Source organism: Syngnathus floridae, chromosome 2, assembly GCF_059516105.1.
Source record: "Syngnathus floridae isolate MCC-2025c chromosome 2, RoL_Sflo_1.0, whole genome shotgun sequence".
Classification (NCBI taxonomy): Eukaryota; Metazoa; Chordata; class Actinopteri; order Syngnathiformes; family Syngnathidae; genus Syngnathus; species Syngnathus floridae.
Window position 1 is genome coordinate 12089977 of NC_142414.1, and position 263881 is coordinate 12353857.

General features: G+C 41.2%; 9 protein-coding genes and 5 long non-coding RNA genes across 19 annotated transcripts; 6 read left to right on the top strand and 8 right to left on the bottom strand.

Annotated features, from left to right (window-relative positions):
* Nucleotides 1-6826: 6826 nt before the first annotated feature.
* LOC148401781 (uncharacterized) lies at nucleotides 6827-8455 on the top strand. The gene is made up of 4 exons (XR_015857292.1): nucleotides 6827-7048; nucleotides 7395-7442; nucleotides 7824-7888; nucleotides 7985-8455. It is a non-coding gene; the product is annotated as an uncharacterized LOC148401781 (long non-coding RNA).
* Nucleotides 8456-14414: 5959 nt separating this feature from the next.
* slc17a9b (solute carrier family 17 member 9b) lies at nucleotides 14415-22541 on the bottom strand. Its single transcript, XM_088368774.1, has 13 exons — nucleotides 22185-22541; nucleotides 21022-21219; nucleotides 20789-20928; nucleotides 20440-20539; nucleotides 20231-20361; nucleotides 20028-20124; nucleotides 19823-19919; nucleotides 19341-19428; nucleotides 19226-19260; nucleotides 19013-19128; nucleotides 17691-17746; nucleotides 17576-17605; nucleotides 14415-17224 (listed from the first exon to the last, which is right to left on the bottom strand). The coding sequence occupies exons 1-13, from the start codon at nucleotides 22316-22318 to the stop codon at nucleotides 17046-17048; spliced, it is 1401 nt and encodes a 466-aa protein (XP_088224900.1). The 5' UTR covers nucleotides 22319-22541; the 3' UTR covers nucleotides 14415-17045.
* A 544-nt stretch (nucleotides 22542-23085) lies between these two features.
* On the bottom strand, nucleotides 23086-25467 carry LOC148401783 (glucose-induced degradation protein 8-B homolog). Its single transcript, XM_088368775.1, has 5 exons — nucleotides 25317-25467; nucleotides 24904-25032; nucleotides 24627-24823; nucleotides 24210-24407; nucleotides 23086-23845 (listed from the first exon to the last, which is right to left on the bottom strand). Exons 1-5 carry the CDS (start codon nucleotides 25342-25344, stop codon nucleotides 23672-23674), a joined length of 726 nt encoding a protein of 241 aa, XP_088224901.1. The 5' UTR covers nucleotides 25345-25467; the 3' UTR covers nucleotides 23086-23671.
* Nucleotides 25468-26037: 570 nt separating this feature from the next.
* Nucleotides 26038-47900, top strand: LOC148401784 (dynein axonemal heavy chain 12-like). The gene is made up of 73 exons (XM_088369205.1): nucleotides 26038-26126; nucleotides 26410-26536; nucleotides 26633-26659; nucleotides 26738-26927; nucleotides 26995-27064; nucleotides 27135-27293; nucleotides 27378-27573; nucleotides 27706-27894; nucleotides 27979-28132; nucleotides 28217-28308; nucleotides 28378-28556; nucleotides 28635-28770; nucleotides 28866-28991; nucleotides 29079-29213; nucleotides 29279-29472; nucleotides 29542-29782; nucleotides 29864-30049; nucleotides 30166-30366; nucleotides 30443-30637; nucleotides 30732-30853; nucleotides 30939-31074; nucleotides 31157-31303; nucleotides 31388-31507; nucleotides 31642-31798; nucleotides 31906-32078; nucleotides 32170-32322; nucleotides 32406-32645; nucleotides 32807-33052; nucleotides 33130-33249; nucleotides 33353-33462; nucleotides 33593-33776; nucleotides 33860-34000; nucleotides 34082-34165; nucleotides 34273-34461; nucleotides 34570-34689; nucleotides 34792-34980; nucleotides 35067-35218; nucleotides 35283-35421; nucleotides 35493-35659; nucleotides 35744-35999; nucleotides 36092-36388; nucleotides 36559-36737; nucleotides 36904-37096; nucleotides 37183-37344; nucleotides 37524-37718; nucleotides 37882-38015; nucleotides 38087-38249; nucleotides 38349-38429; nucleotides 38505-38681; nucleotides 38759-38890; nucleotides 38993-39082; nucleotides 39155-39295; nucleotides 39371-39612; nucleotides 39686-39833; nucleotides 39920-40065; nucleotides 40244-40458; nucleotides 40550-40742; nucleotides 40825-41017; nucleotides 41098-41270; nucleotides 41384-41524; nucleotides 41616-41774; nucleotides 41865-42160; nucleotides 42237-42490; nucleotides 42579-42719; nucleotides 42811-42948; nucleotides 43021-43254; nucleotides 43333-43521; nucleotides 43628-43731; nucleotides 43805-44009; nucleotides 44083-44220; nucleotides 44320-44411; nucleotides 44525-44592; nucleotides 44789-47900. Exons 1-73 carry the CDS (start codon nucleotides 26038-26040, stop codon nucleotides 44977-44979), a joined length of 11835 nt encoding a protein of 3944 aa, XP_088225331.1. The 3' UTR covers nucleotides 44980-47900.
* asb14b (ankyrin repeat and SOCS box containing 14b) lies at nucleotides 44962-48426 on the bottom strand. The gene is made up of 9 exons (XM_088369194.1): nucleotides 48167-48426; nucleotides 48044-48096; nucleotides 47118-47249; nucleotides 46894-47052; nucleotides 46571-46816; nucleotides 46300-46468; nucleotides 45692-46226; nucleotides 45387-45540; nucleotides 44962-45309 (listed from the first exon to the last, which is right to left on the bottom strand). Exons 1-9 carry the CDS (start codon nucleotides 48373-48375, stop codon nucleotides 45119-45121), a joined length of 1848 nt encoding a protein of 615 aa, XP_088225320.1. The 5' UTR covers nucleotides 48376-48426; the 3' UTR covers nucleotides 44962-45118.
* Nucleotides 48427-49082: 656 nt separating this feature from the next.
* LOC148401786 (dynein axonemal heavy chain 12-like) lies at nucleotides 49083-69157 on the bottom strand. 2 transcript variants are annotated; one of them, XM_088368990.1, is made up of 74 exons: nucleotides 69041-69157; nucleotides 68619-68692; nucleotides 68418-68544; nucleotides 68295-68321; nucleotides 68027-68216; nucleotides 67884-67953; nucleotides 67660-67818; nucleotides 67380-67575; nucleotides 67050-67238; nucleotides 66812-66965; nucleotides 66636-66727; nucleotides 66388-66566; nucleotides 66174-66309; nucleotides 65932-66057; nucleotides 65708-65842; nucleotides 65441-65634; nucleotides 65103-65346; nucleotides 64830-65015; nucleotides 64549-64749; nucleotides 64157-64351; nucleotides 63963-64084; nucleotides 63759-63894; nucleotides 63540-63686; nucleotides 63328-63447; nucleotides 63020-63176; nucleotides 62762-62934; nucleotides 62530-62682; nucleotides 62204-62443; nucleotides 61799-62044; nucleotides 61590-61709; nucleotides 61363-61472; nucleotides 61049-61232; nucleotides 60825-60965; nucleotides 60528-60611; nucleotides 60187-60375; nucleotides 59959-60078; nucleotides 59654-59842; nucleotides 59416-59567; nucleotides 59213-59351; nucleotides 58975-59141; nucleotides 58635-58890; nucleotides 58246-58542; nucleotides 57843-58021; nucleotides 57252-57444; nucleotides 56994-57155; nucleotides 56709-56903; nucleotides 56483-56616; nucleotides 56254-56416; nucleotides 55887-55967; nucleotides 55622-55798; nucleotides 55400-55531; nucleotides 55217-55306; nucleotides 54991-55131; nucleotides 54673-54914; nucleotides 54452-54599; nucleotides 54221-54366; nucleotides 53818-54032; nucleotides 53534-53726; nucleotides 53259-53451; nucleotides 53006-53178; nucleotides 52753-52893; nucleotides 52503-52661; nucleotides 52117-52412; nucleotides 51787-52040; nucleotides 51558-51698; nucleotides 51346-51483; nucleotides 51040-51273; nucleotides 50775-50963; nucleotides 50583-50686; nucleotides 50305-50509; nucleotides 50094-50231; nucleotides 49903-49994; nucleotides 49738-49805; nucleotides 49083-49618 (listed from the first exon to the last, which is right to left on the bottom strand). In XM_088368990.1, the coding sequence occupies exons 1-74, from the start codon at nucleotides 69065-69067 to the stop codon at nucleotides 49428-49430; spliced, it is 11850 nt and encodes a 3949-aa protein (XP_088225116.1). In that variant the 5' UTR covers nucleotides 69068-69157; the 3' UTR covers nucleotides 49083-49427. The 2 variants fall into 2 exon arrangements, 1 of the variants encoding a protein (XP_088225116.1); XR_015857115.1 differs by lacking the exons at nucleotides 49083-49618; nucleotides 49738-49805; nucleotides 49903-49994; nucleotides 50094-50231 and having other exon boundaries at nucleotides 50361-50509; nucleotides 50583-50706.
* A 1015-nt stretch (nucleotides 69158-70172) lies between these two features.
* Nucleotides 70173-82575, top strand: tasorb (transcription activation suppressor b). Of its 2 annotated transcripts, none has more exons than XM_088368991.1 (23): nucleotides 70173-70617; nucleotides 71642-71787; nucleotides 71954-72046; nucleotides 72784-72856; nucleotides 72944-73035; nucleotides 73111-73245; nucleotides 73313-73437; nucleotides 73520-73551; nucleotides 74259-74364; nucleotides 75322-75425; nucleotides 75558-75667; nucleotides 76142-76214; nucleotides 76343-76417; nucleotides 76641-77468; nucleotides 77786-78096; nucleotides 78189-78291; nucleotides 78448-79307; nucleotides 79580-79702; nucleotides 79814-79973; nucleotides 80043-80151; nucleotides 80245-80423; nucleotides 80535-80669; nucleotides 80799-82575. In XM_088368991.1, exons 1-23 carry the CDS (start codon nucleotides 70317-70319, stop codon nucleotides 82058-82060), a joined length of 5535 nt encoding a protein of 1844 aa, XP_088225117.1. In that variant the 5' UTR covers nucleotides 70173-70316; the 3' UTR covers nucleotides 82061-82575. The 2 variants fall into 2 exon arrangements, with proteins under 2 accessions (XP_088225117.1, XP_088225119.1); XM_088368993.1 differs by having other exon boundaries at nucleotides 80802-82575.
* A 1190-nt stretch (nucleotides 82576-83765) lies between these two features.
* LOC148401788 (uncharacterized) lies at nucleotides 83766-92344 on the top strand. Its single transcript, XR_015857036.1, has 3 exons — nucleotides 83766-83789; nucleotides 88997-89086; nucleotides 92077-92344. It is a non-coding gene; the product is annotated as an uncharacterized LOC148401788 (long non-coding RNA).
* Nucleotides 90667-96161, bottom strand: LOC148401789 (amphoterin-induced protein 3-like). The gene is made up of 2 exons (XM_088368383.1): nucleotides 95764-96161; nucleotides 90667-95625 (listed from the first exon to the last, which is right to left on the bottom strand). The coding sequence occupies exon 2, from the start codon at nucleotides 95576-95578 to the stop codon at nucleotides 94193-94195; it is 1386 nt and encodes a 461-aa protein (XP_088224509.1). The 5' UTR covers nucleotides 95579-95625; nucleotides 95764-96161; the 3' UTR covers nucleotides 90667-94192.
* A 3119-nt stretch (nucleotides 96162-99280) lies between these two features.
* Nucleotides 99281-112316, top strand: LOC148401790 (uncharacterized). Of its 2 annotated transcripts, none has more exons than XR_015857081.1 (3): nucleotides 99281-99502; nucleotides 109356-109494; nucleotides 109795-110224. It is a non-coding gene; the product is annotated as an uncharacterized LOC148401790 (long non-coding RNA). The 2 variants fall into 2 exon arrangements; XR_015857080.1 differs by lacking the exon at nucleotides 109795-110224 and adding an exon at nucleotides 112009-112316 and having other exon boundaries at nucleotides 99282-99502.
* On the bottom strand, nucleotides 106853-129169 carry LOC148401791 (uncharacterized). Its single transcript, XR_015857082.1, has 3 exons — nucleotides 129144-129169; nucleotides 118335-118514; nucleotides 106853-109439 (listed from the first exon to the last, which is right to left on the bottom strand). It is a non-coding gene; the product is annotated as an uncharacterized LOC148401791 (long non-coding RNA).
* A 1888-nt stretch (nucleotides 129170-131057) lies between these two features.
* On the top strand, nucleotides 131058-224058 carry LOC148401792 (metabotropic glutamate receptor 7-like). Of its 3 annotated transcripts, none has more exons than XM_088368605.1 (10): nucleotides 131058-132315; nucleotides 173214-173430; nucleotides 183411-183546; nucleotides 184140-184294; nucleotides 187369-187506; nucleotides 192724-192924; nucleotides 201921-202060; nucleotides 207601-208536; nucleotides 217602-217854; nucleotides 223013-224058. In XM_088368605.1, exons 1-10 carry the CDS (start codon nucleotides 131812-131814, stop codon nucleotides 223060-223062), a joined length of 2730 nt encoding a protein of 909 aa, XP_088224731.1. In that variant the 5' UTR covers nucleotides 131058-131811; the 3' UTR covers nucleotides 223063-224058. The 3 variants fall into 3 exon arrangements, with proteins under 3 accessions (XP_088224731.1, XP_088224733.1, XP_088224732.1); XM_088368607.1 differs by lacking the exon at nucleotides 131058-132315 and adding an exon at nucleotides 152646-152793; XM_088368606.1 differs by lacking the exon at nucleotides 131058-132315 and adding an exon at nucleotides 164897-165032.
* LOC148401793 (uncharacterized) lies at nucleotides 158560-160372 on the bottom strand. Its single transcript, XR_015857079.1, has 2 exons — nucleotides 159984-160372; nucleotides 158560-159269 (listed from the first exon to the last, which is right to left on the bottom strand). It is a non-coding gene; the product is annotated as an uncharacterized LOC148401793 (long non-coding RNA).
* Nucleotides 224059-240145: 16087 nt separating the features above from the next.
* LOC148401794 (dystroglycan 1-like) lies at nucleotides 240146-252111 on the bottom strand. The gene is made up of 3 exons (XM_088368656.1): nucleotides 251801-252111; nucleotides 245750-246283; nucleotides 240146-243872 (listed from the first exon to the last, which is right to left on the bottom strand). The coding sequence occupies exons 2-3, from the start codon at nucleotides 246080-246082 to the stop codon at nucleotides 241560-241562; spliced, it is 2646 nt and encodes an 881-aa protein (XP_088224782.1). The 5' UTR covers nucleotides 246083-246283; nucleotides 251801-252111; the 3' UTR covers nucleotides 240146-241559.
* Between the last annotated feature and the right edge of the window lie 11770 nt (nucleotides 252112-263881).

Consider the following 263881-nt stretch of genomic DNA (forward strand, 5'->3'; position numbering starts at 1 on the left):
TGGGGTGACCCCTTTTCCCCTCTCATGTTCACTCTCCTTCCATTCTCACTCTCTCCTCCTCGTTAATATTAGTATCAGGAATCAGCCCCCCCCGCAACCAAACATAATCACCCCATGCAGATGGGCAAATCTACAGCAACTTGCACAGTGTGTATGTGAGGTACTGATGATGTCGCGAGGTGGTAGGGCATTAGGCATTAGCTTTGCTCAGTTTGTGGGTTTTCCCTGCATCTGCGGCAGTATTATTTACAGAAAAGCTGGCAGGGGGCCAGCCGGTCCCCTTCCAACATGCCGGCAGGCGTGACACTTGAGAGAAGTAAGACGTCAACTTCCTGCTTGTGTTGCTTAAACATTGACACTCACAACAAGCTTATATTTCCTGGGTGTAAGATCTATAATATTACTCTACATTTTTAACTGTATGCCCTTAATTGCTTAATCCTCTTATGACCCAATGCACTAAAAAACAGGGTCATCTCTGTCTGTGTTCCGTGTCTGTGTTTGTGCATTACATAGTGTATATCATGAGCGAATAATCCGTATGTTCATGTGTTTCTAATCACATCAATTGCAACAGACAAAATCAGACACAAAAAGTTTCCCACACTCTCATTAAGGTCAGGATATTGTCATATGAACGTGAAATTATTCAAGGCGCCAGCAACAATCTCAGAAAGACACATAGCTGCTTTGTTGGTTACGATAGTGTAGTCAGTGGACATGAGATTTAAAAAAAAAAAAGAAAAAATGGGGAAAAAAGAATACTGTAAAAAAATATATAAAAATCTCATATGTCTTGGAGACTTTTAGGTGTGACAACTGCACCGATGAGCTGCTTGAGTGTGACTGCTTGGCTTAGCATCAGATGTTGGCCCAGTCAGGCTCTACTCAGATTGCACCAGATTAGGAGACGGGGCACTCTGAGAGCAACTATGATCCATATTAAAGCTGCATAAAATGAAAATTGCAAAGATTTAAAGGCAGATCATAGGCCGCAGAGAATTTAATCACAACCAGGCAGTGCATGTGTGTGTGCGTGTGCACGCAGAGCACAGTGACATGAGGATTATGGATGTAGGCTGTATTTACTTATCAAGCACTGTTCCGAGATGTATCACAAATGTTTTATCGCTGCTGGAGTCCATCCCCAGTCAACTATTTTTTCAAGAATGTTTTAAATTTGAAGAAAAAAAAATCCCTCAAAACTCAGACATGCATTTTTTCAGTGTTGTGTGAGTAGGCAAGAGTGTGTGTTTATGTGTGAGCATAGCCGGTGTCCTCAGCACTTGTAATCCCCCAAAAGCTTTAAATACTACTACTGTGCATTCAGTAATACACTGTAGAACTGTGGTAGCATGCTCTTTATTTGAACACCCAAATTTGGTTATATTGTATATATATTAAGATTGTATGGTCTGTTGAATTAAAATCAGTTTTGACTTGGCCAGTCAAAGACCTTCCACTTTTCCCTTTGGATGAAGTTCTGAAGTCCTTTGCAGTGTGTTTCGGGTCATTGTCTTGTTGCATGATGAAGCCTCTGCCGATTAATGCATTTTTCTGTAAATGATGAAATAGTTTTGTAGACTTCACAATCTATTATTCCTTGTCCCTATCCCCATGGATAGCAGGGACTACTGTACTGATTTTTTTTATTTATCTGTTAATTATTCCAATTAAACACGGGTGCCTGCAGGGTGTCAAAGTTTGTTTTTTTTTTCTTCAATTTGATTACTAAGTAAAAGAACAAGCAGAAAGTAAAGAAAATAGAGTTCCCCACTCCCCACTATAATATGAAAAGGCATAAAAATCAAGTAAAGTAAAATAAAATACATTTGAAGGTAAAATAGCAAAAGTGAGCATCACTTTTCATGTGTTCTCTCATGACTTCAAATTGGCGATAAAAAGGAGAATACAGCCCCATATGGAGTAAAATTATTTTCATACTATATTTGACGTCTGCAAATCTTAAAATAACATAAAGTTTTCCCTTTACAGGGACTTTCACATTTTTATTTGATCATGCTTGCTCTCAAAAAACACTCACAATCATACAGGTGAGACGTTGTATTGTAACTAGGATTCACGCTATGTTTTAATTTTAATTATTGTCGTTTTTTTTTCTTTCCTTGCCAAGTGAAATTTGAGCAAATGGTTTATCGCATGAAAAAAATTAACCAAAATTCATAACAGAATTTTGTGTGTGTATGTTTTGTTGATCAAGTTTGCTATTAAAGCGCCCCATTAAAGGCATGCATCATTGTCCTGTTAAATGATTGTAACTTTTGCTCAATTATTATTGGCAACTAATGAAATAGAAATTGCGCCTTGATGTGGTTGTTGGTGTTGTCTGATCAACGTGACCTGACAGCATTTACCACTCGTGCCCTATTTGTGCTCACCTGCATTTACATCTCCTCTGCAGCTATCTCTTTTTTTCCCTATTTGCGTGGCTTGATCTTCTTTTTTTAATTAAGTTGACATTGTCTATTTTCTCTGTTTGATGTGGGTCTTTGTTTCTTATCCTTCTTCTGTTGCTCCTCTTTTCTCCTCCCTCCCCTTTCCTTCCATTCCATATTTCCAAATCCTCCTTTAAGAGCGCCTTGTGCCTGTGTGTGCTGGCATGCACGCGTGTGAGCGTGTGTATGATTGCGGACACACTCACACATGCACAGAACACAGACTTAGATGGAGCAGATGGTGACCGTATTCATTTTTTCCCCGACTAACATTAACCATTCATTATAGACAGCAGACTAAGCCAATCCCACATCCGCCCCCGTGCAACATTTATACACACAGACACCGACACACACACACACACACACGGTGTCCCATCACTTTGTCAGTGTCCCAAATTGCAGCATGAGCCTGTTGTTTGATACTTTCTCCCATCTCTGCTCTGACTCAATCTGTTGACATTTCTCATTCACTCCCCATGACTCAAATTTCTCCTCCTTCACTTAAGCAGCCCACAACAAGATGAGGGAAGATCTGATGGCTCCCTCTGCCTCCGTTTCCACTCTGTCCAAGATGTCTTTCCTTTATTCCATTCCACACACACTACTATTTGTGTCCTACCGGAAACTTGATGTGCACGCTCGGGGCTCTATGTGCCTCCTTTGCCTCCTCCGTCCGCTTCCGTCACTGAGATCAACAAGTGGAAATGAACAATGATGGCGATGCTGCTGCTGCTGATGATAAGTAGTATTAGTGCCGTACTGACAAATGAAGAAGAAATGAGACGTTTCAATGAATAGTATATTCGTCTGTCTGTTTTATACTGGCCTCAAGTGGCCAAGGAGTTTACACCAAAATGAGAAGCACAATGGCCATGCAATTGAAGCAGTGTGAAAAAGGTTTAATTGTTTATAATTCTATTTTATTATGCCATTGTTGTATGTTTTTATAAAATACAATGAATTCATGATAATTAAAATACAATCTACAACATTTTTTTTGGGGGGGCAGGAACATCTTAATGGCATTTACATTCAATGGGGAAAGATGATTTGTGATTTGAGAGTTTTGATTTTCGGAACGGCCTATTGTTTACTGTTGAAGAAGAGTTGTAAGAGATTTTTCAATTGTTGCCATAGTGTGTTCAAATCGGCTTCGTATGTTTGCCGGCAGAAGTCTACAGTTTTCTCATGCAGTAGTACGTTGTGTCCTATTAATGAAAATATATTGCATCAAGTCGGATTTCTTAGCTGACATACACAAAGGTTTCACAAATCAAAACCGATATCCGAAAATTTAAATACTGTTGGACACCTTTTTGTCATCCCCACATGCCCTCCGCTGTCCAAAATGACTTCATCTACAAGGCCGCAGTCGGCCAAAGAGACTCGTGAAGCGGGGCGGTGTCTGTGTGTGTGCTGTAAGGGGATTGCAGTAATTACTGGGATCTGTGCACCGTATTTATCTTTTCAAGGGCTCGGTGATCCTGCCATAAAAAGCCCAGCATTTGGCAGTTAACTAATGCGAGCCATTAAATTGATTGTGCTGGATTTGTGTTTGTACTTTGTGTCCATTCATGTAAGCATGTGTGTGCGTCTAAAATTTGCAGACTGGTGTTGGTGTGCTATGTGATGTCTGTTAAATAATGCCTGCTTGTTCTCTGTAATCCTGATTAAAAATGGGGTAATGTGCATCTGTTTGCAGTGGACAAGTGGTTGGTCTCAGCAAAAAAAAAGAAATGAAAAAAAAAAACAGTGATTTTTTTGTCCTCTCAGGTTATGCAGGGTGGCATTTGCACATACTTCATCTTCCTTCTACAATCCAAATATGTGTGGCTCAGTAAAGATTCTCCCCCGTGTGTAGATCATCACATGATTAGGATCAACATATGAACTTACACAAATAAAATTGTACTCACACACTTGCATACATATGACAAGGGACTGGCTGGGCCCACGGGGGTCAGAGTCGTGCGGACGGAGGACGACGCCCACCCAATAAGCATGTTGTGTAAAATCCAAACACAAATGAATATATAAGATGCTCGGGAACTCAAGTCGAATAGTCACTCGTTCAAACACAGATGTAAGATGACGTCACATACATTTGTAGTTGAGCAAGACGTGTTGTCAGTGCAACCAGCAGACACAGCATTTGAGAGCAGTGAGAAGGGCTTGATTTTTCACCACTTTGAAACGTCAACTGAATGGGCATAAAGACGAGTCGGGGTAATTTAATTTAGGAAGTCTATTTGACAAGCATTGGGATAAAAGAGTGAAAATAACGAACGCAAATGATATTATCACTCCTCTTGGATGTGGCAGTGAAATAAACAGATTGACCACATTCTTCTTTCCAAAATCCTCCCCCGTGCAGGCAACATGTTCCTCACGTCCATCTTGGCTGTTTTTTCAGATATTTGGTGTCAGTGTGTGTGTGTCTGTGTGTATGTGTGTGTGTGTGTGTGTGTGTGTGTGTGTGTGTGTGTGTGTGTGTGTGTGTGTGTGTGTGTGTGTGCGCACGCGAGAACGGAGGCTGCACCAGCCTGTCCAGCCTACACACAAACCGTCCCGTCGTTAAATCACCTTATCCACCGTCAGCTGCCCTGAGCATGTTTTTCATTTCATGTCTGTTTTGCTGGCTTTGAAAGACACACGGGGAAAAGGAGCTGTCGGACAAAAAAATACAAACGCGCATCTACATATGAGAGGTGATGTGCAAAGACAGACTTTTTTTTCTACACATAATTAGAACTTTGGCACTCTGTCCATACTTTCGTCTCTCTTGCCTCTCTGCAACGTCTTCACTTTTATATTTCTGACCTCCCAGGCGGACATGAGTACACAGATATATTACTCTAATGATCTAATTTTACAGTGCTATTAAATGTCCCAGTATTCCAGAATTATGGCATTAATATAATAAAGAGGGTTCAGGCCACAAAGGTGATATGTTAACACTCAAGCAGTCCGTGAATGTTTCTCCGCATGTCTCCGCTCACACCGCATGCAAGGTGGAATAAATCTACAGAGCTTTCATCTCCATTACTCTTTGAAGAACTACATTTTCCAAAATAATTTCCTACTTATAATATTTATATTCTCATCATATTCCAGAATTCCATCCAGAAGCGGTGTTATTTATTTGAGGCTCTAACTGAGGCACGTTTGGGAGCAGTTCAAACTTGAAAGCTGTGCCAATCTCTCTCTTTTCGATCTGTTTCACCCACAATCACGGCACATTTTGATGTAGCACCCTCCCAATGGATGGCCATGTGAAATATTAAAACACACTTTGTTGTTTGGGGGACAGTGCACCTCAGCAGATGGGCCATCACTGCACAGACTCCAATGTATGCAAATCTCCATACAAAGCAGCCCAGGATGTTTTCAATATAACACAAGTGCCTCAGGCCCTGTTTTAATCCCTCTTTACCCGCAGCCAATGCACTGTTTCATCCAGTCAAACGCCTTAAGCGTTGTGTCAACTTGGACATCTGGCCACATGACTGAACCCCGAAAAGTGTGCATGTGTGTGTTTGGGAGGGAATAGGTTGACGAGGAAGCCAGGATGGAGGTGATTGAGTGCATGTTGTTGTTCTGGGATGAGTCCATGAAAGTGAGTTCACCATCCACGCCGTTTGGGGGAACAGAACAGGTGCCATTGCTGCTTTCTTCATTTGCTCACAACTTGCTTTGTTGTTTTCACACTTGATTTTGTTTCAACCCTCCCCCCCCAACCTCTAGGAATAACACACATTCGGACATGCACAGATGTACTAACACTCACATTCATTTACACAAATGTGGTGCCTGCGCACCTTCTGGTCAGAACACTGATTTCCGTCGTTGTGACAGGTGAAGGCCGCCACAGCGCCGCCAGACACCTGGATACTCATGGCAGCCTTCACCACTGTGTGTCAAAGTCCGTGTGTGTGTAAGTGTGTGTGAAAGGTGTGTTAGGTGGGGAGGGGGGGTTATCAAATCCAGCAGCTCCTCAGGGCTGCTTTTCCTGGATGGGACACAAGTTCAAACGCTCTTGGCAATGTTGCTTCTCATCTCTGACCTACATGATAGAAAAACAAATCACACATAATCATTGAGAGTATTCGCACAACACACTTTTACACACACAGCGTGAATCACTTTGGATTAATTTGACAATAAAACACAAATAAATTGGACTAAATCAGTCATGCTCATGACTACATAAAGCGTTTTTGCTCAATTATTTGGTTGTATAGCTATGGCAAGCAATAGTTTCAAAGCAACTGTCAGTGTCTGTGTGCTCGCCCCTCCCTTCCTGTGTCTACTCTCAATCTATATACTAATAACAGTCACCTGCCTCTAGTTACCTGTCGTGTATATAAGTCCTGTCTGCGTGTCACACCCCTTCCGGATTGTTGCCGGTTTGTTCTCGTCTCATCCGTCGTCGTCATTCCTGTCTTTATCTTGTCGTTATCTTGTCTTTTTGTTCAATTAGTCTTGTCCCTAGTCGAGCTTCTTATAGTCTGTCTTTGAGTTCTCTAACCCTGGTCCAAGCTGCATTTGGTCGCCTTGCTCCATTCCTTCCATGACAGCAACAGCTCTTTGTAAGTTTTGTAATGTTATTTTGTTGCAAGAATGTATGTTCGTAGTCTCTGATTTTCATCCATGTGTATTATATTGTACGATTGCGCTAATGATTATTATTGCAACTCAATTATTAGCACATTCAATTTAAATGCTTCACACTTCAATATTTAAACATTTCAAGGCATTATGTTTATTTTTATGAAGCAGTTATTCAGGTTTACAGTGTTAAATGGAACTGATGTATCAAATGTGTGACATAATGAATGCAATTATGTTTTAATAATCAATTGCATAAAAACACATCTATGAGTGGCCACTATCAGAAGTCTGTGAGCATATTCCTTTTGCACTATGTGTTTGTAGCTGGCATGAGAGGGACTGCCTGGAGGTTTTGCACTGGTCTGTGGATATGTGTTTCTCTTTTTTTTTGGGGGGGGGGGGGGGGGGGTCTATGCATGTGTGCTTAAACCTCAGGCCACAATATAGTCGAGAATGTGTGTGTGTGCACGTGCGGGGGAAGAAAGCGTGTAGGTGAGTGCAGGAGACAAAGCTGTCAGTTTCCCAGCTGGTTACCCTGGCTGCAGGGCTCAGGCTGGAGAAGGGTGACACTCGGCATCACAGCACCACTACACGAGGCCTGAGGTTAACACATCATCATATATACACATACACACGCACACACACACACCTTGGCTGGCCGTTCTCGCTCATATGACCAAGAGAACAGCGAAACCGCTTGGGCGAGTCGTCATATCTTTTCAAAGATTTTTTTTTTTTCTTTGGCTCGCTAAGGTGTGAACAACATCGCAGACCAGATTGCCTGGCAATGGACTGACCATCATGTTGTAAGGAAGCAAGTATGGTGGGGGGGAGGTGGTAGAACACAGACACAGAATGAGGAAAAAGAAAAACACCAGTAATGATGTAAGCTTTTCTTTCCGGATAAACTTTAGCGAAGGAGGAGATTGCGAGGAAACTTGTCTCCCTGCATCACGGCGAGAGACGCGCACTCTCGACGGCGCGACTGCGATGGGGGTTGACGGGGACGATTAGCTGCGTGGCCCCTTCTCTCATGTATGAAGAGACGCCATCCCCATGCTTTGCTCTCATTTCACCACTCGCTTCATGGCGAGTCCCTCAGCGACGTGGAGTCTCTGAGGGGAGAAGCGCCTGAGGCAAGCCAGCCTTCCAAACCCCCCATCGCACCCATCACTCCCCTGCCTCACCAAGAGCACACATTTCCATCTCCGCTACAGTAGAAGTGATGGAGAGTTCTTCAGGCTATGCAGACGAAGATGGCCTTTTTTGGGGAGTGTATTATTTAATAATCCGCATGCAAACAAGAGTTGGCAGACTGGAGAAATGATTTGCTTCTCTGCGGAGAATACCAGACATTTATTGTCCAATAAAACTGTTTAACTGGAGATTTGTGGAATCCTTCCTTCGTCAGTCAAGTTGTAGTTTTTCAGTTAATCGGTATCAAATGTTCCAATAGATTCATGTAGAGTATTCAGTTGACTATGTTGTGGACCCATTTTGACATTAAACCGACTGACTATATTGATGACTTAATTATAAGATGACATCACAATGTTTCGGAGAGAACCATGTGACTGAGAATCTACAATCACTTTCAATCAACTATTCACTTGAATTAGACATATTGTAAGATACTGTAACAAGGTTACTGTTTACGATTTTGATTGCACGCCACGATTACAAAATTGGTGTAAATGTAAAAAAAGATTACCACGTTTGCTTATACAAGGAAATAATTTAATTTATACATTTGCATCTTTTTTTTTACATTTTAAAATAACACATTTTATAAATGTTTGGTCCAAAAGGAACTTGCATAATCAGTGTTTTAATATTTTTTTACGTTTGAACATAATTGTAATTTCAATTCTTACCAAAATAAGTGATTATTTTTCCCATATTCAAGCAACCTTACAAGTAACTTATTACCACTTTTTTTCTTGTTAGTAAATCTTGAGGCCAGAAAGTTGCCATTTAAAATGTATAATTTTCTGTCATGTCTGTGATCTGCAGTTTTTTTTTTCTACAAAATTAAACAATTGAATGAACATCCTCTGAAACTGATGATTCCATTCTATAATATTTGCTATGGGTTGTGATTGAGGCACTTTGTCGGTTAAAGCGTAGACTTTTATTTGTTCAATGGACTATTGGTTAACATATCTGCCTAACACAATTCTGATGTTTTGAGCTTGCATCTCACCTCAAGCCTTCCTGTTTGTTTTCTAGTCTCCCAGTGCTTGAGTGTTTTTTCTGCAATCTGCATATTTCGCCGTCCCTATCATAAGTGAAACTGTGAGTATGACCGTTTGTCTCTATGTTCCCTCCGCTTTTCTGACGACTTGTCCACGGTGTCCACCTCTCCACCCAGATCTCCAGCTAAACAGAAAATGGATGGGGAAAAACCTCAAACTGCAAATGTAAATATTTAGTTGCTGCAGAAACAAACATGTTGACAGGTGAAATGAGCCTGTGTTCTGCCTGCTGCTGTCAAGGGGTTGCCTTGTCCGCGTGTGTGTGCTCTGCAATCAACTTCTTCTAAATACTAATTACTGACTACTTAGTGTGAATGCCCTTTCTATTGGGTCCCTTTAGTGTAAACATTAATTATAGGTCTTTTTGCATGGCCGTCATCATTATTCCACCAAAGGCCCCTGAGGAGTGAGCCGAGGCCAGGCGCTGGGGCTGGACCGGGCCGAGGGGAGCGCGGGGATTGAGTGAAATTGCGTCGAACTAGAGCGCCAGGACCCGGTAATGCACACAAGTGATATTTGTGTGCCGAGATCAAAAAGCATTTACCTTTAGATGTTTCCTGCTATGAATATTCAACATCCTTATTGAAATCTAATTTGGGTCTCCTTGTCTCAGGGGTCTTTTCATCAGTGCCTGTTGCCTGAGGCCACCGCTGATTGACAGCCAAACTTTTGTAAAGAGCATGCAGGAAAAATAAAGTGGGGGAGGTGGGGGGCGCGATCTGGTGGCGTGAGCGATGTGAAGCTGGAACAGACGAGCGGGGTGGAGGGGGGGGACGGCCAGCAGGGCTTGGGAGCCATTTAACCTCGCTTACAATCACAATCAGAATGCTGCGCTTCTGGTTGTTTGCTAACAGAACAAATATTTTTGAAAGGTTTCATCAACTTCATTTTATGAATACATGTATTTGTCATTTTCATCTATGCTGTTTTGTGTCACTGATGTAAAGTGGGGACAAACCTGCACACTAGCAAGCAAAATCTTTTTAATTAATTTATTTTTTCAACTTGACAGACATAATTTCTGTTTGCATCTATATTTAAGGTAATCTACCAGGATAACGAATGTATGATCAGCATCTTTGCAGAGATCAAACGCAATTAATTTGTTGTGTTGAGTAAAGAAAAGATTTGTCCATATTTACACAGTTGTGACACTTCCATCTGACGTGCCCTAAAAAACCAAAGCGCTTTTCTTTTTTTTTTATTTCTTTTTTTTTTGTTTAACTGTTATTCCTTAACCTTACATGTCTCAACAGAAGACTTGCAAAGTCGTCAAAAAATATCCTTCTATTCATCCAATATAGTGCCCTCCATAATTATTGGCACCTATAGTCACGTTATGTTAAAAGAAATTCTGTCCTGTACTATATAATGAAGAGGCACTTTAAAAACCTGACTACTGCCAATATTCAGGTTTCAAAATGGTAATTGACTGCACGTAAACGGAGTCGATGAATGAGGTTGATGATGGCTTGCTGTTCCTTGCTAAATTTAATATGAAAAGGAATTTTGAGAAAAGGTGGAGGGAAGTTTGAACAGTCTAAACATTTGAATGTTAATACTAAATTTTGGAAATAAATTATCTTGGTCTTAATTTATTATATCACAAAAACTGTCATTGTTTAACATGTTTTTGGGAATGTGAATGGAAAAAAACAGAGCAAGCACATGTAACATGAAAACTCTACAAAGGAAGGTCAAGATTCAAACTCCAAACGTCAGAACTGTGAGGCAAACCCACTGCATTGTCTCTCGGGTAATGTAATGTGATTCTTTTTTAAAGGAAAGTGGGTCCTTCAACTCCACTGGTGCATAATACTGAAATATCAAGTAAAATATGACAATACGACAATCATAACAGAAAGGGATCAACACACACACACACGCGCATACACACACAATTCAATGTGGTTCTCATCTGGCCAGTGGGTTATTACCGCGCAGGTGTAGACCCGGTCCCTAAGGGTTCTATTAAAACGATGCCCCTCTCAAGGCCGACTCGGCTTTCTCTGTAGATTTAACGTTGGCCATATGTGTGGCAGGAGGCAAACAGCTGATGGGGTTTAATTGACCGAAATCAACATATTTAGTTGTGCGATTGTGTGCGCCAACCAGCGGGAAAATCGTCAGTGGGTTTGAGCGTCAGGATTGTTTGAACGGGTCTAATATGGATCAGACCCCAGGTGGTGAAGAAATAGGAGCCATCAAAACAGTAACGTGCCCGCTATATAATTATCTTGTATTTTTCTCCTTTCATAATGTCATTTTCAAGTGCAATATTAAAGCATTTGTAGCATCTAACAGCTGGACTGCATTATGCATTTCTTGTAGAACTATTGAAATGATATATCTACTTGAACAATTGAAAACAATTTAATAGCTATTAACAGATTTCTGTTTTAAAAATGGCAATAGGCTAAATTCACAGGGTATATTTAGCTTTCTTTTAATTCTGTGAAACTGCTTTTTTTTTTTTTAAACAAATCAAACTAGTATAATACTGTTCTATAGACACAAAGATGTGTCACCAGTGAGGTGCAACAATTTTGTTTAATTTGTTTAATAGGAAAAGTAATACATACCATTATAAATGCTGGGTTAAAAATTGGACCAACCCGTGAAGTTGGGTCAATTTGACCTAACTTTGGGTTCTGCTGCAAAAAACAACAAATTGTTGGCTTGTTTTGTACAAAAAGAGTGGTTATGTGCACAAGTGAGTCAGTCCAAATTTTAACCCAAATTGAGTTATTTTTAACCCAGTATTTCAAAGGGTGTATGCCTATGATTATTGTTATAACATCTAAATGTTGCGCCACCATTTGTGTTCATATTGCCATTGCTTATAAAACAAATCGATGCATATTGCTTGTCTATAGTGTTTTCCATTGTGAGTAGGGGTGGATGAGTAACGATACCAGGTATTGGTATCTCAGCCTTGTTTCAAGGAGGTATTGATACTATTGTTTGCCCTCTGTTTTCTCCAGGCACTCCGGTTTCCTCCCACATCCCGAAAATATGCATGGTAGGCTGATTGAGCACTCCAAACTGCCCCAAGGTGTGAGTGCGGATAGTTGTTCGTTTCTGTGTGCCCTGCATTTGGCTGGTATCTGGTTCAGGGTTGTCCTCAGCCTACTGCCCCATGATTGCTGGGATATGCTCCAGCATGCCCACGACCCCTGTGGGGACAAGCAGTATAGAAAATGGATGGATGGATGTTTGCCCTCTTGTGGACATTTTACAATCAGGAATTTGAAATTAGAACCATAGAAATTTGCTTTTAATCTCATGCAATTTCAAGGACAAACACTATGCTGAATATATATTGGTCTATTTAAAATGATCTGTCGTTGTTTTTTGTTGGACATTTTAAGTCTAAAAATACTCGCATTATTGACACTTGGTATTGGTGACTACACCAGATTTGAGTGCTTGTACTGGGATCTTTCTGAATAAAAGTAGTATTGAACATTTCTGATTATGAGTTAGCATTAAGATAGTATGGCAAAGCTATTTGGTTGTTTTAAATATACAAAGTATAACTATTTGGTGTTTGGTTTGACAGTAACCTTAAACTGAGTGGCATTAAACACGTCTTGCTGCTCGATGCCCTGCTGCATGTGAATTGAGCTCAAGGACACCATACAATGCTATAAGCTCAAGTTTGCACTCACCAGCAAAAATTAAAACAGCCAAATGACAATGAAAACTTCTAAGTCGGGTGACTCCAATCTCAAGGCACCATTAAGAATCATTTCTATGAATTAAGTCACAATTTAAGCCTTTGAAACCTTTACATAAAGGAATCGTTTGATGACACTGGTGTGGAAGAAATTGAGATCAGTGACCCAGCAGGCGCTCTCCTCAGGCCAAAATTTTGTCAAAAGAGTGGAATCCGAAACGGCTGCAAAAGAAATTGATAGACGCCATACTATTTGTGTATGAGGGGTCAAAATACTTCATTCACAGTCTGGATACGGCACACATCACTTTAAGATTTTAGTGGCTTTCCAAAACAAAGACGGATTATAAAGTAGTGAATTTCAGTCTTGTCGGAATGGATAAAAGTAGTAGTAAGTCACAAGGGATATTCCACCAGTGACCTAAAAGGCGCAATGCAATTAGCACACAAAGCCCATCAACGGCCCCCAATATCACAGTCCTCTAAGGAACGGCAGACTTATAATGCCTCCTGATCTATTACCACAAAGTGATTAATCCTCCCTACACAATGACCACTCTTCAACTGGGCCTCTATATTATGAGGTGGCCCTTTACGGCGGTTGAGTTTTGCACTAATTAGCATTCAACTCAGGAAGCAAAGACAACCCCTCCACCAGGAGAAAGGACAGGAGACGGCGACACAGTGAAATGTCATTAACTTGATGTTAATTACTAATTAATAGGGCTATTTCATTTACATGTATCTCTGATGGAGTCTGCCTTTAGTGGGTTACTCTGAATGGCCGACAAGTTTGGGGAGGGGGGCGGTATCATGTCTTTCTGCTACACTCTGCTTCTTTTCTGCTAATTAAATAGTGGGTCGCTCATCACTGTTATGTCTGCTTTTACAGCACCATTTTCTGTCAGGGAGGACGCACAAAATAAGTGACCGCGCCAGCTCATTATGGATGAGGCTGTTGAGCATCGAGCCCACCAACTTGGAACTTACTTTTGGTGAGCCCCCCTCCCTTTCTTCTCCCACCTGTTTCTATGGCAACCTAGCTGTTGGGTCCCATGAGAAGGAGTGGGCTGGTTTGACAAGTGTCTGGCCATTCACGCATGGACAGTGCCAGCGAGCCAGCATGGCACACAGTGTAGTGCCATATGGTGCCACTGCATACAGTACGTTTTGTTGGCCAGGACTTGGGATTTCGGGCTGGGGTAGTCCACGAGTGGTACCAGAACTTACTGTTCTAAAGATGATGCAGTGACTGACTGTGAGGTCAGGTCAAATCAGTTGTGTTCCGCTGCAGAAAAAAAAAAAAAAAAAAAGCCTCGAGCCTTGCACTCTCCTGATAAGTGACACTTTACTGCCTCCCAGTGGGATTGCACATCAACCACATAAAGATGCCTCAAATATTGCAGCTAATTACAGTGTTGAGAAAATACGTTGCTTTTTTATTCAAAGTTAAGACATGCTTTTAAATAACAGCATAAGTTGAATTTTACAATACTGCATTTTTGCAGTAATACTGTTAATTTTTTAAAGGCAAAATCCGGGAGAGCTGTCAGGAACCACACTGAGCAATTAGTAATGTTACAGTTTGGGGGTTGAGTGACAGAGAGCAGGTAACAAAAACATAACCAATACAGTAAAAGTGAAAAACATGATTCATCAGAGGATTAACATATTTGTTGAACAGATAATGGAACAAATGTGTTCAAGGCATTCACATTGAGGAACGTTAACAAGGTACAGCAAATGTGCACGTTCAAGAGTGTGGCGATTCATGATCAATTACGTAAAAGTCTATGACCTAACTAGCCTTATCCCGTTTTCTATTGCTGACCCTATACACAGGCAGCATGTGATTAAAAAGACTAAAGACATTTACACTCTAACCATATTTGAGATGACAATAAATTTGATGTGTGATTACAAAAAAACACCCATTATAAGATGCATACAAAGCTGTGCCTTTGTATATGAAGGTCAAGCCGATACACAGTAACAGTTGTGACATAATGATCAGATCACTGTGAGTACCAAGCAGGCACAAAAACAGATATGCATAATTAGCAAAGTCAAGTAAGCACCTGAACTAGACATTAAAACCTCCAAGCGTAAATGCTACAAGCAATAATTTACCATTTCTGGATGTGCAATACAAAAAGGTCTTCGCTGTTCTACAAACTGAAGATCTCTCATTGTCTTGCAGCACGGGCAACATTCATCATGTCAGTGTGCAAAAAGCTCACAGTTAAGCAAAGAAGGAGGAGGAGACATCTCCTAAATAAGTCAAATATGGATGACGACAATAAGTGCTTTCACAAAAGTGAGATTCAAATAAAAACTAGTCAGGTCTATCGGGCTTCTTTTACCGTATCGTTGCAACTTAATATATTCATTCAGTTTGAAAATATAAACCAAATATATCTTAAGCCATAAAAATATAGAAGTATTTTATTCAAAATAATTAAAGGAGGTATATCTACATCATGAAACTACAAAAAAAATAAATGCACATACATTTTCAGTAACTTTGGTCTTTCTGCTTTTGAACATTTGTTGCAACAGCAGCAACAGGTAGGACTCACTCGTTATCTCAAAGCCTTTTCACCTCAATGGAACAAAACATGTAACCATGTTGATGGGGAACAAACAAGTTAGAGGACAAAAGAGCGCTGCCAACAACTCACACGAAAACAAAAGAGGCAGAACAACCAAACGCTTGAAGCATTGCGTAACTAGACAATGAGGTGGCATTTCAAAAGCATTTTTTTTTTTCAAACGAGGAGCATTCAAAGTGCAGAACTCCACCAAGGCTAAAATTAAAATCTGAATCAACAGTCAGGATAAAATTTTGATCAGAGGTGGGCATTTCCAGGGACGGTCGTGGAAAGAGGGCGAAGGACGAGAAAGTTAAAAAAAAAAAGAAAAGAAAAAAAAAGGACGGAATGAGGATGGATTGTAGTGGGTTTACGGCTGTTCCGGTAATTGTTCAAGTGTTAACTGAATACGCTTCTGCACACTGCCAAAGATAAGATAAGATAATTGTGTAATCTCTATATTCAGACTAATTGTGAATGTTAAAAAGAAGGGGGAAAAAAATGTTTCTTTAAACAGGATCTAGCAAAAGCGAAGAAAGTGATTTTTCTAAAATCCTGCCCTGACAACCAAATCTTGTAATATATTACCATCTGGTGGTCTTTTTGTGTCACTGTCTTATTACGTCGTCATCAAACAGTTTTCACTACGCAAAATTTGGTACCCATCGTATGGTGTAGCTGCTCTGATGTAAGGACTCCACATTTTTAATCAAATTCAATTCCTCATTTGTTGGACTGTGACTTTTTCTTCCAAGGAGGTGTACGTTCAAATTATTATTATCATTATTAAAGTCGCTCAATAATAAAGGCAAAAATCAATTATAATAAGATAGTAGGAACTGGCTGCCCCCTGCCTATGACTCGAGGTAACGTGTATTACTACCATCATTAGTTAGAATGTACAATTGAAGAAATGATTGAAAGGATGATTGATTCTACAATGATCTATTAAAGGGGTTAAGTTTGTTTTTGCAGGCCCAAAAATTCACCAGTAAGGGAGTAGGAGTATGTTAGGGTCTAAATACGAGGTCCAAAATGGGGCCGGACAGTTTCACTGATCATATTTATCGGGCACTGCTGCCAAGTCATAATGACTGTTCTGACAAACATTTTTGAAAATGGCAAACTCCTCTTCCTAACTAAAAATGAAGCTACTTTAAGTAACATTTAACCATGATGTGCTTTTTGTTCGTCCTGAAAACCTTGACAAATCAACAGCCTCTCTGAACAGTACCCTGACATCCCTGACGCTGGTGTTTTTATGGTTCGAGGTTGTGTATCTATGTGAGCAACAAAAGGACGGTGCAGACTGTGTGCCTGGAAGAGAGCTAGAGAGCAAACGAGCTAGAATGCGTGAGAGCGCGCGAGAGAGGGATGGACAGAAAGACAGACCTGTGCAGACAATGCAAGTCTTCCATGGGATAATAAAGTCCAGTCTTGGACAAAGTGTTCAAATATGGATGTGGTGATTGCGTATCTTGCTAGGGTCAATGTCAATACGGCGGGCCTCAGCAAAGACCAAGAAGATGCAAAGGCCAAGCAGATTGACGACGGTGATGAGGCCAAACATGGACGACCATGAGCCTGTGGTCTCGATGAGATACCCCGAGAAATACACCATAAGGACCCCTGCACACACAAACAAAACGGGAGATTAGACTTAAGAGATAAAAAGTATGCGTGAAAGAATCACATTGCCGCTGAGAAAACGGCACAGTCCCACACAAGACCAATGGTTGTCATTCTGTGTCGTCCATTATTCATTCATCTGTCGGTGCCGCTGTGATGCTGCTTTCTTGATGAAATAAGCATGACACAAAGGAGGCCACGCCGTTGACAGCGTGTGAGCTCAAAGTCATCATTTTGAGTGGTAGATTAATTATTTGACCAAAGCGTGTGTTATAAGGTGAGGAGGAAAAAAAATCCCACGGAACGACCGATGTTGCTTTTACCCATTGTTGTCAAATGAAAGAAACTCACCTGAGAATGCGCCGCATGTGTTCATAACACCTGTCAAAAGAAAACAGAGACTTTTGTGAAACTTTTATACGAAATGATCCTCCTGTTGAGGTTTTTCCATCCATTTTTCACTTACCGAACAAGGCCCCTGCACAAGATGGAGCGAGATCTTGAACGTTTACAGATACCCCGCTGTAAAGCAAATGTGTCATTAGCTCACTCCTTTCGGTTGATCAGTGTCAAATACAAACAACGAGATGAGAAACAGAAAACAAGCTCAAACTGAAAAATGGTGACAAAAGGGAGACAATTGTGAATACCCAGGACCAAATCAGGGCAGGGCAGCAACTGTTTTCACACAGAAATGCAGCCATTTTGTTCCGTGATGAATTTCCTACATCTAGCAAAGGAATTAAAAGGTGTAGCTTCTATTTGCCAGAGGACATCTATTGAATTATGACTTGCCTAGAGATGATATGTATTTGCAAATCAAAACAGCCTCATAGTTTCTGTCTGTGTAGGAATGTGCCCCATCCGGTTTGCAACTTGAATTTGGGACACCTGTCGCAATATTGAAATGACAAAGTGAAGTTGTAACCTGGAATGTCTGATGTTATGTTGCTCAAAAAAAACAACTGCTATGGGGCCAGCTTTACTAATCTCAACAGAGATTTATTTGTTTTTTTGGTGATATGAAGTTTTATTTGGCATACACATGCCTTTTGCGGTTACCTCAAAACTCAAAGTGGTTAGTTTAACAATTTTTCAATTACGACACATTATTTTCCATACCCCCCACAAGGACCAGAAGTCACATGGTCATTTTGTTGTCGGGTTGCACAGTGAAGGAAAACACAAAGGAAAATCCACAAGATTTCAAGTTGGATGAATGCCAGACCAAAGGCAGCTCTAAACACTTTTAGCTCTAGTTTTTGTAACCAAAGGGTGCCAAACTTTTTTTTTTTACCTTGATTGGTGAGCTAAACTTTGAGGCCACTTGCCTCAGCTCTGATCCATATTTGAAAGAGCAGAAAGTGACTTTTTACTTACAATTTACTGTACTGGATTAAAAACAAGAAATACAAATGTATTCTACTGCACTTAAAAGTTAAATACAACTGAACTGTACTGTGCTAGGTTTTAAAATAATGCCGAGAAGTGTCGTTCTAGTAGAATGTTTGTATTACATGTTTTAAATCTTTTTTGTAATTAATTTGGCTTTATGACTGTACCACACCAACAATCAGTAATATGGCCAATTACTCACACTTTTGGGGAGTGTGGAAGTTCTTTCTAACAATTTGTTAGTCATGTCTGTTGCAAATAGCAGAAGTCTGCGGTCCTATCATGCATCATTTTTTGTAACACTCACATTCAATACTTAAACAGGAGGCAGTGTCAGTTAACCAGCACTAAGAAATCAGCATAAAGTAAACGATTTCTGCAAAACGGCAATACCTGTGACTGAAGGTGGTGAGGCCCATTGTGGCCGACACAAACGCTATGGCCCAGGAGAATGTGGTGTTGCCGCACAAAAGAAGGGTAAACATGCTGGAAACCCCCATCGAAAAAAACTAGAGAGGCAAATATATGCATAGAAAAAGCCATTGACCAAAAATGTAAAGGTTGCAACACACTTCAAATACCAGGATGTTTCCACAGCGACTCTACCTGCATTAACTTCCTCACAAAAGCCGTGTCAAAGCCTGTTGGGACATTTGAACAGCCAGTTGAGTGAAGCGATTACATTTGAATACGGCGATCCCCGCAGACTGGACGTTCATACCTTGACTTACGAGGTGGTCCGACAGGTAGCCGCTAAAGACCGATGAGGGGATTGCCACCAACCACGGAATGACATTGAACACCCAACCCTGGAGGGACAAAACCAAAAAACACATTAGGATATTCTTTAGTCATGTTTCAAAATGTATTTGCTTCTGGTGTACGACTTTGCTTGTTACATTTGAACTCCAAAGCAAAACACGTTTGCGTAAATGTATATTTGAATATACGCTTTGACTACAAACCAGTCTTATCTGCTGCCATTACAGTATTGCCTGCTGTTCGCTGTGAACAAGGAAGCATAGCCATGGTGACTAAAGTACTATAGCCTATTATGACGAACAAGCACTTAAAAGCATTGCGTAACCACAACAAGGGTGGAAATCCGCGGCTTTATATTCATTGAGCTACACAATCTTGGTTCTAAGAGCATCATCACAAGTCCAGCATTATTTCCCCTCCTCTTTAAATAGATCAAATTACCTTAGCATCAGGGAAGGTGTCTTTAAAGAAGGTTGGCAGCCATGACAACAAAGTGAAGAACGTGCTCGCTGTGCAAAGGTGTGTAATGATCACGGCGCTGGTCAGTAAATAAACCAAAATAGAGAAATAGTGTTAAATTCTGGTGGTACGGCGGTTCAACTTATACATGTATTCTCAACGCATGATCTCTCTATCATTTTCTCACCAGACTGCAGGCTGTTTGAAGAGCCGCAACCAGTGCCTCTTGGTCAATTTGGACTGTGGACCACCATTTCCCAAAGACTCCAGCGTGATGATTGGCCCTGCGAGTACAAAAGAACACAGAAGGGTTTGCATATGAGAGGACAGTGACCTCACTTGTAAGCGATAAGAAAGCACAGCAGATAGCAGAGAGGAGACCTTACTTGCCTTCTCCTTTGAGTAAGTACTTCCACATGCAGTATGCCCACATTACTGCCAGCAAACCCGACACATAGAAGACGCTCTCCCAGCCGTACAAGTCCAGCATGAGGGAACCAGCCCCTCCAATTACAAGGGTCCTGCAAAAGGTCACATGGGTGCACGTGTTGCGACGGCCCCCTCTGCAAGACTTGTTCTTTAGGTAAGAAATGACTTACCCCAGGTAAGAGCCGCTGCCCACGGTGCTCATGAGGAAGCCTCTCTCACTCTCCACCACCTTCTGAGAGCACAGGCTTGCCAAAGAAGGGTAATGAACACCTGTAATCAGGAAAGGTCAAAATTTACATGGTATTACTGTATACTGGATGCCACAGATGTATCTAAGAATGAAGGTCATGATAGTTTCTCGTCCAGTTACAGGATTAAATCAGTGTCAACAGACTTTTTTGCAGAACTGGACAAACAACTAGATGTCTGTTCAAGAATTCTGCGACACACAGCCGCGCTGTCAAAATTCATGTTGGGACTGTTATTAGGGTGTTAAATAGTACAATCGTGATATTTTACCTTGTAAAAGGCCCATGAGAAAGCGGGCTAGTGTCATTGAGAAGATTGGCTGGGAGCAAAAATGGGCCAAGATGGGAGTGAAGGCTGTCATGGAGCCCCAGGCAGCTGCAGAAAGCAAGAGGACTTTTTCTCCTCCCACCCTGTGAGCACACGATGATGCATTAGTTCCAACTTAAGACTGTGACTTTGCTGTGTGATGCATGTTTCACTTGAATTGCAATGACGACACCCACCGGTCACTAACGTAGCCTCCAAACACTTGCGTGAAGCAGTAACCCCAAAAGAAGCTTCCCAGAACCATGCCAGACTCCCTCTTGCTCCAGTTGAACTTCTCTGCCATGCTGACCGCACAGATGGGCATGGCCACCCGGGCACAGTAGAGGAGGCACGTACCAAGTAGGAGCACCACTGTCCATACCCTTGCCACAGGCCTGCACAGGAGGGATTGCACCGTTTAGTAAAAACAAAGAAGTGAAAGTTTGAAAGTGAGCATCACTGAGTGCAATGCCGTTCTCATTTTAGATGAGTAAATGATATATTCCACAGTAGCCATGTGTTAATAAGCATTTATATGCAGGTAGACTTGCAACAAATATCAATAATGCACATCAATTCTGTCACTTGCCTGTTTTTGACCACCACTTGCATTTTTCTAGGAAACACAGTACACACCGCTGTGCACAGTGCGCACACTGCACACACAAGGTCACCTGATGTCATCTGATGCGGATTTGCTCCTTGATCAAGTGACACCAGTGCCATTGAATCATCACTATAGCTGGATGGCCCAATTTACATACCCATACTGACCAGGATAATTTACTAAAATTATATACACTTTTGTTATTAAGTCCATTTCAGTCTGTTAATGTTGATAACCATTTCAAAAGAATGTGAAGTGTGATGCAAAGCCTAATAACTTCAATAACAAGCTTGAGATTTACCCGTTCCATTTTCCCTCAAATTGTGGTATAGAAATAAACTTGCCTTGCCTTATGTATATATAATATGCGCCTTGGCTCAATTGACAAGTTTGGGACAGACTGTACAAGGTGTGCCGTGGGAACGCCAATTTCACTTAAGGGATCCCAAAATATCGATATGTACGTATTTTGTTGTGAGTACTTTGGAACATCCATCGTCATCATTATTATTTCAGTATCTATACATTTGGTGACATCATCATTTTCGGTTTGTTTCAGTTTCACATACAGAGGAGGTTCCAACTCAAATAACTACAGCTAGAAACAAACAAACTCACCCCACTTAAAGTTATGTCATGTAATTATGTATTTATTTGTTTATTTGATGATCAAGTTAACACTGGAAACGAGCTTGATGGGTCGCTCATCACGGCTAATCAATGAAATATTTGATTGTCTCACGTAATCGTTACCTTGACCAGTTATTGTTGTGTTCAGCCCACTTCTTGTGACATCCAGTGACTCCAAGCTTGTCGGCCGGATGGTTCTCCTTGTGACAGAGCAAATCTGGACCATAGTTCTTGCCATGTTTTTGAATCACTGCCATTCAACGTGCTGTCTGTAATGTCAGTGGCAGCCTCGACCGTCAGCTTCAATATTTTCCCGGTGGTGGAGACAGGAAGACACGGCGGACTTTCGACGTTCGGACATGCATATCTTACTGTGAAGAAGAAAAAAAAAGCTTCAAGAACAGCCGACCGGAAACTGAGTGAAGGACTCGTTTTGTCCTGACTCCTGATGCCCCACTGAGGAGAAATCCACGTGTCAGTTTTTACCTCTGCACGTCTTTGTGTGGTCGTTAGAGGGCGCTCAACCAGGAAGTGATTCCACAACAGCAAAACATCAGTGCACAACTCGATCGAAATCATGACTAAAGCCAACAACCGCTGATTTTTTTTCCCTGACGTACTTTGACCTTTTAAGTCGACGTCACGGCGAGGAACCATTGCGGATGCGATCATGCAAGGGACGTGTGTAATGCAGTGCAGGGCGCGATGCGATGCATGTGACATATTCATTAGAATACAATGTTATGCATATTTGTAGTCACTGAGGAGAGTTGAGGGCCTGAAATATCTTCAACATGACAGAAAATAGTTGCAAAGCACTGGTGATGGGTTTAAAGACAGCTGCAGACGTGTGCTCACTTTCAGTATCCACTGTATCTACATCGGCAATACGTTGACAAGCAGAACAATGTGTATCAATCTTATAAGTAAACTTTGGGGGCCTCGTTTGGTGGTGTGCCTCCAATGTAAAATATGCGCCTTGTCTCAGTAAATGTTGGGAACTGAGTAATGGAACACTCCAAGCTTTGGTAAAATTGTAAAACTTGCATTTATTGCAAACAAAATAACAGTGAATGGAAGCACAGCAGATATAGTAAAAGAGAAGCTTATTTCACTCATGTACATAATACCATCCATGTGTCTTTGTATCTGCATTTGCCTTTACTTTTGCAGCCATTAACGGGAAAGTTACAGTCAACAAAGTATTTCGAATCATCCCCAAGTGTCATGTTGTTCACTTGCTGACATGTGGAAGCTTTTATTGACATGCACACAGCTAATCTTTTTCACTAGAAGCATGCGGTCGGTCACGCATAGACTGACAGCCTAATTTAGGCTTTATTCACCTTCCAATACCAACTTTCCCTGCCAACAGACAGAAAAAAAAAACTAGTGTACAAGTAAATATGAAAAAGAAAATACTGGTTTCATTCAGTATAGCGAAATGATAACACCAGGTCAAATAACATATTCCATTGAGTGAGGTCATTTTAAAACAGTATCAACCAAGTTCATCCTAATAAAAGGGAAATCTTTAGGAGGACAAAAATGATCTCTCATTTCTTTATGGTACAAATAGATACTGGAAACCTGTCCATTTTATCCTTTCATTATTTTGGTTCCTCAATGGTCCCCTTACTGAGGTCTGTCATTTTGGGATACTTGACTTTCTTTTGATCGAGTTCATTTTGAGCCCACAGCAGCAGCTTCAGGAGCTTGTCCAACTTGGGTGTTGACTCACGATTTTCATAGTCGAGTACAGATTGGTTCACTTCGCTCCACACCTGAAAGACAAACAAAATGTATCGCGGATCTTTTTATTTGGCCAATATTTACTTAGTTACAAGTAGAGCTGAGCAAAATGGACTCAAATTCATACCACCAAATAAATCACTGTGCAATGATAAAATTGTGGTTAGCCTTTTCCTTCATGCTCGTGTCTGCTGAGAAAGCCATACTCATGTCAATTGACAATGACAGTCATAAACAAAGTTGGAAATACTAGTGCACTCCTAGGCACACATTGATGCTTAAATGTTTGTTCAATTGCAGTTAGGTCTGCTATCTCTGATTGATTAATTTGGTGTAAAATTTAAAGCTAGTTTTGGTTGGTTGGTACCAGCACACCACTGTCTGTACCTACGTTACCTTTTGTCTCTGCATCATATTGAGCAGATCTCCAAAAGGTGACTCCTCAGGGTTATCGAACGCCAGCAGGGCCAGCGTCCTTTCCATCTCAGTCAAACATTCTCGGCTCTCCTCCCCTTGCTCCGCTAACTGGGACTGAGCAAATTCGAGGGCAGCTTCCGTCTCCCTCAAGCGAATGAGCTCAATAAGATGCTGCTGCTGCAAACACAAATTGAAAAGATCCAAAATAGGTCAAAACTTATAAATACTTATTTAAAGATATAGTATATTTAGTAGTCAGTGGCCGTGTGCCTTTGCAATTTGCTGGCAACTAGTTTGAGGCGCTGCTCAACTGCCTCTTGACCATGTTCTGCTGGGACAAGCTCCAGCTCACAATCATGAGGGCAAGTGGAAGACATTATAGACGAATGAAATTACCTGCAAGTGAAAGTAAAGGTAGCGATTGGTATCCAGCAGTTCCGGATGCAGACTGTTGATGAGCGCAATGGCATCCTGGATCTGCCCCTTCAGGATCATTTCTCTAATCTTTATTCTCTCATCAAGCGATTCCAAATCCACACTTGGCTCAATCCCAGACTCCATTCTGAACTTCTCTGCCGCCTCCTTGAAACCCTCTATGGCACAAAACACTAGTCATATTTCTATATTTTGCTTTCCGCTATCGGTTATTGAAAATTTATTTTGAGAATCACACCTGTCACCAAATAGTTCATAATAAGTCTGTTCATATCAGCTCTCTGAATGTGGACATTGTTGAGTTTATCCATCCATTCGTCCCTCGTTATGTCGTCTGGTTTCTCTGCATAGCTCATGATGATAAATCCTTAAAATATAGGGAATACAAGTGATCTGAATTAAAAGTCTGAAGCAAAACCTTAGCATCATTTAAATCGCTGTAGCAACATCATGGCACCGGAAATAGAGTACAGTCAGGCCTGTGATAAAAACACAACAATGAAGCCTGACTACAGCATTGCACCAAATACAAACTAAGACAACCTCCACTTGGGGGGGTTCAAATCACCCGCTATCTTTAGGAACGAGTGTCCATGCATAACCCAGACCAATAATTCTTTATTTTCAAGTTAAAAAAAGCCCTAACGATACCTTCAACCAAGTCGCTTCTTCGCAGCATTAGCAACTCGCCACTAGCTTACAGCTTCGGCGACGGAAGCTCTTTCTTCTTCTTCTCCCTTTGCCCGAGTTGTTGATTAATGGAGCCTGGGTATAGCTCTGCTGCCCCTAGAGGTAGCTATTAGTTACTGCTACAAGACCAACTCTTATCTGAAGAATAAAAATGTCTGAAACAATTTAATCTAGTCCCACCCCTTTTTCTCTTTGAATTTCTCATATAAAATAAGTATTACGCTGGCAAGGTTTTTTTTAAACTGCAGAAGATGATTAAAATGATGTTGAGTATAATTATTTGGTATTTTTGTTGTGTTCACGTAATTTATATATTTGGATCTTTTCCCACAAATCCCTTTGAATGAATTGTTTGGTAATCACGTACGGAGCAAAAGTACACAGGGAAAACGAAAAAGACACAAGCCCCGCCTTTTTCTTGAGGTGCGACTCGGTGGTGCTGTGTGTCTATGGCAACGACGCACTGAACATGCTGCACAGTCAGTAGGATTCTAGAAAAATGGTCAAATAGCCATGCACTACAAACACTCTGTGAAAGAAAAGGCACGTTATATCCAATGGTAAGTAACCTTCCAGAAAAATATTCATTTGACAACAGGTTTTCAAATGGGAAAAAAATGTACTGTGAAGGACGGTGCATCTGTTCTTAAATAATAATTATAATAATACTTTGGTGCTAGAAATGTGGGCTAAGCAGAGACAAACAACTCACAATCAACTTTTGGAGCAACGATGGAGGAAAGTGCAACAGCAACGACTCCATTTACCAACGTATGTTCCAGTATCTATGTATGTAGTATGTGTGTGTATGTGTGTGTGTGCGTGTGCGTGTGTGCGTGCGTACGTGCGTGCGTGCGCTCACATAGTATTTTTTCCCAGTAGTTTGAGTCACACGCAAGCAGTGTCAAGTTGTCCTAATTTTCCCCAGTTCTTTGCCCCAACTTTGGAAAGGGCCTACAGTAAAAAGGATACACAGTAAAAAAAATGATGGCTACAGAAATGTATAAAATACAAAACGTTTTTGAGCTGCACTCAACTGTTCATTATTTTGCAGGCCAATTGGCTTCTTGCAAAGTGCCACCACCATGGCCGTGTCCCAAGCAGTGGAGGCTTACAAACAGAACAAAGAGAAGGGGAGACTTGTGCGCAGCCCATCACCAGAGCCACAGATTCCTCCAAGTGTAAGCTGTTGCTTCCGAAAGTAATTGTCACAAATCATACATAAAAAGAAATCAAAATGAAACATAACATTTTGCAATTCAACATTTGCATTACAGATGCAAAGTGAAGCTCGGAAGCACAGAGTGAGTTTACTTTTTGAGAGCAATTTCCAGCTGTGTGTTCATTTGAAAAAGCTGAGCCACCTATTTCCTTGTATGCAGATGAATTATATATTCTTGAAGCAGTGTGTAGAAAGCCGCCCAGTCATTCCGATCCCACAGGAGTGGTTGGACTCTATGGATGGTCGACTCCCTCCTCAATTAAAAGACAGCCCTCAGAAAAACAAACTCTTGCACCAGCTCCTCACGGAAGTCAGCGACAACTTCTACGATGTTATCATCAAAAAAACAGGTATTGAAAATTAGCAGTGTGCGTGTGTGTGTGCACTTTCTGACAACAAGGCATGTCTTCATTGAAGTGGACACGTTCCTGAAGGATCCAGAATGTGAAAAACCTCCTCCGGAAAAGAAGACATCTCTTCCACTTGAGTGAGTGTATTATGGCCACATATGATTTCTAAGGAGTTTGGCACCTTTGCAAAACATTTTTCTTTTGTAGCATTCTCGAATATTCCCAATCACGGCGCAAGAGCTTTGTCACCAACCGGAACCTGATGAAAGTGAATTTGCACATTGTACATCCCGTAATGCGAGTCATTTTGGAAATTGGATATGCGACCTTTTCTTCAATGACCTTGGTGAATCTCACCGGGTATAGGTATGCAAAGGGCCCGAATGCAAAGAACGTCAAAGAAGCAATTGGCCGTGCTGTTGAGCAAAGCTGCGCGTCTTTGTTCTTCAGGGCTTTGGGACCTGTGGATAGCAAGGAGTTGTATAAAGAGCTGGCTGTCCAATGTGAGACAGCAGAGGAACAAATCATGAATAACTGGTTCCCTAAAGTCATCAATTTATTAACAAGTCCAAAAACACTGGGCTCAGTTAAAGAAGATGTCATGGAGGCCTTCTTTGATTGCGCGTGCACCCTCATCTCCAATCAGGTGGAGTCCTGCCGTCATACATAATCCAACATTTGCTTGTCTTTTTCTTTGACTTCTGTTCTCCACAGATTGGTTCATTGACAGGGTTTGCACACTTTCTCAAATTTCTTTTTGTCCTTTCCCATTTCCCAGCTGAAATCACTAGTTCAGAGAAGCGTGGAGGCCTTCGTGTACCCATTTCACCCAGACAACCACCACTTCTTACCCATCTTTCACATGTCCCTGACATTTAATGAGGAGAAAATGGGAATATACCCCACCTTGCAGGAACTTGAAGACGATATTTTTGAAATTTTTAATGCCGTTACAAACACACTGCAGGTGAGTTCATGCAGAATTGCTCTTTTTGTGCCAAGTCCACCCATCCTAATGTTCATATTAAAATGTATTTACATCGCTCCACAGAAAGTGCAGACGGTTCAATCATGGCTGGCGGAATCCACATCTGCGTTTGTGGATGCCAGGGCCCCTGATCACACACTCGCTTGGGCTCGATTCACTGTCAGCACAACTGTGCGCAAGAATCTAGAAGGACCTGACCAATACTTTCAGAATTACGGTGAGGGAAACATGATCCTAAATCATTTCATCATTCACCCAGTTATTTTATATCTCGCGTTTCTAACGTGCATTTATCTTGTAGTGGACAACTATGACTGGTTAGTCAATGGAACCGCTCAGACACGAGTTGAGACTTTTGTGGAAGAAACTCACTCGTTTGCTGAATATATTGAGGTGAGGATTCACAAATTGAAAACTCCTTCCTGATGAATGTCGGTCCATGATCTAACTTGTGCTTGCCAGCAAGTGGAAGAATTCCGTGACTTGTCGAGGAAGCTTAGCAACCTTCCTCCAAAGGTGCACTTTCTAATGGTCCAATTGTATTGTGAGGATCTCAACCAAGGACTGTCCCAAAAAGCCAAAACATGTGCTGAAATACTCATCAACAACATGAAAGCTAAACACACTCAGCAAAATTTACAGTGAGTCTCATTCTTGTTAAAATGTGTCCCTACACTCTGCTCCTTAACTGCATGAAATAATTTTTTTTCTGCTGAAAGGATCATCGCCGATTTTGAAGCCATCCAAGGAAATGCTTTGAATGTACCAGAGACTACAGATGAAATGGCCAAAATTATTGAATACATTGAAACAACTAAGACACAGAGTATTGCACTTCTTCATGAAAAGATAAAGGTGCAATTTAGTTGTGTATCTGATTTTACAATCCCTAAAGCTTCTTGATTCATTGATTTACATCTTCAAATTTTGTTCCTCTTATCATCTGGCAGAAAGCTCACCACAGATTGAGCTTTCTCCTGGATGTCCACATATTTGAACCTGAAGACCTCCAACTCAATTCAACTGTCTTTATGTGGCCACTGAAAATCCAAAAAGTGTTTGAACTCAGTGATGAGGTAATGTCACATTCAATGTACGTCTGTATCATGGTGTTTAGCTACTCAAGTATGATTATAGGATAAATACTGCTTTTGTTATTTTAGGTTTTGCAGGAAGCCAAGAGAAAAGGGGAGAAGGAGATGCTTGCCAAAAGGGAAAAGGTCACGATTCATCTGGCCAAGCTGCAACGAAGGGTTGATGAGTTCCATCACTGTTCTGAGCTTGATATGATGCAGCAGGTACTGTGAAGCATTGGTGCGTCCAGGATTTAGCTTTTTTTTCAAACAATCTTTGATTTTTACAGTACTTAACCGAAGTCAAGACAGTTCAGAACCTTCTTCAGGAGGCTGAGGAAACAATCAGTGACATCCACAAAGACGAGGTGTTTCATCAGTGGGAGCAAACATATTACTCAGAAGTGGAGGTCATCAGAGAAAATGTTGAACAGTACCAGAAGTTGTTTGGACTGCTACTAAAGTGGCAACGCGCAAAGAGCAGGTCTGTCTTCAGTCATAGGTTGCATTTTGTGATTTAAGGTATTGCATTTAATCTTTTCTTTGTCAATAGCTGGATGGATGGCTCGTTTACGGATCTAGACGGTGAGGGTGTAGAAGTAAAAGTGGATGAATTCTTCAGGGACACTGTCAAGATGTTGAAGCACTTCCAGCTGAAAAAGAGCAAGAGTAAACAGGATACTAAAAAAACAACGAGATTGTCCAGAAAACAGCATGGTGAAGAAGTTACAAACATGTATGAAAGTCCTTCAGTTTTGTGCTCCACCGTATTAGAGCAGGTCAAAGAGTTCAAGGTAGCCAGTGTATCTTATGTTAAATGCACTCATGAAGGTCATGCTTGTGCTTTCTAACTCCAAATTATTGTTATATTGTAGGAGCACATCCCTTTAGTGACAGTTCTGTGTAATCCGGGCATCAGAGATCGCCACTGGAAGCAGATGTCAGAGATCGTTGGGTATGACCTCATTCCCGACGCTGGTACAACGCTGCGCAAATTTCTCAAACAAAACTTGACTCCATACCTGGAAAAGTTTGAATCAATCAGTGCTTCTGCTAGTAAAGTAAGGATTTTTCCGTTTTGGGTTGTTTGTTTATTGTTGGGTTTTTTTTTCCAACTTGTGCTTGAAAAAAAAACCAATAGGTTTCTTAACATATCTTCCTTAAATGATCTATGTAGGAGTTTTCCATGGAGAAAACCATGAAAAACATGATGACTGTTTGGGATAGTGTTTCTCTCCAACATCAGCCTTACAGAGACACTGGTGTGTCCATCTTGACTGCTTTGGATGAAGTCCAGGCGATTTTGGATGACCAAATTGTGAAAACTCAGACAATGAAGAGTTCACCTTTCATCAAGCCCCTTGAGAACGAGATCAAGGTTACATAACCCGTATAATGTAAAGTACAATAAGAACTATCGTGAATAGCTTTCACCAAACTGGCCTGTGATTTAGATTTGGGAGGAGCGTCTTCTTCGTATCCAGGAAACCATTGATGAGTGGCTCAAGGTGCAGGCACAATGGCTCTACCTTGAGCCCATATTCTGTTCTGCCGACATCATGCAGCAGATTCCGGAAGAAGGGCGACTCTTCCAAATCGTTGACAAAAACTGGAAGGAGATTATGCAGCATTGCGTTCAAGACTCAAAGGTCATTGTCACCTTACGGCATGATAACAATACATTGCACTTCTCAGTGAATGATACAAATTGAAGAGAACAATTATGAAATTGTCTTCTACCAGCTTCTGGAGGCAACCTCGATGCCTGGGCTACTAGAGAAACTACAAGAGTCCAACGCCCATTTGGACACCATCATGAAAGGACTAAATAACTATCTGGAGAAAAAGCGTCTCTTTTTCCCAAGGTGAATGAAACAAAATTGACTTCATTTCAGTTTTCCAGTTATATAAATCCAAAATGTTGTTGTGACATTACTGTTTGTTACCCAGGTTCTTCTTTTTGTCCAATGATGAAATGCTGGAAATTCTTTCTGAGACCAAAGATCCACTGCGTGTGCAGCCCCATCTGAGGAAGTGCTTTGAGGGTATTGCCAAGCTAGACTTCCTACCAAATCTCGATATCCAGGTAGGCGATTACATAGTATTTCTTACAGTTTGGGACAACTGTACAGTTGATTAATCAGATCCACTTTTTCTTTTTAATTTAGGCCATGTACAGCAGTGAAGGGGAGCGTGTTGCTCTTATTCAACTCATATCGACAGCTGAGGCCCAAGGAGCAGTGGAGAAGTGGTTGGTGCAGGTGGAAGACTTGATGATTCGCAGTGTCAGAAATGTAGTGGCTCTCTCCAGAACGGTGAGATTTTTTCCTATAAAAATCCCAACAAGTTGAGTGTATGCAAAATACAAGTCAGTTATCGTGGAATTGTTGTCTTGGCAGGCCTATGCTGAAGCCCCAAGGAATCAGTGGGTGAAGGAGTGGCCCGGACAGGTGGTCATTTGTACCTCACAAATGTTTTGGACGCTGGAGGTACATGAAGCCATTAGGGCCGGGCCTGAAGTAAGTTTCCAGAAAAGCTATTTGGTGAAAAGTTATGTTCAATTGGTCTGACTTCTCAGGAACCGACTTTATCTAGTGACATCTTCAAGCCGATAAGACGGGTAATGATGTTTTTGACTGTCTCTACATCGCAGGGTATGAAAAACTACTTCCAGCGACTTCAGATACAGCTGAATGACATTGTGGGTTTGGTGAGGGGGCAACTACCCAAACAAACACGGATTACTTTGGGAGCACTTGTAACAATTGATGTCCATGCCAGGGATGTGGTTTTGGAGCTCATTGAGCATGGTACGTCATGGCATGAAGGCCTATATTCACGATGCTATAACTGTGTTTTCCAGTTACTATGTTAAAATAAAATACAAATTTGTTTACTGCACGTGTATAATTTATAGGTGTAGAGAATGAAAGTGATTTCCGATGGCTAGCGCAGCTTCGTTACTACTGGCGCAACGAGGATGTTCGAGTTCACATCTTGAACTGTGATGTTAAGTATGCCTATGAATATCTGGGCAACTCTCCTCGACTGGTCATCACCCCACTTACTGACAGATGCTACAGAACTCTGGTAGAAATAACGGGATTGACAGGCATTTCTTGATTTTGTATTTCAACAGTTGTTTTTATTACTATTAAAAATTTACTCCATGCGTTCACAGATTAGCGCTTTTTACCTAAATTTGGGTGGGGCACCTGAGGGTCCAGCTGGAACTGGAAAGACAGAAACCACCAAGGATCTGGCCAAAGCGTTAGCTGTGCAATGTGTGGTCTTCAACTGTTCCGATGGACTGGATTATCTTGCTATGGGCAAGGTAACATTAAACAATAAAGGTCTGCTCTGATTGTGATTTCTGGTTCTAACAAAGCTCTTTGTATTCTGATGCATTTTTTTCAGTTTTTCAAAGGATTGGCTTCTTCTGGAGCTTGGGCTTGCTTTGACGAATTCAACCGCATCGAGCTTGAGGTCTTGTCTGTAGTGGCTCAGCAAGTCCTCTGCATCCAGCGCGCTATTGAGATGAAGTTGGAGTACTTTGACTTTGAAGGAACCATGCTTAAACTCAACCCCAACTGTTTTGTGTCCATCACAATGAATCCCGGTTACGCCGGGCGCTCCGAACTCCCGGACAACCTCAAGGTCTTATAACTGAATCATTTATGGGGTCTTTTATCACAAACCTTTTATCTGAAAATGTGCATTTGGAATTAGTAGCGTCAGAAATTAATCACCATTATTTGATCATAACTCGAGTTTTTATTTATAGCTCAACCCGACAGCGGCCTTTTTATCTTCCTCAGGTGTTGTTTCGAACAGTGACCATGATGGTCCCCAACTATGCTCTGATAGCAGAGATCTCCCTCTATTCATATGGATTCCTCAATGCCAAGCCTTTGTCAGTCAAGATTGCGATGACTTACAGGCTCTGTTCAGAGCAGCTTTCCTCTCAGTTCCATTACGATTATGGCATGAGAGCTGTCAAAGCTGTACTTGTGGCTGCAGGAAACCTCAAGCTCAAGTATCCTGATGAGAATGAGGACATACTGGTACTTGTGATGAGCGTAATATTTCCCCAAACTCCTTTTGTTCTGTTTATTGATCACTGTTTTCTGTTCATTTTTAGCTTCTGAGGTCTATTAAAGATGTTAACGAGCCCAAGTTTCTTTCCCATGATATTCCACTGTTCAATGGCATCACCAGCGATTTGTTCCCTGGCATCACCCTTCCGGAGGCAGACTATGAGGTAAGACGTTTCAATTACTTATTTTTGTCTTGTCCCATGCAGGCTCAGACGTGTCTGGGAGACAAAATTGCAATACTGTAATATATGTGACCATCTTCTGCAGTTGTTTTTAGAAGCTGCTACAGAGTGCTGCAAAAAACACAATGTACAGTCAACACAAATCTTCATAGGGAAGATGATCCAGACATATGAGATGATGATAGTCCGGCATGGGTATGGTGTTTTGAAAATTCCAGGTCACCTCATTTGGATGTGTTATATTTCATGTTCTGGGCTATAAAGTACTGTATTTCCCACAACTTGGATCTACAAGGCATTGCAAGTTACAACTTTTATGCTTCAGGTTCATGCTAGTGGGCGAGTCATTTTCCGGAAAGACCAAAGTGCTCCATGTTCTAGCAGACACACTAATTCTGATGAATGAAAAAGGGTACGGAGAGGAAGAAAAGGTCATTTTCAGGACGTTGAACCCAAAGGCAATCACCATGGGACAGCTCTTTGGACAGTTTGATCTTGTTTCTCATGAGGTCGGACCTTTGTTCTATATTTTTAAAGCTCAATAATCTTATTCCTCTTGTATTGTATCTTTCATTTTCCTTTGTTTTATTAGTGGACAGATGGTATTGTGGCCAACACATTTCGCGAGTATGCATCAGCTGAAACACCAGAGCGTAAATGGGTAGTGTTTGACGGTCCCATAGATACATTATGGATCGAAAGTATGAACACTGTGCTGGATGACAACAAAAAGGTAATATATATATACCTTATATGTATATTTATTATTTACTGTATGTTGTCTTTACTATATTTGCTTTTATTCACACAACAGCTCTGTCTAATGAGTGGAGAAATTATTCAGATGTCTAATCAGATGAGTCTAATTTTTGAAGCAAAGGATCTCTCACAGGCCTCTGTAAGTTTGGAGTTTTTTTACAATGTTGCTACAACTTAAACTATCTATTTAGGAATTATCAAACAATGTCTGATGTAATGATGGCAATGATATATTTCCCATGGCAGCCTGCCACAGTCAGTCGATGTGGTATGATCTACATGGAACCTTCCCAATTGGGCTGGGAGCCTTTAGTGCTGTCCTGGATGAACACACTTCCTGATGTTCTGAAGAGTCCTGAAAATAACAATCTGCTGCTAGAACTCTTTCACTGGCTTCTGCCACCTTCCTTCAGGACGGTGCGTAAACACTGCAGAGTAAGTATTACAACAACCTAGACTCACCGAGATGCAAAAACAAAGGTCAAAGGAGTTTTCACCAATTCAAAATAAACACAAATGTTGTCATTACTTTCTTGCTGACAGGAAGTTGTGCCCACAACAAACTGGAACACATCTGTATCATTGTGTAGACTGTTTGAGATGCTGCTAACTGAACCACTAAAGACAGAGAAAAATGATAAAACTATACGCACCTGGATCATGGTACAAATATTAATCATCTGTCACAATATTATTCGTGCAAAATTTTCTCTACATGCATTTTATTTTACTTTTGTTCAATACTTTTCTCTTTTGGTATTGCAGGCAGCCTTTTTCTTCTCCCTGGTGTGGTCTGTGGGTGGCAGTTGTGATTCAAAAAGCAGAGAGATATTTAGTGAGTTCTTGCGGGATATAGTGGCTGGGAAGATGGCAGATCATCTAGTTCCTGATATTATTGGCAAATGGGAGTGCCCAGTGGATGAGAAAGGCCTTGTGTATGACTATTTCTATGAGGTACTGCTGAATAACATTAAGCAGAACCCTTTGTCTTTTACTTTTGAATCTCTTCTGCAGTCAAATCTAAGTAATATCTTGTTCAGTTTAAAGGAAGAGGCAAATGGGTTCACTGGAATGATACCATCAAAAACGTCACCCTCGGAGACAAAGCCACCAAAGTGCAGGACATCATTGTTCCGACCATTGACTCAGTTCGTTACACCTTCCTAATGGACATTTGCATCACCTATGGAATGTATGTTATCTGGTCATGGACATTTGAATGGTATGACTTTGTGTGAACGACTTTTTCTGCTCAGGCCTCTGCTCTTGGCTGGCCCTACTGGCACTGGAAAGTCAGTGTATGTCATGGAGAAGTTGATGAACGGTCTGGACAAAGACCTCTTTTTACCCCTCGCAATCAATTTTTCAGCCCGCACCACTGCCAACCAAACACAGGTACATTGGAACCCCTATGACGAAAATGAATGTTTTTACAACTTGGATTGTTTACTCTTGGTCTTTTCCAGAACATTATCATGGCCAAATTAGATAAGAGAAGGAAAGGTGTGTTTGGCCCTCCTATGGGAAAAAAATATCTCATATTCGTAGATGATGTGAATATGCCAGCGCTGGAACAGTTTGGAGCTCAGCCGCCTGTGGAGCTTCTTCGACAGTTTTTGGATCACAAAAAGTGGTGCGAGCCGTTGCCACTAGACAAAGGACATTGAATGTAAGAGGATAGAAAACACTTTTGGAACATTCCATTATTTTTTGACAGGTATGACCTGAAGGATACTTCTGGCATCAAATTAGTCGACATTCAGATCCTTACAGCAATGAGTCCTCCTGGTGGCGGCAGGAATGCTGTGACATCTCGCTTCTTGCGCCACTTCAACATTTTTAGCATCAATTCTTTCAGTGATGAGACCATGGTTCGCATCTTCTCCACTATTGTTGTGTTCTATCTAAAGAACAACGAATTTCCACCCGAATATTTCACCGTTGGCAGCCAAACGGTGACAGCAACCATGGAAGTGAGTCCTCAAAATCGGACCAACACATTCACATTTCTATCAAGCAAGTCTTATCTTACCCATACTTGACTTTCCCAAATGTCTTTCCAAAGGTCTACAAGCAAGCCATGGAGAACTTGCTTCCGACACCAGCGAAGTCTCATTACACTTTTAATCTGCGGGACTTCTCACGTGTTATACAAGGGTGTCTGCTTGTGAAGAGCAAGTCTCTGGAGAACAAGCGCACTATGATCCGACTGTTTGTCCACGAGGTCTTTCGCGTCTTTTATGACCGTCTGGTGGATGACAAGGATCGAGCTTGGTTCTATCAGCTGATGACCAAAATCCTCAAAGATCACTTCAATGAAGGCTTCAACCTGGTGTTTGATCATCTCAAACAAGGCAGGCTCGTACGTTGGCTTGTGTTTTTTATTGCTCTGATTGTGCATTATTGTGATGTCAGAAGTTAGATAATTTGGGTTGCTTAAGCTTATTTCATACTACTTAAGATAAATATTTGTGATGTTTCAAAAACTGTAGCAGTTGTGCAATTGTAATTTAGTATGTTCTTATTTGTCAGCTGGTCGAACAAGACATGCAGACGCTACTGTTTGGTGACTACATGAACCCTGACCTCGAGCCTGATGAACGCTTGTATGCCGAGGTTCCCTCTGTAGAAAGCTTTGCTGTAGTAGTGGAGTCATGTCTTGCTGACTACAACCAGATGAACAAGAGCTGCATGAATCTCGTCATCTTTCGGTAAATTATCATCATAACATGACTAAATTAAAACAAATGATACTTTACATACATACATTATTTTTTTTAAGAGTGCTCTTCTTCCAAAATGTTTTTTGTGTTATAAATTCACAACTACTGTAAATGCTGCTGGTGTAGCACCCCTAAGAAATTTTGTCTAATGTAGCTATCTCTTGGAGCACCTGTCCCGTATAAGCCGTGTGCTGAAGCAACCAGGAGGGCATGCTCTTCTCGTAGGAGTGGGAGGCAGTGGGCGCCAGTCCATCACTCGTTTGGCTACTTTCATTGCCAAGATGAATCTTTTCCAACCTGAAATCTCAAAGAGCTACGGCATGGTTGAGTGGAGAGATGACCTCAAGGTCAGTAATGTGCTTGTATTTTGGATACACAACATTTTAGTTTGCTCTCTGAGTGTGATGTGGCACATTTTTACTTGCTTTTACAGAAGCTTCTCATAGATGTAGGGGTGAAAGGTCAAAGGATCGTTTTTCTGATTAGTGATGCTCAGCTCACAGATGAGGCTTTTCTCGAAGATGTAAATAATGTCTTGAACTCAGGAGAGGTGCCTAATCTCTTTGCTGCGGATGAGAAACATGATATCATTGAGGTATGACATGAATTGAAGTACCTTCTACTACTCAGGATTATGTAATTGTTGTAATGTTCACATCACCATTTTTGTGATGATTTTTTCATGATAGACCAGCACAAAAATGATGTTCACAGTCGGTACACCCACATTTATATATATATATTGACGTAATCCCATTTTCTTCTCATTTCCAGACAGTACGCCCCATTGCCCAAGCGAAGAATAAGAGTGTGGAGTTGAGCTCTTTAACTCTGTTCAACTACTTTGTGGCACGCTGCAAGGCAAACCTGCACATCGTTGTGGCCTTCAGTCCCATTGGCGAAGCCTTTCGCAATCGCCTGCGCCAGTTTCCGTCCCTTATTAATTGCTGCACCATTAACTGGTTTCAGGTTGGACTTTTCAATCTGCTGCCTTTCTGTATTGTGTGGTATATGTATAATATGTGCTTGACTACAGTGATGACAGTTTTTTTGACAGTGATGACAGTTTTTCCACTTTTACGAACCAGTAGGGTGACACTTAAGCCACATTTTTATCTGTATGCCCTGACAGCCTTGGCCAGAGGAGGCTCTTGAGCGGGTAGCCAATTCTTTCCTGAATCCATTGGAAATGAAAGAAGAAGAAAGGAAGGAAGTCATAGTGATCTGCAAGAAAATTCATACCTCTGCCAGTCAGCTTTCAGAGAGGTATGACATGAGTATTGAATGTAAGAGTTCAAACAGTATATTGGCATCTGGCTGCAATCTTTCTTTTGCAGATTCCTTGCAGAGTTAGGTCGCTACAATTATGTGACACCCACGTCCTACCTGGAACTCATGGCAGCTTTCAGTCAGCTCCTGACGAAGAAGAGAGATGCTGTCATGAAGGCAAAAAAAAGATACACTAATGGTCTGGAAAAATTAGCCTTTGCTGAATCTCAGGTACACAAGATGCAACAACTGGAGTTTATACTTTGTTCTAAACACAAATATGTAACAATTTAAAGTGTTTTTCCTTTCTCCATGATTGTACCCCTGCAGGTTGGTGAGATGAAACGGGAGCTGGTAGTCTTACAGCCCAAACTTGAAGAGGCACAGATGGAAAACGATAAAATGATGAAGGTAAAGAGATTACTAACTAGCATCAATTGCATTTTATGAAAGTCTACATGCAAAGTCTACCATGATGATATGTAGGTGATCGCAGTGGAGTCTGTTGAGGTTGAAGCTACGAGTAAACTTGTACGTGTGGAAGAGGAGGCCACGGCTGTTCAAGCTGCTGAGGCTCAAGCGCTGAAAGATGAGTGTGATAGTGAATTGGCTGAAGCCATCCCTGCCCTGGAAGAAGCAATCGCAGCTTTGAATACCTTAAAAGTGAGAGTCCTCTGAAAAGACAACTTCACCTTGCATGTCATGCATGACCTTCTCTTTGACCTTCCTCTAAATTGCAGCCTGCTGACATAACGGTTGTGAAGTCAATGAAAAACCCTCCTGCTGGAGTTAAGATGGTGATGTCAGCTGTGTGTGTAATGAAGGGAATACCTCCGGATAAAGTGGCAGATCCTGCTGGGTCTGGAAAAAAGGTTTGTTTAGATAAAAAATAAATCTCTAATCATCTTTGCATAAACGTATCATCAATGTAAACATGACATTTGTTTTACCATAAATTTTTCTTGATGGCCTAGGTTTTGGACTACTGGGGTCCAAGCAAGAAGCTGCTAGGTGACATGAACTTTTTAAGGGATCTTAAAGTATATGACAAGGACAATATTCCTGTAAGTTTCCAAAAACATTTCTGTAATGCGTTACAATAACTTCACTTCATCTCTCCCATGTCTTTACTACAGGAGGAATCAATGCAAAAGATCCGTACTACCTACATGACAAATCCTGACTTCAACCCTGCTAAGGTGGCAAAAGCGTCCTCAGCAGCAGAGGGCCTTTGCAAGTGGATCAAAGCAATGGAGTCCTATGACAGGGTGGTGAAGGTGGGACTTGGCTTCTTTTGCTCTTAAAAGTAAATGCACTTTTGTGTCTTTGGATACTTACCTCTGTGCTTTTAGATTGTGGCTCCCAAAAAGGCCAAGCAAGCAGAGGCTCAGGCCACTCTGGCTTCTGCCATGGCCACACTATCAGAGAAGAGAGCCCAACTCAAGGAGGTTATGGACCGTTTAGCTGACCTGCAGAGAATATCTGCCGAGAAGACTGAGGAGAAGGCCAAGCTAGAAGCCCAGAGGGATTTGTGTCAACAGAAGCTGGAGAGAGCTGAGAAACTCATCGGTGGTCTGGGTGGGGAGAAAACAAGGTATAACGCTTGTTTTTATGAGAAGAATTTCAAAGATGAAAATTTGCCACTAAGTGAACGTGTTTTTCCTCAGATGGTCCAAGGCTGCTGAAGATCTGCAGAGCATATATGACAACCTAACCGGGGATGTTCTTATCTCTGCTGGTGTCATGGCCTACCTGGGCGCTTTCACCGCCAGCTTCAGACAGGACTGCATCAGTCAATGGATCAAATTGTGTCAAGTAAGTCTTCTAATTATTTTTATTGACAAAGTCTTTTACTTTCATTTCTAACATGCACGTATGTTGTCATTATGTATTTTCTATAGACTAAGAACATTCCATCATCAGATGACTTCTCTCTGAGTAAGACCCTGGGAGATCCCATTCAGATTAGGGCGTGGAATATCGCCGGTCTTCCCACGGACTCTTTCTCGATTGATAACGGTGTCATAACGAGTAACTCACGTCGATGGTGAGAAGTGTTATGCAAACTTTGGTCATGCAATGGTTGATATGCTTGAGTCAATTACAAAGCCACTCAGAAGGAAGAGCAGTAACAACTCCAAATATTCTTCCTCTACCATCATGGTGTTGTGAAACATGTTAACATTCAGTCTCAGGACTGTCCTCATGTGTCCCTGCACTTTCAGGCCTCTGATGATTGACCCTCAGGGTCAGGCCAACAAGTGGGTGAAGAATTCGGACAAAGACAACAATTTGCAGATTATCAAATTAACGGATGATGACTACATGAGAACTTTGGAAAACTGTATTCAGTTTGGAAGCCCCTTATTGCTTGAAAATGTAGGAGAAGAGTTGGACCCTTCCCTGGAACCTCTTCTCCTCAAACAAACCTTCAAACAAAGTAAAACAAAATGGGGCCCGGATGCAAAAGGGCCACCTGACATTGAAAATAATGTAAAAACCATCATTGCTGTCATTCTTCATCCACTCAGGTGGTGTGGAATGTATCAAATTGGGGGAAAGCGTGGTTGAGTACTCCCCGGAATTCCGCTTCTACATCACCACAAAGCTGAGGAACCCTCATTATCTACCAGAACTTGCCACCAAGGTGTCTTTGCTCAATTTCATGATCACCCCAGAGGGTTTAGAGGACCAACTGCTCGGGATTGTGGTTGCCAAGGAAAGGTACGACAAATTCTATTGAACCTCCACTCAAATCCTTTGGTCTCTTTGTTAAAAGCTCCCTTCTTCTTCATTTGCTTTGCAGGCCAGAGCTTGAAGAAGAGAGAAATGCACTCATCTTACAATCTGCTGCAAATAACAGGCAACTAAAGGAAACTGAGGACAGAATCCTTGAGACGCTATCGTCCTCAGAAGGAAATATTTTGGAGGATGAGAGTGCCATTCAGGTGCTGGACTCTGCAAAGATCATGTCCAATGAGATTACAAAGAAACAGAAGGCAAGAACCGTGTTCAACATAAGCGGTCTGTGTTGATGTGATGGATTTCTTTGACTCCAAAGTCTCCATGAATTCTCCAGATTGCAGAGGAGACGGAGATCATGATAGCCGAGTCCCGAGAGTGTTACAGATCTATTGCCAAGCACTCGTCTGTCCTGTTCTTCACCATTGCTGACCTGACCAACATAGACCCAATGTATCAGTACTCTCTCACCTGGTTTGTCAACCTCTATATAAACTCCATCCAAGACAGGTGAGGAAAGCACACGGCGTTCTTCGTTTCATGGTATCATGTGATGAAATTGACAGCATATTTTTAGATGCTATTTCTAGGTTTTGAAAAGCCTCTCCTGTTTTTTAATTCAGCAAAAAGTCCAAGATCTTGGAAAAGAGGATCATGTACCTGGTCGATCACTTCACCTACAACTTGTTCTGCAATGTCTGTCGGTCTCTCTTTGAGAAGGATAAACTTCTCTTCTCCTTCATTCTCTGCTGCAACCTACTTCTGTGAGTGTCACAAACCATTTAGGGATAACAAGTGACTCGTTCGGATCATTCTGCCTTCTGTAAATAAAACAAATACTGGCATTCCCATCAGGGCAAAGGGTGAGATTGAGTACCCCGACCTGGTCTTCTTGATGACGGGAGGTGTGGGCCTGCAGAACACCCTTGCTAATCCTGATCCGAGCTGGCTGCAAGAGAAGAGCTGGGATGAGATTTGTCGAGCCAACGAGCTTCCTGGCTTAAAAGGAATCAAGTGAGAACATTTACCAACGTTTTATGAATTGTTCTGAATAATAACGAACCTTTTAAAAACACTGGCACTTTAATTGTGTTCATTCCACAGAGATACATTTATTGCAAGCCCAGAACTTTTCAAGCCTGTTTTTGAAAGCAAAGATCCTAGTGGTGTTCCTTTGCCCTCACCCTGGGATGAAAAACTCAATGAACTGCAGAAGATGATCATCGTCCGCTGTCTCAGGCCTGACAAGATTGTGCCAGCTGTGCACAGATATGTGATAAGTAAGATTGGGAAGAATTTTGTTCAGCCGCCTCCCTTTGACCTGAGCAAGAGCTACAATGACTCCAACGCCACCATCCCGCTGGTGTTTGTACTTTCCCCTGGTGCCGATCCCATGGCTAGTAGGTTCTGCAATTTACTTCTGAAACTTCATGCAGCGCTGACACACAAAGATGATGACATATTAACGCTCCACAGGCTTACTGAAGTTTGCTGGTGACAAGGACATGGGCGGGGCCAATTTCCAGTCCATTTCTCTGGGGCAGGGCCAAGGACCCATTGCTCTCAAAATGATCTGTACAGCCATGCAGAATGGGACTTGGGTGTGTTTGCAAAACTGTCATCTGGCTGTGTCCTGGATGTCCACCCTGGAGAAGATCTGCGAAGACTTTAGTCCCGCAACATGCCACGAAGACTTCCGACTTTGGCTCACAAGCTACCCTTCGCCCAAGGTAAGGTGAAACGTGATGTTCGCCAAGCTGTGGAGCAGTCTGGTTTTTTCTAGTTTGTGCTTTACAGCTGCTTCCTCTCTGAATTCAGTTTCCAGTGACGCTTCTGCAGAACGGGGTCAAAATGACAAACGAGCCGCCAACAGGACTACGATTAAACATACTGCAGTCGTACATGTCAGATCCTGTTTGTGACCAAAATTTCTTCAATAATTGCCCGAATAAAGAACTGGTGAGTTCGGGGCTACCGATTGAATGATTTGGCCACACTCTAGTATCAATACGTTTATTTCTTACACCGTTGTAACTGTAATGTGTTTTAGGTCTGGGAAAAGCTCCTGTATGGCCTGTGCTTCTTCCATGCACTCGTTCAGGAAAGAAGGAAGTTTGGCCCACTCGGCTGGAATATTCCGTATGGCTTCAATGAGACTGACCTTCACATAAGCATCAGACAGCTCCAGGTAGTTACTCCCACTTACAGAATTGCTCCCGTCGCATGCCCCATAAGGCACGTCCTCTTTCTTCCTCTGTAGTTGTTTATCAATCAGTACGATGAAGTGCCTTTTGAGGCCATTACTTACCTGACCGGAGAGTGCAACTATGGAGGCCGCGTCACCAACAACTGGGATCGGCGCCTCCTGAACACCATGTTGGCTGACTTCTACAACAGGGATGTTGTGGATAAGCCTTCATTTCCTTTCTCACCTAGCGGTGACTATGTTACACCCCCCAAATCTTCCTACGATGACTACTTACGATTTATCAAGGTAAAGCGTATCATCACGTAGTCATGAGATGGTTTGTGAGACTTCCAAAAGCCTAACAATAAGTTTGTGGCCTACCAGGAACTTCCACTCACCCAACACCCAGAAGTTTTTGGGATGCATGAAAATGTGGACATTTCAAAGGACCTACAGCAGACCAAGCTGCTGTTTGATTCGTTGCTTCTCACCCAGGGTGGAGGCTCGAAGGGGGGAGGTAGCTCTGGGAGTGACAATGTGCTGTACGATATAGCCAGTGACATCCTCAATAAGGTATGGTGAAGATATCAATTTGTCCATTTCCAGGTGTGACAATGGTTAACTGTACGAATATCATAAATTTTGGAAAATTATAATAGATTGTATTGAATTTCATCAGATTCCAAATAACTTTGACATCGAAGTATCTCTTATGAAGTACCCGGTACTCTACAAGGAGAGCATGAACACTGTGCTTGTCCAAGAAATGGAGCGCTACAACACGTATGGACAAACACTTTGTGTGTAATTTGATGTCATGTAAAAAATGCTCCCCTGACCTCTTTCTTCTTCTCAGGCTTTGTAGTACCATCCGAGTTAGTCTTCAGAACCTGCTGAAGGCCCTCAAGGGTTTAGTTGTGATGGATGCAGAGCTGGAGGGAATTGCAAATAGTCTGGCGGTGGGGAAGGTTCCAGAGCAATGGGCCAAACGCTCGTACCCGAGCCTCAAGCCCCTGGGCAGCTACATTAATGACTTTCTCACAAGGCTCAAGTTTTTGCAGGTGATTGGCAATTGCCTGGACATGAGGATGTCTTGTCCACTTAGGTATTCACATGAATCCTATGTGCCCGCAGGTTTGGTTTGATAATGGCAAGCCCAGTGTGTTTTGGCTCTCGGGATTCTTCTTCACCCAGGCTTTTCTAACGGGAGCTACGCAGAACTACGCCAGGAAATACAATATTCCAATTGACTTGTTAGGGTTTGATTTTGAGGTCAACATTCTTTTTTTTCTTCGAAACGTCACATCTTAATTGCTTATAACCGACTTCTCTGAGCAATACCATGGGTGATGGTGTGATTTCATTCTTCAGGTTCTAGCAGTTGATCAGTCAGACACGCCTCCAGAAGATGGTGTCTACACTAATGGGTTGTTTCTTGATGGAGCTCGATGGGACAAAGAAAGGTAGACGGGACCACACAAGGGTCTTTTACCATCATCATAATTATTTGAAGAGCAGGACAAAAACTTTAGAAGCAGCCTAAAAAATGTAATTGTGTTTTTTTTTCTATCATCAGTGGAGTTTTAGCAGAGCAGTACCCCAAAATCCTATTTGACACAGTGCCCATTATCTGGATCAAACCAAGTGAGTTTGCATTTGGATGTTCAAAGGCATAAAGCCATTTTCAGTTGCATGCCTCCAGGATCTCAACTCATTCACTACCATTGACGGCTATAGACATCAAAGATCCATTATAACTGGACTGGCAGTGAATGAGTTAACCTCTCTTGTTGTCAGCCAGTCTTCATATTTTCATAGCCTCCTTTTCTCCCCCATGCAGCTAAAGACATCCCAGATGAATCTGACAGTCGCTACGTTTCTCCTCTCTACAAGACAAGCGAGAGAAGGGGCATCCTCTCTACAACGGGACACTCCACCAATTTTGTCATTCCAATGTTGTTGCCCACCGCCAAGCGCCCTCAGCACTGGATCAAACGTGGTGTGGCACTACTCTGTCAGCTTGATGACTGACAGAAAAAGAAAAAAAAAAAGAGAAACACAAGAGGTTGTATAGGATGGATTATACCCATCAAAGACCCTTAATCACAAAGGGAATGACAATTTCATGCAACTCAGAATAACTATAGGTTATATGATAAAACTGAAGTGTTTACAATGTGACTGAACACACTGTATCTAAACTGCCCCTGCTGTAAACATCAAACTCCTTGTAAAGAAGGTACTCTTTCAGTCTAGGTGGAAGAGGGAGGTAACTGATGAAAACAGATGCTTTCAAACGGAGTCCATTAAGATGCTCTCGAATCTGCAACCGGCACAGGTGCTTCAAGCTTCGCGCATTTCCTGGGAAACAATCAATTCAGCAAGTTCACCTGAGGTCAGCAATGCCTAAAATGATTGATGAAGTAACAAATGCATACTTTGGATTTGGCAGATCTGCGCCCACTGCTTTTGCTCTTGTAAGACTTCCCTCATTTTGGCGCAGAAGGTGACATGGTTGGTGTAGTCGAGCATGATTCTTACCACCTGAGCAGATAAGTGCTTGAGCCAAGACACGGTTATCACCTCACAGAACTAAGGGGGAAAAAAATAAGATATCAGACATCCTGGGAATGTGTTTCCTCCACATCTGCAGTCCTCAACCTTTTTTGGACCAGTTTCATGTAAAGCATACTGAATGTATCCAAAACATTTTTGGGTTTGTATCATTTTTGACCCATCTCACCACCATATCTTTGATAACCGATGTTGTCCAAGGAGCCGAGTCATGGCGACCATCACCATACGGGCAGTCAAAGCAACGTTTGACGTCGTAGCCGTGGTTCAGAATCATTCTCAGCATGACTTCATCTTTTAGTGCATACTGCAGGGCTGAGGGAAAGTGGGTAGGGTTGACTCGAGAGTAGTAGTTCACGTTTGCCCCAAACTTCAGCAAGGTATTAATGAGCTCATAGTTGCCCTGTCTCATTGCCACCTGTAAACAACTGATAGGGTCCTGGTTCACCATTGCCCCCGCCTGCAGCAACAGGCGAGTGCACTGAAGATCGTTGTTGGAAACAGAGAAAGAAAGGGCAGATTTGCGTTCATCATCATAGTTGCGGCGCACCCTCGGGTGTAACATTTGGTTTGGGTCAAAGTCAGCTTTGAGCAGCAACTCCAAGCAATGTGCATGCCCTCCAGCAGCTGCCGAGTGAAGGGGACTCATCCCACTCTCCTTTATTGCACACAGTTTTGTCACTGGGATGAGGCGTTGTAGTGCTCTGTCAAAGAACAGGTCAGTTAAGAACAAAGCTGTAGGTTCAAGTTAAAATGGAACAGCACAATGTTTCTTACAGAATGTGACCATGGTATGCCGCACGGTGAATTGGCAGATGGCCACTGTAAAAAGGCGAGTTAGGATCTGCTCCATGGTCCAGCAGCAAGGATATTACATCAGGGTTTCCTGATGCTGCTGCGTCAAACAAGATACTGCCAGATTCTGATTGACACTCAACATTTGCGCCTACAAAACAAATATTCAATTGCTTTATGGTTGTAAGAGGGGCGTTAAATACATTTCAAATCTGCTCATATCTCTTTCCTTTTACTCCAGCTCATCTTGTACCTTTCTGTAACAAGTGCTCCATCACGTTTAGATGTCCATTTTGTGCCGCCAGAGCAAGTGGTGTTTTCTTTTTGATGTCACAAGCGTTTGGGTTGGCACCAGACTCAAGGAGCAGACAAACAAAGTTCTCCAAGCCAAGGAAGGCAGCCTCATGCAGTGCCGTCCTTCCAAGCGGGCCAAGCTGATCCACTTGAGCATCATAGTGAAGCAATAATGTTGCCAGGTCATACTGGTCATTTAGAATAGCTAAGAAATAAGGAGCAACAGATACATAAAAGTCTCGGAAAATATTCATTTTTTTTGTACAAACATGCGAGAACTACCTGCCATTAATGGAGAATCTTGCTCATCATCCTGGATATCGGGGTTGCAGCCATTCTGTAAAAGGAATGTGGAGTTCTGTCGACGGCCATAAACTACAGCTAAAAACAATGGTGTCTCCCCCTTGAATGTGCGACACTGGGCAGCCCCAAAATGTGAAGCTGAAAACCAAACAAGAGTTGACATGAGCACAAAAGCCGTGTTGTCAAACATTAGAAGGCAATACCTGAAAAGATGATCTCGAGTATGTATTTACTCTCCTGCACTGCAGCCGCATGTAGAGGAATCCACCCGTGCTCATTAATTCTGGAAAGTCTATCTGGTTGTTCAGTTAGTCGCTTGAGTGCATCCTCATCACCTGCATGAAGCCAAGATTACATGAAGGCATGTCCATGAAATCTCCTCGAGTGTGACACACAAGTTTGATCATAGTAAAAATAAGGAAAAACCCCCAAATCCGAGCAATCTTTGGTAGGCAGGGTACACCGTGAACTAGTTGCCAGACAATCGTAGGGCACGCATAGACGAACAACCATTCACACTCACTCAGCTGACAATGCATGTTTTAGGACAGCAGGAGGAAATGGGAGTACTCAAAGTAAACCCACAGAGGCACAGGGAGAACATCCAAACTCCCAACAGGAAGGCCGGAGCCGGAATCGAACCCTGCATGTCTAAACTTTTACATAACATTTTAAATAACAGTTATCTTAACAATGAGCTGCAATCTATAATTTTTTTTATGTGGGGGTTGATATTTGATGTGCCTTGCATGCAGTACATTGCAATGAAACCTGGTCAACTCTCAATTTGCACTAAACTTTTTATTATGAGCACGGTACTCCAATTAAATTGTTTTTATTGGATTCTAAAAAGTGAATGCAAAAATGCACGTTCTTTCAAGTTATTCTTAAATGAGCCATACACATGCCATGTTACTTATCAGGACCTGACAGAGAGCATGTTATTGTAGTCTACGGTGCAAACTCAAAAAGTAGATCCTGTCATCATAAAAAAATGGGCACTCATTCAGGTTTTTCCCAAAGACATTATATTTTTGTTTATGGCCAATGTTTTGGAGGCAATTTGCAACAGCAACAATAGCTAGTGTCTTTAAGGCACTGAAATGTGCATGAGTTAATCGCATCTTACCCTCAGCAATCGCTTTGAATATATCATCAGGGTCTTCGGTACTATTCAGATGACTACAACATGAAAATAAAGGGTGAGGCAAAAAATAATAACCACTGAAATTAATGTTGCATCAACAATCACCTTGGACTCAGTCCCTTGAGCTTTCTGTATTCAATGAGACTTTCCTCTATTATAGATTGGGTTGTTACATCTTCATCCGAGTCATCTTCGGATTGAAAAATGTCATCTTTTGTATCTGCGTTCATCTGTTTGTCCAGTTGATAACTATAATGTATGGCCAAACAAGGTATTGCAATCCTCAATCTGTTTCTTGTTGTTGGAATGAACATAGAAACGACCAAAACATACAAGACAATAAATTAGGAAAAGTGGGCCAAATGCAGAGGTTCTATTTCATAAATTCAGGATGAGTCAACTTTGTCAGGCCACTTGAGAGCAGACAATGTGTAGAAAGCTTCCTCTTCCAGGTAAATTCATGCATAATTTTTTTGGGCAAGCCAGGGTGAAAGTACACACATTAAAAAAGAACAATTTTGATTAGCCTGGCAACATCAGCATTTCATAATCGATAGCAATAGTAATCAGGTTGTTCGATAGACGTTGATTTTGTAGTGTACTGTTTACCTTCAGTCAGGCTGTGCTCCTTCTGGGACTCAAACAGCAGTGTAGTTGGACACCCTTGCACGACTGATATTTATAGCTCTTCAACTATAAATAACAGATTGTGGCGCCTACCATGCATATATTACCCGTACACCTAGTTTTCATCCATTACTGAGGTCATAGCTCAGATCAGTTGGTGCAATTGTAATCAGACACCAGAATTCAGGGGATTAAAACTTTATATCAGTGCTCTCAGGCATCGGAGGTGAAAGGTCAGATTCGAATCACGGTGAAGACACAAGATAAAAGACAAAGGTGCCAGAAGGGAGAATAACCTCAGATCGCAATCCAATCATCTGATCATATCTGTCCCCCACCACTCAAAAAACACTATTAAAAATGTAGCTTCCTTAGAATATGAAAAACAGCAGTCTACAGGTTTATATTTATTAAAAAAAAAACATACTGTAAAAACAATCCAATAAAATTTAAGGAATTAAACAGTTTCCTCATCATGATCCATCTAACAATCGTTTAGCGTGCACGCCATGGCCAGCATGAAAAACTCATCATAATCAAACGAATACATAATATTAGTTTTTTCTCACCGAAAATAAATTTATGCCCGAGTATTGTTACAATGTTTGTCGACATGTGACACTGTTTAAAAATATGTTGGCTAATCAACCCCGATACTAAACCAAATCTAAATCACATGCACATATTATATCTTGTCCTTTTCATTGAAACAAATAATCCAAATTGGCCTGTGAAGTTCTCAGTCATCAAGCTGACAGAGTAGTGCCACGCCACGCTTGATCCAGTGATGAGGGCGCTTGGCGGTGGGCAATAACATTGGAACGACAAAATTGGTGGAGTGTCCCGTTGTAGAGAGAGTGCCCCTCCTCTCGCTGGTCTTGTAGAGAGGAGAAAGGTAGCGACCGTCAGATTCATCTGGGATGTCTTTTGCTGCAGATAAGAAAAATAAGCAAAGAAATTATAAAAACATAGGGATGAAGTAACAATTGTTAAAAAAATATTGGTGATTATTAGGGCAGTGTATGAAACACATCCAAACGTATACTGACTTGGTTTGATCCAGATAATGGGCACTGTGTCAAATAGGATTTTGGGATACTGCTCCGCTAAAATTCCACTGAGACACAACACAATTATACTTTTTAGACTGCTTCTCAAATATTTGTCCTGCACTTCAAATAATTATCATGATGGTAAAAGACCCTTGTGTGTACCTTTCTCTGTCCCATCGAGCTCCATCAAGAAACAACCCATAAGTGTAGACACCATCTTCTGGAGGTGTGTCTGACTGATCAACTGCTAGAACCTGAAGGATGAAATCACACCATTACCCATGGAATTGCTCAGAGAAGTCGATTATGAGCAATTAAGATGTGACGTTTCGAAAAAAAAAAAGAATGTTGACCTCAAAATCAAAGCCCAACAAGTCAATTGGAATATTGTATTTCCTGGCGTAGTTCTGCGTAGCTCCCGTTAGAAAAGCCTGGGTGAAGAAGAATCCCGAGAGCCAAAACACACTGGGCTTGCCATTGTCAAACCAAAGCTGTGGGCACATAGGATTCATGTGAATACAAAAGTGAACAAGGCATCCTCATGTCCAGGCAATTGTCAATCACCTGCAAAAACTTGAGCCTTGCGAGAAAGTCATTAATGTAGCTGCCCAGGGGCTTGAGACTCGGGTACGAGCGTTTGGCCCATTGCTCTGGAACCTTGCCCACCGCCAGACTATTTGCAATTCCCTCCAGCTCTGCATCCATCACCACTAAACCCTTGAGGGCCTTCAGCAGGTTCTGAAGACTAACACGGATGGTACTACAAAGCCTGAGAAGAAGAAAGAGGTCAGAGGAGCTTTGTTTACATGACATCAAATTGCGTACAAAGTGTTTATCCATACGTGTTGTAGCGCTCCATTTCTTGGACAAGTACAGTGTTCATGCTCTCCTTGTAGAGTACCGGGTACTTCATAAGAGATACTTCGAGGTCAAAGTTATTTGGAATCTGGTGAGATTAAATACAATCTGTAATAATTTTCCAAAGTTAACAGTTAACCATTATCACACCCACCAAATTGATATATTCATCATACCTTACTGAGGATGTCACTGGCTATGTCATACAGCGCATTGTCACTCCCAGAGCTACCTCCCCCCTTTGAGCCTCCTCCCTGGGTGAGAAGCAGCGAATCAAACAGCAGCTTGGTCTGCTGTAGATCCTTTGAAATGTCCACATTTTCATGCATCCCAAAAATTTCTGGGTATTGGGTGAGTGGAAGCTCCTAGTAGGCCACAAACCTATTGTTAGGCTTTTGGAAGTCTCACAAACCATCTCATGACAGTGACATTACGCTTTACCTTGATAAATTGAAGGTAGTCATCGTAGGAAGATTTGGGGGGTGTAACATAGTCACCGCTAGGTGAGAAAGGAAATGAAGGCTTATCCACAACATCCCTGTTGTAGAAATCAGCCAACATGGTGTTCAGGAGGCGCCGATCCCAGTTGTCGGTGACGCGGCCTCCATAGTTGCACTCTCCGGTCAGGTAAGTAATGGCCTCAAAAGGCACTTCATCGTACTGATTGATAAACAGCTACAGAGGAAGATAGAGGACGTGCCTTACGGGGCATGCGACGGGAGCAATTCCGTAAGTAGGAGTAACTACCTGGAGCTGTCTGATGCTTATGTGAAGATCAGTCTCATTGAAGCCATACGGAATATTCCAGCCGAGTGGGCCAAACTTCCTTCTTTCCTGAACGAGTGCATGGAAGAAGCACAGGCCATACAGGAGCTTTTCCCAGACCTAAAAGCCATTACAGTTAAACGTATTGATACTAAAGTGTGGCCAAATCATTCAATCGGTAGCCCTGAACTCACCAGTTCTTTATTCGGGCAATTATTGAAGAAGTTTTGGTCACAAACAGGATCTGACATGTACGACTGCAGTATGTTTAATCGTAGTCCTGTTGGCGGCTCGTTTGTCATTTTGACCCCATTCTGCAGAAGCGTTACTGGAAACTGAATTCAGAGAGGAGGCAGCTTCAAAGCACAAACTAGAAAAAACCAGACTGCTCCACAGCTTGGCGAACATCACGTTTCACCTTACCTTGGGCGAAGGGTAGCTTGTGAGCCAAAGTCGGAAGTCTTCGTGGCATGTTGCGGGACTAAAGTCTTCGCAGATCTTCTCCAGGGTGGACATCCAGGACACAGCCAGATGACAGTTTTGCAAACACACCCAAGTCCCATTCTGCATGGCTGTACAGATCATTTTGAGAGCAATGGGTCCTTGGCCCTGCCCCAGAGAAATGGACTGGAAATTGGCCCCGCCCATGTCCTTGTCACCAGCAAACTTCAGTAAGCCTGTGGAGCGTTAATATGTCATCATCTTTGAGTGTCAGCGCTGCATGAAATTTCAGAAGTAAATTGCAGAACCTACTAGCCATGGGATCGGCACCAGGGGAAAGCACAAACACCAGCGGGATGGTGGCGTTGGAGTCATTGTAGCTCTTGCTCAGGTCAAAGGGAGGCGGCTGAACAAAATTCTTCCCAATCTTACTTATCACATATCTGTGCACAGCTGGCACAATCTTGTCAGGCCTGAGACAGCGGACGATGATCATCTTCTGCAGTTCATTGAGTTTTTCATCCCAGGGTGCGGGCAAAGGAACACCACTAGGATCTTTGCTTTCAAAAACAGCCTTGAAAAGTTCTGGGCTTGCAATAAATGTATCTCTGTGGAATGAACACAATTAAAGTGCCAGTGTTTTTAAAAGGTTCGGTATTATTCAGAACAATTCATAAAATGTTGGTAAATGTTCTCACTTGATTCCTTTTAAGCCAGGAAGCTCGTTGGCTCGACAAATCTCATCCCAGCTCTTCTCTTGCAGCCAGCTCGGATCAGGATTAGCAAGGGTGTTCTGCAGGCCCACACCTCCCGTCATCAAGAAGACCAGGTCGGGGTACTCAATCTCACCCTTTGCCCTGATGGGAATGCCAGTATTTGTTTTATTTACAGAAGGCAGAATGATCCGAACGAGTCACTTGTTATCCCTAAATGGTTTGTGACACTCACAGAAGTAGGTTGCAGCAGAGGATGAAGGAGAAGAGAAGTTTATCCTTCTCAAAGAGAGACCGACAGACATTGCAGAACAAGTTGTAGGTGAAGTGATCGACCAGGTACATGACCCTCTTTTCCAAGATCTTGGACTTTATGCTGAATTAAAAACAGGAGAGGATTTTCAAAACCTAGAAATAGCATCTAAAAATATGCTGTCAATATCATCATATGATACCATGAAACGAAGAACGCCGTGTGCTTTCCTCACCTGTCTTGGATGGAGTTTATATAGAGGTTGACAAACCAGGTGAGAGAGTACTGATACATTGGGTCTATGTTGGTCAGGTCAGCAATGGTGAAGAACAGGACAGACGAGTGCTTGGCAATAGATCTGTAACACTCTCGGGACTCGGCTATCATGATCTCCGTCTCCTCTGCAATCTGGAGAATTCATGGAGACTTTGGAGTCAAAGAAATCCATCACATCAACACAGACCGCTTATGTTGAACACGGTTCTTGCCTTCTGTTTCTTTGTAATCTCATTGGACATGATCTTTGCAGAGTCGAGCACCTGAATGGCACTCTCATCCTCCAAAATATTTCCTTCTGAGGACGATAGCGTCTCAAGGATCCTATCCTCAGTTTCCTTTAGTTGCCTGTTATTTGCAGCAGATTGTAAGATGAGTGCATTTCTCTCTTCTTCAAGCTCTGGCCTGCAAAGCAAATGAAGAAGAAGGGAGCTTTTAACAAAGAGACCAAAGGATTTGAGTGGAGGTTCAATAGAATTTGTCGTACCTTTCCTTGGCAACCACAATCCCGAGCAGTTGGTCCTCTAAACCCTCTGGGGTGATCATGAAATTGAGCAAAGACACCTTGGTGGCAAGTTCTGGTAGATAATGAGGGTTCCTCAGCTTTGTGGTGATGTAGAAGCGGAATTCCGGGGAGTACTCAACCACGCTTTCCCCCAGTTTGATACATTCCACACCACCTGAGTGGATGAAGAATGACAGCAATGATGGTTTTTACATTGTTTTCAATGTCAGGTGGCCCTTTTGCATCCGGGCCCCATTTTGTTTTACTTTGTTTGAAGGTTTGTTTGAGGAGAAGAGGTTCCAGGGAAGGGTCCAACTCTTCTCCTACATTTTCAAGCAGTAAGGGGTTTCCAAACTGAATACAGTTTTCCAAAGTTCTCATGTAGTCATCATCCGTTAATTTGATAATCTGCAATTTGTTTTCTTTCTCCGAATTCTTCACCCACTTGTTGGCCTGACCCTGAGGGTCAATCATCAGAGGCCTGAAAGTGCAGGGACACATGAGGACAGTCCTGAGACTGAATGTTAACATGTTTCACAACACCATGATGGCAGAGGAAGAATATTTGGAGTTGTTGCTGCGCTTCCTTCTGAGTGGCTTTGTAATTGACTCAATCATATCAATGCTGTGCAACCATTGCATGACCATAGTTTGCATTACGCTTCTCACCATCGACGTGAGTTACTCGTTATGACACCGTTATCAATCGAGAAAGAGTCCGTGGGAAGACCGGCGATATTCCACGCCCTAATCTGAATGGGATCTCCCAGGGTCTTACTCAGAGAGAAGTCATCTGATGATGGAATGTTCTTAGTCTATAGAAAATACATAATGACAACATACGTGTATGTTAGGAATGAAAGTAAAAGACTTTGTCAATAAAATAATTAGAAGACTTACTTGACACAATTTGATCCATTGACTGATGCAGTCCTGTCTGAAGCTGGCGGTGAAAGCGCCCAAGTAGGCCATGACACCAGCAGAGATAAGAACATCCCCCGTTAGGTTGTCATATATGCTCTGCAGATCTTCAGCAGCCTTGGACCATCTGAGGAAAAACACGTTCACTTAGTGGCAAATTTTCATCTTTGAAATTCTTCTCATAAAAACAAGCGTTATACCTTGTTTTCTCCCCACCCAGACCACCGATGAGTTTCTCAGCTCTCTCCAGCTTCTGTTGACACAAATCCCTCTGGGCTTCTAGCTTGGCCTTCTCCTCAGTCTTCTCGGCAGATATTCTCTGCAGGTCAGCTAAACGGTCCATAACCTCCTTGAGTTGGGCTCTCTTCTCTGATAGTGTGGCCATGGCAGAAGCCAGAGTGGCCTGAGCCTCTGCTTGCTTGGCCTTTTTGGGAGCCACAATCTAAAAGCACAGAGGTAAGTATCCAAAGACGCAAAAGTGCAATTACTTTTTAAGAGCAAAAGAAGCCAAGTCCCACCTTCACCACCCTGTCATAGGACTCCATTGCTTTGATCCACTTACAAAGGCCCTCTGCTGCTGAGGACGCTTTTGCCACCTTAGCAGGGCTGAAGTCAGGATTTGTCATGTAGGTCGCGCGAATAATTTTCATGGATTCCTCCTGTACAAAAGAAAGGGGAGAGATATATTGAAGTGTTTTTCTTGTTAATGCATTGAGAATCACAATTTACCGTACAGTCACTCACAGGAATATTGTCTTTGTCGTATTCTTTCAGCTCCTTTAAAAAGTTCATGTCGCCTAAGAGTTTCTTACTTGGACCCCAGTAGTCCAAAATCTTGGAAATTAAGAAAAGGTAAAACAAATGTCATGTTTCCATGCAAATGCTGTTTATATTTTTAAATATTGGCAATCTTTTAAAATGGTGAACCTTTTTTCCGGATCCAGCAGGATCTGCCACCTTATCTGGAGCCAATCCTTTCATCACACATACAGCTGACATCACCAGCTTTACTCCAGCGGGAGGATTTTTCATGGATTTGACAACTGTAATGTCAGCAGGCTGCAAACAAGAAGGTAACTGAAGATCAGCCATACAATCTTAAAAGGTTACGTGCAAGGCTAATGTTAGCTCAGTAAGGAGTTTTGTCACCTTTAAGGTGTTCAAAGCTGCGGTTGCTTCCTCCAGGGCAGGAATGGCCTCAGCCAATTCACTATCACATTCATCTTTCAGAGCTTGAGCCTCAGCAGCTTGAATAGCCGTGGCCTCCTCTTCAATACCCACAAGTTTACTTGTAGCTTCCACTTCCACAGACTCCACTGCGATCACCTAGAGGTAATCACGGTAGACTATGCAATTTTGTAATTTTTTTTTCATAAAAAACTTGCAGTTTTGTAGTGTTGCTTAGTGTTGCTACCTTCATCATTTTTTCATTTTCTATCTGTGCCAATTCCAGTTTGGGCTGCAACTCTACCAGCTCCAGTTTCATCTCACCAACCTTAAGTGACAGGGAACGTTTGTAGACAAATTCAGTCTTGCCCTCAACCATCAGGCATAAAACTTAACAAGTCACTCTTTTGTCATCTTTCTATTCCTGACAATTTATAGCTTTGAACAAGTCACACTGAATTGCAGCGACACAATTCAGTTAATTTACATAATTTTACTTGATATTTTGGAATAAAAAAAAGTCTCCAGTAAAATCTCCAGTAAAACAAGTTTGAAAGCATTCCATATTTGAAATGGAGAAAAACAATCTAATCCAACTTGAACACACTATATACCTGAGATTCAGCAAAGGCTAGTTTTTCCAGACCATTAGTGTATCTTCTCTTTGCCTTCATGACAGCATCTCTCTTCTTCGTCAGGAGCTGACTGAAAGCTGCCATGAGCTCCAAATAGGATGTGGGTGTCACATAATTATGGCGCCCTAGCTCAGTGAGGAATCTACAAAGAAAACACAAGTGTAAAACACAAGTACTCTTACTTTTAGTTTGGTTTAGTGAGTCACACCTCGCTGAAAGTTGGCTTGCGGAGGTGTGAAATGTTTTGCATATCGGTACGACCTCCTTCCTCTCCCTTTCTTTCATGTCCAGCGGCTGCAGAAAAGAGTTGGCTACCCGCTCAAGGGCCTCCTCGGGCCATGGCTGTCAGGTCCACATAAAAATGTTTTTAAACACAAGCATGCAACTCCATATTTCATCAGTAAAAACTCAAATTGATTTTGTAGTTTTCGTACCTGAAACCAGTTAATGGTGCAACAGTTAATAAGAGATGGAAACTGGCGCAGACGATTGCGAAAGGCTTCACCAATAGGACTAAAAGCCACAACAATGTGCAGGTTTTGCTTGCAGCGTGCCACAAAGTAGTTGAACAGAGTTAAAGAGCTCAACTCCACACTCTTATTCTTCGCTTGGGCAATGGGACGTACTGTCTGGAAATGGGTCGAGAAAGAGATTGTTCATATGTTGTGCAGGGTCGATGATATTAAACTTGTAATTGTGACAACAACTTAATGTCATACCTCAATGATATCCTGTTTCTCATCCATAGGAAACATGTTGGGAACCTCTCCTGTGTTCAGGACACTGTTAACATCTTCAAGAAAAGCCTCATCTTTGATCTGAGCATCAGTGAGCAAAAAAACGATTCTTTGACCTTTCACCCCTGCATCCCTGAGCAGCTTCTGTAATGTCATGTTAAAGGTTAGTGTTGACATCACACTCAGACAACGGATGTCATAACACTTATGATGCATGGAGATAACAAGCACAACACTGACCTTGAGGTCATCTCTCCACTCAACCATGCCATAGCTCTTTGAGATCTCAGGCTGGAAAAGGCTCATCTGGGCGATGAACGTGGCCAAACGAGTGATGGACTGGCGCCCACTGCCTCCCACTCCTACTAGGAGAGCATGTCCTCCTGGTTGCTTCAACACACGGCTTATACGGGATAGGTGCTCCAAGACATAGCTAGATTAGACAAAATTTGTTAGATATTCATTGACATTTTTGTATTAATGGTATTAGGGTTGCATTAAAAGCAAAGTTTTTCTTAAAAGAGCCATATCATGCTAAATGTACTTTTTGGAGCCTTCAGTTAAAATGCTAATTCCTAACCAAGATGACCACCAGAGTTTTTTTTTCGATTCACTCTTCTTGAAGCATTCTTGCTCATTCCTCCTTTCTGTCAGATTATGCTAAAGGTAATATCTAATCATATATATGTATATATTGTGAAAAGCTTAAAATAGCATGAAACAGCTCCTTTAAGAGAAACTAACATTAAAAACAAACTGAAAGAATCTGTTTTAAAACAATATTCTGTACATTCTTGGATTTTATAAGCGAGTAATGCCATTGTGATTTACCGAAAGATGACGAGATACATGCGGCTTTTGTTCATCTGGTTGTATTCAACCATACATGCCTCCACTACCTCAGCAAAGCTTTCTACTGAGGGCACCTCAGCATATAAGCGTTCCTCAGGCTCGAGGTCAGGGTTCATGTAGTCGCCAAACAGTAGATTTTGCAGGTCTTGCTCGACCAACTAACAAATAAGAGCATACCAAATCAAAATTACAGACAATCTTACGTTTCATTTTTAAAAGCATCATAAATTCTTATCCCATGCGTCAAAAATTAATATCCATCCATCCAATATCTGTACCACTTGTCCCCACGGGGATCGCAGGCGTGCTGGAGCCGATCCCAGCTGTCATCAGGCAGTAGTCACAATGAGAACAGAAAAAAAATAAAAGCAAGCCAACGTACGAGCCTGCCTTGTTTGAGGTGATCAAACACCAGGTTGAAGCCTTCATTGAAGTGATCTTTGAGGATTTTGGTCATCAGCTGATAGAACCAAGCTCGATCCTTGTCATCCACCAGACGGTCATAAAAGACGCGAAAGACCTCGTGGACAAACAGTCGGATCATAGTGCGCTTGTTCTCCAGAGACTTGCTCTTCACAAGCAGGCACCCTTGTATAACACGTGAGAAGTCCCGCAGATTAAAAGTGTAATGAGACTTAGCTGGTGTCGGGAGCAAGTTCTCCATGGCTTGCTTGTAGACCTTTGGAAAGACATTTGGGAAACTCAAGTATGGGAAAGATAAGACTTTGCTGATAGAAATGTGAATGTGTTGGTCCGATTCTGAGGACTCACTTCCATGGTTGCTGTCACCGTTTGGCTGCCAACAGTGAAATATTCTGGTGGAAATTCATTGTTCTTTAGATAGAACGCAACCATAGAGGAGAAGATGCGAACCATGGTCTCATCGCTGAAAGAATTGATGCTAAAAATGTTGAAGTGGCGCAGGAAGCGAGATGTCACAGCATTCCTGCCGCCACCAGGAGGACCCATGGCTGTAAGGATCTGAATGTCGACTAATTTGATGCCAGAAGTATCCTTCAGGTCATACCTGTCAAAAAACAATGGAATGCTCCAACAGTGTTTTCTATCCTCTTACCTTCAATGTCCTTCGTACGGTGGCAACGGCTCTCACCACTTTTTGTGATCCAAAAATTGTCGAAAAAGCTCCACAGGCGGCTGAGCTCCAAACTGTTCCAGCGCTGGCATATTCACATCATCTACGAATATGAGATATTTCTTTCCCATAGGAGGGCCAAACACACCTTTCCTTCTCTTATCTAATTTGGCCATGATGATGTTCTGGAAAAGACCAAGCGTAAACAATCCAAGTTGTAAAAACATTCATTTTCATCACAGTGGTTCCGATTTACCTGTGTTTGGTTGGCAGTGGTGCGGGCTGAAAAATTGATTGCGAGGGGTAAAAAGAGGTCTTTGTCCAGACCGTTCATCAACTTCTCCATGACATACACTGACTTTCCAGTGCCAGTAGGGCCAGCCAAGAGCAGAGGCCTGAGCAGAGAAAGTCGTTCACACAAAGTCATACCATTCAGATGTCCGTGAGCAGATAACATACATTCCATAGGTGATGCAAATGTCCATTAGGAAGGTGTAACGAACTGAGTCAATGGTCGGAACAATGATGTCCTGCACTTTGGTGGTTTTGTCTCCGAGGGTGACGTTTTTGATGGTATCATTCCAGTGAACCCATTTGCCTCTTCCTTTAAACTGAACAAGATATTACTTAGATTTGACTGCAGAAGAGATTCAAAAGTAAAAGACAAAGGGTTCTGCTAAATGTTATTCAGCAGTACCTCATAGTAATAGTCATACACAAGGCCTTTCTCATCCACTGGGCACTCCCATTTGCCAATAATATCAGGAACTGGATGATCTGCCAACTTCCCAGCCTCTATATCCCGAATGAACTCACTAAACATCTCTCTGCTTTTTGAATCACAACTGCCACCCACAGACCACACCAGGGAGAAGGAAAAGGCTGCCTGCAATACCAAAAGAGATACTATTGAACAAAAGTAAAATAAAATGCATGTAGAGAAAATATGATATTTAGGGCAGTTTTTTAAATACTATTGTGACAAATTATAAATATTTGTACCAAGATCCAGGTTCGAATAGTTTTATCATTTGTCTCCGTCTCTAGTGGTTCAAGTAGCAGCATTTCAAAGAGTCGACATAAGGACACAGAATTGTTCCAGTTGGTTGTGGGCACAACTTCCTGTCAACAAGAAAGTAATGACAACATTTATGTTTCTTCTGAATTGCTGAAAACCACTTTGACCTTTGTCTTTGCATCTCGGTGAGTCCAGGTTGTTGTAATACTTACTCTGCAGTGTTTACGCACCATCCTGAAGGAAGGTGGCAGAAGCCAGTGAAAGAGTTCTAGCAGCAGATTGTTATTTTCAGGACTCATCAGAACTTCAGGAAGTGTGTTCATCCAGGAGAGCACTAAAGGCTCCCAGCCCAATTGGGAAGGTTCCATGTAGATCATACCACATCGACTGACTGTGGCAGGCTGCAATGGGAAAGATGTTTCTTTGTATTATTTCAAAGCTTGCCTTCATTCCATCAGACTTGGAATTGAGTGCCAAAGCTCATCTAATAGTTCAAGTTGTGGCAACATTATTTGAAACTTATTTTCAAGTTATTGAGTAACTCCAAACTTACAGAGGCCTGTGAGAGATCCATTGCTTCAAAAATTAGACTCATCTGATTGGACATCTGGATAATTTCTCCACTCATCAGACATAGCTGTGGTGTGAAAACAAACAATAGAGATGGTAGTAACAAATTATGATGAACCCAAAAGTCTGTAGACAGTGTAGTGCCGTTGCGTCATATCTGCTGTACATGTTGCTTGTGCTATGTGCGACCACTTTTTCAACAAATCCTACACACTTGTATTGACTCGTGTCAATACGTGGGACAGACATATCTATTTTATGTGTATCATAAATACTGTACCTTTTTGTTGTCATCCAGCACAGTGTTCATACTTTCGATCCATAATGTATCTATGGGACCGTCAAATACTACCCATTTACGATCTGGGGTTTCAGCCGATGCATATTCACGAAAAGTGTTGGCCACAATACCATCTGTCCACTAATAAAACAAAGGAAAATGAAAGATACAATACAAGAGGAATAAGATTATTGAGCTTTAAAAATATAGAACAAAGGTCCGACCTCATGAGAAACAAGATCAAACTGTCCAAAGAGCTGTCCCATGGTGATTGCCTTTGGGTTCAACGTCCTGAAAATGACCTTTTCTTCCTCTCCGTACCCCTTTTCATTCATCAGAATTAGTGTGTCTGCTAGAACATGGAGCACTTTGGTCTTTCCGGAAAATGACTCGCCCACTAGCATGAACCTGAAGCATAAAAGTTGTAACTTGCAATGCCTTGTAGATCCAAGTTGTGGGAAATACAGTACTTTATAGCCCAGAACATGAAATATAACACATCCAAATGAGGTGACCTGGAATTTTCAAAACACCATACCCATGCCGAACTATCATCATCTCATATGTCTGGATCATCTTTTCGATGAAGATCTGTGTTGACTGCACATTGTGCTTTTCACAGCACTCGATTGCAGCTTCCAGAAATAACTGGCGAAGACATGATTGCATGTAATACACAACACATACAACATACTGCACTATTCAGCATGAATCTGCTTGCACACATATATTTGAGACAATACATATGACACTGGCACATCTTACCTCATAGTCAGCCTCTGGAAGGGTGATGCCAGGGAACAAATCGCTGGTGATGCCATTGAACAGTGGAATATCATGGGAAAGAAACTTGGGCTCGTTAACATCTTTAATAGACCTCAGAAGCTAGAAATGAACAGGAAACAGTGATCAATAAACTGAACAAAAGGAGTTTGGGGAAATATTATTGGTTGTATTAAGTTCATCACAAGTACCAGTATGTCCTCATTCTCATCGGGATACTTGAGCTTGAGGTTTCCTGCAGCCACAAGTACAGCTTTGACAGCTCTCATGCCATAATCGTAATGGAACTGAGAGGAGAGCTGTTCTGAACACAGCCTGTAAGTCATCGCAATCTTGATTGACAAAGGCTTGGCATTGAGGAATCCATATGAATAGAGGGAGATCTCTGCTATCAGAGCATAGTTGGGGACCATCATGGTCACTGTTCGAAACAACACCTGAAGAAGATAAAAGGCCGCCGTTAGGTTGAGCTAAATAAAAAACTTGAGTTATGATCAAATAATGTTGATTAATTTTGGATGGTACTAACTCCAAATGCACATTTTCAGATAAAAGGTTTGTGATAAAAGAGCCTGTAAATGATTAAGTTATAAGACCTTGAGGTTGTCTGGAAGTTCGGAGCGCCCGGCGTAGCCGGGATTCATTGTGATGGACACAAAACAGTTGGGGTTGAGTTTAAGCATGGTTCCTTCAAAGTCAAAGTACTCCAAATCCAGCTCAATAGCGCGCTGGATGCAGAGGACTTGCTGGGCCACTACAGACAAGACCTCAAGCTCAATACGGTTGAATTCGTCAAAGCAAGCCCACGCTCCAGAAGAAGCCAATCCTTTAAAAAACTGAGAAAAAAAATCCAGCAGAATACAAAAAGCTTTGTTAGAACCTGAAATCACAATCAGAGCAGACCTTTATCGTCTAATATTACTTTGCCCATAGCAAGATAATCCAGTCCATCGGAACAGTTGAAGACCACACATTGCACAGCTAACGCTTTGGCCAGATCCTTGGTGGTTTCTGTCTTTCCAGTTCCAGCTGGACCCTCAGGTGCCCCACCCAAATGGAGGTAAAATGCGCCAATCTACAAAATAAATTATTTCATACTGAAATTGAATAAAATTAATACTGATACCCATGCCTAACCACTGTGCTATTTGTACCAGAGTTCTGTAGCATCTGTCAGTCAGTGGGGTGATGACTAGACGAAAAGAGTTCCCCAGGTACTCATACGCATACTTTACATCACAATTTATAATGCGAACTCGAACATTGTCGTTGTTCCAGTAGTAACGTAGCTGGGCTAGCCATTTAAAATCATTTTCACTTGAAACACCTATAAAACACAAATAGAGTAAATACACAATTTCAAATAAATAGAATAACAGCAAAATGAATGTAGTCTTTGTGCCATGCGGTACCATGCTCAATTAGCTCCATAACTACATCCCTGGCATGGACATCAATGGTCACCAGAGCTCCCAAAGTAATCCGTGTTTGCTTGGGTAGTTTCCCTCTCACCAGCCCCACAATGTCGGCCAGCTGTTTCTGGAGTGCTTGGTAGTAGTTTTTAACACCCTGTTGAGGCCATGAAAGTTATAAATTTAATTAGAGTTTAGTTTTTCAGTAGAATGAAGTGTCACATAAGGCGAAAAGAGCTGTGTAAAGACAGTTGCGGGACACACTGTCCCCTTTATTCATTTTCAGTATTCTTCAGACTAAATCTTACTTCAACCCCTCCCCTGATGGCTTCATGCACCTCCAAGGTCCAGAACATTTGTGAGGTACATATCACCACTTGCCCAGGCCACTCCTTTACCCACTGGTTCCGTGGGGTTTCAGCATAGGCCTGTCAAAACAATCATTTTAGGGAATACTTGCAGTATTACTAATCACCAATAATAAATTGAAACATAAGCTATTTCAGTTCCGCTTACTTACCGTTCTTGAGCGATCCACTACATCTCTAACACTGCGAATCATTAAGTCTTCGACCTGTACCAACCACTTCTCTACTGCTCCTTGGGCCTCGGCTGTAGATATCAGTGCAATGATGGCAACACGCTCCCCTTCACTGCTGTACATGGCCTAAGTTAAAAAGAAAAACAGTCAGCATCAGAGCAACCAAATGTACTGTTGCCATGCATCAAGTGCACTTACCTGGATATCGAGATTTGGTAGGAAGTCTAGCTTGGCAATGCCCTCAAAGCACTTCCTCAGGTGGGGCTGCACACGCAGTGGATCTTTGGTCTCAGAAAGAATTTCCAGCATTTCATCATTGGACAAAAAGAAGAACCTGGGTGATAAACGGCATTATTAACATTTGGCAGTGAATTATGAGAAAAACAATATCTCATTGGACACCTTGGGAAAAAGAGACGCTTTTTCTCCAGATAGTCATTCAGTCCCTTCATGATGGTGTCCAAATGGGCGTTGGACTCTATTAGTTTCTCGAGTAGGCCAGGCATTGAGGTGGCCTCCAGAATCTGGTAGAAGACAATTTAATAATCACTGTAATCTATTGACAGGATACAGCGATAACACGTGTCTTCAGCTACCTTTGAATCCTTCACACAGTGCCTCATGACCTCCTTCCAGTTTTTGTCAACGATTTGGAAGAGTCGCCCTTCTTCAGGAATCTGCTGCATGATGTCGGCAGAACAGAATATGGGCTCAAGGTAGAGCCATTGTGCCTGCACCTTGAGCCACTCATCAATGGTTTCCTGGATACGAAGGAGACGCTCCTCCCAAACCTAATCACCAAACAGAGAGCAAGATCTTTGGTAAAAGACCTTCACTATAATGCTGTGAGCCAAATGAATAATTTACCGTAAATTTCGGGCTATAAGCCGCACCGGACTATAAGCCGCACCAGCTAAAATTCTTGATTTCTTGTTTTGTTTTATACTTATATAAGCCATCATCATACTAATGTAAACCTGAAACTAACCATTATCTCTTTTTCAAGGGGCTTTATAAACGGTGAGTTCTTCATTGTCTGAGTTTTCACAATTTGATCATCTAGCAATGCTTGAATGTCATCCAAAGCAGTCAGGATGGACACGCCAGTGTCTCTGTAAGGTTGGTGATGGAGAGAAATATCATCCCAAACAGTAAGCATGTTTTTCATGGCTTTCTCCATGGAAAACTCCTGTAACATGCCGATAGGAGGATATATTAGTTCACCTCTTACTTTTTCTCTCTGAAATATAAGACTGCAGTCACACTTACTTTACTTGCAGCAGCACTGATTGACTCAAACTCATCAATATAAGGATGTAGGTCTTGTTTGAGAACTTTGCGTAGTGTTGTACCAGCGTCAGGAGTGAGATCGTACCCAACGATTTCTGACATCTGCTTCCAGTGGCGATCTCTGATGCCCGGATTACACAGGACAATCAGTAAAGGCGTATGTTCCTATCAATATGAAACACAATCGTTCAGAGTTATCAAAAATGACCACGGAATCTCACTGCATCACCTTTCAGAGTTAAAGTAGCCTACCTTGAATTCTTTGACCTGCTGTAGTACAGTGGAGCACAAGACGATTGTAGGACTCTCCGCTTTGGCTTCTTCTTCACCACGCCGTCGTCTGGTTGTTCCAGTACTTATCTTCTTAGTCGCTTGTTCACTCTTGCTCTTTTTTTGCTGAAAATACTTAAGTGTCTTGAAGATCTCCCTGTAGAACTCATCCACTTTGATTTCCATTCCTTCCCCATCGAGTTCCAGGAAAGAACCATCCATCCAACTGTTCACAGAGAAGATATTAGAAAGCTTCAATGGGATTGTTGTGATGAGATAACAAAAAAAAAAAAAAAAAAATCATAAAAAGAATTTCAAACCTGCTCTCTGTGCGCTGCCACCTCAGTATAAACGAAAACAATTTCTGATATGGCTCAATATTCTGTCGGATGAGCTCAACTTCTGGGTAACTCGACTGGTCAGCCTCATGAAAGGTTTCATCTTTGTGTATGTCTTCAATTGACTCCTCGGCCTCCTGGAGAAGGGTCTGAACTGTCTTGACATCTACCATATACTGTAGAAAAGAGAAATAAAAGGGTTTAAATCTAGTAGAATGGTTCTCTGGGATCACAAACGCTTCACAGTACCTGCTGCATCATATCAAGCTCAGAGCAGTGAGGGAACTCGTCAACCCTTCGTTGTAACTTGGCCAGATGAACCGTGACCCTTTCTCGTTTAGCAAACATTTCCTGCTCCCCTTTCGCTTTTGCCTCCTGGAAAACCTAAAAACACATATATCCATCCCATTATCATATTTGAAAAGAAAACTTAAAACATACAAATGTTAATACAGATCAGACAAGAGCATTACCTCATCGCTGAGTTCAAACACCTCTAAGATTTTCAATGGCCACATAAAGACAGTTGAATTTAGTTCAAGATCTTCTGGTTCAAATATGTGGACGTCGAGAAGGTAGCTCAGTCTGCTGTAGGCTTTCTGACGAAACAAACCAGCAAAAGCATTCGGAACTCTAAATGAATGAATCATGCCGCTTTTGTAGACGTAAAAATAATTATGTAACAACAACAAATAGGTACATCTGTAAATTGTACCTTTATCCTTTCATGAAGAAGTGCAATGCCCGTTTTCTTAGTTGTTTCAATGTATGCAATCATCTTTGCCATGTCATCTGTAGTCTCTGGTACATCCAAAGCAGTTTCTCGGATGGTTTCAAAATCGGAGATGATCCTTTCAGCAGAAAAAGAAATATTTCATGCAGTTACGGAGCAGAGTGTAGGGACACATTTTAACAAGAATGAGACTCACTGTATATTCTGCTGAATGTGTTTAGCTTTCATGTTGTTGATAAGTATTTCGGCACATGTTTTGGCTTTTTGGGACAGTCCCTGGTTGAGATCCTCACAATACAATTGGACCATTGGAAAGTGCACCTTTGGAGGAAGGTTCCCAAGCTTCCTTGACAAGACACGGAACTCTTCCACTTGCTGGTAAGCACAAGTTAGATCATGGACCGACATTCATCAGGAAGGAGTTTTCAATTTGCGAATCCTCACCTCAATATATTCAGCAAACGAGTGAGTTTCTTCCACAAAAGTCTCAACTCGTGTCTGAGCGGTTCCATTGACTAACCAGTCATAGTTGTCCACTACAAGATAAATGCACATTAGAAACACGAGATAAAAAATAACTGGGTGGATGATGAAATGATTTACAATTATGTTTTCATCACCATAATTCTGAAAGTATTGATCAGGTCCTTCTAGATTTTTGCGCACAGTTGTGCTGACAGTAAATTGAGCCCAAGCGAATGTGTGATCAGGGGCCTTGGCATCCACAAACGCAGATGTGGATTCTGACAACCACGACTGAACCGTCTGCACTTTCTGTGAAGTGATGTAAATACATTTCAATATGCAGATTAGGACGGGTGGACTTGGCACAAAAAGAGCGATTCCGAGTGAGCTCACCTGCAGTGTGTTTGTAATGGCATTAAAAATTTCAAAAATATCGTCTTCAAGTTCCTGCAAGGTGGGGTATATTCCCATTTTCTCCTCATTAAATGTCAGGGACATATGAAAAATGGGTAAGAAGTGGTAGTTGTCTGGATGAAATGGGTACACGAAGCCCTCCACGCTCCTCTGAATTAGCGATTTCAGCTGGAAAATGGGAAAGGACAAAAAGAAATTTGAGAAAGCGTGCAAACCCTGCCAATGAAGTAAATGAACCAATCTGTGGAAAACAGAAATGAAAGAAAAAGACAAGCAAATGTTGGGTTATGTATGACGGCAGGACTCCACCTGATTAGAGATGAGGGTGCACGCGCAATCAAAGAAGGCCTCCATGACATCTCCTTTAACTGAGCCCAGTGTTTTTGAACTTGTTAATAAATTGATGACTTTTGGGAACCAATTCTTCATGATTTGTTGCTCTGCTGTCTCACATTGGACAGCCAGCTCTTTATACAACTCCTTGCTATCCACAGGTCCCAAAGCCCTGAAGAACAAAGACGCGCAGCTTTGCTCAACAGCACAGCCAATTGCTTCTTTGACGTTCTTTGCATTCGAGCCTTTTGCATACCTATACCCGGTGAGATTCACCAAGGTCATTGAAGAAAAGGTCGCATATCCAATTTCCAAAATAACTTGCATTACGGGATGTACAATGTGCAAATTCACTTTCATCAGGTTCCGGTTGGTGACGAAGCTCTTGCGCCGTGATTGGGAATATTCAAGAATGCTACAAAAGAAAATTGTTTTGCAAACAAACTCCATAGAAATCATATGTGGCCATAAAACACTCACTCGAGTGGGAGAGATGTCTGCTTTTCTGGAGGAGGTTTTTCACATTCTGGATCCTTCAGGAACGTGTCCACTTAAACAAAGACATGGCGTGTTGTCAGAAAGTGGAGGTGCGCACACACACGCACACTGCTAATTTTCAATACCTGTATGTTTGATAATAACATCGTAGAAGTTGTCGCTGACTTCCGTGAGGAGCTGGTGCAAGAGTTTGTTTTTCTGAGGGCTGTCTTTTAGTTGAGGAGGGAGTCGACCATCCATGGAGTCCAACCACTCCTGAGGGATTGGAATGACTGGGCGGCTTTCTACACACTGCTTCAAGAATATGTAATTCATCTGCACACAAGGAAATAGTTGGCTCAGCTTTTTCAAATGAACACACAACTGGAAATTGCTCTCAAAAAGTAAACTCACTCTGTGCTTCCGAGCTTCACTTTGCATCTGTAATGCAAATGTTGAATTACAACATGTTATATTTCATTTTCATTTCTTTTTATGTATGATTTGTGACAATTACTGTCGGGAGCTACAGCTTACACTTGGAGGGAATTGAGGCTCTGGTGATGGGCTGCGCACAAGTCTCCCCTTCTCTTTGTTCTGTTTGTAAGCCTCCACTGCTTGGGACACAGCCATGGCGGTGGCACTTTGTAGGAAGCCGATTGGCCTGCAATTAGATTGACAGTCTGCAAGGATTGCTAGAGATATGACTGAATACTGACGATTGAGGTGAATACGTACATTGGTAAATGGAGTCGCTGTTGTTGCACTTTCCTCCATCGTTGCACCATAATTTGATTATGAGATGTTGGTTGCTTATTGACATGGATGTACAGTTACATTGTCATAATTTCAGCAAATGTCATGACATAGGTGTACTTTATTTTTCCTAACAGTATGGACCTGCTCATTTTATTAGATGACAAAACCTACGCTACTCTTTGGCCTGCACTACCGATAAGAGACGCTACAGTAAAAATGTCACGATTATTTAATCTCTCCACAATCCATACTTGCACGACAGTTTACTGATATTAGATGAAAGTGCTCCAATGTTGTCTGCAAAAGTAACATGTATGCCACAGTGGGCTAGATCAACATATTTGCAAGCAAATTATCAAACAATTAACATTGTCATTAGGGGAAAAATTAAACAAACTCACCACTGAATCAGGCTCCTCCGTGTCCATCTTTCTGGTTTTCCGTATGTATGCATATATATTATGCAGAATGCACGGACACACTTAAGTCTAAACTTGATTGGAGCAGCGCAACGCAACTGATGACGGTTATGTCTAAAAAATATTTTCGAGTGAACGTGACGAATTTACGTCTGTAAAAAGATACGCAACATGCACTCGTTGGTGACGTCACACGGGTACCTCGACGTCTTCTCCAATATGTAAGAATAATAAATATAGTACAACTGTGTTATAGGACGGTATTGCCAAGTGCCTTTTCTTACTTGATAACCTTAGTTAATGGAGTGTTTTTATGTTGTTTTGTTTTGATCATGCGGAAACTACAGGCAGAAATGTTCCTGTCATAATACGAACAACTGAATAAATAAGGGAGACAACTGGGTACTCATTTGAGTGAGCGTGAGTGCGCGACATTATAAAAAAAAGTGTATTGTATTTCAATTTGACAGTAAAATAAACAAATAAATAAACAAACAAACAAACCAATAAACAATCAAATAAACAATCAAATAAATAAATAAATAAATAAATAAATAAATAAATAAATAAATAAATAAATAAATGCGTCTGTATTTTATTTTCACTTCAATGAATAAATTGAATCAGCTCCTCTATCGGAGTACTAAACTTATATATCTTGTTGGTGCAGGTAGTATAAGTGCAGCAAGTAACCGCTGGTCTCATTTTCCCCAGCAGATGGAGCCCTTCGTCTGTGTCATCACATAAAGGTAAAGGTAAAGACCCGATGCTCCTCTAAGAAAAAAAAGCGCTCAGGCTGGCAACAAATGGGTTATTCACATTTATTTTTTCTAATGGTAAAACTGGCTCCAATGTCACACACCTTAATATCTGTGTTATTTGTATTTTTAAAATGGTCTTCTAGCCAATGTATTGCTTCTTTGCTTCTCTTGTTTTTGTTTGTCACTGCAAATGATGACCCAGGAGGCCCTCGACAAAGATTAATGAATCGGACTGAATATCGGTGGCAGGCCCATAAACTTGACTCTTGTCTCAACTGTCATTGCATTCCGCACTTCTTCTTTCTGACGTTAGATGGCGCAGATTTGCTGGTATGTAAACACGGTGACGCTGGCGTAATGCAGTGGAGAAGAACGTCGACGTCATTTTCACAATGGCGGTGGCAGGCTGAGGAGCGGCGTATATGTGTGAGACAAGCGGCTCGTATTCATTACAGGCTTACGTTGCATCGCCCTAAGTCGTGCACGGCGCCCTGAAAATGGCCCTAAACCCCAGTCCGATGGGGAAAAGGGAGTCGGATTGCTCCGATACGGGCAGCCTACACCAGGAAGGTGGCGAGCCCCAGAAGACTTCAGCCGCCACCACGGCCACAGCCAACCAAAATGGCGATCAGCCTGGCTATGGAGACTCTGTAATACCCGAGCAAGATCCTTCCGAGCGGCATAACAGCGTGCATTCAGACGCCCGGAGCTGGAGCGGCTCCCCCACGCCGGGCCAGAGACGAAGCGAAGAGCGGCCTCGGAAGCCTTTTCAAATCCCGAGGAAGAAAGAACGAAAAGGTGTTGCCATATCGCTGCTAGTTGGAACAGAGCGTGTAGAGTTGCTGCCGCCGCTACTTTTGCTGCTGCATGTTGCTAGCCTGCTAACTAGCCCACTACCCGCGGTAACTGACAAAATGCTAGTCGTCCTGGATCGAAAGCGTACTTTTGCAGTGAAATACACACACGCACACATACACAATTGGTTGTGGCTTGGTTCACCATTAAATTGGCGGCCTGTGTGTCTCCAGTGAAGACGAGCAGCGTTGCTGTCAACCTGCCTCAAAAGTTTCTTTTGGAAAACTGCCATTCCAAGTTACCCAACCCACTTTCTTCGGTTTGTTTAACTTTAACCAGCCTTCTTGACCCGTCGAGGGTTAATAATGCAACTGCGAAGGTCAAACATTGACAATGACACCATTGCTCGGTTTGAGTTAACCTTCCCATAACAGCACTGCAAGTATTGCCACATAATCAAAATGGGGATCCCAGTTTTTCATCAAAGAGTCCAACACACATTCCCAACCCAGATCTCCCTAAATTTGAAAGGGCAAAGTAACCCCATAGGCTGTAGTGGTCACAAAGCTTCCTGTGAATCATCAGCTCTTTGTGTGTACTGTACACAGAAGAAGGCTTCATCAATGCAGCCATACTTCCCCAATTTATCCCGTCGTGTATGAAATGGTCACTTATTGTGCAAGAAAATGAAAATCTTATTGTTTGCCTTTGACTGTTTCTACGCAGAACAGTAATGCTAACATCAAATCTAGTGTTTTACCTTTTTGTATGTTTGGGTGGTCTATCTTTAAGCCCTCTGTGATTCTGTGTTACAATTGTCGATTGTATTGGGACATTCTCTTTGAACATCAAGATGGAAGGTTGCTTGTTTACTGCACATTACTCACTTCACTCTTTGTGACCTGCTAGTTGTGTTGAACAAGATTTCCATGAAACAAATGTTCAAATGAAGTGTTTTGTAGAAGATTCCACCTCTTGACTGCAATAGCGCCGTGTTAATCCACATAACCTCCATTTGTGTGCACAGGCTTGTACCAGGTTCTGCCACCCGACAGCCGTGAGTTTGACAACCTTGTGAAGCTCATCTCCTCTTTTTATCTGGATGCGTCATCGAGAGGAACATTCTCCTACTGCAAAGCCAGGCTCATTCACAATGAGCTTCTGGAGAAGGAGGTTGGTCCATATTTCAGATCAGGTTTCACTGTAACAATGTGTTTTAACAGCAGTGTGGACAGAAGGGATTATTTTGTGACCTCGTAATCCATGGTGGTCTTTTTGTCAGATTTATTATGTGCATTGTGTGATGTTCCGATTTAACCTTCTCTCGACTGTGTTTCAGTTCATCGAGAAGAGGAGAGAGATGAAGCAAGAAGGACGCACGGAACAAGAACTGACAGAATCGTACTGTTTCTTGTATCCGGAAAAATCCAAGGTGATTTTGGCTGCAGATCCTTGTTTATGTATCAGAGGCTGCAAAGTGGACAAGGGATGTTTTTGTTGCTATGATTTAGAGCTTTACATCTTCCTTTTCGGATGATAAACAAGCACTGGTATTTCTGTTCTGCGCCATAGTAGATTATAGAATACTTAATTTAGGCTTTGAGGCCCTCCACATGAACAAACATGGTGGCTAACTGCCCGTATCTCGCAGAGCGAGGAAAATTTGCACGTGTGCATAGCGAATGTTTTCTTAGTTTTTTCGCTGGGGTTCGTTCAACTTTGCAAAACGTTTGCCAGACGTTTGCCAACAGTTTGACCATTAAAACTGTCTGAATGTCTTTGCGACCTTGAACGAACCCTGGCAAAACTCAACAACCACCATGTGCACAGCAAACCTCAGTGAAGTACAGGCTTAAGGCAGCAATGGAAGACTAAAGTTTAGTCTGCAATACATTGCTACACCCGCTTGAGGGTCACTATGAATTTGACACCTCGAACAAGGAGGAAGAACTAAATATTTAAGCACCAAAGCTGTAAACCAAGCCACCTCATTTGGTTGAACGAAAGTCAATGCTAACTTGTTATCCGAAATGTTATTTTTATGACTGCTTTTATTGATGTGTGGTTTGCTGCTGCGGTACTGTTTCAGTATGGGGTGACTTTACAGCCATAAATTATGAAAGTCATTGCTGTGGTCTCATGGCATAAATGTCCCCTTGAATGTTTTAGCTTCAATGGATCTGTGAGAAGGGTTTGTCTGTTGGACACTCAAAGATAACAACAGTAGGAAATGCATCAATGGGTAAGTAATGTGACTGCATTAATAAGATGCCTGCTTTATTGCATTTGTGAAAAAATAATTCTCGATCCAATTCCTTTTCCATTGTAGGTGTATATCTCTCCAAATTCTCTGATTTATTACAAATCAATCCGTTTGAAATTGGTTCAGCTGGAGACATGATCATTTTTAAAGTTATGAGGGTACGTATTTCATTTTTAGCGTACGTCTCGACCTTCTCAGGATCCCAAATCTGACTTGTTGTTTGGTCCTTTCAGGGAAGAGTAAAGCACATCCACGAGAACATGCCAAACAACGCAAAGGAACCGACAACCAAGTTTGACTGTCATTTGTCCAAAAGTGCCAATCGGGTTACATCGTTGCTGTCTTACAGAGCGTTTGAGCTCACCCAGGTATAAACTTCATCAATTGAAAGACTCCGTTTTCCGACTTTTAACACGACTGCCTTTTTGTCTCCAGCAATATTTTTTCGAGTTTGCATTTGAAGAAATCAAAACACGGCCCAGGCAAGTGTTCCCCTATGCTGTGGTTTCCTTTCAGTACAAGGGCAAGGATGCTGCAGCCACTTCTTTAGCGACACACAGGTAAAGCATTCCTTGACATCTGTAACATCTCCCCTGGGAGTTTTTTGTCTCTTAACAGGCTTTGTGATTCTCTGTTTGATAGGCTTGGTGTTGTTTCTTCAGAAGGAAGTCGAGGTAAAATGTTTATATTCGTGAATTGGTATTAGACTCAGCAACGCATAACTACTTTTTGTTCTATGTTAGTGTTCTAAGTTTGTCATACAAGACCAGGGGAGACCACACTTTATTATATTTCTCTGAAACTTAGACGGAATAGAATAGATTAAGAATGTTCAGTCCAGACAGCAGCTGCACACTTCTAACGCACATCCTTCAAAAAAATCCATAAATCTAAAAGCAAGGCCTTAATTGGCATTAACATGTCTTAAAGTCTTTTAAAAGTTTTGTAGCTTTTGAATTTTACGGAAATGTCGGCTTTAAGGTTACCTTTTTTTAAATCGAAATGGTACACTTGCGGATGAAGCAAATCCTCTTTGATTATGACCTTGCTCCCTTATTTTTCTTCACCCTTTAGGTTAAGAAGAAATAATCTAGGCTAACTGGGTGACTCAGTAGCTTCCTTGAGGTTTGCAGCTGCTAAAGCAATCGAACTTGCATGTCTAGAGAAGATGTTGTCCTGCGGCTCCTGTTAATGTTACAATGTTGAGGTCACATGTGTTAGGTTAATGTCTATTGCTTAAAGCCATGCAATCAATGTAATGCACAGCCCTGTTTTGTACTGTTTGAGACAAAAGTTCTATTGAGCTTTTAATCTGCTTTCACTAGATGTTGAATTTATTTTATTTTTTTCAAATGGCAACGTGCATTTGATGCAATTTCAGTGCGGCGCTGCTATTCTGTGTGGAGTGGTCCACTGGTTACCAAGGGCCAAGAGTTATTTCCAGTCCGTTTACGATCATCCTCACGGGCCTATCTACCTTTCAAACTGTGAGTATACAAGAACGTTTCTTTACAAATTGATATCATCCAGAAATGTCTTCTTTCGAAATTTATGTAAAATCAATTACTCTGTTCTAGTTGTAAAATGACAATGTATTTACTTTATTTTTATCACGGTGTAGTTAAAAATAAATAGTTCACAAAAAGAGAATAAATACACACTAAATACTACAATATACGAATATATGAAAACACTTATTATGAAGTATCAACACTTTTTATAGGAAATAACTTCCCAGTGCCTCAGTATTTTTCCATACAGTGCTATTAATGTACATCATGGAGACAGCCATCCCATAATGCAACATGTCTTCTGCTTTGCATTATGGAATGCGATAGTCATTTGCACTCGCTGTATCCATGGTGATCGTTAAACAATGTCACGCAATCAAAGGGCTGGTTCATCCCTGGAAGGGCATTTATTCACGCTGTCAAATAAATCAAAAATATTTTTTAAAAGTTGATTCTATCAATTAGTTCATTGATGAATTGAATAATCAAATAAAATGTTGTTTTGCATTCAAATGTATAACAAAATCATTTCCCCCAATTACTCATAATTAACTAATCATTGTTAATTTGGTATTAACAATGATTGCAATGATTAAAAAACCCAGCTAAACAATAATTAAACAATATCACTTGAATTGGATTGATGTACTCACCAAAGTAGATGTTTGCAAAGGTTTTATTTTGATTATACACAGCGATAAATCAGTCTGTTTTCATAAATGACTACAGAAATCAGAGCATAATTACACCAAGAAGGTGAAAAAAAAACACTATTGAGACAATTTTAAGTTAAACAGTGGCTCCAAACAATTACCTGATTATTAAATTAGTTGTCAATTAATACATTTTTAACACATCTAGGTATTATTTAGACCTCGGGTTTAGGCTACTAACACTTATACTGGTAAAATTGAATTGCTTGTTCTTCAACAGTCCGGAGAAACTTGAAGTGAATCAAGGCATGCAGCTTGAGCAGGTGAAGAGAAAGATTCCTGCTGTGCTCTTCTCTTGGGACACCTACAGTGCATCACGGGAAGGTCAGCCAGCACAGATTGTGCAAAAATAACATGGAATGATGAGTGCTAGCTAGCTGTTTGAGCAAATTTGATCAATCATGTGACTCAAAGATAATTACTTTGCATTTCCCAATGTGTTTCCATTTGTTGTAGTGGTGAAGTATGGAATGTCATGCAGCCTTTTTGAGGTTATAGAAGGAAAAGGAAAACCGACCAGTGGCAGTCTGGTAGCACTAATAAACAAACTGGAGAAAGACCGGATGGTGAGTCACCCTTTTCTACATGTAATGTTGCAAATCACAAAGTTGAACTGCCAAAATGATGAGGATTTTTTATCAACCTCTCTTTTAAAGCAAAAAAATCCAATGCAGGAAACACTGTAGTTCTAGATTTTTTACTGCGGTATTTAATTTGTGCCATTGTAAGCTCGCTGCACACCGAGCGATGCGGCCTAAAGTAAAAATATAAGTCACAGTCTTCAAGCGATTGAGCACCTCACATCAAACGAAAGACAGAGAAAGTGTGACCTTGTATGGAGTTTTAAGGCTGCACATGCAGAAATATGCACTGGATTGTTCTTTTTTTAAGATTGAATCACAAAAACATGGCATGATTGTGAAGGAAGACGCAAAATGGCGCAAAGAAAAATAACAGGATCACACAAATATTTAATCTTGCTTTTTTTTTTTTTTTTTTTTTAATAATATATAAACCCTTGTGTCTGCCCTCTTTTGTAGGTGCTAGTGAAGTCCCTGTATGACCGGGGCTTTCTCTTCCTGTTGTCTTCAGCACAGATGGTGGAGTCCAAAGGTGCCAGAAAGCCTTTCTTTTTTTATTGTATTTTATGTTTTATCTCACATTTCTCTACTTTCCGTTTGCCTCCTACTTGTTACCTCCATTGAGGATTGCACTTTTAAAAATGTCCGTTTATTTTGCAGAACGGCGAGCGCGGGTTGAAAAGAGCCTGCAAGCAATATTCCTCTTTCATGAGTCAAGGGCGGTTTTCAAGTATTGTGAGTTATTCACTGTCATTTATTTCCATTTCATGTGAGCATCTGGGGGAAGCTCTGGCAAAGTAATGGAATGCAAAAATCTTGATTGAGGATTGTGTTGTCTAATGTAGTAAAAGGTTATTTCAGGGCTGTTTAGGTACAGTCTTCTTCAAAGTTTTAGTCAGAACAATATAAACTATAGCTTGATATTATGCCTAATAATTTTTGTTTTTGTCTTTCGCAGCGTCCCGACTATCAAAGTCAGAGGCATTGGCAGCAGAACCACATGCCATTTTTCAACCTTTGGAACGGTTCATCCCTGCCTTGCATTACGCCTTTTTTACACTACGCCCAAATCCAGGCAAAGACCCGAGTTCCGGTGTGGAGCGACAAGCCACGGACTATTTAAGTCGCGTCGACTCTGGAAGAGTGCGGCCATTCATTTTGCCTGACTACAAATATCATGTGGATGACAGGCCATATACGGTTCCTTTACCCAGGCCCAAAGGGAACATGGAAGCCATGCTGCGGACTTACATTCACAACTCATCGAACTACACATTTCCCATGAACAAGGCGAAGGACATCATTGAACAGATAAGCAACCCCACACCTGTCGCTGCCCCAGTCTCTGCAGAATACAGTCCTGTTTCTGACTGGGGTGGTTCTGACCGCTCTGAGAGATTGTCAGAAAAGCCACCACCAGAACGACTCGCGCAGGAGAAACCGGCCACAGACGCCAACAGACAGGGACCAGTAGTTGCCCATGCAAATGGTGCCCAGTTGCACCACGAGTCCCTCACTGAATCCCAGCCCCAGATCCAGCCTCAGGCACAGACACAGCCACCAAAGGTGCCGCTGTCACAGGGCAACTACGATAAAGACAAGATGAGGCAGTTATTGAAACTAATCCAACTCCACAAGAGAACACTAGTTAAGGACCCTGGTAGGCAAAAGCAAGATGGAGCCGTTGAGTCCAATAACCTCAAGAGAAAGTTTGAAGGTGATGAACGAGGAGACAAGAACAAACATCAACGCACAGATCTTTTGAGCAACGGCGAACCCAGCCGGGGTAAGGAAAGCTCTGTGATGAAAATGTCTTGTGTCCTTTTTGCCTCATTGGCCAAGGAGAATCATTAATTTCACAACAGTCTGTCAAAAGAGCGACATTGTTTTTGTGTGTGTGTTTGTCTCCGAGTGGTAAGTGACATGCAACAGAAACTTAACTTTGTCGTCAGTCCACACAAGGTATTCGATTTTTGCACAGCAGACTCAGACTTTTGTTTATTTTCTGGCCATTGTCTGGACAGTACCTATGGTCTACATAATTTCTAGTTATACTAGTGGTTTTGTGTGGACAGGGATATTTTATGATATCTTTATTAATAGGGGCACCAGCGGAGGAGACGGTAGAAGACGGCGGCCACAGTGAAAATCTGACCAGAGTAATGGAAAGCATGGGTATCTATGACACTGACTTGAGGGCTTGTGGCAACACCAATACAACAGCAGTTCACGAGACCCAGCGTCTCCTCAAGATACTGCTCTCCACTCTCAACAAAGCCGTCGCTCAGGGATCAATATCTGTGAAATCAAACCATGGTGAGCAGTCAACGGGTCCTGAAAAGTTGGAACAGGCTGTACCAGCCTCCGATTTTAGCAAGCAAAGTGAGCCTGCATCCCAGACGAACTACACGGAGGTAAGATGGGAACTGTTGATTTTGACATTTGTTACCCTACAGCGCATGCTTTTGTAAATCATGTCAACTACTGATGCGTATGCTCTTTTTAGGAGGATATGGACTGTAGCCCTGGAAGTAGTTTTAGCACAGGCTCTCCAGTGGACCAAGCTCAAGCCTCAGCCAGCACAACCTCTGCCATACCCACAAATGAAGGTATAGTGTCAATTATTGGATTCACAGTACGGTCCATAAATACTGGGACATCGACACAGTTTGTTTCTCTGATTGCCACCATAATTTCTTTGAGATAAAACAAGTTGTGCTTTGCATGCATCCTTGAAAAACGTTTTCCAATTTGCTCTCTTTCAGAAAAGCCACAATCCTTACCTGAACCTGAGCCAGAGGCTGTGGCGATAGAAAGCCTCGAGCCGAAGATGCCCTCCACGCTTGATGTGAAAAAGGAAGCCCTGGTGTTATCATTAGCAGAGGAAGTTCCTTCCAGGCCCTCTATCAGCTTGGACACCATACTCAACCAGGAAATGTACAGCCTCACTTCGGACATTAAAAACATCATGCGGAGTCATTGCGTCACTTACACCGTGCAGCTACCTCCAAGACTACCTCTGTCCAATTCCTTGCAGCATAGGATCAGTTTCTCACCCTTGGTCATAGATCACGTCACTCCTGTGTCCGTGCAGGAGCATGTCAAAGCACTTAGTGAGCAGATGGAAAAGTTGGTCCCGGTCCCACCGGTTTTACCCAAGGCCCCTTCCCCGGAGCCGGCTGAGGCGATTCCAGATTTATCAGTGCCATCATCCGTGCAAACGTCTTCCAAACCTGAAGTAGCCCAACCCCTGGTGAACCCCAACTCATCTCAGAGTAGCAATCAAAGTCCTGCAAAAGAGGCAACAGAAGGCATGGCAAAATCAGATCCTGTTCCAGCAGAGATTGTAGAAGAGGCTTATTCTCCCTCCCAGATCCCCCCAGAAGCAACAGCAAAATCCCAAAAGCCCACCTCTGCGACGTCCTCCGGCACGGTTGAAAGTGCCTGCACTGCCAACGGCATCGGTACGGCGGGTCTAATGACGGGCAGCCTCATCGGTCAGCTCAAACCAGAAGTTTTCAGCAGCTTAGTGGAGATCTTCAAGGACGTCACCAAGAATACAGTCAAGTTCTACATCCATTCCGGGGATGAGGGCGAAGAGAGCACTGTCTGCAAGGAGATAAAGGTACAACTCTTTCTTATGAAAGCAACACAGTGCATACAGCAAATGCGGTGTAAAACGACTTTCATGGACCGCTAAAGGCACCCTGCGTCCCACTAGCGGTACTCGTGCCATGCCTCGAGAGTCACTGCAATTAACACATCCAACATCACACGAACAAAGACAGTTCAACATTGCAAATGTGCCGTCTGTGTGATGGTTTTGTATGCTGGCCATCGCTTGCATGTTGCTACAGTTCCAATTAGCAAATGATTATGTTCCTGTTTGTCCTGAAGGAATACTTGAAAAGTCTTGGCAACAACGAGTGCACCCCGCAGATGTTTCTGGAAAACAGCAGCAGTCTCGACAAACTACTTATCATCATTCAGAATGAGCACATTGCTGCACACGTGCACAAGGTAATATTACGTCTTGGTGGTCTCAGCTGCGTGTATGACCCCCTTTTTTAGGTCGCATTCAGCACTGACGTGACTTTATTTCCACACCCAAATGTTCCTCTTAACTTGTAGATTCCGGCACTGGTGTCTTTGAAGAAATTGCCTTCAGTGAGCTTCGCTGGTGTTGACACTCTGGACGATGTCAAGAACCACACCTACAATGAGCTGTTTGTGTCTGGTGGTTTCCTGGTGTCCGATGAGTTTGTCCTTAATCCCGACCTCATCACACAGGGTTAGTCCTTGTTCTTCATTTGTTCTTTTTGTAAAGTTCAGTGAATAACTCAATATTTTTGTCTCTCAGATCGCTTGCAGGCATTGCTGAAGTTCTTGGAGGAGCAAAGCACACCTGAGCAGCCCTGGCAGTGGAAGGTTCACTGCAAGTCACAGAAGAAGCTTAAGGAAATGGGCCGGTCAGTTTGAGCTTAGGGATGCACTTCTTGGGCTGTGAGCTTTGAAACAAGAAGAACATTATGGAAGTTGACTTTTTTTGTATCATGACATAGGTTGAACACCAACGCGATGGGGCTACTCAACCTTCTGACATCTTATCAAAAGAAGCACCTTGTCGAGTTCCTTCCATACCACGAGTGCGACGCCCAGTCGCGCCAGGCTCCCGATCTCGACTGCCTGATAAAGCTGCAAGCTCAGCATACACAACAACGGCATCTTATTTTCATCACAGGTAGCTTCATTTTGATTTGAACTCAAATATTTGAATATGTATTGTGGATGAGGCCCAGAAAATATTTTGGTGAATTTTCTGTGAATTTTTTTTTTGGTTTGGTTTTTCCAGAGAGGCCCTTTGAGATGTTCCTGCAGTATTCCAGGAATGGAATAATGATAGCGAGCATTGACGATATTATGAGTGCTTTCCACAGCCTGATTGGTTCTATCAGTCAAAATGAGCTGCCAACGCCCCCCTCTACTGGTGGGTACTTCCATCAAGAGCAGTGTCCCGTCTTTGCCTAAGCGTTTGCTGTATTGTTTAGATATGCATCTGAATCACCTTGATTCTTTTTTTCTCTCTTTTAATTTTGACCTCCTCCTGTCTTCTCAGTAGTGAATGATGAGTGTGAGGGAGAGGAGGACATGTCATTAGACTCCGATGATGGTGAGACGGCCGCCGTCGTCGATGGCAAAGAAGAGAACCCCAAAGTGGACGCGGTGATGCCGCCACAGCCGCCCCTCCCAAACATGGAAGAGTTCCGTCCACCGCTCCCCGACCAGCAGGCCACCCCTGATGAAACGCCGCCGCAGGCCGACTACAGCGCTCTCAAAACTGCCATCTCTCAGTTCAAAGCTACAAATCAGTTGGGCATCGGGTCAGCAGATCTGGGAAGCACATCTCCTGGAGGTTTTCCTGTCAATCCCCACCAGAGTTTCTTGTGTCCGTCTTCGTCGTGGTCATCCTACACCGGCTCATCCAGTTACGCGGCCTCCCCGGCCTATCCCGCCTCGCCGTGCAGCGGCAACCAAGAACAAGAGTATCGCCCCCCGGCAACCGTGCCAACCACGACGCCCCCCCCTATTGTCAACACCTCAGTGGGACCTCTCGCCAATCTAGCCATCCTTCCGTTAGAGGTCAAACCACCTCCCCCGCCTCACCTCATGATGCTCGGTCACACGTATGGCACGGACCCCACAGCAACTGGAGTTTCCGGAACTCCTCCGCTTACCCCCTCCCTCCCGTATTTAGACAACAATGACACAGTCAAGCAAAGTTACATGACTGGCATTCCGAACATCAATACTAGTTGTACCCCAGCACAACATGCGGATAGGACGCTCAGCGGAGCCGGGGAGGGGAACTGGGGGCCGTCGGGGCCTGGCACATTTCCAACGGCAAGCAATCAGGTTGCGGTTCCGCCTGGCCCGGTTGACCCCACTGTACAGCCAAAGAGTGGGGAAATCCCCAGCGGCGGCAAGGCCACTTGTCCGAGTGGCAGGACTCAAGTAAATTGCACTGACAAACCTGGAGCTAATGTGGGTGTTCCCACAGTAGCTACCAGAGGTGCCTCAGGAGTCAGACCTAAATTTCCTCCGCAGCAAATGTGCCGAATGGGCTATGGCAATGTAGGTGGCAGGATGCCTGTGCCCATGAATCATGGCCCTATGAGGGGTCCTATGGGTCCTGGGCTGTTTCGGGGCAGAGGAGTTCCTCCGGGTGGACTTTGGCCACGACCAGGACTGGGGCGAGGGCATGAACGGCCAGATGGGCCTGGAGGGGGTCCTTGCTCTTGGGGTTACCCACCAGGCAGAGGTGGGACGCAAAATTACTACACGGACTACACGTACTCTCACAATTATGCCCCTGAGTAGACAATCAAGTTGTTTCAAGGGGTAACACAAACGTCATACTCCAGAGACTATTAGAACTGGCTGAATGTATATATATATCTATATTTCCTTGTCATAAACTTTATTATTTGAATTGGTAAATAAGGATCCTGGTTTTCTACATTAATAAAGAATTGATACAGGCAGTGCCGAGTGTCCTACTGTCGTGTAGACTGTATGGTATGCACACTTTCCTTGTGAACTGTTAAGACGTGCAGTTCAAACCACTATATTTATATTTGCCAACAAATGCTATTGGCCTTTCAGCTTCTCTGAATTTACCTTGTAATTTCTGTTTATTCTGCTTTCAAAACTGTTTATGGACAAAGGAAGAAGATATTTTTTTATTTAATTGACTACCATTTCACTTGCTTAGTTTTTTTTCCCTATTATGCATTTGGTTGTCCTAAATTCTGTGAAATAAAACATTTCAAATATTGGTTGGGTGAAAATGGTGTTAAAGAAACCATTAAAAATACTGTATACTGAACAGTAAATCACAGTGGTCTTGATGTTCTTATGCCAGTGTGAATGCTATATTTCTGACTGGACTGAGATGTAGATAGAATGTTGTATGTGCCATTCTACTAATTCCAATATCTTCTACAAATTGCTCAAATGAAATAACAAATCTTTTTCCCCAGCCCTAAGTTGGTCACATCTGTACTATTATTGAGTTGAGGGTAGTTTGGAGTTTTTTTTTTTTTTTTTTTTAAACTGACTTGTAAAGCCTCAATTTAGTTTTCCATAAAGTACGCCAGATGGCGCCATTTCGCTATTAAAGAAAATAGGTGAGCGTTCTTGGGAAAATAATTATCTAAACCAACTCCAATTATTTGATAGCTTTTATTTTAGTAATATTTAAAACAGATATTTACTCCATCCCAGTCCTTTTCGGCGGGGGAAGACACATCGCAGTGAATTAATTCTGTCTCACACAGCTCACTAGATTTGTTATGTTATAATAAAATATGCAGAAATATGTTTAATATATAATACACAAGTAATTATATTGGATGAACAAATTCTCCAATGAACAAATAAAATAGAAGGTGCTTTTTCTCAAGAGTCAAGCTTGATCTTTCTTTTGCAAATGTAATGCATATATATTTAGAGAAAATACATATTTAATGGTTTCTGGCGCTGATTTTTACAAAAACAAGTCATTTAACAAACGATTAGCTTGCGTTCATAAATGTATTTATTTATGTAACCTGCAGGTTAAATCTGTCCTATTAAGACCCTTCTACACCCTTCTACTCCCTTAACGCACATCACTACGCCTGTCCAACTAGGTCCCTCTGCTGGTCAATTGTTAATACTGCAGTTGGTTCACTATTTATGGTACAGGTACTGCTATCTGGCAAAACATTATCTTGGTTTTGTGAAATACCCCCTCAAACGTTGAACAAATTCTGTAAGGTTGATCCCATTTCATTATTATTAATAAAGGTTCAGGTTACATTCTTCATAGAAAATTGTCATTTGGTTTCTTCAAAAATAACAGCAACAAAACAAAAATGACAGTAACATTCATAGAAACAAAAGTTTATGGTTATAAATGTAATAATCATCAATTTAATAATTATTCCGGTGAAACGTCATATCCTCAAATACAAATTTAGTCATTCAAAACTAATTATTTTTGTATCTATAACCAGCTGGGATTGACTGACCCAAGACAGCTGGGATGGGCACGCCCGTGAACCTTGTGAGTCAGAAGCGGTTCGGATGGACTATTTTATTTCTGCCACATGTTCTGCTTTTGGATGTTTGTTTGCCTGTCGTGTCACTGTTTGAGGATTTTGCTTCCACAATAATGAAATGTGTGTTTCCCTCTTCAGGATTCTATGCATTATCAAGCTCTTCAGTAGATTGTACTAAGACCTAATTTAATTTTTATAGCCTCTCTATCCAGACTGTCTAGTTCCTGTACCTACTACATACTGGAACTTGGAAAAGTGTCACTATTTTGAAGTTAACTCTGTGGATACTCAACTGTTTGTCACTGAACCTGTCAAGATCAATATTGAAAGTAATTTCCCAGTAGTCTAGCGGTTCAGTGTGCTACACTTGGGCCCCTTTGATTGTGACATTTTCACTAACAACCTGTGCTAAGGATAGGTCCTCCCTGACATCCTTCATTGACACCAATTACTATTTTTGGTCCACAGGCTAATTATGATTTACAGGTGGTATTGTTATTTTTTTTTCTCTTGTCTTGGTGCATCTGCATGCTTCTATGAAGAGATCTAGTGTTCCACTGTGATGTTTCTACCTCTTCTTGTCAGTTGTCATCAGTACTCTGCTGATGAAAATCTCACCTATCTGGTCATTTCCTCTGCATTACTCTCTTCTATTATGTGTCCACCTGTTGTCATCCTTGCCTGCTCATCTCCACTGCTGTTCTGGGCTTTGAGCTGTGTTCATCTGGCTCACTGTCAGCTCCAAACTATCCTAGATGGCTTTGGTTGTACTCCCCGGGCATTGATTCAATAGCAATTACATTGTTGTGATTGTCGTATTAGTAGCTATTGTAGAAATCCCATGCGTTTGTCGTGTGGGACTAAGTAAAGAAAAGCATAGATGATTTATTTCGTACCTCTCACAGACAAGATTCACAAAGTGATGCACATGGTTATCACGTCCACCTCACAGTTCAGAGGTCAATTCAGCCCTCCCTATGTGGAGTTTGCATGTTCTCCCTGTGCCTGTGTGGGTTTTCTCCGTGTACTCCGTTTTCTTCCCACATCCCGGAGGGAGGGATGGATGGATGGATGGTTTGTCTGAAATTTTCCATGAATTTATGAATCAATCATCAGTCGTTACCTCCCACTGTGCATATTGTCACTTTAAATATAATGCGGAACCTAGACAACGTAATACGTATTAATATTTCGTTTAGGAATCCTCTGATGGGAAATAGCTCTGATCAGCCTACTAGATTGAAACTCACTTTTATGAATATTTGATCACTCTCCGCGAAAGCGCTCCTGGGTAATGACATCATTAGATCTTAATCGTAACATGATTGGTCTTTGTGAGACCTGGTTAAAACCTAATGAGTTGTTACCGCTTAATGAGGCCTCGCCTCCAAACTTTGCGAGCTCTTATGTCCCATATGCTCGTGAGAATCTGATCCCAGGCTGAATAACGTCTTTAAAACATTGAAAGTTTTTGTCTTGCAATTCACAGCCTTGCTGTCATTTTATCTTGCAGTTTTTTTCTGTCCCCCTCGGTGCTTAGTCTGGCTTTTTAGATGACTTTTCATCATTTCTGTCTGGCTTGGTGACTCATGCAGATAAAATAATAATTTTAGGTGACTTTAATATTCATATGAATCTCACGTCAGAATCACTTACCATGTGGCATTTTAGACAATAATCAATACTTTTGATTTTACGCAGGCAATAAATGAAGTGATGTGTAAAAATGGTAGTATTTGGTAAGATTTGGCACTATGTTGAGGCATGTCAGCCTCATTGTCATCGTCATGACCCCAATCAAACTTATAGCAGCCGTAATATTAGTTCATCAAACACTTCTGCACTGCCTTCACTACCGCCTCTGGCAACTGCTTCCTTTTCTTCTTATATCGCTTCGATTGATAATCTCACAATTGATTTCAATGCTGCTCTGTTAAATAAATTTGACGCCTTTAAGACAAAAAACTCTTCCCAGGAGGCTTACTTCATGGTTTCCAGATGAAACACGTCTTTCGTCAGGCATGGTGCGACAGCCTACAGAAATACAAAGTACTCATTTTAGCTGAAACTAATTATTTCTCTTGACTTATCTGTCTCAATAAAACAACCTTAAATACTTATTTGATACGGTATGCAAAGCCAACGCAACAGCAGCCGACCTCTGATATCTCGCTTCACTCAGTCGACAATTTCATGGAATTTTTCGCTCGAAAGATTCAATCCATTAGGAATCACGGTGATCGTTCCAAAAACCCAGTTAAGACCTGCGATTACGGGAGTTCATATAAGGCCGAAAATCATCTGACAATCTCTCATTTAAAAAAAAAAATAGATCCCTTGAAAGGCTTACATAACTGGTTATGCGTAAATATAACATTAGTTTTTTATTGTTATGTCGACAATACTCAATAGTATATGCCGTTGGAAATAACAAATCCGCTTTAATCTTCAGGCATGTCTTGCTAAGATTAAACAATGGATGTCTTTCACTTTTTTTTTTTTTTACTTCTTACCCTTGATCAAACCGAGAGGCTGATTGATAATTGGCCCAAGTGTCCAACAGCCTCCTTTGGTGTAAGTAGTGGCAGGATTTTTAAAGCTGGTCTCCTTCTGTAGCAGCCGGTACATCACGTTCCCAATCATTTGTTTAAAAAAAGACGGAGCACACTCAGTCACTCACGAAACGTGAAGTGCCACCCTGAATGAACTTTTCAAAAATTCCAAGGGAAGCAGTAACAAATACTCTTGCATTTAGTTAAACTACAAGTTGGCCAATTTGACTATTGCTTCTACTCTCCCTCCTCCCAAGCTTGGGTAGACGACCGACCCGAAAATTGATGTCTGGATTGTACACCATTACGAGCTATATAAATAAATTTGACTTGACTTAATTTAGTGACCGTGATGGTAGGTTTCTTTCCAGCCCAATTAGTAGTCATCCACACCAATAGACTTCCAAACAGCACTAAGTTTTTCACTTTTCCTCCACAACTTCATTACGTGGTATATATGGTGACCCTTGAGCTGACCTGCTTGTTGGAAACTAATGAGATATGCATAAAATAGTCAAAGCGAGACACTCAACTGGCCACAGAGGTGCTTGTGCATTTCGGTGTCCTCATTAACGGTTTAAAATGTCATGCTAAAAAAAAAAAAAAAGATTCACAGAGCATATGTTTATTGGCAATAGGATGTTGATGAGTTGCTTGTAAGCTGTTCAAGGAGAGTGATTTTTCCACCGTTCTTTTGACTATTAAATATTTTAGTTTTGCTGGGACAAAATGAGTTAGGATATTCTGCCGGAAGGGGAGCGTATCAAGATATGCAACAAATCTCTTGGGCTTACAAGCCTTTTCCTTTTCACAAATTTAAATCCAATTTCATCAGATCATTGACCACCGGGGAAGTAGCTTTTGTTCACTGCACTAGAGCTGATAGGACCTTTCTGAAACAGTCCCACTGAAGACATGTGTTGATGGTTATGTGGGGCACAAGTCCAGAAAAAAATATTGATTGGCTTGTTAATTAGTGTTGCTGCATAGAGAACAAGTTGTTCTGTCAATAGAACTCCGGGTGTCATGTGACTATTGCATTTGTTTACACAGCCATATTGGCAGTATAGTACTTGTATATACTCAGCCAACATGTGCAGTTGTGCCCCATGTGGGGTGAATACGTGTTTCCTGGGTACCAAGTGGGTAAGGGTTTCATCTGGTTTTGCTCCTGGGTTCCACCAGGGGCACACCTATATTAGCCCACATTGTCTTATATGGGTTAGAAGTGGGCAAAGATGCTGAGTTCCGCACAAGCTCCATATTGGATTTATGGGCATGGGTATCGAGCTAGGTAAATTTTGAAGTATAGTGTAGTTTTGGTATGAGCAAATAACAACTCAAAGAACTTTTGATTATGATTCATATCCATATTTGGGCGGGGTCTCTGCCGAGCTCTCAAAGTTCAGTCTGTGGACTCTTCTGAGGAACACCAAAGTCCGTGTCTCGTAGAACTCATACTCCAAGTGAATTAGAATGGAATTAAAGAATGAATGAATTAGGTGTACCTGTTGTGTATTTGAGTGTCTAGCATCTGTGAAATGTGCAAATATCTGCCACAGATGGCTGCTTCGACTTGGGGCTTTGTGACACTTTTGGCGGTTCAGTAATTGCCCCAGTTGACAGCCGAGTCAGCCTCCTCACACAAAGGCAATCGAAACTTGTTGTTTGGAGTAAAACTTCCCTTTCACCTTTAATTAGATTCCCGAATAAAATTATTTTATTTTCTTTCCAGGCTGTGTCAATGAGGGACAACAATTACTCTGGGAAGGGAATTGCATTATTAATTGATGCCCAGTGAAGTGTTTCCTGCAGGAGGGGCATCATTCAGCATTAATGGGTCATTGCTATACGTCTGGATCTTTTGTTATCCGTTCAGGATCATTTAGAAGAAGCAACCCCAGTTTACAGCGTTCTGTGATCATTAGAATTTCTAATGAGGATTGAAAGCCACTAAAAAGCTTGCGAGTCTGAAGAAGGCGAGTGCTAATTCTGAGTCTAGTAAGTGTGACAAACTCTAACATACTTGTAAAGTACATTTCACCTGTGAAATGAAAGTGAATTTGATTAAATTGGATGAGATTTGATCAACCAACAATATAACTGTAGCATTAATAATAATAATAAAAAGGCAGGTTTTTCTTTATAAAATAAGGGCAAAAAATAATTTGAACTCCTTTTCCTCATTAAATGTGACCAATAAGGTCCCAAAACAAACTGAATTAAAAAAATATTTTAAGAGGGAATGCAGAAACTTGCATAAGTGTGCAGTCAATAACCCTTTCAAAACCTAAAAATTGGCAGTATTAGGGTTTTGAAAGGCCATGTAAATTTCTCCTTGGCGTTTTAGGTTATTTTCTACCTTGACAGTGAAAAGTACACAATTCATAGTATATATACACATAAATATCTGTAGGTCTGGCGTGCCGGAAATACACAAGCAGAGGTAAACAACCATGGCAAACCTCTCATGCAGTTACACACAGCCCAACATTTTTGAGGAAGGATGAGAACAACTACTTTTTTTCTCGTGGTGAGTGATATGAATATAATGTGCTTTATTGACAGCAGAAGAAAGTAACAATGTACTCTGAATGTTTCACAAACTGAAATATTGACCTTAACCTTGACTGTAAGAACTGGGATGTGCTTCTGTTCAGAATGAGCCAATCACGGTGGAACGGATGTTAAATGGGAATCAGCAAACATCTTCCAGCTTGTAAAGTCCCTTCTGATTAACCGCCCAAAAAGTAAGAGTCGGCTCTTTCTGACTTATCAGCCTGAAGGTTTTCTGTGATAACACTGACTACTATTTCATGGCAAGGCAAGGTAGGGTAGCTTTATTTATGTCACGTATTTAATAAACAAGGCAACGTTCCAATGCATTTACAAAAGAAAAGAACTAAAGACATTTAAAAGCAAGGTAAAGAAATAAAAGTATTGTACAAAAGTTTCCTAACACATTTGAGAATGCAATTTTATAATTTTTTATTTTCTTATTCTTTGTTAGACTCTAATCATAGGTATGGGAAAAGAACATCATTTTTAACCTGGATTTAAAATCATTTGCGCTGACCTCACTTCTGTTGGCAGCTTATTTGATTTGAGTGTAGCATAACCACTAAATTCTGCATCACCATGTTTGCTTTGAAATCTGGGCTCCACTAATTGGCCTAGGTCTGCAGACCTCAGGGTTTAGATTCCATTAGCATTTCGGTAATATAATCAGCACCTAAACCATTCGGTAAGAATTAACTTAAAAGTCTATTCTAGAGCTGGCTGGGAGGTGAGTCTAGGCCTTTCTGATGAGAGTAAGATGTTCTGATTGCTTTGTTCCGGTCAGAACATGAGCTTCAGCGTTCTGAATGAGCTGTAGTGGTTTGATGCTCTTTTTGAGGGAATCTAGTCAGAAGATCATTACAATAATCAAGGCTACTGGAGATAAATATGTGAATCAGCTTCTTCAGGTGTTTACTAACAGAAATTCTGTTTTCCATGTTGCAAAAAAAACCCACATTCACTTTAGTTTTGTTTTTTGTGTGATGAGCAGTGTTGTCTTTATGTCAAACATTTTGAAATTGTGCCCTAAATGTTCGGCCTTACTGTAGTTTCACTGCACCGTTACAAAATCTCCCAAACGCATATAGAAAAAACGTGTTATTAAAATTGCAATTATCATCCGGTTGCACTCAACTAAATCTGCTTAGAAGCTTTTGTGCATCCGCTGACTGACAATTTCAACCATTTGTGTTGTGCTTTTCAAACGTCTCGCTGCCCCCCGCCCCCACCCTCCTGCTTTTTTTTAACAAACCATGTGACTTTCAGTAAAGTAGTTTCTGTCGCAAGGTTAAATGAAATGTTTCATTTCATCCTATCAATCCCATGCTGCCTGCACGGAGGTTAATCACCTGTCCCCTGCTTACAATCAGTCCAACAGAAGGAATTACTTTCATCATATCCTTTAGGTTCTGTTAATAAGAAACAATAAATCCAGAGGCAGCTGCGTGTGCTGTGCCACAAAGCGGAGGCAGATTAGAGGGATTTAAAGACAATGAAACATCGCACCTGCTTTTATCCCAATGTTAATCTTCTACAACCTTAGGTCACCTCATTGCACCATGCAATATTTGCAGAACATGAACCAACGCACATGGGAGGGGGGGGGGGCACATTACATAATGTGATCAGGATGATGCTTAATGTTTCATATGAGGCCAACAATGTTGTAGCATGTCATTGTGAAATATGTCACTCATTTGTTGATCATTTCTAATTTGAATCATTTAGAAACCACTTAGTTTGAATGGAACCAATTTATTAAAACCAGGAACAAGACTAATTGCTTTTTAACATGACAATGACAAAAATCAGCGAGCAATCATGTCAAACAAGGTAAACAGGAATGGAAGAAGCTCACCTTAAGCTCACATAAAATAGATTTGATGAGTATAATTAACAAAGTCGTTTTCTCACTGTGTTGATGAGGCTCATTCAATGTCAGTTTAATAAATGTGCTTTCTAATGTTACAGAGTATTCAAATCATGAGAATAAAACTGCAAAATTCCTACATATAGGGCCTTAATACTCTTTTGTATCTTTAAAATGAGGTCAATTACACTTTCAAACACTGAATGCAAAATCCATGACTTGGCTGAGTCTTTCGAGTGAGCTGACTTAAAGATTTTGAAGACTGTTGCCGTCGCTCCGGCATGCTTTTTTTTCCCCCTGGCTTGAATTGCTAACAGAAATTTGAGTTACGACCACTAAGTTTAAGATGGGGCAGCAAATGTCACAAGCAATAGATTAGCAGACAGTGAACAGTTCTTCTAAAAAGCACTTCAAGCTTTTTATTGCCACTTCCAGTTGAAGTCTTCTGGGAAACTAAATGCGAAACATAGGGAATTGCAGTTTCTTATGAAAAAAAACCACTAGCCTAATGCTAATAAACTTTAAACAGTCAAAGTCAAAGTCAAAGTCAGCTTTATTGTCAATTTCTCCACATGCCAAAGACACACAAAGAAACCGAAATTTCGTTTCCCCCTAAGACATGGCTCACAACAGACAAACAAGTAAACAAGTATAACAAAAGCGTGCTGAATAAATAATGAATAGTGAACAGTCTAGTGAAACTAGCATCTATGTTGCAACAATTATAAACCTCATTTGCAAAAATGATTCTATCTTAGATGAAGTGGCAGATGTTTGTCAATCAAATAAGGAGAAGCTCAGCTCCGACTTGAACAAATCGTCCAATCGTCATGCAGAAATCGAGCGTCTCGGCCTACCCATTGCCCCCGGAGATTCGCATTCGATGGGTGGTCCAATGACCGTACAGCTTTACGCAGAGCAAAAACCCATTCTTTGAAGCAATAAATGCTCGGCGTATGACTGCCTAAGTGCTGCGGGCATGAATGAAGTTGAGTCAGTTACCTGTGATAAATAGCTGATTCTAAACAATAGATTAAGTTACTCAAGCGCATATTTAGTCAATAAAATGTATACACAGCAGTACATATTTCACCACTTATTTTTTTCGTTCGAGTGGGAGCTTCCCTTACAGTCGCTTAGTGGTCAAATCTATATCTGGTATGTCTTTATGTATTATACTGCTCCTTGGTGGGCAAAGTGTACACAACTACCATTGAATTATCATGAAGTTGAATTCATCATAACAGTTGAATTCTTTGCATTTTATTCAATTATGTTTTTTTATTTGTACTTTTTTTTTTGATTTCATAGGTCGCTGGAACCGAAAATTGGCATTTCCATTTATTTCAATGGGGAAAGACGATTTGCAATGCATGTTTTGATTTGTCACAAGACAAATTCAACTTCTACGTGAAGACGCCATCTACGTACATACAGAGAGTTATGTTAAGTATTCATCAGTCATTCATGTTGGGGCCATGATTTCCATTATTGGATTAATCTAGAGTGATGGTCACCGGAATTTGTGCACATGCTTGAATGCATTTAGCAGCTGTGGTTTGTAAATACTGCTACTCATTGGTGCGCATTAAATTCAATTGTATTGCACAATGACTGACTTTTCTCAGGCTCTAAATCACTGAACCTTGGGTATGGCTTACAGTCAAGTCATGGACAGATGGCAACACAGACATTTACATCAAATGTAAACACTGACGCCTGTGTAATTAGATAGACACTAATTTGGTTTTTGATCACTTACTGTACTTGCATCTTGGAATAATTTCCTCAAATCAGACAATGATTGACAACAGAACAACCAAACACTGGTTTACCTCATCACACATGCAGAAATAGCAAATGATATTGCTGTGCATACATCCTTAGTGAGACAAGTGAGTAGACCGACCACTGAGCTCTTTTAGTTAGATTATATCAGCCATTAAATTTAGCACGGGCGGGTAGCCCTCCTGCATGGCTCCTCGTTAGAATTTTAAAGCTGCACTTTTTAGTTTGTGAATTTTCATGCGGGTTATACAACGATAGACGTTCCATTAGACATAAAAGGTCAGTTTTGAATTGGGGTTTGCACATAATTCCAGGCCCTCTCCCATGAGCCTGGTTGTTTCACATGATTTTGTTTGACATGAAGGATTACACCTAATCCAGTTAAATATGGATACAGCGTTTGTTTCAAGATTAAACTATAGGCTCATAACATCGAGATGCTTGGAAGGAAAGAAATGATTTGTTCTTTTGCCTCTGCTGAATGGTTCCCGGCCCACCTCTATATTGTCTTTCATGTCATGACTTAATGCTTTCATGCACGACTTCACCTCCTTTCACCCCCTTTATTGTACAGTAGTGTGTAAATGCCATCAAATAATATGCACATCAAAAGTACAACCAACCTTTGGTCTCACATGACAGCTGCTTGAAGCATGAGCCAGTTCTATTCACGTGTTGTAGTTATATTAATTTCATAGGGCTCTATTTTTACGTTTCTATTCTTTTGTCAATTCTGCAAAACATGCAGCTTGGACCCGGTGTCACATGAGTGCAAGCTGGTGGAGCTGAGAGAGGGAGGTCTGTGCTGCTATGGGAGTACTCACAGCCAACCATTCAGAGAAACTTGCCTCATTCCCTTTGTAAATACTCACTTAGACCTGATCTGAGCAAGCATAGCTTTAGATCAACTTTCTGCCACAAAATTGTCACTCCGCCAGGCACATCTCTGACGACACTCCCTATGCTGCGCCGGTAAGCCCAACTTGGCAGAGAATGGTCTGCCAAGTTGGCAAACAAACACAGCCAGCCTGTTCTTACAGAAAAATTAGGATCAAACAGCATTTTTGGGCATCTGCAGATGCGCTGTCTAATGAAATTGAGCCTATTCTGTTCAAAAATGTGTTGTTTGTAACCAAATCAATTCAAAGATTTACAAATGACGTGATGACGGGAGGGGGATTGCCTGACTCGCCTTTTTTTTTCTTTCCAGACAAAAAGTGACAATTCTGTGTGGTTGATTACAGCATGATTTGCCTTCTTATTTTTAAAATTACGTGACTTATTCTTAGTGAATTAATCTTGTACTGTGCATGCAGTAGTCTGTAGTTTTAGCAACAGAGAATGCAGTTCATTAAAAGTCATTTATCAGGGGCACTCAGAGCATTTTTTTTAACAGTTGCTAATAGAAACATGTGCCATTTCTCGAGTCACCCTTGACCATAATTGCACTGCACCAAATCATTACAAGGTGACCTTAGGAGATGATGATGGCTCGATTGTGCTCACTGTTAAACCCTACGGCCAATTTGAGGAGCTAACAAGAACAAAGCAGAAGGAACTTTTATGCTTGTTAACAGCAGGTGACATCCGGGAAAAAAAGGTGACTTTGCGTCTGATGGCCTCAGTTTTTGTTCTGGAATCAGCTTTCATGTGTCCATTCAGGTCCTTCTTCACTCAGCATCGGTTGCATGAATGCCACATGCTTGTTAAGGTGGCTTTTCCCTCTGTCTGCTGTGCAAGAGGAGAAAACAGGCATTGAATTCTCCGGTTCGTATGTTGCAACGGGGATGACTGGAGGGTTGGGCTGCTTACAGCAGCTGCATCTGCACGGGGTAAGGTAGAGGTATACGAGGATGACGACCATCGTCACCACACAGCCCAGCAACGTTGTGTAACCCGTGCTGAAGGACCCCACTTCAGGCAAGAGCACGGTCACGTTTATTTCTCTGGTTGCGTTCAGAGCCTCTTTACCATCCACTGCTGTACACACATACAGGCCTGAGTCGTTGACCTTGGCTGCTCGGATCTCCAAAGTACCATTGGCAAACATGCTCATGAGTGTGTCATCAATGTTGTACTGAGTGATGTAGCCCTGGCTGGGCGAAAACCATATAAATGAGAGATTGGCGCTACTCAAGGATGTTTGGCAGTCCAGACGCAGCCGTTGACCCTCGGAAACTAAAACCTTGGAGAGGAGCACGGTCACCGGAAGCGACACGGCTTTTTCCACGCTGCAGTTGTTGAAAAAGCGATTTTGTCGAAGGAACCGGATAGATGCTCGGGGTTCCCCATAGATGGTGCAAGTGTGTTCGTCTGTGAATTCTCTCAGAGAGGCGTACCCTCGGAGATCCCAGTGCCAGAACATGCTGTACATGGAGCAGTCGCAAATAAGGGAGTTGTTGTGAAGGTAGAGCCCCCGCTGCACCGACCTAGGCAATGCTTTCACATCTTGCCATGGCAGATGAGTCATAAAGTTGGATGAGAGATCCAGCATGGCCAGAAAGGGGTGACTATGGTCTTGGATGGAGAAGAAAGGGAAGTGTGTGATCCGGTTGAGGCTGAAGTACGCCTTTTTCAAGCTGCTCAGACCCGTCAGCGTGCCGGCTTCTACCTTTGTGATTTTATTGTTAAAGAGAATGAGCTCCTCCAGCCTCCACAGTCCCTCAAAATAGTGCTGCTCCACCGTTTGGAGCTTGTTGGAGGACAGGTCAAGATATCGTAGGCTGGAGGCATTCTCAAATGCCCCGTTGGCCAGGCTGCTGATCTGGTTGTGGGCCATCCAGAGGTTTTCCAGTCTGGACATTCTGCTGAAGCTGCCCGGACCCAGCCAGGACATTTGGTTGTGACTGAGATCAAGCGTGTTGGCGTACAAGGGCAGTGACTTGGGTATCTTGGTGAGACCGCTGGAGCTGCAGCTCACTGTGTCGGACGTGCAAAGACACATAGAAGGGCAGGTCTCCTTACTTGGGGGAAGGAGGCAGAGGAGCACCAGGATGAGGATGATGCGATTGATTCTGGCGATCATGTTTCTACAGCCAAAGTCTTGCAGATTTGAAATTCTTCCAACTTTCCCTGGATGGATGAGAATCACATTCTAAATAGAATAATTGCTGAGGCAGCATTCATTACAATCAAAACAAAATGTTTAGTAGTTATTCTTCTTGCTCTCAAAGTTGTGTTGTCAATACAATCTAAAAAGAAATGTTTTACCTTAAAGATGAACTTGTCTTCTCAGTCGGCATCGGATGACTTCCCGCAAGTTTTGAAATGAGGAAACTTAACAAAAGGTCAAAAAGTTGAAATGTGAGCAGTTTGTCCTCACTTAATCCCGCATGTAATAGGAGAAAAAAAAAAAAACAGAACCATGACTTGGAAAATAAACTGTCAATTGACATGAAAGTCCAACTCAGCACAGCTATTTTCTTTGATGAAATAGCATCCCCTTCGTGAATGCCAACAAATGTCGGTGTTTAATTTTTATCTGCTTCTCTGAGCCTCAATCCCGAGGCGGTGTAGGAACAAATTCATTGCTCCCGCCTGATTTCTCAGCTTCAAGTTTAAGGTCCTCCGACTTGATCTGTCCGGGTCCCAAATGAGACTGCCGCTTACCAAACATTCTGCATTGCTTTGTGGTGTAGAACAAACACGGCGGTGCTCTCTTAATCTCCCACAATCCCCTCCTCTGCCGCTGCCGCCTCCTCCTCCGCCGCCGCCGCCACCACCATGTCTCATTTCCAGACCAGCCTTGTGTCTCCTTCTCCCGTCATTGAGTAATGATGCCGCTGTGGCCCGTTCTCTGCGGCTCACAAATATCAGCTTTCCTCACCATATTCTATTAATATTAAGCTCCATTAAAATTTGAGTGTTTTTCTCACGAACAAACTTTGCCCAACAGTTAAGAATTCCTCATGAATTTTGCAGCTTTTGTGTTGGCCTTGCATTGATAACTCTGGGGAGATATAACATGACAGCCATGACTTGTTTTTTATTTTTGTTTTTTCAAATGCCTTGCTGTCAGTATTAAAATTCAAATTTTAGTTTCAATATTCCTGATATTGTCTTCGTAGTGTATAACTGATCAAGCACCAATTTAAAATGTCTACTCATCTAAGCCCTGAATCTCCTGCTAGAGCTGTCGAGAGCGGCTACTGATCAAGGTGATGATAAACCTTTTTAGATTAGTTCATATCTTTTTTCATTCTAAAACCTCCCGCATCATCCATCTGTGATTTGCTGTAATAAAACCTCTCTGATCGAAGGGTTCTTCTACCTGACTGTCTTTTCTATTTTTAGTGTGTAGGGTTGATAGTTATGCATGCGCACACCTTATCTGTCTTGTTGAGTGCATCTTATTCTCTTCTTTGGAACGCCAATCATCCAACCCTCAACTAGAACTTGTGGGTTTGACTCGATATATGCTGCCCGTGTTGCTTGGTCACGGTGGTCGTGATAGCTCCGATTTCTGTCACAGTAAATTAGCTTTGCCTTCTAGCAGCCACCTCCTCATTGGTACAACCCCCCCACCTGCACCATTTCCCCGCACTCACATGTCTCTGAATGCGGCAAGCTTTGAATGACTCCCACTCTCGCCTAACCGGATCATCGTGGACTCGTACTTGCTGAATGGGGCTCACTGCTCAAAAGGTGCTCAACTGGGAGCATATGTGGACTCTATAGACATTGCTGGGGAATGTTATGTGATGCTGTATCCTTCTTTTTGGTGTTTTTTTTTCCTTGTGCGAGAGCAGGATTAAGGCTTAGAAAGCACATTTGGATGTATTTGTTTTGAAATGAAAACACTATCATGTCTGGCATTGTGGCATTTCCCACAATCTTGTCCCAAGGCAAATCAACAGCTTGGCTAGAACATGCAAAGAATGTATACGCCCACACGTACACTGGAAATATGTCGGAAAATGATTCCCAACACACTATGCGTTGTAGGTGTTATGTTTATTTCATGGCTAAAATAGCAAGTATGATTTCAGTTCGCCTACATATTGAACTTTGTCCCACTGGATGGAAAACCTTATAGCATTTTAAATATTCATGCTTCATTGATTGCTTCAAGGTATCATCTACCGCTCTTATTTCTTGAACAGGCTTCACAAAATCATCTGAAGAAATATAATCACATCATATGGAGGAAGTGTTCTTTCATCTGCAAACGATGGACATTTTTTGTGCAGTGTGAGCATAAAAAGCCTTTTTTACAATTTTTGCTGTATTTGTTTACTGCACGGGAAAATTTGTTTTGCTGTGCTTCATTAATTTCGGTATTGACTTGTACACTATAAATTAACGTTGCAATCATTTGTCATTGTCACAAAATCATTTCATTCAAAACATAATGACAAACGCAATACTGAGCCTGCTGTGCATACCTATTCACTTAAGTAGATGTTTTTGTTGTGATTGCCCCCACTTGTACTACCTACCGTAATTATTAGCAAGAGGGCCACATCAGTAGGGACTGTTTGCACAAGTCTAGTGCAAAGGCTAGCGTTTGATTTCTTGTGTTAATGACCTTTTCACAGCAATCATTGTGGTGCAGTAAATCAGTGGCCAATAGCAAATTCAGCATTGACCAGTTGGAAAAAAAGTAATTGATGATACTCCACATATTCCACTCTTGCCAGGTAAATTAGGCGGTGGGTAAGAGCAAATCATTGTCCATGAATTGATCAATAAATGAGGGGTGTTCCGATCAGTGTTATGCTACTGCTGCGATACTGATCATTTGGCTTCGGTGTAAAATTTGTAATTTTCGACCTACAACTACCAATTTTTCTTGAGTAATTGATTCATCTTTTTTCTCAATTAACTGATTAATTAGATTAAAAAAAAAAAAAAACTATTGTTAAATGTTTATCTGTTTATTTTTCAAGAAAAGGGCATTGTTTATAGCGTGCAGGAAAATGCAGAAACAAATGAATACATTTTTGACATCTTCAGCACCAACAATTTTACTCAACTTACATTGCTTGTTTGAAATAAAAGCCCCTTGCAGGTTGTTTTGTGCAACCATTTTTTTCCAGCATGCGTCTGTATTGTCCACTGTCTGCATGATTGTTCATCTGTGCGGTGACCATTTATGATGACAATAGCTCAGAATGTTAAAAAGAAATATAATTGTTTTAATACCTGTAACAATATGGATTGTTAAACCAAATGACTGTGTTTATTTATTATTATTTTTTTGCATTTATTTTCTTGACTGACCAACTCTGTGCGCAAAACAATCTGTTCAAATCAGCCAGGATCTGAGTGGACCTCAAAGCTTAAGCTCTGACCCTGACATCTCCAGCCCCCAAGCAGAAAGGCATTTTTTGCATTCACCATCTGCTGCAGATGAGAGAGCGAGAGAGAGAGAGAGAGAGAGAGAGACAGACAGAGAGACAGAGCGTGAGTGCGAGAGAGACAGAGAGAGGGATAGAGAGAGAGAACGAAAAGAAAGATGCAGCAGCTGAGGGAAATGCATCTTATCTTGCCCTTCAGAAGCAGTGAAGCTCATAGAGTCAATAATATGAAACTTTATAGTCTCAGATGCATGGATATTTCTTATTCGGTCAATTGTTTAAGTGTCATCTTGGTGTCCAAAGTCCAGCTCGCGGGCCAAATTGAGCCCGTGTCTAAATTTAGACCACCCCGAAGCATCGTGTTCAATAACATGTGGCCCGCTGGCACTGTCGCGGGGATCTGCGCGCCCCGGAGCAAGCCACGGAAATGGAACACGCACAAACGGAACGCGCACATGAGCAAGCGCTCATGATCGGGTGCGAGCACGTTCCAGTTCACGTGCACACAGGTGTCTGTTTGCAATATAATCAGTGACACAAGACACTTCCTCATTCAAAAATCTGCACACCAAGGACTAAGGCGACGCTAAGATCAGAGACGCTGCCAGTGACAATGCACAGGGAAAGGCAAAATAACCCACGGACGACTGGTGAGAGCTGTCTATTTACTACTAACTCTACCGCGCGTCCGCGGTACACACTCACAGTGATTGCAAGCAACAAAAAGACTATGGATGATTATTTTGTGATTATCAAGTATTTTGTTTTGTATGAAGTTAAAATAAATTAGATAACTCCGAGAATGATTTAATTTGCATTAAAAATAAAACACAATACAACATGGCCTGCAGTCGAAACACCAATATCACCCCTTTCATCAATATAACAATAATAAAACAAACTCAATACATGTAAATAAGAAATCATTCTACTTTCATAAAATAGTTCAGTTGTATTTAAATTTGTTATTTTAATCTTCAACTATCTTGGTAAATCAATAATAAAATGAAAAAAAACCCAATAGATTCTCATTTGCAATATCAATCTATCAACAAATCTGGCCAATTTAGCAAAAAGTTTGGACTTTGACTAAATGAGAAAAAAAGCGATCTTGACAGCCTTCCATAATTTTATCGTGATTTGAATTGAAAGTGAGGACAGAGACACGCAGTACACATATCAATTTGGGACTCGATTATTCAATGCACATGCGCCACGTCAGTATTTTTAATGTAGTATAATTCATCCGTGCAAGCACTGCACCGAAGGGCATCTTGTGTTGTCTTTTGGTCTGCCTCTTCCGAACCCTTTGAACCCAAACACGCACACCCTATTCACAATTTATTATGCGTTTCAATTGCACGGATGACGGCCAGGCTCTCAAATATGAATGAGTCAGGTTCGCAATAAAGATTCAGGAGATTGAGTTTTATTTCTGCTTTTCTCTCCCTTGATAAATTTGCTGTCATGATGAACTCTCTTGTTGAAAAATAGGTTCAGGCAGAGAGAGATTTTCTTTTGTGTATTACTAGCACACCAATATTTCTACTCAACTGAGAGAGGCTTTTCTGTGTTGCATAACAAAGACAAAAGCACTGTGTTTTCCTCTCCTCATCATGTCTGGGGGCTCAAATTCCAGTGTAAAGAGCTACGTGTGCCATCTAGTGGTACAGGTCTCCGTTCTACAGGCTATAAATAACACAAAACAAGATTTGGCTATTGTCTGATTGCTGCATAATATCATAAACGGCTCCAGTCAGAATTGAGGTCTGTTAGTTTGCTTTTTTGATTTCATTTGTATTGTTGACACACGGTTGACTTTACAGGTCTGAAGGTAGAGCTCACGAAAGAGCACTTGGAAATGAATAAAATAAATCAACACTCCTTTCAAATAAAAGTGAACATTAAAATTTTTATTGGAGAGCTGTTATATTACAGTGCATTAATTTTATCTAGGTGTCCCCATCAAATTTTATGTTTACTAGACATGTTTGCGAATGTGCTTTACATTTTTTCTTGTGGGTTTTGCACGTTCGGTTATTTGTTCATATTTCATGGACAGAGAGTGACACTACCTCATTTTAGTGCTGACACTCGGAGGTCATTTTGAATTGGAAATGCACTGAATGCTCACGTGTGAAGATGGGCAAGAGTTGATTTTAGTGTAAAAAATGGATGGCTTAGGTAAAATGTCACACTTGATTATAAATTAAACTCGAGTCTTCGCTGTGGGGCTCTGTGTCTCTTTGGCCTTTATCATCTCTTCTGATTGTTAACCGATTTCAATTAGGACTTTGTCGAGTTAATATGATCGCTTGCTGTTTACCCCCCCTTTTTTTTTTGCCTCCTTCCGTGGAAGCCAATTATGCATGAGTAGCGGCAGATGAGCACTGGACGCTGCTAATGGTTCAGCCTCTCCCTTTGTGTTCACATTACTGAAGGATATGAGTTGTGAAATTAGATCACTACTGACTACTGCACCATCAGTGATTGTACTATAAAACATTATGAGCCAGAACATAGTAAATCGTTGGATGTGACTGTGGGGTGGCGGACTGTCTGCTGCTATTCTTTCATGTCCCCGCTATTCCTATTTCCCTCGTTTTTCCCCGCCGCTCTCATATCTTCACTGTGCTCCCTCGTCCATGCACACCAACGAAACCTGCCTCCTGCTCCTTCCATCCTCTAATCACCTCATTCCATTTATTCTCTCAACTCCAATCCCGTTGAATCACTTCTTTACAGCACCCCTTGGTTTGACTACCATCGTTTGTGGTTATCTATAGGGACAGATGGGACACAAGCCAATCCCCCCCGCACGTCATGTATAGATTGACACGTTTTAAATATCCATTATGTCAAACCCAATAAGGATTAATGTACATAATAGAGTGGTTCGCTCTTTCTCGCTATCCTTTTCTTTTTTTAGATAAATCACAACCATAAAATGATTCATTATAATTTTATTGGGGAATTGTATCATCTAAAATGGCTGATCATGTGAACTTGTGTCCTTGGGTTTAATATTAAAAGACAGTCAGGTAAACTCACAGAGAAATTTTCAGTACAGCAAATCACAGAATGTTGGGTTTGTCTTTGCTTTGCTTTCTCAAAGAATTATTGAAAAAGCACTTATTGATTTAAGTCATTATGGATAATTTAAGATTATCGTATTTTCCGCACTATAAGGCGCACCTAAAAACCTCCAATTTTCTCAAAAGCCGACAGTGCGCCTTATGATCAGGTGCGCCTTATGTATGGACCAATATTGAGCCACTACAGCAGGCGTGTCCAAAGTCCGGCCCGCGGGCCAATGTATATATCTTATATATGGACAAAGTTTTAAAATGGGCCATTCATTGAAGGTGCGCCTTATAATCCGGTGCGCCTTACAGTGCGGAAAATACGGTAGTTGTTTAAGTTTAAGAAACATAGTTTAATAACATCTACAATTAATTGTCTTACATAAAGGATGAATGAAAGAAAATGATCTGGTCGCACATACTTTACAAATGCGGTGGCACCTCAAAAGTTGACCACATTTGGCTCTGTAGCCCATTTCCACAGGGATACATAATGAGTGAGATCATTTCCAGAGAAGGCCTTATTGTATAGTGTCAGCTTTGTCTGCAGCATGTTCATTTGGATTCAGTTCAGGTTGACTTCACATAGCCTTCCAGTGTTTGTCCCAAAAAAAAAAAAAACTCTGCTATGCTTCAGGTCATTGTCCACCTGCACTATGACCTGCCGTCCAATGAGTTCAGAAGCATTTGACCGAGTATGAGCTGGTTGAATTGTCTGAAACACTTCAGAATTCATTCTGCTACTTTTGTCCCGTCATCAATAAATAAAAAGGGAACCAGTTCCATTGGCATCCACTCATGCCTACGCCATGGCACGACCACCAGATTCACTGATGGTGATGAATTTAAAATTGCTCTGATGAGAATGTACCTCCAATATTTATGGCCTCTTTATAAGAAGCGTTTCTGTGAACTCCCTGACTTCTGCACTGCGCATGAGAATGTAAATTACAGTAATGTGCTTGAGTAGACACAATGAGTGCCTACAGTATCTCGCTGTCCTTCTTTCATGCCATTTTTAAAGTCCTGCATCCACTATTGCTGCCAAACGATGCACATTTCCCAATTTTGAGACTGACACTGGTTATCTTTAAAACAATGAATTAAAAACAATTTATAGCTTTGCCTGAATTTGTTACAATTTGTACACAAGCCTAGAATTGTACCAATTCAAACTTGGTTTGAATCTGTACAGCCTACTATTCTTTTTGTAAAACGCCAAAGATGCTGGAGACTTATAATGAGGAGACTTGTAGGTTACCTTGTGCAGGAAAATGATGACAAGCCTGCAGGCAGTGGTTATGACAATGCTTGAGACATTTGTGGTTGTTATTTTTTGGAAGTTTTTTTCACTGAGATTGGCTGAAATGCAGAAAAAAATTGATCTGCCACTTCACTGTGAGGTGATAGAGTGGCAGCTGGATGACATTAAGACCTCTAAAAAGCCTGAAAATCTCAGTGGTATGCGCAGGAGACCCCATGGCAGTGTCTGTCTATACGGGAACGTTGCAAATGTGAGCTGGCAATGGTTCAAGTGTTCATTGACCCTGAGCTTTCTTCAAAAAGGAGCAACAATACTTCACTAAAACATTTCTGCCAATCGTTAGAGCATGGGACTGAAAATTCTCAGGTCTGCCTGACTTAACAGCCTAATGGGGCAAAAATGGAAACAGCCCTAGAAGGACAAAAATGTTTTGTCCAAGATGCCGTAAATGATCTGTAAATGAACAAAATGATATCTTCACCCTGGTACACAAAAAAGATTTGTCACCTTTTTAAAATGTGAGAGACCCCACACATGACGACAATAAAAAGAAAGCCATCTTTGCTTTTACTGCTCATATAGGCGCACATATTCTCCTGTTGGTGCTGAAAGTCAACCCCCAAATTTTCACTGTAATATTTTCTGTGAAGCCCAACTCGAAGTGCAGTCTTCTGATTGTTTTGTTTGTGGAATGTGAATTAAAAAGGCAAAATCACCCTATTTGTATCCATCTCAGGGGGTGGCCATTTTGCCACTTGCTGTCGACTGAAAATGACATCAAAGTTGCCAGGTTTCAGGTAACAATCAATCCTGGCTTAGCTTCAGAAAACTGGTGAGCAGTGATTGATCAACACCAGATGTCAAAATGGCTGTCCCTTGAGGTTGATAAAAATGGGTGAATATTGCTGTGTAACTCCTCTTCCACAAACGCAGTATTGATCAGAACTGGGGAGACACATATGTAATATCAAAAAGAGAATTTGGGGGTTGACTTCCTCTAACTATTTTACGTGTCTGACTTGCATACACATTAAAGTTGCAGCGATTCTCCCATCTAGACCTTTGACACACCCAAAATACAGAACCTGAAAATTCCTGCCCAATCACAGAAAAGGCACGACTTGCTGAAGTTTGAGGTGGCTGTAATTTCCAGAGTTTTATGAGACATGCTAATTCCATTTGGAAAAATATGCCAAAATTTAAATGTGAAATTAACTTGCTAAGTGGATCTGGAAGTTACACTGATTGTTTATCTAACAGGAACTTTGAAAAAACATGTGTATTTGCACTTTTTATTCATGAGAATTGGAATTTGCTTGCTATGTTAGCTTTTTACCCGTTAATATAGTCCACACAACCGAATAATCAGCCAGGATAGTCATTCGAGCCATCAAATCGGAAGGGAGGAATGAGAATCAAAATTGTTCAAATTATATGTGTGCCAGATTTTGTGGAGAGCAGCTTCTCTTCATTAATTTGCAGTGTGTATAATTTGCACAAAGAACTAGTTCTGGGAAGATAGGACGTCACAGGACTTCTGTTTATAGCAATACTCAGCAATATTGTGGAGGCTATTTGTGACTCAGTAGACACAATGGGGGTAGGTGGACCAAAAAAAGAGCCAAAACTACACGCTAATCCTTGTGTATTCATATTTAAATGAAAGACTTATCACATTTGGAGAGGTTTATAGCTTTTAAAATATTTTGGTGTGCTGCAAATGTTCTCTCCAGCTTCATTCGGTCTATAAATACAGACTTTTTAATAGCTTTTGACTTGGCTCCAGATGAAAGAGCTTCAGTGGATAGGGCAGTGCATTCTTTAATCATACAGTTTTCATCTTGCATTACATGAGAATCCCACAACAATTAAAAAGAGGTGTGTCCCTAAACTAAAACACACAAGTCGAGTTAAGAGATTATCAAGCGCAGTGTATCTGATCTCCCTCCACGGTTGAGTTGATGTAAAGAATCCCACGCCGTCTATTCCTCAGCGCTGTCGCTGCTCACCGCTCAGATGAACACGAGCGGACAAGAAAGGTGACGAGTAGTTAGCAGCTCCATCAAGAATCTCCGGGGCCATCCCGAGAAAATGAAACCATCTCCGAGCAGGTAACTCAATTTAACTTGTGGCTGCTTTCCGTGGCGCAAAAGGCAAAAACACTTTCCCAACTGATGAAATGAGGAAGGCTAACCGAGCATGGCCAGAGTGGCCGAGTGCAACAGGAGACGACGTGGTCAAAGGAGCATGCCCCCTCCCAACATCCCCAACACCACGTTTTACAGAAGAGGAAGCTGAGCTTGATGAGCTGAAAGGTGCAGGGTTGTTTCTCCCTTCTTTGCAATCAATAAAGTCGACTGACTTTAATCATGGTGCTATTGAGTGCTGGAGATTGCAAGCTTGAGAGTCAGTCTTTTGGAACCATTCCCAAGTTTATCCTTGCTCTGAACACAACTAATTGAGTGGGAATCGAATTGGACTTTAAGTGAATTTTCAAAGAGAATGATAAGGCGCATAAATATTCATTTTTCTCAATTTTACTTGTTGCATTCCGTTTAACGTTTAGCCCATGAAAATTACAGAGCAACAAAAAACTGATCTAAAATGATTTTTACTGATTGCCACCATATAGAGTTGTCACTCACTCCACCTGACAAAATGACTGTTAGACTGTCCCATAATTGTTCTCTAGCTGAAGTATGGAATGATCACGTTGACCTTTTTATCGTCCCACTTAGTAATTTTAGTTGGCGTGCGAAAAGGAAAGAAAATGACAATTTAATGTGCACTTCTATGAATCATCATCTCCATTAATAATCTGAACAAAAAAAACGTTAGCTGTGTTAATTATTGCAAATGTGCCCCGTTAGAAATATCAATATGACGCCTGGTATCACAGCAGAGGTAATGCACAATATTTAGCAGACATTTAGAAATAAACTACTAACAAATTGCCTCAACAACTGAACTGCAGTTTGTGACTTTACACAATCTGTCAAGATTGTAGGAAAACACATCAACTGGAATTTAAAAGTATATGTTTTTATCATTATATTTACCGGGTCATGTAGTGGGAAGCACAGACCAAGCTTCAAGCATGTTGTTGTTTACAGTAAGCAGCCATGCAGAGATTCATGTTGATGCATGTTTTTCTATTCAATATTTAATAGAATATTTGAACTTTATTAAAATTTTATATAATTATAAAAAGACTTCCCAATCAAAGAAGACTAGACATACAGCTTAACACTACATGCTGAACATCGTAAATGTACTTTAGTCATCTTCAAAAGAGTTACGCGTATATTTAAAATGATGACATAGCTTTAGAGCCTGGTAGTTTAATGCTAACAGATACTGGAAAAAGCCATAAACAAGCTAACAAAAAGCATTGCTGTTGTGGTGCTAAGCAAGGGATATTTGAACGCAAATGGTGGATCAACATATGTAGCCATAAGGTATGCCACAATACTCAAACGGATATATTTTATATCCTTTGCAAAGAAGCCGAGTTATCCCAAACAATAATTATTTGTATGTCTGTATTATTGTGCCAGGCAGAGGCACATAGTGTACACCAGAATGAAAACCACAATGTCCAGGGAATTGAGGGAAAAAACAAAAACATTGCAAAATTGGTTTTATTCCTTGGCATTTTCTTATTTCTTTACAGATATAGTTTAACAGCTAAACATTTCTTGGATTCTCAATAGGGAAAGCACACAACTCATATTGCAAGGAAGCATTGCATTGAGGTTTTGATGATTCCATTTTTGTAGAGGATTTACAATTTAGAAATGATACAGAAATTGAGTTTGCACCAACAATCCACTGCAGCTGTATTTTTCATCAGATTTGCATTAAGGTTGCAGCAACACCAGCGACCTTGCTGCTTCCCACTTGATTCACATCAGGTGCAACATGTTTTTCCAATCCAATCTGGCTGCAAGGCCACAGGGAGGCTTTACTTATTGCTCATACCGTATTCCAGAACAAATCATAAACTCAGCAAACATCTGGGACAGAGTCTGCCTGGGGAGTCGCTTGAGGATCGAGGGTTTGAATTTGGTTTTGAATGATCACACAACTGTTACCACCCACTGTGCATTATCTACACTGTGGTGCTTTGGGAATCTCTATTGAGTTCATTATGAGGGGAAAAAAAAAGAAAACACCTCGCTGCATTGGATGCAAAATGAAAGTACATTTCAACGGCGCGTTACCCCTGCAAAGACCAAATGTGAATTTGGGCTTGTGGGATCTTCTTATTTAATTTCTTCTGTGTCAAGAGAAAGGGTTGGAAAGTAGGAGCCCATCTGTCATTGGAGTCTGGCTACAGTTGGCCTTCGCCTCACTGTTTTGATTATATCCTTATCGCTCTTTTACCTACTGGGGGATGAGTAACAGTGACCTGCTGGATTGCTTCCTTGGCCATATTTCCAGGCCTCACTCGGGCATCGTCATCCATTCCAAGTGTCAGTAGATTTATTTTGGGTCATAAAATCTCACAAAGCAGCAAAAGGATGACTCCTCAATAAAGGCACTGTTATAGAACAAACTGCCATCACAAACATGCTCAATGGGTGTAATGATGAATTGGATGCAGAACATCAATACTTTTTAGTGCTCATAAAGTAAAACTAAAATGGGCGTCACGTTCTTGAAAATATTCAACTGGCTCAGTGAGATTGTAAGTGGTCCCTCTTGATTGTTAAAACCAATCTCAAATGGATGGTAGAATAATAAAATGAATCTTCTCGCCGGAATCTTTGAAAGTTACAGTAAATACAGTCATGAAAATAGTTTTTATCACTTGAAGAATATAGTCAGAGTCCGCCCTGTTCGCTCTTGAGCCAACACGGAGACGCAAATACATGCTTCTAACTGGATTGACGACTGTAATGCCCTGCTATCTGGTCTTCCCGAAAACAAAACCAATTTCAAGCTTATAATTATTATAGAACTCAGTGGCGGATGTCCTGATAAAGAGTAGAAGGTGGAAGCAATTTTAAAATCACTGCATTCGGTTCCTGTGTGTTTCAGGATCAATTTGAAGGTTATTTTATTAGTTTTTAAATGTCTTACGGAAACTCTTAACTTCTTGTACCCTATGAACCCTCGTCCTCTGATTCCGGCTAGAGTTGTGGGATACCTGAGGTTTTGGATCGATACCAAGTAAATACTGGTGCCAGTATCACCAATACAGAGTACTTTTAGGTTAAAAAAAGATTATATTAAATTGTTTTTCCTATTGAATAACATGTTTTGTCGGATAAAACTTTACTTTCATTACTTCACTTAAATTACAATTTCACTTTGTAGATTTATAGCTGCTTCTGAGTCTGATATCTTAAATGTTAGTGCTAAAATAGAACATCTGTTCTGCAACTCTTTAGACAATGGCTTGAACACAAACGATGTAACAACACATGTAGACAGACAAAATAAGAGTCATAGATTGTATATTGTCTGTGAAGACCCACTACAAACAACTGGTCTATAAACACTGAGATTCTTCTGAAGCCCAGCCAGAAAATGCTGCCAAATAGTACTGATGAACTGATTATAGTTAACATAAACAGTATGCCGCTCTGTCACTTTTACTGTCCCCAGGTGGGCAAGGCAGGCATGCATTCTGTAATAACGTTGTTCGTGTAACTTTATGTTATTAGGTAGTGTAATGACTATCCAAAGTGGTTTAACAATGAATGAATCGACTATTTATTTAACAAAGTGATTAACAATTAATAAAGTATTAGTCATATGACTAATGATGTCGTGGTATTGCCGTACTTCTGTGATTTATCTTTGCCTGGAACGTGTCCTGTCCGATTAAACTGTCTTTGAAGTATTCCCCTCTCCGTTAATAGCCACGGCACCTTTAATGATGAAGTAACAGACAAGGCCTGGGAGAAATATTAGCTCAGCAAGGTCATAGCAGACAAGGTCCCATCTGTCTCCGCAGCCCGGGTGGATCCCAGACCCTTACATTACTGTGGCCCGCAGGCGAGGAAAAAAATGGATCATCAATCTGATTTAGGCAGGCTCTGGTCAATGCTGTCATTTCCGAGCCGAGTAACACTACTTTCTTCTGCCGTCACCGTCCGCAGGTAGATTCATAATGGCTGCTGACGTTAAACTGTCTCCCATTTGCAGTCGCTGAGCCGAGACCTTCAGAGAGTTTCACGTCGCGTTACATCACAACAACATCGAGGCGCTGCACGACTGCACAGCGCCTGGCTGCAATAAAGCAGAGAAAGAATTAGATGCTGGCAAATGTACAACGGATTTCAAGGTAATTCCAACTGTTAGTCTGCTGCTAAACTCAGTGACCAATCACTTGGCTCCAAATTCAGAAATGAGACACCGTGTGAAACGGGATCAGCCATGCTTTCGTCGCGGTAACTTTTTCTCTGCATTGGATAGACACATGCACACGCGTACATGCATACCCACCCACACGGCATAATCAGAAAAAAAAAAAAAAAGCAAACACCTGGGCACATGTGGCTAACACAGTGGAAATGTGGTGAAAGCGACAGAATTCCATGGCCACACGGCACTGTTGATAATGAGTCGGTAATGCATTTGATAGTCTATAAACAGGGTGAGATTCTTCTGACGCCCAGCCAGGAAATGCTGCCAAACAGCACCCAGGGGTGGAAATTACCATAAAGAAAGCTGCATGAAGAAGAACAGCAGTGTAATGCAGGCGGGTCACTGCTGTTCAAATCTCATCCTGTTTGCGGATGTTTGAAAAGGAACGGGTAGGAGAAGAAATCCCTTCCTTGCTGATTTCTGTCATCTTCATTTCACACTGAGTATCTCCACCATCCAACCTCGGCTGTCGTCCTATTAGTCTTCCCACATATGATGCCTCCTTTTCTGCAACTGCCGCTCAGGGAAAAATAAATGTCACTTTTTTACAATTTTTTTAAGGCACTGTATCTTATCCAATACTGAAATTAGTCATGACACTCGGTCTCCACAATATGAGGCGTTAAGGGCTGTTTTGAGACCTAGTTTTTTTCTGCTCTACGTCACAATCACTGGATTTGTTTTCGGTACATTATCTTTTGTTACATTTTGCTCAGCCGTCTAGCTATAAATAAATAGGGGAGCCCCAACTATTTCCCCAGGGTGAGTGCATGAAAACCTTGGCGTTAGCCTCGGAAGTAAGCGCGGATCGCCAGGCATAGCCAACTGTGCTTATGCTCACAAAGAACCTGATGGGTCCAAATCAGCGCTTTGTTTCGCTCCTCAAATTTACGCCTTTGGTTACCTTCCAGACCTCAAGCAGCGACGTACTGATTCTGCTCTGCAAACCCTCCAACAATCCGCCCGCCGGCGTCTTTATTCTTTGCACCGCACGCTGCTTTCATGCTTAGACCAAACACCCAAAAGAATTCCCCCCTTCTGCACAGGAAAAAAATGGCTCGCTTTTGTTCATACTGGCAAGGTGAATATTGTCAAGGGATCATTTAGTCAAAGCGGGATTGCTTGGCGAGGATGAGAAAAGGCTTCGGGTGGAGAGCCGCCCTCTGATTAGGATTAGTTTTATGCCTCATATGCAAATGCTATTGATTAAGACATACTCTGTGCTTTTCCTTCTTCATGGTGGCATTCCCGCTCCTGCAGGTAATTTGAGAAGGTACTGCAGGAGGGCTTTAGCAGATAATACTAACATAGTTGAGGATTAACTGCTCAGCACCACAATCATCATTTGTGGCTCATATAAAGAGCTGGTGGCAAATTGCAATGAAATGTCATTGAACAACTGGTTGTTTTCACTGATTGGCACGCTGATTAGCATTCCTCAAATGCACTCAATGCTTCATGCAATGCGTGGCCTTATCGTCTTCCTATGACGGGACTTTTAACGTCTTAATCCCCCAGCATATTGCAGGAGATTATCTTTCTAAAATTAACTGGGCCCTTGAGACTGCCGAGATACTGTAGCAGCTGCTTTTTTGCCACTTGGTGAGTTTCAAATAAACAAAGTGAATTGTTGCATACGGGAGCGCTTGCTTACTTTCGTTTTTTTAAGGACGGAGATTATAGGGCTATTATTCTGCTTTCGATGTGGAAATTTTTCAATAAGGATGTTTTATTACTTGCAGAGTTTCTGCAGTTTTGCAAGACCAGCATGTGTCTGATGCTTACATAGTTGATCTCGGTCAAAGGCAAATTGAGGATGTGTATATAAAGGTTGCTACACACATGTAAAGGTAACCAAAGTATTTTTGAGCTTTCCTTCCAACAGAAATTAGCAAAGGCCTCACAATTTCATGGCTCTAAACAAAAATCCTGATAGATTGTCTTCTGGTGTGACGTGTGTTAAAAGTGATTTTTTTTTTTTTCTTTCTTCTTTCACCCCTCGACTTGATCTGTTCAGAAAGTTTTTGAGGCTGACAATGCATTGATACTGTTGCTCATCTTGTTAAGAGAATTCAGGTATCTCGCAGCTCAGGGTCAATGAGTCAAAATAAACACATTATGCTCATTAACAGCCACGGTTACCTTGGAAAAATTTTTTCGTTAATTAACTGCTGATTATTTGGTTTTACAGATGAAGACAACTCCACTTAACATAAAACTTTTGCCAGTACTTAATTGGAAGCAACAGTAATGTTTAAGAATGTTTCTTTTTCTTTTAAATGAAGACAACCATCATGTCTTAACACACTGTGAAAGATTATTTTTAGATGTAAAGAGTCTATAGTTTTCACTTATTATAAATGGCTACTTGATTCCATATCCTAGAAAAATAATAGTCCCTACTCGGTTGTCTACCTTGTTCAAACATAAGACTTCAAGTTGCCTGGGGGCCAGGGCCTCCTCTAGAGGGGACTGTGATGTCCCCCACAGGAGATCAACTTTTGGACAGAACACTCTCTGTGAGGGCCATTAACATCTGGAACAATCTTCCTCTGAATATACGGGAGAGCCCTACACTGATCAGCTTTAGAACTATGGCTAAAAACAAACCAGTTATGTGACCACGAGACTCCTTACATTTCTTTTGTGTTACTTATATTGCACTTTTTCTTTCTTTCTTATTTTGTATGTATATATTTATACATACATATGTTATATTTTCTTTATATATTGGCCTGACTGGGGACTATGGACTATCTTTGTAGCTTTAATCTGCCATATTTACATTTGCTGATGTTCATTAATATGCATTGTCCCAATTCAAATAAATAAATAAATAACGTTACTTTTTAATTTGTTACCGGCGTCACTCCACATAGCAAATACATCCCAAGTTAGGCAACCCGTAATCTACCCCTGAGTCAAAGTATATAAATGGGTCCCATTTAAATTAATCATTGAAGAGTATAATTGCTGTTGGGACAACCTTCTTTAAATGTTAAATGTGTTCAATAAATGGTCAACAAGACATCCAGGCCACTAACTGCACTGAATTAATTTCTGGCCACCATTTTTTTTTATCAGCGCTACTTTAGGGGCACATAAGACCACACACCACTTTTTATATCGGGCGGAGTCTACTTTTTGTTTCCAAATTGTCAAGTGCACTGAGGGTGCGATACCTCTCTTGACCCAGAAAGGCACAATGCTGTCCAAAACAAAAGACTTGCCTAGGTGTGAAAATGATTGAATAGAATATTATTGTTATTGTCATTATTATTATTATTTCAATTAATTTGGAGAACACTTGGCATGTGGGCACAGGTCATTTACAGCCTACAGGGTACCAGTTGTGCATTCCTGCAATAGTTACTCCTCTGCTAAACAGTGGTGCCTCCAAATGATTTTCAACCAGCGTTATATTTCTTTATTTGGTGATACTAATGGCAATAGTGAGGCGGGCATTCCTCCATCACTTCAATGCAAAAGCGATACTTCAAATTAATGGATTGTCTCTTTTCTCATTCAGATTCATGATCATTGGTTGTTCAGTCTCGTTTAAAGGCTGACAAATATGTTGCCTAGGATGCTACTTTATCACAGTGATCGCAGACACAAGTAATAAGTCACACTAACACCTATTGGTAATTCACAGCTATTAATCCTGTTCATTTGCATGTGTTTGGGCCAAGGGGAACACATGCAAATATTCAGAAGACTTAATTATATGATAACAACTGTTTTTTTTTTTTTTTTTTCAAATTCCACATTTGTAATGTGATTTTTAGATAAAGCACAATCTGTGTCGTAACGTTTGCAAACTTGTTTGTCAATAGAGTCACAAATCACGTATCCAAGACCAAAAACAAAAATGTGTGACACCTGCTCGTGTTTCTTCCATCCTACTACTGTAACCATGCCAACGTAGCATCATTAAAAAAAATTAAGTGGTTTCGGTGCTTAAATTTGAAAGTGATTGACCTCAGTCAATACTGTACATGTATTGTAGACTGTCATTATGTAGTACAAAATGAAAACAAACAACTCTTAGTAAGATTTATTTTTGATTTGATCATTTTTCTTATTGAGGCTCGTCGCATTTTCTTAAATATTCCATTCCAACGATGTATTGTATGGTTATGCAATTTTCTAGCTCGTTCAAAACAGAGGGAGTCAATCCCGGTAATCTCACAAATTTGAGGGGAATTGGGATTCAATTAAGACTTGCTTGGGCACCCGCCAAAATGGACCCATAGATGGTGAGTTTGCAGCCAATTGTGTGTCTTTGTGTGATCTCAGAGCTCAATCGCTTCCCCATATTAACTAGCGCTTATTTGATGCTGCTACAATTGAGGGCAAGGACCAGAGTAAGCGGAACTGAAAAGCACATAAGACATTCATTGTGAGAGTGATTGTGTTGCTGGTGTGTGCTTTTTCGACTCATTATTCACTATTCGATGGAGCGCTCTTTCCTGCTTCAGCCCACTTCCCTGTAATAGAAACTATTTTGGAGTGCCTCTGGTTTGTGTAATCAGATCAAGAATTTGCAAGATTGTGCGCATGCAGTAGCTCCAGCCTCCTTTGTGTGCAGCGACAAGTGAGTCATGTTAGAAGTGACAGCAGATATTTATCATCGCCACTGTTTACGGCCTTGCAAGGGCTCCTTACACACCCTCTGTCAATCTGGGGGCCTAAACAGGGGAGTTCAGTTTCTTCCGTGTTCATTTAGCATGCATAGATTACGACAGAGATCGGCGCTCATCTTGGATCACTGATAACGCACACAAGACTTACAACAATGATAGTGTGCAGCGGTGTATTTTGCTCTGGGCGAGGTTTTGCTCTATGGAAATGTAAAGCAATTAGTGGATGGAGAGTGAACAGAGGCAATTTAAGAATTATTTCTGTTTCATTCTGAGTCATGGAGTTGTCCTGAAGCGAAGGGATATTTTCCACTTTGATGTAAAATACATAGAGATGGAATATCTATGTGTTTGGATTCGTGCCTCGTATGTCAAGATTTTGTTTTGTCGTTGGACTTTGCCTGGATTCTTCTTCCCAATAGCATGTTTAGTATTCTTTCTCCGGGTCTTTACACATTTGCATTCACGGAACAAGGTGATAGAATAGCGAAACACATTCCGCATAGAGATGACTGACACCAAGGGGAATGTCTTTGTGTTTACTTGGTCTCAGTGTGTGATCATGATGGACTCACGATTCCTAACAGCTAAGCTGAGATTGCATTGTTATTTTCTCCGAGTTTGTCGGTTGCATTGTCAAATGACTTGCATCGCTGAGTGACACCGTTTTTGAAAGCATGCCAAAAGTAAACATGCCATTGACTCGCTAGTCCCGGTGTCTCCCCTATAACTCGACATGTCTCAATCGAGAGGCATTTCCGCTTTCCAATGAATGGAAATGTCTATGATTCAACCACTAATATGGCTCCTGATGACTCTGAGCGACTGTCAGCATGGTGCACTCTTCATCGGCGACGCAATGTATAAAGGCTCGGGTTCATTCTATCTGTTCTCCTTGTTTTCTGCTACTTGCATTAGCTTTCCCGCAGGGGGTTCTTTTGGCACATTAAAACAGATTTGGGTAAATAATTGATGCTGCGATTTATGGACTGGCGTGCCTGAGGTTCAAACTGTGAACCCTCACTTAAAAGGAATGCGTGACTTTCATTCCTGTCTTTATGCTAGAATGGCACTGTGATTTATAACCGCAGTCCGACAGGTGCTAGTTATTGTATGGGGCTCTACTGAAGAAAAGACGCACACATATCATTTTTTCATACAACAGTCATTTTGATGTGATTAGATTATGTGCGTTACTCACGTTACCAGATCTCAAGACAAAGCAGGAAAAGTATCGATCCATGTAAGTGGAGCAGAAAAATCTATTTGTGCTGCACTGAGCGCTAGGCTCTATTTTGATTAAGAAACGTTGCTTGAAATTAACATTCAATACCAACATCACTTTTGACATTATATGAAAAGATCTCCAGGGCGTCAATCAATACTATTACTTAGGTGGTCATAGAGGGTGTAATATATGTGTAGGCATTTGGCACGGCTATAATTAAAAATCTGCACGGAGCCTGTCAAGACTTACATGACTCATAATGTCTGACTGTGATAGCCTCTGCCTCTCCTGACGGCTTTCAACTACACGTCACAGCTAATTACATTTATTTGAGACGAAAAACATCACATGAAGCCCTAAGAGCAGAGGCGTACAGATGTCGGGGGTCATCTCAACTGGCTGTACCTACATCCACAGCGCCCCCACACCACAAGTATTGGGTGTACGTTCATCGGGGGATCAATAACAAGCCATTCTGTTCGGCTATAGGGGGCATGTACTTCGAGAAAGACCGTCCACCACACCGAATATGAAGATAAGGATCACTTTACGTTCTTTCTAATAAGGTTGTAAAGTGTAAGAGCCGCCCATACTTCTAGCTCAAGGTTTAGTGCTGTGTTCTCAAGCTGATGAGAAGGGTTCAATTCCCTAATTCATGGTCATTACAGGAGTAAAAATGTCAAAGTTACGGTGAAATGAAATCCAAATTAGGTGTGTCGCAAAAAGCTTAACTGAACATACTCTTAAAATGAAGAATAGGAAGAACAACAACAGAAGTGCGTTACCACATAAACACCACATTTGCAACACTCCCTTCAACCCTTCCATGTTCCATGGGGGAATACTTTATGCGAAGACCACAGTATAATATAATCATAAACATGAATCCACTGTGTACTCCTATGATATTATGATACTAGCAACATCCTCATATCATTGCATCAACAACATAACATGAGTAATGCTTTTATGGTTACGTCACAGAGGTGTAGGAGAGACTCCGGTCCATTTTCCAAGATTGTTCAGACTCAGATAAGTAAAATGGAAATAATCCAAGTTATTTACACGGTCTTTCCTTTTAAGGCAGCTTCCCTTATCAGTTCTTGACTTGAGTTCCAAATCTTTGCATGTGTGGAATCATTGGCAATTTGTTTGCATCATATCATAATGATGACATTGAAGTCTGGCTAGAATTTGGTAATGTAAGAATCTGTAAACTGGTGATTCCTGACACGAGCTACCCATAATGTTAAGCAGCCCTTCATTTATGCTATTAGCTTTTGTCCTGCTTAATGGATCTGGTTCTTCGACTTTTTTACACTAACAATACCATACTCACTCAAAAACAAAACAAGGTTTTATTTATTTTTTCCCACATTGGCACAACGCCAGCACAATGGCTGGGGAGGCCACTCAATGTGCCTCTTTCCCGCTATACACTTGTCAGGCATCCCGCTGGCTGTTCAAGAAAGTCGATGTGTGTTTAGTCTGCAGAGGTGGTACGGGGGTGGCTCCCCAATTTCATATGGATAGGAATGAGAACAAATCAATTTCTTGAATTGGACGGCGCTGTTGCTTCGGGAGCAGGAATGCACAGAGTTGGGGAAAACATCACTTTGGGGGTGTTTTGGTGATAAATTATCCTTTTGACACGCGTTAAAGCTCAAAAAGTTCCTCTTTTAATGCTCTACCACATACATTTTCAACTCTCATTGTCAGGCGGTGAGTTTTTATCCTGAAACTAAATAAAAATGCTGTAGAGCCCCGAACGTCACGTGACTAATGTTCAACAGATAAAAAAAGGTGAAAAGGTCATAAGGAGATACATGCACAAGCTGGACAGGATATTGGATATTATTGATCTATCAAGTGCCAGGGGTGCTTTTTTCAACTATCGCGACGGCAGATAGTGAGAGTACCCCATCCTGAACAGCAATGCATAGATTCTCTCAATACACAGGAGAATGCTGGCGATCAATACTACTAAGGCCTGGAAGGTTACAAATTTTGGGTATTTTTTTTTTCTTTTTGAAATATACTGTAGTAAAATAAATTCAGCCAGATGGGGAAGCGACGATGGTGGTACCATAGATTTTGATGGCATTTAAGTTGGCTGTGTACAGATGAGTGTGATCATACTGTTGACGCATCACACACAGCCGTTCAACATGACACACTATAAAATGAAGACAAAATACTGTTGGAAATATGTTATCATTTCATGTAAGTAGTAAATATCAGTCTGTTCTACTGATAGTGTTTGCGCCTCCAGAGAAGGATTTGAAAGCACTGCTCGCATACCATTGCTAACTATTAATTTGCATATTGATAACCTATATCTAGCGTAACCACAACGCTAAGAAGAATATTGATTTACACTTTAATGGATGTAAGAAGAGCATATACATCTTAACGCCCTTCTCTAAATTGCTGCTCAGTGCAATGGAGGAAGATTTACAATATGTCTGTGATAGTTAGTTTGGGCAAATGCTGTAAAAACAGCATGGAGAAAAGGAAACTTTTTCAAATGTGAAATAACTGAGTTGTATTCCAGTGAGAGTACATGCCGAGACAATTAACAGGGACTTTTGAGGCCAAAGTATATGTCAAAAAATACGTCCATTTTTACTTTTTACTGTACTCAGCCTTCAAAAGTAAACACCTTGTGTTTGTGATACTTATTCCTACAAATCGCATTTTGTCAGCCAATCTTCCAGTTGCCAAAATGTCCAAGTAGAAACATTATTTCACTATATCTGACACAGGGAGCTGTTTGGGGGAGTGACCAGTTAGCAATAGTAGTGTGTCTAAGCCTCAGGCTGCAGTCTAAATCTCTTCAAATGCTCAAAGAGAGTGTAAACATAAAATACAGTAACTCCAGCCTACTCATTCTTGTTGTGGGCATCGGAAAATGGTCAGGGGTGAGTGTCGAAAGCAGCGCGGTGCCAGTCGGCTCGGCAGCTGAAATTTTCAAGGTCGCCAGATTGTGTGCCGGCAAAAGTAGTCCTGCCACAGTGAGGTTGTTTCTATGGCAGCCCACAGAGTGCATTGTTGTGATGAATAGTCCTAGAGAACGCAAATAAGAAGGGCATTAACGCTTTCTATTATCAAACTTTTGTCAAGGCTTCTATAATGGCAGCGTCACTTCTTTCTAAGAAAGGGTTACTACAACACAAAATGCGGTTTGAAGTTTCATTTTTTTAGATCATACAAACCATAAAAAAAAGAACTTAACGCAAAATACGTTAAAGCAACAATACTTTGCATGTCCCAGCCGCGGGGAAATTACAATATTGCATGTCAGGCGAAATCATGAGCCATTTCTCACTATCAAAAATGTAAAGTGAGGAGGTCATCAACTCTGCAAGGACGGTCTTCTTCAGAACGCTAGTCTCTTTGGGAGCATGTGAACTCCCACAACACCCTGCCCTCGGCTCTGATATATTTCTGTAAAATGATAAAGCCTTTGTGATAGCAGCATGAAATGCATTTTAGGATATATTACCAGCCAAGTCTTAACAATTCACCCACACTTGGTTTAAGGTAGCAGACAAAATCCGGGTACCCCTTGCATTTCTGTTTTATGCAAGCTGTCAGGTGGAACAGGACTTGGGCGACGTTTCACGAGATCGCGAGGATGTAGGATTTGACAAGAACGGCACTTGAGAAATGGCTGCTGTCAGTTGCAGGCTGGAAGTGACTTTGAAACTCCAATAGCATGTTGCCTGCTAATACAGCAGCCTATCCACTATATCCCTGAGGGCTCTGATGTTGAAATAATCATGGGTGCAACTTTCGAGACATCAGAATTAAAATATTTTAGGGAAAAGATCACAAAGCTGTTCAGACATATTTGTCAAAATTTCTGTATTTTAATCTTCCTAAATATTATTGCTGTTATTGTGTACCAGGTTCCTATGGTTGCCTAAAGGTAAATAAGACTGTTTCTGCCCATTTTTAACAAAACACAACCAAGGTTATTACTGTGAGGGTAATGATACGCCTCAGAGATTTTCAGATTGCTCATTGCTTTACCATCTGAAGCGATGGAGTTCACAAAGTAGCTGAACAACAAACCGTAGCTTGTCGCTGGCCACTTTTTCTTTTCATCTGTCTACCATGCTACATTAGAAGGATTAAAGATGTTTTTGCTTTTTAAGCAGCAACATGTATGCACATTTAAATGTAACACATTTTTCACATCCTTGGTTTAATTCGGCTTTGAAAAGAGGCGAGATCCGCACCTTTGAAGCATAATTGACACAAAATGTTCATCGCCGCTAAATCCTCTCAGGTACCTGAGGGCCCTCGGCAGTTCTTACACCTTAAGCTCGGTTATTCGTTATTATTTTTTTAATTTAACGATTTAATGTGGATATTACCACATGGGTTGGACTAAGCTCCCGAAGCCCAAGGAAATAAATCAACGCAACGTTGACAGTGGTGTGCCCGTAAGTGCACGGCAAATGACTGACACCTCATCAGTCATGCTTTCTCTCTCGGGTAGGTTGTTCCCCCTCAGGAACGGTGGTTTCTTAAAAATCAAATTAGAGGCACGAGATGAGGCTAGGGGCGGCTGATCCCCCCCCCCCCACACACACACACACACACTTACAGACACACACCTACGTTGTCTGGCCTTAGCGATAGTATTAACAAATAGGACAAAGAGATTATTTTATTACAAAAACATGTAAAATATAAAATAGTCATTTATAAGCTAAAAAATCATTTTGAAATCATCAAAATTTTACCAACTGTTCTCAGGGTGATTGAGTGGCAATGTGGACCAATTAAAGTCAAAGTACTGACATGACTACGAAATCAATAAAAGCACAAGTTAATGAGAGATCAAACTACCAAATGCAAGAAAAAGGCTGCCTTTTTCCATTCTGTTATGAGCAACAAGGTAGGTTTCACAAAATGCAGCCTTTTCCTCCAGTGGAACCACAAACTGTGCTGCTCTGATATCTAAAATGTAGCCTCTCTGTCATCTGTCTGCGGTTGTGTATCAGAAAGTTGTTTCCAAGTTTGACATTTATAGTGAAGTAAAGCACCTGAGTCGGAACAGCTCACCCCGAGTCATCTACCCACCTACCCCACACACAGCTAAGCCTGTTAAAGTAGTCATTATTTTTCATTGTGGTGTGGGTGGGGCGGATGGTTTTTGAATTGTTTAGAATCAGAATTGATTTATATTCCCTTTGTAAGGGCAGAATAGATCCAATTTAATACTTAACGAATCATATTGTGCAAATGTGTAAAGTTGTGGCCGGTTAGTATGCAACAAATGCCGGCCACAGCGTCTCATTCTTTATACGGTTCAATGTACCTTTTCGATTCCATTTTACAAACGTGTCTATTAATAAAATTAATAAGCGCACAGTGACTTTCTGAACACCTGAATAAATTGTCAAATTTGAGTCTGCCTTAGCAGCAACAAGGGTATTTAGAAAGAATGGAATGTTCTATTATTCAGTCAATGATGACCTTGAGAGGCTGTCTGCATGGTCTGTTTGATGCTTTACTGCTCTATCTTCCAGTTCCAGCATAAAAAGAGTCAGGCCTATTTTATCTGTTCTTCTGGCTATAAACTGCACTTATCTTCATTTTTTCGTTATTAGTGGTAAATTCACTCACTTATACGATAGTCCTGCGCATTGGTTTGCGTTGATTAATTTTCCTAAAGGTTACAGACCTGCAGTCTAATCACAGACTTTCATGCAAATTAAGTTCAACTTTAAGGTGAAGCCAACAATACATAAAAATAAGATGAGCTTATACAGCTGCAGGCTCTTTTTATTATTGGACATTCAAATGCCATCGCTGCCTTTGAAGAGGCAGCATAATGTTGTCGATGGTCCTAAGCATTGCGTGTTGACCAATTTTGTTACAAAATCATTATTCTGTTTTTGCTGTAGTGCAGATATTGCTTCGCAAATACTTTGCAGAAATTGAAGAGCTTCAGGCACTAGGTAGACGTAATTAGGACCTTAGAGGAGAAATGCCAAACATTAGCATTTTGAGTAAGATGCCGAGCAACCCTCCAAATGCGCTGCTTTTGTTGTGACAGATTTTAGTTTTGTCAGGTTTTGAAGTCTCTCAGTCACGACGTCTCTTGACTCATTCGTGATTCATGCACCTTAGCCATTCATCATCTTTTATGCAAATTCAGTTCAACACAGGTTAGGCCAACAACTTAATTCATGGGGCAATGTTTCAAGGGAAGGTGCCAGGTGAGCCTATATAGCTGGAGGCTGTGTTCACTTGGATGGCAAAACACAGTCGGGTGGGAGCCCATTAAGAGCTCCTGCCAAAGGAAGCATTTGCACTTTGAATATTACATATTTGGTTACTGAAGGGGTGGGGGGGTGGGGGCGCAATTTATCAAGATTTAATGTAAAATTGATTTACTTGTACCTGTTGGGCAGAAATCATTCCACGTAACTTTTGCATCATAGCTTCCTGAGGCGTCTCCGCTCTGCTTTTGTTTGGCAGTTTTTTAAGGAACGAGGGATGGGCATGTTTTCTTATTCCAGATGTCGATACTGATAAATAGTTTCAGCGTTGGTCCTGATGTCTTCCTCAGTGAGAAAGATCAGAAGAAATACAAAAAACATGGACCCAGTTTCCTGGAGAATGGGCTGGCCACCATTTCCAGCACCATTTTAGTTTCCAATTTATTCACAGTGTAAGATTTGGGAAATCTGAAAGGTTTTACCCCCCCGTTCCATGCTGTTGCCTTTTCCAATGGCCTTTGAGTTTTAGATTTGATCATCCCCTGGAAAGCAAGAAATTCCAGCTGGTTGAGAAAATGGCATCATGACAGAGGAGAGCTTAAAACGAGCTGAAAGGTGTGAAGAGGATATAAAATGCCCATTAGCGTCTCTGTATTTGAAATATGAGAAAGCTTCTGAAACCATGCAGCAAAATGAGCTGGGCTTTATTCAATCCCTGAGTAACCATAAGACGTCTCTTTGCTCTGCACATTGTGCTGTGCTTTGTGTTGACATCGCTCGCTTTCACTCAGCACTGTCAGCCTGCTATTAAATACCACAACACACAATCATTGCTCCTTCCAAACCGTGTAAACAGTATAGTCACTGTTACTCCGAGCCAGTTCCTCAGCACCAGATGCCGCTCGAGGAGCAGGCTCACTGACCCGACCGTGACGACCACGATCATCTCCTTGTTCCCTTTGAAACGGCCTGATATGAATTTATGAATCGCCCCACTTTGCGTCTCTTTCTGCATTCGAGAGATCAGCTGTGCTGGCCCAAAAAAGCACCCAGTGTGCCTGCAATGGATGTGCCCCGGGGAAAATGCTGTTTCAGTGACCCGTGGTTTCCACAGGGCTCCACTGGGCCATTAGGAGTCCAGAGGGAAGCAGAGAGACAGGGCGGATCACGGGGGACCATGAAGCATTGAACTCCGCGGACAGATAAACTCGTGGGATTACTGTCACGCTGCACAGTCCTCGGGCTCGGTCAAAATGGGGCACGATTTCACTCGGGTCTCGAGAAATTTCATACGGCCTCAAGTCAGAGAAGGTGCCAGAGCGCAGGAGCGGCGACCGTAAATGGCATCTGTTCACGATGAAGTGATTTATCGTTCTGTCATGTGGGATAGCTATGTGTGAAGATTTGTTAATTTCTTCCTAATGAGTCTGAGATTCATTCCCATGATGAATTGAGCAGCAGCAAAGCAGAGAGCTGAATTAATTCTTATTCCAAATGTTTGCATCTGAGTACATTTGCGTGTGAGCGCACCTCAATATAACCTTTTCCAAGTCCAGGGCACTTATCTCGCATAAAAAAAAAGACCTGCTTTCCACTGCAGCACTTACTTGTATGTTGAAATGAGTTTCAGTTGATACAGTTGAAAATGACATTTTCAACAAGAGCACTTTCTCCTGCAGTAGCGTTGAATGAACCAAAATACCGCAGTGCATTTGCAATAAAATCGGCAATTTGGAAAACGGGAAATCAGTTCAAGTGTGCAGGCGGTCTGGGTACACTCAATAACAGTGTGAATGTGAGTGTGAATTTTTATTTCTCTGTGTACCCTGCGACTGACTGGCAAACAATTTAGGTTGTCCCCTTGCCCAAAGTCAACTGGGAGATCCTCCAGCACGCCTCGATCCTGAACAGAATACGTTAGTGACTCGTTCTCAATGCTTCATCGTTGTTGTCCATTTTGCACATGCTGAAAAATAGCTCATGTTTTTGCTCAGCCTTGACTCGGTAAATTAAATTGTTTTGTGCAACTTCGGCCACAGCACTCTACTTTTGAGGAGATCCATTTGTTTGGCTGCAATCTTTCTTCAGAATTGCTATAAGCCCATTGTGCACATTAGTCTCTTTCAGAAACTTCAGAAAGTCGACGTTGAGTTGCTGGAAGCTTACTTTCACATGTTGTGGGCCCTTCTGTATAAGATCATCAGTCAAAATATATGGAACTTGGATTGGAACAAGGCATTGAAATGAAAGTTTGATTTGTGTTGTGATTTCTGACCCGAGGATTGAGACGCGATTAGAATTTTCTCATCTCATTCTCAAGATGCTGGCTCGTCCCAATACTCGAATCTGAAGCCCCTCCTGAATGATTGAGCTTCTCACCGTATCTCTAAGGGAGAGCCCAGGCACCCTGTGGAAGACACTCATTTTCGACCGATTGTATCCAGGATCTTTTAGGTGAGGGTAGGAACGCAGCTTGACCGGTAAAATCAAGAACTTCACCTTCCGACTTGGCTCCTTGGCCCGATACTGATTCCGCATTACTGCACTGATCCACCTGCTCCATCCTTCCTTCATATCTGAACAAGACCCCAAGATACTCGTCATCAATCTCATCCCCCATCCAGAGAGGGCATTCTACCCCTTTTCCGACTGAGGACCATGGTCTCAGATTTGGACTTGCTAATTTTTCAATTATCGCCTCCCCTTACACACACCTCAGCTAACACAATGTAGGTGAAGACACTGCTCTGAGAGCCAACAAATTAACAGCCACAAGGTGAGAGACATTTGCGATCACTATCAAATTTGTGGCTGCAAAGTCTTCTCGGTTAACAAACACAGCTGCGTCCATTTATCGTGTGAGGCTATTGGAGCGTGAATTTGGTCATCAGAACAGAGGCTAAGTCACCCACTAATAGGCCCTCTGCAACAATCCACAACTCTGCGGGTGGAAGGTCAGCACCCTTTTGTCCTAAACTGCCACATGTAATACTGCTGATCATTACCTGGCAGGCTCCTAATCAGAGAGATGTCTCGCCAGTGGGGAAAATAACAAGACACTTTTAATAACTAAGCCTTGAAGATCACATCCCTGTGTAACTGGTAAGATTTGTTGTTGTGTAACCCAGTGGTTGCCATTCTTTGAAACAGTTTCACGCAAAGACAGATTTTGACAACTCGCAATAGAAAGAAAGATGAATGATTAAAGGGAATCTACACCCAAGATGTCAAAGCTTGTCCATATCTCTTTCATCGGCTTATTTTCTTCAATCTAAGAAGTATTTTTTAACTTTAAAAAAAATATATCTTTTTGAAATATTGCAGCTATACCGCTTTTAGCTCTTTTTGCGAAATTGTGACATATGTTCACCAATTTCTGCACACTTTATCAACGATGACGGTTGATAAATATTCATCAGCAAAATGCTACATACACGAGCATTGCGTAGCCTACTTATTAATTGAATTCGTGAGTTAATCTGGATTGCTTTTAGCGGTTCTTTTTCACGTCAAGACGTTGCGCCCACTGGTGCTACTTGTGCCTTCGATGTCACTTGCAGATTGCAACTGAAAACAATTTCGGTCACCATGGCACACCACCCTTGCGTTGATGAATTGTCCCATTGAACTCATTTCATGAAAGCAATCATCAGAGCCCTGTGTTCTTACTAGAGCTGGCACATACCAAGTATTCTTTCTTTCAAAATGGAGGGGGGGGGGGGGGGGGGTAGTTCCCCTTTTACAACACACCATTGCCCCATGAAGCTTAATCTAGTTGTGATAAGTGATCGGTTCGCTTTCTCTTCGGTACCTTGAGATGCCAGTGACCCAACTTCCGAGTTTTTACAAGAACAATAAAATGTCGCTATGTGCAATCGTGCTCACGACTAGCATGTCGGATTAAATGTCACCGGTGAAAAGAAGGTCCCGTTGTATTTTTGTATGCCAATGGTTGCTTGTGCATTATGAGCCCATCTTTCGTATATTTCAGCGTGTCGGTGGATATTGAGCTCACGGAATTTTCTGGACTGAATCATAATTACATTGGTGCAGGTATGACAGATGGATTAGGGTCATAATTAAGAGCATAGAGAGTGTGGACGCGCTTTGTCTTTGCAATGAGCAACACGGGGAGGTAAACATTCCACGGGGTTGTAAAATGACGCTCTTGTTTTCCACTTTTCCTTTCCCCACCCCTCACATCGGCGCCAAATCTGCTGACAGAGATGAATAAAAACACAGCCCAATTTATTTTATTGTTCCAGAGCAGATGGCGCGCATTGAAGACGCAGGGGTTCTGAAACGTACTGACCTTCATGTTGCTAATGTAACATTGGCCCTGCATTGATCTAACATTAACACCTCACCTCTCCACACACAGAATATGCGGGACTCCAAACAAGTCGGTGCTCTGTATGCTTTCAAACAAATCAACTCGACATGCAATTACCTTCTGCTGTGGAGTTATTTTGTTCCTGTGGATTCGACGGCCTTTTCATTTGAGTCTGGGAATTAAACCTGTTTCCAGGTTAATTAATTTGACAGACAGACCCCATTGTGGCCAACGTCAGCCTGAAAGGAGAGCGTATTGCTTCTTGTCCTAAAGGTTGACTTTTTATTGTTCCTTTGCCCGTTGTTCACTCTGTGCCAGCGCTGTAATTGACTTGAAGAAGGCTGTATTGAGCAGACATGTTATTGAATGCTTGAAACAAAGGCCCCGCCCTCTCATAGGAAACCATCATCTATCTAGTGCCGGATATATTGAATTGTTTTGCACCTGTGGCATATGGAAACCGCATCTTTTCTTTTGCTTTCATGTCTATAATGGATTATAAGACGACACGCGGTCTCCAGCGGCCTGTGTTTGCTTGATAATTCATTACATGACGAAACTGAAATAGAATTCTTTTGAGTGGCTGCGTGTCTGGCGGCTTCGCCACTGTGTGAGGAAAGAGAAAGACAGAAGATCCAATCCAAGGTATAATCTCACTCTAAATCACAGCACCTCCCCTGGGGAAAGACCCCTCTTCCTGAGGTTAGTCAGTGAATTAAATCATGGCACGGGCCCCATTTCTCAAAAGTAACCTTTCAGCTGACAGTGGAAGTGGGAGTTGGGCGCTTAAAGCAGAGAGTCCGAGCGGTGAAATTAATGCTGTGCGTGGCGACACCAGTTTCTCTGGCTGTCACTTGTGGAAAAGCTTGCTGCTTCCCTCTCGCGCTCGCCTGCCTGTCTCGGCGTGCTCGCATTAGAGGAGGCCATCTGCCTCTTTCGCCTCTCACGACTCTTCTTCCCACACTTTCTCCCTGTGTGTGTCATGAATCCCTGACTCAGTGCACACAATGTGCACCCGAGCCCATATTAGCATGCTCGGCGTTAGCATACTTGCATGTATTGCCTGTTGTAAAATATTCAAAAAGCTAATGGAGATAAATACACTGCATGACAGGATTAAGATTGAATTAGTCACTATTCAACTTAATTAATTAGAAATGTGTCCATCCAAGCTTGTAATGTCAATAGGACATGCGTGTTTCAATTAGTGCTACATTGCCTTTTCTAATCTTTTAATTGAACAGAAATGAATGGGACCAGCATGATTTTAAAGCGGGGTCCGATGTCATTTTTTTTTTTTTTTTTTAAACACCATACAGAAACTCAACCAAATTGAATAAGCAAATTGACTTATTCCGTAATCCTTTGCTGTGTGTTTATTTAGTAACTGCAGCCTTGCAGATTGCTGCATGAATGCGGTATCGTCACTTTATATTGTTTTATTGCTAAAAACTAATCTTTAAGAAAACTCCTGTAATAAAGCTTTAAAATATAAAGACCTGCAACATTCTGTGAACTAATCATCCTCTTACATTTTTATGGAGGAGGGGTATGATGGTGGTAAGGAAGCAGAAATGTAGCTTGTTAGAACATAAGAAAGCTTTAGACCTCTCTGGCTGCTCAGTACAATATTGTTACAACTGATATTAGTGCCGTATCAATGATCAGAGAGGAGTGGAGGCCTTTATGAGTCACACTTATAGACAGTAAATACCCCCACTACATTTTGCTTGGCTGCTGCATCCAGGAAGAACTGCAGCCAATCATATTGCAGCAAGAAGTGGGATTCATAATAACATATCAATCAAAGTACATTCATCCGTCTGTCTTTTACTGACACCAGGCGACCAAGGCAGGCACACCTGAACGAGTACCATTTAGTCAAAAAGACAATTTTTTTAAACATTTTTTTTCTCTTTAATGATATAATTTCTGCGTGTTTTTGTAAAATACAATTTAACTGACATTTTTTTCTTTACCCTCATAAAAATATGCATTAGAACAAATTGGGTGAGGGGGTGTTGGAACAGATTAATGGCCCTTAATGGGAATTGAGAGACAAGTGTTTTGATTGATGAGCGTTAAACTCATATCTCAAGGCACTGCTCTCACTCTCTCTCGATAATATATAGTTTTTGGTGGTGATTGGTATAGATTGCATGAAGATGAAAGCACTTTTTGAGGAATTTATGATTTTTTCTTTCCTTTTCAAATGTGGTTTAGGCAACTTTGACTAGTGATGTAGATATTTACGCCTATTGACACTTTAAATCAGGATGGGCCACTTAAATCCACAAGAAGCCACAATTACTCATCAGTGCTGATGACAAAATATGTTGATACATGTAAAATATAAGTTCTGAATATATTTCACTTGTGATAACGCATTTTTCAATCCATGTATGAAATATCCACGACCCCAACTCAACAACAAAAGTGTTTGTAGCAAACAACAAAATAATCACACACTGTGTAACCAACCTGGAAAGTATGGAATAAGAATTCCAGGTATGGAAAAATATGCATGTTTCCAAGACAACAGCTTATGTGAGAGTGCACAGTGTTATGTTATCTGTGTGAATACTGGATTCTCACTCGCTCCGATAATTACATCAGTGCCTTATCATGCAGCCAATAGTGTAACCAACAAAATATGTGATTAGAACTCTAACCTTTTGGCACAAAAACAGACAAAGACAAATTGTTTTGAATACACAATTTGAAGCCACCATCTGTCAATGAAGTCGGGCAAGTTTGCCAGCTTGAGAACCGTCACATTTAAATACATTGAATATATGTAAAACAAGATTTTATTGTTTGTGTTGTCGAGGGCCACCAGTTTCTCATCCTTGCTTAAGATCACAGATGTCAAAGTCAAGGCCCGGGGGCTAGATATGGCCCGCCGCATCATTTTATGTAGCCCGCAAAAACAAATCATGTCTGTCAATTTTTGCCATGTGCAATATATAACTGAGATTTTGAACTTTTTTTTTTCACAATAACCTGAACAATAATCGAAGAAACTGCTACAATTGTCATTTGATGTCAAATCTCGTAACCTACTAATCTTTTGAGTAGTATGTGATAAATTGATGGGACGATGAAATATTTATTTGGTCTCACCGTCATAACAGCCCTCCATGGGAAACCGCGCTTACAAAGTGGCCCTCGACAAAACAAAGTTTGACACCACTGCTTTAGATCAAAGATTCCCAACCAAATTGGTGTCACAAAATAGGTCGTCTCTATGGTACTTGTGTTTTACTTCTTTGTTTTGTGGTGTGCCTTGTAAAATATGTACGTACCTTGAAGTTGAAGTGCAAAGTTAAAAGTCCCTATTTTCACACCCAGCACAGGTCTCTCACAAAGTGCAGTCTAGCTGTGCGCGTGGGTGGTTTTCTTTCTTTTGGTATTTTCTTAGAATTTGCACAGGTAGAATTTGTGTTTGCACCGTTGAAGGAATGAAAGTAGCCGAGTCCCGGCCAATCGTCGTGGAATCCATCATTTGCATTAGAATAAAAACAGAGTGCACCAAGCTTGACATTGTTGAAGAAGAAATAAACTTACTGGTCCATTGGTGCATGCAAGTTGCATGTACACAAGTAAACTGCAAGATTTCCGCTTGTGGACGATGTAGGCCATGCAGCCATGCATGTGATGTGAGCACTTGGATACCTCCTTACACCCACGTCCATGCGTCATACATTTTTCATTACTTTCCATGGGAAAGGTTCCAATGTTACATCATTCCCTTAAAAAAAAAACTTTTGCAAGAATGAAATCTACCATTCAACAGTGCATCGCTGGCAAGGACAACAAGATATGTCTTTATTCGAAAGCTGTTTAATGCAACATCATGTTTGTCCTGTTTTGCATCACTTGTTTGACGTGGAAGGCTTGGCAGCGGGGTTTTTGTTTTGTTTTGGGAAATAGTAGCACCAGCTTCTGACATTGGTCCAAAATAAATCAAGACAACTACATGACAGGCTCCAACGCTTCTGAATCCTATTTTGGAAGACAATAACATGACTTTACTAGATTCTAATTATTTGTTTAATTAGAGGAGCAGCAATGTATCAGTCAATTAATCAACAAACACTCAGCTGCAAAATGAATCAACAACTATTTTGTCAAAAGATTAATTGGTTAGAGTCGGTGTTCAACTTAAAATTGTCCAAATTCTCTCGAGAGTAAATATTCTAAGATTTTTGTTGTCCTCTGCAAAAGCACACTGAGTATATAAGACATTTACACACACCTGCTTTAACTCTTAATGGAAAAACTAAAGATCACTTTTGCCGATTTTGTGATGTATTGTACAGACCAAACTAGAAACGGAAGATATCGTAAATGTTGATGCATTTTCTGCCGTCAGTTTGAGATGTCGGGTTTTAAAAGGAAGGAAATTCACTTTAAAATCCAATTTATAATATTTATATTCTATATATCGATATATTTATTCCAATGTTTTTGCTTGGTTGTGTGCCGTTAGAATTTCCAAATGGTTCTTGGCCTAATAAAGTTTGGGAAACACTGCCCAAATAGAACCTACCTATAACGATATTGGATTTGCTCTCTCCTTTGAATAATACTGTAACTTTTTAGAATGTAACGGCTCTGCCAAGAAACTCCCTGACCAACGCTTGCACATGAAATTGCTGGGAAGTCGGTCAGGTTTGTAAAAGCACCATCTGTGCACTTTTTGGTGAGGATGGTGTTTTGTGAGGGGCTTCTTGCTCCTATAGATGTGGTTAATTCCTATCGATGTGTGCTTGTGTGTGTGAACCGTGGAGGATGAATCAGGGATGTCTGGTGAAAAACGCGTTGCCTTGGAGACCATGCAGGCTGGACCCTATCCCCCCCCCCCCCCCCCCCCCCCGCCCCTTTAAAGGTCCACGGTGAAGAATAGAAAAGTACTTGAGGAGCTCGAGACAAGCTCTCGTTGTCATCCCTGCTCGGCAGTCGTCGTCACGATTTTAAACTGCGTGTCACCGTCAAATCGACTTTCGCGTGGCAATAAAAGAGGGCGGGGAAGTGCGGAGAGATTGCATGCCGAGATGTGCTGCATCTCCGGAGAGCAATTATTCAGCTCGTCGTCTAGTTTGCTTACTTTCTAAAAACCATGAAGTGCCAGGCTGTACGCTCGTCATTTGACTTGCTCGCAGTCAAGCCAAGTAACGTCCTCCGTGGAAAATAAGAGGGGGGGAAAAAAAACAACAAAGGGGGCTGTACACCATGCAAGCCTGCCCGTGACTCATTCGCGAGCGTTTGCAGCGACAGAGGAAAGCTTTAATTAGCTGCATTTTCCTTTTCACGCCGCTCAGTGGACGAAGCGAGCGCGCACTCGTCTTTTCTTTCTATAATTTCCTTCCCTCCCCTCCCTCGGCTCTGTCTGAAGCCAGTGGGAAAGAGATGTTGCACCTCCGCGCAAGAGTTGCTCCACAACAAGAATGTCACCGACTTCTGCAGGAGCTCAGATTCAAGTACTGACCACATCTGCCGTTCACTGCGCGCGCTGATTTCTTTTTTGTGTGTTATTTGGGATTGGAACCCCAGTTGGACGCGGCCGGAGTCGAGTTGAAATAAAATTTCCACGAGAGGCTTCGCCATTCAACAAGCTGGCAGCGAGGAGGCAATGGGCGCATCGAGCCTCCTTCACGGACCGCGTCTTGCTTGTATTCTTGCCCAGCTTGTTGAATCTCCGCGGTGACGAGCGAGCCACGATGCCCTCGCGTTAACAACTTCTCGTGATTGCACCATTCATCTCTCGATTTTTATTTAATATTAAAACATGGCTCGTCCCGTTCTATTCGCCGAGCTGGGCTCCGTGTGGAGATTGTTTTGCCTCATGCGGACTGCGCTGGATTTGGCTGTGGCTCAGGAGACGTACGCGCCGCATTCGATCCGGACCGAGGGCCACTTGACCCTCGGCGGACTTTTCCCGGTGCACGCCAGGGGGGTAGACGGCGCGCCGTGCGGGGACCTGAAGAAGGAGAACGGCATCCAGCGGCTCGAAGCCATGATGTACGCTCTGGACCAAATCAATCAGGACGAGCAACTCTTGCCCAACATCACCCTGGGCGCCCGGGTGCTGGACACTTGTTCGAGGGATACCTACGCGCTGGAGCAGTCGCTAACTTTCGTGCAGGCCCTCATCACTAAGGACACCTCAGATGTTAGGTGCACCAACGGGGAGCCGCCGGTCTTTGTCAAGCCTGAAAAAGTGGTGGGAGTCGTCGGAGCCTCCGCGAGCTCGGTATCGATCATGGTTGCCAACATCCTACGCCTCTTCCAGGCAAGTGGAAAGTACACTTGGAAACGATATTTCGCAATTTTTTTTTTTGTGGCGATCGATATACTCATTATACTTTTGAAAAATATACCCAAAATGTCACAAAAGTATTGCCTACTCAGGGGCTTTTCTAGATCCCCCCTCCCCCCCCCAAAAAAAACCCAAAAAAAGAAGGAAGAAAGAGAGAGAAAAGAAATGCAAAATCTGTGGGTACTTTAGATACAAGGACCAGTTCTTTACGAGTTCTTTAAGAAAGGACCCATCATTTTTTCCCTTTGATTTGCGAGCAAGATTTTGAGATACCAGTGCTGTATGGTAGCAGAAAACTCAAATTAGAACAAGTACCACTTGTGCAGATATTCTTCCAAAAGAGGCTTCAAGCTATTCATCGTCACTCCCGTTTGTACGTTTAAAACAACAACAAAAATGTTTAATAGTGTAACACTAATATAATGGGGAAACTGTATTGATGTACTAATGAACAGCATCAGTGCGGCATTCGTAGAGGAACTGAGATGTTTCATGTAGCTCTGGATGTGTGCATAATACTGCCCCCACGTAGCCAAGGTGTAGGTGGAGCAGCACAATGTTTGTTGAATTGAAGCAGAAAATGCCTAAAATGGTTTAATATTCCTGCCATTATATTTATTTACTGCATTTTTCATAATGTGCAATATACTATAATTGAGTGTCATTTTATACATTACAAAGGTTTTGTTGGATTTGTTGAATGCTGGAGGCTGTACTGGGAAAATGGCATTTCCATTCAATTAAGATAATTTGCAATACAAGTTGTTTGCTATGAGCTTGGTCATAGAATCAATTCAACTCCTATCTTAAGGCACCACTGTAAATAACATATTGAATGAATAACATTAACTACAAACCCAGAGAGTACAGTTCACACACATTATAAAAACTACAACAAACCCTAACCCACAAAATTTGCAGAATGATAAAATCAAAATTGCAACCAAGTTCGCTATTAGGGATCCCCATTCGGGATATTCCGAATCCCAACATGATGTTGAAATTTTTATGGGGTTTTCCAGTGGTGTCATCTGTAGAGGTAATATCTCAGGGTCCCCTACTTCCTACCAGCCAGTAACAGCGAGTAAGGTGCCCCGTGTGTGTGTGTGGGGGGGATTCCCAATGTGTTGTCGTTGCAGTGTCTAAAACGGTGACGTTGAAGTGAGCCAATGTGGGGCCGTCTCTCAGATCCCCTTTAATTTGGGGTCCAATGTCTGGATTGCCTACCTTGTTTTTGTGTCTTTGCACATCACAATGACAATGATGCAAAGTCACCCACAACCCTAATAAGGACAAGCAGTATAGAAAATTGATGGATGGATAATTTCTCTCATGACTCACTGAGGTGCCGCAGCTCAGCAATTGGGAATCACTGGTTGGAAACATCAAAGTGTAGGAGAGACTCACTTAAAAAGGATTCATCACTCTTGATCTTCAGTTTGTTTTGTTTACTCATTTCTGGTGATTTCGATTGGGAAAAAAAATTGGCTTCCAGGGCTGCACAATTAAACGATTTAGATTCATGATCAAGATTTTGACTGCCACGATTAAATTAACCTGATTGTCTGCGATATTTACATTTCAAATGCAGGCGCTGCTGCATATTTAATCAAGGACTTTCTCAACAAGCAGTCACCCAACCACCTGGGGGCAAAAACATGCTAAAGGCTTTATGAAATTGTCTAAATAAGAATTCAACGCACCCTGAAGTGGGAGCCTCATTGAGAGTAGTTTTCCCCTAACATTGTTGAGTTGAAGAAGGCTAAGCATGTTCGAATATTCTGGGAGTGCTGGTGAAACAAATTTATTTTGAGGGACCAAGAAACGTCTTAATTTTAGTGAGTTGAGTGGAGATTGCCATAATTGTCATCAGGCTTTTGCAAAACCTGCTGATGAGCTGGTGGTTTGAATCTGAGTTGGACTTGGGATACTTGGGCACCCCTGGTTTACACAATAGGAGCATTGCCGGGTGGTGCTGAAAGAACAGCTCCTGTTGCTTGCAGTCCCTCTCCAAGTGCTGATGAATGGGCCCTGACAGGCGGACTCGTCCCGAGCACGGCCAAATTCAGAAGGGAATTGGAGTGGCAAGAGAGTAGACACATGCAGGAGATGCTTATTATAGAATAATGACACTCAGCAGATCACTGACCTCCACCAATGCCAGACGATGCTGTAGTTTGGATCGGCACCAAAATCTATTCCCTGCGAGATAATCACTTTCTGCAGATGCCAATATTTTGCATTAAGATTTAAACTCGTCCGACTAGAAACAAGGATGGGAAGTTTGCAACAATGTTTTTTTTTTGTTGTTTTTTTTTACTATGACAGTGCCCCGCCCCTTTACATAGTCATGAAAATCAGTGTTGGTTGAAAAAAAACATTGAAAACAACAGAAAGATAATATGAGGGTAATTCCCTGTTTTCTAAAAAACACCTGTGGTGGTGGTGCCTACAGATACGATTGTCTGACGAGTGATTCACTTATGACATTTTCAAGATACGCCTAATGGACAATTTTTCTGCTTTGATTTGTGAGTGCAAATTTGACATATGCGACTTGTACAGTATGGTGGCAGGTGACCCAACACAACTCACTTCATAACAAGCAACAGCAGATCATTTACAACCCCTCAAAAAGATGCTTCGGGCCATTTGTTGCCATGCTCAGCTGAAGTTTACTGTTTCCACTCATAAAACAAAGACAACCGTGAAGCCTCAGCTAGCCTAATGCTAAGAGACAATGCAAAACACCACAGATGGTCGAGCAATTTGCATCTACAGTTTGTGGAGGTGCTGTTACCCAATAAGCAACGGATATCGGAGTACAAATGGTGGAGCAACAGAAGATAATGTAATACTCATAGGCATACAGTTATTCTTTGTCCTCTGGAGTAACTAGCCATACTGAGAAGGTTAAGAGGAGCCAAGTATGTCTACAGTCCACCCCTCCATTGCCGCCGTTAGGCACTCCGGCACCCATAGATTCTCATATTTGCACCCCAACCCCAATATTTTCAAAATATCTTCATATTTCTTAATATCTATTGGGTTTACATCCCCCCCACACACTATTTCCCTCTTTGTGGATTGAAAGTTTCTCTCCCCAATGCATTTCAATGGCCGTCATTGGATTTTTGCCATTGACGGTCGTTGACCCCGAATAGCGGCGGTCGACTGGATGTTTGTCTTAGACTGCTCTCGCGTGTCCAACAAAATAGCAATGTGAGTGAATATATTCAGTGAGTGAGATAGTCTGACAAACTTTTTCACATCATTTTCTTTAATTTCAAAGGGGAAAGATGACTTCGCATGGTCACAAGACACCACTTTACAAACCACAAATCCCGGGTGACTTAAGAAATTGTTCGAGAATTCGCAATTTAGGTATAACCTCATGTTGAAAGAATGATTTTCTTATTTCCTGCAAAAAAAATCAACTTTACAAACATCAAGAACACCAAGTTACAACACATGAATAAATAAGTCATTTATAATTGGGGAGTTACTTTTCAGTCACCGCGCGCTACGTTGTAAAGGGCAAGTGAGAGAATGAGAAACGGCAAACATTAGGTGCACTTTCCCCTTGGCAGATTGCAAGAGAAGGTACCAGCTTGATAATAATCAAAACTCCAGCCGTCCGCCTGCCCGTCCGTCCGTCCAGCCGTCCATCCATCCATACATCCATCCATCAATCCATTTTCCGTTCTGTTTCTTCTCATTAGGGTCGAACACTGCTGAGTTGAGTTCAGCTGTTGTCTCAGCTGATGTCTAACCAAACAGGATATTTTTTTCCCTTCCTATATATATATATATATATATATATATATATATATATATATATATATATATATATATATATATATATATATATTATTTAGGAAGAAAAAAATACAGCGAGACAGCGAGAAAAAGCGAGCAAGAGAGAAGAAAGCAGGAAAAAAAAGAGCAGTTAACATGGCAGATATTTATCACATTCATACATAAAGATGATCAAAAGCAGCAACACGCACAGTGATGGATTATTTGGATGTGGAAACCCACTTCGATATGCTTACGAATTTCTCTGATGTGAAATTTTTCGTCAGCCTTGCAACACATTTGGATAATGTTTTTGGAAACAGACAATTTGAGAAGAAATGTTTTTAAGCGAATCTTATACAGATTTCATTCCATATTATTATGCAGTATACGTTTCATAAATACAAAATACACTTATCATCATAAAGTCCTAAAACCTATTTGGGCACAGAGCTACAACAATAATACCCAGTATAATAGACTGCAAGATCAGATAAGTTCACATGTTAAAGAATATACACAAGAACTGTCTATATTAACATAAAAAATTATGACTTGATGACTAATTATCAAGATGTCTTGTCACAAGAGCAATGTAGTCCAAAACAACTATAAAAAGCCCTTCGCATAAACATATGCTTCTCTATTCTTTATGATATACATAAAACGTTGTTTTTACTATTATTATTTTTGCCTCACTGGTCATCATTATTAATCACTGGGACACAAGTTGCCAGTAAACGTTGTCCAAATGTTCTCACACACGAGATTCTACAACAAATGCAGGAGTTACATTTAGTAAATTTGCTCTGTGAATGAATGAACTAACAATCAAAAAATTTGCAGTTATATTTTACTCTATATGTAAAACAAAGTAACACTGTCCATTGTCAAATTCATCACACATTTTTCCCCAATATTCCACATTTTTCTACTTCTACTTTTTTTATGCAAGCAAAGCTTGTAACAGATATTTATTTCACTAAAATCTTGGAATCAATGTAAAATCATCAAGTCAAAAGTATATTTTCATTCAGGACTGTTCTAATAGCTTTTATTTATCATTGAATACAGTTTTTCTCTAGTAACACACAACTATTGAAAATAATAATAATGATAATAACACTAATCATAATAAAGAATCAAAGCTGATTCAGTTGTACAATTTTGGGCTCCTTTCTTTCTTTCTTCTCATAGAAACCGTTCTCAAAACTTCTTGCTCACATGTTTAATTCACCTCAAGCAGGGTTTATTTGTTAGGTGTCATGGTAATTTTCTCTGAGATGACAAACCAAAGTTGTACAATTAATGTGGTGTTTGACTTCTTTGATTTTTCCAACAGGCATCAAGCAGGCAAAACTGAAAGTAAAATGACGTGCCAGTCATTCCTAAGTTTTGCTGCACCGCCACAGGAAGTAAATCAAACTGTTAATTGAGTTAAAATACGCTATAAATTTAAATTATCCCCAAAGGTTAGTGCTTTAATTTTGACAGTATTTTCATAATTAAATGGAATCTAAAGAATGAAACAATGTGTGCAGCATAATTGAGTCATTGCTACTTCTATTGTGCACAAGTAGTACAGTTATGACGGCATAATTTGAGGTTTTCACTGCTTTTCAGAGCATAAAGAATATTTACCGATCATTATTGTTACTTAGCCTGCATGTGTCGATGCATTGTTTGTTTTCAAATGTTAAACAATTCTTTGTAAAAATATATTCTGTGCATCACAACTAGTCAAAACACAGTCATTGTATTGGTTCGTTTGTAGAATATGAATTAAACAGGCAAAATCAACTTGTTTTTGTCTCTTTCAAATGACGGCCATTTTGACACTTGCTGTCGACAGAAAATGACATCTCAGGTCTCAGGTTACAACCAATCATGGATGGAAGGCGTGATGATGTTTTGTTTTTCAGCACTCGTGTGCTAGCTTTCAGTACCATGGACAGTGCCCCAGGCCCCTACTTTGGTTTTACTGAGCAGAAGGGGTGAAAAGTCAGAAGCTCAATTCGGTGCAAGTTTAAGTTGGACTTTAATTCACACTCCAAACACTCAAATTCAGCTCATAGATCCATCCCTCTGGTGTATTGTCTCACCAGTTTTCTCAAGCTGAGCTGTCATTGGTTGTCACCAGACACCTGCGATGTCATTTTCAGTCGACATCAAGTAACAAAATGTCTGTCCCTGAGGTAGATAAAAATGGGTACATTTTGTTGCTTTACTCACCTTCCATGAATGCAATATTAATCAGAATGCCATATTTAGAGCAGTGCGGGTACAAGGAACATATTATTGGAAAGAAAATGTTGGAGTTGACTTCGGTTTTAAAACACCACATATTCGTTTGCTCGTTGATTGCATGTGTTGGCATCAAGGTAGCAGACAACAAAGATGTGTGGTTGTTTATGTGCAGAAGGTAACAGTAAATATTTTCAGATTCCTGCCGTCCTCATAGTTAGACATTTGCAAACATAGGAAACAAAAAATCGTCATGTTTGCTTATTTTCTGAGGAATCTTACAATCCAAACCAGTGACTGAATCATAATTGCTTGTGCTTCTGACATAATGTCCTGCATTTGATTAAAGGGATGGAAATTTATAATTTATAATGTCATAATTGAAAAGAATTGACAGATTCATTGATTATTAAAATGATAGTTAGCTGCAGCCCTCTTTACCTGTAAACCATCTGGGATTGCCCTTCAACAGCTCAAAGCTTCTTTTTTGAACATTAGTTGTTTGCCAAACTTCTTGCTTCTTGTAAAACGGGTTGAGTTGTGTTTACTGCCACCCATTTGCTGTTAAGTCAAAGGTGAAGGACAGCTCGTATCTCTGAAAATCCCCAAGTCATTTAACTCGGATCTCAGGGCACCACTGTGCTCGCTTTATCAACAGGAAATGTGCTGAGGGTCAAATGAAGAAAACGTGATGTTTACCAGTCAGATAAATGAGAGAAAGAACAACATTAGCATAACGTAGCTAATGGCACTGACATCCAGTAACGGTATTTCTAAGATGAATGGCAGAAGTTACTTTCTTCCTGCTTTAATTTGGAAATGTGGTAAAAGGGTAAAATGTAGAGTCACTGCTTTGCAGAAGGGAGAATTGGTTGGCTTTATGTTGTTTTTTTTATGAGCGCACTAAAATAGGCCCTTATTATTTGTCTGCAGTGTGACTTGTGGATAATTTGAGGAAATATTTTAGACATTGGCTACTGGGGAATATTTGGGATTGGCCACGTTAAATCTATTCCCCCCTTCAATCAAAGCAGTGATGATTAATTGTGCCCAGCATGTTGCCTTTGTTAGGAAATGACAACGGAATCGCTGCCGGAATCGCTTGAAGCAACTACCGGCCTCCTCTCTTCATTTCTTCACTTTCAGTCGGACCATTTGTAAAGTTCATATCTGAACAAGATGTACGGGTTGCTAAATCAGATGCAGCGCCACTTTGTGCAATTATACGTGATTACAAAGGCCTCTAGATTTGTTTTTTTCTTTAATGACATATTTTTACCCCTGTTACTTTGATTTATGGGTAATCCACCTTGCTTTCATCACTTTGGAAATGGAGGCGCACCCATGTGAATTTTCAGTCAAAATGCTGGCACCCTATCTGGGTGCTATCATTGCAAGCAAATGAAATGAGTTTGCACCAGTGATTTCAAAGAGCGTTAGCGTTTGTTTTTGTGAGCATATCTCTTATGCCTGTTGGCTGAGAGTGCGTTGCTGCAGTGGAATGAGAACCGCAGCAGGGCTCCAGTACAGCGGATTAATTATTTAAAACACATCTCCATATAACAAAATATCTAATGGCTTGAAATATCACACGGATGCTGTTGCAAGTGTGCAAACTTGCGTGCACTCGTTTGACTGCAAGTAAGATGGCTGGTAGACATTGCATGTCCAATTTTTGTGCAGACTCAGGGATCTCTGCACCTGTTTGTCAATTCGGCAAACCATTCTGCCATGCTGGGATATCTAGCACAGCGAGGATGTGTCCTTTAAATTAATTGATGATTTGATGTCAGGAAGTCAGTGTAAAGTTACACCGGCTTGGACCACAATTAAGTGGTGCAGCTGGCCTTAGTGCAACTCGGGTGAATTAGAATCAGGTAAAGACAGACATGAGGTTCGGAAAATGGTTGTCACCATCTTATTGATTTTCAAGCGGTCACGTCCTTTTCTGCATAGAGATTTTTCCATGCGAGCTGTCAATGCACCACATTAGTCGAGCCAATTTGATTTTCTTAATCCACGCTGTGTTCACACGCACCAGGATGCAAACTGCCCTTTTTCAAATGACCTGTCGAGAATGAAATTACCAACATCTTGTCTAATCTGCCTCCACCGCAGATTTACAGCGTGCTGTGTGCCGTGCAGGATTTGCGCCAGTCATGAAAATAGAGCCTGTCGTGTTACTACTTGTGATTTGCCGTTGCACGCTGTAGCTCTTTCTGTTGAATTAGAAACATGATGATGGGCTCGGCTGCAAATAGCTGTTTAGTGGAAAGTGACCATCATAATATTTAACGTGCTTTTAGTCCCATTGGCAAGTCCACGGCATCATTCATCCTCTTGGTTTTTGTGGCTCCATTGGCTGGACAATTAGGCAAAGGATTCAAACCCCAGCTGTCAACCTGGATTGCTTATCAGCTACTCACTAAGAATTTTATTTTTTAAAACAGTCTGAAGTCAGTAAAACCCTCAAGTTACACTTTGATGCCTCTATGAAACATTAACATGAGACTTGAAAGGGTAGAGCCATACATGCTTTTAATTTATTCCCCTTTACTTTTGCCCTGCTCTCGTAGGGGTTGTTCATGCTCGTGTCATGTCATGTTATGTTTCTTGCCGTGTTCTCAAGTGCAATACAGTCACAAATGAAATGATCGTCACGCTAAGCCTTTAAGTGCAAATTTCCGAGCAGTATCAGTAGCTTCTTTTTTTTTTCAATATTGAAAATGAAGCAAAATGTGAAAGTCAGTATTTGTGACTATTTCTATGAGTAGTTAAACATAAAAGAATTCCTAACCTTGACCAGTTCAAATGAAATTGTTCTTGTTGAATGGACGTCTTTACTATTGAAATGACACAGAAATGTGGATGAAATGAAACAATTCATTTGTTTCAGTTTTCAATTTACTTACTGTACTACTCTTGTGCAGATATTATATTGGCAACAACTGCCTTGGAATGATGCAAAATGTGTTTCCCCCAAAACTGGCCAATACAGACGATTTATGAATACATTTTTTAAAAAAAAAGTGCAAAAAAATCATCCACGGTGAATAATTTACTAACATAACTTTTTCATATCCCATTTCCATTTTTCTCCCGCCCAGACAGAGGGCATTCAACAAACAGAAATCGAAAGCCCGCTTGGGCTCACTTTGATTCTGTGTCCAGGGTATGAATCATTTTAGGCTTTACTGTATCGGCCCAACGCTAATAAACTCTGAATGAACTTTCAGTGTAAATCTCTCGCTTTACTAATGGAGCATGCAGGCGATGACAACTCCCTAAGCTGTCTTCTTCTAGCCCACTTCCAGCTTTTGTTTCAGTTACTATGATAAGGTCATTCAGTGACTCCCCCTTGTAATAAGTGCACCATCAAGGAAGCAAAATAGTGATTGTAGATTTGATGGCCTGACCCTAAATATTATTGGTGTCTATGAGTATCTGTTGAACTCTTAATAGTGGCAGAATTGACTTGAGCGATGGATTTTTCTGAAAACCCAAGAGGGTTGATCAATAGTGTTGCTATGGTGAAGCCGATTTGCTGCAAAGATGTTTTTATTTCACCCTCTTCCACGCTGCGTTAGGAATGAAGACAACAAAACCACAAGGAGAGAGACGAAAAAAAATCAATCAAACTATTAAACTGTTTTTAAGAAGTAGCACACCTGATGAAAAAAAAAAAAAAACATATCCTGAAATTGCAGCCATTTTCGGAGAGGAATGTCCTCTGAATGCACTCCGGTTGAGAGGAGTGTGTAACTTTGTCCTTTTGTCAGTCTTAATCTCACTTGTATCCATCTCGACGAGATCAGAGTGATGCTTGCTGTCCTCTCGCATCTCTTTCTGCGACTACAGTAGCAAAACTTTTTTTTCTTTATTTAATGCAGGTGAACTCTTTCTTGTCCCCCTGTCTGGGGAAAGAGCCACTTCAGACCTGCTGTCTAAATGAGGCATTGGCGTCCTCTACTCACATGGCCCTGACAGGCTGCAGTTGGCTTTTTATCTCTCCTTTCTCTCAGAATCATCACTGTGATTGATGAAGGGACTGAAACCGCATAGCCTGATCTATTCAGAGGACAGTGGTAAAGACAGACACCAAAGAGAATACCAAAAAGTACATGAAAGCCGTTCGTGTCTACCTGTGCTCTGCCTTTGGAAAGGGTTTTTAAAATTTCAGTTTTTGTAATCAGAATTGATTTTAGCCTATGCATCTAGCTGTTCAATAAGTAACAGGTCAAAAGTGATTGTCAATTCTAGTGTGACAACCGTGGTTGGAATGCTAAATGCAGCCACCATTTTCTTTATGCCTACACAAACATTTTTTGAGCCACAAGATAAAAAAAAATAGCTTAAGAAATCTGCTTGAAGCCTAGAGCGGCTGGGACATTGTGAGGCTTTTCTGCTCTGCTACAAAGTATCACGAAGATTTTCATGACACTACGACTACTAATACTGCTTATTGATCTGGTACTTTATTGGTTTGTCTGTACTTTGAAAAACACCAAAACAAACAAATTGCTTCATTTTTTTATTTCTAAAAATGAACTTGTATGGCAAATGCAACCACGATAATTTGAAATGAATAATGAAAAAAAAATGTTTTCAGAAAAATATGTAGTTTGAATAAATAATTTTTATAGTGTTATAGAGTAAATAATTATTTATTGTAAAAGCAAAGTGGTGTAGAGCAATAATGCCGTTATTCTTACGGTTCTGTAAGGTGAGATGCACATTTTCTAAATATTTGCTAAGCCTTCCTGTACCCCCCACATTTGAATTATTGATAACACTTGTGGCAACGTGCAGCAACGCATCAGCCTTTGAGAAATGCAGCTACACTTTTGACCGTTTCACTCTCGCCACATGATTGCCAATCACCAAGAGCACTGACGTTGCGGTCAGCGGTGGGGATTTAAATCATTCATGGGTGGGCTACTTATTTCTGTTATCCGTTGAAAAGTCCCGCAATCACGACACGGCAAAACGTATCTTATGCTAATTGGCAAAAAAAGCAAACAGTTCAATTGAGTGTAAATCAATACGAACGAGTGAAACGCTGAGGTGCTCAATCTAGCAACCCAACTTGATGGATGCCAGCTTGAGCTATATGAGTGCAAATAAGTAAAATCTCACTTCTTGTTTCCTTGAAAGTGAGTGCTGGCAGCAGAGTTGGCGTTCAGAACCCAAACCATTGACACGGTGGCAGCAATGGCTTGGTAGCCCAAGGCAATGGGGCTCAGACACTCAGCCCCACCGTTAAACCGATTCCAAACACACACATCAAAATAACAAGATTAAATGTATAGGGTTATACAGCACGATGGATGTTTTTATATAGCCACGAATCATATCGTAATGTGCTCACACACCACGACATGGAAGGTCATGTTCTCGTGTAGTGCATGACACAGGAGTGGGGCTAAATGGCTCGCCTCCGATTGTAAAATGCTTCTTAGATGAATATATGAATTTTTTTGCTCGTAAGAAACAAGATCACAGAAGTAAAAGGTGCAAAATAACGTTCAAATAGCTTATACTGTATGTATCGAAAATGCATTTGAATAATTTCTCCAGGACTCCGTTAGTGGCAGAGGTTGTCATTACTCGATGGATGGATGGATGGATGGATGGATGGATGGATGGATGGATGGATGGATGGATGGATGGATGGATGGATGGATGGATGGATGGATGGATGGATGGATGGATGGATGGATGGATGGATGGATGGATGGAATTCCTACCCTCATGGCACTTTCATCTTTCTCTAACGCGTGTGCACTCTCATGCAACAAGGGGTTCTAAAGTGGCCATACCAGCAGACAATCTATTTTTTTCAATCACTTATTTATACAGCAGGGGTTGCTCACCTTTTTCAAAGTGAGAGCTACTTCTTGGCTACTGATTAATGTGGTACTGATTGGATACCTTTTTCTGTACTCACAAATTTGCTCAAAATACCTTTCAGCTCTTCTGGGGTTAAGATCAGAGGATGTCGTTAATATTTGTCAACTGTGGTCTTAATTGCGAAGCCCTTTGAGACTCTTTTGTGATTAAGGGCTATTTTGATAAATTGTGGACTTAATATTATTGTGGGCACAACATTGGTGACCCCCAGTATGTCGTTTTTGAGGAACATGTGTAATGTAGTCAGAAACAACTCTCCGAATTCCCTTTATGGGGTCTTTAATTTAATTCTCCACCACACGATGCATTCAAATGCTTGCAGACAAAGAGCTCTTTCACTCTAGATTAAAGAATGGAGAGACAAAACAGCACCTCAATTTTTTTTTTTTTTTTTTTATCCACACCAGTGGGTTTGACTCGTGTAGTTTCTCTCTAAATTGCTAATTAGCATCTATTCTCAGCAGCATACACGTATCGAAATATAGACAAGCATGGGAATAAAGTGCACTCTCTCAACTAATTTGACGCTTCACTCTAAACAACATCTAGTCAACACGGGCCTTCAAGTCAGGCTCAGCATATACTTTGCGTTCAACCGTGAAGGGAATTATATTCTTCTTATATTATCGTGCAAAACATCTACCTGTCAGATATCATGCTGTGTCTATATGTTGTTTTGTCATATCATGCAAGTGTTTTTTAAGACATGCAAGACATGCTTGAATGTGATTTCACACAGTCTAGTCACAACATTAGACATGCCTGGATAGTCTTTGGCAGTGGTTCTTAAGGATTTTACACCTAAAAAAAATCATGATCAACAATAAAATTCAGTGTCTTAGATGCACAAGTATATGCAGTTTATGTATATACAGTTTTATTCCTAAAATTTAGTATTTTTATAAGTGACTACATATCACCATCAGTGGTCTGGTCTGACATTTGGAGATACATTTCCATGCTGTGTAATGAATGACCTGTCCTCGTGTTGCTAATTACCACGTCCTCAGGAGATGTTTCTTCAGTGTCTTATTCAGAAAGCCAAGGTGCAGAGAAAGGATGATGGTGGGGATGGCACTTGAGGGGATTGGTGCTTGAGACTGTGTGACCTTCTGCCAATGATAAACCCATCACATTATTGACACTTCTTTGCGAGGAGGGATTTATGTTGTTTACCTCAACAAATGAAAAGTACATGCATTTAAAGGATGGGAAGGTGTACAAGTAGCACATAATTAAGTTAAATACAGTTTTGAATGCAATGTGTAAAGTGCACACTTTGTTTCAGGAAGAACATATTCAGCCAAAAATATATAGTAAAATATTTTTGTAAAAGTCTGTAGTTCTGACTCAGGCCACTGTCACTAACATATCTTTTAAGATTCAAGATTTCAAGATTCAAGAGTTTTTATTCGCCATGTTTGAGCGTGCCAAACAAGGAATTTGACTTCGGTAAATCACAGCCTCTGTTCAACATTTAGGTGACTAACAACAACACTCAGGACATGTGAAAAATGGCAAATATTCTCAAACATCCCCTGATCTTAAACTTTTAAGAATCAATTATCCTATTGATTATTCCATTGATGATTCCATTGACTACCTCACCCCACCATTATCCTCCAGTCAACTTTTTTTTGAAGATGGGAAGGGGAGGACGACACTGTCTCACACACCTCTACAAAAATCACTTAGTTTTGCCAAAGTTGATTGATGGTGAGGTGTTGTAGTTTTTCTACGGTAACAGTACGTGAAAAGAGTACACATTTTATTAGGCAAAAATTAGCCTTAATTGCGTGATAAATAAAATTATTGGTATTAAAAGGGGGTTGGATTAATCGTTTTAATAACTCTATTAACTGACACCACTAAAATATATATATATATATATATAAACAACACTAATGGCAAGAAAAAAAAATCTGTCGCAAAAAAAATATATATACACAAACATGATTCTAAATTTCTAAATATGGTTATAAAATCAACATAGGCAGACTATTTTTTTTTAAAATCAATATTTGTGGTCGACATAGTAGTTTTTAGTAGAAATAGTTTTTCCCCTCCCAGGCCCGACTTAGGCTTTCATAATGCAGGTTCATACTGCAGGTCAGTTGGGATTTTTGGTCAACAAATCAGACAGGTGCAAAAAGCAACAGTAGTCAAAAGAGCAGGAAACAGCCAGTGGCAAAAAGAAGATGCCTTGCAACTGATAAATATACGGCGGGGGTCTCAAGTCAAGCACAAAATCAGTACACTCAGAGTGCTCAGTTCACCTACCATGCATGTTTTTGGAATGTGGGAAGAAATCGGAGCACCTGGAGGAAACCCACACTGGCACGGGGAAAACATGCAAACCCTACACGGGAAGGCCTCAGCCCCATTTAGCCCCATATTTTTTTCTCCAACGTGAACAACAAGAAAAGATCATCCATATGAAAAAATCAGAACTGCACATGAGGACTTGCATTGTGAGCATAACCTTTCAGAGCAAAGTGGTCAAATATTTAATCTTGGCATATCACTAATGGAATTTAATTTCATTGAATTCCACTTATTGGCTCAACACATATTCAGCATATAAGTGCGTTTTAAACGATTATTTAAGATTTCCCTCGGTAGAATCTGGCTTTTCATGCAAACAAACGGCAGGGAATTGAAGCGATTTAGTGAAAGGCTGTTGCAATGTGCCCTTAATTCGCTGGAAAGTTGACAGTGGGAACAGATGCTACACAGGTCCCTTGTCAGCCTCCAAAAACTAGGCAAAGGCAGCCCATGCTTTGGGGTTTAGCACTAGCACTACAGGGGCCACCCTACTTTTAAAGCTTTGCCGCACAATTAAACGATGAAATTATGAAACTATAAAATAAACCCAATTAAACATTAAGCAGAAAACGGCTGCATCATCTTCCGACGAGTTGCGCTGTCTATTGTTGTGGAACCAGTGAGTTCATCCACGGTCCTTGGAAGAGCCCTGCCTGTTTTGTTGTTGTCATTTAATCAGATGGTGACTTATGGTCCAGACCACAGCTGACAAGGTGAAACTCATTCACAGGCTGTGGCAAAAAGCAGACGGGACAGAATGTAGTGCAGGCAGAACTACAAAAATAAACTGCCGCCGCTGTTTTGTAACACGGCCAACGGCCACTGTAGCATTCCATAAAGTGAGAATTACACCCTTTTTATTGAGCCCCTTATCGTCTTGTCCTTGCACTCTTTCTCCGAGACAAAGAATAGGGCACCTTTTCTCTGTAAGCGCTCTTTAAGCATACATCTATACAAACGAGGATGCAAACAATCAATACTTACTTAAGGGCAGGTCAATCCCGCCCGCTCTGTCAAATTGCCTGGACTTGAGTGTTACCGGTTGGTGGGTTGCAGTTCAATAAGATTGAACTGAAGTGAACAAGGCAAGATCAATCCATGTCAAGAATGCGTATCACTCCACCTGGAGCAGCCGATGCATCGGACCTGAGATCCAAGTGAATGTGTGTACCTTGAGATATGCGGTTGGACGGAGAAGCAAGAAGCGCTCCGAGGCTGAGTCGAGGGAAGAAGACGGCTCATCTTTTTGGGCGGTAGATTTCACATCAATGCTTGGAAGGGGGAAGAAATGCGTGTAGGAGTTCAAGAAAAGTCATTATTTTTGTACTGAATTGTGAGATGTTTACAAAATGAGGCTGAGACTGCCAAACCTTTTCCGAAGTACACGCCAGAAGAATGTTTTAAATAGTTGGAGGAAAAATTGGATTCGGACCCGCAAAGGTTGTAATTAAACCACAAGGAAGAAAAAGCCTGGGAGCCTTCCGGGGAAATAAGCAACGTTGTTGTGCTCATGGTCACTGGTGCAAGAATATTCCATTGTGTCGACACACACTCGTGCGCGCGCACACACAAACATGTTGCAGTGTGTGCAACTGATGCAATATTAATCAAATAAATAAAAGATCTCCTCTGTGTCAGACGCATTGTCATTGCCGCTGATATGAGGTCACCAGGTCGGCCCACCACTGGGAGAAAAGCATACACGGTTCAAACCTCGGTTTCGGCGGCTGGTCCCTCGAGACCTCCGGGCCCGGCCGGGGTTCTTTGCTTATTTAACAAAATAATTGCTATGGAAACCCCTGACAACATGGGCTGTGCCTTATGTGTTGAAACAATTTTTGGCAGTTGCGTTTCAACTTCTAGCTAAGCACCGAATCGCAAAATTTAACGAGGTGCTATCCCTTATTAACACGTGGATATTGGGGCTTTTGCTGGAGAAACGCGGCTGTTTGACTTTCTAGGCTGGGTTATTACTCCCATTTTTCTCCCCATCGCACTCGAGGGAGGGGCATAAGCAGCTACTTAAAAGCTTAACTCAGCTCCTACTGAGGTCACGCCGGTGTTCCTATAAAACACATTGTCGCTATGACTGTAAAATGTGACCACGAGGACACGCTTGGATTTCGGAGGAAGTTTTCCGAAGTTTAGCTGAACAGACAGAGAGAGAAGAAACCCCATTACGTCCGATCCTCTTATAGGGATGGGTGAGGAGGGCTCTGCTGAATCTTAGCAGGCCTTTTGGTCCCAAAAATTGTTCAGTGTGTGCTGAAAGGCATTATCGCGGCGCTCATTGTAGTCGCGCTAATCTGCAATGTGTGCATCACTAAGGATGGCGCGCAAACAAGTTGAGGAATCTGCTTGACCAAACCAAGTTGAAAGCCTTGTGCCCACTTTTCAACATTTGCAGCTCCAATTTCACAACACTTTTCTCACTCTTGAAATCCTGCTAAATGGCTTCAACGAATTTGTTAAATGCAGGCTTTTAGTGTCGTCTGTGAGTGTCCGCTCCTTAAAAAACGGGCATGCATCAAGGCTCCTTTCAGATCTGGGTTCTGTTCTTGGCTTTGTTCTTTGTTTTATCTCTTGCTTGCTCCTCTCCCCCGGCCAGCTCTTGAAATCACATGGCACCGTGGAAATTATACTGCACTTAAGACTAATCCCATGGATCTACCTGTCAGGGAGAATTCCCTCGCAATACATGAAAGATGGTGCATTTTAGAGGGCAGGAGTAAAACAGTGTGGTACAAGCAACGACTCTTTGAGGCTCCATTGCATCACATTCTTTCTTTAGCAAAAATGCCTCTTAAAAAGCATTCATGTTTAATAGTACACAAGTGCAGTGCGTTTACATTGTTCCCATTTTAGAATTAGATGTTTGCATGCTATGGTGTTATGTTATGTAACGTATTTTCCGGACTACAAGTCGCTCCGGAGTACAAGTCGCACCAGCCATGAAATGCATAATAAAGAAGAAAAAGACGTATATAAGTCGCGCTGGAGTTTAAGTCGCATTTTTGGGGGAAAAACTAAATTATACACTGGATGTAGTATTTGTCTGTATCCACACAAAATTAAGTAGATTTATTTTGGTTCGCGCTGGTGAAGCAATTCCATTTATTTCAACAGGGGCTCATTAATTTGGCTTGCAAACGTTTGGCTTTAGGTTTCAACTAATTTGTAAAAGGCTATACAAGACGTGCTTGCTGTTTTGGCTATGATGCACATCTAAGATGTGTGCATGAGGAAAAGGGACGTTAAATCAAACTTCCATGCGAACAAGAAAACAAATGCACTGAGCACACAATAGATTATTAAAGTTAAAAGTGACAGGAGGTTCTCTCTGTTGCTGCAGCTCGGCATTGTTAAGACTGGATGCCCATGTGAGGGCTCGAAATGTAGATGGGCTTGTCACTAACTGTAGCAAGAAATAGAAAGCTCTTAGCTCTATCGCACGCCAGAAAATGTTGCATGTGAACGGAGAGGCCCAACTGTTTTATATTTTCTCATGTGAAATCTCCATAGTATCTGACTCTTTTGCCGGTAGCGTGGACTCATTCAACAAAATTTGATGGGTTTTACTTTTTAAAACAATCTGAATAATTCTTCACATAAATAGGTTTTAGTAATGATTGGAGGAGGAACTAGACAGCAGCCAAATTCATGCAGTGAGTTAACTTTAATGCAAACTACGTTATAGGTCTATGTTATCAAAAATATTTTGAAATATAAGTGCATCAACAGTAAAGTGGAATAACTATAGAGTCAACATTGGTTTGGTTGACTATGTTTTGCAGTATATAAACTGTCATTTGATTTTTGGCCAATCTAAAAGTGCCCGAGGGGGAATCAGAATGCTTTCCATCAGCAGACTGTAATATGTGCACATTTTAGTTGCCAGCACAGCATGGACCTTTATTGGCGAATAAATTAGAATGGACCTTAGGCTGTTATTCCAAAGTATGTGTTGATTTTATATGTAAACATTTGTGAACAACTGTGGCGTTTCATTAGCTTTAATTTCATTTGCTCCGGTTCTCCCTTGAGATGAATTTTGGCGGCTGGTCCTCCGTTCTCTCTCTCTCTCTCTCTCTCTCTCTCTCTCTCTCTCTCTCTCTCTCTCTCTCTCTGTCTGTCTCTCTCTCTCTCTCTCTCTCTCTCTCTCTCTCTCTCTCTCTCTCTCTCTCTCTCACGGTGCTGATGCAGTGATGAAAGTGTCATTCGAGTGTGCTCATGTGTCTCTATTCTTTTGTGCATGCAGTGCTAGTGCATACATGAGAAAAAAATCATCTGGCAGGATTAGTGTTTTCAGATGTAAATCCTGGAGGATTTCAAGAGCCCTCAGAAAACCCGTATTTGACAGTTGCATTGATTTGGGGGGAAGACCTCAATCACCATTGACAGCTTTCAAATTAGGAAAGCTTGCCATTCAAATTGAGTTGCTTCAACCACAATCGGCGACAGGACAGGGGTTATTGATGACTGAATATAGTGCTTTTTAAGTGCCTTATCTGTTTTGGAGCACTCTCATGTTGCCTGGAATGTGGCCAGAAGGTTTAATAACCACGTCATTTTTCAACAGATTAACTGTCAAGCATCCACACCCTGAAGGTTGAAGGTCAATCACATGTCATATTCCTTGCTAACTGAGTCTGATGCTCGGAGAACATTTACGGTGGTGCCTTGATATACAAGTGACACTTTTGAGTTTTTCCATTTATGAGCCTTTGTTCAGCCTTTTTTTGTTTTTTGCTTTGTCTTATGAGCCAAACTTTCAAATATGAGCCTTGTATGGTGGCTGTTCAACTCAGCTCAGAACAAGCAATGGTTTGGCAGGTAGTGAATAATTCTTCCAAAAAGAGACTTCAAGCTCTTTATTGCAACGCCTAGTTGAGGATTACTGTTAAGCTAAACTCAAAGCAAGTAACAAATGCCCAACGAAAGGCCCTGCTAGCTTAATGCTACCATACAAAGGAAGACGCCATTCACATGCTAACAACTAGCATCCGTAGTGGCGGTTTTAGACTCGTTAAGCCATCTTATTGTGGTCTGAAACCTAAAGCCTGTGGTAAGGGGCATATTCTCTCGGGTGCTTAAGTCAGAAAAGATGCGTTGCGACCCACTTATTGGGGCTGCCCAGATTCTCTGACATTTAAATGAGAGTGCAGTGCGTGTATTCTCTCAGATTCATTTTTTCTTGTGCATCATAAAGACTGTCATCTCTCGAAGATGAAACATCTTATTGCACGTTTTGATTTAATGAACTGCTTTCATGGTCGACCGGTGACAGCCGTGTGACCGAGCGGCTGCTGATGTGCAGGTGGCTTGGAGTAATTGTCTGAAAGTGCAGCAAACAAAAATTGTGGTTAGTCTAATGGTGGAAATGGTGAATTAGGATTTTGAATTATTTATTTTTATTCGACAAATCTTTAGAAATGCCACGCTCAGGCAACGCTTTAACAACTGCCGGCTTACTTGCTTTTTCAACCAATGGCTCCAAATATGTATTTAGTAATGAGTGCAGTCCTCTGATCAAGTTAATTTCATTTCATTTATTGAACACAGAATGCAAAAACACATGCTCCTTCAAAGATGAGCCATCACTGGGGACAATCAGTATCTAACTTTCAGATCCGTGAAATATAATCCTAATGGATCTCTTAGGAAAACTCCACAATCCTGGACTTGCTGGCATCCTCATATTTCAGTGGCTGCGTGCTATTTCACCGGTTACGCCGGTGCGTGGGTGTGCCAGAATCCAAGATGGGAGAATCTCTGTGTCTTAAAAGTGAGTAAGGGACGTGGGTGAGCCAAGGAATTGACCGGGAGAATATGCCCCTAAATGTGGGCTTAATGTATTAGTGTTCTGTGTGTTGTAGCTTAAATGTTAATAATATGGGGACTGCACCTCAAGAGGTTAACTTCAAATTGGAGGTTGGTTGTTTGCTTGCTAGTTCAAGACAAATCAATAGCTGGATAAGTGCCCATGGTACTTTAAACACTGTCCCCTGAGAGACAACAAAAAGCTCAACTTTGGTCACCTAAGCAGTAGAATGTGACCAAAAGGATGAGGTATGAGGTGAAGCACGATGCAGCCGCAGCTCAGGTTTGACGAGACCCCGAGGGAGACTCTATGAGTCAATGCAATGTCATCTTAAGTGTCAAAACGCATTGGTGGTGAGTGAGTGTGAGTGTGTGTGTTCCTAAGGCATCTGAACGTCACACTTACATTGCACCAGCTATTTCCCGGTAATTGTGCAGAATTGGAAACACAACACTTTTTTTATTCAGAGAATCGAGCTGTTCGAATTTACAAAGTGCGACAGTGTGAAGTACGTAAAGGCAGAAATACGAAGCCAAATGCACTTAAACGCATTGATCACAGCACAGATGGTGCGAGACAGCTAAAAGATGCACTTTGTGTGTTTTATTTTAGGCTATATTAGTCTTACTGCTGCAGAATAAGACTCGTCGGCATCAGTTCTATCTTGGCTTGTGATTAGTATCTGCTGCGTGTGCATTTTACTCAAATATTGTGTCGCAAGTTAAGATTCATAATTTCAGATAAAGATCTGCTCTATAAACAATAGTTTTTATTTGTCCTGGAATGTCGTCACGAGAGCCGCATGCCTGTATTGCACTTGCGTTGTTCTCGACCCGGCCCATTCCTGTTTCATGAGGTTAATTGTCTATTTTGGCATCTGTTGCACATCTCTGCCTATGGCTCTTAAATAGTCGTCAGTGTGCAGCCTCCTGAAAGTTGCGCAAGTGGAAAAGATGTGAAATGAGTGTGCTGGGAAAACACACTGCACATTAATCTCCCCGGCCCATTAGTCAAGACACTCTGATAAATCATGATCTCGGAGGGAATGAGAATGCATTTTCGCAGAGCGGCCTCATATAGAGTGTCCACTTCAGGCTATTCAATATGGCGTTGGACAAAAGCTTCTTGTGTCAACCGGGAAGATAATATGCTTTTGTTCTGGCTCTACAGAGGAGCCGACGTGTTGCCGAGGAAACCAACAGGTCAGATGCCTCAATGATGCACGACGGCAGAGCGGAGAGCCCACAGGTGGTCGGGTCACGGAGGGACACGGGATCACTCATCAGAGTGAGCCATAGGCTTTGAGGAGAGCGATACAGGGACTCTAATGAGCCTGCCTTGACAGGTTTTTCAATTTTACAAAGCATTGCTGCAGGCGTCCTCATTCAAGAGAGAGCAATACCATCTTACCTTTTCCTAATGTTTAAAGTCAATGTAGCAGCAGAAATGCTGAACCTCCTTTTTCACTATTAAAGCTCCATACAAGGTTGCTTGGCTGAGCTATTCATCAAACGGCGGCTCTGGTAGTCTGCGCTGGGCTTGGGCGACACGATACATGCACTTACATCTCTGTTGAGTTTATGCACGTGGGACTAGATTTCAGAACCACGCAGGAATAAATTGTGACGTAATAGTTGCCTGCCGAAACGTTATTGTCAGAAAAAGAAAATATCATGTACCTTTTCAGCGTCCTGCATTTATTTATTTATTTATTTATGTTTTAAAGGACAGGCACCTAAATCAATGAGTAAACTGCAAGCATTCATTGGGAATTTGAAAGCTGGTTTTCACTTTATAATCGTTCTTTTTATGAAGAAGATCCATTTGTGCTGTTTGTCATGATGATGTGGAGGTGATGATGTGGAGGGTGGCAACCTGGGTGGGGGAGAATAATCTCATAAAATAGCTGATTATTAAAGTAGCTTTAATAGCGCTAATATTTAAAAACGTGCAGCTAATCCACGTGTATCAGTATTGGAATTGTTACCTGCTGATCTCATTCACGGACAATCGAAATTGGAATCGAATAGAACCCCGATTGAAACACCCTTAACAAGAACATGTGGGATTACAAATACCATGAATCACTGTTGTAAAACACAATATGTACACAGCCTGTCAAGCAATGCCAAGCTTAAACCTAAAAAAAAAAATATTTATTGCGTGTGTGTGTGTGAGTGAGTGTGTGTGTGTTGTGTTCTTGCATGAGGCGTGGGTGCGTGCGTCCATCAGAGGGTGAATCACTCCTGGATTATTTGTGCCATGAAATAGGCAGAGGCTTGTAATTGAATATTTGTCTCATTCTTTGTAATATATTCAACCTTTGCGCTTCATCTATAAAACTGAGAGGATTATAACGGGAGTAAACACTGATGTCACTTGCGTTATGCATGAAAAATGGGGTGCATTCAGAGAACGCTTGCAAAGTAGACAATTTCAAACTCGTACAGAAAAAAAACACCTTCGATGCATAAAATGTTAATAACTACAAAATGTGGGCTTTCTAGTAATCCATATAACAGATGACATACAAGAAAATGATAGGGGTGAAGTCACTTTGCTGTTTTACTTCATTGCAGTCAATGAATGGTGCATCTGATCACTTGTTGGTCACTTGCTTAAATATTCAATGAGATTATAATCTAGAGAGGCTTAAATGAGAGATTTTAACCAATTTCCTTTAAACATGCTTTTACACTTAAAATTTCTGGAACAAAACACTGAACAAGAATGATATTCAGACCCACAATAGCAATTTTACTTTCTTTTCATCAGTCTTCTGAGCTCATGTGTTTTTGCTGCAGCTGTGCCACAGGTTATTGATCTTGGAAATAAATTATTAAATGTTTCCACGTACCCCCTGCAATATCCTGAAGTACCCCTGGGGGTACGTGTACCCCTGCTCGGGAAACGCAGGCTTAAATAATAAACAATGATACAATACTGCAGCACTGGGTATACTGTATATAAACAGATCAATGGTGTGGAAATTGTAAAATGTTTTGTGTTCAGTTATTCTGTAGTGTTTGAAACGTTATAAATCTCTTTATTTTAACAAAAATGTCACAAATTTTTGATAAAATAAAAACACACCCAATATGTTTTTAGCTGTATTATTATTTCACAGCATTTTGCTGAGGTTTTGAGTTTTTACCATGACACTGGTTTAGTACTGCTATCAATTTTATGCAGGTCAGGTGATTCAGTGCCTGACACAACTCTATCAGCTTTGAGCTATTCTTTGAGTATTCTTCTCAGTCCAGCTGCATTGCAAACTTACTGCGTAAAACCCACTGGATTTCTTATACATGGGCATGAGGCAACAGTTGCCTCACACCAAGGAGATTCAGCTTGTGTGGTGTTCACGTTGGACCCTCCAGCATCATCCCACAGTCAAAAATGTGCACATGTACTGAGAGACAGTCAGTCCAGGGAGGAAGTGATCTTGACCTCGACCTCCTTGTGACCCTGAACAAGATAAAAGGCCGAAGGATGCCTTGCAATTGCAGTTGACTCAAAAATTCAACAAGGATATTTTTTTTTTTGCCGAAAAAATCTTATTCAAAGGTTGAACAAAACTTTGCTTTTAGTGATCTGTGAGCGCTAAAAGACACCGCTTAACAATAGATTTGATTTTTAGCTATAATTAAAGTAGTTATGTTTGAATATGAGTGTCACACTCAAAACACTTAATCGTAGTCAGATATGTAATCATAGGAATTATGTTTTCATTCCTCTTAGGTTTCTTTGTAAGTTCTCCAGGAGAAATTGTGTGAGCCTTTGTTCTTAATTGCCAATTAGGGACACTTTCTATCAATAGCACTTGTCCTTTACAGTTAGTCACCGATGAGTTATCTTCTACATCACAAGCAACTTTGTGCCAGAAACCTTCCCACTCTCCAATTGCAAACCACTGCGCTCCACCCACATATTCCCAACACACCATATGTTTTAAATAACCATCTCATCGGCCATGTTAAACCACTCGTGCAAACAATTGATTGCATAGTTCTCTGACTTGTTATTCTACCACATTTTTTAACAAGCCTTTCATTTTTGGACACGTAACTACTTTCATGTTTTTCAATTGATCCATTCCAAGATTCACAGAATTTTCATTTGCCGCACCAATTTTACCGTCATTCGGATCACCTAAACATAAAATCCTTTTATATTCTTACAATTTTTACTTTCCCCAAACTCCACATTTTTTTCCCTCAAATTTAAAATGATAAAATTCAGAACTATCACATTTCATCAACAATTCAGATCAATCAAATATTCTCAAATTTTGCACATTCCAAAAATTCTACTTTTATTTTACATTAAAAATCCACATTTTCCACATTACTTAACCATTACAACTACAACATATGTTGTACACATTCCAAAAAACCTTACATCCTCCCAATTCCAAATTTTTACATTTAGATATTTTCTACATTATTCCCTTCAACATTTCTTGACCCAATGAAATGATTCCAACCACAAAATATTTTCCACATGACCAATGATTGCCCAAATTCCAACTTTTTGTAGTAAAATTCCATATTTTCCACACTAAAATTCCCAATTTAGACATTGTGCATGATTCCCACTTACTTCAACATTACTGAACTCATATCAGTTAGACTATTTTCCACATTCCAACAGTCCCAAAATTCCTTTTTTAACTCCGCAGCATTTCAGTTTCATCTTAAGCTTTTCAGCTTTCACTATTGAAATTGCGTCGTCGGTTTGTATTTGCTTTAACATTTTCGACATATCGTCCAGAGTTTCCTGTTGATCTCTCGATGCATCAGGTTAAGCCTTAACCTGAAGCATTGTAACCACAGCGCGTTTGCATGAATATTACTTCCTGAAAATGGAATAGCAGCTTGTGATCCTTGCCCGTGGTTGTTCATCTGCAACAGATTTGAGATGATTTGCAAGAGAATATTTTGTCATACATACAAATAGTGCATTGTTAAAAAACAGTTGATCCAATACTTGAGCTGTGTTATTTGACAAGGTAATGAATCATTTTGATTGTCACCGTCAGAGAGCTAATAGTACAAAAATACGTAGTCGTTGCAGTTGTTAACAGAGTTAAGTGTCCTGGGAGAGTAAATCAGATGCCAGAATTTATTGAAGACACACCTAGGTTGCTTGTGGAACCGAAGGTTTATTGGCATTGCGCGCCATTAATTTGAGCATCAGCTCATTAGCTACAAATAATTGACAATAAATTTCCTTTAGTGATTGCGACCTTTTTCCCGGTAGAACTTTTACATCCTCATGAGTCACCTGCAGCAGCCTGAAATCCCCTGGCTTCTCTGCTTGGCTTATGCTTAGCTGAACGGCATTGTCGTCTCAAATCTTTCAACACATCAAGGGTAGTGTGCAGTACCAAAAGCCTCCACAATCTACCGTTGGAATGTTTTGGGTTACAAAAGGTCTGTCTGTGGAGCACGAGTTCAACCACAATGAGGGAGGATGAATTTGGTTGAAGGCGACATCATATTGCGGCGCTAAGTACAGAATGATTTGTATTAAACCTGTAGCAGTGTAAATACTTGAGCCAATGGACTGTGCATGGCTTTTCATCTCATTGGCGTAATGTCAGCTACTCAATGTGCTAATGTGCGTGATATTTCAAATTGAAGCCGTTGCTTCTATTCTGCACATTCTTCCTCACACATTTTATGAAGATGATCACATTCAAACTGTCCACTAGGCACCACTTCATAAAATGAATCATTTTCATTTTCTTGCTTCTTGATACACAGAAGCACAGTAAATTTTCAATGCAGGTGCAAATGAAAATGCAGCTATAATGGTAAAGAAAAGCAATCCTATTCTTTCCTGAATTAGCTTATATAAGCTGAAGGGCATGGCATCAAGCAGCAGAAGAAATGGGGCATAAAAAATAGTCATCAGTCTTTAAGTACAGCGCTGCCTTGCGATACGAAATTACCAGGCCAGTTAATCAAAACACTTGAATTTAAAATCATTGTTCCTCATTGAGAGGAATGGAAATGCCATGAATCCATTCCAACCCCCTAAAAAAATAATAACAACGCTATCATATTGTACTTTACAAAAACACAGAATAACATGAAGAAATGCAACACATTGAATGACAATTGTGCAATTCATTTTATTGTGCTGATCCTTCTGGTGTCTGCTCTGTCTTGGCCACTATCTGGGGACAGTATAATACCATCATGCTGACACAAACAATGAAGAATAGTTTCACTCAGTGACTGAGAAAGATGCTATAATATCAGTCATTCTTTGAAGATGACAAAGAATATATGCCTGCAGTATTGTTCCGTTTGTTGTTCACCGTTTGTTGAAACGTCTTCGATTCCTTCAGCCTTCTAAAGCAGATGGTACTCGTGAACAACATTTTTCATTTCATGCTCGCGTTAAACTAGTGAGGCCTTTCTATTGAAGGTTGTTTGATTTGTTATTAATACACATGGTGGAATTCTCTCCATTTTGTATTTAGTTTGACAGTAAACTTTGAAAGGAGGTGGCCTTAAACAGCTCAATGAATCATTTTTGATGAATTGGTCATGATTTGCCAAAATGTTGCTTGTGAAATGAGCTAAGTTGAGTTGACTGCCATCCTACAGTGTTTGCATCTCACGTTTGCAATAAATGATGGCTCATATCATGAAAAATCCATGAGTGGGGTCACTCGAATCTCGTGGCACCTCTGTACATCGGTTGTCAGGAGCAGACAGAGAGGTAAACCCGGATTGAGGAGGCGCGCCTGCGTTCCTTGCGCCATTAGCAGACAAATGGACCTGGCCATGAGGCTCTGTCCAGTGTGAGGGGAGACCTGCATAGAGAGAGATGGGCGATCGAGGAGAGAGAATCATTAGGATGCAGGTCAGAGTGTTGCAGGTGCACGTCTGATAATGAATGTGTCAGACCTTCCATGCTCCAGGTGTAGGTGGGGGGAAAAAACATGCATCCATGCTCGCTCTTTGGTGAACAATGTATCATCGTCAGATTACAAGAAGACAGCGCAATGTGTGGGAAAGATGATAGATAACGATTTGGGGTGCACATACACACACAAGTGCACAACTGAAATGACGTCACAAACATTTTTATTATTTTTTTTTTGCTTCTTATCCTCAGAATTCCATATACTGTAGTTATATTTCATCGGGAATAGAAATAGTCATCTTGCAGACTACTAAAAACGCTAGTGAGAAGTCCTAGTGCACTTTGCAGCATGGAAAAATCAATGCAGCCATTTGTAATGTGAGAGCTTGTGCATCTAAAGGAAAACATTTGGTAACACTTAGTCATAAAGCTGTGGGCTATGCTTTGTTCCTCGCCTGGGTTGAGCTCCTGTCATACCTGGTGTGAGCACCCAACGCACTTAGGATGTTCAAGGCTCTTTTGTAGAGCTGCCTTGTTCTCTGCAGGGACTCGCTTTGTGCGTGTGAGAAAAGACGCTTTCCAAAGCACCAGGTAAAATTGCCTCCTTGCAACATAATCACTCTCAAGAGCGACAAAATAAAAGCTCGGCTATCATGCCCACCTGAAACCTGAAGTCGCAGTCCCATTTGTAGAAACGACGTTCAACCCTCACGCCGCCAGCCTCTCCTCTGTACAAGCGGTCCTCTAGTGAAGCTTTGCGAGCCGTTTGGTGTTGGGAAAAACAATTCTTTCTTTGAAATACCAATAGAGTTGAAATAGCAGTCTGTTTACCAGATGGAAAGATCGAGGTCAGCCATACTCCCTTTGTGAGCTATCCACACTTTCCTCCCACGCTTCGGCTCTACTCTACTCAGTAGATCTCCTGGTCAAATATCTGATTTGTGAGTCATACCTTGCTTCATGGAGAAACATGCTGGCAGGCCTAAAATACACACAAGCACGGCAACCTTGCAGGAGCTCAGCCCGGCAGCGAGCATCGAAGCGGCCCGAGGGAGCGGCTCGGAATGAGCGAGAGACACGAAATGCGAGGGAACTGGCAGGGGAAAAAGACAAGTGGGCCGAAAGTTGGAGACATAGAAAGTCGCGTTCGATAAAAGATTATGCAAGCGTAACTTTTTGTCACGAGTGTAGGCAACATTAAAGGGTGATTGTTTTGTGACTCGGAAAAATAAGCCTTAGCAAGGTGCAAACCTCTGTTGTCAGACTCCAAACCTTGCTAGAATTGAGGCTTGAAAACAACTCGCAGAGGCCGAGCTGTGAATGGCCCACAACAGCCGCAATGGCAGGCAATTGTTGACATTGGAACCATTGAGGAGTCACTTATCATCACAAGAGTGCTACTCGAGCAACTTGGTCTTGTACACTTTCAAATTGCACGCAATCCATTATTCACCTCAAAGTCGTTGCATCTGCTACTAGTCAATCAATATCCGTGGTACCTTGAGTTGAGTTAACCTAAGGAGAGACGACCTGTCGTTTGGATTTGTAATAAAAAAAAATTGATAATAGCTGGCAGCGAAGGCGACATAACTGACTTGACAATAGGCAACTGCTTAACAGGTAAGTAAACATTCCTAATAGATGTTTACTATCATAGCTTTCTTTGTGAGCTTAATACTAACAAAAGTTGCAAAAAGCTAAATCTCTTCACACAAGTCGCTTCAATACGGTTTTCAATATGTGGAGTGCAACACAATTCAAAGACAGTTTGATTTGTGGACGATTCGTTTTCAGTTCAATTCGTATTACGATTCCATTCGATATGGTATACAATTCAGTTCGGGAGGTGCAGTCAATTTAAAGTTGTCATCTTGTGTAGTACGAATGAATTCAGTACAATAAATGTGCCATCTCCTTCTAAGCTATATCCCTCGAGTAGAAGACAATTTGATCCGTATCTTGGAACGGTTTGATTCAGTTTGATTTGATGCACCCGATTCTATGCGAAAACAATTTTCTGTTTCAAATCGTTTTTTGTCCACTGGAGGCCAAGGTGCACCCACCAGAATAAATAGCGCAATGGCTATTGATGCATATTTACCAACAAATGTTGCTTTAATGTGACTATGGCTGTGTCTGAATGTCGACCCTTGTCCCCGAACCTCTCTTTCAAGATATAGTCCCACGCCACAGTATATACGGCACTAAAAATGAATTATCTCGTTCTGTGTGGTGATTTGTGGAGCTAGTTCACTACTTTTCTTCTCATCACCTATCACGTGACTACAGCAAATGAAAAGACAAACCGGCTTATTAAGATCTCTGACTAGTTACTGAGAATAAAAAGAATATTTATTTTAGACTATGTGTATTTCTGTCAGGATTGAGTGGAGCAGTGCGACCAAATGCAGCTTGGACCAGGGTTTATTGAGGAAAGAGGGAGTTGGAAGGGAGGATGACGGGAACAAACCAACAGGAACCGGCAAACTAACATAAACTGTAGGGCGGAGTGACAGGGGGAACCGACAGACCAACAGAAACCGACAGACTAAGACAAAGGTAAAGAGACTAGGCGAGAGACAAGAACAATCCGACAGGGGTATGACACGCAGACAGGGCTTAAATACTTGACGGGTAACGAGAGGCGGGTAACTAATTGTGAGTAGACACAGGATGGGAGGGGCGAGTACACAGAGGCGGGAACAGAAACCATGACAACATAGACACAAGGAAATGAACAGAGACGGGTCGTGACAATTTCCTTTGTTGTACATATTGTCTGACGGATAAAATGAATGAATCATTTCCGTAACTGTACTGCTTTGGTATTGTTTGATATGTTGTATACCTCCTATATTTTATACTATATATATTGAGTGAACCTTTTGGGTAATTTTGAGCGCCCTACATTTATGCTCCCTGGTCATTCGCACACACACAGACAAAATGGTGTAACTCCTTAATCGTGCCGTATTGAGGGAATTTGAACTATATCTAAGCAAGCGACAAATTGTGACTGTCAGAACAATTCAATGTTTGTGTTCAATTTAACAGGCGCGCATTTCACTCTCATTCAATTTGTGAGCAGATTGAGACAGCTTCATCAATATTTTAGAAGTCGTACTTTTTGTAACTTTTTTTTCTGGTGGAAATGTTCTTCATGTACAATAGATGTCTTGGCTGAATAATGGTTGGGAAACATAGAGCAAAGTGGTCTTAAAGCATTCCCTTCAAAATGAAATCCCACATCGATCCATTGAAAACAACACTGCTGTTTTAAGCCCTAAAAGGGCCATTTATGTCAGTGCTGTCGTCGCCGAGTGACGTCCTGTTACAACATCTTTTGTGAATGTGACCCAGCCTCTGTGATAAAGCCCTTCAACAAATACAAGCCAAGGCACTCATCACTACCTCTTTGTTGATTCCCGTCACAGCAAGGTGTTTGCCAAGATTGGAATTTACCACAGCGAAAACAACGATTTTTCCACTTCCCGTAGAAGTTAAACATCAACTGAATTCGGTATGGCCGTCACGTCTTTCCGGGTGCTGGTCACTGTTGGAATGAAACGTGATGATTTCTTACTAGAAGCAGTTTGTGACTACATCCAACCACAAAGGATTTGCATCCTTGTGGCAGCTGCTGGGAGGAACTCTAAATACACACCACTGCTGATTCACATTTGCTACTTGTGTAAATAACCAAAGCCATTATTCAGTAGTTACAACGAGTGGTTACTCGATGGGAAATTGTTTGATAGTGTCCTGTATACCAGTTCTCAGACGTCGTGTGAGGCTTTGCATCACCCACCCCCAAATGCAATCAACCCGATTATATGCATATGACAGATTGAAAAGATGATACGATCAGAAGGAGAAAAAAGACCAATGACAGTAGACAGGAGAAGTTGGCTGCTATGCAAAGCAAACGACTGAGGGCAGATTGTGTCGACTTGGGGGGAAACTGGCAGCCTAAAAAACATGCTGGGCAGGAAGTGCATGCTGAGCATTTGTGTGTGTGTGTCTGTATCTAGACTGATGGTGTGGGGAGGGAGGCGGTGAGGGAAGGAGGAAAATTTGTCTAGCTGCAGCTAAGATCAAAGGCTCATTAACTATTTTATAGTGGGGTGGTACCTTGAGAAAAAAGATAAAGATAAAATTTGTTCTTTGACCATACCAATATCGCTAAACGCTTACCTCAAATCAAGTTTTACCATTAAAATGCAGAAATGACATTAATCGATTCCAGTCGAAATTTTAGTTGTGCTTTGTAGAGGGAAAATAGAATAAGCCTGTTTTCTGTTTACATGTGTTGCTGCACCGTTTGTATTACATTTGTTACTTAAATCAGAACCCCGCATCCATCACCACCACCACATAGATGCTAATTTTTATCCCTGGTGGCTGTGACGTTTCCCATTTTGTGTTCGCGTTAAGATAACCGAGGCTATGTGGCTGTTTTAAATACAATATGTGTCACTGTTTTTGTTTAGTTTGACAGTAAACTTCAACTGGGGGTGGAACTGAACAGCTTGAAGCCTTCGTTTCTCTTTAAACCTGTTCAAATGCTGAGTTTTATGTAAAAAAAACCACACCAAGCTAAGTCATTTCACTACTATAATCGTTACAAGTCGATTGAAGAACAAAATGTAATCATTTTGAGAGGGAAGTAAAAATGAAAAAAAAAAACATAATGCCCCTTCTAATCACGGATGTGGCTGTGCTCAGAATAAACAAGCACATTTGAAATCTTGTTTAAAGATGGAAACCCACCTGCCACTTTTTAAAGTCAGTTTAGTTGCCCAGATGTTTTTCTTTGTGAGATGAGGCATCTGTCTTGCCTCCCAACTCTATAGCCCATAGCCTACTTCTGAATTTGTCACATGTACTAAGCTGCGAGTACGTGCCAGTAATTCCGGCAGCTTCTTGGATGTTGCCATCATCCGACCCCCATCTTTTCATCAGTTTTACAAGGATGCCCAGTTCTTGGTCATGTCACTTTTGTGCAATATTTTCCCCACTTGAAGATGTCTGTTTTCATTGTGTTAGATATATTTAATGCCTTGGGAATTCTTTTGTACTCTTCTCCCAATGGATACCTCTGAGATCCTTCTGAGCTCTCTATGGAACATGGCTTGTGCTGTAGGATGTGATTACAAAATTTCAGGGAAAGCCTACTAGAACAGTTTCACATTTGTATTGGTATTGGTACTGATACCGGCCTTATTTGAAGGTATCGCTAATTTTTAAAACGCATTTGGGCGACTTGGATGCAAAAACAATACAAATCAAATAGGCGTCCTGCGTGTAAAAGTCAGCATTAAGCAATCACAGTCATTGTAACACTGTTCAGTTGCAAACACTACTGAGGGAGGCAGGAAGGAAGGCAGGAGTGAATGCGGAAGTCACAGGTTGGGTGAGGGTGATGAAATCTAGAAAAAGGTACATTTGTATCGAGAGACACAGATGGGCAAGAAAGGAGGGGGCGAGAGTGACGGAGATGGAGGAGGAAAAGCTGTCAGGTTCCTACACCCTCCCTCCCTCCAGTGTGTTGGCAGCGCCGTGCTCCGGCGCAGAGATTACCAAAACTCAGCCGGAGGTTGCCTGTATGGACACAGCCATTCCCTCTGACCATCTGACAAATAACCGGAGACTCCCTCATGGACGCCGTTTTGATTCCTCGGTGAAGCTCGAACATGCTGCTTACTGTCCGGTATATTTATTATTGAACGCTAGCGTTTTTATAGTACACAATATTGACTTGTACGACTTTACAACACCGGCACAAATAAATCTTCCTCCGCAAAGATGCAATATATTCCATGATGGGCAGGATGTGAACGCTTATAAAATGCTTTCACAAGATGGCTGGTTGGCAACATTGTAAGGATCCTACTTACAGCGTGTATGTGTCATTGTGTGAGTGTCATGAGGATTTGTGCATAGGCAGCACGGGGTTCTGAGAGAACCCCGTGTTGTCATTTTGCCCAACTGCGAAAAGAATCCGAGAAGAAAAGCTGACTGGGGACACGATACACTCAGAGGCTAATCATGCAGCAAATAAAGGCAAGAAGAGCTCCGCACCGCTGGCTGCATCATGGAGCTGCTCCAGCTCGAGGCGCTCATGGGAAACGTCTCAGTTCCGCCCCCGACAGTTCTGTTGGAACTGTGTTTTTCAATGTTTCTGCTGAATGAGAGTCTGCTGTTCTGGACTGAATTCTTGACATGGGGCCTTTTCAGAAACTCAGATGTCCTAACCTTAAATATTCTAGCTCCTGAACCAAATCAATACTGTATCAAATGAATTGGACTTTATTTTTCTGGAACAATGCGAGGGCGAGTATTGCTGACATACATCTCCAGCGAGAAACTCTTTCCTGAAAATGGAATATCCTGCGTGAGAATCTATTCCAATAAGAGGCTAAATGTCAATGTGGAAGTTTGCTGCCCCCAGTCATCTTTCTCAAATGTGAAGTTGGCATTTAATGTTCTTATTGTGTTTATCATGGGATACGAAAATAGCCGTTATGACAAGTTAATGTTTTGTGACATCAAAGTAACTATTATTTTTTTGCTTCTGACTTCATCGGTGGCCTGTTTTAAAAATCGCTGCTTATGGGTTACTGATCTCGATCGCTCTTCCTTTTGTAAGGTTGGTCAGGATGGACTAATCAATGCTAAAGACAGTTTAAGGTTGCGTTGAGGCACATTCGCGCTGGTAGGAAAGGAGAGGAAAATACTTCAGGCAATAATCAGAATCCAAAGATGCCCTTATTGTTGGCAAGAACACTCTTTGAAAGATACTGTGTTTTTCGTGTCGGCATTGTTATAGTGCTCTTTTTTTCCCATGGAGACAGCCTGTCCTGTCATATCTGCACATTTCCCGGCTCTCAGATGGCGAGTGTATTTTCCGTTCTCCCTCCACCCACCACCACCACCACCTCCAACAAGACTTCATGTTATCCCATATGTTCCCTATTTCTCTTCAAATAACATTGTTTTTTTTTTCTGTATGAGGCATCTGAGCGAAAAAGAGGCGCCGCCAGCTGCATCTCCAAATGTACATGTGGGTTGTGTACAATCATCACCACCATATTAGCAGTGTAGAGAAGTTACAACGCAAGCATTTATTGTGTCTCACCTTCCTTTGGAGCAAACAGCCTGTGGTGCTTGCGGGAGCCCTTATGTTGAAATGCAACAGAAAGGCCAAGGCGTACTAATTAACTTCACTCAGCATTCATACTCATTGAAATGCGTAACCTTTACACAACCTCGCTTCATCACCTCTCTGCAAATGCCCAGGTTAAAATTGTCATTTAATGTCGCCAAGCATATTACAAACTACGCCGCTCAGCTCACCTCAATCTTCTGTATCCCCACCACCACCACCACCACCACACACACACACACACACACACACACACACACACACACACACACACACACACACACACACACACACACACACACACACACACACACACACACACACACACACACACACACACACACACACACACACACACGCACACTTTAGGCTTTACTAACAAATTTTTATTCCGGGCAGCTGCAGCCCTTTGCGCTGGTAAATCAATGAAACAGTGTCCCCTATAAGAGACCTTTGTGTTTTTCTTCCATCGATCCTGTCAGGGCAGATACATAGAAGAGCAAGGCAGGCGATTACCCTCAGCAATCCAAACTTTGATCTATACAGCCGATGACAGGTTCCAGACATTAGCTGTGGGTAATTGCGATGCTAAAAGGGGGAATTGTTAATCTTTCTGTCTTGACGTCCACTCGTATGCCCGTGATCGGGTCATGGAACGCGAAGTGTCCGTGCGTGTGGGCTGTCTGCAGGCACTGCGGTCACCCTTTCACCTTGGTGCCGGTCATTGGAGAAGAACACTTCCACACGTTCTATCTAGTTTGCAGTCATAGTTTGCGCCCCCCTCCCCTCCTCCCCCAACTCCCCACGTCATGTCTGCTTCTCCTTATTACATTTTCAATGGGCTGTTAACATGATCATCATGCAAGCTACCTGTGCACAGCAAAAGCCCTGCAGTAACATTACAGAACGCTTTACAATGCAGATTGTTTATTCTGGTATATTCTGCTAGCATTTAGGTTTGTTTTTGCAACATTTCCCATTCCATTAATGAAAAACAACAAGGAGTCGCAGACCTCCCCTAAGGCTTAAACATTTGTCACCAGTGAAGTCGATGAGTATAGGGTTATAATTCTGGATCTTAATCGCAAAAAGGAAGTAAAGGTAATTATTTTTGTTCCAAAACCCAAAAAGTGCAACAACTACCTGGTTTGTAATTGAACATTTTAAATAAAAGAATATCTATCTGAAATTACACTTTCTGACCATGAATGCAGAACTTCTGACATTAGATTCAGGTCTTATAGCACAATTCTTATCTTTTTGGCTGTAAACACCACTGCAATTGAAATGAAGGGAAACCAACAAGATGTGCTTTAAATGCGGACTTTGTATGTCAGTTTTTAAGCTCAACCTAAAGCAATGGGGCAATTGACTGCTCAGGTTCTCCATGGCCAGGTGAGCATGAAAGGCTGGCAATTTGTTCTTACAAATTGATGTCAATGCTGACAAAAATAGCAGGATGAACTCTGAAATGGTTCAGGGCAACATTATCTAATAGTATTCAGACTCGATTAGACAGCACTTCACAGTGCAGATGGACATTGACGCCAGGCATTATGCCAAAGCAAAAAAGTTTTTGAAGGCAGGGAAGTTAAATGTTATGCAATGGCCAAGTCATTTGCATGACATGAATCTAATTGAGCATGATTTGACTTGTTTAAAATACAACACGTTTAGAACGCCTCAAAAACAAGTAGGTACCGAAGACAGCTGCTAATAATAATAATAACAATAAAAATTAATAATAATTGGGGGGCACGGTGGGGCACTGGTTAGCATGTCCGTCTCACAGTTCGGCGGGTGCGGGTTCTATTCCACCTCTGACCCTCCCTGTGTGGAGTTTGCATGTTCTCCCCGTGCCTGCGTTGGTTTTCTCTGGACACTCCAGTTTCCTCCCACATCTCAAAAACATGATTGGTAGGCCGATTGAGCACTCCAAATTGCCCCTAGGTGCGAGTGCGAGTGCGGATGGTTGTCTCTGTGTGCCCTGTGATTGTCTAGCAACCAGTTCAGGATGTCCCCCACTTACTGCCCGATGATGGCTGGGATAGGCTCAAGCGCACCCGCGACCCCCATGAGAACAAGCGGTACAGATAATGGATGGCTAATAATAATAATTGACAAAAGACAGTCGTTTTCATGTCCCAATATTTATGACCCCGACTGCATACACACAAAACTGATATTGAGTCTTGCCAGTATTTTATTCTCTTTCTACAGGCTTTTCAATCACCATTACTTCATTTTAACAGGTGTTCTGTTGATAACTTGCGAGTTAATTATCTCAAGAGATAATCATAGTAATGAGAAAAATATATGTAAGAAATTTGCTTTCAATCCCATTCGGCTTAAAAGGATTAGTGCTTGTACCTGTTGCACATTAGCTGCCAGACACGTACAAAGGTGTTTGATTCTAATCACATCACTTATGAGTCCACCTGAAGAGTTTTAATTCTCACATATCAGTCCTTCCACAATCAAAGCACCAAATTTTATTAGCCTGAGGTCAAAGCAGTAATTTCAAAGAACGCACTGATAGCATGAATGTTTGTGCTGAGTGGAGGTGTCGATTCCCAGGGGATAAGGAGGGAGAAGATGAGAATTTTATCAATGGGGGTACATTGCCAGAACAAAGCGAACAGACATCTCAAGTGATTCCAGAAAGACAAATATTCACACAATTTAAACCTGGGCCATAGTAGATTCTACGATACTGAATCCTCCATAGGATTCCTACCAAGAGCATAAAATAAATGTTTCTCATTTCAAAAAGGTGAGTCCTTTTAAATGCAAATTACCCTTGTTGCTACAGTGCTCCCTTTTAGAATCAGTCCACCCTACACGCACCAAAAACCCCTGCAGATATGCATGTGACCTTTCGGGGGTGCGTTGCTTGAAAGACATTGAGTAATCTTGAGCTTGAGATCGTCTGCTTCTCAATTTGTCAGCTTTGTGCGCTTGACCCGCTTTGCGTTGTGGGTCAAAGCTATAACTCACACTCTGCAAGTTGAAGTGATCCCATTAGCTAGTTGCTGTGTCCTCATTCCTGCGTTTCTGCAGTGTCCGGCTGCTTTTGATCACACTAACACAAATGGATGGCTTTCATACAGTGCTTTGATGAGAGCGCATGATGAGTTACTACACGTGCTTGAAGAGAAATTGATGTTTGCGCATCCGCACGTCTTCGGGGAGGTGGGCATTTTGATCCCAGATGTGCTACGGTCCTCTCTCATAAATCACGGTTTGTGCGTCCACCGCCATATTTAGCCGTCACTGCTAGTAGACGTAAGAGAGATGGATGAATGTCTTTGGCTGGCAGCCTTGATTGAAAAATTGTCAGCATGTGATGAAATATCCTGCAGAATTCAATAGCAACTTCTGGAAATATAAAAACATGCTATCTGCGGTTTTCCAAAATGTATAGTATGTTCCTCAAGATTGATGCTATTTTTCTCCCTTTTTTAATTTTTTAAATTTTTTTTATTTATTGTCTTAACAACCCAACCTGCTTTATCTTCTTTGTAAAACGGGTTTCTTCTCTCACCTGTTGAGGAAATATATTCACTGATTCAAAACAGGAGTCCCTACATATCAACACAGATTGCGTAGCATCTGCATTAAATTCTCAGTAGCATTTTTGAAATGTTACCGTTTAAAATCATCTTGACTGCAACAGTCTTAAACTAGTCCGTTGGAGGTGGTCTTCATCCTAATCAAATGTGAACTCCTGATTGATTCTAATCAGAAATGTGGCCAGATGCCGTCTCTGCGGGAGAAAGCCGACATCAGTCCTTTCGCCCACGCTTGGCTGTGTTTTGACTCAGCGATGATTCACAGAAACGAGCTTTCATTGTAAAATCTCAAATTTTACATTTTAAGGCATTGGGAAACTTAACTGAAAACCACAACAGGCCAGCATGTACAGAAATAAAAACAAAAAAAATACATTTTCAATGTTTATATTATATTGCATATTTCTCACAGCTTGATTGATCTAGCCGTTTGGGCAATGAGATCATTTGTTCGATTTACATGCACACTGCTGAATTGACAGTATGAGCAGTTGGTTGAGCATGATAAATGAGAGTGATTAAAAAGCTGTTGTTAAGGAGGACAGCTACTGTTAACACATCCTTTCACAAAATGCTCACATAAGCAGGTGAGAGGAAACGTCCTTTCTTGGCCTCAGAAGTGAACACCAAAGTCCTTGTTAGGAATACATCTTGACTAAAAGTTCTCTTCGTACAGTTAAGTACAGCGGCATTCATTTCTTGCCATCATAAAACCCTTAATTTTTTTGTTCAAGTGTCACTCATCCCCTTAGACAAATAAAAGGAAAAACCACATGATTGAAACAAAACGCACTCTGTGCGTGATGTTGTGCATGTTGGCAGTGAAACGTTTAAAGTTGCCAAGTGTGGTTTTCTTTTGTATTTTTCCAGAAATTGCAATTCTGAAATGATCAACATCAAGGTCTTTCACATTTAGACTTCACCACATTTTCATTTCAGACTTATTGTACATTTTGATTATTGTTTTACAAAGTAAAAGCAAATGTTTTGTTTTAAGTTCAACACAACAATAATCAATCTGCTTTTGTGAAAGATGACAGAAATCGCCCAATATAACTGTTGAGTTTTAAATTGACATAAAAAGATATCTGAACACTCATTTGATGATCAAAAATATTTATCGATTATCGATAGGTGCTGTGGTTAGCTCGTGAGCTATTTATGGCGAGCGCTCCTTCAAGGGGACCTATTTTCATGTTTTAACATGAAGGAATTGAGTGGAATAATTGAAGCTTAGGTAGGTTAGGTGGAGTGTCAAATTTTAAAGACATTTTATTTTTTAACCTTGGAGATCCTACTGAGCCAGCAAACAAAAGTGTCTGCATATCCTGCTGATATGTTTTATAATGGACCTTTGTCCGTGGAAGAAGACATTCTGTTGGACTCAAATTGAAAATTATAGCTTTTCATTGACATTGCTATCCCACTGTAAGGCTTCCATGGACAAGTGAGAAAGAGTGCCTTTCGAAGCATAATAATGCATGAAAATTCACTTCTGAAAATCAGTCTAGCCATTACATTAGTCCTTTGACTTCTTAATGTGATGCTGTGTGTGATGCTGTAGACATAAAGTACGACCTTGCTTTCGATGAGTGCTTATGCAACTGTGCTGCCTCAGTTCCTGACAAACATTTGACAATCATCACATGTGCCTCAGGAACAGAGTCCTTACTGTACATCAGGAATATTCTCGACAAACTCATATGATTGATTGCGCAAAAGATGAATTGAACATGTGATTGACAGGCCAGTTTGTCAACACGTCCTCTGGTTGTGCCAGTGGGAACAGCAAAACATGCAATTAATTGATGTTCAAATGATATACATGTGTAAGACCCACACTTAAGTTGTCAAACGCGATGATCAACTGCCTTCTGCCTGTTCGGCATTTAAACTCGTAATAATTTATTATACTTCACTGATCGCCGAGGGGACGTTCTTTTTACATTCAGAGATGAGATGTCAGAGTGAAGTATTGCAACCCTTGGCCAAGGAATACTTTGGCAGAGCACACCCAATATTCTTGCTGTTTCTAATGGTGACAAGCTTAAAGTGTCAGTGCTCCTAAAGATGATGTTTATTCCTCACTTAACTTCCATTATGTAATAATTGGTTGTGCTGATTTTTTTTCTTGGCTATATGTAAGTTGGCCAACAGGTTTTCATTTTTAGATAACCAACATTTTATACTTTAAACTCTACATTGCATTTTTCTTGCAAACAAAATTTGTGACATCTTTTAAAAACGTTCCTCCATAAATTTTGGTCCGTGAGACCTATGAGTTTTAATTAGTGTGGAACATGAGTCAAATTAGCAGATTGCTGAGAACAACTTCAGAATAAAAGTGATATATTAAATCATGTTAATGATGTTAATTATTAAGTGTTCTTTTTGAAGATGGCGTTCTGACTACGATGGCAATGTTTTCCTATAGCATTAAGAATCGTTCCTGTGCTTAGCTTGACTTTTTAGTAATGGACATGTGAGTAAGTGGGTACTTGAGGCAGGAAAAATACCTTGCACATTTTTTTTTTTTTTTTAATCAAGGCACCCAAATTACTTAGGGACTCATTACATCCATACAAATCAGCAACACTTTTATATTCTCACAGGCAGCTTGATCCAATACAACGCTTGAAACAATCCACTTAACACAACTGCTGGGTTTGTAGAATACATAATTGCAAAACATTCCTTCATCTTATGATTTTTAAAGTGATATACTATTAAGTACGGGAACGAGTAGCAACCTTGCAGTTGTGTGATGTAAATTTGTATTAAATATCTTACAATGAGTGAGCCAGCTTGTGTTAGGACAGCTGTAATAAAAAAATAAATTAAAAAAAGGCATTGACGTCATCGGCTCATTACATTAGCGTTGACTCCAAAAAACTGCAGCAGTCAACCCTTTAAATTGCAGTAAATGATACAGCGTGGCTGTAAGGAATGATACCATTATCTTAAGAATGTTGCCTAATATAGGTCCACCCACTATTACCACCCTGGGTGCAGTTGCCAGGCAACCAGGAAAGACTCAAAGTGCCCTCTTGGAAACATTTCAATGCATAGCTAAGTCAATTTTTTCTCAGCATGTCAAGCTCAAACATGAAATGACCCTTGCTCGAGTCAACGTTCTCCTTTTCTCCTCTTTAAGATCCCGCAGATCAGCTATGCATCAACCGCTCCGGAGTTGAGTGATGACAGGCGCTACGACTTCTTCTCAAGGGTGGTTCCTCCTGATTCCTTCCAGGCCCAGGCCATGGTGGACATAATTCGAGCAATGGGATGGAGTTACGTCTCCACAGTCGCCTCCGAGGGCAGCTATGGAGAGAAAGGAGTGGAGGCCTTCACACAACTCTCCAAAGAAGCAGGTTAGCGTTTATGTCACGTTAATTTTCTTCCTTATACCCATTTGTGTGATTTAAAACGTACTCATGCCCTTTCCACTCATCTGAAAATGCTCTTTTGCATATGCGATTTATCTTAACGTTCCTTGTTTTTGTGAAGATGAATTATTGATGTTTGGCAACGTGTGCCTCAGCTCCCCAATGAGTTGCAAAGTGTTACTGCAGATGTAGACAGAGAAGAGACTTGTAGAGAAATATCGCATTACAATAGTCAGCATTGCTTTTTTTGTTTCATTTAATTTCTTTATGTAATCAGTGTTGCTGTTTAGCTGCAAAGCACATGAGGAATTGTGTGAAAATGTCAGATTTATTTTTCTTTGGACAAGAGAGAACGACTTTTGGGGTTACACTGTCTGCTTGTTGTTCTGATCACTCTCATCCTCTTTTTGTTTCGGGTCTTGTGCGTATCCCAGCTACTGAGCGTGCTCAGCTCTGGGAATGGTAATGTTGGTCAGTGATCTTGGCGTTCAGCCAGCACAAACCACTCCAGTAGCTTGTATGAAGCAGCAGGCTTTTCGATTTGTCCTTTTCCCCTTTTGGTGAGAGTCTCATTTCTTGACGACGCCATCGGAATCAAATTAGTCCAAGCCCACCTTGATTGTACATTTCCCCCATAATCTGGAAACTGTACATTCTTTAGGAGGAAACAACAGTTTTGTTTTATGGAGGCAGTGAACTCAACTCAACTCATGCCACAGTAAACAGCACTTTGGAAAATAGAGAACAACATTAATAATAACAATAATTAATATTATTATGGGTTTCTTATGAGTATCTTAGTTTCCCTCCGACCCCCCAAAACATTCATGGTAGCTTTTCTTTTCTACTGTGGTCAACAGTGCTGACGGGCCACGCATGATTAATTTTACGGTAGAGGCTGCGGGCCGATGTAAATTTGAACACAGGCTGCACTTGGCCCCCTGGCCTGATTTTAGCTGTGTAATATATCGGTCTAGCTTAAACTGCCCGCAGGTGGCAAAGGAAACAATGTTTTTTCAATTTGCAAAGTGTCACAATAAAAAACTAATTTAAATTAAAGTTTCTTCCATGTATCGATAATATTGTACATATAATGCTGCATTTCATTTTTTTTCTGGCGACCAGTTCAGGGTGTAGTCTGCCTTTTGCCTGATGTCAGCTGGGATAGGCACCAGCACCCCTGAACAGGATAAGCAGTGTTAAAAATGGATGGATGGATTATAGAGTGCTAATTATTTTTCGCATCCATCCATATTTTTCATTAAAAATATATTTTTCATAATGTTCAGTGAGGGAAGATGAGATATGTATAATGTGAGTTACGTGCATGGTCACAGAATGAATTAAACTCATAACTCAAGGCACCAGTAATGGATTTTTTTTTTTTTTTGACAATGATAGCAGATCGGGTGTCTGAACACTGACATGCATGGCTTTGCATATATTATTTTCATTATAAAGATTCATCCACATGGCGATGTGATGGAAGGGGGATGCGAGTTAAGAGTTAAGTCGGTATCTGCCGACTGTATGCTTCACTGCTGCAATTGATTGATTGATGGTCAGTCCCTCCGACCCCGCCAAGTATATACTGTAGTGTAAAAATGGAAGGATAGATGGCTGTGATTAGGCAGAAGCTTTGTCAGTCGAGTCTGCACTAGGGATGGGTAACTTACTGGACCATTTTTCTCCATTGCTATTGTCTGATTGTCTGGTGACAAGTTCTGCGTGTACTGAAACCTCTCGCCCAAAGTCTGCTGAACTCTCCCTTGATGATGCTGTGGATAAGTGGCGCAGAACATTAATGGGTGGATGGTTTGAATAATCTACCATTGTCCATCTAGTGAAATAGCTGCTTTGCAGGCACAGCAACAAGCGCTTGCTCTGCATTGCTCCCCACCTCCACCTCTGCGCATCCCAATCCATTTTGTAATCCTATAGGGAGGGATCACATCTTCTACTGCACACTAATGCGCACAAACCTCAAACATGAAAAAAAAAAGGAGTAATAAAACCTTGCAGGCACTGATCAGAAGTCCACCATGCATAAATATTTTAGTTGTGCGCATTCACATCTAGTGTGATCACTCATTAAAACTTGAAGAAGCTGTTTGCGGATGTGTAATATACGTCGACAGTCTTAGAGCCGCACAGAGTAAGAGAGCAATTCGATCTGGAGAAAATCTCCTGATTTAAGACTTATTTTGAAAGATCCCCTCCCCCTAGATCCTGATAAACATAGCTTCACCCAGCGTGCTTTCTCAAAGACATTTCTTATGGATTTTGTTTAAATACATTGCACAGAGGAGTAAACAATTATTTCTTTTAACTTTTAACAGCCATGGAAAGACGTTGTTGACTCATCCTTTTGCCGCTAAGCAGCAGTCATTTTAACGTACTTTGTATTCAAACACAAATGGGAATTATTTGCTTTAAAGAAACCCTTTAGAGTCCCCCTGGCATCTTATCTTTAATAAACACATTAATTATGCAAAAGCATTTCTCATGATTCATTCACACACTTTTGCACCAAAGCTCCTTAAAATCAGTCATAACAGAAGTAAACATTGAAGTGTTAAAATTTAACACTAACGCTGTATATTAAAAGTAGCAGTGCTCATCAAAACTTGTCACACATCATATTGTTGACTCATGTCACAGTCGCGTTACATTCCTTGCTTATCGATATTGTATAGTCAGGAAATAGTCAGCCAGTAGTATGTCATCATATGCTCATTCAACAGAGCACACCCTCTTTTTAAATGCACAGACACATCCAGAGTCACTATAGTGTCAAATTTGTGGCCGCTGAACTCAAGTGGGCAAAAATAATAACCTGCTTTTCACATGGATATACTCTATTGATTATTGAGGTGTATGTTTGAAACTTTAAAATATACGGCTGGGTCAAAAGTAATTCACATCAGGTGAAATAGCTAACCCAGCACTGGGTTCAAAAGGGAGCAATTCAATGCTGGCTTTTTTATACGCAGTGGACGCATGTCAAGATCCAACAAAGGGTCAAAACTACACACATCCATATATTATCCATACCAAGGCATGAGAGACCAGTGTAGCTGTGGTGACACTGGTGATCCTTTTTATCTCGGCTGGGGACCGACAATGGCAGCGAATCTACAAATGGTTTTATGATTACCTTTGACCATGATCAAGATTTGAACCTTTGGTACACAAAAATGTCCGGAATGGCAACCCGCCTTAGCTCTTCAGCTTGCCCATGTTAAATTTAAAACTTAAATTCTCAAAATCTACAGCTATTTGTGTGTACAAACAATAGTGTAAATACTTTGTTGCTGTGCAGATTTAGTCCACAGTACTGTGGGGGCGGTCTAAAATGTGATCAATGTGGGAGTACTATCCAATGGGAACCCTGTACATGCTGTTGCATGCTTTTTGATGTTGCTGACCTTTGAATGTGATATGAATCTTGTATTGCACCTCCATGTTCTGCTTTTCTAAACTAACAAACAAAATCTATCTGTGTGTTTCTGTATCTAACTGTTGGCTCCTGAATTTGCACCCCGGGGATCAATAAAATATCTATCTATCTATCTATCTATCTATCTATCTATCTATCTATCTATCTATCTATCTATCTATCTATCTATCTATCTATCTATCTATCTATCTATCTATCTATCTATCTATCTATCTATCTATCTATCTGTCTGTCTGTCTGTCTGTCTGTCTGTCTGTCTGTCTGTCTGTCTGTCTGTCTGTCTGTCTGTCTGTCTGTCTGTCTGTCTATTCATAGTTTCATAAACAAATGATTATAATGCCATCAAAAACTCTTTCTCACTATAGTTTTTTGGGTATCACAATGGGTATGACAAGCAAATAATTGCAAACAATTAATTAACCATATTAGCTTATCTTCAGACTATAAATTCATTATTAGAATTGTATGCCTTATGTAAAACTTTTTGTATTTTCTGCCACATAGCATTGTTGGTTTCATTTCCTCAAGCACGTATCTTTGCTCTTGTCATGCGATCAGTGGCAATAGAATAATAAGAAGAGAATAATACAGTATGATTCTCACAGCTTTGGGAGAGTGACTTCATGGATTTTGCAGTAAACAATAAGTACAAATCGTTGCCAATGACGCGAGAGTTCTTAGAAAGCAGTGATATTATTGTAGCGTCTGTGCACGTTAAGGTATGAGACCTTGAAATGTTTTCTGTGGCCACCCTGTTCGTAAATGTCAAAGGCATTAGTAGGATTCTCGCTTCACCACTTCAAGGGGAACCATCTTGCGGACTAATGCAATACGGCTGGCCATTTCCCCCAGCCAAGTTGAGAGTGATGGTCAGAGTGTATTGATCTCTGTTTTTATCTGATTCTCCTTTTTTCTATTCTGTGCCTGGTTCGGGCACTATTTTATTGTGGACACCCACCCTGGCTTCAAGTGAATCTTGCAGGGATGGATCTTGTTTGTGTGCACGTTGTTTTCTTTTTATTTTGTATTTTCTATCGTCTGCCTGGGCTACAAGTGAAGAAAACCTCCCTCAGAGCATTGGGCTTGAATTGATTGTTGCAAGTTCCCAACACACAGGCCTATTTGCTGGAGGAGAAAGAGGCGGGATGTTAGCTAGCATTAGCAGTAATCTGGGGAGCAAGCCAGATGTATCTGAAAATAGTTTAAAATTTAGAGCACAATATTTTTTGCATGACTCCGTGGCAGAGCCAAGTCTCACGCTGGCAGAGCAACATGGATGCCATCTGCATGACACCTCATTTGATATGCTCCCATTTATTCAGGATGTGAGACTGTGAGGAAAAAGCTGGCCTTTTCTCCAATGTCAAGGTGATAAATATAATTTCAGCACCCACAGAGGTTTTGCTTTGCAGGGACTTGAATAGGCAAGTGGGAGGTTAAATCCATTGAGAGCCTTCAATTTTAAGGGATTTGTATTTCAGAAAATGGTCAAAGTTGATTATTTGGCCCGGGTAAGCATTTTCATATCCGTGAGCACGGAGGATGAGAATGAATAATGGAGTATAATGCACTAGAGAGCCGACAGATCAACTGAGAACTTCCAAGAGTTTAGCCATCATGATCATTAAACTTCTGCATCTATAGTCATCTAATGGGGAGCAGAGGTTTGGGAACACCAATACACGGAGTGCTGATGTCAGGCTGTTGGATGATCATAGGTGCAAGATTAAGATGCTGATAAAAATATCCTTTCTACCAAAGAGCCCAGTTCAAATCATCTCTCCATGGTAGAGTTTTAGAGAGGTAAATCTGAGCCTAGCTTGTGTTTATGGTGTGTGTCATCAGACATCAGACATCAACAAAAAAGTGAAACGTGGCACCGTACTCTTTTGTGTACTGACAGCAACAAGCACAAAGTGCTTTGCTGCAGAGGATTCGGCATCTATTAACTGGGACAGGTCCTGAGAAGAGCAACTTCCCCAAAGTTTTTTTTTTTCCCTTGATGGCACGGAGAGTTTGGACAAAAGGGAAAAGTGTGCTTTTGAAGCCCTTTGAGATTCTTTAAAGACCATGTGTGAAATGGAATCGAGTTAGGTCACAAGTCAAGTTATTTAATATTATACAATAAAAGATAAATAAATATTATTTTGTAAAATAGTCATGTTTCCAAAGGGGGATCTGGCAAGTGACAAACCCAAAAGTGTGACGTCATCTAAAGAAAAGCAATGGCAGAGCTCAGTTGGAAATCAACTCAGAAAGCGATATATCAAATTTTTTCATTGCCTCAAAAGACTTTTGTGTTTTCCCGTCATGTCTTTTTAGCACAGGGGTGTCAAACTTAATTTTGTCGAGGGCCACTTTGTAAACGCGGCTTCCCATGGAGGCCTGTTATGACGGTGAAAGCAAATAAATGATTCATCGTCCCATCAATTTATCACATACTACTCAAAAAATTAACAGGTTCCGAAGTTTGAAATCGGATGTCAACTACAGCAGTTTCTTCAATCATTTTTCAGTTATTTTTTTTTTCAAAATCTTTATCTGCCTCGCGTTTGTGCCTTCTGTGCTTACCTGCTTATACAATATCCCTACATAAGCATCATTGTATTCCTGCTGCTTATCAGGGGAAGGAGCAGAAAAAGGTTCTTTTGACTCTTGAGTATTTTTACAAAAAAAGCAATTTGACGCCTACCCAAAAGAAAAGCCAATCGATGGACCTGGAGCTAAGCGACAGGGGTGGTTACGAGCTACTGTAGGCACTGATGACATGGCGGCGAACAGAGATGAGCTAGTTTACTAAAGAGGCAGTGTTTTGAAAATCATTTGGTAACTGTTCAGATTTGACGAGACAATGAGCAACAATCTTCTGTCAAGTACATTTAGAGGTTGTTGAAACCAAAGCGAGCCGCACGACAAAATTATTTCAGCCTGTAAAATAGACACGCAACAGCAAATGTTGAGACATGGCAGTGAAAAACTCCACCGAAGAAACGTGAGCAGAATTATTTCATATGTACTTATCAGTAATCAACTAAATATTGAAAAAGATAAGTAGATAACGCTGACCTGCTTTGATGGTGGTTGCAGAAATCACAAATTGGATTTTAGAGGGATTTTATTTTAAGGCCATATCACCCAGTGCTTGGCTAATGTGTGCAAAGAGGGGACCACTTGGGGTTATCATACAAATCTATAGATTTCACGTAACGCCAGTAAACAAAGACCAGCGGCTAAGAGGGCTTTATTTCTTCACATTAAACTTAATACCAGTGTGCCAGATGAGACAAATCCTCATAATGAGTCCAAATAGTTTTTTGAGGAAATGATCATGATGGGCAAAAAATAATGGAAATAGTATCATGTTGTGGAAAACATGGACAATGGCGAGAGTCTGCTAAGGTTGACATTTCTTACATCAGCCTGCTCAGTGAAGACAAAGGTCTTTTTTCCAGCTGTCTGTCGGGGCCCAGGCCTCTCTTTTCCTCTTTCCCCTTGCAGTGACAGACAAAGGCAGTCCGACACACGCCCCAGTACTCTGCAAGTACAGATACGGCACTTGAATTTTCATCAGGCCAGCCTCTCTGACTACTTGACTGACGGACAGACGGATGAGGTGTTCTGGAGTCATTCAATAATTTAGACAGCTTCTCCCAACAGCTGGTCCACAAAGTTGACTCAAAAGACGAGATCTGCTTCTTAACTTCATCAGTCCTTCCAGCGCTCTCTCTCATTTTGCATTATTGACCAATGCGAGCTGTAATATATTTTGGTTCACGGCTGTTATAGCACCATAACTCTGCACTGCGGGCTAGTCGGGGCTTGTCATTATGGACGTAATGCTTTTTCAGGAGAACTGAGCTCTCAGTGTAATATGACTTTTTTTTTTTTGTTGTTTTTTTACCCTTTGGAGTGAATTGGTGCGATAACAACCTGCAGAGAAATTGGCCTGTGCAAGAAAGGTGCGGCAAATTGGCCGGGATCAGATGTAGAGTGCGTTTGGTGTCATAATATAAGCTTTCCGGCTGTAATCTCTTTGCGGGAGCCGAGCTTTCCCGTTATCCCTGGGAGACCTACAGCACCGACTTCACTGCGCAAATGACACCGAGCTTGTTTCCATTTAACAGGATGCTCCGAGCCCTTAAGCAAGAGCCAAACCCATTGGCGGGCTCCCTATGTTTAGGTTTAGTCCACTTAGGGGGATAACAGCAGTCATCCCACAGGTCTCCAGGCAGTTACAGAATCTGTTCTTTAAAGGGGGGGAAAAAAAAACATGCCTGCTGATTCTTGAAAGAGGCAATTGGAAAAGAGTTCAAAAATTGTCATTTTGTTATTGCGCTGCTGAAAAAAAAAAAAAAAAAGCCACCAGGACTGGAGATGCGCGCTTTGCCAGCCAGAATCTGTTTGTATCAAAGTAATGAGCCAGAGGAGACTGGCAATTAGGAGTTTACTTCCATTTATCTGTCTACTCAGAGAAATGCAAACGGAGATGTCGGCTAGGCTATTAAGTTATTTGAGTGAGAGAAATTTTAATTGGTTTCGGTAATGCTCACTGTTGATTCGGAAGGAGAGCTGCTGACCAAAAGCAGCCATGGTCTTACAATCCCGCAGGCGGTTGCGTTATTTCTTTAAAAGTCTTTATAAAGTCGTTATTGTTCTTTAGTGAGGAACAAATGGTAATTTGTGACAATGTGTGCTCGCACAAGTGTGGCTGCCCGCTTGCAAAGCACATACTGTACATGACCAATACCCTTGATCACGTGCAAACTCATTAGCAGCGACCTGTCAGAAAATGATTTATTGTCAGTATTAATATTCGCTTTGTGATTGCCCCGCGTGATCTGATGAAGGCCCCCGAATTCAGATAATGTCTTTCAATAAAAAGGCAATGCCAAATCCATAACATAAAATCTGTGACTTTATGTCTCTGTTGGTGAGGATTATTGGATTTGTTGTCACGGATATTGTTTATCCCTCTCACTCCTGCAAAAACAAAAAAATCCTGGCATTGACTCCGATCTAGCGTGTGATTTACTGCACGTCGCTCCGCTTTGTCAGTCAGTGCCAAACTGTGATTAAAGGAACGAAAGAAAGAAAAATCATATGACAATTTATTGCACACACCTTCACAAACAAGACAAGCGCTGCAAGAACAATTACGTCTCATCAATGTTAATTAGTTTAGTGATATGTTTATTACAGTATGATTGTTGTGATTTGCAATGGTATTGTCCTGCTCCGCATCAGATTGTGAGGTGTGTGCCTGATTTATAAGCTTTTCAGGGACAACTCACAACAAGCCGATTCCAGTATGATGAAGTGCACTTGTGTGTGTGACACTGAACACAGAAACATGTTGTCCAAAGAAATACCATGTTGACAGTTTGTGTGTACGCGGTTTCATCAACGAAAATTATCAAATGGAAGCATTTGCACAGCAGCTCTTGGATGTCACAAGATCAATGCGGGGCAAAGCAGTGCCTCGTGCTGTGAGGTGCTGACATAAGCGTCAGCTCTACAAATCAGAGTCGGGGTAGGCTGACATTATAAACTGGTGAAAAAAAAAGAATGTATTTGAAGTAGCTGATCCTTACATGTGTACCACTCATTTGGAAAAGCACAAATTGCTTCTGACGTCTAAAGACGTTCTTTAAGATCTGCTGTTGGTCGTCCTTTATCGCTGATTAGATTTTAGTTCCACTAGAAGAACCTGTGTGCTCTTGTTTGTGAGGTAGAGGCAGATTAGTGCTTGGCTCACCTCAGCAAGGCTAAATAAATTAACCTAGTTTGGAGACATTGAAACAGGAACTTGCGAGCCTCCACTATCCAGTCTGTGAGGGATTGCGCAATCAGAGGTTAGCTCGGCTGCTTACTGCACCATTTCACGTCTTACTCATGTATTTTAACAGGAATAAAGGCTATTTTGATTTATTGGATTAAGTCTGATTAACATTTTCCATTTTACACATGCGGCTATTGTGATAGTGAATTGAAGCTGAATTGAGTCCATCATTTATTATTTTAATACATCAAATTGACGATGCGATCTTCATTGTGTGAACAAGTCTGACATTTTTTTGGGTCTCCCGAAAAGTGCTGACGTTGGAGAGACGAGGATTCTGCCTGACATCAGTGACATTTTATGTATTTTACCACGTTTTTCTTTTTAATCTCACCTCCAAATGACCAGGCTTGTGTTAAAAATAAAAAGTGGCCCTTCAGCGAATCCTTTGCACGAGATGGTGACAGGTGTACCTAATGTGACTATCGAGTGTGTGTGTGTGTGTTTGTGCCTGTGTTGTTTAATCATCATGAAGCCTGATAACATCTTCAATCGCTTGCGACATTATTGTTTTGTGCTTTCCTTTCATTTTATCTGGGTAGAATTTCTGCATCAGAAGCTATTGTAGCCAAGGGCTTTTCTGCGTGTTCATATATATTTGTAGGACAGAATAGCAGAGATTCTACCAGATGCCTTATCGTTTTTTAAACTCTCTCCATTTATTAGGTGGGATCTGCGTGGCCCAGTCTTGGAAAATCCCGCACAACCCCAAGATGGAGGATTATGACAAAGCCATCCAACAACTGCTGGAAACTCAGCACTCCAGGGCAGTCGTCATCTTCGCCAATGAAGAAGACATACGGTGAGCGGCGCTGAGCTTGATGGTGTCCTCCGTGCTGCTCGAGCGTGATGACTTGCCGTGTTCCACTTCCTTAATCTCTGAATGGCAGATCCTGAAGACAAGACGCAGGCAAAGATTTCCCATGCATGCGGCACGGCATGTCTGTTACACAAAGATGCCTTTACAAACACAAAAAGACCTACACAGGGAATACAGATCATAACTTGTGTCAAATACACTTCCCCGCAGGGAAATGTCAGCACAAAGAAACACACAGTCAAATATTTACTACAGTGCTTGTTTTTTTTCTTGAAAGTGAAGAACACAGAAATTCTTGATTAAGTGACAAGGGTCTCGACAATTGACTACAGCCACCAGTCCGGGCTCGAGCCTTCCCGTGCTGAGTTTGCATGCGCTCCGCGTATGAAAAGATGGATGGATGGATGGATGGATGGATGGATGGATGGATGGATGGATGGATGGATGGATGGATGGATGGATGGATGGATGGATGGATGGATGGATGGATGGATGGATGGATGGATGGATGGATGGATGGATGGATGGATGGATGGATTACACACGCACACATTCTAAGCAAAATGTCCTTGCAGGGGAGTCCTCAATGCCACTAAGAGGGCCAATCACGTGGGTCATTTTCTATGGATTGGATCTGACAGCTGGGGGGCCAAAAGCAGTCCCATCCACCACCTGGAGGATGTAGCAGTGGGCGCCATCACCATACTGCCCAAACGCTCCTCTATTAAAGGTATTCACACGTGCCGCCCTACATGCATCACACGTGTCGTTATTGTCACAATCTTTCAAGTCCGCTTTCTTGACAGGACCAGCGCTTCAGCTGCCGCTATTTGTTTTCTATTTAATTTCTTAAAATTTGTGCCATGTTGAGGGATTACAAGAGATTTGAAATCCTCACATAAAGATTACAACGATGAGTTTGTTGATACTCCAATTCACATGATCATATGTGATGAGGTTTGAACGATTGCAAGAATTAAAGTCCTTATGTCTGCTTCATATCCTTTGACAAATAAGCCCTGGAGCCTACTCTCACCTGAAATCTATGTAAAGTATTGCACAGATATTTTTCTTTTGAACTTTCTGCATTCATACATCTCAACCTTGCTTCTAATTTATTGTAAAGTATTTTTTTATTGGCAAAATACCATACTAACAATATTCAATGTGCTATATCAGAAATTAAGTATTCATTTAACGTCAGGTTTATTATTGTGGGTGTAATTATAGTTGTAGAGGTACTACTTTGCAGCCTGAGTACCTTTATGAAGGATTTATAAATTGGCCATAATTAGTTTGTGTACACCATATATCAAGACCTATTAAAAGCATGATAAGTAGTGACCTACTGTTTGCCAAATAGTGAGGCTAAGATTAACTTTGCTGTTTTGCCCCTTTTGCTTATTGATGGAACATATCTTCTGGCTCATTCAAACGTAAGTGTGAAAATAGTCAGCCGTCACTTATTAACTTCACTTCACTAAGTATTATCAAGTGTAATCTGGAGCCTATTCCATCTGTGGAATAATAATGGTAGTGTTGTGAAAAAAACAACCCAACTTTTTAGATCGCATTAGTATTTTTTAACTGGGTCTTTTTCCTTTTGCTTTCTCTTTCACCCATCTGGTTGAAGTTAATAGTGTTTTTTCTTGTTTTCCAAAAACACTAAACTATGACTTGGGAAATAATGCTATGATAAAGTTGGGATTTGCTAGAGGGACGCTTAGCGCCGGTCCTGGACTGAGCCAACGATTATGTCACCATCAACCTGACACAGCCAAAGTTTCCTTAGCGGTTCTTGCGTTGATAAACAAGACGGCTTGCAAGAACTCGTGAATTCACCACTGACTGCACTATGTACCTCAGTAATATAGCTCAATTGGCGCCCCAATCCCGGAGATCTTTGTAAAGACCGAATATCAGTCACAGCCATTTTATTAGATCTTACTTGATTTGGCATTTGCACTTAATCTTGTGGCGACTGGTGGACGTTACTAATGTTGCAACCCCATTCGCCAGTTGATAACAATAATCGGTGTGTATGTTTGGCAGTGCACGTGCAGGCTTTTTTTATTGCATGCTTGTAAAAACAGTGAAAGCCATTGAAAGATGGTGAGAATTTTACTGGTGGTGTCAGCTTTATATAAGATGTTCTGTTTCCTCAGAAAATATGATCGCATGTCTAGTGCAGCTTTAAAAGCACAACTTCACTTCGCATATCTGGATCATCATCTCCCTCATGCGCCACAAACTCAAACATTAGCATATGATTACTCTACACTGCTAGAATTGATTGCCAGACATTTCATGCATTTTAAGACAGACTTTGTCGTAAAATACAATATGTTGATTTTCCTCCTCGACACCCTGATTGCCAAACAGGTCCCGTCTATTTCTGCTTCGGTTGGCAATTTTGTCCAATGACGTTTCACAGTCTTCAGAGAATAAAGATGTCCTTGATGCATATGTACTGTATGTTTGGCAAGGTGGAAGGAGACCAAGGTCACATTGCTCACTGGGGCTTCTCTGTAGATTTTATGATGCATGGAAACTCATCTGAGTCATTTTTTTCCCTAAACCTAAAATAAAAGGAATATCAAGTTAAAATGAATATCAAGGCTGAGCTTGAGGTTTGACTAATTTTCTTTCATACCATTTTCAGTAGATATTTGTATCTTAAATGTTGTCTTTTTTAAAAAATGTAATCAAATGACCTTTCATCGTTTCTTGTAGTCAGAGGTGGATACATTTTCTCATATTTAATTCTTAACTTAGACTTTTTGATCAATTGTACTTGTTGCCATTGTCTCCCTTATTTTACGAATCCCTTTTTGCATATGCACAATTTATAATTCTTTCTTTGACACTCAGTGTGGCTATGTTGGGATTCTGTTGGTAATTTTTTTGAAGAAATTTTAATTTTGTCAGTGGTGTCACGATACCCGCCTCTGCCTGTAATGAATATCATTTCCACATAAGGAAAAATGACATTTTCCTGCCAATGAAAGGGAACATTTTCAGATATTGGCATTATGTATTGCATCCTATGAGCCACTAATAATTGGAATTGAGTGTCCTTTTGATTTTCGTTTCCTTAATTAGGTGAGCCTGGCCTAAACAAATGGGCTCAACGGAATGCCATAAGGTTATGATCAATCCACTTGACATCATCAGTCAGAGGTCTTCTGACAAGAAATTGATATGGATCACCCGGGTACCATTAATCGTTCCCACCCACGCACGACTCAGATGATATATGACACAATAACATGGAGGTCAACAGAGACTTTAATATTTGAAATTGAATACAGAAATGTGTTTTCATCAATCAATTGTGGATTCTGTCATTTTAGTAAAATTCATTGGATTTAGCAGTGCTCCTGCCATACAATTGCTTCATACAAAGGCACATTAAAATGACCTTTTAATCCGCTGCATGCTTTCAAACAATGCCCGGTGGCTTCAACGATGTGGAGAAAACAGTTCGGAACGGTGGGAATTTCCAGCTTCAAGAGAAAGTGTATGGCATATTTCTGTGCTATTCATTATGCATCCTGTACTTTTTTAATTAGTGCCATTTCCAAGGAGAGGAAAGTAATTTGAGTTTCTTAGCACGTACAAAGAAAAATAGACAAGCCATGGTCAAAGTTTGATGAGGCAGCGCTTGCTGGTTCGCTTCCAGCACCTGGTGGCTTGAACTGCACCATCACCACCACAGTGCTCCGCTTCATTTCCTGCAGGTTTGAATTGGAGCATAATTGGGCCGGAACTGAAGCTTGCTGTTCTTTCCTTCCTTCTTCCCAGGGTTTGATGAATACTTTACTGCACTCACCCTGGAGAACAATCGTAGGAACGTTTGGTTTGCTGAATTCTGGGAGGAGAACTTTGACTGCAGGCTTCTCAGTGCATCCAAGAAAGAAGACACTAGTCGGAAATGCACAGGTACCTACTTTTGTTTCTGTAACATGCAATCAGCCTTGGTCAATTTTAAATTCTTTACGAGTTTCATGTTGCACTGAAAACTATTGTTTGTCAAAAAGTAGTGTGGTTAAAAAGACAGATGTTTTCCCTGGTGTGACAAATAACTGTGAATCATGACTGTGATCACACAACTGATAAGAATTAATCGTGATTATCATTTGCACCGTAATGGTGCAGCCCTGCTTTGCATCAGAAGCTCCAGATAAACATTGTGTTAGCTCCCTCTCATTGCAGCCAAAAACTCCAGCAGCGGGTGTTTGTGCCCAGCGGGTTGACGCAGAGTTATTATTGGAATAATAACAACGCATCACATCACGTGTCTAGGTCATTCTATAGTTACACTGTCTGCCCCAGTGACAAATATCCTGCAACTCTTTTAGCCATTTTCTTTATGTTCCCCTGTGACAGCACCAGGCTGTTTATCCACATTATCATCATTTGGTGCCTTGAATAATTGATATCTGTCAGGTTCATTTCAATATTTCACTTGGAATTGCAGGGTTGATTTGCTTAAGAAGTTATTGCGCAGTGTGTCTTTTCTGCATGTGCGTGTGTGTCACAGAGGACAGGAAGATGTACATCATATCAGGCCCTCTTATTTTAGATGGCATACATATTCATTTGAATTTAGTCAGTGTGCCACTATGCATGTATCCTCTTTGTATTTGTTATTATAATGGACCATTATTTCAAAGTTTAAAAAATCTACTCAACAGTTTTTTTACTGATTCATACGCCAGATCTTGGGGAAAACATTATTTGAAGTGATACTGAGCATTTCTTCAATAATCTAGAACATTGACTATAATGTCATCAAGACAGCAAAGATATTTTAAATTTATATTTATCACACATATTTTTAACTCGGGATTTGGCCGGGGTTTAAAGAATGTACTAGTTGTAAATGTTTAACATCCAGTGAAATGTACCTTGGAACCATTTTTTAGGCTGTTTAAGACAACGTTAATAATAATAATAATAATAATAATAATAATAATTATTATTATTATTATTATTATATTATTAAATAGTAGAGATTTGTCTTTACATTTTCTTGCCACTCAAGTCAATCCAATCACTTGATATTTAGTATGAGTTAATAACAAAGATGAGCTTTTTGCAAAATCTCTAATATAAAATAATGCATAAAATACATTTTCCAGTTTTCAAAATGTTTTCTTTTTCTTGACAGGATTCCAAGAACATGAACGAGTGAGCTCTAAAGTGCAAATGTAAACATAAACTAGAGTGTCACTTTTGTTACAGGCCCATTTTTCAAATGCTGCTTCAATAACAGCTGAGATCTGCCCTCTTACTGAATACTCCAACACATAAAAAGACTTCCTTTTTAAAGCAGCTGAGATCATTCCTCTTATTGAACAGTTGAACGAAAAATACTATTTTTAAAGTGCTAATTTTCAAATGCTTCTTTTAATAGCAGTTTTTAGCTGAGATCTTCCCTCTTACTGAAATAATTTGACAAAAGTAAAAATACTTTCTTTTTAAAGTGCCAAACATCAAACAAATAAATTAAAAATTGATGCAAATAATAATTAAGATACAGACCTTCCTTCTGGAACCCATATTAAGCCATCTATGGGCATCTTCCTACTTTGTAGGTCAGGGGTGTCAAAATAAATGTTGTTGTGGGCCACAGAGTAGTTATGGGTTCCCTCATTGGGCCATTAATGACCTAAATAGAAATGGATGGCCCCTCATACTATCACATACACACAACATAATCCAGTGATAAAAAGTTCAACAATTTTCTAATTTATTTTGAAAGTGGGATTGTGACAAAAATTATTGCAATACCTCACTGTAATTAAAAGGAAGGCAATTTACAGTTTTGATATTTTTAATAAGAAACATTGAATTGATACACATGATTTGCCTTTGCGGGCCGCATAAAACAATGTGGTGGGCCCGATCTGGCCCCCAGGCCTTGAGGTTGACACCTGTGCTTTAGGTGATGAAGTGGGGCATTTTTCTTGTGATAGCAGTTTTGATTCTGACTCAACCTTCAACAACAGCAATGTCACTGCAATCCAAAGCGTCAAGATTTTGTCCTAGTTCTGGGCTGCAAATACAACAGCCTGCTGCTCTCGACATGTCCCAAAGAGGCGTTTTCGGTCACAATAGTGACACCTTGATTTGGTCTAGAAAGTTTCAAATCTGTGACAGCTCCCTTTAGGTATGTCCGCTTCATATTCTCTTAAAAGTGGGCTAGTCTGAAAGCCGAAATAGTTCTAATCTTGCAATATCTCGTCAAATGAGTTCTCGTCCCATCCTTATTTTGTACATTGGTATATTAGTATAGTATTGTTGACAGAGTTGGTTGATTCCTATCATCTACACTAATGATTAATTGCGTGGTCCATTGCAACCAGTGGGTCCCTGGTTTGCATGTCAAAATATAATTCACTCTTCTATTTAAAGGTATGTCAGATCATTTGCTAACTAGTACGGCCTGAATTTACTTTGTAATGTCTTCCAGCTTGCTCTGACTGTCATTTGTGCAAGCAAAATGTTTCCACATCTCTCTCCGTGCCTGTTTTTCTTTAATGAGCTAGAGCAAAAACTTGTGGAGGAAATGCCCCTCAACTGAAAATGACACCATCAGCCATGATTGAGACAGCTCTATTAAATACGGTATAATTAAGGCAAAAAAAGGACAAAATGTAAACTTGCACGGACTTCCCTCACTAAAACCTGAATTTAATTGGATCCTAAATTATGTCCCTTATATTGTGTAAAAAAAAAATGTGGAGAAAAAGAATGACCCTAGCGACTTGCACATTATTGTATGTATATCCTAATGAAGGAGAACCAAGGAACGCCTTGTGGCTGAGGAGTAATTTCCTTTGAAGTCGCTCTATTAAAAAGTTGGTGATGAGAAGCCAAGAACAAAGACAGAGGATTCCAAAAGACGGGCCAATGAATGCATCAAAAACATGCACAACGTAGGAGGTGTCCTGAATGGCCCACGGCACTAATGTCGATTTAGTGTTGCCATGGCAGTGACAGAGATGCGGATCCCCTCACTGTTAGGCAATCCACCATTTATTATTCATAAATTATTTTGAAGTTGCTAGTTAGTGATGAAATAAAATGACTTCTTATAGTTGTTTTAATGAAAACATACGGAATGCCCCCTCCAAGCTGTGTTCTGTATGCAGGCCAGCCGGCAGCAGCATTCTGTTTCTTCATTTAAGATATTCCTGTTGAAATTCCCAGTGTGTGTCTATCCTCACTTTCATTAATATTTTGGTTCAAGCCCGAGGACCTGCTTCCTAAACATCAGTCTTGAAGTTTTTTAGCAGCGCATTATATTCCCCACATCCCTTCATGATGGAGTCAGCTCTGTTCTGCAGGAGGAGTCCGTTTTATTTGGGTTTGAAATTACAGTGGAAATGACAGCAAGCGGAATGAGTACTTATTATGCCCCCGTATTTGTTGTATTATCATCTTTGTGGCAGCTATAATGGTAGTGTTGTGATGCATGCTCATATTACTTAAACTCAGGGTGCCAACAGTTTGACAAGCGTGGTCCATGGTGCATTCATTATCTACGTGGGTGATGCTGGTAATGTGGGACGCTGTATTAATCTTACCCCCATGCACGTCGACGCTTATGTTAGTGTTTCAAAAATGACTGTTTGCCCAAGAATTTGCTTTTCTTTTTTTGTACTGTGCGGCGTATTTCATCATGTGTCAAAGATAAAAGATGCACGTCCACGCTATGCACCACCCGTGAAATGATTGTAAATGACTTTTATTCTTCCCTCGATCTAGCTAGGAATGCCTATTGTAACCGTGAAGGCCGTGCAGCTGTTTTGATAGCTTCTTTCTTCATATCTCAAGTCTTATTTGCGAATGTCAAAACCAAAACGGGAAGCTTGTGTGGTTCAAGTGCATGCATATAGGTCACTCTATGCTTATTTCTTTGATTCTTGTTGGCGGTAATATGTTAAGTTCTGTGTAATGGACTGAAATGTCAACATTGATTGTTTTTGACCTCCTTTTCTCAAGCAAGTCTGCTGTGTCCTGTTAGCATCTGCAGTCAAACTAAATTGTGTAACGGGTTGTGGCACTAGTCGTCATTGTGCCTGATTTAGGAAAGGTCTGTGTATTCAAAAACAGGGCACCTAAACTGATGTAGAAGATGATCTACTAATCTGGCGCACCCGGGAATGTCAAACAGGAAATATTGCTGCACAGTTCACCGAGCTTGCATTCATAATTCAATGAATGTCACTCAAACGTTATAAAAAAATAAAGGTTTAAAAACAAATTCTAAAATATTAAAGGCAAACATGATGTGGTAAACTAGCTATAACGGAAATGTACCTAGGCACTGATTCTTTCACGTACCACAAAAAGAAGTCCACATGCCACGAGTGGCACTTTGAGAATCAATGGTCTGTGGAGTCAGTTGCAAAAAGGTGTTCCGCACACTTTAGATGTGGTATTTGAATTTTGGAATGTGACTCCATGAAAAGATTATGTTTAACAAAATATCCAAATTGGGCATCATATCCTGAGGTGTGAACGTAACCTTAATCAACAATCGCCAACATCACACACTATTAGATTCTTCGAGCGCCCGCTATTTGGGATCTTAGTAAAGCAGGAGCTTTGTGTCGATGCTTGTCCGCCAATGGCATCAACAGCTCTTCAACTCTGGAAACAAGAAGAATTCTGAACCAGCATGTACATTTAAATATTCATGTCATGTATGCACGGCAGGTGGCAAAACCTTTACAGCAACCCATAGTGAAAGGGCAATGCACTGTGAGGCGAACGTAAAAGAGCATGAAGCCAGAGCAGTCTCTAAAGTTCATTGGGATTTTTATCACCTTGTAGATGGCACCGATGAGACCCATTGTTAGCAGGCCATTACAATGTAGGACAGCACATTAATGCAATCTGCTGGCTTGCTCACAAACATCACAGCCTGATATTTGGCAACTTCTGCTTTTGGAAACTAAACCCGTCTTTTTCATGCACCACGCCGCATTGTCTCTTTTCAGTGTAATTCCCTCCAAATCAGACTTTAATGTACTGTCAGGAAATTATAAATCGAGGAAGGGCTTGGGAGTGGAGACGATAGTGGGAGCTGACCTAACATCTAATGGTTTGTGGTGCATTTACTAGCTCTGAGTGCTCTTCCCACAGGCCAAGAACGCATCGGGATTGACTCCAAGTATGAGCAGGAAGGGAAGGTGCAGTTTGTGATCGATGCGGTGTACGCCATGGCCCACGCGCTGCACAACATGCAGAGGGACTTATGTCCCGACCATCCTGGCGTCTGTCCTCAGATGGAGTCCGCCGAAGGAAAAACTTTGCTCAAGTACATCCGCAATTCCAGCTTCAACGGTGAGTAAGACTTTCAAGGACATTATTGATGGAGGCGCAAGCGCCACAAACAGGTTCAAGTCAAACAAGCATTTGTTGATTAATATACAAAGATCCCACTGCTTTGACCTTTATTAAGCTGCTGAATACTTGATGACAAACTGCCGTGAAAAATACATGATCTTGACTTTCACTCTATAATTATGTACTAAACACTAAATATGCCCCATTATATGCATTAGAAAATACACGGGTTAATGAATGGGTTAATATGGATGGGTTAATGGGGGAAAAACACCCATCAGCCTGGATATTAGCAGCACAGTAAAAGGGGTCATCACACCATTTTGTTAATTAAAAAGAAATGTGTCCTTGTAAAGAGTCTCTTCATTAAGGAGCTTGGAGGCGTTACCAAGATAGCCGCCAAGACTTTTCGAGAAACAACAACTTCAAACTGTCATTATGTCATGACAATATGTAAAAAAATTAAAATAATAATATAAAGAACGGGCCAAAGAACTAAAAACAGAAATAATTTAATATAATCATTATGTATATATATTATATATATATATATATATATATATATATATATATATATATATATATATATGTTATTGCATACTTTAGGATAAACCTTGTATAAAAAGACAAGAGCATAGCTAATTAATGGATCCATACTGAGTGATCAGCTCATGGTTATTCATGAACCAACTTTCTGACCACTTTCTTCTTGACTTGTTCCTGATTACTCCTCAGCAAAGACACCGAGCTGCTCAAAATTGGTAACGACTCATTAATTGCTAATCACGTTAAGATCCCCCTCCACTTTAAGTGTGCCTTCACTTCATGTTCAAACATGAGGCATCAGCATACCAAATAATGTTTGTGTCGTTGTTCACATTCACCCGCCGTAGCGGGATTTAGCCGAGTTCATCTCCCAATTCAAGGTGTAAATGACTTGTATTATCATGACAACACTTTCATGATGTTTTGCACTGGATCAAATTCTTGGCCTTTAACAAAATGTTTGGATCGCCGCAGAAACAGTGGTCAAAGCTCAGCCATTCATTAAAAGTAGCCAGTCGGTTTGATGACGGAAGCTGAGCCGTGAGACAGAGGATGGAACTCTGTTCTTTTCCTACCTTGTTTTTTCCATCAAGACTGACAGCCACCCTGCTGAAAAAGAAATGGGATGCGCCCCAAAGTCTCCGTCGGCTTGACTGTCTTGTGCTGTGGTTTTCTTCCATTTGTTTTTTCTGTTGAATATCTAATTGAACATATTTTTTTATTTTTTTGTACCTATTGCAATATTAAAAAAAATGATTACGTACAGTTCTCTGATTGGTTTACCGCCCTGGTCGACGTATTTTACATACAACGTAATGTCCTCTGATTGGTTCATTGGGTCTACATATTACGTCGGCATATTGGGCTCGCACTCGCACTACACACTAAACACGGCAGGCACACAACAGCATTCACAAATTTTGGAATTTGGTCCACATAAAAAGGCGCACCTTATTAAAAGGCGTGCCTTCGGTTTTTGAGAAAATGAAAGGCTCTTAAGTGCACCTTATAGTGCGGCAAATACGGTACATTGGTTTTTAATAACAGTTTACAATTTAGCTTAAGGCACACTGATCAGTTATTTTTCTTTACTCCAACAATCGCATCTAGCGATCACCTCTTTGGATATCATTAAATCATTTCCAGCTTATTCATTGTCAAATATTCCGATCTTGCTTTTGATTTTTTTCCTGCGCTCGGCTCAGTCTCTTTGGACTTGCGTTTGCGTCCCTCATATCTGGATGCATTTACTGCGCTTGATCTTGTACCTTGATTGCGATACCCTACTGTATTATACGTATGAATATATATTGTATGCTGTTTCTATATGCATATTATGTAATATTAGCTGGTTTCAATGTTTTGGATTGTGTGGTCTTGATAAACAACAAAACTAATGAATTAACACAAATAATCAAAAAACAAACTAATGGATAAACAAATTGGGTTCGTTCACAAATTAAACGTGCTGGCTGAAGTCTTCAGTCCGTAAACACAGAAAATTGAACTTGTTTGGAAGGAGTGAACCTCATTTGCATCATAATAGATTCACACTTTTAACGAAAGTGGAGGCGGAGATCCGTTTTAATTTTCATGGGGGTGGAAATTTTTCTGGAAAACCATTTTCAGCACTAATTGTAACGCGTATTATTTTTGAGGTTCAGAAATGGTCTTTGAACATTCACAATCACTTCCTAATCATCTATTCCTCATGCCTTTCACTCTTATGAATAGTTCAGTCGTATTGGCAAAATTCAACGTGTGATTTAACATGTATGTTTTAATTGCAATAAAATAAAATAAAATAAAATAGGGGTGGTGCACTTTTTTTCATACCAAATGTATAAATAAATGAGTAAGAATATGGATGTCAACTACCAAATGGAGTAAAAAGAAAGTCCAAGAGTGATTCTTGAGAATGCCACAGCTTATAAAATAAAGCTGTAATAGGACAACTGTGATAGGCAGCCACCTCCTTCGCTGTCCAAGTAGAGTGCATCATCTGTTTTGCAAAGTATAACTTGCAGTCACCTAAAAGTGTTATCCGTGTCTTTCACACACTGCCACACAGCTGACATTTTTATAGTAACTACAGACGTACAGCAAAAATATTGACACTGTGTCGCTGTTGCTGCATCCCTAGAATGAACACTAATGGTTAAAAAAAAGTAAATGTAATAATGCAGGCCAGTCTTGGGAAATTTGTTTCAGACAAGAATGTCAATAGCTCCAGCCCTGTGTGATATCTGTCTGTCTGTCTCTCTGTCTGTTTCTCCGCTCTTGATCTTCTGCAATATTTAGGCCGCGACAGCAAGTGCTGTACTTAACAATTAATTTCAGTGGCTATTAATGACATCTGCACTGCAGGGCAACAGTGAGCGGAAGGAGAGAACGAAATGCAAGGCAACTTTGAGACGAGAGAAACGAGTGTCTTTACAGATGTGCTGGCCTGTCAGCCGGTGATCATTAGAAGCTCGTCTGAGGAACACCGTGTCCTTAGAAATTGGTCGAGATCAGACTGAGCTCTTTAAAAATAAAAAAAGAAAGAAAAAGTAGGTATGTGAATTATTTTCCTCAAACTGGCCTACTTTCAGAGGTGCTGGCATTAAAATAACTCTCCCCTATGACAAATGTTATGTGGAATATGTGTGGTGAGAATAATGTTCCCCGCATGAACTAAATACAAAACAGGATGTTCTAAACTCCTGATGTGCTTTCTGTTTATCCAGATGAATACTGACTAAATAGTCAAATGAATGCACTATAAATGACATAATGAACATTCCATTCCATTAGAATCCCTTTATTTTGAGAGGAGCATCAGAGAGAGATTACCCAGATGACCTTGGACCTGTCACCTGTCAATTACAGAGACATTGTGAATGGGGGCATTGAATTTAAATTGATTCTGGGCCAATTGCTGGACCACGTGATTAGCAATGAGCACAAACTGAATTACTAAAACCGAAAACTGTTATTAGCTACAGAAACTGTGGCTAGGGGCAGACGTGACCCCATGCCGTGTTTTGTCCAGGTCTCCCATAGTCTTTAGTTTGCTAGCTTCATGCTAATGCTACCACATAATGGGAAATGCATAAACAGAGTCAGCGAAAGCATTGTGTACAGTGTTCCCTCGATGTATTTTTTGGTGGATTTACGCCTCTATTGCAATGTTACAAGCCGCCCTGTAACTCCTAAACAGTTCCGTTCCTTCTATTTAATTGTTACACTTAATAAATGTTACTTTTAAAATGTAAAATGAAGAATAAATACGAGCTATGGGCTGCGAAAGGAGCTTGCTCACTTCCCCCAGCCTCCTCCTCCTCAGCAGCAGACCAGTAGAACATAACATTATGTTCAATTTTTATTTTTGTTCAAAAGTGGCTTAACTAGAATCCCGCGGTGAAGTTCAGCCAGATCATGGTTGACTCAAAGGCACATTTGAATAAGATTCTGAATTCCCCAAATGAACGTATTTCAAAGGTGCCATTCGGTTGTATGGGAGACTTTGTAAAGCACTTTGAACTCCATGGTGTCGATAAAAGCACATTTGCCCTTTTTCACTCATAAGCTGTAAAATAAATAAATATATACAAAAGCATGATAGACTGACACAAAAAATACATGAAACAGCTACTCCGCAAAAGGCGAATAGCGATATCGTGAGCGAACACTGTACACACATCAATAAAAGGAAAACTTGCAGAATATTTGAATATCAAATCTGTTGGCCACTGCAACTTTAAGAAGTGCTGAACGTAGTAGCCATTAGTTTTCAGACATTCTGTGTGCAGCCAAAAAATGGTTGGGTAACATTGGCCAAAGTGTTGCTGCACGTCTTTTCGATTTCCTGTCCACGGGCTAGCAATGGTGTCGGTTCACTGCAATACAGAACATTCTTCAGGGTTCCAATGGGACAATAAAACATGTGAAAATGCACACGCATTTCCTCTTCGCACGAGTGAATGGCCAAGAGGGTTTTTATTTTACACGAGATGACACAGAGCCGATGTTAAGACTGTGTTTACATGTAACATATTACCATTGTAGAAATAAATGATGTGTATGTATTTAACTTTTGTCCAAGTACACCAGCCATAAGAATTCCTTTTTTTTTCCCTTTCCTTTTCATAATCTGACCGTCATGTCATCAATCAACCCGTTGTCATGCCTGTTGCTAGTTTCCCAGGTTAGGACGCATGATTGTGGATATTGGGTTGATGCAATTCATTTTATTCTGTTATTGCCTAATATAGAGTATTTTATTTCCTTTAAAAAACATTGCACTTTTTTCGGAAGCTGGAACAGATGGATTGCATTTTCATTTGGTGGTGCAGCATCATCATCATCACCGTGCACCGTGAGATTAATTTGTCTTATTTAAAATGTTATTTTGAAATGAACTCCGTCATTCATTGTCATTCAAGCAACACGGCAACCGGTCTTAACAGGGCAATTTTTTTTCTTCAATTGTGTGAAGACAAACTTCTGTCAGGGAGATAAAGGCTACAAAGGCTCCAACACTGTCGCTATGGAAGCAGTGCAGGATGAGGGAGCGACTGTCTGTGTGCAGCGTTTCAGAGGGCATTATCAAAGCGAAGATACGTTAGATTGATTGAAAATCCGTTGTCCAATCTCAGTAACCATCTGGGCACATTTTATAGATTTGAGCTCGGCCAAAATCATTCAACTTGGAGTGACAAAGACGGGAGGCTGATTTCAGCTCAGCAAACAGGAGGCCGTTTCTTCCGTCTGCCTCCTTGTTCCCTCTCCGACGTTCTCTGTGGCCTTACGGCTGTTGCAAGCCTTTCCACAAGTGAAGGAAGGTGGTTATGTTGCGGTTTAGTGCATTTAGCCCATAACCCGGCACATTATCTTGTGTACGTGCTAGGGCTGATGTATATTTTAGAGTGTAGGACTGCAAACCTCCTTCTGTTTATATCCGAGTCACAGTGGTAAGGAGTGAGAGGCAGGAATAGAAAAAAAAAAAGGCGAGAATAATGATGTGAGAAAAACACAGCAGTGGATCCCCAGTCCACCCACACCGCTCAGCACAGCACAGCAGCTGCGCACTTTTTCATTCAAATGCATAAATCTTTCATCTTAGACGACATCCTTGGTTAGGAGTCGAATAAGAACATTTGGCTACTCTGAAATATCAGGCAACGGCAAATTGTGAGGAATTTTTAATACTTCTTTTATCAGCACGCACAGAAATGCCACTTAATTATTTTGCTGTAAAGCTGCGGCGTGCCAAGTTCCTCATGTCACATTCTTGACTGACTTTGTGTGTTTGTGCATTTGTGTGTGCACAACTGTTCTGCCGGTGCGCCCAATACCGATGTAACTCCTGTCACACATTTGCTCACAGTAGTCCGTGTCTTGCCTACATCTTTACACGCTCTCTCAACAGGTCTATTTTGGTGAAGGAGAGGAGGTATCAAATTGTCTGGCTCCCACGGAATTTACTGTCTGTGGTTTGTTTGTTGGTTGATTGGTTGGACACGTTTCTCTCATTTCATATTTGGTCAAATAAATGGCAGTTTCTACATACTTGACTGTAAAGAAATGGAACCCCGTCATCTCTTGTGATATTTTCACATTTAAACCCAAAAAGTTGACATTTTTCATTGAACGCCAAAGACATTGTATTGAGATATGCTGTTTTAAATGGATATTGGTCAAACTCCCACATCCGTGCTGTTGGAAATTAATTGCAATCAGATAATTTATGTGCAAACAGTAAGATTGGAGAGTGCTCATAGGGTGAACAAGAACAAGGTGAACATTTGTGGATAATTTTTGCATCTAATGAGCACACGAAGGACCTTCACTTATTTCTGAATATTTCAGATGTTTCCAAGCTTTTTATGTCAATTAATGTCCCACTACGACAGAGTGGATATGTTGAGCTAAATTAAGTCCGTCCATACTGATGAAATGATGATAATTACAAAACAGGAGTGTAAATATTTACTCTGTAATGAATTTCAGACTCCAACAAAGAAAGACAAAACGCTGATCTTAATGTTACATAAAACATTATAAAGCAACTCTTAAAGGTCCCATAGCGCACCTTTTAAAAAAAAAGCCCTTTTCAAGCTATTCCGATTGTTGAAAAAAACATTTGGAAGATGAGATGGCTGGATTTTTCATTAATATTTCATTAATATTTGATCAATTTGGGTTTTGGGAAAAAATAAATGTTGGGTTGCTTTAAACAAAAATAATTGTTATTTGTACAAAGCAGTCCAATTTAGAACACAAATTGGGTTGTTTTTAACCCAGCATTATATATATTATATAGTATATATATCTGTTAGAAGCCCATGTATGTATGTATGTATATATATATATATAACATGGTCCATGATAAGCTAAAAAAAATAACAAGATTAAAAGTGTGGAAAATTTTAATAGGTTGATAGCTCTGTTTATGGTCCTGTTGTATCATCATTATAAGAATGGCACATTTTGAAACAGCAATTGTCACATTGCAAGTCTGCCTGTATGCAAATTAGAAAGACATTTGCAACACACAGCACTGTTAAAAAGCCAAGCCAAAAAAAAATAATTCTTTTCTTCCCAGCCTTTTAGGAACATAACTGGCTTGTTCTTTCACCGGAAACTGACTTTTCCTCACTACTCTTGTCTTGTTTTGTTTTACAAGAGTCTTTTTGGCAGAAACTTTTGTAGAGTGTTCAATGACAAATGCCCTTGGAAAGAAAACTGGAGGAAGATGAAATTCCCCTCTTGCTTAAAACGATGAAAAAGGTGCTGTGGCCTCTCAGTGCCACAAGCTCTATTGTAGATTAAACAAAACCAAAAAAAAAACTGTTTTGGGACATATGCTTTTGGTCCTTTTGCTGTACTTTTTATAGCCAGAGCTATGAAGATTCTTAATTCCAAAGCCAAGTGTCATCAGGCTCCCGCTGTCCTAGTTAAAAAATACTATCTCCATTTGTGCTCATGGCCCACTGAACACAGTGGCAAGGTGGCTGATCCTGTCCACACGTAAATCTTTTTTTTTTTTTTAATCCTCCCACCTTAGACTGAGCTCTTAAAACGCCCGGTCAACAATTTAGCCCTTATGTTTCAAATGAAGCATGAGCCTTTTCATCTGAGTGCTGTTCTATATTCATTTCTGCAGCGAGGATGTCCTTTGAGGACATGCGTAAACATGTACAGTACTGTCCACGATATAAAAAAATAAATAAAATAAAAAAAATAAAAAACAAGGTTGCGTTGTCCTCGTGACGTTAATTAGTGCAATCTTCAGGATTCTGCTTAAAACAGGCTGTTACGCACTGAGAGCAGATGGAGGCCATATGACGCTTTGGCTGACCTGCTTATTCTGCCTCCATTTCCTGTTGTTGTCTGCTGTGTGAATGCCATGCATCGCCTCTAACCCGGGGTGCACACTTAGTCAGGTCCAAATATTGGACATGGACACAATTGGCATCTTTTTGCATTGTAACACCACCACAATGATTCGAAACAAATTAAATGTGCTTCACTGCAGATTTTTGGATTTATTTTGAAGTTACTTGCAAGTGAAAAGTGGAGGAATTGCAATAGTCGGGGGTTTTTTTGCCTCCACTTTTTAAAGTACCAAAAGTAATGGACCGAATGAACAATCATAAATCAAACTTTTCAATACAGAGTAGTTGCAAATGATTTGCACTCAATTGCAGCCTAAAGTGGAATGTGTCAAAGACATCAGCGGATGATGGATTTTATTCCTGCTGATGCGACAACAACTGTCTTCACATTTTCCTGTCAGTTTTGTCTTCAGTAAGTGAAATACATGCTCAGTCGGCTTCAGGTCGGGTGATTGACTTTGACTTTCCACCTTTTTGGCCTACAAAATGCTTTGGTGGCTTTCGCAGTATGCGTGGGGTCATAGTCCGTCTGCACTGTGAAGTGCTGATTGAGGAGTCTTGACGTGTTTTGCTAAATTTGAGCAGATCATCAAATTACTTGAAACAATTCAAAAGTCATCCTGCTCTTCTTGTCAGCAGTCATATCGATGAGCATGTAAAAGTCTGCAGTTAAAGCACAACCAAATATTTATCGACCTGACTATCTGTCAACAATGGTTAGTTTTCACTGACACCACTTGAGAGCCAGCAAATGTAACCACGAATTGCAGGTGGAATTCTATTTCTCCTGTGGCCACCGCACAGACTCGATGATGAATAGGAAGCAGGTGAGGTGCTGCAGTAGCAGTCAGTAGGGAGATGACGTTCTTGCTTCCAGTTATGGTCAAGTGCAGGATGTAGGTCATGACAGTTTTTAGAGGTTGATGAAACTCGGGCACTGTATGTCCTAGTACGCTACCACACAGCAAGACAAAAGGGGTTACAGTTTCACGATTTTGTTTTGTTTTTCCAAATCAAATGCGACACAATGTCTTACCAATGGCCACCTTTTCTCTCTGTGTACAGGCAGTGCTGCCACCCCGGTTGTCTTTAATAAGAATGGTGATGCTCCAGGACGTTATGATTTGTTCCAGTTCCAGATGACCAACTCCTCCATCCCGGAGTATAAGGCGGTCGGACAGTGGGCGGAGAGCCTCCAGCTCAGGGTACGACTATTTCCTGGTAACACTACGAATGCTTAAGCTTTTAGCGTAACTACTTAAGAAAACATCTCATAGCTATTTGCTTGCTTTTCGTTATGGATTGTGTTTTAAGTTTTTTATGTGTACATTTTCAGAATTCGTAAACGCTCAATTAAGATAACGTGACTATTATTTATTGTTCATTTTAATTTTTTTTTTTTTTTTTTTTATTTTCGCTAAACGTTAAAAATTTACTTGGGCAATTATGCAAATAGGCTAATGAAATGTAAAACAACTACAATAGTGCCTTGACTTTCGAGTGACCCAAGTTTTTTTTTAGAGGTAAAAGCCATATTTCAGACGAATTTTGGTTTGACTTGCATGCAAAAACTTTAGGTCGCAGATGGCGGCAGTCAACTCGGTTCACTTCACAATAAGCACCAGTTTGGCAGATAGTGAACAATTCTTCCAAAAGAAGCTTGAAGCTGTTTATTGCCACTTTCAGTTGAATTTTTCTGCCAAACTAAATATAAAACAAAGAGAAGTATATGTCGTGTATTTAAAACAGCTACATAACTATTCCTTAAAGTCTGTAAACTGAATGCTAGCACAAAATGCAAAATGCAAGGAAAGCATTGACGCTTCATGAATTATTTGTGAAACTTTGTTTATGTCTCTATTTTACTGCCTCTAAGTGGTCAAGACGCACACACCAGAATGACTGAAATAGATTAAATGAATTTCCATTCTTTGCCATTGTTAAACATAATTGGGAAAAGAGTATATTGAAGTATGGTCACAGAAAGAATTGAACTGGCAAGTCAATACACCACTGTACATTTCTGAAGAATATTATTCCTTTACTGCTGCATGTTGGAGATAGGCTCGAGTGCGAATGTTTTATCTTTTGGGAAAGTGAAGAATCTTTTTTGTGAAATGGAAGGACATTGTTTGCATCTTAAATACAGCGTGAGCTCAGGTGCAAACATCTTTTACTAATCGTGTGCAGAAATACCCTGTTTTCCTATTACAAACACAAAAGGGAAGTTTCTCGAGCTGGAAGCAGATAAGACAGATGTCTCACACGCACATGAGCGCACACACACACACACACACACTTCTGTTTCTCTATCTCATATGAGGACACTACTCACACCGACTTTCACTGACATCCCGGAAATAAGGTGGTAATGTGGTTTTGGAAGTAAATGAGTAAATACATGTATGAAGCAGTCAATACAGTGCAGACCTCTGCCAAGACCGAACAATACTCTTGCCATACAGTCTTTATTTCCTAATTTTATATACGACCTTTATTTTCCTTCGTGTTCTTGGAGAAAGATAATGTAAGATGCTGGTCACATGTTTTGAGTTACGAGCATAGTCATAGTACAATCTTAATTCGTATCTCAATGCACTGTTGTAGTTGAAACAAGATTTTCATAAAGCAAACAATTGTCAGATTTGCCTCACAGGGCCAATTTGGTGATTCCACAATAATGTCAGTATTTTTGCTGATGTGTTTGGGTTTTTTTTTTTACGCTTATGGTTTTTGGTTATGTTATTCGATAAATATTGATTCTAAACTGCTCCAGATGATGTGCATGACACATTTGTGTGCTGATAAACTGTGTTTAAGAATCACAATCCTTACAGTTTGTATAGGCCTAGTCCTTTAAAACACACAGGGAATTGGTCTCCGACATTTTTATCTGTTGTAGAAAAGAAGCCGCAATAACAAGCATGTTTTGGACATAAACACAAATGTACAGAGAGTCATTAGGCAATGTAGTGTGTAGTGCAGTGAAATTTATATAAAATTGGAATTGTTTCATGTGGGACACATAAAGGAATAACTTATCTTCTCAAAAAAAAATGCAGAGTCGCAAAGTAACATAAAGTGTCCAGTAGAGCCGTAATACTGATCAAACAGTTATGCAAATGATGCAGAACGATGGAGCTCCGACAACAAATACAGTCGTGGCAGCATGACAGGGATGTGCAAAATTGACAAAGTACCACTATGAAATTGTGAGTCAACTGTATCAGACGTTAATGGAAAGGGGAAATTAACACTAGTGTGCAATGTTCGACAGCGCCTAGTGACTGACCGCCGCAACTAAGGACAGCAGGAAAAATGAGTGAACAACCTTAGTATTGACTCCATCAAATCTGAAGTCGTTCAACCCCTTCTGTCTACCTGTCTGTTACACCATAACTATAAATTTGAAGCAAATCTTTTTTACGAGTCGAATGGCAACTGCAAGACGTCCTACTGCTGCGATCATTTTTTTTCTTCTTTTTACATGGCAGCCATGACTGTATTTCAGCCGTAGATTGGCGGATGCTTTGGAAAAAGAGAGCTTTCAAGTCAAGTGTCGGTCTTTTATCATTTAGGCGTTTGAGGGTCTCCGATGTTGAGAACTGAGTCCTAAATATTCACTCGCTGTGTTACTCCCTAATGTTTTTTTGATGCAGATTTTTCTGAACACGGTGACACCCGAAATGTATGATCACGCATCAGATGGAATTGAATATACTCCTCAAACGAATCAACCAGATATAACTTGTAAGCTTTCACAGCTTTATAAGATATCGTGATATGAGATTTTATATAATATGATTATTTTCTTTGTATATGAAAGATAACTGTGAAGAAAATATCATCTTCAAATATTTTCTCTTCACCCAAAAGGCATCTGTGGTCAGATTTGAATGCAGTGGTGCAGAGACAGCTGCCGTGCAAACTGTTCATTGCTGCTCACTGACAGAGCACGAGAATTGACGTCAGTGATTCATCTGGAACATAAAGAACCTGATCCGTGTTTTTCTTTCTTTTTTTTTTTCATAGCAAACACGGTTTGAAAATATCGACATAGAGAACCAAGCTGGGCTAAAATGTTGTCGTATCGCCACGTGACTAAGATTACAAACAACACGGCATTTCCATCCAGATGAGATAGCATTTGCATAATTGCTGTCTGGGTCACAAGAATTAAACTTAACGCGATGCATTTCAGAGCACAGGTGGAATAACTTCTGGTGGATGGATATTTTTGGTTGTTCTGCAATGATTACAAACCAAATGTCGCAGTGCAATTATATTTCAGTGCGATAAAAACTGATCCACTTTTCCACGCTTTTCCATCTGACGAGAGCTCATACGAACTGTCAAATTAAGCACTACAGCAAAAACACTAACAGCCATGAGAGTCCAAGGTGTCAACATTCTTGCTTGTGGTTCCCATAGCAACTGAGCTGTTGGGCTCATTACTGTTTCCACACAGTGTGTAATCGGGAGGTTTTCCAGCAAGCACCCTTCATTGTCCAAATAACAAATGGCACGTCAGTGCCCTCGGATAAATGGCAGATGATAATCTAGCCAGACACCAAAGAAGTGACACATTTGTCATGCAGGTGCACTAGCAAACACTGCACATGTGTGTATTTGTGTGTATTGTAGTGGGGTGTCGTGGAAGGGTGCTACCTCGTGTCAACAACAAGCCTTTTGGCACATTTTTGGAACCTGATCTTCAACAGAGCTATGTTTCACAGCAGGATAAGGTATCTGCGCCTCTGTTGACCATTTAAATAATCTACGATCCAACCTTTGAATGGACTACATGAAACTGCATGAGACAAATTTATCTCAGATGTATATATAGCAGACAGCTACCAGCAGGTGACTAAATTTACAATATGATACAGTGCACTGCAGTAGAGTGGTGCTTTGGCTTATTGTTCAATTCCGTCCGTGACCAGACTTGAAACTCAAAACAAGCTGTCTTTCCCCCTTGGAATAAATGGGAATGCCAATAAATGCATATTTCAGCCCTTGTGCTGCTTCTGGTGTGTGTGCCTTGGTCAACAAAGGCCAGTATAATTTCAGACATTGGCAAACACACGAAGAATACTTTCACAACCGTCTTGTAAAATGTCACTATTAGTAATATTGATTTATTTTCACAGTAATTAAATAATATTTCCCTGTGCGTATTGTCATATTGTCAGTCTACATGAGTTGCTGAACTGTTTGTTTTTCAAATTTCTATTTCATAAGTCATTGGTTCCATTTTTTCTCTTGTGCACCTAAAACCTTTTGACATACTTTGAGTACGCCTTCACGTATACATGTGTTGGTGATTTGTCAAAAGTAGAACATAATGCAAGTGATTATTAAATGAAACCATTTTACTGTGTCCCTTAAATGTGAACATTTACTAATTCTCAGGTATGTTTTTAATTTGTCATTTAAAAGTAGTAAGTTTAACTAATAAACCTTTGTTATATATGCCTCTTCTAACATTTACCAAAAAAACAACTGGAGCTACTTTGAATGAGTGTGACTTAAAGAGGCATTCAAACTTAAAACGTCATAAACCAAGACACCTACGGAGCAGTCAGACACACTTCAGCAGTTTTACTTTCCATTCATTAGTTTGAGCTTTAATGAGACACTTGAGCTGATATGCTTGATATGAAATGATATGATTATTTTGGTGTGGCAGTGACACGAGTTGTCTCGCAGAGGAAAAAAGCTGTCGTGCATGTGCCACTTTACTGATGGGCTCATGAAATGACTGAGAAGATTTTTGTAACACCTTGGAAATAAATGATTAAATGTTTCCATGTATCCACTGCTGGCATAGAGCTTACCCTGGTTGTCAAATGCCGCCTTAATAAAACATATTCGTTTAACATACACACAGATTATCCAATACGACTGTAAATTTCTGGTCCATAGACTGTGATTGGCTGGCAACCAGTTCAGGGTGTCCCCCTGCACACCCGCGACCCCCGTGGGAATAAGCGGTACAGATAATGGATGGATGGATGTTTAGATTTACTCCCACACTACAACTCTACTTTATTTTTAACCGATGTAACAACCATGAAAACAAGTAGAATCTCACAATAAATGGGAAACTCATCCAAAGGCATCATCAAAGTAAATTTACCATCGTGGGTTTTGACCAAATATAATAACCCTTTTTCATTATGTTTTAGATTTAGAGTCTGGATAATGGACAGTCAAACATGGGGCCTCTCGGGGTGGAATTGAAGGTGGTAGCTCGGCACCATATTTGTACACGGACAAGATTAGTTTAATAAGTACAAACAGCCCTGCAGAGACTAAAGTAGACATTTGCAACCTAAAATCCATTACGTGTTCATATTTTACACCTCACTTGCTCCTTCATTAGAACAGGTTTATGGCATTTCTCATTATTTTTAATCGAATGAACATAAGTCTGTTGCCATGGTAATCGCTTTTACCTTTGAGAATAAGACAAGTCTCTTGGCAAGATATAAACAGATGCTACCGTTGCACTGTCCCGCTGAGGAATTATGTAAGTGATGATGAATCCGTTCCGCCGCCTGACAGAAAGGTTGTGGGTTCGAGTCTTCGCTCTGGCCTTTCACGGTCGAGTGTGCTCACTCTCCCTCTGCTTGCGTGACTTCCGTTTCTTACATTTGTTCTCTCTGCGGGTGTATTGGCCAGGTCTCGATATGTTGTTTGTTTATGTCTAACTGTCTTATCCTGTTCATGTTCCCCCTTGCAGCTGGAGGAGCTTCAGTGGCCCGACGGGGAGCAGGAGCTGCCCATCTCTGTGTGCAGTCTGCCTTGTAAGACCGGGGAGAGAAAGAAGAGGGTCAAAGGGATACCGTGCTGCTGGCACTGCGAGCTCTGCGACGGATACCAGTACCAGTCTGACGAAACCTCCTGCCGCCTGTGCGCGTACAACATGAGGCCCAACCCCAACAGGACCGCCTGCCAGCCCATCCCGATTACCAAACTGGAGTGGCACTCCCCTTGGGCAGTCATCCCTGTCTTCTTGGCCATGCTCGGCATCATCGCCACCATTTTCGTCATGGCCACGTTCGTTCGCTACAACGACACGCCCATCGTGCGCGCGTCGGGCCGAGAGCTGAGCTACGTGCTGCTGACTGGCATCTTTCTGTGCTACATCATCACCTTCCTGATGATCGCCAAGCCCGACGTGGGCGTGTGCGCCTTCAGGAGGATCTTCCTGGGTCTGGGCATGTGCATCAGCTACGCGGCGCTGCTCACCAAGACAAACCGCATCTACCGGATCTTCGAGCAAGGCAAGCAGACTGTCACGGCCCCACGCTTCATCAGCCCCACCTCCCAGATCGCTATAACGTCCAGTCTGATCTGCGTGCAGCTGCTGGGCGTGCTGGTGTGGTTCGCCGTGGACCCCCCCAACACCATTATCGACTATGATGAGCAAAAAACAATTAACCCCATGCTGGCTCGTGGCGTACTCAAGTGCGATATCACAGACTTGCAGATCATCTGCTCGCTGGGTTACAGTATCCTGTTGATGGTGACGTGCACCATCTACGCCATCAAGACGAGAGATGTCCCCGAAGACTTCAACGAAGCCAAGCCCATCGGCTTCACCATGTACACCACCTGCATCGTGTGGCTGGCTTTCATCCCCATTTTCTTTGGCACGGCCCAGTCTGCTGAGAAGGTGAGTCATTGACTCCCCGCCGTCTGTGTCTCCGCCCTTTGCTTTGTCTCGGTGTCTCCTTCAAATCATATATTCTCAGTCAGCCCTTCAGCCCTCCTTTTATCTTGTCCAAACACACACACACACACACGTGCACATTTGTGAGACACAATATGATAAACAGCACACGCAGAGCACCTCCTCTCACACTCATTTCACGACTGTATAACTTATGGGCTCATTTGCGTTTTGATCTCTCATCGCGCCGTTTTGCATGGGAACCCGCACTTGTCCAAACAGACAGAAATAAGCACACAAAAAAGGAGAGGGGAGGGGTGCGCCGTTAGCGACCAGAATCCCGAAATGCCCGAGGAGCCATGCGAACGGGGGTGTGGGCTGCTCCAGATGCCATTATCTGGGCTCTCACGCCGAGGGCTGCGTTTACACCATTATGCGGCATTCTGGGAAGGCAGACAAACAGGTGCAGGAAGAGGAGGATGAGGGCCAAGTGGAGGAGGAAGGCGGCGAGGAACTGAGGGAATGATGCTGGATTCAGCACATTCCATCTCTTGACAGCTTCGCTCTCCCCAAAGAAAGCATTTGACATCGGGTGCTCCCGGAGTTGATTGAGAATATGACATTCTGACCTTCTGTACGAGTGACTGCTTATCTGGCCGGCAGCCGCCGGAATACAGATGCATTCATCAGGCCCACTCACGAGACGTCCGTGTTGCCCGCCGACATTTGTGCAGAAAACAGAATGCAAGGCAAGTTTTCCCTTGACAGAATATCGATGCTGACAGGAAAGCGTTACTTATGGCGAACCTTTAGAGAACTCCGGCACTCGATATCCGTCCTGCTAAGCAACTGCTTGAGATGGATCAGAAAGTGATTTTCCTCATCTCAATTTGGCGCTGATTTCATAGACGAATTACACCCTCAGCAGCGATTAGGAGTTCATTATGTTACTCACAGAGAGTAGCGAGGCACTAATGTGTTTTCCTTTCCTCTTATGCAGTTAACTCCTCCTTTGCCTGTCAGTTCACACCACAGAGTCCTGGTTTAATGGCCTCTGTGGCTGAATGTCTACTTGCTCCCTTGCCGCAGATAGTGAGAAGTGCCTTTGCATGTCCTGTAAGAAGCCGCTGCCGCAGTAGCAGCAGCAGCAGCGGCAGCACTGTAGTTAAGGAGATCTTATTCATATTTCAACTCATGCCCATGTTTTCAGCATGAGCAAGCATTTGCTTTTTAAAAACTGTACGTCTTGTCTTAAATTAATAAAATCCAGACTGGGGGGAAAAAACACCATGCATGTGCCAAGCTTCTGACATGGAATCAAAACATTTTGCGGACTTTTTTCATTTTGTCTCGCTAAGATTTGAAATTGTCTAGAAAAAATAAATTCAAGCCAAAGCTGTACACTGATTCAAAAAACATTTCAGTGGTGCATTCGTGAGACAAGTTTAACATGCATATCTCAAATCACCTTTTCCAAAAAAATTTTGCAATTTGTATTTTGAAGAGATCGAATAGCACTCTGCAACATTTACCTCATAAAACCATACAGTAACAATTACAAAGAATTAAAACATGTAAATAGTATGTCCATGTGTGCCAGCTAAGAACGGACGGATGTATGGATAATAAGAATTGAATATATTTTGTCACGCTGCATCAATTGAATGCTGCTTTGTCTGTTGTAACTGCCTTGGCCATCTAGGGGCAGTATAAGACACACAGATGGATATACCCTTCCTTAAGGCATTCATTATGAATCCCACTGTAGTTCTAGCCCATCCTAACTGGATGAAGCAGGCAATCATTTTGATGTGTCTTAACAAATATTCTAGTGCGGCTCATAATAACACTTCATTGCAATGTCTCAACTCCTATCTGGCACTACAATGGGTTGTTGTACGCAAAGGATAAAAAATATATGAGTGTGAATACTGTTACAACATAAATACTAATCAGCATTAGCATTAGGCTGACTTTTTGGGAAATACCTCAAATGAAATTCTGTTTGTTTTATGTTTAGTTTGACTGTAACGCAGCCAGAAGTGGAATTAAACAAACTGGAGCTTTTTTTTGCGCAGGCAGGTGTTGAATTCTTTATTATTTAATAGTGTGTTGACTTCACTGCCATCATGCAGCATTTGTATCTCAAGTCTGCATTCGCAAGTTAAAGCAAGATATCAGTTTTAACAATCTTGTATGTCAAGTCACTTGCATCGAAAGGAACCACTTTAATATGATGTCCCTGGTCTGTGTACATTGGTATTATTCACAGTGGTTTTTCTGTTACGGTCAGACGTCCTTATTTTCCACACCTGCGACCCCTTTTGTCCCCCTTCGTTTTTTTCTCTCCGCCTGGTTGGCTCATTTAAAACTCATGTCGAGGGAAGTCATGTGAATACAGCAACAAATGATCAGGACACGTCTCTCTTCCCCCAGTTGTGCACCTGCTACTCAGCACATTCAGGTAATGATCCTGAGAATCACCAGCATTCCAAATCAGCTGACTCATGACTTTCAGCAGACATAAAACTACAGGCCTAAATGTCAGAAACATAGGCAAACTAAAATCTAGAATCCTGGTAAATGGGAGGGAAACACCACCAAAATGTTCAAATGGCATACCGAGTGGGGAAAAGTCCTGTGTAGATAGACGTAAAATGCTGTAGCGTTTTCATCGTGCTCTTCATCTTTGACCACAGAACACAGCCGCACTCCTCTGCAGCGTGATGATACGTTCCCACCCCCAGGCACTCCCCGGTCCTCCGAATGTAACTCCCACTAGAGTCGGTCACGAAAGAAAAGGGAGAGCGAGAGGCTCGTGTCATGAAACGACATTCTTGGAAACATGTTAGAAAAACCTCTTAGGTGCATGTAACATGTTCATGCACCCCACGTGACTCAAAGACAGTCACGGTGGCTGAGGATCATTAGGAATTGTTAGTACTACTCCTGTCGTTGGGAAAAAAAAACACGTTTCCCCGCTGGGGCACAATTGTGGTCACGTTCCAGCTAATAATCCCATTCGTTGTTCAGTCATTTTCATGCAGTCTGTTAAACCTTTCAAGCAAAATGGAACTCAAGTGTCTGCCTTTTATTTAGAAATTAGGTTAACATCCCCCAAGATGGCAATACTCATGAGGATGATGGCTCTATTTTTCATTTGGCTTTTAGATGAGGATATAGAATATGGTTAGAATAGAATGCTTCTTTTTAAGCAAGTGAATTTATAAATGTAAAATTAATGAAAAGCTTCAAATTAAGGTATGCAGTGGAATCTCAATTTAACAGACTAATGAGGGGCAAGGAGTGTCGGTTGAAGCCAGTTGTGCGTTAATTTGGAGCACTTTTTTCCATGGATTGTGTGTACGTGTGTGTGTACGTGTGTGTGTGCGTGCGTGCGTGCGTGCGTGCGTGCGTGCGTGCGTGCGTGCGTGCGTGCGTGCGTGCGTGCGTGCGTGCACAAATATATGTACATATATACTATATATAATCTAGATGTTTTATTATTTATTTATTATCTAGATATATCTAGATATTATCTTATCTAGAATTATAGCCATTGTCTCGTGTCTGATGGCACTACTCTGGGGCTAGGTGGTGCTAAAGCCCTGCCAAAAATCTATGTTGCCCCAGGTAAGGCCCTCCAGCATTTTATTTGATATTCTAAAACATATTTTTAAATTATTTCTCAGTCCCCTATGTATCAGTCAAGCCCCCTTTTAGTCTCTAGAGAAAAATCCTGGCGCTGCGCCTGCCATCCATTTTCCCTTGGCAGCTTGTAACATTTTAAGTGCACCTGTGTACTGTTTACTGAGCATCAACAGAAATATTCAAGTAGTTTTCCCAGTGCTTAACGTTCTTTGCAATGCCCCAAGGAAGGAATGTAGAGGGAAAAAATAAGCAAGAAATATGACTTGAATATGAAACATTTCCTCATTAACAAATGAGCTGATTTTTAGTAACAATGAAGCGACTAAAAACTTTAGTTTGATCCTTTTTAAAATGGTATCTCCTTCATGGCAGATTGAAGTGTGATGCAGACATTGTACAATGTATTGATGTACATGGGACTTGGGCATGAGAGCACTGACAGCACGATGAAGTCAAGTCTTTAAAACTGTTTAATGGTGGCCAAAGGCAACGTGCCTCATGTCACCAAGTGCAACATCCTACTGCACTATTGTTTACAACGCAAGGCGTGCTCTGTCGTGCTGCTCCCTCTTGTCATATTTAGCAGTTAATTAATGAACAGGGTTAACGGAGTTACGCTCTTAGCGCCGGGGGAGCCCTGCCGCGCTCATGGCGAGTTCGCTTTGCCCAACATGGAGCGGTGTCTCCAAGCCTAGATTGACACTAAAGACAACAGAAGGAAAACCAAGTTTGCTGTGAACGTGACAAAAGCCTGCTGGGTAGCGTAGAGGATCAATGATGTCATTGATTGACAATATAAATGACAATATAATTTTTATAAATTTAGGTCTTTTCTTACTCCTCACTCACTAATCAGCAGAACATTTGTGGAGTTTAGTTTTGTTCCATTTGTTCATGTCGCTTGCAAGTGTTTCTGGGGTAAAATATTAATTAGCGCAGGCCATTTTCTTCTTAAATTAATGTGGCCCATTGTTCTGTGAGAATAGCCTGCAGCCTTCAACCCAGATGTGAAAATCTCAACTCAGCTTTAATACGAGCAAAGTGAAATTTGAGCGGATAATCACGAAGCATCCTTTTGTATCGTCAAGCGCTGCCATGCAAGCGTTGAAACATGCGGCACTCTAATCACTGACAAGACACTCATCTGGCTTAAAAGCAAGTTTGCACCCTCAAGTCACTGACAGTGGTGTCACATCTAATAAGCAATTCTATACAAATGAGAGCAGAATGGAGCATGGAAATAATAGCGCCGTCCAATCAAGTTGTTTGACAGGTCCCGGGATGTGCGCATGTTGGAAAAATTGACACTTTTGCTTGTTTGTCTTCGTCACTCAAGTCTCGACGAAAACATCATGACATTGACTACCTCGTCTAATATTGTTGCTGACATCTGATATGAACTGAACTCCCATAAATAAAATAGAGAGACCCTTCTTTAACCTTTTTCTTGAAGCGCTTGTCTCTCCCTCAGCAACTTCGTTTCGCCCTTCATCTTGCCGCTCCATAAAATAATTACTAAATAGATGGTCCCTTGAGAGGTGTGTTTGATTTGTTCCATTACCATCTTCATGGCTTAAAACACTCAGAATGCTCGTACCTCCAAAATTGTCACTTTTCAGCTGACTAAAAAAATGTTTTGTACTTTTAAAAAACGTGCAAAAAAGACAATGAAATAGAATGTAAAAAAATTAAAGAGTATCTGCCACATTCTATGTTTCATTTCAATGGACATTGTGCTGCTCACTTTGGTGTTTGCCACTTGACGATTTGGGCCAGCATAATAAACACATTCTGATATAAACATGGCCTCAATTGAAAAACATCCGTAAGCCACAGTAATATTTGTCGTTCTTCGCAGAAGATAAAGAATATACCTCTGTGAGGACAGTTTTCATTCACCGTATTGCGCTTTACTTTTTGCAGCTTCCCTGTAATTCAGATTTTTTTATCATACATACCTAATTTTATATACCACAGATTTGTCACTTTATCGGGTGAATTTACTGTGATTATTTTTCCACACTAACTGTTACAGCAAAGCAGTAAGTGGAACCAGAAGGAAAGAGCACGTAAAAGACAGTGAATGTGCCAATTCTGGGATCATTTCACACATACAAAAAGAAGCTTAAGTGCAATGTGGTTATTGTTGGCTTCAGATGCATAACTACCCACAACTACATTGTTAGTGAAATAAATGCATCCTAACATCGTGAAACTTTTCAGAAGTGCAATTTTCGATGTTTTCTCACATCCTGCAGGAAGGTTTTATTAACCCAAACCTTGAAAGAAGGAAGATGTTCCATATTTGTATTCACATTAAAGTTGAACCCTTTAGTGTCATCCTGGGGATGTTCTTTCTTTACAATGTTCAAAACGCGACCCTGAATTCAACAAAGCATCATACCTCCTGTTTCCCATAAGTTGTTCCGGGATCTTGCTTAACAGGTCAGGACACAACCTGCAGCCATTTCTCAGGATCAAGATATGAATTATTTCACATGTGAAAGAAATTGATTAAACGTTCCTCAAAGCTTTGTAGTAATTGCCTTCCCTGAAATACAGATTTCCAACAAATGAGCACTATATCTTGACCCAGTCATGAAAAAATGCATCCTCTCCCTTGTGTTATTCTCCGGAAGCCCAAAAAATAAATAAATTCAGACCTTCATTGGTGAGATCTCCTGAAGTAATGCCAGAGTGGTTTCGGGCTTTGCAGCACGTAGCCAGACAGAGTTATTCATGGCACAGGCCAGGCTAGAAAGTAGGCCAGCCCCGACAACAAAAGACATGCAGGTAGTTGAGAGGAAACCCAAATTCCCTAGATCCATTATTGTGCGGCCATCCTGATTGTCACTTACTGAATCAAGTCCTCATCACCGTGCGCATCCGTGCTACTCAACCATAGCCTTCTAAATTGCCTTCGCACTAAGTGTATCCCTGGTGGCTATAATTATGTGAATTACGCTCAACAGCTTTTTGTCTAAAGTGAAGACATGTCATTTGTTGTGGCTGGATGTTGCGTTGGGCCTTGTCAATGAGATGTAACGTTCAAAAGCGGGCGCTCGATTTCTGATGAGGGCGTTAATAAATCATTACGGAGCCTATAAATAGAGAGTTCCCGAGCAGCTGTTCCAAATGACTTCATGTATTTATTTATGTTAAAGCAACACAAATTAATTATGGATGTTTTGTGACATTTAAGGGGTGGGTGAGAGGGCGAGGAAATTGGGTCAAGCTCAAACGGTGGTGATTAGAGAATGGCTCGGCCGCGTTTGTATGCGTTTTGGTGCGTGTGTGCGCTGTATGTGAGGGAATGACAACCCGCATTGCAACACTTTGGTGTTTTACTCGGGTGTGATGAATGTGAGAGAGCGTCTAATGCTTGCCAGCAAACCTCTGTGCGGTCAATAAATCAGCTGCAAAAGGGTCATTGTTGCAGCGTTGAAGGCATCAAAATCTCATTAAAAAAGATTCTTCCAGTCACATTGCGCTGCACTCCAAACCGGGTAGTGTTGCTATGGATACCGGCCACAACTAAACATAGAAACACAAGGTGGGGAATCTCTGGTGATTATATCCTACGCCATGGGCGCACACTGCTTTTATTGGTTGCCCTAATATCTCAAAAGAAGTTCACATAAAAATGACACATTGGTACAGCTCTGTAGAAACAGCATGCTTGGAGATCATGGTGATACTCATGTGGTTACTAATGCATGGTGTGCAGGCTCCATGCCTTCCCCCGCAGAGAAGCAGGAAGGGATGGAAAGTCTGTGCACGTACTATGTGTGCATGACGATCTTGCATTGATGTAGATCAGAAGACAAAAGTATCCTGGATATATATGAGCCGGCGTCCTGCTCAAGAAATTAGCATTAGTCATGCTGTTTACAGAAAGTGTATGCAAATAATGGCACCGCTTCATTTCCTTCCCTTCGTGTCTCGCCGCCGCCTCCCCTGCAGATTCAGCGTGGTAGCTAATGTGTTTATTACAGTGTCGTCCGCCTACCAGCAACAGACAGACGGCAGTACAAGTGACGTGTGATGCTTTTAAATGAGGTAAATTAGTGCCGTGATTCCCAGCTAGTGTACTGGGAGAAATCATCAGGGAGCACTGTGGGGAATGATCCAATTTTGCTTGATTTGCCAGAAAATGATTATTTAGTAATTACGAATATATCTTCGGGATCTTTGCCAGTGATGAACAGTCGAAATGGTGGTTAGGCAACCCTGATTGAAAGGATTTTAACACCGCGACTATGGCATTAAGCAAGTGTAAGGCAACATTGCGTGACTCTTTTAAAACACACAATATGTAATTGTCTTTGTGTCATGTCTAGTCTGACAGTAAATTTAACTAGGAGTGGCATTAACTAGCTTGACAGTTCTTTTTTTAGAAAAATTGCTCACTATCTACAAAACCTCTGATTTGAGTTGTGTTCACTAAACTTGTGTTCCCATCTGTTGCCATTTATCAAGTTCATCATAATAACTTGAATGACTTCCTTCAAGTATATCATCTTTGTGTTCAATCTAACAAGTCCATGCATCACACTGAATAAATTCCATTTGAAAAATAAAATGAGATTACCATTCCAGTATATCTGCTTGGTGTTGCGCTGGGTGATTTTAACTTCTGTAAAAAGGGTGCCTTGGCTCGATAAAGGTTGGGAAACACTGGATTAATGATGTGCTCCTGTAACAGCTATGTGCCCTCCTCTAGCGACCCTCAAATGAAACCAAAGGTTCCATCCGTCCCTTTAGGAACATAAATAATCCACAGTTAAACAACTGCGTGATGCGGGTTACATAAGATCACAATTGTGAGAGGAGAATGTGAAAGGTGTTATGTAAGTGTGGCGGCACGTCACGGTTAGAATGTAAGTGCGCGCCGCACATCAATGGCCGTCCCCTGAATGATCTTAACACAAAAGCGCGCTGAAAGCCTTCACAGACGACTGCATGCGGCGCTGCAGGAAGACAAATGAAGGCGCTGTCAAAAATACAGAGACCATTGCCAGTCATTTATTGCAGTCGCATCTACATGCAAGTGTTTTGCTATAGCCCAGACATGCTGCAGAGGCCCTATGAGACGCCTGACACGAAGGGAAACTTGAGATGGAAGGACTCGGCCCGGGTCTGTCAATCTCGACAAGAGTAGGAGTGGGCGCGCTGGTGGGAAGGAGACTGTGCGAGTGTTTTCAGATGATGCCTTGTGACTCTCCAGCGGTCGAAATTTGTGTGCGTGTATCAGGCTTGCACACAAGTTGGATTGGAGTGACATTCAGTGATGTTAAGTTATTATTGAACTTCATTTGCATCAATTCCAAAATCTGAATCTCACGCAAAAAAGTATTCAGGCCCGTTACCTCGTCGTCGTCCTGAATTAAACGCTCTGTTTTTTTTCTTCCTCCTAGCTCTACATCCAGACGACGACCCTGACCATTTCCATGAATCTCAGTGCCTCGGTAGCACTGGGCATGCTCTACATGCCCAAGGTGTACATCATTATCTTCCATCCCGAGCTCAACGTACAGAAGAGGAAACGTAGCTTCAAGGCGGTGGTGACAGCCGCGACCATGTCGTCACGCTTGTCCCAGAAGCCCAGTGAGAGACCCAACGGAGAAGCTAAGACTGAGCTATGTGAGAACCCTGCTGCTGACCCTATGAGTGAGTAACCTTTACATCATGTCAACGACACACAAAACCACAGTGGACGCGTCAGTTCATACATGAACTAAACACTACCATACACCTGACAGCTATATCTTCCTTTCATTGACAAAGCTTATTTTGCTGAACTTCTAGGAAATGTCACAGGATCTACGTTTATATCTGTGCTATTGAGTTTTTTTAAATGGCTTCCCCTAGAGGCTAAAGTGATATGTCTTTCTGCCACTTCCCCTTTTTTTCTTAGACTTCCTTTCTTGAACTTGGAAATCCCATTTGGCCAATTTAATTGGTTGTGTGGCGGGGTAAAAAGCACGTCTAATGCCTATAGAACATGGTATCAGTTATCTCCGAGACCTTTAACCCGAGTGCGCTGGAAGAAGTGGAGGGACAGAGAGATCTGAAGAAGGAGAAGAATTGAGAGTTCTATCAATGGAATGGAAGGGGATAATCCGTCTATAGAGGAGAGAAGCATTACTCAGACCACCACGCTCTGACTCGACATTATCACAATGATTAGTTAGGTTCGGGTGTCGGCTTGTGAGTTTTTGTGCGGTTGAAATACACTACAGGGACATATTTAATGAATGGATTTGTTAATTATTAATTTGCTAACGGTCTCAGACACATTGGTCAATGAGTTGGACTGTATTGTAACCAACGTTGTGGGAAATTTGAGGAAGCTGTTCCAGCGTGATTGGGCCGCAGTGCACAAAGTAAGGTCCATAAAGGGGTGCCTGGATGTGTTTTGTGTGGAACACTTATGAGCAAACCTCTGGGACTAACAACCGGAACTAAAACCAGGATTGTGAGCCAGGCTCTTTAATCAATCACCCAGGTCAGGTAAAAACCCTCCACATCCAAATAAAATCAATTTCAAACTGTTTCACAAATCGACGTAGTTGGTATATTCCCACGTCATCTGTTATTACACGATATTAACAAATGGAAAGCTCTGAATATACCTTGAGGGCAAATGTTTTAAGTCTCTTGGCTACTTGAAGTACCTAAGAAGTGTTGTAAAACTCTGGCTATTCCTTTCTCCGTGAAAGCCTTGTGGCACGATGTCGATGGTCCGCCGCAAAGGTAAATTTGAGTGCAGATTAATATTTGCCTATTGCGGCGCTTAGTGAGCTCATCGTAAGGCTGGGCAATAAACTAAAATTTAACAAAGGCTGGATGATCATTTGGTCATTTTTGAGACTACTATAGCAAGGATTCTGTCCGACACCAATAAAATGGAAGCGGAAATATACAGAGCTGACGAGGAAGGGAATTACAGTTCCTGTTGCTTTAACTGTTAGCAGTACCGGGCCATTTTTTTCTGATATTTTATATTCAATTAAGTGTTGGGAATAAAGTCATCGTCCACAAACTCTTTGGTTTTTTACTTATATAAAGGACATTCTTTGTACGTATAGATGTTTATGTGCGAACCTGTGCTTGCTGCTTTTCCTCAATGTCGGGGCACAGCTTTGTCTATCCACAAAAGCAAGTCATGCAGTAGGCGAGAGAACTGTAGTTTCTATATGGTGTCTTGAGGTCCAAGAATTTATTATAATATATAAAAGCACACTGGTAACTTAGTGACTCAATATTCTGTACCTCTGCCTTGCAGTTCTGAGGTTTGTGTTTAAATCTTGGCTCTGGCCTTACTGCGTGGTTGTGTGGGGTTTTGTCAAAGACTCAAAATCACAGGTGTTATAACTCCAAGTTGACCTGCCACATCATTCTGTGGCGTACTAGTAAAATGTCTCCACTTCATTTTTTTTGCTTAATCAATTTGTCATTTTAATTTTGGCATATCAGTACCTGAATGTAAATCCTTTACAGATATTACGAGCATTACTAATTTAAATTGCAAAAAAAATGCTGTCATTGATTAAAATAATATGGACAAATCAACAACAAGAGAAGAGTATGTGCCACTTTTCAAATATAAACGTATCCAGCCAAAACTAAATGTATAAATGGATCCGGCCAACTATTTTCACTCTTTTTTTTTTTTTAAGGAGCCCTAATGCCACGAGGTTTCCACGGAGTTAAGAAGAGATTAAATCATTCTACACTTTTCAAACAGTTCAAGTGTCCAAACGTGCTCATAGATTTGTGCTCAGGCTATTTTCAACACTTCACATTGGTCAAAATCAAAATAACAGACCAGGTATTCCACCTGATACCAACAATATTTAGGTGATTGTACATTTACTGTATATAATTTTCTCAGCCATCACAGCCCGGGGAAACCATAACTACGATACGACTGGTGACGACAATGAAATTGTTACCTCTGCTCTAAATTGCCCATTGATTTGAATGCTTGTTTGTCCAAATATGCTCTGCCATTGATTACCGAGCAGGTCAAAGGCTTCAACAAACCCGTTACCCTCACAAAGTCAAGCTGCAGGTATCCCAAAATTTACACCCAGAAAAAAAACAGTAATTTGAGGCACGCCAAATGCATCGCTCCTTGTTGGGAAGGAAGATGGAGATGATTGACGGCTCATGCAAATCATACATCACATGGGCCAAACGCCTCCTCTCCCGCAACGCTTCTAATCACACGGAAGTATCACGGCGCCCACAGGTGCACCAGCCCCTCACAAGCCCTGAATGATGTCTATGAGATGACAGCTATTCCCTGGAACGTCTCCAAACAGCCAACAGTTGTCATACTCATCTGTCATAAGCTCATGTGCTTTCCCTGAATTTGCGCATGATCGCGGTCAGTCGGGGAGTCGGTTCATCAAGAGATAGTGTAGGAATTACGCATGCGGCCGATGGGGCGATACATGCTCCACAGGGGTGGGGTGTTCCAAATCTCTGCATCTGTCACAGCACAACATCAAAAGTGGGTCATTTGGTCTACACTGTAGACTCTACAGGATGCCATCCCATGAGTGCATCATGTCATCTGCTCTGTGGGCCTTTCACCTCCACGCATGTCTTCTCACCTTATCTCTCCATCCCGTACCCTTTCCCCCCTTGTGCCCCCTTTTTTTGCAGCAGTGGAAGTGACATTTATTAATGGCGAATTTATGTGCATGACCGCCCTGAAACCTGAACTGTGGCTCCGCCGTCCCCAGAGACTGTCCGTCACTGCCTGTAACCATCAGAGCGCCAAATACCTCGCTTTCAGGGCCTGTCAGCCCTGGAGGAGACGACACGGAGTGATTTATAGGATTATGATGAGAACTTCTGCACAGTATTGATGGGGACTAATGGCTTTGCAAAGAAAAAGGCACAATTGGTCTCATTTGAAATGGTCATCCTTCAATGTCCTCAATTTAAACTGCAATTGCCATACAGTTATGCTTTGAGATACGAGTGAGATTTGCTCCCAAACCATGCTCTTAATGCAAATCATGCATACTCTTAAATTATCTTTCCCCATTGAAAGGAATGACAGTGTCATTTCTCCATCCCAGTCCACCCCCCAAAAGTTATTTATAATGTGAACAATCAATATCACACACACACACACACACACACACACACAGTGGAAGCTCAACAATTTGATTTCTGAACAATTTTTTACAGTAAAATGACCTTGGGTTTGTTACATACTGTTTTGTGGCAGCCATGGCCTAGTAGAGCGGGTTGTTCAGTGACCGGAGGTTCAGCTATTCCAATCCCGCTCTGAGTCTTGCGTCGTTGTGTCCTTGGGCAAGACACTTCACACACCTTGCCACTCACACTGAGTGCAAATCTTTGGGGGTCGTCGGAGGGGCCTTAGGCGCACACTGGCAGCCACGCTTTTGTCAGGCTACCCCAGGGCAGTGTCTTTGAGTGTCCAGAAAAGCGCTGCATAAAACGTGGGTATGTGGTGGGAACTGGTTAATGTTATTTCTATTAATTTCAATTGGGAAAAATTATTTTGAGTTACAGTGTTGTCATGGAACAAACTAGATTCATATCTCAAGGCACTACTGCAGGTAAATGAGCCAGACAAGCATCGACAAACATTCTTGACGATTTTCAGGTCATGTTCATCTCATCAATTACTGACAAACCAGAGGGATAGAAAACATGGGTTGTTACGCATCCAGTATGTGTATGATTATAAATATTAAAAGCATAGAATACACACAAATTGACATACACTTGCTCTTAGATTGGCTGGCTGGTGTTTCTGAATGCTGCTTATAGTAACTAGCAAAACTCTGTAGTACATGTGATGTTTTATTCATCATAGTTGCAGCGCGAGACTACAAAACGCTGCAAAGAAATGGTGCGACTTTAATTGCATAGCCCAGGGGAGTTTGTTGCCATAGCAACGTTAAAGCAGTAGAATGAGAATCTATCGACCTTCTGTATTGTGCGAGGAGGATGACAGACATGAGCCTTGTTGACTGACTGACTGGCTCACTGAGTGTATTCCACAGCAAGAAAAATAGAATCCCCCACACCACCTATGACCCGCCAAACTTAAAACCTTTCCTCGAAAACCTCACACAAGTCGTGACGAGTCGGCATGATCTCAAATGGAAGCCGCGCACCTTGAACGATTGAAACCGCATCACAGAAGGACACACGAGCGCACGCTGCGACGGTGAGGCAAGCGCTCGTTTCCATGGCGATCCGCACTCGAAGCACATAGCGTTTGCTCGGTGCCCACTTGTGAAGTGTTTGTTTTTCTTTATTGCTGGTTAACATGAAAATAGAAGGTGAGCTTGCACTGTGGCATTGTGAGTGCAATTGATACGCGGGCCCAGAGCACATTGCTTGTCATTGCTCACAGCTGGTGAGAAGAATAGCTAGCTACCAAAGCAGAAGGCGTATATTTTCTTGCAAATTTGCAGGATGGTTTTGTTTTGGGTGGCATAACGGGCGAGTGAATAGCACAACTGATTTTCTCCCTTGTTAATCCCCCGGTAAAGACTCAAGATTTTTTGTAGTCAAACATGAAAGTCAAGTGAAAATCAATTAAAATAGACTTCATTGATATTTTCCCAGCCTATCTGAGCAGTACTTTTTTGAGACCAATATCAAGTAGACATATTTAATGGACAGCCAGAGAATTATTTTAAACCAGGGCTGAACGAGCTATCAAATTCAAAGGTGGGGAAAAAAATGCAAGTAAATTATTTTTCAAAATCATGAAGCCCTAGATTATTTTTGACTTTTCCAAAATCTTCATCTTTCTCTCCTTCTTTAGGTCAAGCCACCAAGAAGACGTACGTGAATTATAACAACCTCAGGATCTGATGTGCTGGAGAATGAATGCTGCTCGTGTGTCATTTGTGATTGAAAAGAAAAAGGGAAGCTCCAGAGGAACCAGGAGAGGATTGCGAGCATCCCAGCACGTCCTGCAGCACCCGAGCGCTCACACAGAGGATGGCGGAGCGCATCTAACCTCCATCCGGACTTGAGTGAGACTAGTAGTGCTGCGGGCTGCTGCGACTGCATCTTGTGGAGGTTTTAACCCGGCGGCCTCGAGCAGAGAAGAAGCTGACCGCTAAAAGGGGTCGCCGAGGACGAGGGCATAGAGAACAGAGGATGTGCTTTTGAGATACTTTGTTTTACAATGTCATTAAAGCCATATTCTCTTGGGGTTGCCATTATCTGATTTTTCTTCTGTATTGTTTCTAAGTGATTTTCTTCTGTGCCTCTATTTGCTCCAAGTACATCAAATTGAATCTTGAACAGCGAGCTCTGCCACATACAGTATTTTGTTTTACACAAATGAAATTTTAAAAAGAAAAAAAAGTCTAACCCACATGATGATTATATTTGAGTGATGGGCATTGTACTATATTTTTTGTAAATATTTGAGACTATTTTCATGTTTGGAGTACTAAAATAGATAAGCGGTCTGTGTTCAATGGCATTTGGATGGTAATGAGAAGCACCACAAAGTGTTGACTTTGCATGTGCCAATGTATGTCTGTTCTATTTGATGTAAGCAAAACATTCAAAAAAATGAAAAAAAAAAATCAAAGAAATAAAAGATAATGATAATGAGCTTCGGCACTCTCCTGCGCTTTGTTTTCTCTTCCCTGGAAATCATTCAAACGACAGAATATGGCTTTAATCTGTTGCTGCATTGACCCCTCTTGTATGTGAAAGCATGTTTGTTTTTGTAGCCTTTCCTTGTGGTACCTAGCAACTGTGTGACAAGCACTCACAGCGACCGTGCAAGTATGTTGTGATGTCTGTCAATTTATGAACATGTAATAAATGAGTTTGTTATCTTTTATACAACCCAAGTGCCACAGCATATCCCAGTTCTTTTGGTGCACGTGTGAGTTTTCAGTGAGCTGCTCTGTCGAACTGATGTATGAATAAGTGCTATTAATCACCGTAGCGTTTATGTAAACTGTTGCAAATGTCACCGTCTCGTCCCCGCGCCAAAGAGGTCACACTAGAAAGCCGAGCGAGCGGCGCTGTCATGCGGACGAGATGAGACCCGGCGAGAGGAGGGGAAATCCACTCTCGTACGCCTTGGCTCCCGCCTATGCTCTTTTCTGTCTCACCCCGTGTTCATCCCCACTGCTGAGACTCTTTCCAAGTTCCAGCAGCCGTGTCAGATCAGTTTGTCCCTGCCAAGTTCAACCTTGAGCAGCTAAGTTCCTCTCACTCAGATTTTTTTTTTTTGGGACCAATTGGAATTAGAATATGAAGTACCAGGTATCCAAGATAAAACCAGCGACCCAAAAGTACCCAACAATAAAAATTAAAATGGATTCTCAGGGCTATATTTTTGTGGCCGACGTGAATCTGGCATGAACCTGTGGAGGTGCAGATGTTTTTCACAGTCAAGGGCAAGTCGTGGTAGCACGGTGTTCGACTGGTTAGCATGTGTACCTCACTGTCTGGAGGTTGTGGGTTCGATTCCGGTTACTTCCTGTGTGGGTTTCGTCTGCGTGGGTTTCCTCTGTCGATGAGAATAACACAAAATACCTTAATCACAACAACGTATCATAATGTTTACTCAACAACAAAAATGTCTCAACACTTTAGGAATTAATGGAACTAAGAGGCAGCTTCTTCATTCGTGACTTACCCTCAGAAACCGACATCGCATTGTAAGGGAAAAAGTTGCCACGAAAGCCTGACAGGCATGACTGAAGCAGAGTGTGTAGATAAGACAGAAGATGATAAAATATTAACAAATAAAAACGACACATTGAGAATAAATTCACAAATATTAAAAAATAGCCATGAAATGAAATGAACGCTGCTTTAGACCAACTTCCTGCCACCAATCAAACTGACCACTCTCCACAGTGAGCCTTATGTTTGCACAGAAATTAGGATATACTGCAAATGTGCCGTCTCCAAAAATCGAGACCTCAATCTCTGATAAGCAAAAATTGGACATGAATAAAAATCACTGCAAAAAAGGAATGGCAAATGGGACTCCAGACAGATTGCGGTTTGGTGTGGAGCGTGCTCAATAAATAACGTTGACTGTGTCTTGATATCCACACTGCCTAAGCTAGTAGCCAAGTGTGTCACATGCTTTAATAAAACAACACCCCTTCCCCAATAAGAAGCGAGGTGCTGTCTAATTTTCTTCTGTTTCTATTTGTACAGCATGTCTTTTCACTCCTGTGGGACCAGATGGTCTTTACTTCTCTGTCACTTTGCCTTACGCAGCCAAGAAAAGTCCCACTTACTGTATGCCCAATTAGAACAAGTGTCTCCCACACAAAATTAATTGCCTGTGTCAGTGTCTTCGCAAGTAGTCAGTGGGGGATGAACGCAAGCTAAGCTCACTATCTCGCAGTATTTTGGATGTTTTTAAAAGACAACGGAGACACCGTTTTTGAAATGCAGAGTATGTTCTGAACGAGGCTTCACTCGTATAGTTTCTATGAACATAGCAGTACACCCGTTTTTTTATTCTTGCTCCAAACTCCATCTCATCTACGTAAGAGCCCACCTGCTCCTGTTCCGCAGGATGCTGTTTTCCAGGGAAATCGCTGCAGGGGGACAACAAAGTTGGAAACCTAATCATGGTGGACTAAAAGAAAAGCTCTTTTTAGCAGCAGCAAGATTCATGGTAAATGGTGCAAACTTTCAGAAGTGCTAGTGGAAGCTGATTACTCACAGAAGTTATTTGAAGTTGAGTTTCTACATGGCATCGCCACAGACTGAAAGCTGTCTAGACACTTATAAAGTTGTCAAACATGATATAGGACAGGGATCACCAATGCCAGTCCTCGAGGTCCGGTGTCCTTCATGTTTTATGTCTCCCTGGAGCAACACACCGAACAATACGGAGTGGTTAATTGCCCTATGGTGGATGTTTTTTGGAATGTGGGAGGAAACCGGAGTACCTGGAGAAAACCAACGCGAGCACGGGGAGATCATGCAAACGCCACACAGAAAGGCCATAGCTGGAATCGAACCCTGCACCTGTGAACTGTGAGGCAGACATGCTGAGCAGTGGGCCACAGTGCTGCCGAGAATTACACCATAGAACCATAAAAGTTGCCTTGAAAGCCTTGAAATTCAGCTTAATGCTAACACAATGCTATTGACTGTCTAATTAAGAATTTATGTGGTGGTGTTAAAATGCTTAAGCAAAACAAAGAACTTCTTGAATCTAAAAAATTAAAAGAAGCAAACAAATTTTCTGTAATAATGGTCCATGCTAATAATTAGCATTGATTGTTGAACAAGAGATAGTCGAACCTAAACGATACAATGTATTTGATCAAAATGGAGAGGGTAAGAAGTTAGCACCACTTCATGGCTCAGCTTGCATACCTTAAGACAACTGGCTCAGGCTTTTATACCATCTAAGTTCTTTGGCATCTTTGTTAGAGCTCCGCCTTTGAGCAAGGCCTCGCTTATCTTGTCAGAACTCCTGATGTGCTCCTTCACAGACAATTTACTGATGCCGAGTCTTGATTAGCCCTGTTTCATGGCTCTTGGGCTCTACGCTCTCCTATCACTCCAAAACTGTCCAATTACCCATCTCCAGCCAGAGTGAAACCTTATCTGCTTTCCATCAGTGACCAGCTGAAGCCTGATATGTCTCAGAGTGGATAAAGACGCTCCTGTGATTTTTTTCTTTTTTTTTCCCCGCCACACTGTATCTTATATTCTCGCTTTCACTTTCCCGTCCAGGCTAAACTGTGAACACTGGAGCAAACTGCAAGTGTAACCACAGTCCTTATGAAGACATCACTGGCCTTGTGAACTTCAAATTCCACTATATAGATAGGGGGGAAAGAACGATTTATTCATGTTCTTCAACTACAATGAAACTCTTGAAATTATGAGGAATCTTTTACCGACTTGGAATTGAGATTTGTTGGTCAAACTAGGGTTGCGCTAACAAACCAATCAGAAGATTGGTCCAGATAGCTTGATGTGAGAGGCAAATTTCAATTTGTTAAAGATACAGTTGTGCCTTGAGATACAAACACTGGTAGTGTATGGTGACAGTAGACTCAAAACGAGTATTGTGAGTGGTGGGAAGGATTTAATGTAACCATTTATTAGGGTTTATTCCTAACTAAACATTTATGAAGCAAAGGGGGTGCTGTAATCTTATCGCAAAGAATTTGCGTTTCTACAAAAGAGTGAAGACGGCCAAGGACTGCCAGGTCAAAATAGCCTACTGGTTAGTGACACGGGCTCTTCATCAGTAAGAACTTGGTTCGATCCCAGGTGTGAGCATATACCTAAATGTTCCTTTAGATCTTTTCAGTGAACCGATTCTAAAGAGTCGTTTTTTTTGAGAACTGGAATGCACATGACTAGTACAAAAGAGTGCAGACGGCCAGGAGCTGCCAGCTCGAAATAGCTGACTGGTTAGTGACATGGGCTCTCTATGGGTAAGAACTTAGTTCGATCCCAGGTCTGGGCATGTGTGATTTTAGATCTTTTGAGTAAACCGATTCTAAAGATTCAGTTCATTTGTGAACTGGAATGCAAATGACTCGTACAAAAGAATGCAGACGGCCAAGGGCTGCCATGTTGCGATAGCTGACTGGTTAGTGACATGGGCTCTGGATTGGCAGGAGCCTGGTTCGATCCCAGGTGTGAGCATATATCTAATTGTGCTTTCAGATCTTTTGAGTGAACCGATTCCAAATATTCAGTTCACCTAACTGGAATGCACATGCCTAGTACAAAAGAGTACAGACGGCCAAGGGCTGCCAGGTCGAAAGAGACGACTGGTTAGTGACATGGGCTCTGGATTGTTAAGAGCCTGGTTCGATCCCAGGTGTGAGCATGTACCCAAGTGTGCTTTTAGACCCTCGTTAAGCGCACCTGCATGAAAAGTTTTTGGTCACTTTCACGTTCTGCAGGAGCTAAAACTTTTCACACAGTGCACTTAACGAGGGAATTTTGGAAAACATGTTAGAACGCATCCCCGAAGACTAGAGCTTGACACCTGTGACCTTTGACCAATATATTTTCCGAATAAAGTGGCCTGTTATTAGGTACACTTGAAAATGGCGGTGTACCTAATGGAGTGTCCGTGTGATTCCCTCGTTAAGTGCACCTGCGTGAAAAGTTTTAGCTCCTGCAGGACGTGAAAGTGACCAAAAACTTTTCACGCAGGTGTGCTTAACGAGGGTCACTTGGAAAACATGTTGGAACGTGGCCCGAGGACTAGAGCTTGGCACCTTTGACCTTTGACCGTGATATTTCCCTAATAAAGTGGCCTGTCATTAGGTACACTTGAAAATGGTGGTGTACCTAATGGGGTGTCTGTGTGATTCCCTCGTTAAGTGCACCTGTGTGAAAAGTTTTAGCTCTTGCAGAACGTGAAAGTGACCAAAAATTTTTCACGCAGGTGCGCTTAACGAGGGTCACTTGGAAAACGTGTTGGAACGCGGCCCGGAGGACTAGCGCTTGACACCTGTGACCTTTGACCATGATATTTCCCTAATAGAGTGGCCTGTTATTAGGTACACTTGGAAATGGCGGTGTACCTAATGGAGTGTCCGTGTGATTCCCTCATTAAGTGCAGCTGCGTGAAAAGTTTTAGCTCCTGCAGAACGTGGACGTGACCAAAAACTTTTCACGCAGGTGTGCTTAACAAGGGAAAATAAGTTGGAATGCGGTCCTTAGGACAAGTGCTTACTACCTGTGACCATGATATTACCCTACACACATTTGGGTATTTGCTCACACCTGGGATCAAACCAAGTTCTTACCGATCAATAGCCCGTGTCACTAACCTGTCGGCTATTTCGACCTGGCTGCCCTTGCCCGTCTGCACTCTTTTGTGCTAGTCATGTGCATTCCAGTTCTTAAAAAGTGAATCTTTACAATCGGTTCACTCAAAAGATCTAAACGCACCTTTAGGTATACGCTCACACCTGGGATCGAACCAGTTTCTTACCAATCAACAGCCTGTCTCACTAACCAGAAACCCTAACCCTAACCCATTTCTACCTGGCAACCCTTCAACCTGGCTCACTAACCAGAAACCCTAACCCTAACCCATTTCTACCTGGCAACCCTTCACCCTCTGCACTGCTTTGTACTAACCCTAAACCCTAACCCTAAACCCTAACCCCAAACCCTAACCCTAAACCCTAATCCTAAACCGTAACCTTACTTTGAAACCCTAACCCTAACCCATTTCTACCTGGCAACCCTTCAACCTGGCTCACTAACCAGAAACCCTAACCCTAACCCATTTCTACCTGGCAACCCTTCACCCTCTGCACTCCTTTGTACTAACCCTAAACCCTAACCCTAAACCCTAACCCCAAACCCTAACCCTAAACCCTAATCCTAAACCGTAACCTTACTTTGAAACCCTAACCCATTTCTACCTGGCAACCCTTCACCCTGGCTCACTAACCAGAAACCCTAACCCTAACCCTAACCCATTTCTACCTGGCAACCCTTCACCCTCTGCACTCCTTTGTACTAACCCTAAACCCTAACCCTAAACCCTAACCCCAAACCCTAACCCTAAACCCTAATGCTAAACCGTAACCTTACTTTGAAACCCTAACCCATTTCTACCTGGCAACCCTTCACCCTGGCTCACTAACCAGAAACCCTAACCCTAACCCTAACCCATTTCTACCTGGCAACCCTTCACCCTCTGCACTCCTTTGTACTAACCCTAAACCCTAACCCTAAACCCTAATCCTAAACCGTAACCTTACTTTGAAACCCTAACCCTAACCCATTTCTACCTGGCAACCCTTCACCCTGGCTCACCAACCAGAAACCCTAACCCTAAACCCTAAACCCTAAACCCTAACCCCAAACCCTAACCCTAAACCCTAATCCTAAACCGTAACCTTACTTTGAAACCCTAACCCTAACCCTAACCCATTTCTACCTGGCAACCCTTCACCCTGTCTCACTAACCAGAAACCCTAACCCTAACCCATTTCTACCTGGCAACCCTTCACCCTCTGCATATCTTTGTACTAACCCGAAACCCTAACCCTAAACCCTAACCCTAAACCCTAATCCTAAACCGTACCCTTACTTTGAAACCCTAACCCTAACACTAACCCTAACCCTAACCCATTTCTACCTGGCAACCCTTCACCCTGTCTCACTAACCAGAAACCCTAACCCTAACCCTAACCCATTTCTACCTGGCAACCCTTCACCCTCTGCATATCTTTGTACTAACCCGAAACCCTAACCCTAAACCCTAAACCCTAATCCTAAACCGTACCCTTACTTTGAAACCCTAACCCTAACACTCACCCTAACCCTAACCCTAACCCATTTCTACCTGGCAACCCTTCACCCTGTCTCACTAACCAGAAACCCTAACCCTAACCCTAACCCATTTCTACCTGGCAACCCTTCACCCTGTCTCACTAACCAGAAACCCTAACCCTAACCCTAACCCATTTCTACCTGGCAACCCTTCACCCTCTGCACTCCTTTGTACTAACCCTAAACCCTAACCCCAAACCCTAACCCTAATCCTATACCGTAACCTTGCTTTGAAACCATAACCCTAACCCTAAACCCTAACCTTAACCCTACTTTGAAACCCTAACCCTAACCCCAAACCCTAACCTGACTTTCAACCCTAACCCTACTTTGAAACCCTAACCTTAGCTTTAAACCCTACTTTGAAACCATAACTCTCTTCGCCCCGCCCCCTACACGAATGAACTTTTCCCCGCCCCCTAGGTAGTGGGCGTGTTCCATTGGTTTGTTCGGCCAACTTGGGGTGGGGCCACCTTATGTATTTACACATAAATACTTTCAGTTGTTTGCATATGCGGACACATGCAAAGCGAGGTTCCAATTCTAAAAGCACATTTGGGTACATGCTTACACCTGGGATCGAACCAGGCTCTTACCAATCCAGAGCCCATGTCACTAACCAGTCGGCTATCTCAACATGGTATCCCTTGGCCGTCTGCACTCTTTTGTACTGGTCGTTTGCATTCCAGTTCTCTGAAGTGAACAATCTTTAGAATCGGTTCACTCAAAAGATCTAAGAACACATGCACGTATTTGCTCACACCTGGGATCGAACCAAGTTTTTACCAATCCAGAGCCCGTGTCACTAACCAGTCAGCTATTTCGTCATGGCAGCTTCTGGCCGTCTGTGCTCTTTTGTACTAGTCATTCCAGTTAATTGAACAATCTTTAGAATCGGTTCACTCAAAAGATCCGAAAGCACATTTAGATATATGCTCACACCTGGGATCGAACCAAGTTCTTACCGATCAAGCTCCCGGGTCACTAACCAGCTGGCTATTTCTACCTGGGAGTTGCGGGCCGTCTTCACTCTTTTGTACTAGTCATGTGCATTACAGTTCATAAGTGAACCGAATCTTTAGAATTTTTGAGTGAACTGATTCTAAAGATTCAGTTCACTTAAAAGAACTGGAATGCACATCTCCTACCAAATACCAAATACTGTATATATGGTAATCCCCCTTCTATCGTGAGTTCTGCTTTCAAATTTCTGCTGATTCTGAGATTTTTTTTTTTGTATACTTTGTAACTAACTACTGTAATTTACAGACTATAAGACATACCTGATTATAAGCCGCATCAGCCAAAATTATTGAAACAGAGTATTTCTACATGTATTTCTACATGTTCTTGTTTTTATAAAAAGGACATAAAATACAGTAGGGTGAAATGAAATATAAAGCTCGAATTTTAGGGGTGCTGGGATTAAAAAATGGGCTATAAACACCTATGCTGTAAGATGTCTGGATGGAATACCAAGTCCACTGTGTGATGGTCTATCTTAGAAGCTTTCTCAGCCTCCAGTGAAGGCTGTTGCTTCGTTAATTTGCCTTATCTCAGGCCACATGTGCTTACCTGTGTGAATGTGTGTGTGTGTGTGTGTGTGTATGTGCGTGCGTGCGTGCATGTTATTGTATTTTTAATCAGAGGAAGAGAGCGGCCATCGTTCTCATCACATTAATGTCTCTTGGTATTTATTTGCTGCTCTCGTTCTTTCAAGCTGTCTCCTTCTCTCACACCCCTCGTGTTACTGGGGGGGGTGAGTTAGGATGGGGGGGATGCTGAGAGAATCCATCTGAAATGTGCTCATTTGACAGTCGTTAGCGATATGGATCGTGACAGTCGACAATTAGCTCAGTCACCTCCTTTAGATTCACTCGTCTTCGGCTAAGGGATTTAGTGCAGCCTGTCGTCGCCTTAATGAGCATTGCACCTCTTGCCAACACATCCAAACTTTTAATTTTGTTGCCAGGATTGTTTCAAAATTAGACATATGACTAGGCCTATTTAATCTATCTATCTATCTATCTATCTATCTATCTATCTATCTATCTATCTATCTATCTATCTATCTATCTATCTATCTATCTATCTATCTATCTATCTATCTATCTATCTATCTATCTATCTATCTATCATTATGTTCATCCAAGAATGATTTTAACATGTGTGCACCACTTTTTCCAGAATTTTAGGGATACAAGGCAGTTTGGAAATGGGTCTAAAATTAGACAGCAGATTTTGATCAAGGCCAGGTTTTTTTTTGACTTAATACTTAAAATTTAATACTTAATACTTGGGAGGACCTCCTTAAATAAATTATGAGGAACATAGTCATAAGGAAAGTTGGATGGCTTAATCTGCTGAACCACAACCTCTAAAAGCATCAAGGAAACGCCTTTAAAAGATTTTAACACCACCCAACCACAAACATGGACAGAGAGAGCAAGTTAGAAACAACAGCCCTAGGTGTTGCAACCTTGTCCAAAAAAAAACATTTCAGGGGAGGAGTCTGTGTTAGGCTGTTGGGGTTGAAGCAATACTTTTAAATGAAACATATGGATTCTCTTTTTTTTTCTCTTTTGTTTTCCTCCTGTTTTCCACCATCTATTTTTCATTTACTTAATTCTGTCTTCTGTGGGCTGTGGACAGTTGAGGTCATTTGATCATTTTTTAAAGTTTTCTAGTGTCACATCAATAAATGCTTCTAAAGACACACACACACACACACACTCTGAAACTACAGTAATTAAATAACGTTTGCCACTTGGGTAGTGTAATGCAGGCATATTGCTTAGGGAGTTGGTCTCAGCTCCCCATTGTTCTTCATAATGATATACGTCTATGAGTATTTTTATATTTACTTGGTCTACTCCACCATTTGTGTTCAAATGTGTACTGGTTAAAAGGCAGTGTTGGGCAATTTCATTAATTACATGAACTATTTCAAAGTTGGTTTATGTCGACTCCATAAACACGAGGCGTTTTGATGACGCTGATACTGTTTGTGGTCAGGGTTGCCAAATCCCTTTACTGCCGCCAAATTAAGATCTGTTTACAGTGTGTTTAGCTGGTTTTTACTGTGTAATCTAAGAAAACCTGGCATCCATGAATGAAAGTGAACTGCCGTTCAGTCGTTCATTGGCCCCAGAATGAGCATGTTCGCAAAAACGTTCACAAAGCAAAAATGCGCTACGTTCAGTTGATGTTCATTCAAAATCTGAACGACTTCAATAACTTCTGTTCATTAATCTATGGATTTCCCATTTTGTGTTCTCTTTGTTTTTTGTTTAGTTCTGTTCTGCCTTGAAGCTAACCCCTTTTTTTGAAGAATTGTTCCCGATCCTGACTAATTTTCTTGCCAGCAAGCCAAAAATAATTCGAATAATGACTTGGAATTTCACTGCATATTCAGGTCTCTCTTGAAAAAGAGGTTCTTAATTTCAATGGTATCAACCTCGATGGATAAACGTCAAATAACTAAATATCATTGGAAGTGAATCTTGTCTGTCTTCGGTGCCCTTTGCATTTTCCTCCCTTGCTCACTAGGCCAGCCAGCTCGACTCCCCTCGAGCCGAGCAGATTTCGAGTGGCTCACTTTGCAAAATCAAATCACGGTTTGGGTTTAAGGCAGAAGCAGAAGTCAACTGTGTTTAAACCGAGGCACATCGACTGTGGCTTAAATAGCGGTTGACAATTTCACACAGGCTGTGAAATTTAAGACCCTGATTTTAAGGAGCATTGCTGCAACAATGACTCTTCTCAATCCCGAAAGCAGCCCTCACACAATGCCTTGGGAGATGCAAATGAAAACCAATAGCACATCTCTCCACACTGTTCCTTTTCTATCTTGTCTAAGAGCTCCAACAGCACCATGACGTGAAAGTGGACTTTTTGGCATCATACAGTACGTCTCAATTTTGTGGAGCTGCACTCAAACGCCACTGCGGATTGTGTGTGTCGTTTTTAGCTGGCAGCGCAGTATAAAGACCTCTCTATTTGATTTAACTCTACCCAAAGGCTGCATCAATTATGTATCTTCACAAAGGAGTTAATGGACTGTAATAACAGCTGAAGATGACCTGACTACATTTCCACATGACATGACAAGAAAAATCCCACTTCACACATTGCCTACAATGAAGAGTCGCTCTGCTTGTTATATGAATTTTCTTTTTCTCGATGTTCCTCCGTAAAGCAATAAAACACTTTTTCCTACTCTCCGAACATTGTGCAGTGGTGACTTGACATACAAGTGACCCAACTCGGGAGTTTTCCGACATACTTTAGGCCAGTTATTTGCTTTTACTTGAGAGCGCAGACTTGAGATATACGAGGACTGCATGGTGGTTGTGAATTGTCTGAAATCTAACATAAATCAGAGAGAATTTCACTCCATTCGACTATCTATAGAATATGCAGCCAGATATGATTAACACGCATAACTTCATAATGAAAATAATTCATGGTAGCCCCCTTGCTCCCCAAATCCGAGTACTCCCAGGGAGAACATTCTTTATCCTCATTGAAGAACGACTAGTAATGTCATTGCAGCATAACACTGCTGCAACGTGAACACATCCAGCCTCTGGGCTTTTGATTCCATGAGCTGCCTTTCATGGAAAGCAAAAAAAAAAAAAACTTCAACACCTAGTAGTCCCATTGATTCAACTGGTCAACAGGTCAGCCTGTTCAGCTGCATTGTGCACCAACACAAAACTGGCAAATGACAGAAATCCTCTACAAGGCTGAAAATATGCAAGGCAGCCACACTGTGCGTCACCTTCACGCTTTGTTTGGAGATTGTTATCTGGATTCAACACGACGACTCGGGGCGACGACCTGATGGAATCGTGCTGCCATCAGACACAAGTTGACTGCAAGAAACACGTGGATCGTGCTGTGATCTTCAGGAGTCGTGAGGATGATGTTTCCAAAGCATAGCGGTATCAGGAGGTGAGCTGACCTCAGTGCTGCTGTTTCTCCTCCCACCTGTGACGCCCGCTCATGGAAGCATGTTAACACATTCACATTCTCATCCAAACATGGCAGCATATGCGAGTGAGTGAAGAAGCCCTCCCGACATGTTTGTTCTTTGCACAAAGTGAGGAGGATTTCCATCAAGGCTTTGGAATGAATCCAGTTTATGAGATAAGAGCCAAAATGCAATTAGTGCAGGCTTACTCAATCTAAATGTAGAAGCTCACTGTTGTTCCCCACATTGTCTAATTATGAGGGTGTCTTCGGAGACTCCCTTTGGGTTCTTTACTTGAACATGAAAATAAATCACCTCAGAGTTGATTAAATAGCTAATATTAATGATACTTTTATTACTTCTGCATATTACTCCCATTGAAATAAACCCATGTTTGTTTAGGCCGTTGATGCCTCGCAGCTGATAAACGGTAATAGCAGGTTTGGATTTTTGTTTACCTCTGCTTGGAGCTGCTTGGTATTTGTCTGGAAACCAATGGGTGAGTTTTGGCACAGTGGGTGTGCTGCTACTGCCACCTAGTGGCTTGAGAAACTTGAGCAAAGAAATTTAATGTCATGTTCGTGTGGGAGTGGCAACAGTTTGAGGGCTTTTTTTTTTGCTAAAATTTTCAAATGTTCATTTACCTTCATATAATTCTATCAATAATGGTATAGACACGTGTTGAAAAAGGAAAAAGAAAGAAAACTGTATGGTCGATAAAAAACAAATTTGATAGATAGATAGATAGATAGATAGATAGATAGATAGATAGATAGATAGGTAGGTAGGTAGGTAGGTAGGTAGGTAGGTAGGTAGGTAGGTAGGTAGGTAGGTAGGTAGGTAGGTAGGTAGGTAGGTAGGTAGGTAGGTAGGTAGGTAGGTAGGTAGGTAGGTAGGTAGGTAGGTAGGTAGGTAGGTAGGTAGGTAGGTAGGTAGGTAGGTAGGTAGGTAGGTAGGTAGGTAGGTAGGTAGGTAGGTAGGTAGGTAGGTAGGTAGGTAGGTAGGTAGGTAGGTAGGTAGATAGATAGATAGATAGATAGATAGATAGATAGATAGATAGATAGATAGATAGATAGATAGATAGATAGATAGATAGATAGATAGATAGATAGATAGATAGATAGATAGATAGATAGATAGATAGATAGATAGATAGATAGATAGATAGATAGATAGATAGATAGATAGATAGATAGATAGATAGAAATAAAGGTAGACAGCTTGAGTAACAAAGACAGAGAGGTGTGGCAATTAAATATTTAAGATGATTCCTTCTCCTAAGAAGCAACGATACTGTTTGAATGATAACAAGTAGCAATAATTTCACTACTCATATCGGCATAATTGATTTTCAAAATGAAATTCACCGGTGTGTCTTTACTGTTATTGATCAAATTATACTAAATCAAATCATTTAAATGGTGCTACCGCTGCCCCATGAGCATTAACTACCAATGATGCATGATTCATATTGGCTGAGCTATTTTCCATGAGGCCTTCAACTATCATAGTCTGAAACAACTTGTTGGCCAATTAGCATTCATCATTCGGCACTTTGAGTCCTATTGTGCTCTCAGCTTAATGGGAAATCGAGTCACATTTCCCGAGCTTCAGGCATCTAATGAGGCCTATTATGCTGGTGTCCATACCATGCGGTGCCGCCCACCATCACGCAGCTCTGCTATTTGCACCGCAGAGTTGCACATCGCATTACCACTGCTCACTCTACAAAATGAGTCTTTTTCTTAAATTAAGCCAAAAAGTTTTCGTCAATATTCCTGTGCTGAAGAGAGTGTTCACGCTGAGAGCTCTGCAAGCTGTGGGCCTAATTAGGATGTGTTCTCCAAAAACATCTTGAATGGTGCGGTCTTGAATTAATCTCCACTATCGGTAGGGCTAATAATAAGATACAGTAATTGTCCTCATTTTATTCAGTTGCAAAACACAAGGTCTCTGTCCAGCTCTGGTTTGCCGCAACTGAATGAGATTGTCAGTGAAAATAGCACCAGATCAGCATCAACACATCAACCGCCGCAGCTTCTTCATGAATTTATTATCAGGTACATTAACTTTCACTTGTGATGCATTATTTATTAACAAGTGCAGTGCTAGTTAGGGTGATGGGGAGAGTGGCATGGCATAAAATAGCCTTGAATCTATACCTTGACACAACCTCATTACCTACTATCAGCCACACATATCGATTCGTTCAACTCCATTTGTGGGCTCAGCAGCAATTAGACAGTCTTTGTCCAGAGTATAAATAGTCACTAATAATATACACTGACCATCCACTACATTGACCACTTGGACAACATAATGGGATCTATTAGAAGAGCTCCATCAAATGTTGTACATATAAAACTTGTTCATTTTGGTTTGTCACAGCTGATCAAGGTACACTTTGTGCCTTGAGATATCGTGACCTTACTTTACTGGCGAACTAAACAAAAAACACAGAGAATTACATTTTGCATCCTTAAAACCACATAGATTAAAGTTCAGTTGGCTAGCTTAATGCTAAATAACATCTATGTTGCAGAAGATTGAACATGAACTGCTGTTTGAGTTGACCGAGGAGCCATAATAGAAACCGTCTGGTAGCTCATAACATCGTTGTGGGAGTGCTTACTGACTGCAACAACAAACTGCACATTGGGATCGAGTTAATTACACTCATAACGCAGAACATTCATATCTCAAATAGTTTCTCATTGAAAAGAATGGAAATAACATTCATCTGTTCCAGATACGTGCATATTCGGTACTGTTGATTGAAGTATTATGTTATGATTCCCACTTGAGTTGTAGGCAGTCCTCGTCTCTGCGATAGATAATCACAATGCACATTCAGTCTAGAATGCAAATGTGATTCATCCTATTCCAATTACTCTCAGAGCTCATCAGTACGGCACTGCTCGTCGTTCTACACAAAGACAAAGTAAAGGTGACTGTTACTCCATATTACCAGCCTACACGTTGAACTCTTTGGTTTCATCCATTTATAAAACCACACTATTATGGAAGTCTGCCAAAAAGTCTGTTTCCGCTTTGTCTCGCCTGTGTAATCCATATGTTCAAACCGAAAGTGATTGTTAAAAAGAAAAAAGGTTTGTTTCAACATGCAGGAGGGGGAAAAACGAGACTTAAGTGAAATAAATAGATTTTTCTAAAATCTTAATTATGAGCGATTTTTGTATTGACCGAAATAAAATCGACTCTTCTCACTTACACTGTCAACCATATATTGTAATATATCTAGTGGTCTTTCTGTGTTGCTGTCTTACAAAGTCATCATCAGATAAAGTTTTCACTACACACACACAAAAAAAAGCAACTGAAGTGGTGCTCATAAGCTAGGTGGATGTGAATAGTAATTTGGCCACCAAAATAAGTTGAAATGTTTATTATTGTGTATTATGAAACCTCAAGAGTTGATTCTACGCTTGGCTACAATGCAGCAAATTAAGCAATTTTAGACTGGAGAGAATGTTAGGCTTTTGTAAAGGTCTTTGGCACCCACGATATGGTACATATTCTGATATATGCTCTCCACAGTTTTAATCAAATTGGGTTTTTCACTTGTACTTTTCAAAAAGAGATTTAGAACGTTTTAATGCCAATTTTGGCCTTCTTGTTAGATCCAGAGATTCAATGCCTTTTGATTAAGGATCCGCTGGAACCCACTAAAGTGTTGAGTTCACACTACATACAGACTATGAATTTTGTGATTATCAGCAAAAAAACTTGTTTCTCACAAGTACCATCACTGGTATCACAAGGCACCACTTTTTTTTTCTTTTTACCCAACTGTTTTATTTTTCATAGAAAATGATAACTGGCAATATATGCCTGCTTATTCAAAAGTGTGGGGGGTTAAAAAAATATATAATAAAATCAATGCATTATTAAAGGGCACACATTTCAGGTAGATTTTTCCTTTTTACGGGCCAACCCAGTCCATATAAAATGGTTTAATTACAAATATGTAAACATCCAGTGTGTATTGGAATTCATTCTACCAGTTAATTACTGGCTGCTGCACTTTGATCATGAACGTTAACACAAATTTAACGAGCATTGAGCCAATTAAGGTCTATGTTGTGCACAAAGGGGTGAAAGGCCAATCATTTTGTCTATTTGCATCCATTATCATTTGCATCCAGTGTCAACATCATTTGTAAATAAGCCCCTAGCCCACAGCCTGTTTGGTGTCTGTTTGGTCATACTTAATTGCAGACCATTCAATATGAAACCCAACCCACTTCATAATTACTAATTAGCCAGTGTAATATCCAGGTGTAATAATAAGAGCCGGGTAAATGAGAGCAGAAACGATCACATACTCAGTCAAGGGGCAAAAAATAGAAAATTCAAATTGACTGGTGGACGTACCAAGGGGGCTGTAAGTAAGCTCATTTAACAAGCGGGCTGATGAGCACGTATTCATCTTGTTGAGGCATCTGCAAGGTGTAATTTTATCTTCCAGATAGGCAGTTAAGACCAAAATTATTGGGTATGAATAATTTTGGGCTTGACTGTAGTCTGGAAAGAAGTCATGTCATGGTTTGACATCATGAATGCAGTGAAAATATGTACGATTCAACAAAAAGAAAAATAACATCCACAAAGAGTGACAGTAGACAATTTTGAGGCTTTACAAATTGTATTACATTTTATTAATATACCTTCATAAAACAAGTTTAAGACTGTATCAAAAACTCAGTAAAAACATTAGATTTTTTTTCTAATGGTGCTATCAGATATGAATTGTACATAATTCACATATGTTGCAATCATATTCAGATGATACTATTTCTTTGTGATGGGCAGGTAAACGTTTTTGCACACTATAAAGTTCATTATGATGATAGTGATCATAAATCTAAGCATACAATTAAAAAATAAAATCATTTCCCCACTGTGACCCTTCGCTTCCCAACTAGGTTGACTGGTAAAAACACGAACATGATGGAGTTCTTTAATTTCACAGGCACACAATTATTTACATCCCCATGTGTGACACCGAGAGGAAAAGCAGAGCACAGCGGTGTTCTCTGCTCCCCATCAACTGAATGCAAGTGTCCACTCCACACTGCTCACAAGTCCAGTTATCACGTTTCACACTGTACGCCCAACTTTGACACGTCATCGCCATGGAGGGTTAACGACTCACAAGCAACACTCGCATTTTACGTTGCAAAAAGATTGGGTGCAACTCAAAACACCTAAGCCAGTAAATGCCCCCCCAAAAAATGTGTTTAAAACAAAACAAAAAAACGGTATTGTGTTAAGCCTAACAAACTTCTTCTACTGAGTGTAACATGCTCATGTTACCCTGCAGTGAAGCATTCATTGTTGACTCGACAGCCAGTCGACACCATGGCAACAACACAAAACATCTCAGACGGCAAGTTAAGTGGCACAAAAATAATACTAAGAAAAATAATGTGTAATTATTTTGTGACTAATTTAGATACTCAGAAATACAATTTGCTTCTCATTTGACGTGATTGGTCAATTTTGTTGAAGTGTGGTGCAAGAAGTCATTATTGTCAATAAAAGCAAGAATGAAAAGGGATTGGTTTTATTTTTGTGTGTGCATATCCTTTCAGTTTAGCTTGTGATGTTAAATTCCCCTCAAAAATCTTGGCAAACCAAACTACGACATACGAGTGATTCGGCTCTCAAACAGCACGCCAAGGGAGAGCCACGGGTCTGCTTCAAGGCCCAATGGGCCTCAGTCTCTCCTGCTCTAGTATTTTCTATACAATAGAAATAGTACATCGTTGAGACAAACTTGACTCTTCTCGGAAAAACAAAGCATTTGGAAAGAGTCAAAAGCGACAAACAAAGAGAGTGAGCTCGAGTAATGAAATTACAAAGTGTCTATTTTGCCTGTTCCAGAAGGAGAACGCTGAATTCTTATTCATGATGGTCAAAATATACGCATGGTTGTCTGCATTTCATTGAAATCCGTGTGTGGAGTTATGTCCGCAGTAGTTTTGAACAAGCATCCCTACAGTGCACCTGAATTCCAAACGGACAGCTCCAGTGGACGTTAGGGAGGCACGTAAGGGGGCGGTGACCTGTAGGAGGTCATGTTCTTAGGGCGGGATCCTTTGCCTTCGATGGGGACGGTGAAAGGTGGCGGCGGCTGGTAAGGAGGCGCGTTGGGATCGTCATCTTGGTACACCGAATACTCTTCCAACAAATCCTGGTTTAGCAGTGTGCTGTGGGGACCTGCCATGTTGGGGTACTCCGGGGGAGGCAGCGGCGGCTTTTCCTCCTGAAGGATGAGAGGGATGCTGGAGGACGGCGGGGACTTGGAATCATCCAGCTCGTCGGCAAATATGATAGGGACTCCTTTTTTGATGAAGGTGGCCTGTTCCTCCATGGTCATCTTCCCTCTGCGCTTCTTCCGGTAGCACACCATGGCGATGATTCCGGCGATTAAAAGCAGGGCCGCCACCACGACCGCGGGGATGACCGTGTGCAGGTAGACGTCGTCGCTGCTTCTACGCCCCGTCCCAGGTGAAGGTGTCACGGGAGGGGTATCGGGGATTGGCGGGACCTCTCCCGGTGGGATGAAAGTGAAGCTTTGACATTTGTTGGCACCGCGAACGGAGATGTTAATGGGTTTAAATTCAGGCTCCATAGCCTTGGTAAAGGCTGGTTTGGGTGTCCCTTGCGGATCTGCAATGATGTTGCTGAGAGCTGCGATCTGCTCCTTTGGACAAGAACCCTGCGGGAGGCTGTTGTTGGTCCATTCAACCACGATGGAGCCCTTGGTGATGCTTTGTAGGGTCACTGTGCTGCTATTGCGATCACCAAGAGCATATGCTAACTTTTTGGTCAGAAGAATCTTTTTATGGATATCGCCGCTTAGAGTTTTGGGGTCGCCGTGAAAACGGGCGACGAAAACCACTGAGGGTTTATGGTTCGTTGACCAGTGGTTGACCTGAACCTCAAAGGCATCCATAACACTCCTTCCCCCTTTATCTGTAGCCAACATGAAATACTCGTGTTTGCCCTTGTGCTGCTCCTCGGGAAGTCCGTACAAAAGCTGGATGGTGCTGTTGAATTGAATCCAGGAAGTTTCACCGACTGCCTCTCTGGGGGGATGCTTCAAAGTCAAACGCAACTTATCGGTTGTGCCGTCTTCTTTGTCGAAGAACGTATCAGGAGGAATCTTCAGCTCAAAGTACGTGCCCACCCACGCGTTGACCTGGTCAATGGGGTTGCGGATCTCTGGCATGCTATTGAGGTCTGGAGCCAAGGGGAGCGAGGTGGTACGCTTTGGTGGTTTCGCTGTGGTGGATTTGGGTTCCCGGGGAGCCGGGGTTGACGTTTTGGGCTTCTTGGGCTTCCTTGTGCTCGAAGGTTTGGGCTTTTTGGTGGTGCTTGGTAGCGTTGGTAAAGCGGTGGCTTCCACAAATGTAGGTCTGGTCATGGTAGGTTGGATGAGGATGGTGCTTGTCGATCCCAAAGCCCTGGTGGGTAGAGGCGGACCCAAAACGGGCGTGTGAGCTATCTGATCTCGGACTCTCATGGTGGGCTTGACGGGAAGGGGTAAAGGACCGCGGACAGGCGGCGCAGAGTTGTCTGTTGCGGGGGCGATCGAGGGTGAAGTGGGGCTGGGGACGACACGAACCGGGGGTTCTGGGTAAGTGGTGGGAGGGAGCAGGGAGGGCACCGGAGTGGGGGTGTTGTACAACTGTCGTTTGACGCGTTTCACCGCGTGAGGCTTTTTGTTGGCGATGTGCCAACCAACCACCGGGTACGCCAGCCTGCCCGACATGGTTCCGTCCTTTGCGGACGATTGGACAATGCTGATGTCTGGAATGTTGCCCTGGTCAAGGGCACAGCCGAGTTTCCATGACAGCAGAACTCCATTCTCCACCACTTTCTTAGCATTCCCGGGTCCCGCCATGAAGGCTGACATGTCAAATAAGCGGTTGTTGACAACAGGGACGACCCTCATGTGCTCAACGGGAACATGTGAGAATCTTCTCATTACAGTCAGTAAAGTGACCCTCTGCTCTGCAACCATCTTCGTCAAGTCGGCATCAAGTATGACAGTGAGGACCGTGACAGGCTCCTCGGGGCCACAAGTGAAAGGCTGCAAGCCACTCAGATCAGACTGCAGGGCGAGCAGGGACGGTTCGGTGTCTGCTCGCTCCTCGGGGTAAACTTCAATCGAAAAGACCGTTGTGGGAAACTCTCGGTTGCCGGTCTTGTCCTTTGTGTCTTGTCCAGACACAGCAATGTGGTACACACCTTTATCTAGCTCTAGGGCCAGGCCTCTCAGAATGCAGCTCTCTTTGTCCCAATAGAGCCATTGCGGTAAAGCTGTCTGCCCCATCTCAGTAAGCTGAAGAAAAAAGAAAAAGTCAATGCAATTACTCAACCGATCGATGATTGCGCTAATTCCACTTTTCGTATATGGAGACACAAATACACGATTTTCTTATTAACCAATGTGACACAGGGTAAGAGTTATTACCACTTACTGTATTAATCAAATGTGGCAAAAGCCTCACGCCATGCTACTGCACTCTAATTTAGGGGAATACCCTATGTAATGTGGCTTGGAACAAATGACATCATAGTCAACACACCATTCTTATACACATAAAAAACTTGCAAACGTTTGTCAAAAGTTGATATAATCATTGCAATAGTGGGAGACATTTGCATCAATTCCATTCCGGCCTGCTCTGTCCTTTACTGTGGACTGAAATTGAACGTCATGACCAAACCCTGAAAACAGCTGAGCATGTTCACAAAGCGGGCCCGATGCCACACTGACGTCATTTCCAGGTGACAGAAAAGAGCAGTGTAGGATAATATGGTAGTGCCCAGAGAATAATGTAAACACAATAAATAATCTTAATTTTTATTCCACAAATGCAAAATTAAATCAGAATAATTGCTGCATTTGTGATTATGAGCACCAATAGTCGTAATTTTGATGAATATTGGCCTTTTTTTTTTTAAATCCGGCAGCCGATAAGAAATCACTTTTGATATTTTGGCTCTGATAGGGTGACTAATTGTGAATGAATTTCACTGTGCAGAGCTAGCGTATTGTTACTGTGCATATTACAAATTTTAATCTAGAGTAGGGATGAACCGTTACTGCATTTGCAATATAATTGCAATTTGATAAAAGGCAATTTGTTCATCGCAAAGGCAACAATTGACTAGTCATTGGGAGTTCAGAGCACTCTAATTAAAGTCTGCCTCGGTAGGGGGACATGATTTACAATGGGTTTTCCGTCCATGAAAGATTGAGGGAAGTATCTAACACGTTTAATAGTTGTTTTAAAAAAAAAAAAAAATCACTGTGTTGTGTATTTTGTGTTGTTCAGGCTGCCATCATGTTGTTGCACGTAGCAGTGTGGCTAATAAACAGTGTCATGGCTGCAGAGCTTTTAAGTGTGAGTGAGCCACCACGACTGATGTGTAGCTTCCATGTCAAATAAAAAGGATGACTTCGATTCACGCTTCTCTGATGTTTGTGAACACGCAGGCAAATAAATGGACACGCCACTCAGCTTTGACCAATCAAACACTTCATCCAGTCAAATGGTTTGATAATAGAAGCACCCTTCTAAATAGTCAGCCGTCGCGTATTAACAATATTAATACGTCTACGGGATCATGTTGCATCGTCTGATTTCATGAATGAAATTCAAGACGGATGAAATGATGTTCCTCTTCATGTGCTTGTATGTTCGTCATAAGAAGTATAATCTTATTTTACCTACACTTAACGTGTTATGTTACTGACTGAAGATCGGTGTGTTTATTTTTTTATATACAGATATTTTATTTATTGATGTAGATAAGTTTAGAGGTTAAGAAGTGCAGTCCATATGTAATGTTTCATGAAACATTCATTTGGATATGTTGAAATGGTAAAGCCACAGATTTGCTTGCATAATTGTTGTACACTACGGCTCACTTTGCTTTCATACTGATTTACAGTATTGTAACAGATTATTCTCCAAAATCATTTGTTGACTAGGATGTCCTCAGCATTTTTTTAATTTTACAACAAAAATTTCCACTGCTCAAGAGAAAAAAAATCTGAAAAGCTGTTTAATGAGCTTGTATTCAATCCTATGTATATCTTTCCTCCAAATATTGGTCATCAGTCTCCTTCACCAATAACTGGTATTGTTCCTGACTAAAACATATCAGTCAAAGTCTAAACAAGACTGAATTCATACTCTGTGCACTTACGTGGAGATCACAGCTGGCGTTTTCAGGTACCGGTGGAATCCTCAGCTGGAACACCTGGCCCACAATGGCTGAGGAGTCTGGGATGCCCGTCTGCACACCTCCGTCGTTCACAGAGGACTCCGGCGTTGCCATGGCTGCAGCAGCAGACTGGATCTCGGGGAGCACGGAAGACTGCATGGAAGCCTCCAGTTCAATGGTGAACCTCTCCACCAGTGCATCCTGCTCTTCCGATGCAGCACCCAGGACCGCGGCTATCAGAAGCCCCATTACCAGCGAGGTGGTCCTGCACATCCCGGCTTTCCCACCGCCCATGTCGCCCATTTTATAGTGCATAGCAGTAGGCCCTTGAGCTGCCTAACAGATGCCTAGGAACCACTTAAGAGGCCACATGCACTGAAGTCAGTCAGATGATACGCTTTGGGTCAGATTCCCTTGTTATTGGCTGTGCTCACTGCTTGTGTTCTTCCTTTTGTTGTCCTCTGGGATCCATCAAGAGAGGTCTATGGCAGCTGGTTAGGCGGCCATGCCAGGCAGCTACAAGAGAAGAAACAAACATGACTTTGCGGAGGGGGAAGGAAAAAACATGAAAATAAAGCATTGGTGCAAACATACAACATGACTGCATCATTATAATATGCAAATAATTAGGGATAAATAGCTTTCACATTTGAACCGGTGCAATACCAATTCCCAGTACCAGGGAATCCATACATGTCATACCTGTCTACCACACCTGTTTTGGGGTCCTTTGTGCATGCGTGCGTGCGAGACAGTTTTTGGTGGTAATTTGTTGACAACGAAATTCTACATTTACTTTTTTTTTATATCTAAATGTTAACAAAAATGCATGAATCTAAAGTGAGCAAAATGGAGTATACAAATAAAGGTATGACATAACTTTACAACTTAACTTTACAAATAAAATACACAAAGTGTGAATGAAGCAAAGTTATTTTTTAATGGACAATGAACAAAACTGCACAGGAATACAAAAAAGATTAATAAATCGCATTTGTGTTCTTAGATGTGTTTTTTTTCAAGAACATTGGTCTGTTACACACCACATGAGGCATTCAAACAACTTGGACTGGACCATACAAAACATACATATACATATACATACACATACATATATATATACATACATATACACCCATATACATACATATACATACATATACATACATACATATATACATATATACATATATATATACGTATTAACATAGTATATTTAAAAAATTGAAGTTGGAAATAACTTGAATAAAAAAAGGGAATAATTGGGATCAAATGAATCACTTGAACGTCTCCGACAGGGTCAATAGATTTGGGCCACATACATTCGTACATTCACCCACAGTCACATATGTAATAAATATGGTTAAGTATTTATTCCCAAAACGATGGATGAGAGCAAGGAGTGTTGCCGGCCGCGGCATCCTCCGTCACAGCCATCAGTGCGGGGAACCTGGGCTTATCGCCCATAACTGCCCAGCGCCAGCACAAAAAAAAAATCTATCGCCCAATGTGGAATCGAAGCATGCTGAGAATTGTGCTGCTTTGTGAGTGTTTCAATATACTTTGTATACGGCATTTGTGAGGTCTGGCGGTGAGCCGACGCACATGCGGTCAACCCGGAAATGTATTTTTAGCGCGTGTGTGAAAGCGTGTGAGTGGGTGACGTGATGTCATTACGTTGGCGTGCGCCATGGAAAATACTCAACTGCTGCGTAGTTGGTTTCCTTGCATGCAATGTTTCTTTTTGGGCAGTAAATAATCTCATTGAATATGTAACGTTTGCTGTCCCAACCACTAACACTGGAGAAAAAAAACAAAAACAGTTCCAGACCCGATCGGTGTTTATTTTTTTTCTGGGATTTATAGCTTGTTTGAAAAAAATTCTTGCAGGAATTTATGCTAACTCAAGGGTTCCAGGACTGCTTCTGACTCTATCCCAGGGAAAGGCAGACAACACCCACAACTACTCATGTTCCTTCTAACAATATAATAAAAGAAAACAAACTCCACCCATGTGTACAGTTAGACTGCACTCTGCGCTAGACTTGCGCCCAGAACAAAAAGAAGGCCCTATGTGTTTTAAGGTTGTTTAAAACTGAGTGTAAAGCTGAATTAAACAAACTCCCATCCCTAACACACTATTTTGAATGTTGTGAGGTTAGGATTTCTCTGCCTAAGAGTAGGATCAAGATGGCGGCGCGTGCACACGCAGCGGCCACTCTCTGTCCCGTTCGGTGTTTTGTGACTGTTTACTGAGAGTTTGTCCGGCAGTTTTGTGTGTGTTCGTCTCGGGTGGTACGTCGTGCTACTAGTGCGGCGGGCATGTTCTGCTCGACATCGGCGGAAGTGGGTTCTATGGCGTTCTGGACTTTGGCGCGGAGAGATTAAGGGCGCTCGGACTGCTTCGTCATGGAGCGACGCCGGACTGGCCTGCTCTTCCTCCCCCGGTTGGACTGCGTCGTGAGCTCGGACTGCTCCGTCCTGGAGCATTGTTGGGATGCGTCGGCAGCGGGTCTGCGAGGCAGCGGAAGAGGGGCCAGCGCGAAGACGTCGGGCCAGGCTTGCGGCCAAACCAGCTCGCCCAGCCGTGCCTTCCATTCTCCTGGCGTACGTTCGTTCGTGGGACGACAAGATGGGTTGCGTTCGCCTGATAGGATCCACGGACCGGACAGTGCGTGCCTGCTGTGTGCTCGTGTTCACAGTGGCCTGGTTGACTGTCATCTTTCCGGACTCTGCTGTGCATCAGGAGCGGCTAGCGTGCTATCACTCTTACATGTTCATCATCTTGTTTTATTTTTCCTGTGTTGTTTACTTGTATGTGCGTTGTGAACTCTGTCTTGTCACCCTGGGATAGTGAGAAACGTTATTTCGATCTCTTTGTGTGTCTTGACATGCAGAGGGATTGACAATAAAGGAGACTTTGACTTTGATGTTGAGCATTGGGTCTGGCTTGCTAGGCTAATTATTCCTAGAAGCCTATCCACATTATTATATTAGCAATTTTGCATTGTCGTGTTGTCCCACAAATAAAACCCATTCATTTTCTTGTGGAAGTTAATGCACCTTAATTCTTGGAAAAAAAAAAAAACTATAATAAGAAATTTCCAGAAGCCATTTCCAGAAGGTAAAAGCAAAAGCAAAAATTGCTTTGGATAAGGTCACCATTCATTTGCTTTGAGTGAAGTGAAGGGGGGAATAAATTAAAACTGGAAATGGCATTTTAATGAGATTTTATTTCTACTCAGCACTAGAAAAAAAAAGTATAAGCTTTATTTGCCTTTCTTTTAATAAATCCTAATAATGGAGGTATATCAGTGTGCCAACAACCCCACAAAGTTAAACAATCTTCTCTCCTTGAGCAAGGATATTGTTAAGCCAAGGTGTGGCATTTGTCATAGATCAAATTACAAAGACTTGTTACCCTGAGGTTCCAAGAGGAGGAAATAAGGCAATGGTCGCCCTGATACACAAAAAAAAATCTGACAGTCAACATTGATTGTATAGTGCGAGATAAAAAAAAAAACTGCATTTCATTTATTTCTATGGGGAAAAAAAAGAGTAAACAATGCCCCACATTCTTTGGAGGGCTAAACAGATAGTATTGAGACCACCATTTTCTGCTCATGTCCAAACAGGTCTACAACCGGAAAACCTTGCGTGTCACAGCAAGTTGCACAGCACAGTCATGGCACAGCAAGTTCAGGGAAATTCCCCGTCATTATGTACGCACACACACACACACACACACACACACACACACACACACACACACACACACACACACACACACACACACACACACACACACACACAAAAGACATTCCTCCACACATATAATAACCAATATTTTCAAAAAGCTTGTTCTGAATCTAAACCTCTCGTTGAATTCATGTCTGAATTCTTTCTTTCATGTCAAACACATTTGCATAAAAATAGGTTTTGGCCATAGGCTTGGTTTTACTTCGAATGAGCACTACGCCTCACCTCGGGCCATTAACACACACACACAGCAAACAATCTGAGCATCAAAGTAAGCGCTCCACAATGTGGCCTAGATTCCATCCTGTTAACTCACAGTGAGCAATAGCCACCACAAGCCACAAATCCTCACACCCAATTTTGCAGTGCTGATTTGCACTTTTATAACTTTATATACTAATGTGGAATAGAACAAAAATGTAAATGAAACAGATGGACAGCTAACAATTGCCTGCTGTCCTATGGACACAACATTACGTTAATGCAGCTGAACCATGTCATGAAAGGGCCCTAATAAGTGGTGTAAACGGCAGACATAAATGTTTTTTCAATAAACCATAGCTAATTGAAAAAACATTTACACAAAAATGTCCTTCACTGTTGTCTTTGTCAGTTTATTTGATAACGAAGCTTTCAAGATGATCATTTTGGTCATAATTGTGCAGTCCTGTATGAGCTCATTAAAAAAAATAATATTAAGATAGTGCGTCATTATCACCATGACAATCTTAAGCTCCGGACCTTTCGTGCAAAACAGCATTAAAACATGCTAGCAGTGTTGCCCAAAATGTCCCCAGGGAAAAGCTAAACCTCACATGAATAAATATCTACTTCTTATTCTATGCTTATTAAAATCTCATTATAAACATCAGACAAGTTTGATGTATGGTAAACACAACAGTGGCAGATTAGCTTCTAGGTTTAAGACCTGCTCGAGTGGGAGTGGGGGGGTGAAGCAAATCAGTTACACCACAGCGGCATTCTTGCTGTATGTCGTTCAAAGGGTAGTTAAAAATTAAAAACTATCACAAATAATTAAATCTTGGATGCACAGTTGGCGCTCAGGGCCAACTGAATTGACGTGGCACATGCAGCAGCCTCTCCAAAGAGCCTGAGCTGAATAACAAACATCCACAAGACAAGCCCGCATGCTCCTCCACACTGTCCAGCAAAGTAATAGAGCATGAGGTTAAAAAAAGAAAAGATAAACCACCAGTGCTTGGCGATAAGACGAATATTCTGGGAAAGGACCCCATGGTTATGCGCAGCCTGGCAAAATCCTGGGAAATCCTTTAAACATTAATCTGAAAACTAGCTGTGATTATGAATCATCCTGTTAACTAGATTAAACCCCCAAACTGCAGCTCGCAGACCCAAATGGGGGCTGTGGAGATACAAACATGAGAATCAAGAACACTTGGAGAAAATCAGGACAGATCTACGAAAATTCACAATATGATCCCTCAACGTGTAATAATATCCAAGGAGGCCCAGTGGTTAGTAAAAACAAACGCTGTTTTGGAGTTGTTTTCGAAAAATGCGTGATTCTACTTTGCATTCTGACTTCTTCTTTTTTAGTAATTCCAGTAAGATCGGTTCACTTGTTTCCCTTTCTTGCATGCCGGCTCAAGAGTGTGTTCATACTAGGCCCGTGTCGTTTGCCCTCGGTCCGACTACAATCTCATTTCGGGCCTCTTATAAATCATATGTCCAAATTTGAATTCCCGATGATGTTGTGACGCGCTGCGTGTGCGTCATTATTTGAGAGAACGTTGTTATAGAGTCCAAATTGGGGCAAAAAATGCGAACGCGGTCCAGCGTTTATGCAGAATATGTTCCGCAGCTGGCCGAGGCTAGCAGACGTGCACCTGTTTTTATTCTAAGAGGATGAGGTGCGAGCAGAGCAGCAAGCCGCTGCTGCCTTCATCCGACTCACACATCGGCGTACAAACTCATCCAGGCGACGGCCGAATGTGCCGCTTTGCCCCTCACATACGTGTCCGTGGGCAATGTGGGGGAGAAAAGGCCGAGGTAGCGTCATCAAAGTGGAGCGGAGCGAACTGAGCGGTCGTTGTCTCGCGAGTGTTGCTAACTAGCAGGCTAACACCGAGAGAACAATTACCGTGATCAATGTCACATTTATCCTTCCCGTTTGAAGGAGAATGCGCTTTGTTAAGCGTGATAACGAAATGCACTACACACAACCACAAGTGTGCATTTTTCTTTCCAAGGTGTGACATGCAAAAGAGTGGCACAAGCAAAATGTGTACTGACCTTGTTAGCGAGCTAACGTTAGCTACCTCGCGCCGTTATGTCTCCTCCCCGATCGAGCCTGTACGAAGAGCCGCTGAGGTTTCCAAATGGCCATCAAAAGTGAGTTTACCCCGCAAACGAATAGACAGTATGCGGTCACAATGATGTGTGGGCTCAGCGAAGCAGCTGATGATGTGTGCGCGCTTGGGTTCATAAATAGACGGCCCACCGCTATGTATCGTGATGAGGTCGCTGGCAACCCCTCCCTGGCTGCCTGGCTGCCTGCCTCCCCCCGTCCGTCAGTCCTCCTACTGGGCACCAGGCAGGTTGAGGAGGCCACTGAGGAGCCAGGCGGCAGTGGCTCCTCCCTCTCTGGAGGTAACTTGAACATTCAGGTGAAACTCACTTCCAACATTTCACACTTTCACTGTTTCCCTTACCGCATCAGTAGTCACAGACAATGACGGAGACGCACTGAAGACCTGGTTAATTATACAAAGCATCTTATTCGTATCTAGAAGCTGTTTCAACACAATAACTATAAAATGAGATGAACCTTCTTGTCCTCACCATCCTAAAATAATCATCAACCAAGTCATATTTCAACCTATGATTCAGTTTTTCATCTTTTCTAAAAAAAAAAAAAAGTCTTGTTATTGTTAGTATTAAAGGGGATGGAAGGGTTAAGGTTAGGGTTGTTAGGGTTAAGGTTAGGGTTGTTAGGGTTAAGGTAAGGGTTGCGAGGGTTAAGTCGGGGCGTGGCGTTCGGGATTGGTGTTTGGTGACTTTCCATGTCTAGGATCATAATTTTTGGAAGGTGAAAATAAACCAACAATAATAATTAATGCTCCACTGCCTTCAGTAACACTGGTCAACAAATGTTAACTTTAAAAAAAATATCTCAAATGCAAGTAAACGCTACATAAAGTTTTTGTGCTGATTCCGAGTCGGCCGTATTTCTGTTATACATGAGAATTTCAAAATAATATAACGGTAATATTGGACCCAAAAATAGTGAAAGAAACAAGGTGGTGAGTTTGGAGTTCAATCAAAGTAAATTAATTTATAGGAACCAAAAAGGTCAAAACAAGGTACTTTAACAATCAAAAGTCCCAAATCATCATGAACAAAGCGACTAAACAAAGACTATAGGAAAACTGTTTGGTGTAGCTTGAAAATGGAGCGATAAACAAATGGGAATTAGACGACGTAGCAAGGACAATGAACCGTTAAGGGCTGAAAGAAAATAGCAAACTAAATACAAACAAACAGATGAGACAACACAAAGCGTTCGAGGGAGGTGATTGGGTAACATGAGGGAGCACAGACACATACAATAACCCAACGAAACAAACACACTCAAAGGGGCTCAAGAAAAGCAACGTTATTTGCACAAGAGGTTTTTTATGTCTGCAACCTCAAAATGTCTGGAACCAAATTTCCACTTAAATTTGCTTCACCCTAGAGACATTTGACCAACCATTTAAAATACCAGAATTTGAAATAATTGCTGCAGCAGCTACTTGAAAGGAGAGAATGATTTTATCCGAAACTAAATTCCAAGTACTCAACAAACATAGCTTTTGTGTTTTCCCCATCAACCTACAATCATAAAATCCATCTGATACATTTTAATGAAGTGTCCTTATAGACACAGTCTTATGTTATTGCCACACACAAATAATTTAGTTTGACTCTCAAGGTCTGAGTCTTAAGCAAGTGTGCTCTTACTTTTGTTTTCATTTCTTTTATTAGATATAGAGGTTATTTACTTTTATCACAGGTATATATGAAAGAGATTTTAGAAAAAATTTGCTTTTAGGATCTTACAGAATATATGTGCTGAATAAAAAGATACATATGTGAGATGCTAATGCAAAATACCCAATCATAATAACCTTCTCTGACACGTTTTAACTTACTACGTTTGCATTAATTCCAACAAACTTCTGAAGTGACTTTTCCGCTCTCTCACAGACACTCAAATACGTATCTAAATATAAAGTTCATAAATTTAAAGTTGGCTTGTTGGGCATATGCTGTAGGCTTTTCAAGGTAGCAACTGTAAAATGGGCTGTGAAATCTTGTATTGTGTCTTCCACGTTCACTGCTATCAGGGCCATTCTGTGCTGTCAAGGACCATTTGAGGTCTAAAGGTTATATTTGTTTAAAGAGGCATATCTGAATTATGACATTTTTTTCCCCTGCATGTGCAAAACAGAGAAATCTGTGATTCCCCAATAAAACATTACAGCATCAGTTTCTGATTTCTACAGAAATAATATAGCAGCAATTTAAAACAGCCGTAAACCTTGCTGTCATTCCAAACATCATGTATGTTTCTTTCTAAAGTCATTTTTTGCTGGCCCGGAGTCTGCTTCAGCTGAAACAGGTGATCCTTTCCTCTGATAAGCTTCAGCATTCTTCTCCCTGATCTGTGATAACTTGATAGTCTGGATAAAGTCGAACGTTAGTCAGGCCGATTGGTACATCCAAAAACACAGCAGTATTTGACCATTTTCACCAGACGGTCAATATGGTCGTGTAGCTAGGTAGAGGCGGACAACTCTGCACCATCAATAAGCTGTAATGTGTCCAATTATCTGGCTCCTTCTCGTGATCCAAGTCCCTCCCTTTATGCCCGCGGGTCTGTCGTACATTTAAATGAGCTTTTCTGCAGTCTGCGACTTTTATCCATTGGAAAATCTCCCTTGTTTAGTATTGTTCTGCGCAGTGCTTACAGCCTAATGTTCCCAAGATGGCGGACGCCCGAATGATGATGCAGCGTGAATCTTAACATGAAGTCATTTTACAACTTAAGGCACAGCTAAATAACACTGCAGAACAACACCAAACTCCATCATCTCCTTCGTCTTGATTAAAAGAACTTGATTAGTGGTGCTTCACATCACTGCTTTCCATCATCATGTTGCAAAGCATTCCTTGTGTGTAATTTTCACCACCCTGACGACTTGTCTTTTTTTCTTCTTTTAAGTTAGAAGAAAAACATCCAAAGAAGGAGATGTTTTCTTGTTGGAGGCTCTGCGAGCTTACGCATGACTGCTTGTAATATGCTGCATTGTAATGGGTTTAAATGGGACACGAGCTCCATCGGGAACGATGCTCGGGAAAAGGAAGTTGAAAAGACTGACAGCTGAAGAAGAGGCAAAGCGCCGCATTAAAACCTTAAAATGGAACCGCAAATGTCATTAGGGTGACAAATACAGTGCAAATGGTCCTTCTCATTATGTGCTTATGCGCAAGCAAATGATTAGATGTTGCTTATTCCGCAGAAGAATATGTGGTGCTGTTTATGTGATGGCATCATCATCCATTCTGACAAACTGAATTCATGGCAGCAACGAAAAGGCTTTGGTACAGTAATAAAAATCCTTGGCAAACATGATTAGGATTCCAAGATGGAGAAACAGAGCTTGTCTGTTGTCGTTCACAAACCTGCCAATCATCGGAATCCCTCTGACTCTTTGTTCACCCCTGCGAGGCGACAGTATGAAGTGGAGAGCCAGCGTTTTGTATTCGCATATAGACTACAGAGAATTGATTTTCAGTTGCACGTATCTATTTCAAATGAACGGGTGCCGTTGACGAAACATACAGAAAGAATTAGGATTTTGCAGTAAATTTACGAGTCAGCACTGTATGGGTTAAAAACAACCCAATTGGGGTTAAAAAAAATGACTCAATACAACCCATTTTTTGTACAAAACTAATTAGGGTGTGTTTTTTGCAAAACAATCCAAAGTTGGATCACATTGAACCCAACTTCCTGGGTCGGTCCAATTTTTAACCCTTCAGTTTTAAGTGGCTATATATATAATTTTGAGACATAAGACATTACACGTCATTGGAATAAAAAATACACATTTTTCACAACCACAACCTACACAGATAATAGTTCTATTTTGAGCATGAATATATGAGGAATATTAGCTTTTGAATTTTTGAGATGTGTATAACAAGCGTGTTAATTATTACATTATGTTCCTCAATTATTGCCCGGAATCTGTCACTAGATGGGCAGCTGTAGCTCACTTTCATACTTGGCGTGTTTGGTCCAAAGTCTCTTGTGGACAAGCTGCTAAGGCTGTAGTTGTTGAGCACATGTGCATAAACAAATCTCTTGTGGAGCGAAACGCATCAGCCAAGAAGGTAACAACTAGTATTCCCTAATTTTCACTGTAATACATGCAGGCTGTTTTCCCTCATGAATGTCTCAGCTAGATCTCATTTAGCCAAAACACTCATGCACAAAAACACCTGCAGGCCCGCTAGACCATGATTGCTCCAGCGCAGACGAGCTTTTCAGGCCGTTGCACAATTTGACTCTTGATGTATGAGCAGCACCGAGCGCGGAATGAGAGCAGATTAGGAATCAGCTGACTCCCCACATTTTCTTCCGAGTGACTTATTAGAAAGGTTATTCTGAGCGGTCCGTTGCACCGCTGGAGGGTGCTTGGAGGAGTAGTGAGACCCTCACTAGAGGAAATTTCTCCCCTCGTAATGGTATATGACTTTGGACAACTCTTTTCGGCTTGACTTAACAACGCAATGAAAAGAACCACTTTTTACTCGTCACATTCCACTTTACTTTTATCCCGGGAAGAATTTATACCTCATGCACGTAGAGATGACCTCGGTGGTGTACAGATGTCACTCCACCCAGAGGAGCAGTTAAATGAGTCTATTATTTGGTTGTTGGAAGATTTGTTTTTGTGCGCTGTCTGTTTTGTTTTCACTCCCTTGTTATGTTGAGCTGATAAAAGGGCAGGATGACGGATTTGCTGTGTCGCCCATGTTTGCGCTTGCCACGGGTCATCTGTTCCAGCAGCTCAGCACAAATAAGATATTCCTAGCGGCGCCATCACCTGTGCATGTTTACTCAGACAGCGATTATTGGACAGAAGCCTGCATCCTCTTCATGTTCAAGACCCTAGAAAGTGATTTCAGAGATCTGTTTTTGGAAATACCCATACATATACCGACCTCAGAGACCTCAAAGGTAATTCCATGGGGTTGGTCATTGTCATGTATCACTGACCAGAGTCAGATTAAACTTTTGCAAGCGAAACATGTGGCTCTTAAAACCACCTCATGCTGAGTCTAACGAAAGGCCCCTAATGGCCCCTGTGACAAGGGTGATAGTATTGCTATCAGGAACAAACAGGTTGAATGACTCTCAAACATATTAAGAGGAGATCAGTAAGTTTAAAAAACATCGGTGTCCACAGGCTGACCCTGCAGCAGAGAGAAAGAAACAATGTGTCTCCGAAGCTCTGGCGCAGGGAACAGAAACTATGTAGCAGACGCGCACTTTGACTTGGAGTCTTGGATAAAACGGGTGCCATTAGGGTTTGAAATGGGAAAAATGTGCAATATGCAGAATACCACTATGGCATGGCACTTTTGTGACGATGTTAGCCACGTTAGCCACTTTGATGCTCAGTTGAGGTCATCTATCAGCAGGTCATTGAACGATATGCTTGTGTTTACTGTATTTTTTATTTATTTATTTTTTTTAGTGCAGGTTCAATAAATTTGTTGATATTGCACAAGCGGCTGTTTACTGGGGGTGGAACAGTTAGCAAAATTCATGTTACGGTTTAAACTTTGTTTTCGGCCTGTATGTGTTGAGTCTTAAAAAACTCAATTATGTCTTGTAAAGTTAACTTAAAATGTTTACAGAATTTTTATGAATTTCTATTTTTTCATTGTATTATGATATAATAATTATATAGAATTGTATTATGATATAATAATTATATAGAATTATTATGAATTACTATTTCTTCATTGTATTATGATATAATAATTATATAGAATTATTATGAATTAGTATTTTTCTTTGTATTACGACACGTACAATACGAGTCAAGGTGGCTTAGTAGTAGACTAGTTGTCTCCCAACTCAAAGGTTGGGGTGGGGGGGGGGGTTGATCCCCAGCCATTGTGTCCTTCTCAAAGTGTCCTTGAGTAAGACACTGACGCAACCCACAGTTGCACCGAACCCATAAAAACACAATATAGCATTGACAGAGCGCATGGCTTCCTCCCCCATGGCAGCGTCCATTTTTGTGCCTCCACTCACTAGATTTAAACTACTCAAAGTCCAACTTTTTCTTCTGTAGAGCGGTGGTTAACGCTCAGCTGTAATGAAGATAATCGTCACCTTGCTCTGTTTGGTACCATATTCATTAATCAGGGAAGATGTCTGTAAGGAATGTGTGTCTCTTTTAAACCACACTGGGTACATTCCCTCGCACTAAATACAGCAGTGAGGACTGACTAATGTTAGGTTCCAGGCACCTCTGCCTCTCATTTCGAGTCAGATAAAACCACGAGGCAAAGGTCAAGGAAGTATTTCTGTCTCCCTTGTTGAAGAGCTATTCTCACTATGTACGCGACTGGACTGGTAAAGAATGAGCCAAGGGTGTCCGATTCCCCGGCAACCTCCCATACATCTCAGTGCTACTGCATGTGGGAAGGTGTGAATTGAAAGCAGACGTCAAGTCTCACTTAAAATTCCTAGTCCCAGTCATAACTATGACAAGAGCTGCCCCAGAGGAAAAAATTATCAACACTGAAGGAGGCCCAAACAGCGGCATCTGAAGCTGCCTATTGTATAGCTCAGTCTATCCGCCCACAAGCCGCTCCAAGGTCGTCTCCTCGTCTTAACTTTGAATCCGTGAGACTCTGTGATGAAGCCCGGTTCTCAAAGCAGAGAGAGTGTGGCCTCCGAGCCCAAGTCCTGTTCGACCAAATCCGTTCGCACAGTCTCATTTAACAGATAAGGGCCTAATCTACAGGGTGGGCAGGGGAGAAAGCCACTCATACAAGGCCACGCTTGTTGCTTGTGCACCATTATCTACATTCCAGGAATGTGTGTAGGCATGTGTGGGCAAACAAAACCCTGAGGGTATTTTGTTTTTGTGCTTTGAGCTTCCCAAATAATAACACAATGTAACGGTCAAAAGGTCTTTCATTCATTTGTATGACCTTAATTTCTCAGGAATAATGTTTACCCCCAAAATCACACTTCTAAATCTGCTTTTTCTTTGTAGTCGTGTATTCTGTGCTCCTTTGTATTTACTATCTACGCTAAAAAATTTGAAGCGTTATCAGCTTAGCATTTCTTGTGTTCAGACTCGCACTTTATTTTGTAAAGAGAAGTTTTGGTTCCCAAAAGGAGGCTTTGTTTGGAAATACTCATCACCTGGCGAAACTATTTTCAAGCAAAACAACATTTTGGTTTTGATTTACAGCTGTTTTCTTGTTACTCGCTCCGACCTATTTGGTGACGGACCATCATGTAAAAATGATGCTAATATTGTATGTATATACATTATTAACAGTAGACATTACAAAGTACACATCATACTGAAAGGAAAAAATACATTTTTCACAACTCCTATTTACTGGTGACATACACATTACATGCGCTGATTTTTCATAAATTCCTGTGTACTCATGTACAATATATACACCGCGTCGATTTTGGATGATTTTTTTATTAGCGAAAAAAAATACATGTTCTCGAGAAATTACAGTAAAATAAATTGCTGCTGTTAATTCACACACAATGTTTTGAGATGACAGGCAATTATTGGGGAAACAGGAGTCTAATTGAGTAGATCTCCCCTTTTCAACTACTCCACATACTTTTTGCATCTCGCCTGAGCTAAAATACATTATCAGGCAGCAAATAGGCCTATAGCGATGACTCTATCAAACGATAACAGGACAAAATCTGAAAAAGTATTCCATTGCAGCTATCAGCGAGTAATACTTTTCCGCGCGGCTGCACCCGCTAGAGAGGTTTGATATATCACAAGCCCCAATCTGCACTGTTGTTCATTCGCTATGTTAGTTAGCATCCGATGTGAATGCTTGTTACTGAATGAGTGCATATGATCAAAAGAATGACTAATGATGCTTCTATAATTAGTTAATTTAAAACGGCCGACTGGGCAACCAGGGAAAATGTAATACACGTTTGCATCTCCTTCATTGAAGTGTTTCTTTTACATTTTAGTGTACATTGTAATATGATTGAATCGTGTCACTTGTGTCAATGTCTGCCATTTTCATAACCCTTTTTAATGTCTGAATTCAAATTAAGAAAAAAAAAAGTCCTAGGAATTGAATGAGTTTAATTGCTTATTTCTGGATTTATTGCAGGAGTCTTTGATCTGCAAGAGACTAAAAGCAACCGTCAATTTTTTCAAATGATTTGTGGGTATGTAAATGTGCTCAAGTGCACAAGCACTTTATTGTGCTCCAGGGTAAATCTCATGACTTGTTTGCCCTTTTAAGATCAGACGCTTTTTGAAGGTACATTGATACTTGAGACTCAACCTTTCATGTTGTCCTAACGTAGAGAACTAGTATATCATTAGGCTCTATTTGACTTTGCCCAAAACTTTTCCATTCAGATGGGTAAAATCCAATCCATGCAAAGCTAGTTTAAGGTACAATATTTCAATAAGGTAGCTTTGAGATAGCCCCCCACTTCAGATTTTCCACTTTAATTAACCTTGTTTTAGGTAAGTGTCAAACGAGTTAAGCCCCCAAATTTCTAATATATTCACATGCCTTTACAAAAGTGAAATATGTGCACTTGCTGAGAGGGTGGCCATTTTTGGATAATTTCAAGTTTATTGACAACAACATGGTCCAGTTAGCAAGTTGACTGTGTTCTGTTTAGCATAAATATCAAAAATGTCATAGTATTAATTAATATTTCTCTATAGGCAGTGTGGACATGCTAACAACAAACTTCACATATAATTGTGATGTCAATTACATAAGTTTAAATCTTTTTTTCCGCAAATTTTTCAGCCTCTATTGAAGGAATCAAAATGCTGGTCGTCAAGTCATTGAAAACATTAAAAATTCATTCATAAAGGCTTTTAATCAAATAACATTTTGAAAAATACACCATTAAAGAAATATATATAATTTAACTATTTGTTACACACACACTGTAGGATGTCAGTGACACATTTAGTGGGGGAATAGTATGAATTGACATAAACATATTTTAGGAGACTTATTAGTGTACTGGTTTGTGCGCAAATGCTTGCCCACGTATAATAAGAGTTTTATTTTTCTGCGACATTTTCATGGTGACTGATCCTTGTAGTGATATTTACCCAGTTTTACTTTCTGTTCATTTTTATGGTCCTCGTTTTGCACCTCTGTGAAAGGAATGCCAGCTTTTCGCACACCTTCCACTATACTTTTCAGATTAGGTTGCTGCCTGCAGGCACTTTCCCACCACAAGACTAGCAGTCAGGCCTTCATAATGTTGCCCTCGCTGCATGTGTCTGCACCTTTAGGTGACACACTATCATTGGGCTCCTTTGATGATGTAGCCTGAAGCCTGAAGAGGAGCTGTGTCTCACATCTGCCATGATCTCATCTGCCCTGGAAGAAGGCTTCCTTGAAATGTTTAACAGCGGCACACTCTGACATGAAACGGTGTAAAATCTTTCCACTGAGCAAATTCATAGTTGGAACAAACCTGCAGTGGGTTTAAAAAGTCTGCACATTTTTGTTCGAATAACAGGCTTTGGTGAAAATTAGACAAAGATGATTCCTTTGAAAACTTTTTCTATAATCAATGTGACTTGTAACTTGCATAAATCCTTTCAAAAAATAATTCTTTACATCAGCGGAATAAACAACTGAAGTAAGTTTGCACTTCCTCCTAAAGATGAGACGGGTTCACATTCTGAGGCATGGTAAATGCGAGTCAGCACATAATTGCCAACATTTAAAAATGACTGCGAAATCCTACATTTAAAGTTAAAGTCCCAATGATTGTCACACACACAAGTGAGTGCGGTGAAATTCAGCTGTTCTCATAGATAATACTTCTTTTTCTTACAATAAGTTATGCAGGTTAATGGCTACGTTAATGGTGGTAAAAGTATTCTTTCTTTTTTTTTTTTATACATCCCCAAAACCTGGCACTGAAAACCAGGATGTGTATAATTTTCTAGTCACTGCCTAAGATAGACCCCAGTCGGCTTTCGACATCATACTGATGTTGAAATAACACCAGATGCCCGGAGGGATTATTCTGACTGAAATGTAACAGATGAACTATTGATCTTTGTCCTCAAATAACGTCAGGTGCCCATAAATTACTGGCATAAAATGTATTTGTTTTGTTCTAAGAAAGAGTTGTCTTGTGCCATCCTGTCTGTTTTCCATGTCTCCCTGTTACAACACAACCCATTCAAATAGTTTGGATCATTATCAAGCTTCTTTGGAGTTTACTGATGAGCCGATCATTTGAATCCAGTATGTTGCAGATGGGAGACTTCTATGGAAAACAGTGTCCCTTGAAGACTGGAGCTGAACATGCCCGTTCTAAGGGAAGCATGTTGCAAAGTTGTAACTAGAGTAAATATTTTACTTGCTTCAGACTAGGACATCAGCTCATGAGAATTTATGAATTTATGTCAAATCACAACGTTCTCATTTAAAGTATGTGCTGTATTTTTGTAGTTGTTTGCTCAAGGGCACTGCACTGACAGCCTGGTGGAAAAAAAAAGTGACATTCATGTTGCGGCCTATAATTTACAATCTGGTTTGCCGCGACTGACCCAAGTAACTAGCAAGTAGATCATTACTACTCCGGAATCAGATGTTGCAAGGCCGAAAGGAGATTATGCTGGCAGGCGAGCGCTGTATATGTATGTCATCTTGTCATCATTTCCAACATGTCACGTGTCACTTTTGGACTCAGTTATGAAAGATGATTGTGGTGACATATATAGCATCAATACTGTCTCAATATTTGGAATAGCATCACTATTGAAGTTTGAGACATCAGAAGAACAGAAATCGAGAAAAACAAGCAGTCTAGTGTTATGAATAAATAAACAGATATCACACCCAGCAGAGGGTGCTGTAGGGATAAAACGTGTTACTTTTTTCCTAACCACTTATCCATTGGCAAATGTTTACGTATGAATGAACCTGTCATAATTCTAGTCCTGTTTTATGTCACAGTTTCCTTTTATCGTTTCTGACTGTTAATGTCAGTTGTCCATGTCCTTTCATGACAGTAACGTGATGGGGTGAAGCTAATTGCACCCATGACTAATTGATGACGAGACACGTGCGAGATTTCCTTGACAAGATGAGACTGAAACATGCAGTAAATGTGTTTAAATTTGTGTTTAAAGTTTTTAAATTTTAATTATTTTTTTCATACAAACATGCCACAAATTCTGCTGTAACTTAAAGATTGAAAAGAATAGACGGGCTGCATTAAATGCTAAACATTTCTTCCTTAAGAAAGGTTTGACAAAGCAAATGAAAATTTGGAATGGCCGTAGTTTGTTATTTGTCTTCCATGAATGAGATTGAAATCCACACAGTAAGAAATCCCAAACAAACAGAAAAACACGCTCGCATGAACTGTGTTGTTGTGTAAGCTATTCTAAATCTAAATCTCTTATTAGTATTCCATCTCCATTCCGTACAAATGTCTCCTTCACCTCCATTGTTCAAACGACTACATTTGCTTGAGAGAGAAGCCATATATCTTCAAAAGATTATGGAAATGTGCAATTTCATATACACCAGCAGCCTGCATTGAAATGCACAATTTAAATACATATACACGGCTTTTGTTGGGGTAAGCATTTCATGTGTGCCCCTCTTAATTTGTATATTTGACACCACACCGCCACCTTCTTACAACATCCCTATTGTGAAAATCTTCCTTTTGAAAACTAGAGTCGTGGGGTTGAGTTGACCGCCTTTGTGATCAGTTTGCGTTCCCCATTATGTCTTCCACTGCCATGTCAGGAGGAATAGCAGGTAATTCCATGGAGACAAAGTGAAACCATGTTCGTTTGTGCGTGACAGTTTCCAAGTGGAAAAGAGACATCCCACGGCTCAGTGATAATAGTTGTTGGCCTGGTGCCGTCTCTCGTTTTTCTAACGAGAGACGTTTATAAAGCTTGGATGCTCCCGTACAAGCAGGCATGGTGTTCAATGTGTTTGCCAGAAAAAAAGGGCTGAAAGGAGGAGAGCTGTACTCACATTTCACTGCAAGCGTCAATT

Bases quoted from the DNA above. Each gene is read 5' to 3' on its own strand.
- LOC148401794 (XM_088368656.1), bottom strand. From the start codon at position 246,082: ATGCACTATAAAATGGGCGACATGGGCGGTGGGAAAGCCGGGATGTGC. The intron at 243,873-245,749 runs GTAAGTGCACAG...TTTTTTCTTCAG, and splicing joins ACGCCAGCTGTGATCTCCAC to CTTACTGAGATGGGGCAGAC.
- LOC148401789 (XM_088368383.1), bottom strand. From the start codon at position 95,578: ATGATCGCCAGAATCAATCGCATCATCCTCATCCTGGTGCTCCTCTGC.
- slc17a9b (XM_088368774.1), bottom strand. From the start codon at position 22,318: ATGGCAGTGATTCAAAAACATGGCAAGAACTATGGTCCAGATTTGCTC. The intron at 20,540-20,788 runs GTAAAATATCAC...TCCTGATTACAG, and splicing joins TCTCATGGGCCTTTTACAAG to GTGTTCATTACCCTTCTTTG. The intron at 19,129-19,225 runs GTAGAGTCGCTG...TTGCCTCTCTAG, and splicing joins TTGTGAGGAAGTTAATGCAG to TTTTTTTCGATGGGGGTTTC.
- LOC148401792 (XM_088368605.1), top strand. From the start codon at position 131,812: ATGGCTCGTCCCGTTCTATTCGCCGAGCTGGGCTCCGTGTGGAGATTG. The intron at 184,295-187,368 runs GTATTCACACGT...CCTTCTTCCCAG, and splicing joins CAAACGCTCCTCTATTAAAG to GGTTTGATGAATACTTTACT. The intron at 202,061-207,600 runs GTACGACTATTT...TCCCCCTTGCAG, and splicing joins CGGAGAGCCTCCAGCTCAGG to CTGGAGGAGCTTCAGTGGCC.
- tasorb (XM_088368991.1), top strand. From the start codon at position 70,317: ATGGCCCTAAACCCCAGTCCGATGGGGAAAAGGGAGTCGGATTGCTCC. The intron at 72,857-72,943 runs GTAAGTAATGTG...TTTCCATTGTAG, and splicing joins AGTAGGAAATGCATCAATGG to GTGTATATCTCTCCAAATTC. The intron at 75,668-76,141 runs GTGAGTCACCCT...CCTCTTTTGTAG, and splicing joins AACTGGAGAAAGACCGGATG to GTGCTAGTGAAGTCCCTGTA.
- LOC148401786 (XM_088368990.1), bottom strand. From the start codon at position 69,067: ATGGACACGGAGGAGCCTGATTCAGTG. The intron at 66,310-66,387 runs GTGAGTCTCATT...TTCTGCTGAAAG, and splicing joins CACATTCAGCAGAATATACA to GATCATCTCCGATTTTGAAA. The intron at 65,347-65,440 runs GTTTGAAATTCT...CTCTGTGAACAG, and splicing joins TGGCAGCGCACAGAGAGCAG to TTGGATGGATGGTTCTTTCC.
- LOC148401783 (XM_088368775.1), bottom strand. From the start codon at position 25,344: ATGCTGCGAAGAAGCGACTTGGTTGAAG. The intron at 24,824-24,903 runs GTGTGATTCTCA...TTTGTGCCATAG, and splicing joins TATGAACTATTTGGTGACAG to AGGGTTTCAAGGAGGCGGCA. The intron at 24,408-24,626 runs GTAATTTCATTC...TTGTGTTTGCAG, and splicing joins ACCTTTACTTTCACTTGCAG to CAGCAGCATCTTATTGAGCT.
- asb14b (XM_088369194.1), bottom strand. From the start codon at position 48,375: ATGTTCATTCCAACAACAAGAAACAGATTGAGGATTGCAATACCTTGT. The intron at 46,817-46,893 runs GTAGTTCTCGCA...CTTATTTCTTAG, and splicing joins AGATTCTCCATTAATGGCAG to CTATTCTAAATGACCAGTAT. The intron at 46,469-46,570 runs GTACAAGATGAG...TTTGTTTTGTAG, and splicing joins GGAGCACTTGTTACAGAAAG to GCGCAAATGTTGAGTGTCAA.
- LOC148401784 (XM_088369205.1), top strand. From the start codon at position 26,038: ATGTGGGCTAAGCAGAGACAAACAACTCACAATCAACTTTTGGAGCAA. The intron at 28,133-28,216 runs GTGAGGGAAACA...TTTATCTTGTAG, and splicing joins CCAATACTTTCAGAATTACG to TGGACAACTATGACTGGTTA. The intron at 33,053-33,129 runs GTACTTGTGATG...GTTCATTTTTAG, and splicing joins ATGAGAATGAGGACATACTG to CTTCTGAGGTCTATTAAAGA.